This window comes from Oxyura jamaicensis, chromosome 4 (assembly GCF_011077185.1).
Source record: "Oxyura jamaicensis isolate SHBP4307 breed ruddy duck chromosome 4, BPBGC_Ojam_1.0, whole genome shotgun sequence".
NCBI lineage: Eukaryota > Metazoa > Chordata > Aves > Anseriformes > Anatidae > Oxyura > Oxyura jamaicensis.
In genome coordinates this window covers 21292357-21580714 of record NC_048896.1, presented here as the reverse complement: position 1 = coordinate 21580714, position 288358 = coordinate 21292357, and the positions used below count along the sequence as shown (strand labels likewise).

General features: G+C 44.3%; 1 protein-coding gene and 3 long non-coding RNA genes across 26 annotated transcripts in view; 2 read left to right on the top strand and 2 right to left on the bottom strand.

Moving 5' to 3' along the window:
* Positions 1–49027: 49027 nt before the first annotated feature.
* On the top strand, positions 49028–55472 carry LOC118165809. The gene is made up of 3 exons (XR_004750251.1): positions 49028–49231; positions 55131–55261; positions 55332–55472. It is a non-coding gene; the product is annotated as an uncharacterized LOC118165809 (long non-coding RNA).
* A 2089-nt stretch (positions 55473–57561) lies between these two features.
* On the top strand, positions 57562–255363 carry EPHA5 (EPH receptor A5). Of its 16 annotated transcripts, none has more exons than XM_035324096.1 (18): positions 57563–57732; positions 72348–72412; positions 98263–98926; positions 161474–161629; positions 167738–168073; positions 201756–201880; positions 205306–205465; positions 209672–209774; positions 218950–219015; positions 225453–225520; positions 227251–227376; positions 228539–228724; positions 234242–234303; positions 235121–235330; positions 237202–237351; positions 242076–242269; positions 245282–245437; positions 254330–255363. In XM_035324096.1, the coding sequence occupies exons 1-18, from the start codon at positions 57615–57617 to the stop codon at positions 254433–254435; spliced, it is 3051 nt and encodes a 1016-aa protein (XP_035179987.1). In that variant the 5' UTR covers positions 57563–57614; the 3' UTR covers positions 254436–255363. The 16 variants fall into 16 exon arrangements, with proteins under 16 accessions (XP_035179991.1, XP_035179987.1, XP_035179986.1 ...); XM_035324095.1 differs by having other exon boundaries at positions 209669–209774; XM_035324099.1 differs by lacking the exon at positions 254330–255363 and adding an exon at positions 249652–250641.
* Positions 255364–276425: 21062 nt separating this feature from the next.
* On the bottom strand, positions 276426–281595 carry LOC118167042. Of its 3 annotated transcripts, XR_004750900.1 has the most exons (5): positions 281513–281595; positions 280840–280968; positions 279829–279968; positions 279567–279681; positions 276426–276666 (listed from the first exon to the last, which is right to left on the bottom strand). It is a non-coding gene; the product is annotated as an uncharacterized LOC118167042 (long non-coding RNA). The 3 variants fall into 3 exon arrangements; XR_004750899.1 differs by having other exon boundaries at positions 279829–280968; XR_004750901.1 differs by lacking the exon at positions 279829–279968.
* Positions 281596–284600: 3005 nt separating this feature from the next.
* The window catches only part of LOC118167041, a 47024-nt gene continuing 43266 nt past the window's right edge, over positions 284601–288358 (bottom strand). For 4 of the 6 annotated variants that reach the window (XR_004750894.1, XR_004750893.1, XR_004750897.1 and 1 more), the window contains one exon: positions 285222–285232. This is a non-coding gene — a long non-coding RNA (uncharacterized LOC118167041). Of the gene's footprint in view, positions 284667–285221; positions 285233–286971; positions 287531–288358 lie in introns of those variants that run through there. The other 2 variants (XR_004750896.1, XR_004750895.1) reach the window with 2 other exon arrangements.

Below are 288358 nucleotides of genomic sequence, written 5' to 3'. Positions count from 1 at the left end.
AATACACGCCTTATTTATTTATTTCTTTTTTTCTTTTGTGGGAGGGTGACTTTTCCCAGCTTAGACTCCAGCTGCTGATCTGCCCTTCTTTCCGAAAAGCAGAGGCGAGCCTGGCTCCACGAGGTTCCCATCAAGTGTTTCTACACTGTACGTGGCCCACCCAGAGCCCAGGTCGTGCCAGCTGAAGGAAGAGAAAAAAGCTCCTGTCTCGGCTCCATTTTTCAAGCAGCCTGTGCCTTCCTCTGCATGAACATGCCCTGACAGCCTGTCTCTCTCTCCGTCTCAGCCTCAGCATCCCAAAGAGGGGTGTTGGACTGCAGGCAGCGACTGCCTGCTGATAGCTCAGGCTTTCACCGACGATGTGGATGAGGTGGCATTACTGATACCCCGGACAGGGATAGTTCACACATCTCCTGCATCAGTTTCACATCTTCAGTCGCATCCTCCATCCAGGCTGCGGACAGCAAATCTCAAAATCCAGCTGACTGCTACTTAAACAAAACAGATTACCCCTGTTTCAAGGCTCGCCCTCAAGAAGTGAATGCTTACAGCTCGCCTACAACCCCAGAGTTTCTCAGTGGTCATTCACACCAGGAGGAAATGATGGCCTTCCCCTCTCCCTGCTGTGCTAACTGGTCCTCTCAAGCTGAAAACGGTCTGCTAGATGCCCTTCAAGAACCATCCAAAGCGGAGTAATCCAATTCCTCCTGCCTGCTCTCTACATATTTCTGATTATTGGGAGCTTGATGATGGGACAGCAGGGGGTCACATATGTCACATAGGAAAGTCCATTCAGCCCTCCCCTTCTTTTAAGAACCTGTATGAGGATTGGTGTAGTTGGCAGGCTAAACTTTTATCTGCCATTTTTAGCAAGGGACAGGTCCGGCGTGCTCTGCTGTTGGAAAAACTCAGCCTGTGTACAACGCAGCTTGCCAGCCATCCTGCCAAAGCAGCTTTCTATTCCACTGCAGGCTTCCCGGACAGCCAAAGCAGTATTTCCATGATTTCCTGGCAGAGGCCAGGAATATTTTTTTTTTCTTATTGTGACAGTTCAGAAAGCTTTATACCAGAGGATTTATAAGGCAAGTGGGCCTTAACTGGCCCTGTATCTCTCACTGGCTTGAACACTCATGCTAAATAGGTGTAAAAGCTGCTGTATCAGCAGTTCTTTGTTGCATTCCCTTTGTAAACCATCACGCAGGAGACAAATTAAGGCAATGTCAGATTCATGTTCTGGAAACTTGTACTTCCCATTGTAAAGTTGGAAGGCAACGACACCCTTGATTGTTGTAGAAAATAACGTCAAATGTAAGCGATATTAAATTGTTTTGCATTTAAAATGTTTCACTTCAAGCGCACTGAAGACAGTTATCGGTTCCATTTGCTTCAATGAATTTTCTGAGTAAGTGCCCACGGTGTGGTTGTGCCACAGCTCTCTCCCATTTGACTCCAGACCTTGTTTTTATGATGTGGTTGGCTCCTAAGTACACTTACCCTTAAACATGTTAGAGAAAGAAAGATCGATATGAATTAGATCGTTCTTTATTAAGATAACCCCTCCCCAAACAATCCCTTTTTTCTGTTTTGTGATTCGGTGTAATTATGTAATGCTTGTTCAAGGAAGAATATGCTGACAGCTTGACATTAAAGACACGTTTGAGCTATTCTAGTCTTTAGAATAATGGTCACAGACCCAGTAATAAAATTAACATGGCCTCTTGGAGCTCTGCCCTCAAACTCCAAGAGCTCCTCAGAGCACCATCCTCAAGAAATGCCTGAAGAGGAGGAGGAGAGGCTCTGCCGTTCCCACAAAAGTTGTGTTTTGCTGTCATATGCCCTTTCTTCTTTCAGAATACTTCCATCTGCCTCCTGCAGAGCTTGCTACAGCATCTCTGTGTGTAAATAGCATGCTACTCTATAATTAGCTTCCTCCTCTGTGACTTAATCAGTGATATTGTAAACCAGACACTGTGATAATTTGATCAGCTCAGTGGTGGTGAATTGTAGCATGACTAAAAAGTCCAGGCTGGGTGTAACTATAGGAGAAGCATCTGCTTGAGGGCAATGGTGATCCAGTGGTTAGGATCAGAGCATGTGATTACGCTGAAATCCTACAGCTAATCGCAGTTCCTACTCCTCGGGGAACATCCTAGGGTGAAGAGGCATGCTCGCTGCAATCACAGGAGCTTTCTTTCCCTGTGATATCCAGGGAATCTCAGCTATTAAATGCACTGCTTATGCAGAGGGCCAGGGATTGCTCCATCTTCTCCAGAAGAGATCATAGCGCTAGGATTGCATTCTCTCCAATGAGGTGAAAATTTGGGTTTCGGGGCACTTAGGGGAGGAGGGGACAAAGTCCCACATCTCCCCACTGAGTGGATGAGAAGGTATCAAGAGAAGTATTTCTCCACCTGCCCTAGAAAATAATAAGAAAAAAAAAAACACAGTGGTAGTGCCACGGGACTTAGTGCAGTGCATGGGCTGCGAGCTGCAGCCACACATGGCACTCAGGTCAAGGTAGGCAAAGGGGTGCCTTAGCTGTGAACCCAGCACCACAGCCTGCAAGTGTCACTGGGAACATACGTGATGAAGTGGATTTGTTTGCTCCTCTTCCCTTCTTAAAAGCTCCGGCAGGTTTCTGTGTCACATTAGGTGGCTGTGTGCTTCCTGGCTCGGAGCCATCCATGGTAAGGTATCACCAAACCTCAAAGTTTCCTTCTGCATTGTCGTTTTCTCCAGGCTGCTTGGGTAGCTGTCAGCTGTGTCAGTGCATGTAAATTGCACTCTGCAATCTGCTAGTGAGTTCTCAAGCTGGATTGTGCACTTAAATAGCTGAAAGTTGCTTACATAATTTTTTTTTTATTATTATTTTTTATTTATTTTTTTTCAGTAAGCCCAGTTTCAGAAGCACACAGATTGTGCATGCCATTTGGAGCAATTTGCTCTGCATCAACAAGGTGCCATTGTTTCTATGTGTGTGTTAACTCTGGATTTGCAGGTGTATGCTTACATGGAGGTAGCATAAGCAAGCTTGCTTGCCTCATGCTGGTAATTACTTCACAGTGTTCTGTGCCAAAACTCTCCTTCAATGCTCTCACTCAATAGCAGAGTTCACTCTTTCCCGTATGTCAGCTGGGTGTGAATTTCAGAGTATATGATATGAGTGAAGAAGAAAAACCTGTGCATTTCTTTCTGAGGAATTTTGCAGAGTATACTCAGCAGCAAAGTACCTGGACAGTTCTGGGAGCAGCAAAGGATGAGATGGGCAAGAGGAAATGACCGCACCCTACAAAGAAAATGCATGAACAGATAAGGAGCCAAGCCATGAGGCGAAGTCAGTGCAGATTCCCTGGATGCAGTCACAGAAGAAATAGCCATAGACTCCTAATGCGAGTGACACAGTACTTTCCCAGCACAGAGGAGAGGCATTCTGGGCTGTGTTCACAGATCACCAAGTAGAAGGGAGTGGTGGGTGTGTGGCATACTTCCCCTTCAGAGGTCAAATTCTGCCTCCTGCAAGCCTATATGATGCAGCTTCTGGCTTGTCCTATCAACCATCTGAACTGAAAAAACATCGTGCAAAGGGGACCGTTTTGTTCAGTGAAAGTGGTGGAGACTCAGTCTCAGCAAGCAGTGCTACAGAATGACACGCAGTCCCCTGGGGCTTGCAAAGCAGGCTAGAGAAATCAGAAGCTTTTCAAAACCCAGAGCATCTCCAGGAACAGGCACCTTGCCCAGTGGGACAGAAGTATTTGTCTTTACTTGATACTGTCCTGAAAACCTCTCCTAATTCCTGTGCTTGTTTCGTACGATGACAAGATGGTAGATTCTCTCTCCCTTTCAGCAGAGTCGGTTTGCTCCTGTGCCACCATGGGAGTGTGCTGTTGCAAAGCTCTGAAAAAGCACTGAAAGAAGTTAGAAGCACAAGTGCCCCTGAAAAATGGTGTGTCTGGCACTTCTAAATCCTTTGGCGGCCGCTGGGAAAACTGCCCAGCATCAATACAGACCTTAAATGCTCAAAAGCCTGTGTCACTTGGAGAAGCATATCTGCAGTGGGAAGTCACGTTGGTGCATCCCTGATGTATAAATTATTAGCCAACATGACAGCCCAGCCCAGCCCACTGAGGGAAAGGAAGGGATTCTTGCCAAACTTCAAAAGAATTAAATGAGGCCTGAAAGTTACAATACAATTCTGATACAGGAATGAATCTTGGAAGGGTATGAAGCAAGAACACACCTTCAGAGCAGTTGTGTCTCTTTGTCTGTCATTAACTTCCCTTGGAAGACACTCCTAGTCAGATCTTACATTCATCTGCATCCCTTGCTTTTCACCCACTTCCTAAGAAACCTCTCCAAACCTCTCCAACACACCCACATTTTAGAGCCTTTAACAACACATAAAACTCAGCCTGAGCAAAACGGTCTCTTCCCGGACTCTTATTTTAGCAACCAAATGAGAGCCTACATGGCACAGTCTGTGTGTTAGCACTTCTGCAGGGGGTAAAGCTTATCCTGGTAAGTTGGTCAGAACCACAGCACCCAAACAGTGAGCTTGCAGATGGACCAAGTGCAGCTCCAAGCAAGTACTTCTACTTAAGGGATGTTTTGTGAGAGCACTTAGGAGCTGTCACCAGTGGAAGGATCCAATTTTGGGTCCTTAAAGGATTCTGAAAATGTGTTTTACTTATGCTGTGCCTTAAACGACTTGCCATAAAGCTGTTGCATGGCTCTGCCTCTTGCTGTTTAAGAACAGTGTTTGCTAGGACATGTCTGACACCGTGGCTAAGACAGCACACACAACCAGTTTTTCCTTGTCTGAGAAGATGCTGGAAAGTTGGAGAGGAGGCAGAATTTTGCCATGAATGTAGTTTGAGGAAGGAGAAAAAGCCCTCACATCAACGGGTTTGATTACTGCACTCTGATTAAATTACCAAAACAAAGATTAGAAGGTGACTTAGGAATGGAGTACGAAGAGCTTAATGTAAAGTTCTGGCTATCAAAAGTGTGTTTTCCATTTAACTAATGGAAAAAGATGTAAAGAGGCAGCAGCCGAGAACGGGACAGAGGACGCAGCTTTGAACACTGAAGAAGCTTAATTATTGCAATCAAGTATTGGGACAGAGGTAGGGTTTCATCAGTAAATAAGTTCTAAACAAACCTGCACGTCTCTCTGAAGAAGTGCTGCTGTTACCTAGGGACTGCTGTTCTCATAGGGGAGGACTACATCGTGACACTGGGGGGCAGGCCACACAATCTCCCCATGAGTTCTGACACTGAAATGTCTGCACTGGGGATCCTCGCTAAACTCAAGACCCCCAGATCCCATGACCTAAGTATCCCTCAAAGATTTCTTTTTTTATTGACTAACAGCTCATCCCTCTCCTTCCATCACGTAGCCAGCGTGAGTGCCCCTTAGAAAGGGCTGAGTTGCTCAAAGAGGATGCTTCCAACCCACCTAAACAAAAATAACCCAGCTCTGGCAGTGCGCTTACTGCAGTCACACCTCCACAAGGTAGATGGCTGGGGTTCTGATGAAATGATTGCTTCGTTTCTCTTGGGACAATACCTTACTTCATGGCTTTTCTCAAGGCATCAAGGACTGCAGGTAAGAACCTTTCTTGAATTTAGAGATGCATATTCTGGTGTCTGACTCAAACACCAGCCTGTATGACAGGAGCCCATTGACCAGGCAGGTCCCACAGCAAGCCCTTACCCTCAAACTGGTCCTCCTGGTAGGCATTGGTGTCACTTTATTCTGTACTGCCAACCATCTGCCGCGTGGGGGACCTTAAAGTGCATAAAGACAGTTAATTTTGGCAGGTATCCATTGCTGTAGTCTCGTATCCTCTCTAAATTCCAACGTGGGATGGCTTAAATGTGAGACGAACATAATTGCACCACATTATCAATTCACCTCGTTCAGTTAAGTAATACATTCACATACAGTGTGGGATGCAAACGCGTTATGTATTACAACACATCTTTATCACACACCGCTCAGTCTGATCCAGCATCAGCAAAACAAACCATTTGCAGTAATTTCCCCTGTATCCATGTGGTGGTTTTACCGTGCTAGGCAGTTGAACACCACAACCGCTCTCTCACTCCCCCTCCTCAGATGAGGAGGGGAAGAAGGAAAGGAAAGAACAACTCACGGGTTGAGATAAGGATGATTTAATTAAAAAGGGGAAATATATATATATATATATAATTAAGGAAATATTATTATTAATTAAACAATTCAACTAAAGGGAAAAAAGGGAAAGGGGAAAAGGGAGGGGGAAAGGGAATAACAAAACAAAACAAGTAAAGGCTATGTGGAAGTGCAGAGGAAAGAAATTACTCTCTACTTCCCACAAATGAGCGATGCTTGACCACGTCCTTGAAGCAGGGCCTCAACGCACATAGCCAGTGTTCGGGAGGAGGACAGACGTTTTCGCAACGAGAGCCCACCCCTCCCCTCTTCTTCCTTTTTCCACCTTTTATTGCTGAGTGTGACATCATATGGTATGGAATATCCCTTTGGTTGGTTTAGGTCAGCTGCCCTGCTGATGTTTCTTTCTCACTTTTTGCCCACCCCCTAGGAGGGTCAGAGAGAGTCCTGATGCTGTGCCAGCACTTCTCAGCAGCAGACACAACACTGGTGTGATACCACTGCTGTTCTAGCTACAAGTGCAGAGTGCAGCACTGTATGGGCTGCTGCAGGGAAAGTTAACATCCCAGCCAGACCCAGTACAATCCAGTGTTTAGATGTTGAATTCGGACAAATGCAAGGATTTCCATAAAGATGATCTCTAAACGATTGCAGCAGAAAGCAAAATTAGATTCCTCTTTTGGAATAGCATAAAATCATCTGCATGTGCTTAAGAGTTCAGCAAGGCTTAAATACTTTGCTGAATGAAGACTGATGGATATGTCAGATCTGCAAGGAATTTTTTTATTTTTTATTTTTTGGATTGCTGCATCCTCAGCACACCAGCACTCTGATCCCAGTCTGAGCATTACTGGCTGTGTTCAAGTGCTGGATTCCTTTTTCCACTGCCTGGATGAATTTCAGTAAAATGGGAGCTGCTGTGTTTTACCACAAACTGAAATGCCTGAAAGGAGTTTGGCACTGAGGCTTTCTAAAAAATTCCCCTGGAGGCTGATTTGCAGCAGCCTGATAGGTACCCAAGATGTTTCCTAATAATGAGTAGCGTAAGAAGAAGACTTGTGCATCAGCCCAATTAATGGATTATGCAGACGTGAATGAAGTTTGTCTCTATTACACATATCAAGAAAAAGCAAATCAGCCACCCCACAGCCAAGCCATGTGAAAAAAATATTAACCTTCCTCATTGCTGCCTGCTCTGAAAGATACAGCAAATGTGTTCTATCTTACTTTCTCCCCTACAGGCTTGCTATAATAAAGCAAAGCAAACCTTATCCTATGATCACAGAAAAGCTCAATTTGGATGGGACCTCAGGAGACCATTTATTCCTCTAATTTTCTTGCTCTAATGCAATTCCCCTGTCACTGGAATTTCACCAGAGTAGCACAGATGCATGGTCTATTTGCATGAGCAAACCTAGGCTCAAATCTTGGTTTTACTGTGAGCTCCAAGAACAGCCTTGGGTTGGGTACCAGGAGACTGCTGCTTTGAGATTCAACGCTGCTACTGTGCAGCTTTGTGCAACCCTGTCTTATCCCTTTTGTTGCTTAAATGCAGAGGAAGAGGCTCTTTCTTCCAGGATATTTGCATTGTGTGTAGCATGATGTGACCCTGATTTCAGTCAGGGGTTGGAGGCAGGATGACAATAAAACTTAGTGTGATAGTAAGGTGACAGAAGCGTTTCACAGAACCTACAGCTACTGGAAGCTGAAATCTGATTCCCCTAAATTTAGTCTACTCTTAATCCCGTCTTGTCCTGTGAAATTTGCCCACTTCTATCAAAATACAAAGATTCCCAGAAGAGTTCACTCATTACTCAAGCTCTCTTTATGAGACCTCATAGCACTCACAGCAGGTGCCTGAGGTGACTGAATTATTTAAACATCCTGGTTATTATTTTTCCTAATTCTTCATTTCTTCTTGGCTTCATCACAAAGTTGAAAGGCATCTATTTAAGTCTCTGCCGTGAACCACTCCAAATTATTTCTTTGAAGCACCATCTCACAACAGGACTCATCTGACTGTGTTTTTTAGATATATATTTAAGATGCTGCAGCAGATGAATGATTTACTGAGTTATTTAGCAAAAGCCCCATTCATTTGACAAGGCAGTGAGCTCCCCAGCTTTTGCTGGCTTTTCTATCACTGAGTGTGTCATCAGAGCATGTAAAGCTGTGAGCCAGAGCCTGTGTATGTCCTCTGACACCTTGGATCAGATAATCACCTGGTTCACACCATGGTAGGTCCCAGAGAACTCCACCCAGAGCAGCTTTTCATGGAGTCAGATCAGCTGTCTTGCAAAAAAATCTTTGTTTTATGGTAACGACCAGCCTGTCTCATCCTAGGGAGAACAGTGGTTACTTAGCCCAGAGAAATGAGTATCAGATTAAATGGCAATTATTGTGCAGTTCATTATAAATCCTGGGACATATGATTTCACTTACTTTGAAATTCAAAAAAAAAAAGAAAAAAAAAAGAAAAAAAAGTGTAGTTTATTGTGCAGACACAAGCCAGGTCTCTCCTCAAACAGAAAAGAAATTTAGACTACCACGCTGTGGTATAATTTAGGAGCTTAAATTGCTATGTATTTTTCCACTTATTCTATTAGTTGTACTCAGGACAGGTGTGGGGGAAGACAGCTAAATACAGTAATTATGCTATTACTCCAAAAGTAACTGCATTTTTTTTGCAATACATTTGGACGTTCAGTTAGAAAAATTGTTTCAGTTGCCAGTAAACCCAAGAAAAACTATGGGAGCAAACCATCATGGTCTGCTAATATACCACATATTTCTTCTAACCATCTGGCTGCTTTCAGTGCTTTTGCCACTCAGGAAGAATGTCATTCACTATCGATTTCAACAAATACCATATGCATTAGATTGGGTAACAAATTATAGTTCAACATTATATGTTGTAAAAGAGTTTCAAGTTCACCCAGCTTCAGGAGCTGTTTCCTACCTACCGAAGGTTCATTGATAAAGCACTGGACCCCTTAACACTACACACATTAAGGTTCATTCCTCGAGTACTCAGAGATTCAGGTGTGAGGGGAGGATCCTTATAGCTACTCAGGATTTTAAGGAACAAGTATTTAGGTTTTGGTAAGCATTTATGGGTTTATTTTGGTTAGCTAAGTAGAGATCTTTCTAATGAAAACCTTAAGGAGAAAACTGTGAAAAAAATAATAGAATTTCATTAATCTTTTTGTGTGTTTGAAATAGTTCAGATAGTAAATATTTTAACAGTGCTTCTAATTAGTGAACATACAGTCATCTAGTCTTGAAAATAGAACGTACGGAAAATTTCTACTGAAGTTGAGTGTTAACAGATGGGACTTTACAAGCAGTCAGCATTTATCTAATCCTTCTTCTATTTGACTAAACTGGAGTTTTACTACTTGCTTCATGAGGAACAGGTTTGGGCCAATTTTAAAATTCCCATGTTATTAAATACATAACTAGCAGATTTGGACAGAGTTGCAGTCTCATTTTCAAGACAGCAAGATAAGCATTGGTAATTTTTAACATAAATTGCATTCATTCCATCCCAGTATTTTATAAACAGACATTAATCAGGACTGGATTGCTATTCAAGACACTAAGAGGTCTCACAATATGATCTTTTGAACCCCAGCTCAACAGCGACGTGAATGATACAGAAGGAATACGCAGAATGAGTTAGAATACTTGGCTATCAGGCTTAACTCTTAAGCTGCCCTGGAACCAGGAGCTAGACTTGACGGTCCTCGTGGGTCCCTTCCAGCTCTGGATATTCCGTGATTTTGATTCCACTTAATCTGACTGTTCATCCTTTAGAACACAAATGCAGATTCCCTTGTGAAAGTATCCTGCCTTTGCAAGTAAACAGCAAACCACTATCAGCCTGACTTCAGGTATGGTAGCAATCCCATTCTTTCAGCATGTTTTGGAGCCTTCTACGTTGGCAAAATGTGCCTTAGCAACTGAAAAAAGCATTTTCTGATGAGACATACAAGTCACTTTCACAATCAGAAGACCTTGTAAGCAGGAACTCCCGTAAACTGATATTCCTCAGCATTCAGAAAAAAAAAAAAAAAAAAAAAAAAAATAGATGTACACTAATTTGTACTAACTAGGGAATTGATTCCCCAGCACTGCTCATGAACAATGTAGTTGGCAAGTTACAAATGGCACATTATCTGTGAATTTAATTTTTCATGGAGGGCTGTAGTCAGGACTCCCCTTACAGTGCTGTTATTTCAATGGAAAGTGCTCCAGCACAGTTAGGAATTTTGTCTCCAGAGAGCACTACAGGAGGAATAAGCCTGATACTGCTCCTACAGAGCCCTCAGATTAACTATTAGCTGCATCTCACACATGCTGCCAGCCAGAAATATAAATTCATTACAAAAATAAAGGAGTCCAAAAGAGCCATGCATTTATTTGACCAATGTTTCATATGCTGTGCTCTGGACAGGGCAGTCGGAGCTAGCTGCAGTTCTTTTCAGTGCAGTATGTAAAGCATCAGGAACTTTCATAGGACAAAAGTGACTTTTCTACAGAGAAAGTAGCCTCTGCAGAAACCTGTCCTGGAACATTTAGCACCAACCTGAAAGAGCTCTGGATAAAACATGGGAACAATAGCTGTCCCCTCCACACAGAGCACACAGACTTGGATATTTTCAGAGATTGTGCAAAACCTGGGTACCAGCTTTAGTTCTGGTCCCCAAGACCCTTACAGAGGCGTGTTCTTTCTACTGCTTCTTCTGAAAGCAAAGTCCCATTTCACAAGGCTTGTGACTGCTGCCAGCACTTCAGTGGGCTAAGTGTCTTTTCCAGAAATCAATCAGCCTTGTGACTGCTTCAGCTTTCTCCCCAGCTTCCCGGGGAGACACGGCCAGCACCCCACAAAACTGACTGCAGAGCTTCCAGCAACTGCTCAGTGCCTTCGATGGCAGAAATGTGCAGCTGCAGGTAAGATGAGCCTACTTCTGAGTGTGGCTCCTTCCAGATTCACAGATCTCAGCCATTATTTGGGTCAGACCTTCCAGGAGCCCAGGACTCTCCAATCCCTGCACCTTCCCTTCCTCATTAAAGCTTTTATCAATTCTTTCCTCTTGTAAGCTACTTGCCCTCACCCTAACTTGGGTGCATGAAGAGATAGGTCTATTTTTTCACCCTCTGGGAATGCATACACCATTTGATTTTTTTTGTGTGTGTCCAACAAATGAGGGGCATAGAAATGAAAACTAACACGACCCATACCATCTATCAGCAGTGTAGCCTGCAGAGAGTCTTCGCAGTTTTCAGACACCTCAGAAGTAGGTTCTACTGAATAGGTAAATACCAGGCATGCGGAGAAAATACTGTTGTTGCATAGCCACAGGATGGCTCATAGAGCATGCTGCTGTTGATGCCTGAGGTGTTTCACAGTGCTGAGTGGAACTTTTCATAGGTTGCTTACCACCACTGCATATGAGCCACCCGGTAAATACAAGTTCAGAAGTCCACAGCTGCATCTCAGCTCCTGTAACTTCATTACAGCCCCCAAAGGTGGGTCACTGTCTGTAGCATTCAGCTTCTCTTTATGACCAGAAGTATTAGTAACAACTTAATAGTGGAGCACTTACAAGGTATTTTCAGTTTAAAGCCAGTTTTGTGGGAGGTTTCGGTAGTCCGAATGATGAAGTGCAATATCAGTAATCTCATCCACCTGTGAATGGCAGCTGCTAAGCTGGAACAAGAGCTGCCTTCCATTCTCTGCAGAGGAAATTAAGAACAGCGAGGGCCCATACGGAACACCTACAGTACTTCACGGTTTCTGAAATTAAAGACTATTTTCTGTCTTTGGAGTCTGAACTGAGTGCAGTTTCCAGAGCTCTTGGCTGTACTACATAGTTTTAAAAGATAATGTCATTTCCAAATAAAGTGTTCGTACAAAACCCCAACAAAAAACCCAGAGATTTGGTAAACACAAAGTTAAGAAAATACACCCAAGAAAGATTAGAAGTAACATTAGAAATGTTATTTGTTATGAGAAATTTCAACTATACAAAATCACGATATCTGTAAGCAGCTAGAGAATAACTATAAACCAGCTCCTCCAAGATTTATTGTTCACATTCTGAATAAGACTTGGGGCGTGTGAAAGTAAAAAACGCTAGATAAAGAAGGGATAAAGTGCTCTCTCCAGCACTAATCTGCAGAACTCTAGCACAAGATGCCAGTGGAAGATACCTTAGAAGCATTCAAAGCAGCAGTATTTGTTTCAATGTACAGAATACTATTAGTGTTAAGGAAAAAGATTCAGTAAAGTTACTTTGGGAGCTGGATCAACCTCTAACTATTTAGACGTGGAAGGAAACTTTATTCTTAGACATTTTGCCACACTGCAGGATGCTTACAGCTGCCCGATGCATTTGGTACAGGCCACCGTGTTAGGCAGACATCAGTGGTATGTGGATCCGATTTTGTGGATCCTGGAATTGAATGCAGCCACCAGACTCAAGAAAATGATCAGAATTCGTTAGTTGCCTCATTTCTAGCAAATAATTCAAGAACCAAATTCAGGCATTTAAAATAAACCATCTCAGAGTCACTATTTATAAACGTCACCTTTGTTTTATGCATCTATGCCTGTCCTTGATTGATAGCTTTATGTACAAAGCCCTCGAGATTAGACATCTTCTTTTTGCCCTTCTTCACAAAAGCAGCAAGCAGTAACTAACTGGGTCTCATACAAAACACATATTAAGACAGATTTAATTTTTAAAAAAATCATGTAGCTGCTGCTCAAGATGACACAAAGCAGCAGCCCAAATTTTGAGTGAGAAGCAGACACTGGAGTTGAACAATTTTTGAAAACACACTGGGCTTGAAATCCAGAAAGCTTCCTGCTTGTGGCTATGTTTCCAGCTGAAAAAGCCCTGGCAGGGAGACCCAGCTAGAGCTGAGCTTCAAGCAACTTGGCAGGGGATGCAGGCCACATTAAATAGGGCAGACACAAGGCATGCAAGCAGGTGGCCCTGGCCTGAATTCCCATTTTCAGGACCCATACACTAGTTAAGGGGATGTGGGACAGCCCCTACAGTGAGACATTGGGGCAAGCCCTGCCATCTCCTGGGGTACCAGACAGGCATTTGTAGCCCTCAGGAGACTCCCCATAGGACCACTGCAACAATCAAAAGAGCATGGTCCAATTGCTCCTCATTCCCAGGGCAACACCAGTGCTCCTGACCTCAGGAGGATGCTGCTCATCCTCCAATCCACTCCTGGACAAGCAATGGAAGGAATAGAGTCACCCTTGAAGGTACAAGACAACTGGCTGAAAGCAAACCATTTTGTCCATTTGCACAAAATTTGTGTTCTTGACTCTGAAGAAGCTTCCCCCAACCACGTTTCAAATTCTGAAAAAAATAAACACATATTGTGATGAAGAAATATTTCACAAAAAATATTTCACAAAAGATGAAGAAATGTTGATGAAGAAAAAAAAAAAAAGATGAAGAAATGTTGATGAAGAAAAAAAAAAAAAAGAATAAGAAATATTTCACCCAACCCCAGTTCAACGTATTGAAGAGTTTCAGTGAGCAAAGACAAAGCCCTTAAGAGGAAGTCCTGTCAAAAGTTAAAACTCCTCTCCCAAGTTTGCAGAGTGGAAGGATGTCACTTACCAGTGTTTGCTAATGAGTAAACAAAAAAGGGGAGAAAAAAGCAGGAGAAAGCCAAAAAGGACCTTCTGTAGAATCTAATGGCCAAATGTCTAGTTTGCAGCTATCATCTTCCCCACTCTTTACAAGATCATCCTGGCTCGGAATCAAGCTAACCAGTTTGCAAACCTCATTTGAATTCTTAAACACAAGCCTAATTTATCATGTTCCTTTCTAAGGTCAAATCTATTCTGCATTCTTTTTTCAAAGTTTTCCAGTGTAAGTACGTAGCTGCATAATAAAGGGAAATGGTTATTTTATGGAAAACTTCATTGAAAAAGAAAATAACTCTGCCTTGCTGTAGCTATTATGAGCTGCAGCTTTTATAATGCACATTGGTACACTCATAGGTTTTCACAGGAGCCTTGTACTCCTTGCAGCTGTCATTGTCTTATATGTATATATACACTTATACATATGTGAGCACCTAATGCCCGGAAAAGATTAATCAAATCAAAAGATGTCAGAGTGCAACAAGCTTGGGAATTGTATCTTCTCAATACCAGCGCTTTGCTAAACCTTGTGGCTGAGTAGAACAGTAGTTGACAGACTTTGCAGGACCAGCGAATAGCTTAGGCATCTTAATTGCTAAATATCAGTATTAGTTTGAAGTATGGCTGCTACATGGGTAAATGACAAATCGGAAGGCCCCCAAAATGCGAGAAATAATGAAAGATGAGCATAATACATTTGGCTACACAAAGGAAGCACAAATTTCAAAGCCCATCTCTGGTTCTTTTCGCTTAGGATGATCTAAGCGCACAAGGGATAGAAAAGATTCCCCACAAAGATCTCCTATGCTGTGGAACAGTGTCACATCTCAGAATTTGGCTGTAATTTTCAGAGAAGCCTGAGTGAGTCAGTGCTAAATACCACTGAAATTAAATGCATACAGATAATTTGATTTTCTTGAATAAGCACTTGTGCAGAGCTACTAATAATTCAGATCACCAGTTCGGTACTGCTAAAATCTTGACACCATATTACTCCACTGTAGAATAAACACTTGTTTTTACTGAGAAGTTCCTTCTACTCATTTGTCCTTTTCCAAAACAACTTTTGACATAACATAGGGCTCTCAGAACCATTAAACCAGCCTTACGAGGACTCAGCAAAGGGATGCTGGAGGAGTAACAACTGTGGGTTTAGTGGAACATGACAGGAGTTGCTTCCCAGTGGCAGAGGGTTTCTACTGCTGTTTCTAAGCATTTGGGATATCACCATAGTTCCTGCACCAGGACGCTACTCTGCCCACACAAAGCCTTAGACCAGAGCTGATTTCCAGTGAAATTACAGATTAGAGCTTGGTGACTGCATGTAAGTAGCACGGCAAGACACGTCAGGCAAAGGGTTACTCTTCAAATTGCTTTTATCTTGCAGTATTTAAAGCTGTTTGCAGTGTTAGACTGAATCCTGAGGGAGGCAGGCTAATAGGGAGAGCACAGGAGAAATGTTTAAATGCATACAATACTGAAGCTCACTGCATAAACAGTCTCAGCTGTATCCAATACATCACAAGCATTGAGCTGAGTCCATGACAGATGGGTGTACAGCATGCATTTGTAGGTATGAGCTTTGGCACCTGGTTTAAAAAATAGGGTGCAACCATCTAGCTCAGATAAGCATAGATTAAGAAGTCTGTACATGTTCACAAACCTGGACACGTTCAGTCAAAGATCAGACCACGGTAGTCCCAATTTGATGGGCTGACAACTGACTTCAAAAGTTCTATCTCTAGATGCTTCTGAAAATCTGAAGTTGATTTATTCTGAGGTGTTGGGCAGCTTCAGAGCAGGCAAGCTGAGAGTCTGTGTCAAATGCACAGCTAGACTTCGCTTTATGTGGTGCCCCATGGACAATTCAGTCCAGAGGTCCCAACAATTCCCTGTCTCCATGATCGTTTCCCATCCCCATGAATTCTAACTGCAGCCATGATTTTCATGGGAAAGTGATTTCTGAAGGGGAAGGGATGAGCCATTGCCACTGGCACCTTCAAGGAGGCCCTCAGTTTACGGCCAAGATCCCAGGCTGCAGGGGCCAAGTCCGAGGTTGGCTTTCCAGGCTGAGCTCCCAGGCTGGCAGGCATATTCTCCTGCCAGGGTGGAGCAGCCATGCAATGTCAGTCAGGTTACCTGAAGAACGATGCTATCACCATCCCACCCATTCCCTATCCCAATGATGGTTTCCCATCCCAATGCAGTACTTGGAATGCTGAGGTCTCCAGCATAAGGCCATGGACCTGGTGGAGTGAGTCCAGAGGAGGCCACGAGGATGCTCAGAGGGCTGGAGCACCTCTCCTATGAACACAGGCTGAGGGAGTTGGGGTTGTTCAGCCTGGAGAAGAGAAAGCTCCAGGGAGACCTTACAGCGGCCTGCCAGTGCCTAAAGGGGGCTGCAGGAATGCTGGGGAGGGATTCATCAAGGAGTGCAGCGACAGGAGATGGGGTAACAGCTTTAAACTAAAAGAGGGTAGGTTTTGATTAGATATAACAAGAAATTCTTTACTCTGAGGGTGGCGAGGCACTAGCACAGGTTGCCCAGGGAAGCTGTGGGTGCCCCAACCCTGGAAATGCTCAAGGCCAGCCTGGATGGGGCTTTGGACAGCCTTGTCTGGTGGAAGGATTGGAACTGGATGATCTTCAATGTCACTTCCAACCCAAACCATTCAATGATTCCATGATGCACAGCTTTAATGAAGCCTGTGCCAGTTTTTATACCAGCTCTCAGGCTCTTAAATCCAGTAAGCCTTTATAGTTATGATTTTTCCCCACCTTTAAAAGTTGGGAGTATTTCAAAATTCTTCAGCAGTGAAATGTAGTGCTCAAGGAAAACAAATCCAGCTGCAGTTCTCTAACAGCGTGCAAGGGACATGCTGAAAGCCCTCCAGGCATTGTACCCACACTAACTCCCAGAGCTCAACTGCTGAAATTCAGGCTAGCTCACAAAGACAGGTTTCCCAGCTGGCAAACAAAAAGCCAAGCAAAGGGGAACAGTTTCCTAGCCAACAGTGTTCACTAAGCCAATGTTTACCTGGAGTCTTTTCTGACTCTTTAGGACAGTGCCATGCTCCGATCCAAATGCAATCAAGCTCTATTCTCTTCAGGATTTTGCCCAGTTTGTTCATTATTCCCAAGCCAACATACTTTAACAAGATGGAAACAGACCCAAACTGACCCACCCGGGAGAAACTACCAGGGAGGCCTTGAGTTAGGAAAGCACTTCTGTTAGCACTTACATTACTCCTTGCTCAGGGGGGTATGGACATTCAAATGCTTTCCTGAAGAGTGCTTTCTCTGAGTCTTATCCTGCTTCTCTCCTCAGTAGTATCCCACTTTTTATTTTGGTCCTATTCCTAAACATTGACTGCTCGAACAGCAGAAGAGACAATCATCCCCGGCGCGGGCGGCGCCCCAGCTGGATAAAGTCAGGGTCTCCTCACCACAAGGCTCCAACCTCACTGCCAAAAGCACACAAATGACTGAAATTCAGAATAGAGTCTCAGACCATTCTGGAGATGACATTGAACAAGAGATTCTTATTCCCTCCCCCCGTATCAAAATTGATGATTTATCTAAGCAAATTGTGAATCCCTGAAATCTTTGTTATACCAGCATATAATTTCCCCAAGCAGCTCCCTGCATCTGTTCTTGGACATTTGGACACATTTTGACACTTCTGAAGGCAAGTAGACACGGAGAGGTGACACAGGCCTGCCCAATAACATGCTGCCTTTCACAATAGTCACGACAAGGGAATTATAGGCTGTTATTCTATTCTTGTCGGCTGGAATGTCTTTTAACTACTTATTGTTTATTTAAAAACAATAATCCTCCATTTTAAAGATTCACAGAGCAAATAAGATGACTTGTTTTTCTGAAAAGAAAATTGCCCTGCAGACGTGGATGGTCATGCAACCAGTCTGGGGTGACAGCTGGTATTTAAATGGAAAATTAATTCTTCTCAGTCTGTCAAAGCAGGGACCTCATCTTCCAAAGGAAGTGTGAGATTGCTTAAGCCCCTGCATATCATAAAGCCACTGACAGGAAGAAACGAGTAAGGTGAAACTAGAAATCATCTTTTCCCCATGAAAGCTGCAGCTCCCTTGCAAGCCCTGCTCCCACTTCCCACGGAGGGTTCAGTAGGGTAGCAGAGGCTAACAATCATTGAACAATGGTGGCAATCCAACAAATCCTAGGGAGATAGTGTGCAACTATGATAAAGGCTCACACTTAGCTCCTGCTCACGCTCACCCCGGAGTGTATTTTTATAGCCTGCTTTTAAGTGCCGAGACACATCAGCAAAGACGAAAGAATGGGGCTGCTCAGAGCCACAATTGCTCTGCACTGTAGGATGCCACCAGTAACTTATTTCACTCTACAGAGCTGCTTATCCTCTGCCATATCCCTCCAACCTGCTTTCAGGACGGGCTGCCCCAGTGAGTGCTCCCTGTTGGGTGCCTAGGAAAATCTTTGTGTGCACTGTGCTGTGCACACTATTTTCAGCTTCACTGCCTTTCCCTGCCTGCTCCCTCCCAGCAAGGACTACCTTATGCACAGCCATTGCACAGCATAGCAGTGGAGCCCAGGAATAAAATCCTCGGCAGCTTTCAGGGAGGTCCTTCATGCTGTACGTACAAAAGATACTCTAAATTGAATTTTTGAAATTCTTGGCCTGTGTGCATTTGTGATGCTATATTCAGATCCTCTCTGATGAGTGTCTCGATGACTGAAGCAAAACAAAAGACTGGTAATGTAGATATTATACATTTTCTTTTCAGAAGAAAACTCAAAGCAGAAGTATTCTAAAAGATGCATTGCGACAGCCTTTAGCTGAAGTACATCCATTTAGTTCCAGGTACTTCCAGGCAGATTCCTATGTATTTGAAGATGTGACTGAATATGATTATAATTATCTTCAAATCATAGCTTTTATGTTTCTATTGTACAACTAAACCCCTACCGCTATCGTACTTGCCATTGTCTCCATCCTCCCACAGCCCTGTAGCATAGCGAAGTGCTACCAAATTGGAGATGAACATGAGGCCCAGAGAAAATTAGGGCAAGCCCATAGACTGGTCTTCAGGCAGAGCTTGACACAAGTGGCACAAGACACCTAGCAGAGCTGGGAACCAAGTAAGCAGTAGCCATGCATAAACTGAGGTTTATGTATGCTAGCTCACAGCAGCCTTCATTCAGTAAAATGCTCGGTTCAGTTTATCTTGAGGCTGTAATGTTTTGCCACTGTGGGTCCTTCCACCTGGAAATGAGACTACATGTGTCCATGCACACATGTAGGCTTCAAGCAAACACCCTTGATTTTACAAACCCCCATGGACAGCCCATGGCTTGAGCTTGTGAAAGACCTGCCACATACCGCATCACATGCTCCCGCCAAACTGATGATCTGGATGCAGATCATTGGTTCTGACTGCAGATGTTAGGAGTGCACCATTCCTAACAGATGCATAATCTGATTAAAGATGAAATGCAATGATATTGTCAAAACCCATTAATCACTTTCAAGACACATTAATGTAGGCTTTACTGACAGCTGTGATGATTACACTGTCTCTGTAGGTAACATTGCTCAAAGCTACCCATTGGGTCTCAAAGAGGAAAAGGTATACAGTGTGCAGAATATACTTAAGTGCACTGTACAGATACTTCTGTCATGGAAAGTTTGTATTACTTATATTCCTGCAGCTAATACCTAGTTAACCTTCCATGTCAGTGCATTGTTCAAAGACAAAGTGATGACTTGCCAAAACTACATGGATTCAGAAAACAACTGCATGCATGGCAGGTCTATGTATTAAAACAGCTCCAAAGAGGCATTCTATAGGTGAAACCTATGGACATCTGAAGCAGAAGAATGCTTGCAAATTGCCTGATTTAGCGCACCAGAACCCTGCACCCACAGAATATATTGCACAGGAAGGCCTCCCCATGATTAGGGCATAAATATCATAGGCCAAGAGTTCCAGAAATCAATGTTTATGTCCAAGCTTCATGGTTAAGGTAACCAAGACCTGATTTTCCTTAACCAAGACCTGATCTGCTTGCATCATTTTCCTACTCTACCACCATTTGGGATTGACCCTGGCACCTCTGTTATCAGGTCACAGCTCCCCAGGCTGTGGTCACTCATGTCTGGGATGCAGCAAAGAAGGTAGAAGAATTCACAGGACTGCTATGTCAACTGAAATGGCCTCTCCTTTAACAGCCACCCAAACACCTGGCTTCTTGCCCTGGGAATTAAGTCCGCGCACATTCCCTTGAGCTATGGCAGTGGGTCTGAAGGAGCCACACTGTTAATCAGTCTTACACAGCCACACAAGCCTCCTTTGTGCTGTGGCCTCCTGTGCTCTTAATGAATCTACTACGTTTAACCATCCCCTGCCAATGTTATCTCCACATTTGTGCATAATTGGAATTTATTTCAACATCTACTTGTAGCCTTTTCTGAGCTTCGTTATTTGACTCCAGCCTTATCTGACCTCCAAGACTTTTGAATTAGTTAACTATTTTGGCCTGAGATGAAGACAAAGAGCTGCTCCTAAGGCCAGTAGACATTAGGGAGACCAACAAGAGGCAGCCATTGGTGATATTTGGGAGTGAACAAATCCAGTTTTTTGAACCGTTTTGTTATTCCAGATTTTGACCATGACAGGCTACCCAAGAAAAAACAATGACTCGTCTATAGAAATGACTGACCACAGTGCTGGGGGAGGGATGGTAAAGGCCAGTGCATATTCACCAGGAAAACAAAACAAAACAAAATTATCTTGTCAAGGTGTACAGTAATGAAGTCTAGTGGCTACCAGTAAGTTACCATACCAGACTTTCTCCAGGAAAATGCTAAATAAAAAAGCAAAAATAAAAGTCCACTCACACTTTCAGCACATGGAAGTTTTTAGCCTCTGAAGTATCCTATCACAAGCACATCAGCAGTGTAATTTCCTGTTACGTGCCAGATCACCTCCTTTTACTTGTCCTAAACACTTGCTTAGCCACCTACCACATTTCCACGATGTCTCCATGCTCTTGCGTTTGAAGAGGCAACATCCTACCCCTATTTCCATTCACTCGCCGGGGCAGTGGTGTTGTGCAGTGGAGCTTGGGATGGTGATGGGAAGGGCTTTTTTTAATTATTATTATTATTATTTTTAGGGCTTTTTTCCTGCCACGAGGCCCCTCATGAGGGTGGCTGAGGAGGTGCGGGCCGAGCCAGCACCGCCCCCTGCCCTGCCCTGCACAGCCGAGCTGGATCTCACCGCTGGTCTCTGCCGGTGTTTGTAACCTGCTCGTGAGGAGCCCAGGATGTAGGATGGTGTGATTCCTCCCTAGGTGCAGGACCCTGCATTTGCCTCTGTTGAGCTCCGTGAGGTTCCTCTCTGCCCAGCTCTCCAACCTATCCAGGTCTCTCTGCATGGCAGCACAGCCTTGCGGTGGATCAGCCGCTCCTCCCAGCTTTGTGCCACCAGCAGCCTTGCTGCAGGACTGGAAGTAGGGCACGTGCGGGCAGAGTTAAGAAGCCAGTAGTGGGAAAGGAAATGTGTGAGCCTGGGGCTCTTTCTTCTGCAGAGCTGCATGGCGGTGCACAGAGAGCAGCAGCAGGTCCCTCAAAAGGGTGACGCAGACAGCTGCTCCTCGGAAGAAGCAGAAGACTACAGGTCTCGTGAACCCCTGTTGGCTGCGACCAATGACCCCAAAGAAGAGAGGAAAGCAGTTTTACTGGCTGTTGTTTATTATTATCATTGTCCTTGTTGTTGTTCATGTTGTGGCTTCACCTTCAAACACCTGTTGGGCAGCCTTCCCGTCCTCAGACCAAGACACCCCTTGAGGCTGGGGGCACAAGGGATGGCACCTCCTCATGCTCCAAGGGCAGGGGCAGGTGCTGGGGATGGCAAGGAAGGGCTGGCACACCACTCGAACACCAGCAAGGCTTTGATCGACTGCTGGCAGACCTAGAGCAGGCTGGCCACGCCACCCTTTCCCACAGGTGGGACATCTGCATGCTTCACCCCATCCCAGCTCCTGTCAAGCACGGGGGGGGTGCACCTCTTGCAGGGAGCCACGTCTGTGAGAGGTTGGGGGTAATGGAAGACCCCCAACCCTCCCAAAACATGTTGGGCCTGGGGTGTGTTGCGCCATCACAGCAGTCATCACCAAGGCCTCCTGATGTCACTGTGGAATCTGCCCGCCCCCCTTTGTCCTGGGGGCTATAAAAGCCCCTGTGCCTGGACCCCCACTCACTCATCTCCCAGGCACTCTAGCGAGAACCAACGATGGTTGGGATGAAGAGAGCCTGGGACGAGAGCTGCCCATGTCTTCGTGGGACCAATTGGTTCATGGAACCAGAGAAGAAGTGGAGGCGGAGGAGCGCTGGCCAAGGCGGAGCAGCCGCGGCGGATGGTGTGGAGCCCATGGAGGTGGATCCACCTGCGGAGGAAGAGCTGATGGAGGTGGATCCACCTCCATCCTATCTGACATGGCACAGTGTCATCGTGCCAGGGCTCCCACCAGCGAGACCACACCATCGTCTTCGCAGAACCGCCGGGACTGCTCCCTATTCCCGGCCCTGTCTCCGCCTCCGCAAATAGGGGGGAGAGGCCATCCATTCACCATCACGCAGGCTTGCCTGCATGATTGGCCTCTTCCCCCCCCTTTCCCCCTCCCTTCCCCCATCCCCGCCTCTCCTGCAGAGGTATCATCTCTTCTGCACGGAGTGCCAAGCACTGGGTAAGAGCGCACTCAGCTTTGTTTGGGCTGCTGCACCGGGGCAACAGGAGAACCCTTCCGAAGGCCACGCTGGGCATGGGGTGTCTCGGCCCGAGGACAAGAAGGCTGCCCAAGAGGTGCCTGAAGACGAAGCCGCGCCCTGCATGGTGGTGCACAGAGAAGAGCAGCAGATGCCTCAAAATGGTGACACAGACAGCTGCTCCTCGGAAGAAGCAGAAGTCTTCAGGTCTGCCTGGAAGAAGCGCAGGAGTGCAGCGTAAAGTCCCTTCAAGATGCTTGGTTACCAGCTCTTCCCAAGCCGGGGCAACAAACTCATAGAATAATCATCAGAAAAATAATAAATAAATAAATATATTGCAACAAGAACAACAACAAAAACAATCATAATAATAAACAACCAGTAAAACCGCTTTCCTGTCTTCTTTGGTGTCATTGGTCCCAGCCAACAGGGGTTCACGAGGGGTAGGTCCTGTTAAATCTGATTTCCTTTTGTGATAAGATCACCCATCTAGTTGATCAAGGGAAGCCAGCCGATGTGATCTTTTTGGATTTCAGCAAAGCTTTTGACACAGTTTCCCATAGGATCCTACTGGACCAAACGTCCAGCATACAGCAGGGCACGTGCATACAGAGTTAAGAAGCCAGTAGTGCCAGCACACTGCTATGCCACCACCGCTCAGGGCGCTCGGCTGGTATCTCTGCATGGCACATGGCTGCACTGCGCACACACAGCAGGTTGTTCCAAACCAGCCCATCATCAAGCAGGTGCATCAAGCACGGCATCGCTAGTGAGTCTAGGCAAGGGATTGTCCCGCTCTGTTCTGGTGCGGCCTCACCTCGAGCACTGTGTGCAGTTCTGGGCACCACAGTACAAAAGGGACAAGAGAGTCCTGGAGAGTGTCCAGAGAAGGGCTACAAAGATAGTGAAGGGCCTAGAGGGGAAGACGTATGAGGAGCAACTGAAGTCACTTGGCTTGTTCAGCCTGGAAAAGAGGCGGCTGAGGGGAGAACTCATCTCCTACAGCTTCCTCACAACTGGGAGTGGAGGGGCAGGCACTGATCTGTTCTCTGTAGTGACAGGACCTGAGGGAATGGTGTCAGGCTGTGACAGGGGAGGTTCAGGCTGGGTATCAGGAAGAGTTCCTTCACTAAGAGGGTTGTTGCGCACTGGAACAGGCTCCCCAGGGACTCCTGCTCTTAGTCACATGGTCTGAATTTTGGGGTAGACCTGTGTGGAGCCAGGAGTTGGACTTGATGATCTCTTGGGTCCCTTCCAACTCGGGATATTCTGTGATTCTATGACCATATCACTCATAACCATAGACAGATCTTTACAGCCACTTTTCCATGATTTACTCATTATTCAGAAATTACATCATTTTTGTTGCCTTTATTTCCACTGTGTTTTAATCCTTCCTCCCACCTCAGCCATCTTGTCAATCTAAGGACTTAATTCTGCAATTTACAGGATCAAATAGAGGATAAATGAGAAACCTGACAGCTTCAGAACAAACCAAGATTAGCACAGCAGTCCAGTGTGTATTGTTGATCAAAGGAACAGGGTTTGTATTGTAAACTCATCAAAGCAGGGACTTTTACTATGCATTCGCACAGTATTTGCCTCAGTGGGGCTTCATCTTATCTATGTCTCTTGGGTGTTACTTAAATTAATAAATAGCAAGACAATGTTAGAAACAGGCATTTACAGAGAAGAATAAGAAACACTTGTAGCTGCAGGTCTATGAAGGTGCTAAAATGAGCATTAGAAGCATTAAGATGAGGTCTGGTGAAGGGAGGGGAAAACTGTATTTTGTGAAGTGACATGGAAAGGGTTTTTGGCATTGAGAGATGTCTCAGGTAAAAAAAAAAAAACAGTACCTGCTCATAAATACATACGCATATAACTGACATACAAGTATATAAGCTCGTAGTTGCATATGAAGTGTAGCATTTTGTATCATGAAGGTGGAAGGAAGTTACTACAAGGAAACTACCTTTCTGCACTGCCTCTTAACATGAGACCTTGAAAGCTTGAAGGATGCAGCATTGTACAGTAGTGTCAGAAGCAGACAGAGGCCTTTCTTAGCTGGATGCTGATACATAGACAAGTTAATAGGACAAATGCCAGCCCCATTAGCCCTATGGATTCATGTGATAATCGCTGATGTGAAAACTAGAAACCTTGCTGCACAAAATCCTAGTAATGCTCATGTTCTACTGAACTTTTTTTTACTCAGCTTTAGATTGCCTTCGTGATCAGAAGGCATTCATGACTGTGGTTCAAAATCTCTGTAGTAACTGTTGCCTGACACTACAGCCTGAGGAATTCCTAACATGACCTCCTCGGTAAATGTCTCTAATGGTGCCCCATTAAAGCAGACAAATCCATTGCAACAGAGCAACTACAGGTATAATAAAATCATTGAATATGAAGAAATTGTAACTGAAACATAGCATGTTAGGAAAAAATTGAGATCTGTTTTCTCTCAGATAGGATCAATTTTTCCTTTGGAGAATATTGATAGATCTCTTCCACTCTAGGCCAGAATCTGAGCTATGACCATGCTTCATGGGAACTGTATTTGTAGTTTTTTCATGGTCCCTTCCCTGTCTTGCTTCATCACCAGACATCTCTCCTATTAGGTTTGCTGCTGCATCACCTACATGTTCAGTTATTAGTAATGCAGCAGAATTAGGTGAAGCCAGGCCCTAGCTTCCACACCAAATTTATTATATATAAAATGCAGAACATCCCATATCACTGGAAACGGAGTCTCTTCATCTTCCCAGCAGCACGCAAAGTGAAAAGGGCTCTACAACCTAGACTTCTGTTCAGAAAAACATGTTATGAATAATTTTGCAAAGGCAAAGCCTGTGGAAAAAAAGCTTGCACAATAAAAAAGACAACCAGTCTTCAGTAGAAAGTAGAGCTTCAGAATCAATAAAGCAGATCCTAAAAGCTGAAATACCTCAAACAAAAAAGTCAGTGGATAGGCTCAAGTAAGTGTTTCTTAACAACATTTTTAAATGGCTGGGAATTTAAGCAAGAAAAAAAAAAAAAAAAAAAAAAAAAAGCATTCCATATTGCCCTACTGGAAATTATTATTATTATTATTTTTTTTTTTTGTAAAAAACATATTCATCAGCATCCAAGCACTTGAACTCCTCCATATGTACCATGCAGACAATCTGAAATAAACCTAAGCAATCACAACTACAGTCAGTTCTACATGTTAAAAATTTTTAGAGCCAATCCCCGTTTATACTAAGGCTGTCATTTAGCACAGTTGCAGTATGAGACAACCACTCTCCCATGCGAGCACCTGGGAATTAGTGACTCACTGCTGCACAGGGAGTCATACTCATGTTTTCAAACACATTCCTGTCTTCTAATAAAAACATGAATTTCATAAATCTTTATTACACCAGCATGAAAAATACAAGCTTCCCTGCCAACTGTCACTGACCTATTTATTGCCACAAGTTACACCCAAATCTCTTTTGCTCATATCAGCTGATTGTCACTCCTAAATGGTGCTGCAGAGACAGTTCAGTCCCTTCTTGCTTGAGGAGCTGCTAGCTGTTAGAAAACACATGCAGGGCTGATTAGGCAAGCAGTGAGCTCTCCCCTGCTTCTCCAGGGGAGAGGGAAGGAACAGCAGACAAGTGCAACCCTGGAGACTGCAGGACTAAAAACCAAGACTGATTCATAATGCACTGCACAAACCAGTAATGCTCAGAGAGGCGTAAGGGCTTCTCATCATGACCACACACTTTCTGCTTGGATTTCTCCCTTCAAAGTTTACTTCCACTGCCACCATCATAAGCAGCCACAAAATAGCTCACCTGGAAGCACCACCTTCTGAGCAAGGGACAGGTCTCCCAAAATGTTGCTCTGGTGCCTTGAATTCAGCCAAAGGAGTGCCTACTGGGGGCCCTGGAAGACAGGTTTAGACTTGCAGTGAGCCTACCTGGATCAATCTGGTCAAGCAAACCACTTCAGAGCAATATCCATACCCCAAGACAATGCAGAAGAGTAAATGGAAAATCAGCTTTCCAAAGGAAGAAAGAGAATTTGCTGTCTTTGAAGAGACAAAGTACTGAACGGTGTGTGTATACTGTTTTACACCAGGAAACTATTCAAGTTTATTAAACAAAGCAAATAACACATTATAGTGGGCAATTAGCAGCACAAATGTGTGTCACCCTGCAGAGACATGAGATTTTTTTCAATACATTGATATTTAATGGTACATTCTACCTTTTTCTAAGAAATAAAAGAGCAGTTGTCCTGGAGTTGGCTCCTTTCAGGCACATACATAGCCTAGTTTAAGCCCTCAACAGTCACCTGGAGGAATTCAATATTGAAATGTCTGTGTAGAGAGTTGGCTAGATAGTAAATTTTAGTGCAGTTCTGCATTTCACGTAGAAACAATCTAAAAATGTAAGCAAGTACCAGCCAGTTGTTGCAGTCTGAAAAGTTAGAGGAACTTGTTCTCTGAACCAAGCCCAAAGTCAATAAAAATTGTAGTGGTAGAAGACCAGCCCTCAGACCAAACAATTTACATGGTAATTTAAAGGCATTTTTGGTGAATGCTTGATATCAAGAAAACCTCAAGTGCATGTATGCACCCTCTTTATTCTCAGCTTTCAAAGAGCACAAAGCCCCTCCCAGTACAGAAGGTAGAGATGCATCCCTGTGATATTGGAATATTTCTTTTCTCCTCCATCAGGCTACCACTGTCTAGCAAGACAGAAGATACATCTATACCCATGAGCCCTCTTGGCTTGCTGCTACCTCTGTGCAGAGATCACCAAAAATATTATTTTACAGCAAAATGCACTGTAACGCTAACATGGCTCAAGATAACACATTTGAATAGCACAGCCTGAGTAAGCCAAAGCAGACTCAGTGCTTACCAGCCTTTTCTCAAGCACCTTTAGCAGCTCAGATATCTGAAAGAAGGTCATGGTAAAGAACATAGGGAAAAACAGTGATAACACTTTCCTGTTCTTCCTTATGTGATGGAAGTTTTATTATACTTGCATCTTCTGAGTTCTCTAAAAAAGAGCACTTCTCCCCATGCTCTCAGTTTCCATGCCAGACATTTCATGTACCTAAGAGATACCCAGTTGCACACGCTGGCATACAACCATACCTTTTTCCACATGGACATAACAAGTCTGATAATGGATAATATTCCCAGTGTCTTTTGGGAAAATACCCAAAAACTTCAGCCTATGAAATGCAACAGAAGTGCTCTGGGCAAGGTCCATTTCCTTGGGGGACCGATAGCCAGCACCCTGCTGAGGGATGACTCAAGGATGCTCTGGGGGTGACTCACCTGGATAGGAGGTGACTCATTCCAGGAGTCACATCTCCCCCACGGATCTCAAACTATGAAGTGAGCATTAGCAGCTGCATCCAGTGTGAGCAAATCTCAAGCTAAAAGAAATAATCAGCTCAGGGCTTGCCAGCCACTACTCAAACAAAGGTCAAGGAATCCAAAGTATACAGCAATTACCCTGATCATTTCTTATGAAGATTGCAAGTTTCCATATAAAAACAGAAACCTCATGGAGGTGAATATTTCTCTGCACTTACTAACCTTTATTGTGCCCTAGCATGGGATAAAAGGCTGGCAGAGGAGCAGACAGCAGTGTTACAGCTAACAGATCTATTCTGACTTGCACCCCTGCAAAAAGCCTCCTCCACAGAAGGAGAGTGCTGCAACCTCCAGCAAGTTCAGAGAGCTACGAGAGCAAGGTGATATTTTATTCCCACCCAAAGAAATGATGACAGGATCAAGCAAAGAATTCTGCAAATCCCTGAATCTCGGAGGGGAGAGCAAGAAAATCCAGAAATAGTTTAAGCTACCCTGCTTAGATAGCAAATCCCACTGGAAACATTCTTCCGATCATTTTAAATAAAACCTGCCCTTAGAACAAGTTGCAACAAGTTGAGGAGGAAGAAAGGTGCTGCCATAGTGGTCTGGGCACACAACAGCAGAGAACTGCTATTCCTCCATCATACCTTACCCAACCATGTATGGGATTCTACTTTTGGACTGTGATTTAGACTGGCTTTTATGAAGGCATTTTACTGGCTGGATTTGCACATATTTAAATTAAACATTTCAGGGAGCCTGTGTAAACCATACTGATGCACAGTGTGAGAAAATCATTCCGTTATTATTCACCCCATATCGAGATGAATGCAAGTAAGGTTTATAACAGGAGCTATCTTTCAAATATCAAAGTCAATACAGACCTGTCACAGAAAAACAAATATCCCACACACCATAATCTCCCATGTGTGATAGTTAAAATCTGCTTAAAAACAGGGCAAGAGTTGGAGCAAAACCCATGCCAAGCGTTGGCATTGGCAGAGTACAGTTCCTGGAATAACATCACATAAGCAGGAGAATTACTCATAGAAGATAACATGGTCTGAATTTTTATTATTCTGGAATTTGCCAAAACACAGCTTGGAGAGGAGAAACCAGGCTGTTGATGTGTGTGACAATAGTGGTGAATGTTGTCCGTATTTCACAGACAACACGCTGTCCCTTTCAATAGCGTCAGCTCTGTATCTCCCTGTAATCAGTTCGGTTTAAATTTAGAGCAGGAGCGCGTGGCCAGAGAGCATTAACACTTCTGCAGCACTTAAACAGTCAACATTTGGGGGGGAAAAATGATCAGGTGGTCCACAGTACATGCACTTTGCTAGCTGTCAGGAGGTTAATGGTGTGCCTCAAGCACAAGACTAAATTAGGATGTGAACACCTTAATCTACAGTTGCAAATGCTGACAGCAATGGCACTTCATCAACTATTTTTGCAGTCTTATTTGCTGCATATCTCCCTGATTTCTCAAGCCCGTGCCACCAGCCCACCCTCATCTCCACATAAATTAGCTAAATGACCTCTTGTAGCCTGCTTGAAATGAAAATTGTCATCTGAAGGAGAAAATAGCTGTTCTAAATGTTTGCAGGGAATGGAGAGGGTGTTGAGGATTGCAAGCCTTTCTGCAATACAAAAACCTCAAATCCATGTGTCAGAAATTAGTCTTATCTGAAATTCAGAGCCAAGAAATGAATAATCTTCCCTAGAAAAAAGCAGATCCCTTCTTCATATTTGCATTTAACATTTTTAGGCCGGCAACGCATTAACAATCTATGGGTCTTGTTCAGAGAGAACATCGCTGTAGCAGAGCTGGAATTTGTCCCTTTGTCATGTGCATTGTATAACACAGGTCCTCTGCCATGCTTCTCAGGAAAACTGATGGGTGGAGGTGTCTGAGCAGCCACCACAGATTCACTGATATTATGTTGTTGAAAGCTTTATTGCAAGGATTCATTAAAGCTGAGCAGTAGAGACAGCTTTAACCTTACACTGGCGGTGTTTGAGGGAAGAGGAGATATCCAAATTAGGAAACGGAAATTAAAATACTGGCCACCAGTGCAATAAAACAGCAGTTCTCCAGTTTGTTACATGCACCCCTGAAAGGATTAATCTCAGGACTGCAACAGAAATAAATCAGTTGATTGACCCAGGAGTGAATTACTTCCTCCAGGGTAAGTACCTTCAAAAACACATCTCACAGCCATCACGAAGCAGTTTCAATGGAAGCTCCTGGTAACTTCATCACAGGTTCCATGGCCCATCCTATGGGGAAGAAGGGCCATCACCTCTTCCACCTGCTGCCTGCACTTTTATTCGGGATGCCAGTGGTCTCCGCCACGGCCAGGGCACAGGAGTGGCTCACCCCTAGTTCCTAGAGGCTGAGGACCTGAGGCTGTTTCTGCCTGAGTTGCCCTGAGTGGTCAGTAACAGCGCATGTCACTGCCAGGGACTTGTCCTCCACTGAGCAGGACTTGGCATCCATCCTCAATGAATTACAGAAGGTCCCACCACACCCTGCCTAAGCCTTCAAGTCTCTGGCAGACAAGCTGTTTGGAAATGGAGGAAATGCCCCTTCTCCCACCTCTGACAACTGCTGAGAACACGCCAGCAATGCTGAGAACCCTGTTACTCATTGCAGTCATAGACCGACATTTCACCTTCACCTGTGCAGACCAAAACTCAGTAAACACATCTTATGAACTTGCTAATAGCAACCCAAAGTGTCCATATGTGTGGAAAACTAAAGAGAGACAGAAAAGGGATAGTGGCAAAGTGTCTAGCTGTGCATTCATCCCCACAACTAAGATACCTATCACCCACATAAAAAACCTGCGAACATGTTATCAGGAGGTCTAATAATACTATCCCCAACTTAAATGGAAACTCAAGAAATTTTAAGATGCTTTAGCCAATACGTCTTTTAAGATGGCAGAAATGCATCTTCAGGCAATAGTATGATGTGGGGGGATTTTCTCCAGAAAAATGTCCTCATGAAGAACACAGAAGAATTGGAGCATCTAATATCCCCTTTATTTCAGGACAAACCACTTTGTCATTCTCCAGGCTCTGAGTCTAAGATTTGACCCTTTAAAGGAGGGCGTGACAGAGTTAAGGCAGAATAGCAAGACTGCAGTTTGCTCACTGGGGAGAAAGCCTAATGAGAAGGCTAGGACAGCAAGGTGTTGGACAGACAGTATAAAAGGACACTTCTAGCATGCACCACGCACCTGAGCAGCATGATGAAGGCCCAGCTGCCATGCCTCTGCGGCTCACTTTGCCAGTTGACTTACAGGCAAGATTATTGCATGTGTTACTGCAGCAGCTGAAACTCATCTGAGGAACACTCTGGTTGAACACCATGGAGAAACGCCATGTTAGATGCATAAGAACTACTCAGACAAGAAAATGGACCAAGAGGTGAGCGAGGACCCCCACAGGTTCCTCAATAACCACTAAGTTTTTGGAAATCAAGTAAATCGAAGAGGAAAAAAAAAAAAAAATTGCTTCAGCTCTTCCTGCTTATTTATTTCTGCTTTCTCAAGAGTAAGGGAAGCTACAAAGCAGGCTGCATGGACACTGGGTTTCTCTCCATACAAAGAGATGGACATCTTCTCTATATAGAAATAAATGAGCATGATTACCTTGAATATCCTGGGAGAAGACACCCTACACACTGGCAAACCATGCAAATTGTCCAGGCTGATCCCAATGCCTGTTCTTCCTCTTTGGCAGAGAGGCTTCTGCAGCCATTACACAGGGATAAAGACACAGCCTCAAAATTACCACACCAGTAAGTCTTGAAGAACAGAGCTGCAGCATTTATGGGACTTGGAGAATTCTCTGCTATATTACACACAGCATATAACCATCCACGTATTTTGTGTTTGTTGTCAAGTTCCCCTGAATCCCTTTATAAAATATTACCAAGCTGTATTAAGAAAGCTTCATCACTAGCTGAGAATCAGAGACACTGAAAAAAAAGGAAAATACATATGTGTTTGTGGCCATCTTTCTTCAGAAAGGCCATTAATACAAGGCTGTTAAATAAGTATGTAAAATCATGCCTGAAGTTTCTCTATAAAAAACACTTGTCTAGGTTGGGATGAAATCAAGTGAAATCAGTATTCTTCTTGCCTTGAGATCCTAAGCATAGCATTGCCCACCAAAGATTAAAAACTCTTACAAGGAATAGCTTCTAGTGCAAATATAGAGGTCTTTTTCCCCAAATAATCCAGCATTAAGATGCTCTTCCTTTGCACACGCTTGCCATGGGGCTATTGCTAAGGGCCATTTTCCGCACTGAGATATTCTGACTCACAGCAACTCTGTTCAGATGTCCCTGGCTTCAGCTTTCATTTGTTTTCAGCAAGGCTTCCCAAGTCCCATATCCCTTGGTGGCTTCTGAAGGGAAGGTTTTGCATGCCCAATTCTGTCCTCTAATTACAGCCCATGCTTCAGAGGGACCCGTGTCCTGTGAAAGGCTACAGACAATGAATCTGACAATCCCATCATCGCCCTAGAGTGCCTCAAAGTCTGACCAAAATCTCATTAGTCTCACACAGGTACAGCAATAGGGTAGAGTTTCAGAGAAGTCAAAGATTGAAGTCTGACTAAGCAGCAAGGAGTGCTGTATCCATTATTTCCCAATGTAATGTTGAAGGGTTTATTTACATTTGCTATTCAGAGTGCAGACTCCTGGCAAACACCCCACAGCAGGTTTGCTGAGTGTTTTATCTGCAGGAGAAATTCTTATCTCTTTGGTGATTCCAGACCAGCAAGCAGAAGATGTAAAAAGATAACTTTCATTACCACAACAGAATGTTTTTTTTCATAGCAGTTGTTACCCCATTTGGAAAATACTGCTTGATATCCTGTAATCCCTCTGCATCTGTCATTTCAGTTTATTAGTTCCCTGAGTATATTCAAAGCTGTAAATGGAGAAACTGAGCTGTCCGGGTTTCAAATTGAAGATGGGAGCCAACTGACAAAATACCACATAGCTGTTTCAGTTTAATAATCCCACGTGGACAGATGATGCATCTACTATTCTTTCAGAAGCTGATTTCCCAAACTCAGTTATCATGTAGATGGTAAAACCTATTCTTTGAGGGCCAGGATTAAAGCCAATGGAAAGTGCCATGTAATTCATTGAGGCTAAATAGCTATTACTGCTACCTGGAAGGTAAAACCTATTTCCAATAAGAAATGCTGCTTTTTATGACAGCTAACATTTTCTAAAACCTTTCTAAGCACCCAAACTTTAAAAATAATCTCATGTCAGACACTGCACAGAAGCAAGTACAGTTCAATATAACAACGGATTCTTTCCTGGCCATGTAATCCAAGCCAGTAAATGCCCCACGGAAAAAGCATTCTCTCTCCTTCAAATCCGAACCAGCTTAGACACCCAGTATGCCAAAACCCAAAAGGGATTGAGCTGCTTCTGCAGATGCCAAAGTGTCCCCAGCACTAGAAACCAAACACCTTTCCCTTGCAGCCTTAAGAAGGATGCAGCATAGGTGGAGTAATGCCTCAGTCCTGTGAAGGGCCCTGGCAACCTTGCTTTAGCCTGAGAGGTGGACACATCCCCCAGGGCTTGCTGATGTGCAGTACAAATCAAGTGATGACATTGATCTAACAGCTGTACTGGAAAAAACATAGGCACCTCTATGCCATCTCTAGCACGCCAAATACAGCGTATGTAAAAATTGGCTAATGGTCCCAAACCAGAAAAATATTATCCCAGTGTATTAGAATCAGTTGATAATATTTATTACTTTGGGAATTACTAATTCATGCAGCTTGTGCACTTTATTTTTTACTGGAAAGAAAAGGAGTTTAATTTAACCCTGGCATTAAAATATACTTGCTAAATGTAGTAGTGCATTGTTGAAGACAAATGAATTTAAACATGAGGCTGACTCTATAAAACATCAGAATCACCCTTCCAAGGCAAAAACACTTTAAGAACATTTAGGTCTTTAAAAACAAAATTAGTCAGTGACTTAAAACATCTTCTCTTGGTCACAATGAAATGCAGTTCTCCAGCTCAGCTGCATTTTACTCTTTATATGCCTGCAAAATAGGCACTGGCCAAAGTTCCACTTTTTTGTATTCTATGATCTTCCCCTCATCTACAGAACTGACTAACTGACTAACACTCAATTTTACCTGGAGGCATTTGCAGTCTTATTAAGGGGCATAGTGAGCTAAAAAAGGTATGACCCACTCGTGGAAACAAACTGTGATTATCAAAAGAAAGCCACAGGGCATTTATCATTAAAAATGAATTAACAAGGCATTCTGCATTTCCTCTGTAGAATTTTCTTTGACAGAGGATTTAAAGGATGCTCTGGATTCAGGAGCTCAATAAATATATAAAATGTCATTGCAAGCCTTCTAATGTACCTCCTGACCCATGCTGGCATGGTACCACACCAAGGCTGGCACATCATGTTTGCCAACAAGGAACAGTAGAATGCAAGACCAGACTTTTAAGTCTTCCTCAAAACTTGGACCTTGGTCAGGGAATCCAGATAGACTAAATCTAGGAGCTCCTCTGCAGCAGCTACCAAAAGGCATGCTTGTTTTCTACATTACTGCAAGGAGCTCTGTTTGGCCAGTACTTAGCCAGGTCCCAGCAGGCAGAGGTGGAAGGCATTAATTTTATTTATTTATTTTTTTCCTTACATTACAGCATCCATCTGAACGCTTCCTCTACCAGGGGTTGTTTAGAGTCTGCCTGCCTTTTTTTTTTTTTTTTTTTTTTGTGGATTCTCATACAATTCTTTTCCTCAAGTTAATGCACTCCACACAGACTTTTTTGACTAGAAGGTATTGTGTTTTTAATCTAAGTTCTCTGTAGAGGGACACATGCTATCAATATCTTTGAGCAACTCCCCACTGCAGTCAGCAGGGAATTCTGCTCAAAAAAATAAAAAAAATTAAAAAAAATCAATGGCACAACAAAGCCTATGGTTGTTGGGGTTCTTCTATATATTGTGTTATAGCTTTCAAATGAATCCTGGCATTGATCCTTTAAAAAAATTAATGAAGAATTAAATGAAAAGGGGAAAATCGACAAAATACTCGCTGCAGTCAAAAGGCTGGTAAGGGCAAAGACAGTAATGTGCTGCTAGAATATTAGATGGGGAATCCTGATAATGTCATACAATAACTTTGCTGTAAGCCCAGCAGGTATTTGTGGGGATGTCTGTATCATTTGATTATTTATTACAGAAGTAGCCAAAAAAAAAGCAGAGTAGAGCTACCACTATCAGAAGTGAAGGACTACAAAAAAATGGCCCAAAGGAGGATGTTCAACAGTATGTGAAAACCTTCAAGCACATCTTTACCACTAAAAGGAAAAGGACGAGCTCTTGTAAATCCTTTAGGCTGACAACCATAACTAGTATGTGCAAAAAACTAGCCTAGTGCGGCAGCTTTGCCAACAGGTACCAGCCCCTCTAACTACAAGAGATTCATTTTTACTAGCTAAGAAGCCTCCTCCACCCCTCTGAGCTTTAATGGAGTTGTGATTAATTGCACCAAAGTGGATCTGGCCCAGTCTTTTCAATGCAACACTATTGATTTACTCCCATAGCACAAGTAGTCCACCAGATTTTGACATTGAAATACGATCTTCTTTAATGACACCCTCTCTTAGTAATATCTCCCAGCTTTCTCTGTTATTCATTCTGGGATTTAGATTTAATTCGGATGCTGTTATGTTGCATGTACTTTTACTGTGCTCTGTTTACAAAATGATTCTTGCAATTAATTACAGTAATGAGATTATGGCTAAAAGACTTAGAGAATGCTGATCAGATAATTAATGATTGGTTGTTGTTTGTAGCATTTTATTGGAAATACACCATAGGTTGGTCTCTCCCCTTTCCTTTTTTTTGGTCTTTCTTGCCCAAGTTCTAATAGGTAATTGAATAAATGATTAGTGAGAAAGTAGATTACATGAATCATATTTAACCCCTCAGCACTTAGACAGGAATCCAGAGTAATATAATGTGAGAAATATAAGAAATCAATTTCTTTGGTATTTTCATTGTAGTAATTACAGGCTGAAAATAGTTTTAAATCAGACATTAGTACAAAATTGGCAAATAGGCTGGACCTCAAATAAGGAGCCTCTGTGCAGGAGCAAGTGATGTTGGAGTAGCTGCCTGCCAGCAAGTCCAGACCGATCAGCACACAGAGGGGCTTGCTAGGACAAAGAGCTTGGTCACATGTGGCCACAACTTTTGTCAAATGGCTGACCTGGAGAAAACATCTCCTTTCAATGCCTGGAGCTGAAGCAAGGTATCAGGTCAGCCTTCCCCTGCTGTCAGCAAGCTCCTGGGCAACCCTTCAGCCAAGTTGAAGCCCCATCTCTCTTCAGGGCCAGGCTGTACCACAGATTACAGCACACTACCACCAAGAGCTAGATGAGAAACTGGTACAGCCACAAAAAATTCCTCAAGCTTAACCAAAGGCAACACATCTAAATAATGCCATGTAGGCCATCTGGTGTGCTTTTGGAAAACTTGGAAGATGTATAGAACCATAAAGGCAAACATATATGCACATATAATAGTCTGATAAAGAGAACTCCCATTGATTCAGTCTCAGCTCCAAAAATCCAGCACTTCTGAGAGCCAGACTCCTCAGGTCTCCAGCAGACATTCATTAAATGAGGAAGCTGTACACAGGCCACTGAATACAGGTCCTGAAGCAAAGGTCCTTCCAGCTTTCTTCCCTTGACAGACAGAGCCCCCAGAGAAAGTCCATTCTGTATCATAACACAAGTAGGAACCTCGTGGCAAAAAACAGCCAGTATTTAAATAAGTGATCATACTCCATGTGCAGAACTGGCTAAATGAAAGTTGCTGGGCAGCCTTAACTTCTGCCTTCCTGGAAAAGCCTGCACTTCCCCAGGTATTTGGCTTTTTCTTTTTTTTTTTTTTTTTCCCCTCTTAAGTCTGACAGGTCTTGTTCAAAATTTTAATTAATTTATTTATTTTGAGCTTGCTGTAGTGTTTGGGTGTTCTTAATTAGCAGAAAAGAATCAGCAAGGAAAGCTAAAAGTCTACTTTCAGCTTCTTATACTGCTCACCAGGTGCTGATCTCGTCTCTGGTGACCAGCAGTAGGATCTGAGAGAAGGGCATGAAGCTGTGTCAGGGGAAGTTCACATTGGATATGAGAAGGTTCTTCACTGAGAGGATGGTCACTGGGACAGGCTCTCCAGGGAAGTGGTCACAGCACTGAGCCTACCGGAGTTCGAGATGCATTTAGACAACACTCAGAAATACAGTTAGTTTTTCCACTCAGAGTTACATTGTCAAAGAAGGAATTATGATCATTTCCTACCATTCTGTAGAAAAATCAAGCCATGAACAATTTAGAACGGGCCTGAAATGACTCCTCCATCTGATTTTTGCCAAGATAACTGAGAATCTCCAGTAAAACAATGCCCAGGACCAGATACAACATTTGAGTCTGGTTCTACAAAACAACTTTGAGGCAGTTCAAACATTGTCATGTGTCATGTTGAAGAGGCATCTTGTCCTGTGAAGATGATGTGATTTTCCTGTCCCTAAGCCTGGAACAGGTCCATCTCAGACCTGGAGATGCAGCATTTCCTCCCAGGGTTTTGGCCTAAAAACAGCCATGTCACCATCCTGCAAATGAAGAGATCAGGACATCACTGTCACCCTTCTTTCTAACCTTAAACAGTCCTTATATCTGTTTTTCTATAATAAGCTAGAGTTCAAGTATTTTTTAAAAAATTCCTTCCTTATGACCTGTGCAATTGGGTCCAAAGATATAGGCTTTTCTAAATCCCTCTGAAGGGTAGAGAACATGCTCGTATTGAGCCTTTTGGGAAAATCCAGGCTTCACCTACCTTAGCAGGCAAAAGCTTTTGAAAGACACCTCAGGCACAGGTGCTGGGTAGCAGACCACCTTGCTCACAGTAGTTCAAACGTCAGTCTCCACAAGTAAGGTGGAAACAAGGATAAGCTTCAAAAGGATGTAAAAACAGACTTCAGTGTGTCTTTGACACAAGTCACTATTTTACCACTCCTGTGACAGATTGCCAAATTCACCGAGTTAAATTGCACACACTAACATCAGAGCCTGGCTGCACTGTGATCAACATTATTCCACTACGAGTCAAACCACGGGTACAACAAATGACATGCCAGCCTATTCTGAATACATTCTCACATTGATTTAATGAATGAAGATGAATTATCTTGCCTCAATCTACTACCAAAGATAGTAGATAAATATAAAATCCTGCAAGACAGACCTATTCACTCATGAAAGAGCAAGTTAAGCTATTATATGCCCAAGGCACATAACTTTCTCATCCACCTGTATTTCTTCAACTGTCAGTTCAGTATTTTTTCCAATGAAACAGACGTGTCAAGATCCATTTTTAGGAGACAAAGGGAACTAGTGGGGAGATGCATAGGCAAGATTTCTCTCCACCGACAAACAACAACAACAAAAAACATTGCCATCCAACCACAGTGTATCCATACACGTGAGGGAAATTACATATTGGGTGTAATTTTCCTCTACACAGCACGATCACAGATAATTAATATACATGATTGCGAAGAACACAATTAAAAGCCCCTGGCTAGAACCTGACTTTGCAAGAATCACATTCAAATTGGGAGGGTCACAATCTGTTCTGATTATATCATATGTTATCCATACCACCAATATGTTTAAGACAAGGAACCGCATTGCTACTAACGCAACACGAGCTTTTTCATAAGCTTCAGAAGCCAGTTGTCTTGGAGGAAGACCAAGTATAGCAGTGCTGCTTGTTTGTGTGATCACAGTTAACAAGGAAGTTGCTTAAAATGCATTTTTTCCACCCATGTACAGCACCAAACACCTGACCAGTTATTGCCTTAAGATCTTAAGCACCTCTTTTTAAGAAGCGTGTCCTGCAGTTGCACTCACACACCAGGCTGTGGCAGCTCTCATGCTGCTGGCAGCTTGCCTGCACTGTTAACAGCCATTTATCATGTACTACTTGCAAAACAGTTTTTATTATTATTATTTTATATGCAAGGAGAACTTCTACAGTCATCCACTAAGAGCTATACCCCTGCAGCTTACATCACCTCCTATGACCAAGGTCTGTATGAGCTGCACAGCAAGACAGGAAGTCAGTTTAAGTTTAATTTTGGAGTTTCTAGCCATTCCTCATCTTCTGCAGTATCTGCTTGCAGGCTACAAGGAAAATAACTACTGCTTTGCAAAAGAGAGCACAAAGATTGAGTGTTAGAGTGCACTGTCTCTGGCCCCTCATCCATACAACCAAGAGGGCCATTCTGAAAAATACATCTTCCTTAAATTTCACAGCATGGGCACCACATTCATAAATACACCGGTGCCACAGAGCATACTTGAGCTGCAGGTAGCCCAAGCGCTGTTGTGCCATCACAACGGAACCGAGGAGCTCAGCATCTCCAAAAAGCAGTGCTTTCAATCCACACTCCTTCCCAAACACTGTACAGGTCAACTCAGCAGTTACCACCAGTTATTTCCATCAAGTCCATAACTCACAAAATAAAGTTCAAGCACCAATAGTTTGAGGCAACCATTAGAACTTACTACATTAACAGTGCAGAGACAATAGGATTTTGTATATTTTAAACACATTATGATACTTCAGAATAGCAAGGAAAGAAACTGTCAGTTTTCTGTTAACATTAACCACCATGCGAGAGGACACAAATCCTTCATTGCTCCATCCTTCATTGCTCCAGGGAGCAAACAAGATGGGTCAGAAGAGCTGAGCTCTTGCTGAAGGTCCCAGAGGAAAAGGTGGAACTCAAGGTGCTGCACTTGACTCCCTTCCTAGCCTTAACTTTGCAAAGTAAACACTTTGGAAAATTTGAAACTAGTCCAAATAGATGCACAGACAGGTTAGGAACACTGGACAGCAGAAGCAAGTGGATATATCAGATAGTTTCATCTTCTACATCAACCTTCAGTCAGCTCCCACTTCTTGGGGTCAAGAACCCCAGATAATGTTCATTCAGTATTTGCCCAAGTCAAGCTTGTCATACTAATTCACAGCACAGTCCAATATGAACGAGAGCATCTAATTTCTGAGCTGGAGTTATTTTTCTGTACACCATGGGAAGCCAGCAACCCGTGAATAGTATCATGATGTTTCGCTCAAGTGTTGTCAGACCTGCAGTCACTTGTTGTAGATATGAACCCAGTTCCTGCCCACTCTGGGTAAGTCTCTGGACTGCTGGCGACAACACACATATGGTCCGCATTTGCTGTTGCAGGTGAGGCTCAAAATATGTGTTAACATATATCCAGAATTCCCTAAAGACAAAACCAAATTAATTTAAATTCATCTGGAAAAGACACCTTAACTGCTGGTTAAGTCAAATATTTCACTCCAAGCTGTTTCATTCTACCTCCATTTTGGAGAACAGCATGGATGTTCTGGTTAGCCTCCGAACAATTAGATTGTCAGTCCAATAAAAATCAACATTTCCCTCAGGCAAACCTCTTAAGCCAAGGCCAACCTCTTCTCACTTTGCAGAGAAGTATACTATGCAGTTACACCAAGCTCTGCAATGTACTTCAGGTCGGAGAATCTAGTTTTGGGAAAACCCATGAGTATTCATGCCATCTGAAATGCAAGTTACCAAATATTTTGCCCTGAAGCCAGACCGCAAAGTGCCATAAAAGCAAGACGTAATCAGAGGCTTAATTTGAGGAAATACTTTTTTTTTTTTTTTTTTTTTTTTTTTTTTTTTTTTAATAAAGGACCCTGTACAGCACAAGCACCGTGAGAGCAACTTCTGTTTTTCTTGGCTTTAAAGCAAGGAACCCAGTACTACCCAAATACCTATCTCACTTCCAGAAAGCTAGGAAAACACCTTTGTCATATATATACACACACACACACACGTATATCAATATCAATCATACCATGACTCAACTACCTAATCTCTTCTGAGTTGGCCCCATGCTACTTTGGTCTTTTGATGGACATTTAGATATAATATTGACAGGTAAGTAGAGCCAGACAGTTACATTAAACAGAGAAGCAGGACTTCAGCTAAAGGAAACATTCTCCATCTACATATTGCACAGTTTATTTAAAAATAAAAATCAGGTGATAATTGTCATTGCTGGTCATCTGGAGAGACAGGAATAATACTCTTCTCTCATATCTCTTATGTGCCCAGGTCTAAATAGAGGTGTTGAAGGAAGGAGTTGGTGGTCATCTGCTACAAGCCTGAGACTTCACACTCACATGCAACAAGCCATTTTTCTGAGTCTGTGCCATGTATGGTACGTGATGAGCTAAATCTGGATTTCTTATTTTAAAAATGATATGAGTTAGATCTTAACCGTGTGCTACAAGAATTAAATGCATATTTTTAATAATTTGCCCGTTGGTAGAACACTGTTACTATCGGATACAGCAAAACTACGTGTAAGAAAAATGTCTAAGATGGTGAGACCATAAATACCAAATGGCCATTACAGTTTGTTAAAGGAAAATTAGCCAGTCAATAGCTTTTCCCATTAGAGTAGCTTCCATAAGTTAGTGTGCAAAATAATTGTTTTGAAAGAAAAACTATGGAAATATTACCAGCAAGGAACATGAAATTGCCAGAGACATAAGTTTCTTTAGTTTCTCGAAGTTAAACCTGTGAAGTGTTCAGTTTTCCAGTATGAACAAGCACTTACAGTGAAATTTTATCTCTAAGCTCAACAGTTAACAAGAAATAAACTTTTCATAAAAGGTGCTTTTTGTGCCCATCACTTCCATTGATCATTGACATAGTTAAGGAGACAAGTCCATCCCTACTGTAGTACCACCCCCATACACTCTACTGTACCACCAAGAGAGACGAGTAGCTTTGGAAAATCTGTGTTTTGTCAAGAAAGATTTTTCCATACTGGGGAGCTATGAGCACTCAAGGAATGGAAAGGCTTTGAGTAAACACGGACTGCCCCATCATTCCCATGTATACACTCCTCAGCCTTCTCCCAGGAGCATACAACTCATAGAGTAGTAAAAGCACCTTTCAACTATTGTTAGTATGGTACATGTCTTCAGGGAACCCAGTAAGAAAGTACCTTATATTGCATAAAAAGAGTAAGGCATCAATCTCTAGAGGTTTCAGAATCCAAACACCACCATGCACACCTAGATGGAGAACTTGACGTACAGGGCTAAAAAGAAAATGCGGAGTGAAATGGTTAAGCATTATTTCAAAATATTTCAGACTTTAAAAATAGTACACTAGCACAAAGAGTAAAGCCATTCAGTTCTACGCAACTGTGGTAGAAGTGGTTTACACTCTTATTTAGGAAAGACCATATATGAAGGCTGGTTGGCAGTCCTTGCTTAATACGTGAGAATCTTCACCAGGAAAGGGATAGTTAACATGAAGCCCATCAAGGATGTAAATAATGCATTAAGGCTCCTAAGTATGAGCACATGCACCTTGAGAGACTCCTTGGTACTGCACTCAAGCACCCATTCACAGGTGGAGCATGACTGAGGTCCCTGGGCCCATACCAGAGTATGGGGAAACAGGCTGAATCACTGCCCTGGAAGTTCATAGCAGTAAGAGCGCACATCATGTAGATTCATCACATCAGGTGTTGCAGAGACCATTTTTTTGCACTTTCTGTTTAAGCAAGTCATTTTTCTGCAGTTCCTTGCCTATGCCTAACTTTAGGCACCTGAAGCAACTTCAAACTCATCAGCAAAATCAGCCAGAGCATAAAGCTCAGCATATGCTTAAGCAGAGAAGCAAAACTTGTCCAGTACATCAGCAGCTGTGCACAGAAGCAGCCTGCACTGAACCAGGCAGATAACTTTCACCTGTGCCCAGCAGGCAACGTTTAACTAAGCCAGCTGAGACAGTCAGGTTTTGGTCTCCCTAGGGAAGGCCTCAAGTTAGAACTAATTTTAGCTACTTCTCTGAAGCAAAAGTTATCACAGGGAGAAACATCAAAAGCCCTTCGGTTCTGAAGGGCAGAGGGGTCCAGGAAGGCTGGGCGCTCTTCAAGAGGCAAATCCTAATGGCGCAGGAGCGGTCTGTTCCCATGTGCCCAAAGATGAGCCAGCGGGGAAGAAGACCAGCCTGGCTGAACAGAGAACTGTGGCTTGAGCTTAGAAGAAAAAAGAGGGTTTATAATCTTTGGAAAAGTGGGCTGGCCACTAGGGAGGACTATAAGGATGTAGCGAGGCTGTGCAGGGACAAAATTAGGAAGGCCAAAGCTCATCTGGAGCTCAATCTGGCTACTGCCGTTAAAGATAACAAAAAACGCTTTTATAAATACATCAACACAAAAAGGAGGACAAAGGAGAATCTCCACCCTTTACTGGATGCAGGGGGAAACTTAGTTACAAGAGATGAGGAAAAGGCGGAGGTGCTCAATGCCTTCTTTGCCTCAGTCTTTAGCGGCAATACCGGTTGTTCTCTGGATTCCCAGTACCCTGAGCTGGTGGAAGGGGATGGGGAGCAGGATGTGGCCCTCACCATCCACGAAGAACTGGTTGGTGACCTGCTACGGCACTTGGATGTGCACAAGTCGATGGGGCTGGATGGGATCCACCCAAGGGTACTGAGAGAACTGGCAGAGGAGCTGGCCAAGCCACTATCCATCATTTATCAGCAGTCCTGGCTATCAGGGGAGGTCCCAGCTGGCTGGCGGCTAGCGAATGTGACGCCCATCTACAAGAAGGGCCGGAGGGCTGACCCGGGGAACTACAGGCCTGTCAGTTTGACCTCAGTACCAGGGAAGCTCATGGAGCAGATCCTCTTGGGAGTCATCATGCGGCACTTGAAGGGCAAGCAGGCGATCAGGCCCAGTCAGCATGGGTTTATGGAAGGCAGGTCCTGCTTGACGAACCTGATCTCCTTCTATGACAAAGTGTCGCGCTGGGTGGACGAGGGAAAGGCTGTGGATGTGGTCTACCTTGACTTCAGCAAGGCTTTTGACACCGTCTCCCACTGCATTCTCCTCAAGAAACTGGCTGCTCTTGGCTTGGACTGGCGCACGCTTCGTTGGGTTAGAAACTGGCTGGATAGCCGGGCCCAGAGAGTTGTGGTAAATGGAGTCAAATCCAGTTGGAGGCCAGTCACTAGTGGCGTCCCCCAGGGCTCGGTGCTGGGGCCGGTCCTCTTTAACATCTTCATCAATGATCTGGACGAGGGCATTGAGTGCACCCTCAGTAAGTTTGCAGATGACACCAAGTTAGGTGCAAGTGTCGATCTGCTCGAGGGTAGGAAGGCTCTGCAGGAGGATCTGGATAGGCTGCACCGATGGGCTCAGGTCAACTGCATGAAGTTTAACAAGGCCAAGTGCCGGGTCCTGCACCTGGGGCGTAATAACCCCAAGCAGAGCTACAGGCTGGGAGATGAGTGGTTGGAGAGCTGCCAGGCGGAGAAGGACCTGGGAGTGATAGTGGACAGTCGGCTGAATATGAGCCAGCAGTGTGCTCAGGTGGCCAAGAAGGCCAATGGCATCCTGGCTTGTATCAGAAATAGTGTGACCAGCAGGGCTAGGGAGGTGATCGTCCCCCTGTACTCGGCTCTGGTGAGGCCACACCTCGAGTACTGTGTTCAGTTTTGGGCCCCTCGCTACAAGAAGGACATCGAGGTGCTTGAGCGGGTCCAAAGAAGGGCGACGAAGCTGGTGAGGGGCCTGGAGAACAAGTCTTACGAGGAGCGGCTGAGGGAGCTGGGCTTATTCAGCCTGGAGAAGAGGAGGCTCAGGGGCAACCTTATCGCTCTCTACAGATACCTTAAAGGAGGCTGTAGAGAGGTGGGGGTTGGCCTGTTCTCCCACGTGCCTGGTGACAGGACGAGGGGGAATGGGCTAAAGTTGCGCCAGGGGAGTTTTAGGTTAGATGTTAGGAAGAGCTTCTTTACTGAAAGGGTTGTGAGGCATTGGAACAGGCTGCCCAGGGAGGTGGTGGAGTCACCATCCCTAGAAGTCTTCAAAAGACGTTTAGATGTAGAGCTTAGGGATATGGTTTAGTGGGGACTGTTGGTGTTAGGTTAGAGGTTGGACTCGATGATCTTGAGGTCTCTTCCAACCTAGAAATTCTGTGTGTGTCTGTGTGTCTGTGTGTCCACCTCTTCACAAATCCCACTTTCCTGTTTATACACCAGGAGCCTGCTGGAGTTCAAGAAGCATTTGTACAACACTCAGAAACAGGGTTCATTTTTAGGGTGGTGCTGTGTGGAACCAGGAGTAGCACTCAGTGACCTTTGTGGGTCCCTTCCAACTCGGAAGGGATCTGCGTTTCTACACCAAGCCCAGTAGTCTTCCTCTACCTGCTCAATATCCCAGAGAAAGAAAACTATTACTCATAAGAAATATATAAGTAGGTTAAAGAGTAGCTCAGAAAGAGAAAGTTACAATATTATTTCTCAAGGATAAACAGAGAAAATAGAAAAGACAAGTTCTTAATATAGAAGGAAAAAATCTTTCTTAGCTCCTGAAGCCTAGAACCATTATTCTCCACATCCTGTATTAAACATGCTCTAGTAAGAGAGAATCAGAGCTCTCCTGCATACCCAAGATGCCCCAAGCTAACTCCAAATAAGAGCTCATTAGGAAAAAGCATGAATAGAATCATACATAGTTTACAAGAAAAGAAACTCAATAGCTTACTAACATGACTGCCACCAAGCAAAGACCTTTCATAAAGGTTTCCACACAGCTGAAAAATTCCCCTTTAACAATAAAATACAGTCACAACTCAAAGATATCTTTGTAGGCTTTTAGACCCAGAGCTCACCATACCCTCATCCTTAATGACATATATATATAAAATTCTTACCAAAAGCCTTGAACTAATGAAAACAGACCTCAATTTTCCAGAAGAAATGATGGCTCCTACAACACAACTCCCTCTCAGCCCAACAAACCAGCAAAAGATCCCTCCACATGCAACATTTTTAGCACTAGTGTTGGCTGCTTGGACACAGCTGGGGAAAGTCTCAGAAACTATTTATTGCTTGGGTGCCAAGCTGAACCTCTTGCTTTTTCCTTGTAACAGAAGCATAAAAGAGAAGATGGTTTGCTGATATTTTTACATTGGCAGTTACCATAGGTTATGTTTATTAGCATTTTCAGTGTATTGAGGAAAACAGTAGTTTCTTTTAAAGTCTCTAAAATTTGCTTCATTAGGTTCACTGGCAACGTGTTTTCAGTCTTCTAATTCCATTCTTTTTGTTTTGTTTATTATAGGTTGTTTTATAATACAAAAGACCAAAGCTATTTGGCATTTAAGGAAAAAGTGTTGTGGTTTCATAGATACGTTGCAATGGTATAATATGTTATTAGTTTATAATAGTCTCTAATTATAGAGGGCAGCAGGTTATTTTTAATTATAACATTTGTGATGCTTCAATTGTTTTACTTGTGTTCATTTTTAACTTCTTGCCTCTAAGAAGCTTACAAAAGCTATTGATAGCTTATTAACATTTATAAAATGAGTGTTTAGTTAGAGGGTTGAACTATGGTTGTGTGTTTCCTTAGAATAAAAGTAATAATTGATCATTTGGTTCTGGGACTTAATCTTTGAAACTTATCAACTTCTGTAGTGCTTCACTTTCTAATTCTAGTTTCCCAGTTGAGAATGCTATAGAAATTGTTAACTGAGATTTAAATGGAGGGTGATATTTTCCAACTAAGGGAAAACAAGGGATGGGCAAATATGTTTCAAAACCTTTGCTCAGCTGGCACAATGCAAGTGGATTGTATTGACTATAGCTGTGCTTAAACATACATTTTTTGATCCTTTTGTTGAAGGATTTCAATTCCTTTAGACCAGCTGCTGGTATTAATGACATCCTGAACAATTCAGAACTAATAATAATTAACGGGGGAAATTTCAATGGTATTTTAGCCTTCTTAAATAACCCCTTCTGAACATTTCCACATCTATGCAGGCAAGCTGCAGACAGCAACTTGCTACAAAATCAGAATTTCTTATTACATTTGTGCTTGGAAAAAGTAATGGACGTAGTTTAAGTTGAAGTGTCAGCTTCCTGATTTGTAGAAACATGGCTCAATTGCATAGTTTGATCAGAGCAGTACAACAAAAAATGCTTTAATGACATGTGGTTTCTTACTTATATTACTTTTGGTTCTTTGTCTTCATTATTCTATGTTTTAACACTGGAGTCCTTTTGGAAGGTACAGCAAGAAAGGCTGACACTGTTGAGCAGCTCTTGGTTGATTCTCTTCTACTCGACTGTGTATCCCACTTCTTAAGCCTAAAAATTACAATCCTCTGCCAAATGCTGTATCTCTAACCTGGCGTGTCAGTGCAATGTGATTTCCAGTTTGCTGGCAGCCCATCTTGCTCAGAGTAGCTGTAAACAGTGATGCTGGTATTTTTATTGGCTAATTTTACAAGCTGGCATCTGCTGTCAGCGGCTTCATGTAAACACACTCCTGCCATAGCATCTGTTCTGCTGCATATTGCCCTTACCCTAGCACTCAAATGGAGCTGGGGAGGGAGTGATCAAGCTCCCTACATTGAAAACTGGGAGCTGAGGATGGGACTCAGACCTCCTGGAACTAGATCTCTGGAAATAGACTATTTGAGTCAATTCAAGAACACTTTTCTAAATGGCTTTGAATTCTCCACTACTCAGTGTCCAGCCCTGCTCACTGCTTGAGCAAATGTTTTCTTAATATGAACTCAGGAAATGTGTGAAGGTGACCAGAACAGCGGACTTCTATATCAATGGAAGATGAATGTTTTTGTGAACAAAAATTGAGATGACAGGACTGAGTTGTTAGCCAGATGCAATGAAGTTAGATTGATCTTGTGGAAGCCACATACAAAATAGATAGATATGGGCACCAGGAAAGAACAACCCCCAGTCAAAGTGGAGACAGCTGTGCAAAGAGGATGGTATATATGTAGAGACAAAATTTTGGTCTCAATAGAGAAGTTAAAAGGCAATTATGATGTGCAGTTTGCCAATGGATTATCAAGCTATGTAAATATAGGGGACTTGACTAATATCAGAGCAAGTCAGTGGCAGTGCAGCAAAGTCCAGCTTGCCTTGATGTCAGACCAAAGAAAGAACAGACCAGGTCAAAAAATTAATAGTTGTATTAAATGTAGTATGTTATGAGCTAGTATCACATTTAAGTGACCCTATGCATCTCCTAACACATGTATCATAAGCATAGTTGCTTTGTTTCAGAGCCTAATGTATGCAGGATTTTATTCTGTGTTTGTCACCACTAGATTTCCTTCCAGAAGAGTGATGGAAGACAAAGCAATGACAGAAGTTTGCCTTGCACTTTTACTGAGGGGTGTTCATATTTCTTGCTTTTAGAAGTTCACATAAATTCTTGGATTAATCCTAAAGGAAAAAAAAGAAAAGTTGATTGCAGACTGGGGAGAGCTGCACTGTTTTATAAATATGGTCTAGGAAACAGGAGTCTTTCCTCCTATGTTCAGCAGTGCTTGAGTGAGACTTCATGGCTGGTGTAGCTCTCCTGTCAAGGTCAGGAGTCTTTTTCCCTGCTCAGTATGTTTCTCTGCCTCCCTTGGAAGGAAAAATACTGAGAAAAATCCTAATATAAAAATTAGGCATGTTCTACTTGCCTGGAGACATGGGCAGACCTGCACCAGCCTTTTCTCTATCTCTAGCATGATTGAGAATATCTTCCCACCTTCCAAATTAGGGGCTAACTCATACCCACAGAAGCCACCTAATTTGTAGGTGGCCAGATCCAGGAGTGGTGATTGTGAAGAGTGTTGATAGGCCAATTTGCTGGAAATTAAATAGGGAGAGCTTGATGTGGAAGAAATGGATTCACAACACCTGCCAGCAACAAGCAGCAGAAAACAAACAAGAAGTATTCACTGCTACCCTGTGCAATGATCAGCCCATTTGCTCAGACTTTTAGTAAACATTTATCCTTGGTGCAGAAATTTATGCTGGCCAGGTATGCCTGGTGTGAATCCAGGTCTCTCCTGGGCACTGCTCTGCATCTCTGAGATGAGCTCTGCTTATTTTCTATATAACCCATTTCTGCTTAGGGGACTTGTCCAGAAAGGAGGGACTGTGGATTCAATGCTTCCCTCAAAGCACACAGGGCTTGGCTTGGAATAATTGCATCTTAGTTGGGCCAAAAAGACCAAATGTGCCAATGACTGGTCAACTATCTGGGTGATTTTCGGCAGGACAGAGGTAGGTTTGCATTTCCTTCTGACCTGATTCTTCCTTCCTTTGCAAATGCCTTTAAAATCTTTTATTACTATGTGGGCAGAGTCGTGTTTGTCGGTTTCAATACAACAAGTAAGTTGGCTTGTTGTGTTGGAATGGTTCTGAGCATGTGGGGCTACACATCATTTCTGCACAAAAACGTTGTTTGAGAAGGGTTTGGATATTGTGAACATGAAATGGGAGAGGAAAGATGCTTGATTTAAACGTACTACTTGGCATAGTATGATGCATGTCTAAGATGGGGTGCGTTTTGAAATGGTTATTGTCCAGTGACTAGTTTCTGGACCCCAACAATACCTTGACCAGAAGCTGTACTGAGGTTGGACACTGAGTTAAACTTTATGTAAATGGCCTGATAATGACTTCTGTCCTATTTGCTCGTTTCATTATTTGCTGCTGTGTGTAGTTTCACTGTATAAAGGAGCTATGCAATCAGTGCATCTGTAATGGTTTTATTAAAGTTTAAATGTTTATACCAGGCTCAGTATTTCCTGCAGTAAATGTCTTAGGGTGGCTATTGCACTCTGGGTAAAATGTCTATTACGTGCCCTAGACTAGAGACCCATTACAAGTTCACATTACAAAGTATTCTGCTCTAGGCTACAGCTGTAATCTGATTGCCACTCCTTTTTCTACTTGATGTGCATGTGTGCCCATCTCTTTCACCTCCTGATTGAATGAAATTGTAATCACCTACTCTTCTGTTTAGCTGGGGGCAGAATTAAAGGCAGAAAACAGAGGCAGCCAGAAGTGTCTGGGAGTGTGCACATGGGAAAGCAGAACCTAAAGGAGGATGAATTAAGTGGGGATTAAGCAAAGGTGCCAGAGCCAAGATGATCTCAGAAAAGACAGAAATGGGAATGAAGTTTAGAGAACGAGGAGGAGAAGCTATGAAAGGAGAACTAATTGGTAATGAGCTGCCAGTTCTTATGTATAGCCATCTCACAATGCAGATGGTGTGCTTACACTCCAGTACTGTCCAGTACACTGGTGATATTTCAGTGGGAACTGAGAGGAACACGGAGACACTGCCTCCTTGTACAGGGATGAGGTTAGAAAAGCCAAATTTCAACTAGAATTCAATCTGTCAAGGGATGTCAAAGGCAACAAGAACGACTTTTATAAGGAGATAGGTGACAAAAGGAAGACTAGGGAAAACATGGACCTGCTGCTGAATGAGTGGTAACACAGGACATGGAGAAGGCTGAGGTTCTGCATGCCTTCTTTGCCTCTCTTTACTACTAAGATTGGTTTTCAGGAATCCAAGGTCCTAGAGACTGGGGGAAAGTATTGGACAACGAGGATGTGCCCTTGGTGAAAAAGGATCAGGTCAGGGAATACTTAAACTGGACTTAAGTGAATTCATGAGTTATACCCATGAGTGCTGAGGGAACTGGTAGATGTCAGTGCAAGGCCACTCAAATTTTGGTTTCATTCATTAATGACCCGGATGATGGGGCAGGGTGTACCCTCAATGAGTTTCAGCCTCATCCAGGCATAATGCTGACCCTCTAAATCCCATCTTTGTTAGCAGGATTTTACTTGCACCTGAAGGGGATATTGTCAGCTGAGAAAATAGCTTCTTCAGGATCACTCAGGGTACCTGTGTCAGAAGTAAAACATTATCAATGCACCGGAGTCCTGTAGCTGGGTTGCAAAGCTACTTAAGTGTTCCAGCTGTTCTGGTATGGAAGGAGTACCTTTTCCTAGTAACGAACAGAAGTATCTGAAAGGCTTGTGTCTTTATGGCAACTGGACCTTCAAATTGCATAGAAGTTGCATATTAAAGGATGCTTAGTGTTTTTGTTTGTTTGTTTGTTTGTTTGTTTGTTTTTAACCTTTACCTTTTTTTTTCCTAAAAAAAAAAAAAAAAAGCTAACACAGGTAAGCTTTTTAGTAAGGTATTTTGTTTGCAACTTTTGGATGGGGTAAGGGAAGAAATTAACAGAAAGATGAGTGGCAATGTATACGTATGCATTCGATGCCACCAGGTGATACTTGTGCCAGAATTTGTCAAGTGAGGCAGTCTGTTGCAGAAAGCTGGTCCCAATCCCACCTTGTTCCTCCGTTATTCAAAACTATTAGATAATGCACGTGCAGATATACATATATATTTACACTCGATAAAGCATTTCTCCATGAGGAGATGCTAGAGTTTTGTGAGCTAAGTATTTCTGAGTTTGGAACACAGGGTCTACCTAATGGCACAACTTGACACTGCAAAGAAAGGAGAGAAATAAATATGCTCCTGCGTTTTAAAAACAGTTGCAATTAGCTGATGGAAGGGACTCAAAGACTATAGCTGTGATCCAGATGCCATCTCACAAGAACTTAAATGAATGTGTTGGCAGCTGCAATTGCTAAGCATTTCCAAGTGTTTGAGATATGAAGTGACTGACAATTGTGATTTATTTAGGGAATCATTAGGAGTAGGTTGAAATAGAGAAGTTAGTATCAAACAGCATTGCTTGGAGGAGGGAGTGAGGTGAGAAGAAATGGATTTGCTTTCCTCAAATGACTGGAGAATAGATGCAGTTAGTTGGCCTTAGTGTGGAATACAGGGCAGTAGCTCAAGTTAACAAAACTGGTCTGCCTATGATCAAAGAAATTCATGGTAGCCATCCAGATTACCCTTAGAGATTAAAGAAGGTATTACTGACCTTATGAAACATAGTTCTGAAAGGAACCGAGTTCTGGATAGCACTGTATGTAGGAGATTAATGTACTGCACTATTAAATGATACATTAATATAGTGATTTTCATCATTATATCCATTATTGTGTTTGTACCTTGAACAAATGTGCATTTAATGAGTGAAGTGCTGAATATGAACCCTTGAACTACAGTAATGTCCGTATTTGCTAGCATAGATCCTGATCCAAAATGACATGTTGGAAAAGGAAAAGTGAGAATGAAGAGCAAATGGATGCTTTAATGGCTTTTGAGCTCAGTTCAGGTCTGCCACACACCTTCTGTGTGACCTTGAGTGAGTTACTCAAGGGCTGGGTTTTCACAAAGCACTCTAGTGCTTGCAGATGTATCCAAGTCACTTGCCCAAGTTTATGCAGTGCCTACTAAAGATCCCGTCTGTCTCGAGGAGATAAGCCAGTTCCTCTTCAGATCTGCTGATTCTTATTGATACAAGACTAAGATCATTTCATTAATATTTTAAGGACATTGTCCCTGATCTAGGAGAGGCATAATCAATTCAGTAATCTTTATCTGCATCTTTAACATCTCTTCTGCAGCTGTCTATCTGCACACGAGTGGTAACACTGCTTTTCCTCACAGGGGTGGGTCGGAAAGATGGATACAAGAGTATGAGGTGCTGAGCTATTGCAGTTAGTGGATGCACGCAGATAGCTTACAATGAGAAATGTGGAAGTGAGTCCATTATTAAATTTATACTGGGCTAACAATGTAATCATATTAGCCTTTGCACTTTCTCCTGTGCTCCACTTTCTACATTAGAATATCTCCATAAATCTATTCAAAGCCATTTCATTTGTTCCCTTTAATGTGTGATGCAAAGAAACACCTCAATACTTGATAAGTAGTGGGTGGGCTGCAAGTGCTGCCAGCTCTGTCTGCTGCTATGCTCGGTCCTCATGAGCATGTGCTTCTGTGTCTGGCACAGATTATTTTGCTGATCCATCTAATCTAGATTATTAGCCTGTGGAATGATATATGTTGAGCACCCTGGGCAGTTGCTTGCCGATGGACAGTGATTTTAACACCTAGGATCTGACTCCGTGGGGTCACCAAAGTGCAGAGATAGAAGGGAGTAGTGACACAGGATTTGCAAACAGCAGTGTGTGCTGCTAGGTCGAGGGCATTTTATCAGGACGAAGGGCTGCTGATGAAGCACTCCAAAACAAAATGCCAGGCTGAAATGTCAGGCTTTCTCTAAGCCTTTTATGTCTGAGACAAATATTCACGTGTTTTTCCCATGGATTTTCACGGCTTTGGATGTAATTTCAGGCTGTAAAAGAAATGAACAGATTTTCCTAAGTGCTCAGTTGCCAGTAGCTCCTGTGTTTTGTGGGGGTGGGAACAGAGAAATTGGTGCTGAGACCATGCAAGTGACTGAGTTTTGAACTTGCACAGGCAGTTCTTTATTTACCACTTGTTCATTTTCCTTCACACAAACACCGTTGTGCTGGTTAACATCTTTCTCTGCACCAAGGTATGAAGATTTCAGCAGTGACCGAGGGATACGATCACTGAGATACCTCATCTGGCCAAGGGGTGGCCCACCTGCACTTGAAGTTCAACTTCACTGTCCCCACTACAGATTTTTCTATCCTCTGCTGGGGCTAACTTGCTTTCTTCAGTCCTACGTAGGCTGCTGTGGTGTTTCTTGAACACAGCCATTTTGTCTTAAAACTGTAGTTGCAGTCATGGTACAAATCCAAATATATCTGTCTGCCATGCAAAGCTGCTTTCCACTCCCAGATTGCTTTTAACGAGCATTTAGTTTTTCGAATAGAAGGTAGGTCTTCTGTTTCAAGGGGCTTGGGGGGGGGGGAAGGGATGACTAATTTTCATGAGGGTGTTCCTGAAAAGTGTCGTCTTCTTTGATTCATTTGGAAAAAAGACTTTTCAAAGCAATATGGAAATTATTATATTTCAGACTAATTAAACAATATGTTGCAATAGAGTGGGGCTTCTGTTCCATTAATGCAATGAAGACACGGCTTCAGTGGGACTGTTTATACTGAAAGTATGAAAATGAATCTTTTCTCAGACAATGGCTCTACTGAATATGGAGAGGCAGTAAGTATTTTACCACTACACTTTAGCAAAGGATAATGATACAGGGAACGTATTCGGTTGGCAGTCGCGGGTTCCTGAAATAATCTGAAGGATAAACTTGTTTATTGTTTCAGAGTGTCCTGTTGATGATAGGATAAACTGTACACCAATGAAACGAATTGGCAATGCAGAATTAGAAGCCGGTCAGAACACGGAGATGATGCGAAAGAAACTACATATGTGGTAGAAAAGTGAAATTGAACATGGAAAAATGAGCTTTTGTGTATTTGAGGGAAACAATCAGAAATGCACTAATGCAAAAGATGTCTGGTTTAAAAAATAGTTTAAAATATGTGTAATAGCTGACAGGAAATTAGGTATGAAGTGGCAAGGTACGTGGGGTGAAGCTGTCATTTTCAGACATCATACGCAAAACCATTTTAGATAGTTGCTTATTATGGCTTTAGTATGATTGCACTTTTGGGCAGACTGTTATGAGAGATGTTGGGAAAACTGGAGGTAATTTGGAGTATAGCAGTATTACTAACACTCTATAGAAATGATTCATGAGAAAAATATAAAGGATGAAATACAGACCTTAGCTACGCAATGGTTAAGAGAGTACGCTGTTCGCAAAAGTGAAAAGGCAGAAATGTTGGGGGCAGAAAAGAATTAATGAGATGTAGGAAGAGCAACTTGAAATTAATACAAAATATAGGCTGGGTGTGGGGAGAAATGGCACGAGCCTGAAATGGATTAATTTCGGGAACAGTTTGAGATCCACACCTTGTGATTCTTATAGTGATTTTGTTCAAAGAAATAAAAGATGTACCCTTTGATGAAAGATAGTGAGGGATCCTATGCCCAGCTCCTTTCTGATTACCCATCTCTTCTGATGCATGAACTCTGAGGAACACTGGACCACTTCCCTCTGGTGGGGAACTGCTGAGGAAGATGCTTAGAAACCAGAAATATGCAGCATTTCAGCCTCACCACTTGGCTGTTGTGGCTGAGCTAGTACGATGGGGCATGTGCTCAGTGTAGGATGCTGACACAAGGCTACCAGGAATGCTGCAGTGCTTCGCTAAAATCTGTCCTCTCTTTCAGGACCCACTGGTGCACTGAAAGAGCAAAAGGGAGGAGAGGGATGCCTGCTGCAGATGGCTAAGAAGATTCATGGAAAAAATGAAAGGACATTTGTGGAAGACTGAGCTCCACCAAACACGATCCACTAGATGGTATGTAAAGTTGCAAAATACTCCACTAGGGGATGAGACAATCACTTTATAACACTGTATTTTCTTTTAGCAGTACTCAATGACAACCTGGGAAATGAGGTTGAGACACTCTTCCTGTGCCACTGGAAGGATGGAAAACAAACCAAATATCTTGGAATAAGAGCTGGTTTCCTGTAGAATAATAATAATAATAATAAAAGGCAGCTATGCTGAAACCTAGAACATGGTGGCTGTTCTTAAATGGGTTATGAATCATATGAAGCTCATCTCAGTGTTTCCTAGAAAATTAAAATGTCACATACCATCTGAAATGCCTCTGAATTATAAGCCTGCTAGTCCAAACAGCAGTTAACAACTGTCAAACAGCAGCTGAAAATGGGGAGCAAATGCATTTGCCACATGAGATTGTGATAAAAAAACTTGCCCCTCAACCGGCAGAAGCTCCCATCAAGCTTAGCTTTTTTTTATTATTATTATTATTTTATTTTTTCCTTTGCCATCTGATCCTTTGGAATACGCTAGCAAGATGCAGTTTCTGAGGACGTTTTCCTCCTTTTTCTTAATTTCTGCGTGTGGTGTGGGGGTTAAAACTTACCAGTGCTTCTTCATGCCCCAGACACAGCTATTCCCATTCTAAATCTGATGCAGGGCTGGGGTCAGATGTTCCCTGTCATGGCAATCTATCCCAGCTGAGCATCTGGCCATGCAGCTTTTGCCATCAGACCATTCCCAGCATTACCTTCATCCCTTTTGAACTAGAGATTAGTGGAATATTTGAATAGTGAAGATCTGATTCACTGCTGTAAACAGATGCATGCCATGCACTTCGTTTGGCTGGCAGCTTCAGCTCTGCACTTCATGTTGTAAAGCAAAGCCCCTTCCTTGTCCTCCTGGTGGCAGTAAAAATGTTGAATAACTTGTGATGTACAGAATCCCCTTGCATCAGGAGCAAATACAGTCCAGGACTATGTTTATATTTTGGCAATAGCTAAAATATAAAGGTTTGTATATGGTGCTAGGGCCAAGAGGAAAAAGTGAGCATCGCCAGCGTAGAGAGCTCTGTGTGATTGGAAGTTCCTGGTTAAAGACAGTACATGGAAAACTGGGCATTTAGGTCTCCTTTTAATACTGCCTTTGTTTAGGGTTTTCATAATGTAATTTGCATTATTACTTTTTTTCAGTCCTGAACCTGAAACTTGCCTCGTGGGGGGAACCTTGCTCAGAATACCTTTGCAGGTACTCAGTCGTCACTTACTGCCTCTCCAATATGAACAAAATCTTGGTGCTGAGGAAACGAGAGAGAGGGAGAGATGTCTCTAACTTTGATAGGGCCAGTGTGGACTTTTAAATGCTGCTATTTGGACAACGCTGGCCTAGCTGAAATATGGGAGCTGAGGCAGGGCAGCGGTGGAGGTATTTTGACAACCCTACCCACCCACAGCACAGTGAAATGGAGGAGGCACTGCAAGGTCCCCCCTTAACTTTGCTGCTTGTGCAGCTACCAGGCTCCATTTTGTCTTTACTCACTGATCTGGAGGCAGTCTCCATAAGGGCTCGTGGCCCCAGTGAGGAACTGAATATACATCCAGCAATTAAATTCTTATTTATTTATTTATTTTTGGGAAGATGAAGTGAGGGTGACAGCTAGGGCTCTGCTGAGCAAAACTCAGGGACAACTTCCCCCAAACCACCTGCCAAGGCGGGATTCAAAGCCGTGCTCTGGTGGCAGCCTCCCCAAGGCAGAATGCAATACGCCTGCAGATCACCTTTTGCCTGTGTACCACTTTCACTGCAAAGCTTGGGATGTTTTTGTTTTCCTAGACACGGGGACTGGTACAGATGGAGACAACCTCATGTTTGCCCTGATATCGCAGGTTCCCTGGTTCTGTGGGGCAAGGCGTGCGACCCCCCGGCGTGACTGGGGCCGGCTGCACCCCGAGGCTGAGGTGAAAGCTCCGGGGAGGGGGACGCACAACAACCCCACGACCCCCCCGGGCAGCCCAGTAAGGGGGAGGCGTGCGGGTACCCCCGCGGGGCCGCCATTTCAGGGCCCCCCTCAGGGCGGCGGGCTCCGTTCCCGCGCGGGGCGGTGGCGGCGGGTCCGCCCCGTCAGGGGCGTCTCCGCGGCGGCGGCTCGGGGCCACCTCCCCCGTCCCCGCCCCCGGTTCCCCAGTCGCGCCGGCGGCTGGACGGGAGTGGAGCCGAGTCGAGCCGCACTGCCAGCCAGCCCGCCCCGTCCCATCCCGTCCCGAGCCCGCCCGACCCGAGCGGGGCAGCGCCGGGGAGGGAGGGGAAGGGCTCGGGGGGGGGGAGGGGGAAACATCCGCGGTCCCATGCGCTGAGGGGCGGCGGGATGGGGCTGCGGGGCGGTGGCGGCTGGGCCGGCCGCGCCGGGGCGCCGGCTCCCGCCTGGACGTGCCTGCTGCTGTGCGCAGCCCTCCGGAGCCTGCTGGCCAGCCCCGGCAGCGAGGGTGAGCGGGGCCGGGCCGTCGGGGGTGGGGGGCGGTGGTGGTGCCGAGCCGAGCGAAGGGCTGGCACGGGCGGCTTGGCACAGGTGCATGGAGCCGGGGGGCGTTTTGTGGGGTTGCAGCTGCGGGGTTTTGTGTGGGGCGGGGGGACGACTTGCACGGGTGTCTCGGCGGGGCTCCGTGGGCTGGGGGGCTGCAGGGCGCTCCCTCGGTGCCTTCAAACGCGGTGCTGGTGGTGGGGACCCAGCGCCGTGGCGGTGCTGAGCCACCAGCCAAAACCGTGTGTTCAGCTTTCCTGCCTGGCACGGGCATTTCCAGGCTTCCAAACCGGACTTTTCTTTCCCCCCCCCCCTCTACCCGGTTTGGGCACTGCCCGAATCTTTACAATATCCACATTTCGCATTTACGGCAGGCTGTGAGGTGGAAGCAATGCACGGGGAAGCTGAGCATCATGAAGGGATGCCGCTTGCTTTTACCAGGTTGTTTTTATTTATTTATTATTTTTTTTTGCGATGCGCTGTAATTATTTGTGAAACTCCTTCAGAGGGTGGACGTACGCAGGAAAACGGTAGCCAGAATCTCAAGAGACGTGGCCCGAGGTGACCAGCGCGCTGCAAGTTGTCTCGGGGAGCGCAAATGATGTGGGTCGCGGCTTAAAAAAAGTAAAGGGAGGGGAAAATGCTGCTCTTCTGCGTGCGGAGATGCCGAGCGTTTGGGAAACCCACTGATTCGGGCAGTGATGGGAATGGCTTTGGCCTCGCCTGGGGGTGAGGTAACGGTGGGCCCAGTCCTTCTGCCCCCGCGTGGTTTCGGCTGATTTCACCCGTGGGAGCGATGGCCGGAGAGGCTGCTTGTGGCAGGCTCTTTCCATTGCCCACCTGACTCTTCGCCATCCTGCAGCGTCCCCTGCTCCCCGACACGGTGCCGAGAGGCTGAGGGATGCTCAGAGCCCCGTCTCGGGCATCCTTCCCAGTTGTTTGGAAAATCCAGGCGGTGCTGCCCAAGTCAATGGGACCGTTCCCCGAGCGTAGAGGTGCCCCTGCGCTAGCAGGCAGGCGTCATCCATAGGAAGCAGGGCTGGAAACAGTCAATGAAACTGCTGAGCAAACTGGTTTAGGGGCATCTTTACAGGGAGGTTGCAGGGGAATATTACAGTGATGATTAGCAGCGCAAGCGTTTGCTTCACGGTCTCTCTCCTCCTGCTTTTCTGACTGCCGCTCTCTAATTTCTGTCTCTTCAATAAATGCAAAGTTAAAAACCCAGCTGGTGGGGGCGGGTGGGGGAACTGACTGTGGACCTGAACTTGCTTGATAACTGCTGTCCTTTGCTGCTAGGAAATTTATTTGTAAACAAGCATTATTTGACAAGTGCTTCTCACAGCATGCCTCCTCTGCCAATTACTGCTGAGCGGCTCTGCTTCTGGGAACGGCTCACCCTGCAGTGTGTGAATCCGACTGCATGAGAAAGAAACCTCAGACACTGAAGTCAGCCCGCCTCGCCGTGTGCCGCTGACGCTTGTCACTGATTTGGGTTTGAAAAGTTCAAACCCAGGCTGCTTTTAGGTCCCGTAGAGAGAGATCCTCCCCTGGGGTCAGTTGTCACATACAGCTGGTCGGAAACTTTACTTGTGCTTGGATGGAGGTAGCCGTCTCAAAATTGGGAATATTTTTAAAAGTTGTTTGTCTTAGTTTTCCTGGGTCTCGTGGTGAGCCCTCATCTTATTCGCCGTGGTTAAAAAACGCCTAGCTGATAACTTGTGCTGTGTTGGTATTTAACACATGCAGGTGCATAGAGGATGGTAAATTCTCATAAATGCTGTTTTCTTACGCTCTGTGTCACGTTTATTTCTCTAAATCTTACTGTAATGCACAGTGACATTGTAGGGTAAGATATATACCGTTAACAATTCACAGTGCCTGAATTCCTGTTTTACCCTCTAGTGGAGAGAGACTTAGGGGAAAGCACTCTAAAAAATCTAGGTTAAGATTTGGAGGGGAGAAAAGTAAATTCAGTGTTTGGGTTCCGTAGCATGGAAATAGCTTTTGGAAAGCACAGCTGAGTTTCAGAAGCTTCTGCCATTTTTATGGGGAAGTATTGAGTGCCTAGCCTATATTGTAAACGTTAGATATCTCCAGTTATAGATTTTAGAATATACATTGGGGAAACTGAATTGAATTTCTGCCAGGTTTCTCTATGAAAGGGAAATAATAGCGATTTTTATTTCAGTTGCCTTTTCTCAGACTATGTATCAAAAGCAAAATGTGCCTTGAAGGATGAATGTTCAGTGCTATTTCATGTTCCAGGTATTGTTTAGCCATTATTTGTAAGTCTTCAGCAGAGTTCATTCATTAGAATCAGAGTTTTCCTTCTTCCCTGTTTTTTTTTTTTTTTTTTTTTTTTTTTTAACAAATTCAGAAATTTGTCACCGTGAAAATATTCCAAAGCGTACCGTGAAAATATTGCAGAAATTTGAAACGCTGGAATTTCATGAGGGGATTATTACTTTCAAATGCATCACCTATGAAAATGTGCAGGGAGCTGCTGCCCTCCAGTTACCATCGCATTTGCTCAAACGTTTCCTTGAGCAGAAATAAAATGCATTTGGGTGTTGTGATAACAATCAGAAATACATTGCTTCAGACGGGGAGGGGGAAGCACTCTTGATACTGCAATTACCTGAGCTGTATATTTATGGGAGCCTTGTAATTTTGAAGTGACAGTGTGCAAACCCGAATAGATCTCCTGTGTGGGCTGTATCTCTCTCTTTTTTTTTCTGCTGGCAGCAACTTCTGACCTGTCACAGGCTTGAGAGACAGCCCTGGAATATCTGAACGGGTTTCCTGCACCTCCATTGGTTTAAAAATGCACATTTTAAACTCTGCTGGAAGTGCCAGGGCTTCGGAAGTGGCTTCTGTAAACTATTTAGGTAAAACACAGAATGAACGAAGGAATTGTCGAAAGACCCCTAGCACCAGCCCCAACGTCAGCATGATTTGTTAAACGTCGCCTGTAGGTTTGGATTGGTTTGCAGCTCCCGTCTGGAAATCACCCAGATGACCTTAGATAGTGTCATGTGGGCAAATTTTTAAGAAGAATGGAGTACGTTTTTAAAGGAATGGGGTACATTACATCTTCTGATTTCTTGTAACAGAGTAACTCAACAACACACAAGCATAATTGTCATTAAAATTGTCACTGAATAAAATGGAATATTTAATTTCAGGGCTTTTGAGGAGGCAGCGCTGTTACAACAGGGTACATTGTGAAAGCAGATGAAAAGAAATACAGTTTCAGATAATGGCTGTGACTTAGACAAAGGTGAGGAAGGCAAAGCGAATGTGACTTTGTAGTATGTGTTGCATTTGTTTCAGGGACTTGAGCTGAAGAACAGCCTTCTGCTCTTAAGCTCCCACATTCAACCCTCCTCCTCTGAATTCTTGTGGGGATTTTTGAAGCTCGGTTTGTCTTAATGTATCATTTTTAATTTGAATAAATGAATACAATTAAAGGGGTGGGTCTGGTACAGGCAAACATAGAGGAAGGTTGTAATTTGCAGATTATTCATGGCAGAGCATGGAACGAGCGTACATGTTTTAAGTATGTTGACTCAAGCGTGTTTTGTTTTGTGGCAATGTATCATTTCTGTCATGGAACACCACACAAATGCCTATTTAGGTATAGCAATGTTTATTATTAAAAACGAATGAAGTCCCTTTTCAAGGAGTATTTCATGTGTTTAGTGGAAGTAGGTGTGAAGATACTCCTCGTTTTCCTATCAGTCTATTTCAATTAGCCTAATGCTTTGGGTAGAAATAAATATGAGACATTTTAAATGTTTCTCCTACTGGCTTGGCTTCATGTGCTTCAACTATTGTATTTTTTGTGATTCTGTAGGTCCTGAGCACTGCTAGCGTGCAGTTGAGTATGCAGAATTGTTCATCTTGGACACATTTCAGCCCATCAGCAGTGTTTTATAAGGACTTTTTGAGGAGGGATGTGTTCTTTTTGTGTATTGGATCCATCCCTTATACACTTACCGTAACGTTACTGCGTAGCCTTGGTGCTGTACACCTATTTTACTCATAGGAGTAATCCCATTAACTTTTAAATTTACTGCAGTGGAATTGCTGGAATGGGGAGGGACAGCTCATGTCTAATGGACTTTTTGGGATCAGGATGATGTGATGTATGGCTTTTCAAGAGGTTCAGAATGGCTCTGTCATGATTTTATAATGGAAACTGCTATCCTTTTGACAGTATAAACAGCATTTGAAACGCAGCACTTTCTAGTACATGACTAAAAGCATTGCTGCCTAATGACACATGTTGGAAAAAAAAGGGAAATAAACAATAGCAAAAATTGACTTCAATATAGTACCTATTTCTTTTTGAGGCATATTTTAAGAATTGAAATAAATAGTGGAAAACAAGCAAACTGTCTTAAACGGAGCCACTGACAGACCATCAGCTTATAGCATGGTGAATGCTTGACACCATAATTTGATGTATAAAGCAGCTATTTGCAAATCAATTTACAGATGGATAAACTGACAGGTACCATGGGGGGAGGAGAACAGCTCGTGGGCTTGTCTGACAGCTTCTTCCCCCTCCTCTGTGATCTCTCCCACAGTTGCCCAACATTTTTGGCTCCAGCGCGCCATCCATCTCCACGTCTGCTCTTCTGTTGCTGTGAAATAAGAAAGCAAGATCTCACCCGTAACGAAATGTTTGTTAGCAGTAAATACACAATGCGTTTTGTAGCAAGCCGTGAGAGGGAAGGTGGGAGCAGGATTTCGTAAAATCTTCCAGAAATTGCAAAGCCAGTTCGTTATATGGTGCCTTGCTCCCTGACCTAGCTGCTTCTACGCTGTATTGTCCTGAGGATTTCCATGTTGCTCCTACAGCAATCCTTGTTTCCATCATGTGCTGAGCTACTGCGGAGTCCCCAGCCCGAGAAAGAGCAGCTGGAGTCGCTCACCTGAGCAGTGGTGCTGGATGCTGTTATACTGGGGGTCTGGAATGGAGGTAGGGCTGTTGGACCCCAAGGCTTCCTGGCTTGGAGTTGAAAGCAAGCTTTTAGTGAGTGCTCCATTGTTTGGGTGAATAGAGGTGAGCTTTAGCCATGGCTAAGGGTTGTCAGAGAATTGAGACCCTGCCTTGAAAGAAGAAAGCATTTTTTTTTCCAAGGGCAGAATGGGATGTTAAAAAATAAAAAAGCACAAACTTCATTTTTGTAGAAGTAGTGAATTTCTGTTACCAGCTTCTCACTTCAGTGGAAGAAAACATTCCATGCAGCTTTTCAGTGGGTTCTCAGGCTGCTATCCATTAAAAAGGCTTAAAAAAGAAGTAGAAAAGAACTTTGTGCTTATAGTAAAACATCTAAACATAGAATTGAACTTTCCGTCATGAGGGCGCCTTCCTCACAGACCGTAAGGATTAGTGAGCTGTGGGGCCTGATTTCAGCCTGAGTGAGCTGGCTCTGGAAATATTTCTTTACTCAGTATTGATAAATACAGAAAAAAAAATAATGTTAAAAAGTTAATGATTGTGCTGAAATGAGCAATTTTTACTATTTTTTTTTTTTGCAAAACTCATTTTCTTTGATCGCTTTAGTAAAATTGCTGTGTATTTTAAATTAGCATTCTTTTTTCTTTGAAAATATGTTTTGTACTTTAGATGACTCTTTTTTTTTGGCACAAACAGAGTTGAGAGATGAATTGCCCTCTGCTCGCTCCGTGCATGTCCCTCCCCTCCTCTTGGCTGGCAGGACACGGAGGTGACAGGTTTTGTTGAAGTGCAGGCTTTTGGTGCCCCAGCAGCTTTTCCAGCCAGCTGTATCGGCAGACTCGAGCACCGGCTCTCAGCAGCTTAGGTCCGTAGGGATTTGTTACCCTTTTAGTTGTCTTTTTGACCTATTATTCTCTTTTACCGTCTCAGCTCTGGTATTTGCTGTGGCTTTGGCTGGTGCGGTATCGGTGTCTCTCCGAAGGCTTAATGTGCTTATCCTGGTGGAGGTAGGAAGCAATTATCCCTCTCTCCTGCGAGGAAGCTGGTCAGGAGGGGACAGGAGCACGGCCTTGCAGCACTCGACTTCTGGGTTCAGGAGGGGCCATGGGGTGGCTGCTTGCAGAGGTCTGATGGCACGCTGCCTGCTCTGGGTGAGGTGCTGTGCTGCGCGTGTGAGCACAGCCGTCCTGCCTCTGGTCTTTGGAAATAGGACTAAATGTGCTTTGGGACAGAAAAAGTGCCCTGGAGCTTCAGCACACCCTGTGGCAGTCTTGCTGGGGATGCAGTAATAGTGTTTGAGTTGTGCAGGAGGTCTGCAGGGAGGACTTTGACCAGGTTGAGCTGCTCAGGTGGCCGTGACCTGGAGGGATGGGAGAGCTCTCCTGGAGGAGGTGAGGTAGCACATAGTGTCATGGGGAATGCCTCTGTGAGCAGGTCTGGCAGCTCTGAGGGTTACAGGGTAATTCCTGTCCCTTTTCTTCCTTCCCTCAAGCTCCTGAGCATCATCAGGGTTGAGGTTGTGTGCTCCTGGACAGAGCAAGCTGTGCCTGGAGGTGTGCACAGAGAGGAAACAGGCTTACTCAGGGAGGTTAAGAGCTAGGTTTAGGAGGCCAAGCAGGTATTTTCAGATGTGCAGTGTGGAATTCAGGCGTGTAAATCCCTTGGGATTTAGCTTAGGTCACCCAGGGAGCCTGCAGAAGAGAAAGCAGGACCCTGGGGTTGCAGGCTTTTGTGCCAGCTACTACATTGAGGTGTGGTGGGCAGCAAGTGTTTTGTGAAGTGTTAACTCCTACGTTCTCTAATTCAGGTCCCTTACTCTAAGGAGGAATTCAGAACAACAAGTTTGAACTTCATAGCTCCCTGAGGGGGTAGAGAAACATTTTGGAGTAAATTAATTATTCAGGATCAGTAACGTGCATTTCATGATGTTTCTGGGTAGATTTCTGTCAATTTCTGATTGCTTTGCTTGTGCCAAAACAGTGAAACTACTTGAAATTATCTGCAGATTTACCTTTAAATTAATTTCACCAGAATCTAGTCATTTCGGTTTATTCATCTCCACTCTGCTAATGTTCAAACACAATTTCTTCCTAAAATGTGCTGGCAGCATGCTCTTCCCACTAGCAGCCTCTACCCTCTTCTGAAACAGAAGGGATAAACTGTCAGCCCCCTGAAAAGCCAATAGATCATCTTAAACATTTTTTTGCTCCCGAATGCTATCTAAGCATTATGTCAGGTCTTTTTTTTTTCTACTTGAGCGAACTCAGTGGCAGCAGAGCAGTCATTATTGTCAACAGAAAGGCTTTATTGGTGCTGGACAGTGAGGTCTTGCAAGTCCACCGGTAGTGAAAACTGACAGCCTTGACAACTCTGGATGTGCCTGGTGAGTTTCTTTCCCTTTTCTGAGTTTAGTTATAAGTGTAACAGGATTGATGCCTGTGCCTTGGAGGACCCGTTTTGAGGACAGAGCTCAGATTGCCTTTAGCTGGTGGTGTGCTGATTTAGGGAAGAGCATGAGGGCACATTTCAGCGCTGCCAGCAGGTGGTTTGATGCATTGGGAATCTTTTATTTTAGGCCTTCATTTGTGTGGTTAATAAGGTGCTTGCTTTAAGGAGGGTCTCAGGGAAACTGGTTGTGTCCTTCAGCCACTTACAGATACCTTGGTAGTGGCTGGAGACCTGTGGTCTGCAGGCAGCACTGGTGTTTTCTTGCTCCAGAGAGCTGCAGGTGTGTCTGTACAGTGCTGTTTCCAGGGGATTTCATGAGTGGGGCTAAGAAAACTTCACTGACTATCTCTTTCTTCACACTGAATAATTATTTTTCAATTAAACAGTGATTTGGGTGGGAATAGAAGAGTTTGCCATTTAAAAAAAAAAAAAAAAAAAAAAAGGGCAAACCATACTGGAAGTTTCCAGGCACATTGGAGTCAAGTAAATAATCTTTCTGACCACTTCTGTTATGTGTGGTGGAGGAACAAATGACTGCCTCTTGTCTTGAGAGCAAATCCTTGTAAGGGGAAAAAATGGTCCTATTCTATTTGTTTTACTGGGTCCAGTCATGAAGTGAGCCTCAGGTCCCACACCCAGGTGCTATGGCCACTGTTGTGCCTGTGGAAAAATGAAGCCAACCCAAAGAGCTTTGACCAAGGGCAATATTGTCCCCCTTGTAAACAGTATGCACAAACAGAAATTACAGACGTGATACAAAAACCACTGGGTAAAATTTCCTGGCCAGTGTTATGATTGCAGTTGTCCATCTGGCCTTAAAAACCTATGAATCTGCGATGCAGATTCGAGCATTTTGGCACTTGCTATAAAAGGGAATCATGAGAAAACTAAAAGCTGAACGAAGCCAGCATAATAAAACATAAATCTGCAGTTAATATTAGTTTGCAAGTTCATTAAGTATTATATTTTTTCTTTCTCCAGTGGGCTATAAATAATAGGTACTGCTACAGCTTGCACTCCACTCTAGCTTGGTTTCCACTGATGGAAATGTTTCCGAGGCTCTTGCCTGCTTTTTTTTTTTTTTTGTCTCAACTCAGTGTAGCTAATTAATACAAAACATCTGCTTCCTGATGGCTTTGATTTCTTTCAGGAGCTTTATTTCTTCATTTGTTTTTGCTTTCTTGTATTATTTCTGACTGTCACTTGTTGGAGTGCCTCAGATTTATACTTTTTGAAGAAATACTTGGCACAACAGGGAAAACAGTTGGGAAATGAATGGCAACAATGCCGCGATAAGAGCGGCGAAGATTGATGAAGCAGAAAAACTTTGACTCATGATGATGGAGAGTCCTTTGCAGTCAGCGTGTCTTGGTAGTGCTATGAACTCCAGGAGCACTGGAGGAAGGACGGGGAGGTACGCAGCAGAAGGAGAAAGCAGCTCAGGTCGAGGTGATGTGTTTGGCAGCCGTGCCCCCTGCCTTGGGCTCAGGGAGAGAGGAGAGCAGAGGCAGCAGGCTGGATGGGAAGACTGCGATGCCTGGAGGGCTGTGCAGAGGAGGCCAGGAGCTGCAGGATGTAGGAGCCTTGAGGACGCAGGAGCACTCGCTTGATTCACACCTTTTTCATGCAGGAGTTCAGACCCAGGTTACTGAAAACAGTGCTTGGATTCCTATTGAATTAATAACAAATATATTAAAGCTGTGTTTTGTTTGAGTTTCTTAAAACCAAATCATTTTCATTCAAGTGTTTTTCGTTAAGAATGTGCTAGTTATGAAGTCATGCGATGTTTTGAAATGTTTATTCAAGCTCTAAGTGAAGACTTCTTTACTCCCGTTCATGTCGTGATGGGGTATCGATTTGGTCAAATATACTTTTTTCCTCTTACTTCAGTTTTATTTCAGTGAAATAATAATAATAAAAAGTTTCATATGGCTTTATGGCTTCATGATGTAAAATCTATCAGTTCATTTTATCTTGACCATTCTGCCTGTTCTAGAGTGATCTGGCATGAATAACTTCACTAGGATGTGCCTTGTGGTTAACTTTTGCTTGCAAATGGTGCTGATATATCAGGACTTACTGGAAATCAGCTCAAAAACTGTTGCAGCCCAGAAGGGTCAGGTCTTAGGTATGCCTGTGGAGACTTTTCCCCAGGTTGAACCACAAACGTTTTCCTGGTGGATCCTTGGATGCCAACGCGGCATGAGGATGTGTGGCTGGCAGGATCACGAGCACTCAGTGTTTTATCCTGGCAGTTGGGGGATTTTTGTTTTTCAGGTTGTTTTCTTTCCCTGCTTGAAACTGGAGCAGAGGAATTGAAGCTGCTTCAGCTGATCCTGAGGAGCACTTCCACTTAGGTGCTGTGACCAGGAGTCCATGAACTGGTGGTTTCAACTCCAGCCGTGGTGCTGTCGTGGTAGACCTGCCCTGCTTTCAGCTGGTGCTGCCACGTGGCTCCGCGTCTTAGGTGGCAGCATCAGCTGGGATGCTGCGCCATGTGGGCAGATGCGTTGGCTTAGGTCAGCGTTGAATGCTGTTGGCTCTGGCATTTCTTGTGCTTCCTTCCAGCCACAGTCCTCGTGTCGTCATGGTGAAGCTGCTAAATACCTGTGGTATGAGTGCGACGAGGACATGCGAGTAAAAAGTTGGATCCAATCGCCTGTTAGGGATCCACCAGTGAAAAAACACTGTTAATTCACCAGCTAGAGTTCAGGGCAAAGGTTTAGCTCGCTTCTGGTTTTATTCCAACTTGACTGCTCACCCGTAGTAAGCAGCCTGTCTGAGAACAAGAGTGTATGCAGATTCCCCTGGCTATTATTCTGTATTTAAAAAAAAAAGGGGGGGGGGGGGTGGAGAGAAAAAAAGGCTGTGGTATGACTTTAGACTTAATCATCATTTATCCTACCCTGAAGGCATGGAAGTTAATGATGATATAGATCTGTGCGGTTTTGTGTTCCCCTTGACTGAGCATTAGAAATAATTAGGGCTTGTGGGATGGATGCACTGCCGGTAGAGATGAGCAAAAAACATTTTTTGAATGTATGCATGTGGCTCCTGCAAGGGCTCTGGCAGAGATACAGGTGCTAAGTGTGCTTATGGGCTCTGAGGTTTCTCGCTCGTTGAGACACGTCTATCTGATGCCAAGGAGAAAGGAAGTGGGAATAAATAAGTTCTGTTATTCTGGAGGTTTTTCAGGTTATGGGGCAGACAGAGTCACTTGCAGTTTCTGGAGAGACTTCTTCAGTGGGATGAGCTTGCCTGCATCCCCAGGGCTGCTGCGTACGGGTTTGGGTTATGCCTGTGGGGTATCTGTAGCACTGGGGCTGGCCCAGGGCTCCTGAGCTGTGCAGGAGCTAGTGTTGGACCTCCTAAAATCTGTAAACCTCAAGCATGTAGCTGGAGGTTTCCCTGAGCTACCACCTCCTGTGGTCAGCTGTAGACAGCCATGGCCAAGCGTGTGCTGCTAGTTGTCTTGGGTTTGATGGGGAAGAACTGCTTCTGCTGCTTCTGAGACCTCTGGTCTTTTTTTTTTTTTTTTTTTTTTTTTTTTTTTTTTTTGGGGGAAACCGGAGGGATTCAGCTTTTTTATTCCAGTGCAGAGCAGCTTCCCAGGCAGCCATATGGTAAGCGGTGCAAGCATCTCGTTGTGATGGCAGCAGCTCTTCTATAAATCCTCTGCTAAAACAGTGCTTTCCATGTGGTAGCTATGTGCTTAGCTACCATTTGCCTGCTGTTTCTCTCCCAGCGTGGCCAACCTGCAGTTTTTAAAGGAAAGCCAGTTCAGCAGCAGCAAGGTTTCCAGCAGCGCTGTCCCCCTGCGCGCGGAGCTGCCGCAGCGTCGGAGCAGGGTCTCCAGGGCTCTGGCCTGGTGCCTGGCCGAATCAGGGTGGATTTGGGAGCTGGCAGTACTGCGAGCAAATCGAGGATTTGCCAGAGATGTCTGGGTGGGGTGCTGACGGGGAAAAGGCAGCCGCCTCGCACATGGATGGAGCAGTGGTGATTCCCATTTGTTTATATGGGAATTTCGGGGATTCTGACAGCAAAACGTTTCCATCTTTGCTGGCGATTTTGCATAACTACTAGCTAAATAAGCTCCTCAGCAGATTGATACGGTACAGTATTTTAGAAGATAATCTGTGAAGGCAGCTCTGGGCAGAAGCCCATGGGGCAGCCAGGGAGTCTGCTGTGACTGCAACAGCCCCTTGGAGTCATCTGAACTATCCTGGGAGCCTCGCAGGTCTCCAGACACAGGGAGAGCTTCAAGTCACTGGCGGCTTTTGTTTTCCAGGCATGTGTATTTGGGCTCCTGTGCTGTGCCCGTCAAAAGGTGTATCTCATCCCTTCCTGTTTGTCTTGCTCTATTTAGAATATTATTGGGGAAAAAAAAAATAGAGAAAATGCCTCTTTTCTAACTGGAGATTTAGTATTCAGCGCCGTTGGCTGACTCACCGACAGAAGAATCCCCACTGACTGGAGTTAGAGCTGAATGGGTTGTGTTATCTTTTCATATGCAGAAAATTATTTTGAAATTGAAGTTAATAACAGCAATTTAAAAATTGTCATTGATAGAAAGATAATTCAATATTTAGTTTTCTCATGTTCTTTTTATGATCTGATGTTTGAATAAACACACTTTTTCCGCTTCTTTTCTTAATTAGCATGTCATGAAGAACTTGGTGGCGTCAAACATACCATCTAATTACATTCATTAGCAACATCTTCGGGACAAGTTTTAATTAAGTTGTACAACGTAGATCAATACTTGTTTTGCATCCATTGCAACTTAGGACAGGAATATACTGCTCTGCATGGTTTAATTACAGTGACTGTAATAGAAGGAATTTGGGTATCCTGCCATTTTGTTGGCAGCAGCAGTCCTTTCTCCTCCTTTTTGAAATGGTATACATGCGTATCATGGGATGTGTTGTTTTTGTCCTGCTTTAAAGAATGTTTTAAGATCGCCCCTGTTATCCCATTAAAAAGGAGAAAGCGCAGGATGATTTAGGAGCAGCTGGGTATTGATGTTTGACTTCAGCTGGAGCAGGAGAAATTAATGAACCTGAACCTTCAGGAGGGGAAGAGCTGGCTGTTACGGGGTGACATCTGTAACGGGAGATGACAGCAATACTTCTACATCGTTTAGACTGCGGGGTGGAAAGCCACCTGATTTTGTTTCCTTATTTTGAACAGACTTCAGTAAAATCCCCAAGTGTTGTTTCAACTGGATGTCCTCTAATTTGGTAGCATTGTGAGCCCCCAGCTGTGTTTTCTGTTTCAGAAGCAGTACCAGACATGGCAGAACATCTACATGCCCTGTAATAGCATGATGTATTCATAATTGCATCCACTGCAAATATCTAGATAAACAAATATTTTACAAGTGGTTGATGCCAGGGCTGAGGACTAATTTTTCTGCCTCAGTGCTGCCTTCTGGGCTGGTTTTGCATACAATGGGCACAAAGTTGTCAGCTTTCCGTGCAATACAATGATTAAGACCAACTTGATTCTGATAATTTTTGTTTTTTCAAGCTAGATCTGTTGTCCAATATTTTTTTTGTTTTAATTCTCCTTAACATTTGAAAGGAGCCTACTCTTTATTTTGGTATAACGTACTTCACGTTTTATTACTCTTGCTCCTACATACATAATACGGTTTGATATTAAATCCTTATGCTTCTGTACATTTAGGTCTTTGACTCATCAGGGGAAAAAGGCACTTTGAAGCGGAATGCTAATTACAGGAACTCGATCGGCATGTTTTTATTACACCGAGCAGGTACCCTGCAAACAGTGTAATTACCATGTCTGAAGAACTCCGTGGGCAACATTTTTATGTTGTCTATGGTGACTGCAGCAGGGCGACCTGGGCTGGTGTAAGGGTCTGTACGCCTGGTGTTTGCACTGGTGTGTGTTTGGCTGTGCAGAGACAGCCAGTAAACCTTGTAAGAGTTCCAGGGAAGAGGATTGGTATTCCCCTTCCTTATACCTCTACCGATATACTGTTTCTCTACCAATTTTCCAGTACCTGCATAAATGGTTTAATTTCTAAAGGAGCATGTAACACCCTCTACTCATTTCGAGCTCATTCTCGGGCTAGCTCATCACAGGCTTGAAGGTCTTGAAAGTCTGATTTTGAAAACTTCTGGTGGGATTTTTAAAGAATGCATACAGTGGAGACCATGAACTGAAGAGTTGGGGAAATCAGTTCCTTTTCAGGAGGGACACGGGTTCAAAATGTGAGTTTGTGTGATGCGGACCATTATGCTGTTAGAAGCATGTGTTGTAGTTCAAAGAAGGAATTTGTGTACTTTTATAGTAGAAAGTTCTTCCTAGATTGAGGTTCTGTCTAACAGCTGTGGATCCAGACTGTTTTTTAACTTGGAGATTTAAAGCTCTGAGTACAAGCGATGACACTGGGAGGATCAGCACCAAAAGCTGCTGCAGTTTTCCTCAGCTGAATTGTGTATGGATTTATTTTTTAATTATTTCACACTTTGTACTCAAGTACTGAGTATTTCAGGCAACATGAGGGAAAATATTACAGACTTGGGAATAATTTATTGCTCTTTAGTGTAACTTGTTTGCTGATTGCTTACCTAACTTAACAGAGCCACACTGCATTTTTGGGTGGAAAAGATGATGATCCCTTGGATATGTTATAATGAAGTTGTCAAGACTTAGAAAAATTTGTGAGGGAAAGAAAATACTGTTGCCATACTCTGAAAGTTGAATCCACAATAGCTAGGATGCCCTGCACATTGTTTCTCATTTTGTTTTTGTCTTAAAGGCCTGATTATGTTAAAGATTCTACCGCCTTAAAAGAAGAAATGTGTGTGTATAAGCCTTGATGTATGAATTTGTGTGTACCTATATGCTGTAGGTCTTGTATACAGTTGTTCCCCTCCCCAAAAGACTAGATCACAAGAACTTAAATCTGGATCTTGCAGAAGTTGAGAGCATGTGCAGCTTTGTTTCACGGGTAGATCTCAAAGTGTATGACGTCATTGTTAGAGGAGTTATTGTCTTGTTGTTCTGCTTCACAAAAAATCCAACTTCCGTGGTTAATTATAAACAGCCTGTTTACCATAGCCACCCAAATCTTGAAATGTTTACTGAGATTTGTAACCCATACATCTTCCTTAACGTTTTTTTCTCATTTACAGTGAATTTACTGGACTCACGCACAGTGATGGGGGATCTAGGATGGATAGCCTACCCGAAAAATGGGGTAAGTCTGTTGTTGTTTACTTTTTCACTCAAATTATACTGATTGTTTCCATTCGGAAACTATACTACTGGGTTTCAAAATTCCCTGGAGTGATTTGTTAGCAATGGAAGGAAAAAAAAAAAAAAAAACACAACAAAACACATATAACAACACACTGTGACTAGAAAAAATGGAGCTGTGTGGCTGGGGGATTGATTTATTTATGCAGTAGAGCCAGTCACAAGTATTAAAATAAATCATGAGTCAGCGCCCTCGTTCCTCCCCTCACCAAAAAAGCCATGAGGTTATTTACATTTTTTTAAGTGGTAAATTCTGATTCTTGAGCATTTGGGGCGCAACAGTTTTCGGCCAGTTTTCTTCTGAAACAGAGTCTGGAACGTTACTGTTGTCTTCAAAAGATGAGAGCTGTTCAGAAATACTTCTAAGGTAAACTTCTAAGATAAAGTTCTGGCAGCTGACAGCACTGGAACAGGAGGTGAGCTTTAAGCACCTTCCGTTAATTAACCACAGGGTGAAGGAACTTGGCCTCCTAATTTGATACCTGAAATAAATACAGAGCTCAGCCTGATTGAATCGTGTGAGGAGTCACTGCTGTGAATTTTGGCCTTGGTTTGACTGGGGCATCCTTGATGCTCTGATGTATCAGAGAGCTTTGACAGTCTTGCAAGTTTGGTTTCTGCAAAACGTGGAGTGTTCCTGTCAATTTTGGAACCATGATCACTGTGATGTGAGAAAGCATCCTGACATAGAAATGCTGCACAGCATTGCCAACAAAGCAGCTTTCAGGAATGTGGTATTGTAAAGTTTTAGACACAAGCTGAAATGGGCTGCAGAATTGTCTTGCACTCCAGTTTGATTGTCATAAAAATGGTGGCAGTGTTAATATTAAGCACAGTCAACCCCATGCGTTTATACTACAGAGGAAACTCAAATCTGGCTTTTTCTATATTTTGTGTAGATAATAGTAGAAATGGCAGCCTCACTCAGTTGCATGCTTGCAGACCCTGGTTATTCCAGGAATGCAGAAGCACGTGGGGAGCTTAGTTCATCCTGAACTCGGTTCAAGATCTAAGCCTATTGCAGTTGGAGTCTTTAGCGATATTTTTTTTCTCCTAATTTAAAGATGAGAACTAAACTTGCTCCCCTTGCATGTGTGAGCATTGGAATAATCAGTTCCAGATGTGCTGGCAGAGCAGTATGTTGGCATCTTATCACACTGCAAAGATCCTGATGCCAACTTCTTGATGTCTGCGTTTTCCCTTTTGAATACTTATCTCAGTATTTTTCCTAGGGTGTAAAGCAGTTGCTGCCTCCAAGTGCCCTTACAGGAATATCAGTAGAGAAATATCTTCTGAACACTTCAGGACCGGTTATCTGGGTCCGTATGTGTAGATGAGTTAATGAAAAGCTAAATATCCTATCTATAAGCCTCAGTTGTTTTTTCATTATTTAGAGAAACTTTTCTTTATTTACAAGCTGTGTTTCCAAACAGCACCTGGAAGTATACTCATGAATGCCAAATTAATGGTTACTGACTCAATAGGGAGGATTTTTTTCCTGAATTTAACTTCCACAAATACAAAGTGGATCAGGCAGTTGGTTTTTGAGTCTTCAGAAATCTCCTCTTAATCTTCTTTGTTTTCATGGGACGTCATAAAAATCCATGAGCTTAGCCCAGTTGTTTCTTTTGGCCAAATATGTTTGCAGTATTTTACAACTACTGAAAAAGACTTTCCAGGCCTAATTCTTTAACCCCCTTATCTGCTCCGCAGTCAGATGTTCTGCAGCCATACTGTTGTGCGCTTGATAATTTTAAGATCTACCTTGTGTAAATACTTAACTCTAACTTCACTATTTGAATTAGGAAAAGAGAGGGGAGCTTTGGGGTTAGAGATAACGTAGGCTGTTTTTCGAAATATACAAATTTATCTCAGGACATCTTACAGAAATGTTGGAAGGTCTGTCTATCTGTACTGTTCCCTGTGAAGGAAAGGAGCAGAAATCTTGTAGTGTGTCATGCTTTGCAGTACTCCTAGGTGTGGAAACAGAGACCACGTACAGATGCATGGTATTTTGTATTTCCTGTAGAGTCTATTCACATAAAGTATTTGGTAGCAATTTCAATAACGATAACACTCCAACTGGAGATACATTAGCTTTTTAGCACCTCTGTTGCTACTTTTCCACTTGTTTTTTATTATGAATATTAAGGAAATTTAGTCTTTGTCCTAGAACCACATCTTTTAGGAGATTGCATGAGGAGCTCAGCAGACAGTAAGCATTTAGACCCGGTAGTTTTGTGGGAATGCTTGGGAGAGGTTTTCAGTACATCACAGGGGCTCAAGGGGAAAGTTTTGAGAATAATTTCCCTATTTATTCTTTAAAAAAAAAAAAAGTAAACAGTTGGGTGAGGAGGTCCAGCCATACCAAATGAAGTTGTTTTTGGCAGATCCTTTGTAGTAGGTGTCATATTCTAAATTTGTTGTAGCTGTATGCCCTGGTAGTTCATGTGTATTGAAGCTGTAAGTCATTCCATGCTCCGGAGAGATCCAGCTGCACTCATTTAGCCCGTTGTTCACCTCGTATTTGCTGAACACAAGGGGAAAATGCACTCTCTACCTTAGGAAATGAAAGTAGTGGTAGGAGAAGGAGACCAATGCTCCAGCCTGGATACAAATTAGGCTTTAGAGGTATTCCTGTTTCATAGCTCTAATTCCAAATAAAGCACCTCAGCTGCTTTAGTCCCTACGAGATGATACCTTGGTCTGCCATAAAACAAGGTGTACAAGCTTATCTTTGGGATCATGGGGTTTAGGGGAAAGGATGGAAGCACTTCAGGGTTGTCTCTGCAGAGCTTTGCCTAGCTAGGTGCTTATTTGGTACAGATTTTGGCAGTATCCAATATTCTTTCAGCCTTGCCGTGTTCAATTTTTCCTATACTCGTGGAAGGTAAGAAAAATTTCTCTTTATACAGATGGAGCATTGAGAGGCCAGTGGAGATGAAATACGCAGTGGCCAAGCAGGGGTAGAAATGAAGTCTCCTGGTGTGAAGATCCAGATGTTGTGCAGGCGAAGGTGCTTCTTTCTGCTGCTTTGCCCCGAAGAATTAATGAATCCTGGTAGTTTGTTTTTCTTGTTACCCCAGGATGACTTTCCTGGCAGTGTGCGGTTCAGCAGTCATGTGTGGCTCTTAAACCGGCTGTTATATCTGTTAAAGCTCGAGTAAAGTCCTTGTAATGTCAGTGCAGCAGTGGAACTTGGAAAATGGACCTTCTCCCTGCCAGTTGGACGTGATCGGTGTGAAAATGCCACCCCTTTCACAGCTTGTGAGCTGGGAATCCACCTGAAGGGACAGCTCCCACTTGGCTCTGCAGCTGGAGTTAAGTTTGCTTTAATCTGAAGGTGGTTATTGGAATTACCATGGGTTCTATCAGAAAAGCCTGGCTTCCTCTTTATTAAAACCCCTGCTTGTACAGAAGGCCTGCAGAGCCTCTGTTACCTCCAGACTAATTCCTGGAGTGCTGCATAGTATTATCAGCATTGGGCATATTAGAGGTTTGCATGCATTACGTGCTGCTGGGACAAAAAATGGCTCTTCCCTACAGAAACTGCTTGCATTTGCCTGTGCCAAATCTATTTTTTATCACAGGGAGACTCATAGAAGTAGGAGGTGCTGTGAGAGAAATAGTTGGGTCAGATCAGACAGTGTTTGCAGGCTGAATCGCTGTGTTACCTCCCTTGATTTGGCAGGAGGCTCTGCGTGATGCATTTGGGCTCCCCGCAAAGCCATAGCAGGGGTGGAAGCTACAAAGAGCTCCATGTAAACCTGTGCTCCTCAGTCTCACTCTGACCAGGTAAAAGCACAGCCACTTTTAACAATAACCAGATAATTGCAAAAGTTGCTGATTAAAATAAATGCTGTTTTTGCTGGCTTGATTTAGCAATTATGTCTGATATGTTTCAGTGGCCATAATAGTGCTGATTGACTTGTTCCAGACCCTCGCTCCTTTCAGGATTTGTTTTTCAAAATTATTTCTTCACAACCTTGGAGCACTATTTTCTTTCCAAATTGGAGCACCTCACACCTGTTCTACTTCTGTACTTTATTCCCCTCTCTTCCACCTCCCGTTGATTTTCTCGAACTTCCTGTGGCATAGAGCAGGAAAACCTCCGTGCTCCTTGGAGCATTGGCTGTGTGCTGTGGCTTACTGCACAGCTCCACGTTCTTGGCTTTTTTAGGCTCAGACAGGAAAATAAACATGCACTGAGGAATCTTGTCCTGCGGAGATGCTAGAGGGTGATGGGATCACTCAATTCTTTATTCATTGCAGAAAATGAGAGCGCTAGCTGACTTGCTGCATGTGAATTGCAAGAGGGGGATGCCCCCGCTTTTGTTGCTCAGTAAGGACAAACCCTGGAAGCAGGGGGAGTGAAATCAAACGGTTTGATTCTGCAAGTTGCTTGTCATTGCTGCAGGACTTCAGTAGGTTTGGTTATTTATTTATTTTGGTGAGGGTTGGGTAGGGGTGAGCATTTCTGGCTCGTCCTTTTGAGGGCGGGTACCCTAGGGTGCCTCTTTGAAGTTAAAAATAACGACGCTTTAGATTACTCAGCATGGTTTGTGAGTAGATTCATGTTTTTTTGCTGTTGATCTTGGTTCAGATAAAGATTTTAGACAGGAATCCTGGATTGGAGGCAGTGTTTGCCCTCGGGGTTAGAAATAAAATAAAGGGGGAGGGATAGGGGGAACGGGAAGAGAAGGATTCTTGGCACCATTGAGCTGTGTCATGTAGCTATGATTATAATTAGCATTTTCAGGGCAGTACTTCTGGCAGCCCGTGTTTTCTCCTACAAATGCTGCTGGTCGGCTGTGACCAGTGTGGAAGAGGAAGCAGAGGGATATGCTCACGTGGCAAGAATACATTTCATACTGCAGCAGGGAGCATACTAGAAATGAAAGTAGGACCTGAGTAGGTGAAAAGATACAAAACCATGCAATTTGGCTATTTATTTGCACATACTTTTGAGCACACACAGATTAGCGAGAAACACGGTCTGCATCTGTGAATTATTTGAAGCAAACTGGGTAATCCAGCTAAGCTGATTCGGGTGAAATTTGATGAAAAGTACTTCGTACTGGTCCAGCTTTGGGGCAGATGTGGCGTTTCCTTCCCAGGAGGTCTCTAATAGCAGGTCAGACTGTCATTTCTCATACTCTGGACAAGCAGAGTTGATCTCTTCTGGAGGAGCGAGGAGCAGACCAGATAATCTGTTTTGCCCTCTTCTAGCCCTGCATACAAACTGCTGTAGATTGGAATCCTCTCCTAACTCTGTCTGGGGTAAGGTCTCCTTTTGCATTTCTGATCTCTTGATTTTTTTATTTATTTTTTCTTGCCCTGCTTACAAACATTGCCATTGTACTCATCCAACACCCTGTATTTAACACCAGCTTTTCGGGTGCCTGTAAGAGATCACCTATGGTATGTAGCTTCTTCTAAGGCAGAGCACCTCATGCTGTAGAACAGTTTTCATTGAACATCCTCACCATTTTATTTTTGTCCTTTCCCTTATCTTTCCCATCTGAAGTTAAATCTTCTCACTCCATTTGAGCATGCTCTTAAATTTGTTGTCCTGGATTCGTCTGCTTGCCCTTTGGTTTGTACACTGTTGACATCAGTCAAGCCTTCATTTGGTAGCAGCATCTGGCAAGGCATAGGTCTTATTCAAGGAGCTCTAAAATGCCTGGAATACTCTGAAGTACTATAAAATAAATTAATACTTACAAGATTAAGAATAAAGCAAATCTTTATATCTGTTAGAACTGTATTACTAGAATTATACATTACTATCCTGGTCTTGAAAGTCTACCACAGAAGAAATGAAGGCTGATCCTTCAGTGTATCTTTTTGTAAATACAGTTGTCTGCATCAGGCTCATCCGGCAAACAATAATCTCCTTTCATGCTAAAAAGTCTTTTTTTATTTCTCCAGTGTCTAAGAATTACATTTGGGGATAAGAGCTTTGAAGAGCTTTATCTTCTAATACCATTGTTTTCTCTGTTACTTTTGTGCTGGTTCCAGAAATATTGGTATCCAACAGTTAGGAACCATACAATTAAAATGTATAAACATAGTGCTGTCATGAAGAATCTGAAAATTTGTAGAATAAAATATAATCATTACGGAATACATGTGCCACAGCCCAGGGTTTATAAAACATGCATTAGGATTTTATAGCTTATGTTGATGAATTTGTGCTATATTACTTATGCTACTTACTACTTCATATCCTATATATATATATAAATCACTGGAGTACTTACAGTGTAATCACATAATCTGTTTATATGACTTAAAACGCAGTGGCCTTGGTCTAGTCCCCTTTGACTGCATATATTTTTTATTCAGATTAATGGCTTTTTTTTTTGGAAAATAAATTCAGGACTTCAGGACTGCAATCTTGTGTTTTATTTAGTGTTCTTTTTATAATTGAGGAATGTTGGTTTTCTTTTCATGTTGCTCATTCAGGAAAGCCAGCTCAAAAAGCATGAAATGGAATGAATGCTGACTTCAGGGGAAAAAAAAAAGGCATGGTAAATTTTAGTCTAGAAGGCAAACACTGTAGAGTGCAGAATTCCTGAAAATAGCATGTTAAAATGGGAGATGCTATTTTGTCTTCATGGCTAGTCGTTGCCTTGTGTATTGGACAGTGAAAGATGACAATAAAAATTAGAGGGCTTTTTGAAGGCCAATCAGCTACCTCAAAAAAAAGGAAACTTCAGGATGGCTTTTTGATCGACTTCTGTATAACTGCAAACTCCTGGTGTGTGGCTACTCAAGATACAGTTCAGCACCCAAACGTGTAAGACTGTTCAAGCAAACTTACTTCTATTTTCAAGCTATTTAATGGGAATGGCTAGGATTTTCAGAGATTGAAAATGGCAGCTATCATGCGTGTTGTTTGCTTGTCCTGGTTGCAGAAATTGATGTTCTTAAGTTTCTGTAGCCTATGCACACACATAGAGAAGAGGAGGGTGAGACTGGGTTTTTAGCCAGCAAGAGAAAATGCTGGTATTTTAATTGTGAGCTCTTTTTACCTCAAAATATTTTGGTTTCATACTGTCTTAATTTATCTTAGACTTCTTGATTTTGGGGGAAAAAAAGCATGCTGAGCTATATTATTTAGTGTGTTTCACTAAAGCAGTCAGTAATCATGAGGCCTGTTGGTTTTAATGTTGAAAGTACTGTGGCAAAATCGTTGTTCCTTATTTTTATTTCAAGGTAGCTTACTGCAACCACGTCAGTGACATAGAAAAGTGTTGGGAGTGAACGAGACTTGCATCTTGCAGGGTTTCATCTTCACCTTTTCAGACCTACCCCTGGATGATCTTCATGACTTGTAAGCGGCAATGCAGGGACAAGTTGCTAGATAGCTGCAGGCGGTCAGAATCAGTCCTGAGGCTGGGTAGGCAGCAGGCGTTCCCAGTTGTTTCAGCATGCCTCTGGAGAGGGAGGATGAGGAATTGCCTGCTGAGCAGGGCAGCTCCCAGGAGAGGGGCAGCAGTGGGGACGTGTAGAGGTTGCTGATGGCTTTCTAAAAACTGCAGCTGCCAGACCAGGCTGAAACACCCCCAGTGGAGCCCTTGATTCACCTCCTTTTGATGCTTTCCAAGAAAGCAAGCAGCAGTAGATAGCTGGCTTTTGCCACAATGCTTTGTGCATTTGACATGTCTGTTCTTGCTTATGTCTATCCTGTGTTGATCATTCCAGCAAATGCCAGGGCACTGCTTTGATTATATTAAATTCTTGATTTAATACAATTTTGCTAGTAGAGAAAATCAAGTTGTTCTTTGTATTATGGAAGAGATGTTTAAATTGTTAGAGAAATTACCAATTTTTAAAGCTTGGCTTCACTTCAGGAGTGTGCATCTTACTGACTGTGAACTACCTATATGTTGACACACAGCAAATAGTGTCCTGTAGGTTTGTTACTGTTCTAAAGTAAGATAAACCAGAAGCTTGTGAAGCTGTGTGCTTTCTATGGATAATTACCCTCCTTGGGATGCTTTTTTTCTGTAGTATCAAAGGTGAGATTTCTTGGCTTTGAAGCAGGGGCAGGACTGAGTCCTTATGCTGCAAAAGTTCTTGATAGACTTAAGCAAAAATGTTTTGGAGCCTATGACCTGGCTCTCATCCTTGAAGGTCTTCCAGTAATATTATTTACCCATAATGTTGACAGGCCTATAATGCTGTGCAGCAGACACAGCTGGCAGGAGACAGCACAGAGTATGTCTTAATGTGATTTGAGATGTTGGTGGGCACTTAATCTATTTGCAGTCCTGTTCCGCTTGTGAGGAAGAGCTGTGGGCTTGATGTTCCTTAGCTTAGCTCTTCTCCTGCCTTGCCTTGGGCTGCAAGCTAGTCGAATGATCTGTGAGTGAGGGTTTGAGAATGGGGAGTGGGAGAGAAGGTGTTAGCAGGACTTTGGTGTAACATAAATATTGATTTATTGAAAGCGATCTTACAGAATTCATTGATTTGTAGGTGTTTGATTTTCTCTGATACATGAAGTGCATGGGCTGCTCTTCGGGAGCAGTCCTGCTATGATGATGAAATCCCAGAGCCCCATCTGTACCCATCAGATACCAAGTGGGGTGGGAAAATTGCCTCCTTCTGGAAAGAGGGAGTTAAGCTAGTTATGTCTTCCTCCAGCTTCAGAAGAACTAGCATTTTTTCCTGTGCTGGCAGCCTTTTTCAGTGGGACCTCTTTTTTTGTTTGTTTGTTTGTTTGTTTGTTTTTCTTCTGTTAGCTGTTTTTGTGGGTTGTCTGCATATTCAGTCTCCAAGCTCCTGGTGCTGACACTGTGACGCTCCAGGTTTCTTGCCGGAGCCTGGGAGTTATTCCTGAAGTTAATCGCTTGAAGTTTAGAGGACCATCAAAGCGCTGTTATGTATGGCATGCAGCATTGCTTGCACCTTCTTCAGCTGACAGTAAAGGACAGCAAAAATGTGGCCCTTGGTCTTCTGTTCAGAAACCTTGGGGGTGTTCAATTTTGTTTCATTAGTTCCATTTTCCTCAAAAAGTGGGGAGGTGCACGCTCAAGAGTTCTTTGCCTTGTTTTCGAACCCCCAGACTGTGTTTGCGACTGGGCAGCTGTTGGAGCTCCGTGCAAAACATAATTTTAAGTGCTGTTACGAATTGTAGGGCATGCACTGACTGTTTTAGTTGATGGCAATGCAAATGTATAGTAAGCCTGAAAATCGTAGCCGGTGTTGTGATTACAAATCATTACAATAATGTGAGATTATTCAGTTTATTGCAAATCCTTCTAGACTACACAATTAAAGTCGTAACCACAAGTATAATCCTGTGAGATAAAGTCACTTCATTATACAGTCTCCTTCTGGTTTACTGTTTGCTTTATTTTGATGCCAGATTGAATAACTGTAGTTAACTTTAGTGGCAGCATCTCTCTTTTTTTGGCTCTGCTAAGTCTGGAGTTTATTGTACATCATTAAAACAAGCTTATTAATATTACATATTTTATATATTATGAATATTGTATACTAATGTACATTAAATATAATATGAATAATATATAATAATGCTGTATGTTAATATACAATAACAATATACAAATAAAATTAATATTAAATTCAGTAGTTGGGCAAAGCCCTGATGATTTCAGTTCTAGTACTGAGAAAATCAACCTAAAATGACATAAGTAGTTTTAGAAAAGAATTGCTGATGATCATGCCTATCTCAATAGATGTTTTGTCAGATGATCAGACAATAAAAGACTTGTAGTCACTGATACCCGGTGGCAGGGTGGGTGACTGGGACCAGGTCAGTGGCTGCAGCCAGCCTGCTGCAGAGATGCAGTGTGGCAGAGTTCATAAAGCCACTGAGCAGGAACAGAGCGTATAGCTCATTCGGAAATGGATTTCAGACCAGGTCAAACCTTGTTGCACAGCTTCAGATACTCATCTCCTTTCTTATACAGTACTTTTTTCCCCCAGCACATTACAATTCTTGTTTCCAGCGTAAAGAAAACCCAAGTGGGCTAAGGGGTTGCTTTGCCAGCCAGCCAGAGCTTGGTGACTCCGTGTGTTGGAGTGATTCTGATAAATACCCAGACTGAGATAATCAAAATCTATCAGGGGATTTGGTTGTTGCCCTACGTATTAATTTTAATGATAATTGAATATCTGGGCACGTTACACAGGCTGTACAGCTCAGCTCCAGGCTTCCCAGTCCCTCTGTATTCAATTTTAAAATGTTGCTTATTCAGAGCCTGATATATTTAATTTAGAGGGGTGGTCGTGATGCAGATGAGCTGTACGGATAGACGGGATCTATTGTGTCCTTTGGAGTCGCAGTAACTAAGTCTGGCAGAACCTGTTTCTCAGAGCTCTATGTGTGTGTTGAACTGGCAAATGTCTTTAGCCCCCAGGGGATTTGGTTATGATGCTCCTGTATAATGTTTGTAAAAGGCTTCTGCTGTGAGGGTTTGTAGAGAAAGCAGGGAAGCCTTGAGCAGCCCGTGCTTGGTGTTTGCAAAGCTGTTTTGTCTGCCACTTGCCTGCTCCTCTCTTCCCTGCCCCTTTTGAGCCCAGGAGCACCCCTGAGCTCTACTGCTTGTGGGCTTAGCTCTTCCTGGGCTAACCTGGGACACCTTCCCAGGCTAGCAGGGACTGACCTCCCTGAATCTGTGTGTGCAGAAGTCCCTGTGCATCTCTCCAGGTGTCATGGGGTCTTCAGCGGAGGCCAAAATCTTTGTGCCAAGCTTTTGGAACGAGAGACTTTTCCTAGAAGCATTGCCTGGTGCATCTGTCCCTGCTGTAAGAACACGAGTGTCCCTGTTGATCAAGAATAAAGCAAATAAGTGAGACCCAAACTGGGTGCTTGTGCCGTAGGTTTCTTGTGTTTTCTTGAACTGGAACTAAGCTAGCAGAGTCTTGAAGGTTACTTTTTTAAAAAGCAAACAAAGCAAGCAGATGGTCCCTTCCTTTTTTTATAATCTTTGTTTTGCCTGTTCAAAAATAAAAGCAGCAAACAGAAAATAATGAAAACAAATCTTTTTCTACACACAATGCTGTGAGCAAAACTATTGCTTGGCAATTTTCCTTTCTGTGCTGTGCACACAGATTTAAATCAGATCTGAACTTTCTTCCATATTAGTCTAAATACACAAGTAATCAAAATGAAAATAGGAAAGAAAGTTAGGTGACTCCCTGCTGTTCAAATATGTTAATTGCAAATCATTGACATTCTAGGCATGCTGTTTCTCACTGAGTTATAGTTTCCTTGCTTGTGGAGTAAAACAATCAATTAAAACCACTATCATAGTATTTGCAAGTTCTCATTTAGAAATAAGAACAGATTTATGAATGAGTGCAATATGCTGAAGGTAATGGTGACTTCATGGGATTTAAGGCCACTGGGGCTATTACGGTCATGTAGTTGGGTCTCGTGTGGCATGTAGGGTGTAGAAACTTGTACAGGGGTCTGTGCAACAGGTCTCAAACTTTGCTTTGACGTACTTTGTATCTTTTGGACAGGGATTTCTTCCTTAAATCTTCCTTTTTTGGGGAATCCACGATATCCATATGTATCTTGTGGCAACAACAAGCTGTCCTTAATACAAGACTAACTGATCTTTCTAGTCTGAACTGGTCAAATTTCAGTGCCTTTTCTTGCCAATTTTCCAGATACCTACCCATTATCTTTCTACTTCTCTTCCCTCTGCCCCTTTTAAGCAATTAATGGCCACAAGCAAGTTAGCCACATCCCAGCCTTCTCATTTTTTTTTTTATTTATTTATTTATTTATTTTTTTCAGATTTTTTTCCTGCTGTAAAGCAGGTTTTTGATCTCTGGAGCAGTTGTGGACTTTTTCTGGGCTCATTACAATTCATTGACATCCTTGTTGAAGTGTTGCCATTTGAAATGAAAGTGGCTTTCCGGCAGTGGCCGTAGTGAAGTGCTGCATTATCTTTTTTTTTGCCTCTGTGAGGGAAGGGCAAAAGAAAAAAAACCCTTGCACTGGAAGCCAAGTAGAAGTGAAGAGGGAATTTCAGTGGCTGTTCAAGTGGATGATCTGACAGAGGAGCTGAGGTATGGTGCTGGATGTATCTATGACCTGAAGCTGCGTGCAGGAGTTGACCTGAGTGCTTGGTTATTTGGGAAGAGGGGTGCAAGGGAGATCAATGGGGGACACCTCCCACTAGACCAGGTTGCTCAAAGTCCCATCCAGCCTGGCTTTCCATGTAATCCTGCAGCCTCCTAAAACCCTAAGAAAGAAAACAAACAGGTAGGGCTCAGCCCTTGGCTCAGCACCAGCTTTTGTGCAGGTAAAGGTTTCATGCCTGCAAAGCCAAACCCCATACAGCATCTTGGGACTCTGCATTCCTGAGCTAAACACATTTGTGTGGCCCACAACTGTGCTTGTGTGTGAGTGTGTACGTGCCACACGCTGCAGAGGGACGGGTGATAGCTTTAAAACGTGTATGAGAAGAAGGCAGTTTGGGAGAAAACAGGGAGAAAGAGTAAAGATAAAACAGCAGGTTTTTGTGTCTGTCTTCTGAATGGTTCGTTCTTTTATTTAATGTAAAATTTCTTCCACAGCTTAGTGCTTTAAGTTTTTTTTTTTTTTTTTTTTGTGAAAGTAACTTATAGATGAGAGCACATATTATTAGAAAGCTTTAGGTATTGTACGCTAAGGGGGCAACTTTTCAGCATTTCCTTAGCGTTCTAACTTTCTGTAGATGTGTGTTTTCGGTACAAAGAATGATGTAAATACACTTCTACAGGTTATGTGGTGTTGTTTCCTATGCCAACTAGTTTGTCATATGAGAATTACGGTTTTTCTTTATTTTCAAAGTGCATTCACTCATCCCTTTCTTTTCAAATTTCAGTGCTTTGTGAAACACATCCAGTTTCAGCCAGAGAAAAGTCTAAAGCTGAGGAGACAAAGATTGAAAGGGGATTGATTTCATGGTTTAACTGCTAAATAATAATGAAATTGAGTTTGTAATTTCATGTTTGTGTGAAGTGGTCAATCAGTTCATTTTGCAGAGTGACAGTAAGCTGTAGAATAGGGATAAATAATCATCTTCAGCCTCTATGCTGAGTACTGCCTTTCTTCCAGGGTACTCCTGAAGGTTATTTAAAACTATCTGTTCCACCAGAAATTCAAGCTCGAGACAAGGATTATCTTGCCTGGCAGTAAAATGCTGTCTGTAAACTGCACAAAACTGAGAGCAGCTTGCCTTCAGTGAGGGACTGGCTGTGCAGGTGTCTCACACAAGCTGCTTACGGTTTTCTGACAGGCCCTCGGTGGAAACCCTGAAATGAAACACCAGAGCCTTACTCTATCACTCCAACTTGTAACGTGCTGTTAATCCAAGTGTACCCTGGTGTGGTGGTTTTACTGGGGGGGCAGCCGAGCTCCACCACGGCCACTCTCACTCCCCCTTTCCCTTTGAGGGACCACAGCCCTAAGCTGCGAGGCCCTTACCCAAACATGGGGCAGCTTCTAGATTCTTCTCACAGAAGCCACCCCTACAGCCTCCCCACTACCAAAACCTTGCCATGTAAACCTGCTTCACCTGGATGGAAAAAAACCCTGTAACATGAGCTTGTTGCTAACTTGAGCAAACAAGGACTTTGCAATAGACCAAATGCTTCATTTTCTGTTCTGGCTTTCTTGATAGCTTCTCCTCTGAGGTGTATGTCTACGCAGGCGTGCTCAGCATTTGTCTTCTTCCCCTTAGTGCCTCAGGGACGCAGGCCTGCAACAGGTCCTGGCCATAATCTGGTGGGAGGAACATGTGCAGGCCTTGAATGCTACATAATCTTACGCTTGGTCTATCTTCCAGCATGATGGTGGCTGCTTTAAATCCCTCACTGAGCTAGTGGATGCACAGGGCTGACCATGGGCTGGGCTTCCTGAGCAGATGCTTTCTGCTGAAACTGATCCAGATCCCTCTTGAAGGCTTCAAATGATGGAGGTATAACTCCCATGGCAAGTTGTCCCTATGGCTGGCTATCCTCACCACTTCAAATGACTAACCTGTACTGTGCCTTTTCTTCAGAAGTCTTTAACTTGGATTTTCAGTTCCTGGATCTTCTAGTTGGATGAAAAGAGCAATCTAATAACAAAAATATTACTCTTGTGTAGGTGTTGCAGTATCAACTGCAGTTTATCAAGCAAAGCATAGTGTACCTGATGGTTAGGTAAATTTCTTTCAGTTACTTCTTGTAAAGCAGCTTTCCCAGGCTTTGCAGTATCACAGCTGTTTGCTGAAACAGCATTTATTTTTGAACTGCAGACATCTCAGCTCAATATTTAGCAAGTGATTGTATTTGCTTTTCTAGCTGTGGCATGTTGATGTTCAATTGGTTTTTCAGAGGTTGTTAGAGACTCAGAAAGAGCACATGGAGTAGTGGCTGCAGGTCAGGAAAAATAATTGACAACATAGAGAACCTCTTCAGAAATGCATCTTCTGAGATAGGTAGGGCTTAGGATATCCATCATTTAACAATTCTCCCCTCAAAACAAACAAACAAAAAAAGTCAGCAACACCTTCATATTTCTTCAGTTCTAGATTTAAAGATTGATTGAGGGCCAGTTTGCGTCTCAGTCTCATGCTTCCCTGTAATTCCAGTGCTATATTTTAAAAGTAACATAAGCCTGATGCAGTGGGAATTAAATCCCACTGAATAAAAAGTAACTAAAAGTTACATTATGTTGTAGAATAAGGTGACAAGCAACCACATGTATAATTTATTACCTATAGTGGGTAAGTACTTAACAACAGTCATAATAAACTCATTCTGTTCATTCATTTTTAGATCTTAGCATACTGATTCAGACCTTAACTGAAAGTGAATATACAATCAATGTGAGGCTTTTCATGCTGGTTTAATAATGTAGGACTGTTGAGGATCTTTAATTAAATAATTATTCTTTGTTCAATTGGGATAGATTGCCTCACTATAGGGATTGCAGGAAAGAACATGCAAAATCCACCCTAAACTGATCACGGTTTAGCTACTTACACTGGATTACAGTAAGTGATGGCCTTTGTTGCACAAAGAAGTGAGAGCAATGCAAAAGCCAGGAAAAATTGTCAGATATTAAAAATGTAATGCCTAATTCCGAGGTGATCAAAGGAAAGCACACTAAGACCCAATTTGATGGTGTGGTGAACAAAGTTACAGCTGTTCGACAAATGGGAAGAGTGAATTTTCTACAGGGTTCAGGTTCCAACAGTTTTCTTTGGTTTTGGTAACAGTTGTAAGGTGCTCAGCACTTAGGAAGTAGAGCTTGCTTCCTTTAGCTGCCTACCTAGGAAATGGCCCTTCAGAAAACCTGGCTTTCATTTTTTTTTAAACTAGTAACCTCATGTATTAAAGAGGTGGCAAATGGAGCTGTTAGGAGGAGGTACAATAAATTGCCTGGTGTATATGCCTGCTGTGCACGGCGATTCCCAGAGGAGGATCTGCACAGACAGACCAGCCTTCACATTTCTTCTGTCTGGGTGAGTTGGAAACGCAAAATCTGCCTGGTGTGGGGGCTGCCGCTCGTAGCAGCACACAAGGCTGACTTCAGATGGCCCCTGCCGCCGTGGCATGTCATTAATGCAGCTCACGGTGACTGGACTGAGAGGACTTCAGTGTTTATTAGCGGAATATAATCATTTAAGCCTGAATAAGCTTCAAAGCACTAATGTGGCTGTTTGGCCAACATAAATGAGATGTAAATTTGTGCTGAATAGCCGCTGATTACAGAAAGATGATTAATGCAAAATTTGAAATTGATTTATGGGTGCAGTTGTCAGGGCCTAAGCCATGAATGTAATATTATCTCGATGAAAAGCTTTGGGTAGATTAGAATCCAGGGAGCAGGGGTAAAACAATGCATTTCCTGGAGGGCCTGATAAGGTGTAAGGGTTGTCTGTAATCTAGTCAAATTTGGGGTATGCCTGAGAGGTTAGGCTTTTCCTGCAGAGCACATGGATAATTGTATCACTTCTCCTGAAACATTAGGAAAAATAGGAGTTTAATCTGTTTTATTTTCATTAAATGGACTTTTTAATCAAGCAATTTTTTTCTTTTACTGGAAAATCTTTAAAAATAAGTGTTCTCGCTTTCAGGATATTCTAGGTAGCTGATGACAATGATGATGATTAATGATTTAGCTTAGTTTTTGCAAAAAGCATGTTCCATCTCATCCCCCACCAATTTCCACTAGTGCATGCAGGAATAGGCCAAATGATTTGTATTACTCCAATTGTAGGCAATTAGAAGCCCCAAATAAGTTTTTATGTTAAGACATACAGTAGTTTAAATGTTAGTACATCCAGTAAAAAGGAAGACTTCCTTGCTTGCTGCTTTTGAAAATGGTTCTGTGAACCTTTTGGTATCATCAGATGACGAGTTACACAAAGACTATCCCCAAAACACTGAAAATCCAAGCATGTGTGTCATATTGTGCTGAGTCCTTCTGAAAATCTGCCACCGTCAGTCTTCTGGTGTCGAACTGCGCGTTGTCAACATTGCTTGTTACAGCATTTGTTAAATTGTTCTGCAATGACTGTTACATTAAACAGGGAAAAATGATTTAATGGTATTGTGTTTCTCCATTGCCACTTTCATGCTCATTTTCATTGTCGCTGTGTCGATTGCTGGACAGCAGTGTGAAACGTATGCTTAATTCAGATGCAGGAAGAATTTCAAATCTTAAAAAAAAAAAAAAAGGAGGAGGGGGGTGCGAGTACCACAGTGCTTTGTTCTGCGAACAGGTCAGAGCAGCCTCTGATTAGGCATGCTGGAGAGGGGCTGATGCTCCTTTTTATTTCAGTTGCTGTAACCTCCAGCTGGGTTCTCCTTCCAGTTGGATTTCAGTCCTGACATCGTTCATTGATCATGCAAATGATCAAAGTCTGAGCAAAACTTCTGTCCCATTTTCGTTTTCCTATTACGTCTTGGAGCACAGCACTGAAGTCTAGGTGACTTTGTCCTTACGTTACTTTACTTCCAGCAAATTTATTTGTGCAGCTCTCCAAGCGGATAATACATTTCATCGTAAGCATGTTCTGCAGATAATTTTTAATGACTTAATTGCTCTTCTTTCTTTCAGGCTTTTAGGGTGGGATTTGCTTTAGCAAATTACTGCTTATGGTTTAAGATGCTATCTCAGCTTTACAGACATCTGTGTTCATAGTCATCTTGTCAGTAGTGTGGAGTGAGCCAGGAATTACCAAGCCAGTGTGCTGTATTACAGGAGGAAGTCTCTTGCAGTACCTACTGCAGAAATGAAAGAAAAAGGTGTGGCAGCAAACATTGCATGTGCATTACAGATAAAAGAAAATATGGAAGAATCATTCGGGTAGCAAATTCAAAGGTTTAAATCATAGGAGCTGATGATTATGAAGTTCTCCACACAGTCTCAGGTAACTTCTGCTGCTTCTGCTATCTTCTCATTTAGCATGTCTTGAAAGGAGCAGTCTTGCTTAGTCTCAATTTCAGCATGGGTCTTTCCTATTTGGTGTTTTTCCTTAGCTCTCAGAGTAACTTGTGTGCAAACTTCAATTTGCATTGCTTTGGGAGGGACGGGGACTTCTAGCAGTCACGATTGTGCACACGGGACCTTGAAAGCTTAACCCAGGTGAAGTTAAAAAGATTCAAAACACCACAAAAGACAAGAGAAGACACACAAATGCTTAGATTCTTGTGTCTAAAACTTGCAGTTTCTTAACTTTTACCTGGGGAACTACAGGCCTGTCAGTTTGACCTCAGTACCAGGGAAGCTCATGGAGCAGATCCTCTAGGGAGTCATCATGCGGCACTTGAAGGGCAAGCAGGCGATCAGGCCCAGTCAGCATGGGTTTATGGAAGGCAGGTCCTGCTTGACGAACCTGATCTCCTTCTATGACAAAGTGTCGCGCTGGGTGGACGAGGGAAAGGCTGTGGATGTGGTCTACCTTGACTTCAGCAAGGCTTTTGACACCGTCTCCCACTGCATTCTCCTCAAGAAACTGGCTGCTCTTGGCTTGGACTGGCGCACGCTTCGTTGGGTTAGAAACTGGCTGGATAGCCGGGCCCAGAGAGTTGTGGTAAATGGAGTCAAATCCAGTTGGAGGCCAGTCACTAGTGGCGTCCCCCAGGGCTCGGTGCTGGGGCCGGTCCTCTTTAACATCTTCATCAATGATCTGGACGAGGGCATTGAGTGCACCCTCAGTAAGTTTGCAGATGACACCAAGTTAGGTGCGAGTGTCGATCTGCTTGAGGGTAGGAAGGCTCTGCAGGAGGATCTGGATAGGCTGCACCGATGGGCTGGGGTCAACTGCATGAAGTTTAACAAGGCTAAGTGCCGGGTCCTGCACCTGGGGCGTAATAACCCCAAGCAGAGCTACAGGCTGGGAGATGAGTGGTTGGAGAGCTGCCAGGCGGAGAAGGACCTGGGAGTGATAGTGGACAGTCGGCTGAATGTGAGCCAGCAGTGTGCTCAGGTGGCCAAGAAGGCCAACGGCATCCTGGCTTGTATCAGAAATAGTGTGACCAGCAGGGCTAGGGAGGTGATCGTCCCCCTGTACTCGGCTCTGGTGAGGCCGCACCTCGAGTACTGTGTTCAGTTTTGGGCCCCTCGCTACAAGAAGGACATGGAGGTGCTTGAGCGGGTCCAAAGAAGGGCGACGAAGCTGGTGAGGGGCCTGGAGAACAAGTCCTACGAGGAGCGGCTGAGGGAGCTGGGCTTATTCAGCCTGGAGAAGAGGAGGCTCAGGGGCAACCTTATCGCTCTCTACAGATACCTTAAAGGAGGCTGTAGAGAGGTGGGGGTTGTCCTGTTCTCCCACGTGCCTGGTGACAGGACGAGGGGGAATGGGCTAAAGTTGCGCCAGGGGAGTTTTAGGTCAGATGTTAGGAAGAGCTTCTTTACTGAAAGGGTTGTGAGGCATTGGAACAGGCTGCCCAGGGAGGTGGTGGAGTCACCATCCCTGGAAGTCTTCAAAAGACGTTTAGATGTAGAGCTTAGGGATATGGTTTAGTGGGGACTGTTGGTGTTAGGTTAGAGGTTGGACTCGATGATCTTGAGGTCTCTTCCAACCTAGAAATTCTGTGATTCTGTGATTCTGTGATTAAGCAGATTGCTGCTGGTGAGTTGTCTTCTGAGTGTTGGAGCGAGAGATTGGCAGCACTAGAGCTGGGATATGGACCATGATGGTGTTTAACAGTCACCCGATTCCTTTCCAGCCTAGGTCTGTTTTATAGTGGAAAAGTGACATTATAACCCACCATCTTTATTAATTCCCGTCCTGACATCAGTTTCAGTGCAAGCAGAATGTAAAGCCTTGGTGTCTAGTGAACTTGAGCCTTAGTAAATCTGGATGCAATGGCAAATAGCCTCTAATATGGGTTAATGCCTGTTTTTCTGCTCTTACCTTTGCTGCCCACCTGTTGGAAATAATCTTTCAGAAGGTCACGTCTGGTTGTTCCCTTAAAGCTGCTGCCGTGAAACTTTGCATTTAAGTTTGGGGAGTGAGGGTGGTGGAAACAAGTATTAAAGTCTGTTCTCTGTCGCCTGTGGAATAGGGAATACGTGTGTTTACTGGTTAATAAAAAGATGGAGGAAAAAAAGTTTGTCAAATGGGGAATGTCTGAAAGCCACTTTGTACTTTACTGCTGGCTAGAAAATTTACTGGAATAAGCGGGGGAAGCTCACATTTACCTCAGGAAATTCAGAACCTGGTCCCAAGGTATTTGAAAGATGTGGTAACCAGACTGTTCAGCTTAGGGGCCAGAGCAGAGCAGCGCTGTGAGAAACAGACAACTGCAATCCAGTAGGAAAACATGAGAGATGTAGCCCCAAAGTTGTGGTATTCTTTTTTGTTTGCATGTATTTATTTTCCTAGTTGGACAAATTGAGAGGTATGTGCCAAACCACCAGAAAACGCTCAGTTCCTTCTCTGGAAACTTTGCTTTTTGAATCTACTTCTTTAGACCAAATTTTTGGTTCAGATTAATCAGATCCTCTTCTACCCTCTGTCTGTTCTCTATTAATTTTTTTCCTTGACTAGTAGCTGTTGTCAGTAGGAATATCCATCTATATGAATGCCTTGGTTGTAAAATCGCTCATCTCTCTGAGGTTTGAGCCCTGGGAGGGGAAGGGGAAGATCATATGTAGGGAAATGGCAGGATCCCCAGTGGTTACAATTGCTCCTGGTGTTTAAGGTTTGAATAAACACCAGGCCAAATACTATTTTCATTGAACTTGCTGCAGTTCTCTTTTGATGCTGGCTCCTGTCCTTACAATGAACTCCAGAAATGAGGAAATAGAAGCTGTGTAGGAATCTCTGCACCTTTCATCATAAAAGTGGTGTTGCAAAATAAAAGTCTATCTGTTCAATCTCTTTTATTTTGGAAGGTGAAATTTAAAAAGGGTATTTGAGTTTGAAATAAATAGTTTGGGATATTCTACAGCAGTTTATTTTTTTTTCTAACCTCTATTTTTTCTCATATAAATTCAGGAAGGGAAGATGCCAAATACCTCTTTGAAGAGTCTACCAAAATTACTTGTTTTCCCTTTTGCTGATTTTTATCCTGATCACTGTTATTGTACCGCTGACGCAGCCCTAAAAAACCTTCTGCGCTACAGAGAAGGATGCATAGTGCTCTGCCTGGCTTCCACTAGAGACTTAGTCTTACGTTACCTCACCGAAGTCAATGAAATCTCACAGAGATTTCTGCCTGCTCAGATGCTCTTCTTATTTGCTTTATCTTTGTAGAATGATAGCAGGTAGGAAACTGGCAGGCAGATTAAAAAAAAAAAAAATACACCTGAAGTTTTTGGCGTTTGTGATGGAGAGAGCAGTGAAAGGAGGGAAGGTGGAGGCTGCTGGAGGAAGTCAAGCAGTGGGTGGAAATGTGTGTGTAGCAGCTGAGCTGGGGGGCTATTGTTCAGCAGCCAGGTCTTAAGATCAGCTGCCTGAAAGGCAGTCGGATAGGCTGCCCAAATATTACAGGGATAAATTGCACAAAGCTGAGTGTGCTGGCCTGCCCTGCTGGAAAGGCACCAGGTTTCCCCATATAAGACTTGCCATAGGAGCTGAATGACCCCGACCATGCCACTAGCGTGGGTGCTGCTGTGGGGACCCTTCCAGCACGGGTGGTGAGCTGCAGGGAGTGGAGTGTGACAGAAGGGACAGCTTACACCCTTGGGTCATTTTGCCGTGTCCAAGCAGCTGGTTATGAAACTTCCCCTTCTTTTTTTGAGGTCTGAAGCCTTCCCTCAAGGAAAGGAGAGCTGTGTGAGGCTGTCTCAGCTGGGTTAGCACGTGTTGGACCCACACACGAGTCGTCAAGTTGTCTGGGAGATTCATCTGCCTGGACAACTTGGTTAAAGAGTGCTGCAAGCCGATGCTTGTTAATTGAGCAGCATGCCATTAGTTTCTGAAGGGAAGCCTGCGAACTGGCCCATATGTTGCCAGAAGGCTGAAAATGTTGTTTTGATGCATTTTCACTGAATTTTACACTGTTAGAGGTACGTGGAGCTCTAGCTCTTTGCCCAGTGTAAAAGAAAAGGCTAGGAAAAGCAAAACTCCATTCCGGGTATGGAGCTGGTGGGTAAATGCAGGGGAAAGAGGCCAGAGCCACTACTGGAGCTTGATATTGAGTGACAAGAGGCAGAGAATTGGGTATTTCACAGAGAAGGACCAAGTGTAACGGGGGAAAAAATGCACAGGGCAGGATGATGTGCAGAAGGAAACATAATAATTTTTCTCCAGAGGCAAAAGAATGAATATATCTAAATCCTCTTCCAGTTTTACATCTCGGTGTCAGCAGACAGCTGAATTACCATGCGTATGTTGCATGGTTCCATGCAGTGGGGTAAGGAGTGGGAGAAGGTGAGCCTTGTGCCAGAGAGCCTGTGAGATGGGTAGTGGGAGCACAAGTAGCTTAGGCGGTTCTTAGGGGATGGAAGGAGGGAGGGAATCCTGCTGGAAAGCTTTCTGGGAAGTCCTGGGAACAACTTCTAATGCTCCTAAGCTTCCTTTTGCTTGTACTCTTAGGATTTAGTTAAATGTCTAACTTCTTCTTTTAGCAGCATTAAAATGTGTGGAATTAAAAAAGGCTTAAAATTTTCACACCACCTTTGGTGGCTGCTTCAGATGGAGGCCTGTAACAAAACTAACCTTAAAAAAAAAAAAAAAAAAAAAAAAAAAGCAGCAAACAAAAGCTTTGAAATCTTCACCTCCAGCGTCAGAACATGTTTGTGGGGCAGCAGCCCAGTGCTGTGCTGTGGTAGCACATTGCAGTCCTGGAATCCCAGAGCTTAGAAACAAGCCTGAGCGGCAGACAGCTGGTGAATGGCTTTTAAAATTGTCCATTTAACCCAAGGCTGCTCCACCGACTGCTTTTTTAGCTTTTATGTATGTATTAGTTATATGTGTGATATCTTTGGCCTTTCCACGGGCAGACGGCCTGCATGAATTGCATGCTTGCTATTGATGGAGCTGAGTGCAGTCCTTAGCTTCTGTTAACTCGCTAGCAGTGGTGTACTGGAAGTTTCTGATTCAGAAATAGGTCTTCTATAAATGATTTAACATCAGGCCATTGAAATGCATTTGTGTTTTCCTTCTTACAGCTATTAAAGGCTTAGGGAAAACATTTAGCACCAAATTATTGCTGCATTTTTGTTTTAATCCTGCAGATGGGGTTGATTTATGTTTCAAAAATATGTGCTGCAGAGAGGAATTAAAACGTTACACATTTTTTCAGTTGTACTTATTTTTTTAACGCAAATATTTTCAGCTAGATGCTGTCATTTTTATGTGTTGAGTTTTCTTTTTCATTAACCATTATGGCTCAGGATTTCATCCTACAGAGTTTCTGGCTAGTTTTTCTTCCTTCGTTTTTTGAGATGTCTGTCTGAGGTCTGCAATAACTGGGAGGCTGGGACCAGGCAGAAGGTGAGGGTTCTCTTTTCCCCTATCTCCCTCTCATGGAGGGATGTGAAAGCAGAACGGGGGTCTCGGGGCTGAGGCAAACCCAGCTGCACTAATTGGAAGAGAATGACGTGGTGCACTCCTACATGCAGATAGGAAAGCAGAAGATGGGATTAAATGGCAGAGCAGAGATTTTATACAATAGAGGCAGCTTCGATATGATCTACGTGATCCTCCCATGAGGATTACCCAGAGATAAGCAGCCGTAACTCATTAGCACCTCCCTTTCCTCTTGCTCTCAGATTGTTTAGGATTGATGGCAGGTGGTGATGGAAGGACTTCTTTGAGCTGGGGTTCCCTGCTGGAAACGCAGCACATCCTGAGGTTTGTTACAACTGAAATTAAACCTCAGCTCAATGTGTTTATGCTTGGACCTTCTAACTCAACGTTGTGCTGTCAGTGGGTAAAAGCAACTGTGAGAGCCACTGGAGTTCCTTTCTGAAGAACCGAGCTTTCCTCCACTAACACAACTCGTGGAGCAGCTACAGAAAGGAGCTTAATGTGTGGCTCTGGAGAGCATTATAGTTGTCCTTGTAAATCAATCTAAATTAAAATAAGTATTTTTTTCTGAGGATTTTTGATATGCCTTCAAGGTAGATTGCTAATGATATGATTGCAACATTATGGTCGCTGCAGACATCAGTTTTTGGAAAGAAGTGTACATCAGACACCCTCTAGATGTCATATGGAGTTGCATTGTGCGTTCTGTGGCCATCTGTACCCATCCCCACTCACTGAAACTGTTTGGCCTCAGCTATTTCCAGCTCTTGGATGCTTTTCACCACCTCCTGTTGGAGGCGAACCCCTCCAGTATCTGCTGGTTGATGTGCTGGTTTGGGTGATCTTCTAACCTTCGCCAAAGAGCAAAGGTTTGCAGTCATTCAGGTCATCGCGGTCTTTTTCTGGGCTTGCCAGGCAGAGGCAGCAGGGACCTCTGCCTTGGCTGGAAGGGGTGTGGAAGGACACCCTCCTCCTCCTCCTCCAGCAGATTCACAAGTGTGAGAACAGACCCTGCGCTTACATGTTAAATGCGCTCATGTTAAATGAGGTGGCATGCTGAACAAGTAAATGCACTAGTGTAGGGTGGTATTTTTTTTTTTTTTATTTCATGTGTGCAAACCCAGCCTATATTCTGGGACTTGGAGAAGCTATTGGCAGATTCGTGCTGTCCTCTACAAGCTTTTTCTGTGGTATTCTGCGTAATTGTTGGCAGCTTCTCCCCAAAGTTAGGCAAAAATCCCGCACAGGTCTGCCCGGCTTTAGCCTTAGGCATCTTCAGCAAAGTCTGTGGTGCTGTCAAGAGGGATAAAGCGACAGTAGAATCCTGGCCTGTTTATGCCCAGTGTTGTATGGAGGATTTTGAAATGAAAGTGCTGCATAGCATGAGAAAAAAAAATCTGGAATTTAGGTTCCTCGCTCAGAAGAGTGGTGATGCATGTGGACTCCACACGTCGTAGCAGGTACATCTTCTGCTAACATCGCAGAAGTCTGCGCTTGTACCTCCCAGGTCAGGGAGGAAGGGTACGTGGAAGAGAAGAAATGTTTTTCTGCTGATGGTATTTATAACTCATTTTAGACTGTAGCATTATGTTATGTTTTTATGCCACTCATTGCTGCCGTATTCACATATAATTTAAGGAAAGAGTATCCCTGAAAAAATGTCATTATTATGTTGACTCTGAGGGTGTTCCCTGTCAGCTCTGCAGTAATGATATCTGGGTTGAGAAGGCTCTTGACTTCATCTCAGGGGGTATTTCCAATAAAATCTTGGCCTTTGGCCTTAGAAAATATTCATCTTGTATTAGCTTGTATCGGAGCACATTTAAATTATGTTCTGTGTGCTTGCTTTGAGCTCTGTCCGCAGCTAAGATTAGAAGCAGGCAGCAACGCTGAGCGGAGGCACTGGGAGGATGAAAGAGGCTTCGGGAATTCAGCCCTAGCAGATGAACAGGTCAAAACTAGGAGAGAGGAACAAAGCTGAAATCATTGCTGGTTCTCCCGAGTTCTTGACTGTATGTGGGTTAGTCTAATCTCCTAATGTGGTACCACAGTTGTCAAAAGCAGACAGGAGACATTAATGTTGCATGTATCTGTTGGAGGCACTGTTGTAGTGCTGGACCAGGAGAAAGCATTTCTTCCAAGGGATTCACTTTCATGCGTGACAAAATTAAAGCGAAAAAGCAGTTGTTACAATTGCCATAAACAGCCAGGAGAAGTTATGTGGAGCTCTTTAAAAACCCACGTAGCATGCTCAGAGCAGCTCAAGTCTTGCAGATCCTGTAACCTCCTCTATTGAAAGTATTCTGCTGTTTCACGAGCAGAAACTCCTCTGATTAGCACTCGTGGGGAGCAAAGGCCCATTTATTTCATACACAGCTGCTGATTTTCCAGCAAGCTGTTCAGTGGGAGAGAGAACAGCCTGGAGAAACATGGTCGTCTTCACTGTGCTGGGCAGTGATTTGAGGAAGTAGCAGGAAGGAGCCTGGGGATGCAGGGACAGACGGACTGTAAATAGCTTTTTCACCTATGTGGCTGCATTGGAAAAGGCCAGCTCATGGCCCCATCTGCTTTTGTTTTGTCACTTAAAGTACCAGTGGACAGACCCAGCAGTTTTATTTCCCCGCTTCTGAAAAGCCTCTAACAAGCTTTTTTTAACTAGCATCTGTTTATATTTCTAAAGGATCTTTTATCTGATACATTTATTATCAAGCCAAAATGTTTTGCCCCCTAAACATCCCACCGTAAACCTCTGAATCCTCAGGCGATCTTCCATGGGAAAGCTCAGATTTTGTGGGAGTTGTTACTTTTTTAAAAAGTAATACTTCTTCTTTTTATGCAGTGGGAAGAAATTGGTGAGGTGGATGAAAACTATGCTCCGATACACACATACCAAGTATGCAAGGTAATGGAACAGAATCAGAACAACTGGCTTCTGACCAGCTGGATCTCTAACGAAGGGGCATCCCGCATTTTCATCGAGCTCAAATTCACCCTGAGGGACTGTAACAGCCTTCCAGGAGGACTTGGGACTTGCAAAGAGACTTTTAACATGTACTACTTTGAATCGGACGACGAAGATGGGAGGAACATCAGAGAGAATCAGTATATCAAGATAGATACCATTGCTGCTGATGAGAGCTTCACAGAGCTAGACCTTGGCGACAGAGTTATGAAGCTAAACACAGAGGTGAGAGATGTTGGGCCCCTGACCAAAAAGGGATTTTACCTTGCTTTCCAGGATGTGGGTGCCTGCATTGCTCTGGTCTCTGTGCGCGTGTACTACAAGAAATGCCCATCAGTGGTCCGCAACCTGGCACGCTTTCCAGATACCATCACGGGAGCAGATTCCTCACAGCTGCTAGAAGTGTCAGGTGTCTGCGTCAACCACTCGGTGACCGACGAGGCGCCTAAGATGCACTGCAGTGCTGAGGGAGAATGGCTGGTGCCCATCGGGAAGTGCTTGTGCAAGGCAGGCTACGAGGAGAAGAACAACACCTGCCAAGGTAAGGGTCTGCAGGGGGGTTGCTGTGCCAGGGTGATGTGCTGCCTTGGCTCTCTTCTCTTCCACATCCTTTTCTCGTGCCTGGTTGAGTTGACAACGGTAGATTGGCTTCTTGCTTCCTCTGAGGTCTGCTGAATGGCTGTGGGAGGATGAAGAGGCCTTGGCTGGGTGTTGTGGGACTTGACACCAATGCACAGTTGCCTCCCTGCTCGCTGCGTGCAGTGAGACTCTGGCACCCCGCTGTTACCTTGGGAGCAGTGCACCGTCGGGTCCATGAGGGAATTGCAGTCATCAGTTATTTAAAGCTTTGCATCGGATGTACTCAATACTGAGGTTTTCTCTTCAATTTTAGAAGCTTGATTTCTTTTTTCTGGACTGTTGCGGGGAACATTTGAAGTTAATTTCCCCCTACAAGGCCTGTTTTGTGTTTTTCTATTTAAAGAAGTATGTTTTCCTCCCTCTCTGTGAGGTGGGGGAGGAAGGGGAGGAGGGAGAATTTGATATTGTGATAAATGATTAAGTCCCAAATAGGATTTTTGTGATTTATTAAGCGAATAGAGGCAAGCAAACAGCGCTGGGTGCACCGGGAGTCTCTGCTCTACCAGGACGCACACCTGTTACATCAGGTGTCTGATTTTTATGCTCCTAGACTAATACATATTCATCACTATTCCTAGAAAAGGCGGAGTTAGTTCTTGGAATCCAAACCCTCTCTGGACGCATGCATAGCAGTCTCTGGTGGTCTTTCTGGGGGTCTCTTGTGCTGAAGGCTCGTAGTCTTCCTCCCAGGCTTTGTCCTTCGGTCGTCCTTCAACTCCCCCTTTCTCCTTATTTGGTGGATCTCTTTGCTGGTTATCAGAGGCTTGCGCAGCGTCCCATGCAAAAGTCTGCAGTTTCCTAAAAAAAACTCCTTGGTCCTCTTATCTCCCAGACTAGAGTCTCAATGTTCGCCCTTCAAACCCTCTATTTACACAAATTGCTGGATCGTTCCTTTGCATGATACAAGAACTATGTACACTAATCACTCTGTTTTTCTTAAATAGGAGCTTATATTTCATCATGCGGCCCTAGCATTGTTCCATACTGACACGAATCAAATAAACACATTTCACAATATTTTCCTCTCTGGTAAATAGTTTAATACAAAGCTGCTCAGCTGTTCTGAGTTAAATGTAAAGCTTCACTGATTAAAAAATGTTTCCATATGTGCTGAAGTTTACATACAAGTAGCTGGCTGAGGTTTCTGGGTTGCTCTTTAGTATAGGTCTACTGAATCAAGGGCCTCAAGCAAATGATCTAGGGTGTCTGAACCTAGAACTAAAGAATACTTCTTAAAAAAAAACCAACAACAACAAAAAAAACATAAAATCAGGTTGTACAAAGTGTGGCTTTTTGCATTACATATTTGTACATAAAGTTTGCCCTTCTGCTGTAAAAGTGTAACAGGTAACAAGTGTAACTTAAAAAAAACTTATTTGGGCAAAAAAGAGAAAAGGGGAAAAAATCAGTGCAAGCTTGGTTTTTGCGAAACTAATCTGTTCACCTTCCATCTTACTGCCTTCTACTTGGGGCCACTGTTGGTGCATAGAATGGATCCCTGCATATCCCAAGTAAACTGGGGCCTTGATCCTTTAGTCCTCAGTTACGCTCCGTGCCCCTGAAGATTTTATAGTTCAAATTTCTTCGAGAGTTGACTTGGAAATAGATTGTAGGTATGCTTATTTTTGGATAAACCTCGGGTAAACAGGATATAGACTCGGGGTTAAGTGCTTTTAGTGCTTTTTTTGACTAGGAAATGCTTTTTCTGCAGATATAGTCAATGTTGAAAAATCTGCTATTTTTTGTTCCTATGTCAACAAAGATACTTATCCCACATGTGGGTGAAGAAACTTGACTTGCAGTTTGATACTGCATGAGGGGAACAAAGATTGACGTTAATCCTAGCTCATGAAATCTAGACTGTTGCAAGTGAGGGACAAGGGCCAGAAATTAGAGTGAGAATCTTCCTCATTGTGGCTAAAAAATGCAGTGTCCTGAAATAACATGCACTGGTTGAGTCCAACGTCTAGACACTGTCTTGAGTAACCTGCAAGAACTGTTGGAGAAAGGGAGTATATCCATTAGTTCCTTCCAAAACCTGCCCTCAAAGTAATCTTAAAGAACTCAAAACAAGAGCAAAAAGCCACCACCATAACAAAAAAAAACACACCCAAAACAAAAGAAAAAAAAACACTACTGGCTTAAACCAGACATGTAGGTTGGTAAAGATCTTCAAGATTATCAAGTCCGGAGCAGTTACATCTCTGGTAATTCTGAGATTACCATCTGGAGTATGCTTTCAGGAGACCTTAGCGATTTCAGATTCTGCTTTATGTCTGGGGGTGTGAGTGGGATTTTTTGTTTCTATGGACTTTTCTAAGTCACTTTGGGGTGCAGTGTTTGGTCGTAACTTATGACTGTGTAGGGTAGGAGTGTGGGCATAGCTTGCAAGCATACAGATGCCTCATGGTGATGTACCCTTGTCCTTACATGAGGCTAACCACCAGGAACTGCTTTTATACCCCAACCACAGCCCGTACCCTCAGCAAAAGGCTATCACTTGAATTACTCTGGAGCTGTTGAAGTCTATAATCCTCATTTGTAGGAAAGCCCTAAATTCCGTCACCAAATCAATGGCATGTTGGGATCGAAGTGCCTATGGCAAAATCTGTTTGAGGGCCCCATTTAGATGTCCTGTGTTTAACCCGGGTCACTGTGCCGAGTGTTTCCTGCTGGTGGGTGCTTGGAGATCACAGAATCACAGAACTGTAGGGGTTGGAAGGGACCTTGAAAGATAATCGGGTCCACCCCCCCTGCCAAAGCAGGTTCCTCAGATGCTCAGTCGATAGGAAACGTTAGCCTTAGGCTGCTCAGGATGCCTGCGTTCAGTGCATATGGAGTTCGTGCTGATGTCTCTGGTGAGCAGAATGCTTTCTGGCTGGGATGTTGTTGCATTCACAAGGCTGAGCTTCTTTTTATAGGATAGTGAACTGCAGCCCATGAGGAGAGTAACTTGCACCGAGGAAGGCGTTACGTGAATTTTGTGTTGATGCGGGTGGCTTTTTCACAGCCTGGTTTGTGTTTAGGAGGTGTGCTCTGTGCTCTTGGCTGACATAGTGGTCATCTTGGCAGTCCGTGGCGTAGCTCCAACAAACACCTAAATAACTTCTGACCTTTGGTTCGCAAATCATTTAAGCACATCTTGCAAGCAGTCTCCCTGCTTACTTTTGCTTACTGGTAAGCAGGTTATTACTGACTGTGCTTTGGGAGACATTTTCAACCCTGAAGAGCCTGGCTTTGTTTATTAAAATTTCTCCTGCAAAGCTGACATTTTCCAAGCTCCAGTGTCACGTCTGGACAAAGCAGACTACGCTCTTATTAGAGACGATGTAAATCCCAGTCACCCTCACAGACATATGGGAACTATTGAAATCCCTTCTGCCTACAAATCATTAATTGGCAACGATGTTCTGAATTCATCATCTTGTCAGCGGGGTTCCTGTTTGAAGAAGGCACTGACAGTAACAGCTGAGCAATTTCTCTCGCTGGGGACACCGAGGTTGTAAATATGACATGGTCTAATCTCCTTATATAATGTGCTTGCTCTCTCAATTAATACAGGCAGCTAGGCAGTATTTACTGTAAAGAACCCAAACTACTTATATTTTACTCCTCCTTTGGCAGCATGGCCCATTTATCAGCGAGTGCTCTGAGACAACTAGAGGTAAATTGTGACTGTTTTGGGATGTGCTTGTAAATGACCAGAGTTAAGGCTTGTTTTTCACAAGAATAAATTGCCATACTAGTTAATAAGAAAAAAAAAACAAAGCAGTTGCTCTGAATTTCCATGGTGTTTTCTAGAGCAATGATTTGGTGTTACTGAAGGACCACGAGCCCTTTAGTAACACCAAATGGTCTTAATTTTGTAACTTCAGTTCTAGTTGCTTACTGCGTACAGCAGGGCTCACCTTTTGGGGTTTGCATAGGAAGCAAAGTCACTGTGGAAAGGTCACCGCCTGGCACTTCTCTGCTGGTATTCAGCCTCACCTTCAGCCTGACGTGTTCTTGGTGGGAAGCGAGAAATCCTTATTTTTATCCCTCTAAGGTCTCCAGAGCCCATCCTACTGGAAGGAAGGGGATGTTGGCACGTTAATCTAGTGGGCCCCAAACATGTGCAGCAGCGAGGTCCCACTGATGACCATGGGGCTGCAGAGCTCTGGCCGTGGATGCAATTGATTTGCAGAGCCTAACATTTTTTCCAACTGCTTTTCAGAACTCAATCACAAATTAATTAAATATTTGAGTTTAAAAACAAAAAACAAACAAACAACAACAACAACAAAAAACAACAGAAAAAGCCACCAGCAAAACTGCATTGAGTGTGAGCCAAGCTGAAAAAGCAAAAAATGAGTTCACGAGGTCAGCAGGCTCTCCTTTCCAGGAATCAGTGCACACTGCTACTTGAAGAGAGATCAAAGGGAGTACAGCCACTTTTAGTCAGCTACAAGGTATGGACACGATTACAGATGTAATGGAGCTGGACAAAATAATGGAGGAAAGCTTGGGTGAAATTTTTCTTCACCCTTGCTGCTTTCTGAGGGAAGAAGTTGGAAACTGAGGGCAGGGCAGAGGATGGGATGGGGGATGAATTTCTTTCCTTTGGCAGCATTCTAGACATACCATTCTAGACATACTTGGATTATTTTTGTAAAACTGCTCCAAAAGGTCCAAGACCTTCTGCTCTCTTAAATACTGATGTTTGTGGCTTGATTATTCTTCTCTTAATCAACCTTGCTGAACATACCTCTGCATTTACATCCAATATGTATGTTTGATGATTGTTCATTCCTTGTGTTGCAATTCAGCCCAGCTTTTGCCCAGAGATATAATTCCTTACAGGAAACAACGGCTTCAGAAATGAACGGTGCTGGCAGATATCTTTAATTCTGGGTATAATTAAATCAATTGACAGAGGTTGCTAGCTTATGTAGATCAGAAGTTTACTCTTCTTCCTCTGAGAGCAGTGCAATCAGCACAGGTGTTTGAAGGAACTTGCCCGGAGTGGTGATTGCCCCACTGTTGATCAGTTCTGGGAAGGATATTGAGACAGCTGTGGTTTTATTATTGCTTCTGTGGAGGAGCAGGCAGGCAGAGTCAGCGTCCTTGGGCTGGTGGGAAGCAGAAGGCACTGTACTGTCCCTTAATCCAAGGAAGTGGAAATGTGTGGCTGCACAGGTAACTTGGTTTTGGAGTTCGGGCTTTGGCTCTGAAGCAGCAAGTATTTTTTTTATTTTTATTTTTTTTGCATCTGATGTAGCTGCAGGAGGGAGCAAGTTTTTATTTATTTATTTATTTATTTATTTTCTACCCCCTCCACAGCTTGCCTCTCTGCCTTGGGTTGGCAGAATTCTCCCTTCAAACTCCTTGTTGTGGATACTCTAGGAAGACAACGTGTTGCTAAATCCTGCCTGTCTTTTGGGACACTTCCCAGCTGGGACTCAGGTGAATAAGGCAAACGTACTTTTACCCTTGTGGTAGAGTGGAAAGCAAGCAAAGTCCAGAAATAAAAAGTAAAAAATAATAAAAAAAAATCTCCTCTTAATTGTTCTACTGGGAGGTGATTACATGGAAGAAGAACGTTGATGGAAATGTTCAGTATATGGAAAATACTGAATTTGGAAATACTGCCACCCCTCCAGGGAGTTCTTTGCCCATCATTCATACTTCTTGTGCGTTTTTCTGATTAAAACCAAATTGGATGGGAGTATAGCATAGTAGGTGTTTATATAATTATGAGCTGAAGTGTCTAGTTAATTTTAATTAGGCACAAAACCAACCAGCGTCAGAATAGCAGAAATTTTGGCTGCACAGTTTGTATTATCTTTTCAAATGTAAAGAAAATCACTTGAATGCTACATTTCAGCAAAAGGCAGTTGTCACTGGAGGGGGAATGGTTTTATTATGCGTGTGTATGTTTAGGTGGTTTTGTTCCACAGCTGACATACTTAAGAGCAGGGGAATGTTTTCCAGAAATGAGAACTGTATCGCAACATGACTGATTAAATATTACTACTTGTTTTATTTTGCACATCTTTGCCTTCATTAAGGGAGGCATGGTCTGTGTAGGTGCAATATATTGTACTCTGCTAATGAGTTTCAACCTTCTGTGCTACCTTGTGCATTGTAACCCTGGTGACTCTGAAGACCTTTCCTCGTCCTGCAACAACGTTTTTAGGTTGTTACTTTGCCTAACATAACCTTGGGGTTCCTGGCAGTGGGACTGCTCTGCAGTCATCTTCCAGAAGGACAATTAAAGAGTACTTTTTTCCCCAAGTAAAATATAGATTGAGCAGTATAAATAAAATCGTGTTTGGAACCAGCTCTGAACGCTTGAGTCTTGAAGGTCATGTTTGCTTCTTAGCCAAGAAATGCTTTGGGGAAGGTTTTAGGGTATACTTTTGCACCTGAGCCTAGATAACTAAATGGTATTTAGTTGAATACTCATTTTGTTTGATTTTAGTATTCTTGAATATCTAGCTTAAGATACTTCTAAAATTATGGAGGTGTTGCAGAGGTGCACAGTAGCCCTGGTGCTGTCTGGTTCCTTCGGTTGTCACCTTTGACTTTGAGTTGCTTAGAAATAGCTCGCTTATTAATTGTTGTTTTTAGAAACAAATAAGGACTCTGGAGAGATGCTAAGCATGAAGTGCATGAATAGTGGTTGATAATGCAGTGGATTTAATTGATCTGACAGAAGATAGAGCTGTCCCCAGCTGCCTGTTGTGTCCCACTGCTGGACGTTTCTGCCAGCACTGCAGAACTGGACAGTCTGCATGCCAGCTGATGTGACCAGGGGCTTTGCCTTAATGCCCTGGACAGGGGCAGATAAGACATGGGCACTATACCTCAATGGTTATCTTTAGCAGAAGGGTGGCTGCAACCTCTCAAGCTGCCGAAGGTCTGCCACCGCTCATCTGTCAGAACCCTCATTCCACAAAATGTATGTTGAGTGTTAAAATGAAGTTGTACTGTTGCATATTTCCATGGTTTTCATGTTTTCCTGCAGGTTTTTAGTTTTGTGCTTCTCATTTAGAATCACTTAGCGGTAATTAATGATGTGTTGACATTTCAATTACAAGCTTTTCTCTATGCATGCTTTATATGTTGACCATTTTAACTTGCTTTGGGTTAATATTGAGGTTGAAATCCAGGCTCCAGAAAAGGAGGGTACAATTTCACCTTGTTTGAACACAGTTGCAGTTTACCTTTTCTTTCATTTTTCTTAAAAGCTGAATAAAATTGTCCTGCATAAGATAAGCAGAATGCAAAGAGGCTGCAACACAGATGTCTGCAAGAAGAGGTGAATCTGTTTTTCATGTAAATATGGATGACCATTTATTTTTTCTGGAAGCTTGCTCATTTTTGTCATTGAAGTTAAATCTAGTTACAGACACTTTGGTGCTCACAGACAACACGTGGTTAGGGTTGCATTGAACTTGGTACTGATGGGCCTCCATTTTTTATTTCCTTCAGGATGGTGGTGAAATTTTTAATACTGGAATGAACTCAGAGAGCAAGGCTAGGTGTTTTATAAAGCCCAAACCGTATACCCAAAACAGATTAAAGAAAGAAACGACAAAAGAGAAGATGCCTGGTCTGTAGATATCCCTTATTGCTTTCATATACTTGTCCTGCTTTTATAAATGTAAGTCCTTAAAAAACAGTTGAAGTTTGAAGAATTGGGGTTTCAGTTGACAACTTTCTTCTCACTGTAAATGACAATGAATCAGATTAAGACCAAGGAAGACTCGTTCCCCTGAAAATCTAAGCTCTAAAAGCTGCAGCGCAAATCCACTGGCTGGGGCTGAAATAAAGCTGTCCCTGGGAGCGTGCTTCCCAGCTTTGCCTCAGTTTATGTCCTTGGAAGCAGAACTGGTGGGAGAGGACACATACCTGCTGCTCTGCTGTCTTGCTTTTCAGCGCGGCATCCTGAGTAGTTCAGTGCCAGCCAGAGACTGGAGTCTGAACCAGGGCTCCAGGTGTCTGTGCTGCACTTGATCCCATGTGCTTTTTTTATGATCTTAGAATAACATAACCCTTAGCAGGTCATTCTTCTCAAGGGGAATTCATTGGGAAGTACTGGACAGCAACACAAGCTTAGTCTTCTTAAGCTGGGGTTGGAACAGAATTTGTCTTTGCAAAAGATTTTCCAAGCTTTGGAAGTCGTTTTTGCTAAATACATGGTGTTTTTTTTTTTTTTTTTTTTTTTTTTTAATTTTCCATTGAAAACATCTGCTTAAAATTAGGTTATTTAAGTCATTACTTTGGGCCCTTGGAAACTCTTTTCAGAAGTGTCAGGCACTCATTAGCATTTGCTGAAGTCAGTGGATGCTCAGCAGTTCTGAACGCTAACTAGGCTGTTTGCTTTTGTACCTCAAAATTAGATGCTTCCCTTCAGAAAATGTTTGGCCTGGAGGTACGTATTCTGAAGAAGAATCTGAAGCTTCTGCCTGGTGTGGAAGTTGTGCCAAGGAGTCCATATCTGTGTGAAGGTCCCTTTTGCTGCCAAAGCTGCTGTTACTGAGTACCAGACCTATCTATAGATTAAAAAAAAAAAAAAAAAAAAAAAGGCATCAGGGGACTCTTCTTTCCCTCTACACGTGTGACTACTGGTGTTACTTGAATCAAGTGCGCCTGCCTGGAGAACCAGCGTCATCCTTATTAAACTCTAGAGTCACAGCTACTGTCCACCGAGTGAAATGGCCGCCTCCTGCCTGGTTTGTAAGGGTTGCTTTGCTTACAGTGCTAATTCCCCAAATGCTGTGTTAGATGCCTTGCACGTAGCTGGGCAGCCTGTCGTCCTGATACGACAGTGACGGAGGTCGCAGCTTTGTGTTGGAAAGCTGTCTGAAAAAGGAAGCTTTTTAATTACTGCAGAGCAAAAGGAGAAGCCGCTCCCCAAGAGCATGGGGAATGCGCTAATTTGGTATTCAGTTGAAGCAGCCTGCGGGTTGCAGCCTCCCAGCTCTGAGCCGTTCTGCAGATAGCCTGCTGCCCAGGTGGCAGCAGAGCCAGGACTGGGAGCTTCATTACTGCCGGCTTCGAGAAATGCCAGCAATGCCGGTATCTTGGGACAGGGGCCATCCTTGTATTAGTGTAAATCCAAGGCGATTGGCTGCGTTAATTACTGGGAAGCTCAGATAAAAGCTTTTCTCCCCTTCCTATAGGCAAAGCTGACCAGTATTACCCATTTATTTTTAAAGACGTTTTCTAGGAGAGCTTTTACATTATTTTTCTTTGCTCTCACAGTTCAAGCATGATTTAATATGTCAAAACTAGTTTGCTTAGCTGGCCTTGATTGTCTTGCATACTTCCACTAAAACAGTGCAGTCATCTTTCCAGGCAAGCTGCTGCCCAGACAAATGAAGTGTCCCAGCAGCTAGGACTTGCTCTTGTATTGTGACAGCAGTAGCTTCCTCTGACAAAGCTGGCAGTGGGGAATTTAGACAGCGGTAATGCCTGCAGACACCTCTTGGGTCAGAGCAGCACGGGCCCATACACACAGATGTGGAGACAAGCTTATGCTTGAGAGATTTAATCGATCATTCATGTGAAAAGAAATTTTGGTCCAGATTGAGAGTCTAGCTAGCACCAGAGGAAGAAAGAAAACTATCCTGTTGATGCTCGTGCTTGTGTATGTAGCCTCGGAGAAATAGCACTCAGTCTTTATTCCGGAGCAGTGCCACCAAACTAAAACACGTGGGTGCAGGTCATCTGGCAGAAGGGAATTGCTTTGTGGTGCTGTGCTTTCTGCGGTCAGTGGGAGTTCTGCCACTGACGGTGTTGAGATGGAGATGATAATCCCTTATAATACATTCTTAACTAAAATGATTTCTTGACTTAGGTCTTACTGTGTGTTGCACTGACCACCAGCAGAGCACGGCTTACATGATAGAAATTCAGCTCATAATAATTGACACAACTGAGATCAGACCTATTTCTCAGGTACTGATGTGATCCTGATCTCCTCCAAACATCCTAAATATGGGAGAGACGTTGTCTCTTGGTGGTGGTCTTTTCTCATCTTGTGCAGGGAGACGCAGGCCTGAGATCATTCCTGTGCATCTCTGCACCGTGCTCAGTTTAAAGGATTAGGTAAGAAGCTTTGAGTCACTCCTCACTCTTCTTACTACACTTTAAAATGGCACATCAGCTCTTCAGGCCTGCTTGCAGGACTTGGTATGTGGTAGAAAGCCTTTCCTGAGCTGCTGCTGCTATGCTGTGGGCTTATCTTTCAGCATCTCCCAGTGCTTTTTCGCTGGGTGCGGCCGGGGGGGGCGGGGGAATTCACTCTGGCATGTGGGATGGCTGCCAGCTGGAAATCTGGTGCTTGAGGACAAGCAAAAGGGTTGTATGATTCTGTTATCGGCAGAACACTGAGCATGGCTAATGGCATCAACGAGAGCTGTGTCATCGTGACGGCGAAGGCGGCTAGTCACGCGCTGCCTCCAAAATGTGGTGTGCTAAATGCACTGGTGGAAATGGAAGGGGGGGCGGGTGCCCCCAGCAGACCCTGCCCTCGCAGAATATTACAGGGTACTGGTCAGTTTGGTGACCTCCCAGTGATTCCTGGGGCAGAAAGGTTCTTGGAGAGAGCCAGAAGTCTGTGGTTTTTGGTGATTTGCCCAGAAGACAAAGCTAGGTCAGACCTTGGCACATGAAGCAGTTGGCCAGTGTTGTCTGAAAACTTGATCCCCTAACAGAAACCTTACAGTTGACTGTGTGCTGTTACAAGAGGCATTTACTAAGGAATCCTGAATGGGAATCTGCTGAAGTCTTCCTGTGAGTATGGCCTAGCTCAGGCTTTGGTCATGCCTGTGTGAGCCCTTGGTCGCGCTTTGTACAACTGAGAGCACGCTGGTTCTTAAGCCATGTTTGTGTTTAATAACATGTATAGCTTTGTGTTAACAGGATCACGAGTGTTTTCCAAGAAAAGCAAGACCAGCAGAAACCAAAGTTGATATTTTCAACTGGAGGCCTTTGCTTCAGTCAGAAGTAAAATGCCTTAGCTTAAAGTTAGTGTTTATTCCCCGTATAAGCATTTTGCCGCTCTCATCAGGGAGAAAGCCAGGCCATACAAAAGCCGTGCTGCAGATAGGCCGATAGCACATCTGAGCCTGCAGAGGTGTTGGGGGATTTAGCTGAATGTGCACTGTCGCCACTTCTGCACCACTGACAGACGTGAGGCCTGGGGAGAGCCAAGCCAGGCCCTTTCTGGTCCCTTTGTGTAGTGCACGGTGTACAGGCGTGCAAACTATGTGGGCTGCATATGCATGGAGAAACAAAAACTCCGAGTTTGTTTATTGAGCAAACGCGTTTGGTTTAACAAATTCATATTTTACACGTTACAAAGGCTGATTTCCAGATGCCATTGGGAAAAGTGTCAGGCCACATTCAAATTAGCCTTATTGTTCCGTAATATCTTACTGGAGTACAAGGTTAATTAGTACTATAGGCAATATGCATTATTCATCACAGCAATCAGGCTTTTCTTCTGTTGGGCTGTTGTGTGCTGCAAATTGTTTCCATTCCAATAACAAATCTGTGATATATTATTTTCATATTTAATCCTGCCAAATCATATTTGTGATATATAAATTATGTGGGCACTCTGATGCTGGCAGAAAACATTTCAGGTGTCAAAAAGGGCTATAATTTTCACACTTAACTCCTGGATTGCGTGGCTGGTTTGGGCAAAGACCTCCAGGACAATGGGAAATAGAAGATGATTTTTATGAATGCCTGTCTTCAGTCCAGCCCAAAGTGGGATAGTATCAGTGATGTCAGCAGTGCTGTGCTGTTTTAGATCAGAAATGTTTTTGTTGCTAATGATTAGCTGTATCTCATTGCAGGCTTGAAGTGCTGAAATCGTGTTGCTCTTCCAGCAATGTGGCTGCCTGCAGTACCCCAGCACAGACCTCTGAAGTGTCTTCCTTCCCTACCTGGGGATTGCAGCTGGGGAGAGTCCTTTTGAGCAGGGCCCCTTTGAGCACAAGGGCAAAATGTGAGTTCTCCTCAGCTACCTGCCAGTGCCAGGGGCTCAGCCCTGCTCCAGCATCCCATGCAGGCTGCAGCTGCAAGCAGGGGAAATGCTGGCAGATAGGTTTGCAGGAGGGCTAGCAAGCAGTGGCTTTTACTTGCACAGCTTGCTTGTCTCACAGTGCGTTTGTCTGCCTGCCTTTCTCAGTTCGGGGGCCAAGAATCCAGCATTACCTCATCTGCAGCCAGTAATGAGTCCACCAGAGAAAAGACATCTAGTAGTAGTAGTTACACAGCGCTGTGATTAATCTGATTCTTCCTTTCCCTAAAGGCAAGATACTTTCACCCTTGAGATCCTGCTGCCTTGTCCAGCGTTCAGGATGCTGCATCCCTCCTATACCCCAAGGTTATGGTGCTCCAGGTGTCAGGTGCATACACCTTTTTGGGCAGCACTTGGAAACCCCAGTGAGCTGCAGCCATCCCTCTCTGCCATGGTGCTTACTCAAATAATATTGTTCATTAAGTGTCTTGGGGAGATCTTTCACTGCTGCTTTCTGTGTCTGACATTTCACTCAGGCTACCTTCTCGAGTTTTCCAGCTGCAGCCTTCTCGGTCAGCTGTACACACATACTGAAGTGTGTAGATGGGTATTAGGATGCTGGCTTGTTGGAATTGCTGCTCATGCTAGAGGTCACTGAACCCCCAGATAAAGATCAGTTTGTGCTACTTATCCTCACAGAGAAACTGCCTCTCCCACCAGGGGGTTTATATTTTCAGTAACCAGGGTGAGAGAGAAACAGAGGCGCAGGAGGCTGAGTGAGTTGCTGAAGGTCCTGCAAGCCACTTGTGATGGAGTCGGGAGGCTCTACCCACCTGGCTTCAAGACTGTTACCAATTCCTCTCATCCCTTGCTCTCCTAAGAAGGATGTAGGTATGCACTTGCTTTCCAGCCTGGTGAGGCACAGCATCCTTGCATGGGCAGGCATATCTTACAAAAAGCCATGCAGTGCTGCCAGGGCCCAGGGGTGTTACTTGCACAGACATTGCTGCAAGGATACATAGAGCAGAGTTTTGCTTTCAGTAGCTCATGCCAATGAATCCAATGGGTCATGCCAGGCTTGCTAAAGTGCTGGTGATGAATGCTTAAGATTCCTTTGTGTTAGAAATGCAAGTAAATATTTTCCAGCAAATCTGACTCACTTCCTTTCTACCCTTCTTGTTTTGTACATGCATTGTTTTCCCCTCCTGAGCGTTTCCCTTTAATAGAAATAGGTCAATCAGCTTAGGTGACTGCTCTGCTTCTTGCCTTCTCATGGCTGGGGCAAAAAGGAATTTAAAGGGCGTGATTTTTGCAGCCTGGTGCAGAACGTGATGGTTTTTGTGTGTCAGATAGCAGAAAATGAAACACGCACATTGAAAGCGAGTATCCTGATACATCCAGGATCATTCCTGTGCAGTTTGGGAACAGATTCTCAGCAACAACGTGGGTGGGTAAACCTACATATTACACTTGTGCATGAAACAAGTAGCAAACGTCTCTGGGCCTTTGATTTAGGTGCTATTATGATACAAACAAATGAATAGACACAGAAATGAGGAGGTGGTGATCAGTAGCACTCTTCCCCCTGTTTATTACCCAGTGCTTCAAACATGCAGTTGAGATGCCTTTCAGCAGACTGGTGCCTCCAGCGTTGCACAAAACTGCATTTGTGAATTCATTTGGATTGCTTCAGGTTAAAACATAAGGCTGTGCACATAGTGTTTGCTTAAAAGTTGATTATAGGCAGCAGACTAATAAGTAAATTGTACCTAAATTATAATTATGTAAATCACCAAAAGTGGAATGGCTTTGTCAGCTTAGTCTTTAAGAGTTTCATCAATAACTTATGAGGTTCAGTAAATGCACAGTGCTCATATGCTACTTTGTTGCACAGGATTATGACATACAGGCAAAGGAATTTTAATTTTTTTTAAGTATTCCTGGGGACAAAATAAAAAAGCTCACAGCAATCAGCGGCATGTAAATTTAGTGCTGTGTTGTAGATCAGCATGGTTGAAAGTATTAATGAGAGAATCTTCCGCAGATGCTGCCTCCATAGATCTCTGAAATAGCTCGTGGGGACAAAACCTAGACTGCGTGGCTGATAAATAATAGAATAGCTTCACTCCCTCTCCTCCCCCTTTTCTTAGTTTTACATGACATGAAGCACTACTTGGAGAAAGTAGTGTGTTTTTCAGTCTGTACCAGAATACAACAAACACCATTGTTGTTCTAGAGGAAAGCTTCATTTCTGCTGTCATATTTAGATTTTGAAGTAGTCAGCTTATAGATCTGTTGAGTCTGAAGGAGACTAAAACCTATTATATGTGCCTTTTTGTGCCTGCTTCTGAAATAGCACAAGGAAGAACCTTGTGGTGCCAGCATACGTGGAGAGCAGGGTCTGACGCTCCAGTCCTGCACCCTCAAGACTTTGCGCATGACTGGCTGGCATCACAAATGGAGAAAAAGTGAAGAAGGCAGAGGGTATGTGTAAGAAAAATACGAATACAAATGGTGCAGATGTCTGATGGCCCTTCTTGAGGAGTGGAAAGTCTCCCCGTTACCTGGCGCGATTAAACTTTTGAAGTGTGCTTGAGGGTTCTCCTGGCAGGGATATCTGTCCCAGGAGCAGCTGCTTAGAAAAAGGCAGAATTGGGGCACAGCATGCAAGGCAAAACAGCAAAGAGACATTTGGTATGCATCATGGGGGCTCTGGTAACCTTTCCTGATGCGTACATTTCATAAATGTTTCAGGTATACTTTCTAAAGAATGATATAGTGCTAGATCTGCATGGAACTTACCTGTAATTTCCTGAAGCTCCATAAGCTCTGGTGTGTCTTTTTTTCTTTTTTTTTTTTTAAATCACCTACATGTTTCAAAAATCACCATTTTCTACAAATGGTCCAGGCCTTTATTTCTTGGTGAAAAAAGAATCAGCTCCTGCTTTAAATAGCTTGTTTAGGTATTATTAAAAAAGTAAATAAAGGAAATATATAATTTCCTGGGCTTTAACACAGCAACAACAAAAAGTTAGTAACACAGCTAATGTGGCCTTTTCAAAGCCAGAGGAGTTTCTCAGTGATGGTGAAGAGTCTGAGCGCTTGGCCTCAGCTACTTCTGTATACACAGGTATTCCCAGGGCTTTTGTCGTATGATAGTGTTTTACACCTTATTTTGGTGATAAGGAAATGACGCAAAGAGAGGAGTTGCCAAAATCACATCCTGTCCAATGGAAGCTCAGACTTCTCAGGCTTGTACTCCAGCTCACTAAGCTGCATGTCCACGGAGATGCAGTGACTGGTACCATCCTCATTAGTGAGCGTAGACATGTATCTGCTATGTCTTAGCTGATCTTAAGTGACTTGCTGTCCTGGCAGTAGTTAGTTTCTGTGAAGCGATGTGTGGTTTACAGTTGAGGGCTTTTCTTTTTTTTTTTCCATTTACCTGGGTCAGGATTTCGAGTGTAACTCAGTTAGCCATTTTATTACTGCACATTCTCCCAGTCTACAGGATATTTTCAGTTCGGTTAGGAAAACGAGAGGCAGGAGAACAACATAAATTTATTGTGTGAATATTTCATTTCTAATGTCTTTAGCTATTCGGGAAATAGGAGATACTTAATGTTTCATATAAATTCCCCTGTAAAGTACATGGTGTTACTAAACTATCTGTATCTTCAACTTCTAGAAGAGAATGGATTAAATATTTCACTCTGTGCTGACCTGTTAAAAAGGATGATTTTCAGCCTCTTTTGCTGAAGCACCAGACTCTAAATATGTTGCAACATTTGCTTTAAAAAAGTGAATGGTGTTTCTACATATTTAATTATCTCTTTAAAAGGCGTGAGGGTAGATCAGTGCCTTACAAAGCAATATGCTTCTGTTTTACATCCCGTGGCAACGTAACTAGAACTATTCCTCTCACGTGAAAATGAAAACAATAGCTTTGTCTCTTAAGTGTCTTCATTCAAAATTGGCTATTAGCTGTTCAGACAAAGTCCCTCTGACTTGCAGCTTCTGCAGTCAAAAGATTAGCAAGCCAAAACACAGCACAAGTGCAAAGTTACCAATAAATGATGATTAACTAGTGTTCAGAACGAAGCCTGCTGTGAGCTTTCAGTACTTTCAGTTGAGCCTTTTTATAACGTAACGCTACCAGGATATTTCATTGTACGTGGAAAGGCAAGGGAATAATAAAATGTATGTGCTAGAATTCCCATGTGCTGGTGAATTCCTTGAATTTATCAAGCTTGCTAGTGTGCCTCCAGAAATTTTCTTCAAAATGATGACTAGTTCTTTAATTACACTTAGAGCTGTGGTGGTGTTGTTTGAAACTGCAGATTGAATTTAGTAATGTAAGTGTCATTAATCTGGTGAAATAAAAATGTCTAGTTTTTTAATAAGGTCTCAATTTAATGTTTTTAAATACTCTGAAGAGATTTAATGCTAAAACAGCTGATGTAAATCTGCTCCACTCCTCTGTAATTGTCTCTCTCAAGCATGTACCTCTTTCCAAGGGAACTTGGCTCATACTAATTTCAAAGCTGTTTACTGCCTTTGTGAATTTGATGGCCTATCACTTTTATTGTTAAAAGTTGTTAACATCAGAGGTGACTAGGAAGTTGAAGTGGTAGAGTCTGTATATAGTATTAATTGTCCTATATTTTTCCATAAAGTACCACAGGCCCTGGTCAGGAGTTATGCTCCAGATGCCATACTGAAGGAGAGCCTGTCTGAAAGACTTCGCAGGCTTGAATCTTACTGCATTTTTAAGCTTTGCAGGTGAGTTGCTCTCTCTAGCCCCCATCTTGCTTTTTCATCTTGTCAACTGAGGTAGATGAGTGCCACTGCTTGATCTTGCTGGTTGCAAAGCATTGGGAGCTGGAGCTTTGTCGAGCTCTGTAGCTGCCTCAGCCTGGCACATCGAGGTCTCATGCAGTGCTAAATAGAGTAGAAATATGTCGTTGTTCCCTTGATTACACTTGCGATAATTTATTCCTAAATAAGCTCCAGTTTTAGTCCTGTGGCATTTTATTTTATCCTTTTTTAACCAAACACACTTTTCATAACAATCATTTCGCACGAGGATTGGAGCGCGTTACTTGAGTTGTGTTTTTATTTAGGGATACAAAACAGACACTGGATCGGCATTCCTTCCTATGGAAATTTTGTGGCTTTTTCATTAAGCTTATATTCATTCAAGGAAATTTCTCACTTCTGAGGACCCCTCACTTCTGAGGACTTCATTTATCCCAGTGAGTCCAAATTAACTCCCTTCCACACTTAGTTTCCTTGTACAAGGCAAGGAAGAGCTGAGAAAACCTTGCCCTGCAGGTCGGAATGGAGCAGCCTGCATAGCAGTGAGTGTATTTAGCCATCCTAATAGTAAATATTGCAGTTGAGAGGCAGTGGTATTCACAGGGGAGCTGAATCATTGCAGTCACTTCAGAGCAACAAAGAGCGGAAACCGTACCAGCCTTAAAGATGAATCGGTGCTGCAGTGATTAAAAGGATATACATTTCCCATGTTCCACGTAGGAGTCAGCATTGTTTTCCCTGGGGATTTTGTCAGTCTGTAAATAAAGATGCCTCCGGTTTCCTTGGGGAGCAGCTTAAGGTCTGAGAACATCATTTGCCGTCAGATATTCCTCATTAGGCAGCAGCTGGCACAGAGGAAGGAGGGAAGGGTGCTGAGCTCTGGTGCTTTTCCTTTCCTTGGCTGAGTCACCCCTTCCCTTTTCGGGGCTCAGCATCCCACTGTCTAGATGTCGATATCTGTCGATCGAGCACGTGTGGAGGAGGGAAAAAAGGTTTCTTGCGGGCTCGATGCTGTGTGAGGCTGAGAGCGTCTCCGTTGCTGCGGGGCAGGGAGCCTGTGTGTTTGCTAGCGCGGGGCTGGCGGGGCCCAATGCTCCTGGGCACCGCCGTGCAGTTAATGAGCACTGCTGCTCTGCTCTCGTCAACGTGTGAGCGGCTTGGCAAGCAGGCCAGGGAAGACAAGGGGCAGCTCGTGAGCCCAGTTGCTGTCCTGCTCTTTAATTATTACTGTTTCCAAATCCCTTTCAGTATTCACAGCTCAATTTAAGTGCTAATTGGTCCTTTTAATAATCAAAAGATAGGGATGACAAAGGTAGCGAGGGGGGGTGGGGGGTGGGGGGGGGAGGATGTTCTGCCAGTGGTGCCACTGCGTAGCTGTGATAAATTATCTGTGGCAAATGTTTTGTTGCCTCGTGGCACTCGGCTTCTATCAACTGGCATGGTTTCTGCTGGGCCTGGTGGCCTCTAAAATGGAAAACTGATCCGGGAAGGAAAAAGGGGAAGGAGAGAGCAGCTATAGAGGGCGGTGGTTCTGCTGGGCAGGGGGATGCTGAAGCACAGACACAGGTGCTGCTGTGGGCTGCCGCACACAGGGTTTGTCCCCTGGGGATGGCGACAGAGGAGGGGAGGACACATGCAGCTCTTTGCCCAGGCAGCAAGTGAGGAGCTCAGTGCCAAATACATGTTGAGTTGATTAGTCCCTGCTCCTCCTAAGACACAAAAAAGGGTTCCTGGTGTTTCCTGCCTCCCGTGGCTTTCTGTGTCAGCCTCGTTCTCCTGCCCCCGATGAGATCCGAGATAGAGCAGAGCCCTGCTTTCTCAGAGTGTCTGGCTCCTCTCTCTGCTGTAGCATACGCCAAGACATTTTGCTGGAGCTGCTTGAAATGCAGCTATAATTATCGAGTACATATCTGCTCTCATCCCCTCCCACTCACCCTCTGGTACCTCGCGCCGGGCCCTGCTTTTCCTGTGAACTGCCTCGCTTGTTCCTGGCACTTCCTGCTCTCCTCTGCCTCCTGCCTGCTGCTCCTAGGCATGGGAGAGCTTGCTCCTGCATCCCACAGCCGCGCTCGTGCTCCCCCAAGCCCTCCTGAAAGCCTCTTCTGGCAAGGGAAGCTTTTCTGTGGTGTCTCTGTGAGGAAAGGGCAGCATGTTGGCCTGTAAGGTGTCTTCTGCCTGTTGTGACTGACTTGTGGTGTCACTAGGGTTTGTTTTGGGGGGACGATGGGCTATTTTGCTCTGTGTGTGCAGGAAGAAAGAAAATAACACCCTTCCTGCCACCAGCAGCACCCCAGGCATCTCAGGTGGGTGGAGCAGTAAGGGTGGGCTCCCCTTACTGGCTCGTGACTGAAGAAAACACCAGTGTACTAGCCTCTGGAGACTGTGCATAGCAGGATGAACCTGAGGGGGTGACATGGTAGAAGAGAGCTCTGGCGACTCTGGTGGATGAGAGAGAAATGAGTTGTCTTTTCCAGAGCTCCCTCAAAGCTGTGTGTGAGGGCGAGGAGTATGGGTACAGTCCAGGCCCTTGGGATATGCACTGTCCTCAACAAAAAGATGGCACTTGCAAACTGGTAACCAGGAAAAATCTAAACTGCCTATTTATCATTTCAGGCCATTTGTGCACAGAGGTTGTAAGATTTCTTCTGCGGAGGCTTTTAATGACATTTGGTCTGCCTGTCTGGACCCAAGAAGTACGTTTGTATCTTTGGAAAAGTCCATGAAATTTTGGAGGAAACTATGCCTTAGCTTCAGGAAAAATTGCTTGTGCAAGGCAATCGGGCATTGCTTGTGAAACTTTTTCCCTCCTGGGCATTTTGACCAGATACCTGGTCAGACTGAGCCCAGCCTTTTTGGAGAGAAAGCGGACATACTGTGCATTTGTTTCTTTTAATCAGTTTTTTTGCATCGTTGGCAAGAAAGATTCACCACGGAAGAAATATGCAAATCTTCTTTTCACTCCATACTGTAATAGAATTGGTAAAAGAGCCTTGAAGTAGAAACGGTTTTCTTAATTTCTGGGTAAGGTTGTGGAAAGTGAAGGGGAGATTATTTGATTTGTTAACAGGCCTTGGAAAACTCACTTGGGAGATTATGCTATCCATTATGGTTGCATGTGTGTGCAGAAATAAGAGTCTAGCAAAAATAACCAGATGTGCCTAGTACATTGAAAACAGTCATGATACTGTTTTGAATAATACACTACTGAGGGATCTTGCTGGAGGTGAAATAAGATATAACATGGGAGAATCAAGATTGATGTGTGAGTGTTGAGAAATGGGAGGTAACAAGGTGTTATGCATAATTGCTTACAAATATCTTTTAGTTTATCTTCTCTGGAGGCTTCTGTGGATCAGAATTTTCTGCTCTTTTTCTAAAAGAAGTGATTTTCTTTTCCCTTTGTTTGCATGGAAAGTAATGAACTGAACGCAAGCTGATTTGTTTCAAGAAAGCTTCTACCCTGTTAACTAGGGACATAAAGAATTTATGCTGAAAATGTTATGAGCCAGAGTTGCATATAGCTCTTGGTTTTTGTATTAACCCATCCTTTGACTTTTCCCTTATTTCTGGTGGAGTGGGTGCTAGTCGGAAGGGAAGATGTCGGCATCCCTACAAGTACGTAATGTGCTTTGGAGAACAAAAACAAATCATTGTTTGAAAGCAGGATTTGTCAAAAAGCAGTTGGTAAGTGTTGGGTGCATTCTCCTAGCTCTGCCTGCTGAAGGCAGGCAGGAGTAGTGGGTGTCTAGGAAAGGTCCGGGATATGGGTTGAGCAACCTGAAGGGTGATGCTTTAGCAACATTCAAGCCTGGGGGAGTGTAAGTCTGGTGTACCACGATCGTAAAAGTACATTGATGTAGGCCCAATGTTGTTAATGTAGGCACAATTAGGAAGAAAGTAAGCTTCAGACTATACTTATTACTTAGTTTTTCAGGAAAGAACGAGGAAGAAGCCCTGGGATTTAGCAACCTGTGAGTTTTTCTCTCACCTAACCTTTTTGTTTGTTTCACAGAATGCAATTTATGAAACTGGAGGGTTTTAGGGGATTGGCATTCATTTCCAACTGATAGGTCCCAGTTTGTCTCAAGCCAAGAGTGACCAGATGTAATTACCATATGGTGGCTATATAAAAATAGTTATGGGAGTGTGGGAAAAGAGGGAGAGGAGAAGAAATGGGTATTGGCTGAGTGTTTTTCCTTCTTGCAGTTGTCAATATCACAGTATTACAAATGTATGCATGCAGAAATTGTGCAGTTTGCTTGAAAATCATGAATTTTAAATCCTACTTATTTGTTGAATTCTTTGATTTGCCTCACGGATTTTGCGTGTAGTCTTCCTTTTCACTCTTTTATTGACAAAAGTGAAGCCTATAAACCTGATTATAAAAAGGATGGAGGTTGTGATTCTAACGGGTCACTTAATATAAAATAGCAAATACAATGAAAATAAAGGGACCTGGCAAGAGTGACAACAAAGCATAAACACTGTGCAGCAGTTAACCAATAGCTCGACTCAATTGAAGGGGCTTGCTCCAAGAATAACTGGGGTAGGTTTTCTGGCCTGAATTTACTCACAGGGAAGACTAAATTAGCATAATAAAATCCATTTGGCTTTAACATTTCAGTGCTTTGCAACTAATGACTTCTTATCAGAGATGCAAACAACTGTACAACTGATCTGAAGATCAACCTCGCCATTCACGTCAATAATAGTCTCTAAGAGGACTTGAGGTGAGTTTTGGAAATGGGTAGTGCTATTACCTGAGCTATATGAATTCTCCACTGAAAGGAGTGTTAGTCCTCAGTGCTGCCGTTCTGTCACTTTTCTTTCCCAGCAAATTAAGATATTATCCATAGTCTAGTAAATTACTTAAGATCAATGCACTCGGCAAGTTCTTATATTGTTCTTATCTATGCTTAAGATAAAATATTATATAACATGTTTCCAAATGAAGTGTTGCATACATGATAAATAGTCATTAAATTCTGCCTCACAGATGACATCATACCTAATAATACGTTAGTGGGTGTTTGTAGCTATGCAGCTCCCAGGAGTGAATTATTTTGTCAGTCAGGGCTGCCTCATGAAAACAGCAGTTTTTTTCACAGGGGCCAGGCAGCTAGCCATAAAGGAGAAGCCAAAGTGGATATTTCAGTGTGAAAGAGGGGATTGCAAGGCCAGCGAAGGCAAAGTTAATACTGAAGATGTAGAGAGCTGTGAGGCTGATGCTTTTTTCTCTTGTCCATCTTGTTAACAGTATCAAATGGCCAAAGCTCAGAAGCAAGAATTCAGCTTTAAACACAGTGGGGAGAAAGGAAATTTAATAAACAGGGGCATGTGCCTCCTCCAAGATGAGTACATGCTTAATGGGGAGGGCTCTGCTTGTATACTGACATGCCTAGAAGGAAGATTTTAGCTGCTTTGCTTTCTATTTATTAGCTACCCAGTTACTCAATGTGTCTACATGAGAAGCTCATGAAAAATTGAAGACTGCCTCCTAGTTGTGATACTATTACCTACACTTTGAGTTACATTTCATATATTTTATAGGTACTGTTGACATTAATCTGCAAGCAAAGTACCTATTTGTATTGTAATGTGGCATACGTCATACATGCCTTAGCTGGTTTAGCCTTGTTTTAAGTCTTTTTCTGTTTTCTACAAAGGATAGTGGTGAAAGTCTCATTATTTTGGGGAATGATGAGCATGTGCAAATGATAATGATATTGCATGGCCTTTCTTTGTAGCACTATCAAATATTGTAAGTCTTGCCATAGCCAGAATTTTGTCATTGCAGCTCCTACTTTAGTGATAACGTTTTATTAAAATTTCAGCACTTTTTCTCCCTTCTTAAAAAAGTGCAACTTTAAGGCTTTATACTGGGACCTTTCACTGGGGTTGGGATGGTCTCTGATCCCCCTTGTAAAGGGAAGGGAAAACCACAGCTTACCTAGCACAAACCTTGAGGTACAGACTGCACGATGGCTGTGGCACAGTCTCTTCCCACACCGTTAGGCACCACATTAGTTTGGAATCCTGTCCCGTACCACACTGTTTCCCTCAATGATGATAGTTTTCAGATTTTCATCAAAAAATTACCCCAAGGTAGTTTCTGCCTTTCGTGTTATCCTGAATGGGTGTAAGACATTTGTATCTATTGTAAACTGTGAGAATGATGCTCTGATATTTAAACAGGCTCACAGCCTGCTTGAAATCCTGAGGATGCTGATGCAGGATGTATCTAGGATTAATCAGGTGAAGGGGAGAGGAGTAAGAACTTGAAGCAAAGGTTTTGACATTCTCATGCCCTGGTGAATCCTCACTTTGCTGCCATAACAATCTGTTCATGTGTCCAAAAACCTTTGAGGCATTAAAAATGGTCCCAGGGTGGAGCATGGTCAGACAGTGTCTGTGTAAAGAACGCTTTCAAAAGGGAGTTTCCTGTGACAAAGAGACACTTGTCCTGAGTAAAGCAAGAATGCTTGCTGAAAATGTGACCCCAATAACCTTCATCTCTGGACTACGTGTACTGTGTAGTGCCTGTGTGCATTTCAATTTCGGCAGGTTTTGTTGAAGCACCCCGTTGGGATGAAGGAGGCGAAATGAGGAGAGCATGGGGCTTGGTGCTGTGCAGAAGCACCACAAGGTCTTGCCGAGTTGTGCTGGTTCTCAGTGCAAGCCAGCTTGCAATGAGCCCTGCAGGCAGCACTGGGGGAGCCCTGCTCATGGCACGGGCAGCGTGGGGGCTGCACTGCAGGCAGGGCTAACCAGCGGGTGCTCCTGACCGCCTCTGTGCCACAGGCTTCCCTCTCTGCTCCTCCACAGCTGTGAATTAATTTGGAGCAATGCTGGGCTGTCTGTCATGATTTTGCTCAGAAGGAGGAGCTGGTAATTGCATTAAATTGATCCTGCAAACAGTGGGGAGCTGTGGTCATTGTTTTCCGCTTTCCCACCCTCGCAGCCTTAGGGCCAGTGTTTCTGTGGCACAGCCTCCCCCACGTAAGGTTTTACTGAGTGCTGTCACCCCAGATACCCGAGGGGGTCTGTGAATTAAGGGTTTAACAATTTAGCACACTTTGCCACAGTAGTGTTTCCTCTTCGTTGGCTCTGCTGTGGGCTGCTCTGTTCCCAGTGGGCCCCTTGTTTTGAGTGATGAAGTCACCCAAGGAGATGATTTGCTTTTGGATTTATTTTTTTTTCCAGTGGGGCTGCAGGGGAGTTGGAGGCCTTCCAGAGAAGGTCTCTATCACTGAGACCCTCCCCAGCCTCTCCCCCCGTATAGATACTTAAAGTTTGTCTTTACGTGAGACTAATCGGGTGTTGGAGTATTACAAGAGGATCGTGGTTATGACCCCAGCACTCAGTGGCCACCCCATTCATTTGCCCTGCACTCACTTAATGTCTGTGAATGTGAAAGCTGATCTGTTGGGCCCTCCTTGCTTCAGCTGAGATGTCTGATTCAGTCATCCCTACGAAACACCATCAGTCTTGACTCCAGCAATGTGCTTTTGCTTTTTCTCGGGGCTTTTTACCCTCTGAATGTTTTTAAACGGGGAAAAAAGGGTGTAAAAGAAGAGGGCAAAGAGTGTGGGAGCAGAGGCATGATGGAGAGCCAAGTGGGGAGAATGTAGGCCTCTGGAGGCCATCTGGGCTAACCCCCCTGCTCAGGCAAGGACACCTACAGCAGCTTGCCCAGGACCATCTCCAGGAAGTTTTTGAAGGAGGAGACTCCACAATCTCTCTGGACAACCTGTGCCAGTGCTCCATCACCCACACAGCACAGAGATGCTGCCTGAACACAGCAGGTTCCCCCCGAACATCCATTTTGTGCCCACTGCCTCACGTCATGGCACTGAGCACCACTGAAAAGATCCCATCTCTGTCGTCTTTACCCCCTTCCTTCAGGTATTTATATGCAGTGATAGGATACCCCCTCGAGGCTCCTTTTCTCCAGTCTGAGTGGTCTCAGCTCTTTCAGCCTCTCCTCATAGGAAAAGTGTTCCAGTCCCTTGATCATCCGGGTGGCCCTTCTTTGGACTCCTTCCATGATGTCCAGGTCTCTCTTGTACTGGGAGGGGCCAGAACTGGCCACTACTCCAGGCGCAGCCTCAGCGGTGCTGAGCAGAGGGGAAGGATCACCTCCCTTGACCTGCTGGCAATACTTTGCCTGATGCAGCCAAGAATACTGTTAGCCGCCTTAGCAGTGAGGGCACATCACTGCCTCATATTCAACTGGGTGTCCCTCAGAGCTCCTAGGTCCTTTCCTGCAGAGCTGCTTTCCACCTTGGTGCCTGGGGTTGTTCTTCCCCAGGTGCAGGACTCTGCACCTTTCCTTGTTGAACTTCATGAGATCCTTGCCAGCCTGTCAAGGTCAGGCTGAATGGCAGCACAGCCCTTGGGTGAATCAGCTCCTTCCCCCCACTTCCCTTTTGTCCTTGAATTTACTGAGGGTGCACTATGCCCTGTTATCCAGATCATCTATGAAGATGTTAAACAAGTAGACTTTGCAGCACTGACTGGTGGCACCTATGGGTCCAGCCGTTCAGCCAGTTCCCAGTCCAGCTCACTGTCTGCACATCCAGCCCATACTTCAACAGCTTCCCTATGAGGATCTTACAGGGGACAGCATCAAAGGCCTACTGAAGTCCAGGAAGACAATGTCCATTGCTCCCCCCTCATCCATCAGGCTGGTGTTATTATTACAGAAGCGTATCAAGACTTCTTGGTGAATCCAAAATGACTCCTGATGATTTTCTCCTTCCTGTGCCTGGAAATGGTTTCCAACATGAGCAGTTCCATTACCCTTCACAGGGACGGAGGTGAGGCTGACCTGCCTGTAGTTTCCTTCTCCTTGCCCTTCTTGAAGACAGGAGCGATGTTTACTTTCCTCCAGTCTTTGGGCACTTCTTCCAGTTGCCACGATTGAGCAAAGATTTTGGGGAGTAGCTTTGCGATTACATCTGCCAGCTCCCTGGGTGCTCATGGGTGCATCCCATCAGGGACCATGGACTTACGAATGTTCTGTGACAATTCCTAAGAATAAAGTTAGAATACTGTTTTACCTGTTAAAACGTTTTATTTCATTTGATCATGCATGGCTGAATTCAGTTCACTGCGGTAATGTTTTTAAGCAAATACGAATGCAGCCTCCTAGGATTGTTACAGCTATTACCCAGCTGAGGTGGGAAGCTTGCTTTCTGGCAGTATTGTTGACAGTAACGAAAACAACAGTATTTTCACCATGCTTAAAAACATGTTAAAAACAAACAAATGCTTATTCTAGGTAAGGGCAGAAATTGTGGGTGTTACTTCTGAAATAACAATACAAATGAATTATCTGTTCAGAAAACATGGTCTTGAAATATCCTTAGTTTTGCCCACTTTTTGCATGTTCAGTGTTTTGCTAATCTTTTTTCCCCAAACCCTCTTTTAGGGAAATGATATATAAGGCTTAGGGAGCAATCATAAATCTCTCCATATGGTTCTGCTCCCTTTGTGCTTATTTTGTTGCCACACTCAAAGCATGTTAGGTTATTATATTATTTTTCATGCTATAATCAGCTTATTTTTGTGATTTATTTTCTTTTCTCTTGTGTACAATAGACTTCAACATGTTTTAGTTCTGAAACTTCAGTGTTTATACTTTTGGGTGTTTTAAGTGTGATCTGGAGCCTTAGACCAAGGTGATTTCACTGCTGTTTTTCATACATTTGATGAGCTTCAAGCACTGGATTTGAGGGATGTCACTGTTGACCTGAATTTTCAAGAGATTATTAGGATCCCAGCTGGAGAAGGTTTCAAAGTGACCAATCTCTGAGCAAAATCTGAACCCTCTTAATTAGAAAATTAGGAATGCTTGCAGGTACTCATGTTGATGTTTAAAGGCTATGGTTACTAGCTCTTGCAAATCTTATCCCTTCTTTAAATTCAGCCCACAAAATCCATATTCATATCCAAAATTCAGCCTATATGTGAAAAAATAAATGTTTTTTTCACATAACTCTTTTCTGACTAGAAATTACCTATGCAGGACTGAGAGCAGAAAGTCATTCCCTCTCCCTGCACCTACAGGAAGGCAAGAAGGGAAGATGTTTCCACGTCAGAAGCCAGGTCTTAAAACCTTTCAGCAGCTTGTAATGCTATAGAGGTGGAGAGCTTGTTCTGGCACGTGCGCTGGGCCTTTGAAGATCCAGCCTAATGGCATCGTGTTGCTCAGCTCTTTGAGTGCCTAGCCAGAGGTTCATCTTGATGGTGTTGGGAAACCGTGTGGCTCCTCTCGCTGTGCTTGGATGGCATCTCTGTCTGAATGGCTAATTCCTCTGCTGGGGTAAGCAGAGAGCCTCGTCTCCGCCACCAAATTCAGTTAAAGGCGGGGTGTTCTCCCTTTTCAGAAAAAGGGAACTTAAGCCACCTCGTTCCCTGCCAGGTGAGTAGAGAACAGGGGAAGATTAGGGAAATACAGGGAGGGAAAGGAGGAAGCTCTTCGCTTTCTGTAGTTCCTTGCACAGTGTCACCATGTGCTGGAGCACAGCCAGCATTCAAAGAAAAATGAAGTAATGCTGCTTCCAAAAATTCTCATCTTTTCTCACCATCGTGACAAGCAACTGGAGAAATAGTTGAAGTATTCAGAAGAAACCTAAATGCAAGATGAGGACAAAAAATAAGTCCTCTGAGTCACTTATATCCATGTTTGGGCTCCTATGCAATTATCATTGAGGTGGGTAGAATTTGCTAGAGCACCAAGGGCTTGTTCTAATTAGGTGGTTTACATACCCAAGTAAGAATTGTGAAGACTAATTTCCAGCAAGCCTTTTTAAAAAGGCAGTTTTGGGGTGAGATTTTATTTTCCCTCCTAAAATTCAGATGGCCGAGACTTACGGCTTGCTGTGTTAACGAAAGTGCATGTTTAGGCAGATGTGCAGCCTGATAACTGAGGACTGAATAGGAGGGTCAGGAAATTGATCTGAACCTGGGGAAGGCGTTGCAGTGTGCTGTGAATGCATCCATCTCCCTGCAAAGAGCGGAGCCTGGGATATTTAAAGCAGTGCTGCTGACCTTGGGCAAGTCTCTCTTTCTGGCTGTTTCCCGTCTTTTGTCAGTTGATACTGCCTTTTGGGGGCAGAGTACATCCAATGGCACAGATTTCCTAACCTTATAGCAGGGTGTATTGGTAGTACTATATTACAACGAACACAGTGTGCTTGGCGCTTCATTTCTGCATACCCATCTGTTTGCCCTCGTTACCGCTAGCTATCAGCTGAGACTCCGTGAGCATTTCTGCCTTATCCTGGACGTTTGCATCCATTAAGGTATTAATGCTAAGAGGTGGTGAGCAGTTGGAAAACGAGCTATTTGTGATTATCAGGAGGCGAATTCCACCAAGCCTGGAATTTGCTGAGGCTCTTGGGGGACGGGCAGATCCACTTTGGCTCTCATGCATGCGCTCACCACGCAGGCAAGCACCAGGGTGCAGCCCAGGCAGCCCGGGCGGCTAATATTTATTGAAAATGAACAGCCTGTGAAATCGCTGTGAAAACACTGCATTGTGGAAAGGCTGCGGAGAGACCTGAGGGCAGCTGTTGGGACGAGACATCACAGATGCTTCTTTGGAAACAAGCGCTTTGCTGCCGAAGAGCAGCCGGCTTGTTTGTGGAGTGTGCCCTCAGCGCTACCCAAACAGAAAAATCCACTGTGCTTGCTGCCCGAGTTACGGCAGGATTCAGCTGACAAGTTAAGTGCTTCCCTTGGAGTTTTTACAATAGGACTTTTGCATGCTTCCCAACAATGCCAAATTGGTGAGTTGATAGCGCTGCTTACTGCATTACAGAAAGCCACATTACCGGGCGTTTATTCACTGCCTGTCTGGCCTGGATCCTGAATGTTGCTTTATTTATAGATTAAAACTGCGGAGGAGGAAGGAAGGTTTTGAACTTTTTAAAATGAATGCAGTCCCGAAATTTGCCCTGGTTCAATAAATTTTAAAAGATACACAGACACAACAAAAGTATTACTTTGCAGTGGGGTGTTTTGCCTCTAATAAGGCCTGTGCTGGGAATCTAAGGCCTTTAAAGCAGTTATCTTCTTGGGATGCTCAAATTTGAGAGCTTATAAGTCCAGCCATTAGCTGCTTGAAGAGTGAAGCCCATCCAGAAAGGCTCCCCAGTGCCACTGGGCGCTCTGCAGGCTGGCCTCAGGGACACAAGGTATTTTCTTCAAGGTTTGGTGATGGAGCAGGTGTTCATGCTGACCTGAGCTGTGGCTGCACTGCCAGCCTGTGGTATTAGGAGTATTCGGGAATTTGCTGGTGGATTAAGATCAAATCTAGAACTGGATTTATGCATCTAAAAAGCAAGGCAGGTGGCCTTCTGGGGCGGAATTCCCAAATCCCTTCCCCGCGTGTTCTCCATGCAGTAGTGTCATACTCTGGAGTTGCCAGACCTCTAACTCAGACTGAAAAAATCCAGGGACCGTGGAGTTATTTCTGCACAGAGCGATGGATGTGCCACACCTGGGTGCTGCAGAGACAGACTGCTCAAGCAGTGCCAAAGTTATCTGACCATGATGAGTCTCCTCGTATAAAAATGGGAATGTGGTTTTGCTGCCCAGGTTCCTAGAAATCTTCCTGGTACCTGGAGGAGGCAACGATGCCTCTTACTGGGAGAATGGGAGTACTGCTGTGGGGCAGGATTGAGGGAATTTCCATTCTCTAATTGTGTCTCTCTCCTTAATGTCTCGACGTTTCTCACCTGTTCAAACTAGATTGCTTGTGTTACATTTGCTCCTTAAATCCTCCCTCTCCTGTACTGCTGCACTAGAGTTACATGGCAAGTCACTCCAAATCGTGGGTGTGTGGCAATTGCTAGAACTGGGGACAGCTTTAGTACCTTTTAAAGAAGGTCTGCTATACCAGTCTTAACTTTCTCTTTGCTGGTAATTCTGATGTGAGAGTTGTTTTCTGGAAATGCGTTTGGCTGTTCTGACTGTCTTGAAACTGTGCTGGAGGCATCAAACCTATTCCCTTGCTTTTTGCCTGTCTTTGGAAGAAGTCTACATTGGTAAAACTCATTCTAAGTAGCTAATACTTTTGGGTATTTGCAGCTCAGTGAGCGCCATAGAAAATCTACAGCTGAGCTGCAGGATGGAGGAGGACCACCCTTTATTTCAAGGTAGTTTTTACCTTTGACAGAGCTCTCCCTGGTTGTTATTTATTTAGGTCATCGGTTTGCAGGGGGAGAGGGCGGCTACTACTACCCCTGCTATCTAATTTGTGCTTTATTTGCAACTTAAATATCATGCTGGCATCACACAGGGCATTTACAGTTCTGAGCTGAGACACCTCGCTCACTGCTTGCTGGTAATGCCCTATCAACTCCAAATGGCAATTAATGCTGCTTCCCCAAAATGACTTCTGCAAAAACTAAAGTGTAATTGGAAAGTAGTTGCCCATTACAGTGATTTATCTTGTCGCTGACTGATTTGTTATTTAACTCTAAAACGCTTTATTGATGTCTTTGGAAAGTGACTACGTGACCCAAGTGAAAATGTTAAACTTATTAATCATGGTAAGTTTTCTCTGCTGGGTTTATCATATGCATGAATTATGTAGCTTGTAAAATGGGTTGTTTATTGTTCTGAGAAAATGCAGTGCTGTACTACAGGCAGCACATCATTTTGTTTCTAATTTTATTAATGCTAAGGGTAAGATGTTCAATAGATAAAAAGGTTAAACGCAACTTGGGCCATTTTTTTGAGTCCCTTTGAAGATAAAGATGGTGTGTCTACAGTGAGTAGTCTTGTTATTAACTTGCAAAATCTTACATTCTTCAGTTGCAACTGAGAGGAAAATCACTTCTTTCCCCTGAAAACCCCCAGGGTGATGGATGGCAACAATTTAGGCCTTTCTGAGCCTATAGATTCCAAAATTTTTACCAATTTATTATCTTTAATATTAGAAAATAGCCTTTATCATCTATCGGATTCCTTTACATTTCTGCTGGAAAGCAATATGGGTAGTAAGGCTAGCTTCCCTGCTTGCTGTAAGAGTGATAGCTTTGGAGGTTGGTTTGAAAGCCTAAATGCCAGCCTTGGTAGGGCGGTGGAGTTTCTCACAGCCGGTAGAGTTGAGGATCTGCAACATTGCTGTAGAAAACAATTTAAAAAAAAAGGGGGGGGGGGAGGGGGAAAGAAAGGGAGGGCAGCTCTGCTCATGATGAATTGCTCGATGTTCCAAAATTGAGCAAAATGACATTGCGCATCTCAGGAGAAAGTGTGGCCTCGTTGTAGAGGAGGAGCTGAAGAACGGGGTCTTCCTCATCTCTGCTTTCCAGGATGGTGTGCGTTTCCCAGAGGAGGGTGTTGCGGTGTGTGCGAAGAGAAATAAAATCAATTTTCCTTTCCGTCAGAGAGTTTTCTGGGACTAATGGGGAAAGATGAGCTTGAACAAATTCATTTGGTATATACCGGTGCTTCGTTTGATTCTCTCCTTTGCGATTTGTCCTCCTCGTGAGGAGTAAGTGCTAGCGATAAGAACAGATGAGGGTTGTGCTATCGGTAGTGCAAGCAGGGCTGTCTCAGGACAGCCCCCCTGATCTATCCAAGTGACAAAAGTCCAAACACAGACGGTGAGAGCATCAGGCTTCTCCCCTTGAACCAAGCAACCTAGGTACAGAGGACTTGGGAAGTCACTAAACCCAGTCAGACAGGAGCATGTGTTTTTAGCAGAACCCTATGAGAGCACAGGTCTTGATGTTGGCTAAAAACCAACCCCCCTAGCTACACAATCACTGTGTTGTCTGTGCAGCAAAGCCTGTTCCAAGTGTTGTTCTTGCTGCTTTGCAAGGGAAATGAACATCCTGCCATACCAAGGTGATGTTTCTTTGATTTCCAGGCCTGATGACTATATTTGAAAACCTCATGATTGGTTTTGCAGGGTCCTTTGGAGCAAGATCTCTCTGGTTTGTGGGCTGTTGCAGCATTTCACACTGCCTTGAGCCAGCAGGATTTGTGTGTCTCATTAGCAGTACCCATTCTGCTTTCCATCTGGGTGTGGATCTCTGCAAAGTGAGATGAGAACAGGCAAAAACTCTGGCATAATCAAATTTGTATCTATTACTTACCTGTTTTTGTGCTTCATCACTGGAGGATCTGAGCAATTTATTTACAAGCCCATCCACATCTTCCTTTTTCTTGCCAGTCCTTGTGTTGTTGCAAGTGATAAAAAGATGCTCTGATTTGGGACTTGAAGACATGTGTGTTAATATCCTGTTGAATAAAAATGCAGCTCTATAGATCTTCTTGTAATTTCCTTCTATCTGTAATGCCCAAGACATTCATTATACAATCTCATTTTATTTTATTACCTTACTCTTTTTAATTTTTATTTTATTCATAACAAAAACATAGAATGAGCGAAAAGATGAGGATCAAATACAAGACTGGCGACAGATAAAGAACTTGTAACACGAAAAAGGAAATTTCACACTGTTAATATTCAATCATGCTGGAAGCAGGTAGGGGGAGGCTTTTTGGCAAGGGTGAGAGGGAAATAAAGATGTGGGAAAAGGGCTGGATTTGGAGGGACTATTCTACCGAAGTAGAGCCTGGATCACGCTTTTTCTCAAAGCAGCAACACAGCTGGGAGGGAGGAACTTTACCAACGTTTATCTTCACAATGGAAATCATGTATCCTGTTCGTGAAGCAGGATAACGAATGAATAAGCCTTTTGCTTTTGAAGAAACGTGCTTGAGGAATTTGGTCTCTTGGCCCCCTGCCCCGCTGCAGATCCGGGGGAGCAGGGTTATTGCTGAACAAGGTTCACAAACTGCTGCGTCTCACCCCTCGCCCGTAAATATTGTCCAGGCCATGGCCGAAGAAGTCTCATTCTGTTTGTCTGCCTGCCCATAACGTGTCTGTGGACTTCTTCCCCATCAACGGCCGACCAAAACCACTGCTGGGTGCTGCTCCTGGCAATCTCCATGTCAGCAGCGCGTGGTCTTGTACCGGTCCTGGTCTGATGGGTGTTTTTCACGGACCTTCCCCCCATGTTGCTCGACATGTTCTAATCCACTTTGGTGCTTTACTAGCTCATTTCATTAGCTTGGCACTCCCTGTCTAAATATAAAAATGCATGGTGAAAAATTGATTACTGTCACTCGTCTCTGTGCTTCATTTACTCTGCCTCGTAAGTGCCTGGGGATAATTGGCAACAATGGAAAAGTTTGCAGCCTGCCCGCATCCGCAAGGTTGTCAAAGTGCAAAATGGGGTCTCCTACCATCACGTTGGCAGACCAGCTTTAAGGACAGGTAGAGTTTTGAAGTCTATTCCGGAGAGGTGTTGTCCATTGCATCCTCATTCTTGCTTGGCAAAGCCTCCCTTCTCTGAACTCATCTCTGGGACAGCCCATCCCTTTTTCCCAGCTCCGCAAACCCCTCTGTGAAAGGCTCTTCAAAGGGCTGGAAGTGCTGCTCATGGAGTAAGCTTTCTTGGGGCTTGTAGCTGTGAAATAAGTCCATGGGAAAAAAATTTGAACTTGGCTCCTCAGCTTGCACTTGTGTTGAAACTTGGGAGTCCCGTGAAGATCCAATGCACAAGTTTCCCAAAGGGGAATAAGCTTGGGGTGTACTTTGGCTGTACTGCTGCTTGTGTAGCCAGAAGTACAGCTTCAAGAATAATGTCAGGCAGATTATAGGATCTCTAGGGTGCCTTGTATTTTAGCCCTCCAAATCTGTAATATTCTCAGGTTCTTTGTATTGATTAATCCTCTTTTTTATTGTTAATATTTAAAGGGAGCGAGGAAAAATATAATTACCAAAATGAAAACCGTAGTTCTGGGCATCTCTGGTGCTTTGATATGTTTTGTATTCCTGGTTAATCAGCAGTGAGTCTCAGGGCAGCGGTGGGTGGTCCTCCACACCACCAGCTAGCACAGCTCTGCGGACCCAGCCTTGACGTCTCGCAATTTAGAGCCCATTACTTAATGGGGCAGCCGAGGTTTTGCCCTGTCATTTTGAATGATCTTCCACAATATTATTTAATGCGATGTTAACTTTCAACAAGGGCATGACTAAACACTAGAAATTAAATTTTTTGACATTTGTCTGTTGCTCATTATGGCCGATGCGCAGTTTGGCAGCCTTTTTAAGTAACGCTGCATCCCGCACGGATAACATGCTTGGAACATAATGATCTGTCGAAAGATTGTAGCAATGGAAAGGTCAAATAATCACTTAAACACGGATAAAAAATTGTTCTTGAAAACTCCGTTTGGCTGCTGCTTCGTTGGACTTAGTTGAAATGTTTAAAAAACAAACTCCCGTCGTCCTGTTTTCCACAGAGAAGTGCAACAAAAACAGATAACGTCGAGGAAGAACTCTTAGGTTTTATCGTTGTTTTAGAGAAATAAAACTAAACGCTCTGACTTGACGGGTAGACACTTGCTGAACATTTTGCAAGCGTCTCTCGGTGCAAATTAATTACTAATTGCCTGTTACGTGATGTGTTGAAATTAGCTCTTTCTTCCTCATCATAGCTTGAGACATCTTTGCCTCCCACTTCTTAAGGAGGTCAGGGCTTTGGCCTCCGCTGGAATCCCAAATGAGGTTTGTCAGTCAAGCGTAGCAAAATCTAATCTCATCCAGAGAAAAAGAAGAAAACAGACCAGAAAATGATCTGATTTTCCGATTTCATGGCCAAGGTTATCCTGGGAAGTGCTGAAAGTGGCATTTAAAGCCTGTAACTAAGGTGGCATGCCAAACTAAGCACTAATAACAGAGCAACCGTGTGGAAAGATATCGCTTTAACAATTTTACAGTTGCTAAGTGTGAAAATTGTAGTGTGGGCAAGCTCCTGGAGTCTGTGGCAATTGGTTCAAAGGGCTGGAATTGCTCAGTGAGAAAACACTCTCGGCCCCTGTAGCTCTTAAGCACCAATGAGGTCAGCTCCTGCTTTTGCTGTTCAAACATAAGGCTGAACAGCTTCATTAAAGAGCCTTTTTTTTTTTTCCTCTCTGAGAATATATATAAAAAAAAAGCAACAACACTGCCTAGAATAGGGTTGGTGGCTTGATAGGGTGGCGTTATCAGTGTCATCTTGTGCCATACGGACCTAACGAGAAAAAAGGAATAAATGACCACGTTTAAAAGATGTGGGTTAGGTAAGTGCTCAGTGCGAGCATGCTCCCCTCCCTCGCGTTCAAGTTATGCCCGTGTGTGGCTTTACTCGCTGAACGTACCTCCCTGGTGCAAAAGGTCATCTCCATCCTGGAGGAGAGGTGGCTGCAGATGTCAAAGAAGGCAGATGCCTGGACCTGATGGTGATGATAGCCCTTTGTGTGAACATGCAAGACCTCAGAGAGCGTGCCTCCTCCTGGCTGACCTGGTATTGGTGTCTTTGCAGCTCGGAGGTTGTTTGAGCCCCTAAATTAGGCTGCAGGGATCAAGCTTTAGGTGGCTGTTAGTTAAGGTTGTGGCTGTTGATCAGCTGGCATTAAAGTGAGCCTCGGGAAATTACCCCCGTTGCTCTCAGGCTTGGGGTGGGAATTAAGCCTCATCGATTTGTCAGCGTATTTATAGCCTGCTGTTGGAAAGTCTGTCCTGGCCCCTGTGGAGCACAGCTGGGAAACTCCTCGTGGGCAGCATAATTCTGATGTGAAGATTCTTTTTTTGTCTTGAATTTTTTTGCTCCATTATCACTACCACCATAAACTTTGTAGACTTTCTCCGTGTGCCTTTTTATCCTGGAGTTTTAACTCTCGCCTTTTGGAAACGACTTGTGTGTGATAGCACCAGGGAGGCAAAATGTGTCAGCTGTTGGTCAGGCTGCGGTAAGCTATTTCTGCACAGATTTCTTCTCTCACCTCTTGTTGATGTCAGTGCTGGATTTTCAGAGCCACGAGGCCAAAGCAGCTTATATTTAGCTCTGCCCAGTGAGAGGCTGGAGCCCTGATGCAATAACAAGCGCTTATGTTTCAAAAAGGATGGAAGCAAACATCTCCGGAGCCTGTGACCTGGTCTGCCTTGTGCCACAGGCTGCCTGGTGCAGGTGTGAGGAGCGTTTGGGCAGGCAAAACCCCTGCTTTGGTCGGTGGGAGCAAAAGGATGGTTCCACACAGCCTCCTGTGGTCGCTGCCCGGCCTGGCAAGAAGCGCTCAGAGCTGGCTGACTTGGGCTAGAGATCCTGAGTTACTATTTTTGTTCTGGTTTTAGGGAGAAAAAAGAGAAAAGCTTAGAAAGCATCACAGGATAAAGAGCAGAGAGGACTTCTGCTGTTCTTCTGCTAGTTGAATAGTATAATCCTGCCTGTTAACTCATTCGTGTTTTTACTGTACCACCTGCCCCAAATCAGATAGAGGCTAGGTCTGGTTTATCCTCATATAGCACCAAAGCCTAATCCTAGACTTCCTCCGTGCAAAGGATTCCTGATGAAATGAAAGAAAACCAAACACGATGCTGATTGAATTCCCCCCATAGATCCCCGTCCCACCAGCCTTTCCATTTGGGAAGCATGATGAGGTGTCGCCCCTCCCTGCGTGTTGAAAAGCAGAAGACCTTCACAGAGACATCCCTCATGGAGGGCTCCTGCCTCTGCCCGCCACGGCTATGCCACCAGTTTGAAACGGAAAAATAAAGCAGTCCCCAGTACATGTTTGCAGCCCACCCCTGCCAGCTCCTCCAGGTATGCTGAAGTTCTGGGAAAGCTGGGAGCAACCAAAAAAAGCCTTCTTTTCTCAGGGAGCTGCCTGAGCAGCTCCTGATGGTGGGAGCAGCAGCATCCTGCTGCCAGCAGCTCTGATGTAGGAAGCCATTGGGCCCTGGCTGCTTTTATTGTCCTTTTTTTTTTTTTTTTTTTTTTTTTTTTTTTCTCCTCCCACAAGCAAATTGAATGTATTTGCAATCAGGCTGTATTGTAGTTGTAATCTATGGCAATTGTGGATACAGATTTGTCAGATCTCTACATTTCTCTTTCTTAACAAGAAATTTGTCTAGAGCTGGCTCAGCCTAACGATGGGAGAGAGGCTGTTGTTGTTTCAATGGGTTTGGCTTCAGAAATACGATGGGCTTGTGTGGGTACTTAAAACCACATCCACTGGCATGCACTGCAAACATTTTTCTGATGCCCAGAGTGCACAATTACATATTTACCTACATAATTGTTGTTATAACACATTTTGCAGACTTTAACCCTTTTTTTTCCCTTATTTACTGCATTGCCCGTGTTCCTTGCAGCCAGAGGTAGCTGGGAGCTGTGCCTCTCTGCCTCCTACATGAGCTGGTGTCACCTCATCGATTTCGAGTGGCACGCGAGAGGTATTTCTGGGCATATCAGTAACTGAGCTAGAATCGCTTCCCCTTCCACCCAACCTTTTTGGGTGCTGGGGAGGAGTTGGGGTTGACTGTCACCGTGTTCAGTGACAGAGGTTGTCACAGGGCTGAGCCTGAGATGTTGCCGCTGGCATCTCTGCGGGTGGCAGTAGCAGCTGTTAAAGGCTAATGTGTGTTAACCTGTGTTTTTTTCTCTCTCTCTACCTTCTGAACCCTAGGGGAGGGTGAAACAGGGAGCAGATGTCTGGAGCAGGATGAGAGCTCGCTGGGGAGCCTCGGAAGAGGGCACAGAGCTTTGAGTTCAGTCCCTACCTGGGCTGGAGATGGGTGGGGAAAAATGTTCTGGTGAGACATTATTTTTCTGTTTTATTTTTTTTTTATTGTTTTATTTTTTCTGATAGATGCATTGAAAAAAGGAAGGAGCCGGGGCTGACTGCTTCCTGCTTTTGCCTTCTGTTGCATCCCCCAGCAGCTGTGTGTTGAAGTGGTGAATTCATGCACCCCTTCTTCCCCGGGGAAGAGTGGTAACCCTTGAATAATGTGCCAGGCTCGCTTCTCCAAGGCGTAAGCATGCCGTGCGTGCCTCGAATGCGTTTCATCGAGCTGCTCAAAGTTAACATAGAACAGCTGTGCTCCAAGCCTCTTACAGGACACAAAAGAGGTGTGACAGAGGTTTAGATGGCGAAGCTGTTTATTTTTCCTGCTTGGATAGGGACCTGTGTGGCTTCTCTTCTGCCAAGAGTTTCCCAGTTTTGGCCCCATAGCGGCCTGGTCTCAGTGCTGCTGGGTCCCTATACCACCGTCAGTAGGGGCACTGCCTGTAGAAGAGGGTGCAGGTACAGGCACAAGGCAAAGGAGGAACTCGTGAGCCTGCAAGGGGTGCTTTTGGGGTGATCCGTCCATCCTGAAGCGTCAGTCGTCCTTGGCATGATGCTGCTGGACAGAGAAGTGGCGGTTGTCCGCAACAAGGAGAGCTGGTGTGCTGCCTGGGCTGACCCAGAGTTTTATCAGATTGCCCAAAATGTAGTAAAACACAGATTGCCTGGTATTGCTGCCTGCTGCCTGGGTTTCATTCTGCATTAAGCGCAGCTCCTGCCACATCTCTGGACTTTGGTATACAGCCAGGCAAGTTAGTTCCTCCAGGTTGTCTCCACTTCTGAACAGGTGGCTAATCCACTAAATAATGAGCCTCTTGTTTTTTTTAAAACCTTCAAATGATGAAGCATTTGCTCCTAAACCACCTAGGGAAGCAGCATCTGGTCTGTCTATTAAGCCATATGCACTCAAATTCAATATAGCAACAGAAGAAGACAGGGTGAACATTAATTAAGAAGTCCACTGATAATAAGAACTGACTCCTCCATGGAAATGATCTGTACTTGAAATAGGTTGATTTAAAAAGAAAAGATACCCAGTTGGCGAAAGATGAACTTTGAGTATTCTAAAAACAAGGGCATTTTAAGGGGCAGCTTATCTATTTCTAGACAAGTAGTGGGAGGGGTTCCTTCAAGTGTGCATCGTCAGCTTTCATCTCACGACCTGGTACCCAGATATTCATTCCCTCCTGAAAGTTTTGTTGGAGGAGCAGTTTGACTTGGGTTTGGAATACTCCGTGAGCATCCTCTTGGTAGATTAGCAAGAGCACTGCATGCTCGTATCTGAATTTCTCAGATGGATGGAGCAACCAGGCACCAGGCTGTTTTAAAACAAAACAAAAAATGCTTTTTTAAAAAAAAATATTTTGGGGGGGTTTGCGGATTGGATTTGTGTTTCGGGGTATGTGTATACGAAGCTGTCTAATACATATGGAAGAGATGACATTTGCATGATCTTTCATAACTAGGAAAACATGGTTTTGGTCCCTTTGGCTAGCGAAGGGGGATACATTTAATCACCAAATGTTAGGAAGCTTGTGCAGAAATAAGCAATTCAGTTTTTCCTGGTATCGTTGCTGCAATTTGATGTCTCATTGTACCAGCATCAACCAGAGGGTGCTGTGTTGTTTGTGATGAAAAAGGTCTGTCTCTCCACTCTTAAGCTATGCTTATGGTTTGGCTTTCTTTTGGTCCTTACCCCGCTCTCCCTTCTGATCTGTTCCCTGGGGGATTTTTGCCCAGGAACCCCAGCCGCTGCTATAAATTAACCTAAATGAGCAGCCTATGGTGCTGTATGGGAAGAATGCAGCTCGATGTTTTGCGGGAGCACGAAGTATGTGTGTCATCAGGAAAGCTCATTGCTATGGACGTTGTTGCTGGAGCGGGTACCAAGTGTTTGCCCTCAATGTTTCTGACTGTAAACAAAAAAAGCAAAACAAACAAACAAACAAACAAAAAACACCAAAAACTTCAAAAATTCTTCCTTTAACTTTGACTAAGAAAACTTTTTGTGGAGCGAGAAAGTATCTGGGTTTTGGACAACGAATGGGAATTGTTTAAATGCATTAATTATCCAGCAATTCTGAGAGGAAGGATCGTTTAGAAAAAGTTTCCAATGAAAAGTTTTGGGCAACCATAATTATAGGCGCGTCTTGATGCTTTGCTCAGAAGGAATCCAGATGATGGGTAACTGGAGCGTGTCTGAGTTCCCTCAGTGCCCGTTGCTATTCTTTGTGACTTCAACTCACGGGTTCTGGTCATTTTTTTAATGAACACCTAGCAACTTCTTGGCTTCACTGGAGACCTTTTATCCCTGCCTTTTGCCCCCTGGGAGGGCCCTGCCATGTTAATGCACATACACCTCTGTGTAGACTTGCACACATGTGTAGGTATTTTGATTTTTAAGGGAGGAGTCCTGAAGGTGAGATGAACATGGGAGATGAACAGAACTGTGATTTTTTTATTCTCCTTCGGGACTAGCTGAGTCTCAGCCGATGTAAATCCACATTATGAGGCCAGAAGTCTGAAAGTGATGCTTTTGCTTTGTGGAGCCAAAGCAATGGTGCTTAACAGTAATATCTGAAATCTCAAGTGACATCTAACTCCTATATTCCAAAAACTCCAATAAAAAAACTAAATAAAAAGGGCAGAAAATAGAAACCTCTTCTATAATCTCCATGTGGAAATGCTTCAACAGCTCTCTCTCCTTCAGGTCCCAAATATACAGGATGCACGCTTCTGGCGTTACAAAGGAAGCAGTTTTTCCAGTCCACAGCAGAGTGATCGCTGCTTTCATTCCTTATTCATGTTCACTGGGGCAGCAGCTAACCTCTTCCAAGATACGAGCAGCACTGAAAGAGCCCCTGGGTTATGGCAGTAAATGGAATATTAGTCCTGAGGCTGGGAGACGCGCAGGATGCAGGCAAGCTCCAGCTTGCCCTGAGACTCAGGCGTGTTTGCCTGCTCCTGAGTGGTAAATGTGTTTATCTGGAAGGCAGAGCTGTATTTTAGAGTACCGTGCTGTAACAGCCAGGAGGCCCAGTATCCTCAGTAGGACACAGCTCAGTGTGTACGTGGTACAGAAATGGGCTGGAGGTTGGCTTTCAGCCTGGCAGCTGAGCTGCGTAGGCTCAAGGGTTCAGTCAGACCTTCTTGGTGCATGGGAGCCAGCCAAGCACAGAAATCTCCGTTCTTTTCTTCCCACTGTTTCTCTGCTCTCATCTCTCCCTGCTGATTAGCACAGGCCTTCCGGGCCCTGTCGCAGGGAAGTCAACTGTGATCTGCAGGTGATGCTTCACACCTGCTGCTACTGGTAGCAGCAAAACCATACAACGAACCCCAAATGTCTTGGGGTCAGCTGTCACGGGCAGCTTGCCAGAGTCTGTAACATCTCCAGACAAAGGTCGTGAGCTGCCGAAAGAGTGCTCATCACCACAGTCACCTTACTAATCTCTCACATTTGGGGATTTCCATTTCCATGACCGTTCCCTTTCCACTCCCCAGAAATGAGCAGAATAGAAACTTTAGGAAGAGTTTTTGCTTCCCTTCCAGCACCAGGCTTGGATGTGGTAGAGTGAAAGTAGCCTTCCAGTATTGCAGAGAAATACATCCAGAGCCGAGTGCCAGAGTCGCCGGGGATAAATCACTGAACAACATGCCCCAGCCTGGGAGGCTTGCCTGTTAGTCAGGTAGGTGGATTTGCCTTGAAAACATCCAGCAAATTCAGCTGCTGGTGGTTTTAAAATGCATTAAGCAAATATGTGAATCTACCAGAGGGCTTTGCTGCTTAGCTCACCTAGAAGCAAGGTTGGAAGTTATTAAAAAGGGTCAGCAATACATTTGACATTTGTCGGACAAACACACGCAAATCTTGGACTTGAGGGAGGGAGGGCCTCCATGTAATGGGATTTAGGAAGTTTCTCTCCTCTTTAAGACCTTGTTAGGTGATGTGATTGCTTTGCCACCTAGAAGCAGGCCAATATGAGAGACTTTTGATGGCTGTCACTCGGCAAGGGAAGTGAATGAAGTTAGATGATGGTGATAAATTGCTTGCCATGTTGGCTGCAGAAGGGGTTAGGACAGGGCAATTGTCTGCCTGAAGCAATGTGGAGCAGGTGCACCTGCACCTCTGCGCAGTAATGGGAAGTGCCTTGTATCACACCTAATCTGCGCGTGCATGGGGGAGTGAGTACTGCAAGGTATTGTGGGTTTATTATCAGATCATAAAATCCTTTTAAAGCACAGAAAAATCAGGCAAAACAACAACAACAAAGAAAGATATTTCTCTGGCAAGGTCAGTACAGTTCCATAGAGGGCAACACTGTTGTATTAAGTGGCACCAGGGAGTTTCTGGTCCTTCATTTCTTCTCCCCTTAATTCTCTTTCCCTGGTTTTCTCCATACAAACTTTTTTTGCCCACCCTTTCCATTTCAACTTTCATTCTCTCGTGAATTTTGTGCTTGCTTTCTCTGCCTGGCTTGTGAGACAGTACCAAAAGTGACTTTTGCCCTGGTCGCATCAAGGGGAGGTGTTGCTGAGGCCGAGGTTCTGCTGCAGGGGAAACCAGCTGGGAAAGAGGACACCTGCAGGATTGCAAAGAGCTCAACAGGGAGGGTCCAGAAAAACGATGCAACTGTGTATAGGAAGTAATACCACTCGGAAAGGTCCGGGTGTGTTCTTGGGTCTGGAGTTGGAGGATGAGCTGAACTTCTTGCTGACTGAGTCAACGCTGGGATTTTGTTTGCTTCTCTGCCTTCCTTGCCGGACGAGGCCAGGAGAACACTTTTCCTCAGGTCCCCGGGCACCAGGGTGCAGTAAGTGGGGTCTTAGAGCACAGTACAGGTGTAGCTCAAGATGAGCTGGGCAGACACTGTCCCTGCTTGGGGTGGTGTCTGTAAAGCCAAGAATGTGCAGGCTGGCTTGTTGTCAGGTCAGTTTTGAGCAGAGTTAATCATGGGTCAAACAAAATTATAGTGCAATTTCTAAGCCAGAAGATTCCCTTCCAGGCTTCCATGCTGAGTTCTTAGAAATACCCATTCAAATGTGTGCATTGGCACATAGATACCCAAGTCCAGCAAATTCCGGTTTCCTTACCAAGTCCTTGTTCATTGTCTCAGTTTTTAGAGTGATATTTCTAAGAGAAACTAAAGTTAGCTTTCTAAACCTGAACACAGACATGTAATTGAAAGGCATGGAGTAAAACCTCTGTCCCATTGCAACTTGTGGTGAAACTTCAGCCACTCCTGATTTTTCAGGAGGGTTTATTTAAGTCACCAAACGTGTCTTTGCATTGACAGTGTACAAAACAAAGTCTCATTTCTTGTGCAAGTGTAGGACTTTTCAAAGCAGCCAGTATTACTGAATGTGATTTGATCTTGGCTTGCCAAATCAATCAAGGCTGGGTTTTTAAATGCATTTGTGTATTTCATGGTATGCAGAACTTCTGAAAATCCGATTGCTTTGAAGGTTTTCCCACAAAACTTGCTCTTAAAGTAAATGAATGTCTGTAAAGGGTGTTTAGTATTCGTTAAATTGGTGCCTTTGGTTATTAGAGGCCAAACATTGCCATGTTAACACTTCAGAAGGAGTAAGCTCTGGTAGCACCTCAGAAGCCTCCTTTTGCTGGATCCAAAGCCACCCAGAGAAATGTGTTGGGCTTGGTTATGGAAAAAATAAAAGCCTGCTGAAGCGGTGTCCTTTATTAAACCTGAATTTGTAGCGCGGGATAAAAAATGTCTCTTCATAAGGGATCAGCTTGTAATTATCAATTCTCTGTGATAGTGGTTGATGTAGCTGTTAGGTGGAGCGTGTGCTTGGGAATTCATCTTGGGCATAGGCGCGGGGATTGGTGTTGTGGCAAGCAGCAGCCATTTCCCCGTGGCTCTCCTACAACACTGTCGCAGCAACCCTTACCAGCCTTCATACCTCAGCAGCAAGCCCTCTCACTGAAGGGAGATGACAAATACGATCCTCCCCCCAGGTTATTCATCTCTTCAGAAATATTAATCGCTTGTAAAACTAAGTAATGGAGACAGTGAAAACAGAACAGGGAGGTCAGAAGGGAGCCTGTGATCCCAATGCCTGCACAGCAGGGGGGTCAGCTGAAAGCGCTACCAGATCAAAAGTAATCACACTGTGATGGAAAACATGTGTAAGCACCTTGTGTCCCGAGAACAAACGGCACTGCAGTCATATGTGAAAAGGGACTTCTGTACGTATGTGCCCCAGGAGCCTTGCTCGGACCCTCTCTTACCTGTGCCCCCCTCATTTCTCCTCACTTGCTCTCAGAGCCCATGGGCCTGATCCTGCCCTTGGGTCTCACCCAGGAGCTGGGCTGCAGGGACAAAGGCATTGCTAGTGGCTGTGAGCACGTAGGCCTGTTCTGCACCTCCTGTTGCATGTCTCTAGATGCACCTTGCCAATAATCAGTTGATCAAGTAACACAATCCAACCGCCAAGGTTTACAAATGGTGTGTTTTTGAGTTACAAATAGCAGCGATTGTTTTTAGGTGGTGTTACAAAGTGAGAATAGCAGGCTGCGGTGACAGCACAAAGCCTTCCAGTGCGTGTAGACCAGCCTGATTTCCCATGTATATGGATGAAAAGAGAGCAACTATTTGTATTTTCCCCAATAGGCTCTACCGATGTCTGACATATTACCGCAGGTCTTCCAGCAGAATAACAAAGAAAACAATAGTTTTCCTCTGTGGTCTCATCGACTCTCTCTAAGAGTTCTGGCTTGGTATTAACAAGTAAACAACGTTTGCTTCTCCTAGATTGCCTTATGCTACAGAGACAAAATAAAATTACCGGGAAGAGAAGGTTTTATAAACGAGTTACTGTTGTGTTTTTTTTTCCTTTCTGAAAACAAACTGAACCAAATGCTGCCAACTGAAAGGAACAAGGGGAGAAGTCACTGAAGGAGGAGGTGATTGGATATATATTTATTGCATTTGTAGGAGTGCATTATTGCTGATTCAATGAAATAAGAAAATTGTTTAGGCTTGCCTGAATGAGCATTACTTTATCTAATCAACCTTTTCTAAATTGGTCTTAATGTACTTCTATAAATACATTATTTCCAAACTCCAGGTTGTGTGGGCAGCATCAATTCTGCTCTGCCGTGGCACCAAGATGTGCCCACCCTTTTGTTCTATGCTTGAAAAGCATTACAGTCTTTTCTTCTTCTTCCAGAAGCAGGGTACAAAATTAATTGGGAGGAAAATGCTTTGTGCGTGGCCTGAGAGTGCAGTGGGCTATGCAGCTGCTATTTGGTTGTCTGGAGTCGGATGCCAACTTCTCTGTGGGCAGACCTCTGAGCAGAGGTCTGGGCTGCCACGTGCCTAGGGCTGCTCTCGGTGACCCTCTGGGGACCCATATTGTGTCCCTCAGACCTAAAGGATTCAGCATCGTCATATCTGTGGGGTGAGTCACTCTTCTGGAGGTACAGAAGCCAAACAGCTTTTGCATTTAAACACTGAGAAAACTCTGTGTCTTGGGGCATTACACGCTGCTGCCTGGCTTGATTGTTGGTTGTTGTTGTTTTGTTTTTTTTTCATTTGTTTGTTTTTGTTTTGTTTTTTAATTAAGAGGACCACGCAGTTTCAAAGAGAAAAAACTGGAGATATGCAAGGAGGAAGGAGATGCTAGGAGGCACACCTTGTGCTAGCTTTTATTCAGGGCTCTAACAGCAGCTTGTTTGAGCTGTGGTTTATGGAGAAGAGATCGTAGCTCTTGGAAGATAACTTCCAAACTGCAACCTAGAGGGCTGATTTCACTCCATCCAAACAAGCAAGCTGTGCTGCTGGAGCTCCGTAACCTCAGGCACCGCGAGCTGTGGTGGTATTGATCCGGGTGCAGGCAAGGAAAGAGCCACATCCGAACTTGGAAAGGAGCCCCGTGGGCTGTGCCATGAGAAGCTTGGATTGGAGCTAAGCCCTCCTCTTCGTGCTGGTGCGCAAGGCAATTTCAGGATAAACAAATAAATGAGGGCTTGAGCGCAGGCTGATTGTTCACGCCTTGCTAGCAGAGCATGCAGCTTCTCCTTGCTCCTTCTGGAAATGAAGCTGGGTCTGTTTCCTTAAACCCATTAAGTGGTTGTAATTGTGTCGTTATTAAGCTGAAATGATATATCTAAAGGTCCTCATGCATGGATCATGAAGAAGCTAAGTAGCATTACAGGGCTGGGAAACAGTAAGCCCATGGATTCATACGGAAAAAAAAAAAAAAAAAAAATGTCAGTTTTGTCTTTGATAAGCAGTTAATTTAGCTCAGAATTGGCAGAATTCCCTGTAGTTTGTGTAGGGAATTTCTAGGTTATGCTGCGAACATCGGAGTAATATGTGGTTATGTGAGACAACTGACAAGTGTTCAAGCATGACAGCTATTGGGAAAGCAAATTCCAAAGACAGGTTGAATCTGAATATATTAGAGCGTACGGGCTGCTGTGTGCGCGTATTGTGACAGAACGAAAAGCAGTAGCAGGATTGTTTTAGTTCACCTAATGATGGCAGAGGGTCCCTCTGCTAGCAGCTGAGGTGATGGCACTGGGGATGGGATGCTTCATCTCCCCCAGACCTGTTTTGTATGACCAGTGTTGTGATCATGGGACTGGCATGTCGGTGACATGGGCAGCGGGATCGAGGACACCCTCAGCACGTTTGCCGATGCCACCAAGCTGTGTGGTGCGGCCGACGTGCTGGAGGGAAGGGATGCCATCCTGAGGGACCCCACCTGAGTGCCGCGTTCAGCACCATGGACCTGGTGGAGTGAGTCCAGAGGACCACGAGGATGCTCAGAGGGCTGGAGCACCTCTCCTAGGATGACAGGCTGAGGGAGTTGGGGTTGTTCAGCCTGGAAAAGAGAAGGCTCCAGGGAGACCTTACAGCAGCCTGCCAGTGCCTAAAGGAGGCCTACAGGAAAGCTGGGAGGGACTCTTCTTCAGGGGGGTGCAGTGATAGGGCAAGGAGTAATGGCTTTAAACTAAAACAGAGTAGGTTTTGATTAGATATTAGGAAGAAATGTTCACTCAGAGGCTGGTGAACAACGGCACAGACTGCCCCGAGAAGCTGTGGATGCCCCATCCCTGGAGGTGCTCAAGGCCAGGCTGGATGGGGCTTTGGGCAACCTGGTCTGGGGGGAGATGTCCTGGCCCGTGGCAGAGGGATTGAAACTGCATGATCTTTAAGGTCCCTTCCAACCCAACCCATTCTGTAATTATGTTTCTCTCACCTGAGAAGGGTTTAAGGATCTTTTATTTTTCCTCCTGATGTTAATGTGCAGACAAAGATGTCAGTATGGACAAACGTGCTTGAAATGAAGTCTTCTGGGGGAAAGGAGGACTGCAAACAAGAGGTGAGGTGAGGCATGCAGCTTTTCCTTCAGAGCTATGAGGAAAGCTTTTCGGACTAACGTGTTTTCTTTTGATGATACCAAGGATTTTGGTTTACCCCACTATTAGATAGCCCACTATCTTGAGCTCCCACTATAAGAGCTCAAACGGTTCTATCCTAGGGTGTGCAAGCATTGTATGTGACGTGCAACAGTTAGGGAGCAGCCGGATATGACTGTAGGTCACAAAGTATCTTAGCACACAACAGCTCACACCAATTGGAGAACCGAGCCACGAGAAACCCCGAGTTAACACAAAATTAAATCTGTAACTTAGAAACTGCAGCAGAGGAGCTCATGACTATTCATTTTAGGTGTTAAAATGTCTGCGGGGTTGGGGATTAGAAGGTGAGATGCTTGCAAGGATTGCAAGGTAAGGTCTCTTGGGGGCAAACCTGTGTGTGGGGAAGTAGTAGCTATTACATTTGGGGGCCTCGCAGAAGAGCAGGTTCAAGAAATCTGACAACAAACAGATTGTATTTGATGCCTGCAAAGAGATAGGAGAAGTTTAATGCACTGCCTTCTGCAAAAGTGAAAACGTCATCGTTTATAACCTTTTAAGCAGCAATCTCATTGAAGGGAAATAACAGATAGCAATCTGGTTATTTATTTATTTGACATACTTTAAAAAAGATGAGAGCTAGTTTCTACATTTGTTCATCTTCAGAATGACATACAGCTCTGAGAGTAAGCCACACATAAGTTTCATAGACCGTGGTAGTATATTTTGCCTTTTAAGAGCTATCGGGTAAATCCAGAGACTACCAGATAATATACTCAGCTTGAAAATGATAAGCACAGAGATATGAAAGCCATTCCTTTTCCTGCTGTCGAAATGGGAAGATTAGTGGAAATGTCATGGCTTAGAACTCATGAAGCAATGTTTCCTTAATCAGCCATCACACTAAATTGCCTGAATACAGTATATTTGTATTTATTTCTTTTATATAAGTAGACTATACACATGTGAAGGCGGGCTGAAACAGGCGTTATAAATAGAAATGCATCATGCTCTGTATTATCAGGGTTGTGTACTAATTGTGTTAGGTCTATGATTAGCTACTATGAAATAGGTCAGTGTACAACCTGATAAACGCCACAAAATGCTCCACAGGATGAGCCTACGGGTTAGAAAGAGCCACAGATGGGTTCAGCTTTTCAGAAGCTATGGGCCAAACCCTCGTGTGATTATAAAAATGCAGTACTGCTCGCTGAGGATACCACCCACGTGTCTGGTTACTGCCTGCTTTCGCTCTGCAGCAAGTAGGACATAAAAGTTGGCTTTGCATCAAAAGAGATTTTGGCAATGCGTGAGTAATTTGCAGCTTTCAGGCTCAAGTGGTGACAGCTGGGGGGACATGTCCATAATATTGCCTCTGTCATTCTCAGGAGACGTATGTGTTAGAAAACGCCTGATTTACAAAAACAGAACTTGCCTGAGCATGTACCATACATATAAATGTATGTATATATACACCAAGCATATACCCAGCCTGTGATGCTTTGAATGCCTGCTTAATGCAACATGGTGGTGTGATGTTTGTGGAGGATGTACATTCATACAACCTTTTGGCTCTAGGATGTTTTTGGAGGCTTTTCTCCAGTGATGTCACACAGGTTTAAATTGTTTAAATTAATGAGCTTGCTTTGCTGAAGCAGGTTAGGGAGAGGGAGCTCAAACTGTTCTGCTGGCGGTTTTTGGGGGGCAGGAACTTCTAGCAGCTGGGGACAAATCAACTTTTCCCATTAGAGCTAGGTACAGGAAAGAAAACACGTGCCCTTGGCTCTTCCTGAGATGCGGCTGTCCTTCCACCTTCCCTGCTTATTAAAGAGGGAAAAAATTACTGGAACATAATGCTGCGTACTCATAAAGGTGCGGTGTGAACAGAGAAAGGATGTTCCCTGGTAAAGAGAGCTCACGAGGTAAGGAGATGATGAGGGGCATGAAGTAGAAAAGCACAATAAAACGATGGGATGCCGTAAGATACTTTCCCAGTTAGTCACTTTGTAATGGGAACCCCGTGGGCACAATAAACTTGCCAAAAAGTACTGCGTGCTATTTTGAGGTAAGATTACCTTTTTTTTTTCTTTTTTTTTTTTTTTTTTTTTTTTTTAAATCCAGCACAGACAAAATTCATGTTCTCTGGTCTGGGCTGAGATTTATGGCCGTGCAGGATATTAGTACTTTTCCGATTACAGCACTGTGGCAGTAGGAGACTGAGATGCATGCCTCTTGCTGCTAGCAAGCTGACAGCATGTGCTTATGTCTGCATGTGTATTAGCAAGGGTTATTAATTTCTTTTGGATGCAAAACTAAAATTAGTGTCCCTTGGCTTTTTCCTAACTGAAAATGGCTTTTTAAATATGTAAGAATCAGAAATCATTTTCCTGATACCTGGGCCCTTTCCTGAGCCTATCATTCACATTATCATTTGTCATTAGGCACAGTGGGCAGGAGGTTAATTGTAATTGTGCAGTCACCTGGACTATTGTGTGATTTGAAGCAGAGTTTCTCTGCTGTGTCAGGTCCAACAGTATATTATTTGAATGTGTTAGTGCCAGGCTGATCTTTAAATCTGCCAGAGAACTGAGGAAGAAGTGATTTAAGCATTCGATTTAGTGCTCTCTTCTTGCTGTCCGCTTCAGGCCACTTTACTAGCGATAGCAGAATGTGAGTGGAATTAAAATACAGATGTGTCAGTTTTTTAAAAAATCAAATCAAATCAAAAGTAGCAACCAAGAACATGGAACCCTTCATCTTAGTAACTTAATGCTGTGTATCTTTGTTGACAACTCTATATGTAAATCACTAATTATTCTAAACTATTCAGTTCCCCTCCAGGAAATCCAGACTTCAACATTAAAGGCTGGCTATAACGAATGAAAGCCTTACACCGATTCCCCACAGGTTTTATTAAGCTGCAGAGAAAACCCAAGGTTTTTGCATCATGAATAACTGTGATAGAGGGGTCAGCAATTTACCTACATCAGTGGAGATTACTGGGTTTGGGGCAGTAATTGCAAGCACTTGAAGGCTTTGGTAATGCATGCTTTGTACTTTGCTGAAACGGTGAGGGAAAGAGGGCACGACAGCCTGGTAGGCTGATTTCTCCTTTCAGTGCTTTATACCACAGCTGGACTCTAGGAGTGTGATACACATGCACAACCGATCCAGTATGTCAGTCTTTGAGTTGTTGTTTTATTTTTTTCCACGCAGACTCTTTCCCAGTTTTCCCAGTCTTTCCTTTTCTGGCCTGGCAACTCATTTGCAGACCTACGCTGAGCTGTAGGTTGCTTAGTCTGCATATGTGACAGTGCCTCTTGTGTAGCTGTGGGAGGGCTGCTTCTTGTTCATCGGTGCCCTGGATGGCACCTTGATGGTCCCGTGTGAGCTACAGGTACACTGGATGCAAGGAGAGGGACGTGGTCTCTCCTCTCATCTGCTTTGTGCTGTGCAAACTGCATTTTGGTCTGCATGACCTTTTAGAAGAGAGGGCAGGAAGAAGATGAAGCCTGGTGTAGACATGAGAGCGGTGGGGAGGCAGGCAAGCGTCGTGCATCCCAGAGGAGGTGAAAGCAAGCGTTTGTCTTTCCTGGTCGTACTGCCTGTAGGCAGCACTGTTGGGACCGATTCTATGTGGAGGACCTGTGGTACCTTTAGCATGTGCTGATAGGTAAGATCAGGTTATTAAAACTCCATATAACTTGAGTTATATGTCTACTTCTGTTCTTGAACCCGTCTTTGACACACTCTCGCAGGGATGCAGGAATTATTCAGACTTTCAGAATTCATTTGTTACCTTTATTCACCAGCCAGTTATCATAAATCTCTAAACTCTTATTACTGTCTTAAATGCTATACTCATTTTCTGTTGTTTCATTTATGCTCATTCTTAATGTATTTCATTGTAGCTCAAGTGGTTCTGATCCAGAGCAGGTTCTTTGCAGTGAGGAGACAAGCTGAAGGTTTCTAAATTTGAGACTCCATAAGTAGAGCATCTTCCTGCATTATAGCCTGATGAGACAGCTTCATTGCCTTCTGATCCTTTTGTCAGGCTACAGAAGGGCAGCCCTGGAAAGCAAAATTCCTATTTGGATTTCATTTTAAATCCAATTTCTCAAGAGCAAAGGAGAGCTTTCTTTTATTTTTTCCTCTTCTCTTCTAAAAAAAAAACAAAAACAAACAAACAAAAAAAAAAAACAGCCAAAATATCTTCCTGTGGATGAGCGCACAGTGCTCTTGATGTCTTCTCCAGTGCTGGCCTTTTGCCTTTTCTCCCCTCTATCTTCTATTTATATTATTCTTGGCCACCTTTCTTGAAGGAGCTATTGATTAAAGGATGCAAGCTGCCTCAGATCCTGCATATCAAGCTGCTCTTTTTTTTTTTTTTTTCAAGTTACTCAGTAAGTGAAGAGCATCTATTTCTGCACTGCAGTGCAGCTTTACCCAGATATACCTGGTCTCTCCAGCAATCTTTTTTTTTTTTTTTTTTTTTTTTCCTTTGCCCTCCCATCCTGCTAAATGGACATCCTGTCAAATACTGTTTGCACAGACTGACAGCTATAGAGGTCTTGGAGAAAAAGCCAGATCCGTGCACATACTTTAACAAACAGAATCAAAATGTCAAGACACACGTGAAATATATCACTATGCTTCCCTGTCAGATTTTGCTAATATCACCTGGATAAATTGACAGAGGAACACCTGCAGCAAGTTAACCTATTTTTATTAGTGCTTGTTTCACATATTTATATTTGGTGAGAAATATAAATATTTCTGCTGGGGAGAAGGCTTTCTGTTATTTCATGGCAGGATGGAGTGCCCACTGTTCTTCACGCGGAAAGACTATCAGGGCAGTCAAGTCACTTTCAAATAACACAGCAATTAATAAAGAAAGAAAAAAAATAATTTCACAGTCTGTTGTTAAATTAGCAATTCTTCAGAGTGTTGGGAGATCCTGGCAGAATTAATATGCACTCTGAAGCCTTGGGCAGTCTTGGGCAGCGTATCATTTACCCAGCAGCTGCAAGAGCAAAATGCTGAGGAGGGGTCCTCTGTTGCAAGGGAAATGGTGGAATTATCTATCTAGCAGTCATTCAGCAGCCTATTCGCAAGTAGTCAATAAGAAAAGAAACAGTTGGATTTGGATTGTGTCCCTCATTCTTTCAAGACAGAAGTAGCAGAAGCAGTGGCTAGAAAATGATGTGTTAAGTAACACAGGGGTAAAAAAAAAAAACAAAAAAAAAAGGTAGGGAGCACCATACATTCGAGAAGGGAGAGGAAAGTATACAATAAGAGGGCAATAAATTTCCCTCGTGTTAAAGGGGAATATTTTATAGCAGCTTTTTGCAAATTAAATGCATCTACATAAATAATGTAGCAACACATTTAATTGCAACTATTTATTTTTAAATCTGCCTGGATGACAGGAGAATTTCTGTGCAAAGTAATGAACCCAGTTTTTCTGCCACTTATGCAACTTCTATTTAAAAACCAAAAAAGGGTGAATAGTGTTTCGGCCAAGTGTCAGAGCCTCAGAAGTTTTTAGCTGCTCTCTAGTGCATTTTAAAAAAAAAAAAAAAAAAAAAAAAAAAAAACACCAGAAGTGGGTACCATGTGTGTAATCATGGCTGGGTATTTGGGAGGTCAAGAGATGACAGGGAAAAAAAGTATTACGAGTCCCTGCTTAGGTCAGGAAATCCCCATTTAGTCTCGCAGAGCCAAGCCTACCTCTTCAAATAAAGGAGGCACACTGGGCTCTTTGTTTGCCTTCTACTGGTTGAGCTGTTGGTGTTTGTTTTCAGGCTTTCTTCTCACAAAGGCTAGAAACCTCTTTCCTCTCTTTTTGCACGATGAGACTGATTCTTGGTGCGTGCTCTATGTTTCAGGGCTGCAGAGAGGATGCAGAGCATCCTCCCATGCCACCCTCACCCGCTGGTTATCACAGGATAGGTACCTTCACATACGACGAAGCTTTGAAAAAAGGCTTGGAAAATGACCTGTAGGATGGAAAGCTGTTGGGGCTGGTCTTGTATGGCACATGAAGATGAGTGGGTTGTCATCTTCTCTTGTAAGGTATAGGTATGCCAAGCCTCCAGCATGGCAAATCCAGGGCACAATGGCCTCGTGCCAATGCCAGTTGCTCTCCCTTTTTTTTCCTCTGGTCATCTTCTAGTCTTTTCTGAACAAAATGAATGTGAATGGTTTCTGCAAAGCAGACTCCTTGCTTTTTGCCTAACCAGTCTTTGGAAGGCTGCTTAAGTCAATGCAATGCAAGGGCGCAGGAACACAGCAGAAATTACAAATACAGTGCTGGATTTCCAGGGCAGACAGGATTATGTAGGCACTGCTTATTCTCTGGATATAGCTAGAGAGCCAATTAAGCAACAGTATCCCCTTACAATAGTTTCAGAATGAAATCTCCATAAATCAAGCCTCAGAAGCTCAAAACCGGGCTATGAGAACGACGATCATCGCTGCTGCAAAGTTTGCTTCAGGCTTCTGTTTCAGGGGATGTTGTAGTCTGGTATGGAAAAATGGATTTGTTGAGGACGGGCTTGTGGTGAGGGTACGTGTAGCGAGAGGGAAAGTAACGCTTGCTTTGCTTTACTTCTGCTTCACATCTTAATTTCTGGCACAGCTGCCTATGTCAGACGGTCTTTTTGCAGGAAGACCGTGGGAAGAGGGTTTTGCTGAGGCCGTGGGTAGGGATGCTCTCAGGACATCCCCTTCCCAACAGTCAAATGCTTTTATGTAGACGCTTTTTTCTCTGAAAAGTGCTGTTTGTAGCCTGACAAAGAAAACACCTTCTTGGAGATAAAACTGCCTATTATTTGTCTCAGGGGGTTTGGTGTTTTTCTTTGTGGGCTGGATTCACAGCAGTACAAGCTAGTTCACGGCAAGGATGGTCCAACTTCAGCATCCAAAAGCCATCAGGCAGCCCACCCAAATGGTGTTGTGACTGGCTGCAAAACCAGGACATTTGAAGCATCAAGTCATATTGATTTATCTTGGTTATGAGCAGTTTTTCCTCCAGAAATAGGGGAGCTCTTAGTGAACTAAGCAATTCTCTTGCTGCTGCAGGATTGGAGCTCAAAGAAATGCTTAGAAGGTTGGCATGTCACAAGTTGGCGATGCCCCGCCGCCCTTCATTGAGCTTGCTCCTAAGGATGGGCTATTCGGTGGAGTTATTTGGCGAGGCAGATGAACTGTGAAGTTCTGCAGTGCTCACCTGACCCAGAGGAGCAGTTGAGTCAACTTAACAAATGACTGCAGTATTTTGGTGTTGTCTTAATTAAACTGGAGTCACAAAGTGCTGTATTTGAATGTGAAGGGAAAGCTGCTTGATGTTTCCATTCTGACTTTGTTGCGTGTGTGTGGAAAGAAGTGTTTTGCTCAGCTCTCCTGGTTAAGTTCCTCTGGGTGTTAATACTTGCCACGTCCTCCTTGCACCCCCCTTTGATTTGTCACAGCCCAACCAAACCACCGCACGGTGCGCCTATCTGGGAGGAATTTAGCTTGCTGCCACCTGCATCTCTTTAACTCCGTTCATCGTTCTCTAATCCAAAAACCCACCAACTTCTGAGGAAGGAAGCACGGCGGAAGGGAAGCATTCCCCAGCAGAGAATCACGTTTCCTTCTGCGCGACTCGGCCTCCCGCCCCTCTGACAGCACTGCCCACATGCCACAGGATTGCCCAGCATCGCCTGAATCTTAGATTTGCAAATACACTTCCCAGGAGTCATTTTTATGTGCATGAACCCATTTAGCACACTTAGTCCCGGCAATTCTGAATAAATCCTTCCTATCTTTTGTCAGAAGGACTGTAAAAGATCCATCTACGTCGCCCTCTGACGGAATTTGAATAGATGTGTCTGGAGTGACATATGCTCAGCCGTAAATTACAGAGAAACAATTTTAAAATAAATTGTCTACAGCCAGTCCTACCATATCTACCTCCCAAGACAGATGATCATAAAGCTAGAAGCAAACAAGCCCTTAAACATTTGAGGCAGGCTTTGAGAGGATGCTTTCGCTGAGGTGTTGGCAGCACCTGACAATCTATGGCAATGCTTGGTTTGGACCAAAGTGTTAAAAGAGGGCGATGAAAGAAATGCTGATTTTTATACCACCTGAAAATCTTGTCCATACAAATGAATCTGTACAAGGTGGAGTCAACCAGAAGGAAATACTTCTAGCATTTTAGTTCTCCTTGCTGCCAGTGTGTGTACAGCCTATTGGTTGAGGCTAAAACCTTGAAATGTTGGTAGAGTAAACACACATGACATAAATCATCAAAATAAATCCTCCCAAATGTCATATTTCTTAACCATAATTGGTTGCAATTGTCCTAACCACAGCATAATTAGAGAATCTTTCTTCCTCTGGCCAGGCTCCAGATCTGCATGGCCAACTGAATTAGAAGACTGAAAACCTCTTTGCAGTATTGTGCCAGCAACCGTGTGGCTTGGAAGAACCCTGTTTTCCAGGAGATGTTACTGACTGGTCTTTGCATCGGTGTCTGTAATATGCGTACACGTGCGCACGGGGAGATTTGGGCTGGATCATTTTCAAGTTTGATCCTGTCCCCCCATCGCCATCAGGGATGATGCTTGTTATTGCTATTCAGTCAGCACTGCTACTGAACTCTGGGGAGTTCTGCAGCTTGTCCATCAACCTGCCCCTTGCTCAGCACACAGCGCAGTCTGGATGTTTAAGCTACCACTCACGTAACAAAGGACACACCAGGCTTAGTGTTTTGGTGCAGGAGCCCCCCAAACAGCGTCGGGTGCCTCTTGGATTACTCGCGGAGCTAGGCGTCTCGAGTTATGTTTACAAGCGTGCAGGAACAAATCTGCCTGCCTTCCTCTGTATCTTAAACTGTATTTTTCCCCTAGGTGCAGCATTGTAAATCATCACTTCCTCTGTTTAAGGCAGTAAAATGATTTCAGTTTGTCTTCATTAAAAAGGAGAGACAGTAATTTAAGCATAATTTAAGCGCATCTTAGTCTCACACCTCAGAGAACAAAGAAAAGATGCATGGATTTTTATAGATGTGGAGATTTATGGAGATGGATATTTTTATAGCTATCAGAGAGGCTGCAGTGAGAGGATGTGGACTGCCTTTTCTTGCTATAAGCTAGCTAGTTGGAGCTCGGTGAGTCTGTCCTGGGTTGCATTTTGTAACCAAACAGGTGTGAGAACTGCAGATGCAATCTAGGCTGCCCAGGGGGCACTGCCACAGCTAAGGGCAGGAGCACAGCACCAATGGAGCAGTGGCTCAGGGCTTTCTCCTGGGCATGGCAGCACCCAAGGTGAGCCAGCTGGCAGCACCAGCCCAGGGGCCACGGAGATGGAGTCACACAAGGAAACAAGTGGTAACTGCAAATGTTAGAGGGGCTGTGCCTTTAAACATTATGTGCAGTCGTCTGGACCTGATGTTGCAGTCACACACTTCCAGCTCTACCAAAAATGTAATCGGAGGACAGAAGTGATGTAAAAGGTATCACATATAGACTCAGCTTCTGACAGTTAAAAAGCCCTCGTGCATACGGATGGCTTGCAAGAACATGCAGTTGCTGTCTAAAGAAAGACAAACGTAGTTTCTTCTTACTTTGGGGCAAAACCCAAACGATTGCGCTGTTTTTGCACGTATCCCAGAATAAATCTCCTTTCCTGCTCCTCCATTACGCTGCTGAGAGTTTAGGCTCGACTCAGGTTTTGCCTCTCTGATCACTTCCAAATCTTCTTTGCAGCAAAGTCAGAACATGCAGAAATACGGCCCATTACAGCCTTAATGTAATCACAAGCAGTTTCAAATGTATTGTGTTCAAGTTAACTTTATGGCTTGCAAATGCAGCTGACTTGGGAGTTTGATGGATTTTTCAGAGCGGAGCCACGTGAGGAAGTTTTACACCATTTAGAAGAAACGCATTAATGTTGTTAGTGGCAGTTAATTCTTTGCTTTCCAGCAACTACGCTCATGTCATAAATTGCTATGTGACAATTTAGCGAGTCACGTGGCACAAAAAGTGATATTTCAAGGGGAAGAAGCGAAAGTACTAATTGATTTATGTTCTAGTTTTCAAGGTTGTTTTGCTGTTCAGAGCTGGAGTTCGTTCCAATGCAGAGTGGAGGTAACGCAGCCTCAGAATAGACTTGGACAAAACAGCATCAGAAGGCACTATATTTTCCTAGGAAAAATAACAAAATAAGTTTTTATCCCGCTGGAGGTGCAGGCTTTGCTTCAAGGTAAGGTCCCGAGACTTCCTTCAAGGTGCTAAGCCATTTGATGTCCCATTTATTCAGCAGGCTCCAGGAACCTGTTTCAAAGGACTTCTAGCAAGTCTTGTGCTGCGGTGGTGGAGCTGCCAAAGGATGCTGGCAAGCCTGCAGGATTCAGGCAAACTGGCAGCTCTGAGTTAGAGTGTTTTATTTGTGGGTATTTATTTAATTCCCTTCAAATCCCTAAGGCGTGCTGCAGGAAGCGACATAGCGCTATTGCAGACGGAGAGACCAACCCTAAAGGAGATATAATCTCCTTAATAAAGGAGATATAATCAGGGCATTTTACACATTTTCTATAGCTTTATAGCTTTGGCAGCAATTTTGGTGTCAGCCTGAGGTTCAAGGAGAGCTGTTAGGAAGGGCAGGATTAGCACTTGGGAGCCTGCTTGTAAATTCTGCAGGAAAAGGCTCGATTGGCGGCTCTTTCTTTTTTCCCCCCTGTGTAATTCCTGAATACTTTCAGGAGAGTGCAGAGATCATCTGTTTATATTCGCCGGGAAACATGAAGACAGTCTGCTGTGTTTTTGTTTTGTTTTGTCTCGTAAGTAAAAGAGCATGTCAGGAGCACAGGCTGAGGCTCGGAGCCACTCAGCAGTTTAATTGATTCCACATTGTAAGGAACGTACCTCGCTAAACCCTTTTTCTTCAGGTTTTGGACACATCTAAGAGGCAGCAGGCCCCTCTTCTCGGTGCCGACGCTTCAAGGCATGGCAGCTCCAGAGACGAGAGCAGGGCTTGGTTTATTTGTAGCTTGTTTTTGCTCAAATCCTTCAACTCTCAAGGCATATTCCCTGCGCTGGAGTGATGTGCTAATGAAGGCAGAGTTGATGAGCTACAGAGCCGCTCTCCTTTCTGCTGAACACACATAACACGTCCTCCTGGCATTTCAGGCCTGGATTGCAGAGCTCGGTTTTATCTGTGGGGCAGTTTTCTGTGTGTTCATGCTGGGGTCACTTCTAAGAGCTGTGGTAATTTAAGCCCTGCTCCACTTCATGTACATGCGGGGATGGTCCCAGCCCAAGGAAGTTTGCAGTTTGAAAAGGCAAATCTGTCTAAAGCATGGGAGGAGGAAACTGGAGGAGTTTGAGGTTTGCTCCTGGGCAAGAGGTAGTTTGGGAAGGAAACTGAGGTTTTAGATAACGTGTGCTCTGTTTATACTAGACGTTCTTATCCTCATTAGTTTTTCTTAGATTTCATTCTTTAGCTTTATGGATTAGTGGCACTGCTTTATGAGTTATATTGGTGGTTTCTGATTACCTTGGAGACTAATTTGGTACTCTGCAAGGGAGAAAGGGGTAAGTCCTATGTGAGTTTTATTTTCTGGGATATACGAAAGGTCACTTTGCTGATCTGAAGCATTTAAGTACTGCAAGCTTATCCTTCCAGAATTACAGGAGTGCAAAGGGAGTAATAGGTTGGACCTTTCTCATCTCTCCTGGGATTTCAGGGCTTTATGGGGTTGTTTCTTAGCTTTTTTCTCTGCAGGGAACAAGGCCTAAGTTCAGTGTAATACTAATTTGATGTTGTGATAGCTGAGAGCTCCTTGCATTGAAGGTGATGCTTCTTATGGATGTGGCCACGTATGTGTTAAGTTCCTGGGTGCACAGAGATGCTCAGAGGTGGTGTCCTTGCTTCCAGTGCTTGCTGGGTGCCACCACCTAGGGCCAGTGTGCCCCAAAGGTGTAGGGCAGCTGGAGAGGAAGAAAGCCCTGCACGTTGCTTGTAGCCTTCAGCTGCAGCTCAGGGATGATTACAGAGCTGCAGCTGCAAATCATTTGATGTTAAGGCTTGCAGAAGATAATCTCTGCTAAGTAGTACCAGCTGTTTGATGTTACTGGCTGCTTCTGCCTACTTTTTTCCACTCACAGGTATTTGCAGTCTCTAGTACTGATGGAGCACACAAAAGTTAAGCGTCTTGTTTGAAGAGGGCAGCTTGTCTTGTCAGAGTCCCAGTGATTCCTCCCCTGTCCACACACACTATAAGACCCAGTTTCTGCCAGTTTGAGGAATCAGCTCGTGCCATTGCTGTCCCAAGAAGCTCCTGCTGCTGTCCTTGTCTGTAGTGATCTCTTGCTGGCTTGTCCCGAAGTGTACCAGAGGCTGCAAGTTTTTGTGGTTGCTACTAAAAATAAAAAGTGAAATAAATTTGCTGATAACGGATGCGCTACTAACAGAAACACGTCCCACCTAACACCAGCAGGTTGTTTATGGCATGTTTGCTGCATCTAAAAATATTTTTTTTTCCAGCAACAAGTTTCATTTAGGGACTATCTTCACACATTGGCGGCTGTTAATCAGTTAAGGAGTTATCAGTTTTAATATTAGAAAGAAAGAAGCAGATGTCATTAACAACCTGAAATTATTTCATTTCTTGTCAGCTGACTTCCAGCAGATTATGGGGAAATTTAGGCTTGGCTTGTTTCTCCTCCTTTTCCCAACCCCTTGAGAAGAGAGAAACGCTCTTAAATGAATGGCCATACTGTGCTAGTTCTGTGTATCCTTTGAAGAACCATTGAATTAGAAATCCTGAGATAAAAATATAAGACTAAAATAAGATTTAATTAGAAATTAAACCCCAGACACCTATGTAACTTTAAATAAAATCATGTATACTTAATGAGGAGACTTTAAGGTTGACTGTCAGAAGTGGGATGATAACCGATCAAAACCCAAGGTATGTGCATGGAAGGCACCGGCTGTTGGTGTCCCGAAATCCAGGCTGTTTTACTCCAAATCCAGTTTACAAAATATCTGACCCATGGGAGCCTTCAGATTCCATAAAATCACAGAATCACAGAATAGCCAGGGTTGGAAAGGACCCACCAGGATCATAGAATCATAGAATATCCTGAGTTGGAAGGGACCCTTAAGGATCATCAAGTCCAACTCTTGACACCGCACAGGTCTACCCAAAAGTTCAGACCATGTGACTAAGTGCACAGTCCAATCTCTTCTTAAATTCAGACAGGCTCGGTGCAGTGACAACTTCCCTGGGGAGCCTGTTCCAGTGTGCAACCACCCTCTCTGTGAAGAACCCCCTCCTGATGTCACCGAGTCCAACTCCTGGCTCCACAAAGGACCATCCAAAAATCAAACCACATGTCTAAGAGCATTGTCCAAAAGCTTCTTGAGCTCTGGCAGGCTCGGTGCTGTGACCACTTCCCTGGGGAGCATGTCCCAGGGCCCAACCACCCTCTGGGTGCAAACCTTTCCCTTTCACCCAGCCTGACCCTCCCCTGTCCCAGCTCCATGCCGTCACCAAGGCCACCATGAGGTCTCCCTTCAGTCTTCTCGAGGCTGAACTGGTGTAGTTCAGCTTCATTCCACATCCCTCATGAAAACATGGGTTACTGGTGTTGTAAATCAGTTGGCGTGTACTTCTTCACAAAAACAAAGCATTCCCTGCAAGCTGAGCTACGTATCACACCACCATTAACAAGCTGCACTGTGTTGAAAAGCTGTTGAGGAGAACTGACTTGCTCTGCGGGTGCTGCTTTGCACACAATAGAAGCACAGGAAACTTGTGCCATAATGATTTAATGATTTTCTGTCCGTCATGATGGGACATAACGAGATAAATTCAAGTCCTTTTTTGAAGGCTAATTACATCGAGTACACACTAGACGCGGGCTGCCCTCGTTATGTTTTGCATGTTTTTGTGCTTTCATTTCCCCGCGTCTATTGTCTGTGTGTGCAAGTGAGTTTTGATTTGGCTTTGATTTACAAATCGCAGGCCAAAGAGGGGCTGTTTGGTGCTCTCCCCTCCCAGAAGATTCTCCAGAGAGTACAGAACAATTCCTGCTGTGTAGGTAGGGCAGCATCTGAAGGTAGCCATGAAGCTAATGCATCATTGAACTCATGTGAGAAACTAAGGAATGTACCATAAAACACGAGGGCGGCTTGCAGCAAGTCCTTTAACAATCATCAATGGCTGGCTGCTGAGCCATTTTGGAGATTTGTTTATTAAAACCTTTGGATTCACCTATTTCCCTTACGTTTTCTCTGCGTGTCTTGTGGGTAGAGAAGGAGACTGGGGAGCGGTGCAGGAGGGTGGGCTGTAAAAATCTGCACTTTCTGGGGAAGATGAACTCTCCTCATGTCTTCTGGCTGCATTTTAACACGTGGCCTTGCTGTGGCTGCCTGGGGCGTTGTTAGTGGGACAGTACTGATTTGTTTGCTGTGAACACTTTTCCTTTGGCACAAGGCAAATCTGAATGCAGATGGAAAGACTGATTTCCAGGGAACTTCTGTATATCTGAATAGCCAGCTGTGGATATATCCATGCCTTGTTTTTCCTCCCGGTAGCTGCGGGTTTGTAATTAGGCATCTGACTGCATGATTACAGGTCCGTTTGGCTTTTTTCTAAAGCCAAGGTGAATAAATGCAAGCCTGTGACTGTCACCACTTGTAGCTGTGTGCACACACCGGTGAATAAGTGCAGTGATCTTCGCTTAGGTGAAAGAGTGCTTGTTCTGAGAGGCTGGAAAAAAAGATATTACTGCATTCAGTTCAAATTATCAAAATAAATAATAATAAAAAAATCCTAAGCTACCCTTAGCCAATATATTGCTTTTGTAAGAACATGAATATCTCTCGTATAAACTCTTTGAACCTCATCATGCATATATATTGGAGCTGAAAGGAATATCTTGAACAGCGGGCATGCTTCCCAGGCTGTACCCAGAGCAATGTGTCTTATATAAAGTACTTTAAAATTCATCTCAGGTTTTCAGGGGAAAAAACCCTAGGGAAGTAGCCTTATCACAATGTCTTAAAACTGTCAATCTCAAGATTCCATTAACCACTGTATTGTTATTTGTTTGCTGAGACATTGATTTCTGGGTATAGAACATCTTAAACAAAAACCACGGGATGTATTTTACCTGTTTTTCTAAGCCTGAATGAAAAAAAAAAAAAAAAAAAAACACCCAAACACAATAATGTTTTCTAAAGCAGAGCCAAAAGATGTTACCTCTCATGCACTTAACAGAGGAAGTAAATATCCAGCAAAGGCAGATGCTAGGGGAGAGGCAGTCAACATATTCTCATTCTTTTTTCATGCGGATATTTAAGCATACCTTGTTTATTAGTGGGGTAGACTTGTTTTAAAATATTCAAACCAAATAGTTCGCAATTGTTTGTCTGTTTTCTTTCTAGCTGAAGCCATGTTTTTAAAAGGAAATGTGAAGAGACTGATTTTTATGACGGGAGAGCTTAGCCTGTGGTTCTTCTTTTCACAGTATGCAGACCTGGGTTCTTCAAAGCTTCACCCCACAGTCCATCCTGCAGCAAATGTCCCCCTCACAGCTACACGCTTGATGAAGCATCCACATCTTGCCTGTGTGAAGAGCACTATTTTAGGAGGGAATCAGACCCACCTACAATGGCCTGTACAAGTAAGCATGTGCTTAGAGGGTTGTTTTTAATCCTTTTGAGCTGTTCCTTTTACTGTGACTAGACATTATGATCTTAATGTGCTTTTACAGGCTCTGGGCTTCAGTTGGAGTTAGTCTGGCACACTTGTAACGTCACTGGCTTTGTCCACCATACCCCCAGTTACAAGAACAGACTCAGGCCTTTTGCTTTGAAAGCTGGCGTTAAACCCAGGAAGCATTTAAGTAACAAGCGGATGATGCTCCATCTCTCACAGTCTGCTCTACCATCACACCGGGGGCATTCCCAGGCAGCAGCACTTTGCTCAGACCTGTGCATCAGTGCATGCATGGCTACCGGTGTCCCACACGTGCGTGGAAGAAACTACGGTAGTGCTTGCCTACTGTAGCTGTAGATAGGGTAGATATGGTCCTGCTTAGCATCGTCTCGTAGCTCATTTTCAGTAGACGAGCAGGGAGAGAGCCTTACCTTTCCAAGCTGCCTGGAGGAGGTTATTCTTCATGGTGGCCTCAAAGCTTCGCAGGGTAAATGCTTCTCCAAAGCTGCAGCAAAAATATAGAGCTTCTCCCCTGGTGTAGGGGATGGGGGATATAAAAAACAAGCTGGAGGATTGGGAGTTGAAGGTAGAACTGGAACCACTAGCATTGCCCTTTTCCTGCCATCTGTGAGCTATCCTCTCGACTGTACTTGAAGGCTGGTTGTTCTGTTTGCTTTATATTTCAAATACTCAGAGCTTCAGTTTGTAGACCCCCAGCTAGTCCCGCTGAGTGTATTCCCAATGAATACAGCTGTCCTTCCTAGCTACCCAGGTTTGCACTTCAGAAAAGGGAAAGAAAAAGTCTTTTCCTGCTGGAGAGTCACTTTGCAGAGGAGCCTGCCCTGAGCAGGTCTCTGCTCCCCTGGAAGGGGCTCTTGGCACAGAAGACATAGGATAGCTTGGGCCCTTGAACTCAGGGCTTACTCTTCGTCAGCCAAAGGAACTTGAAGCATGTGGCTGGTGAAGGTGTGCTGCAGGGAAGGAGAAGGCAGTGCGGCAGTAGCTAGTGCTGAGTGATCAAAGCAGTATTGGTGGGGGGCGAGTCATGCAAGCACTCCTCAGCTTATTAAGTACATGTACCAGGATCTCACAGAGTGGTGACTGGGATGGGCTACTGCATGAAAAACTGTGACAACAGGGCTTCCTGATGTCTGTTTTGCCTCATGGCAAGACTTTAAAGCACATAGATAAATGAAAAAGATGTCTAGTCAGTGCGGGTATTGAGAAATGGGAAGGGAGGGGAATTCTGGAAAACCACCCCAAATCAGCTTTTTTGCCTAGGCAGAACCAAAGCCAGGGGTTATGCCGAACCGTCCTGCTGGTGAGTTAGCACCGAGGAGAAGCTGCCACCCCTGAGGAAGAGGTTTATGCTTACTTGCCTGTGACCTGAGCATAGGGTGGGATTTTCAGAGGGGTACAGCCATGCTTGATGTCGAGTACATAATAAAACACCGAGGAATAAGAGTGCCCTTTTCCCACATGTTCCTGGCACAGTCTGAGTAAAGGCTGTAAATTATGATGCCACAAATATTGTGAGGTTGATTTTTTGTGATGTTGTTGTTTGCTTGGTTTTTGTTTTATTTTTTTTTAAGTTTTTGTTTGGGGGTCTTAATGTCTGATTTTTATTTGTTTTGAAAGCTTACTGTAAGCTTGTTTAAAGACCAGGCATGGTGTGTGAAGCTGTATTAGGACGTGGCATGGCAGGACACCAAGTGTTTCTGAGGCAGATGAAAGGTTTAATGCTGACCCAGGCACTGCTCTGCTTTTGTCCCCCACTGTTTCAGAGCATGCTGGTATGTCACATACAGAGCAAGCTGGTACAGCAGTTTAGGATATTGAAGCATCTCTGCTGGTGTTCCTGCTTACTACCCCGAAAGCAAGGTGGATCATTTGAGCCCTCTCCATGCGTTTCAGTGCGAAGTCACTCTCACTTGTCTTAAACATCTTTGTCCTCATTCAGCTGTATTTCTGCTGCAGGTGGTGAGGAGAGCCTGTGTGTTACCCCATTTCAGCTGCAGGCACAGTGCATTTCAGCAGGGACAGTGAATAGTAGGTAGCAACACTAACATTTTAAACCCAACACGACAGGAGTTGCAAGGGAACATCCTGTCATGAACTGAAACACAAGCAAGACACGCTTGAGTCATGACTGGTAGGAAAATACTGCAAGTTTTGTGAATGTTTTCATTATTTATTACACCAGAAGTTAATAATATTCATAAGATTTCCCTCTACTTGAACTCTAGTTAATCTTATAGAACACATCGGTGTTTGTTCTTGGCTCTATACCTGCAAAGTCTCTGTGCAGTTGGTGCAACAATAAAATCACAATTTCCTAATTTCAAGAGAATGCTTATCAGTCCCAAGCTGCAATGGTCTCACCACCAACACCAGCATTGCTAAATAAAACTGCTAAACCACTGTCAACTGCACAGATGAGCGCAGTGGGAGAAAAAGACAGATATATTTTTATTTAATTTTTCCTAGTTCCCTAAGCATGTTTTATAAGTAATGCTTGGCAGTTTCTAAATTAATAGTGCTGTAATGCAGTCCAAATAAACTATTGCCATCAGACAAAAAATGTTTGGTCCTGTCAGGCATTTGAGAATTCTCTTAGTGTTGTTATGCATCTCCCAGGAAAAAATTGAGAACATTATGAAAACATCAAAGTTACACCTTTTTCCCCCCTCTCATCTCTGATGAATAATCCTGTGCAGTTCAGAGCATCCAGGGGACATATGAGTAAAAGGGAACGGCACAAAGAGCATAGAGGGAATAGGACAAGGTGGGACACACTGACGTTTTTGTAGTGTTTGGTATAATATTCTCTTCTCAAAGGTTACGATTAACTTCAGTGTTTGTGTGTGCAAATATATATTAGTATCTCAGGGGAACTTTCTCAGGTGTTTTTTTTTACACATGCATGTCAGCCAACAACAGGTTTGTTGTCCATCAGGAAAAACACCAGTATCTTTATCTTCAGAAATGATTTGCTTTTGGTCAATGGATCGTGCTGCAGAAATGTTGAATCTGCCTTCTTAGGCCATAAAATAGCAAAATTATAAAAAAAAAAAAAAAAAAAAAAGAACTAATATATTCGTCCTTGACAAAGGGAGGTTTGGCAATGAAAACAGACCTTCTTAGCAGATGTAGGGCCCCTCCTCTTCGGGAGCTAAAACACCATTTTCTTCTCCCAGCTGTGATTTTTCAAAGTTTTAGCCATATGCGGTTTCAGGATTCTTCAAGGAGGTCTTGTTAGATATCTGCAGACTGCTAAAGACCTTTCTCAGAGCCCCTTTGAGAATGCTAATTTTATAGGTTACGAAGTCCCGCTAGCTTCAAAGCATTTTCACTGAAGTTGATGTTTTTAAACCTTCAAGAAGAGCAGCTGTACAAAGCAAGTAAAAACCTCTGGTGACTTTGCAAAAGTAATAATTTATCCTCTGTTAAAGACACGTTGTCCAATAAGTGTTTTTTTGTGCCTGAGCTCTTTATTTTTCTCTTAGAGTACTGGTAGCAGTAAAAGTGCATTCATCCAGTGGAAGAAAAAAACGGGCAATTTAACCAGTAAAAAAAAAAAAAAAAAAAACCCTGAGTGCAACGTATATAACTCCACACAGCTCGCATGATGAATTTCGTAGTTTCCATTATATCAGTGTGAGTATGACAGGACAGAAAATAGTTCTGCCTTCTGCTGTACTGTGGTGTCATTAGCTGAAGAGTGCTGGACCCCTGCGGTGCAGATTGCGAGAGGCGGGCTTGTGGAAACACTCAGCCTGGTGGCAGAGCCCTCTCCGCCCCGAGGACATGTCAGCTCCTTCCACTGTCTCCTGCCTGGGGAATGAATGCTCGTTCCCTGTTTATAGTGCTGTGAAGCCATTATGTGGAGGGTAATTGTAGGCCTCCTCCCAAAGAACATCCTGGCTCAGTTAGGAATTGCTGGCACGGCTGCAGATGAGCACCTGGTCCTCCAACCTGCAGAGACCTGAGCCCGTGCTTCGTTTTAGGGATGGCAGCAAGTAGGCTGTCAACTTTAAATCAGCGTGTGTGTGCAGATAGCTGGCAGCCAGAGAGTTTCCTGAACCTCCTCTCTGCATCTGCCTCTCTGGGAGGCGAGTGAGCATGCAGGGACCCCCTTCCAGCCCTACCTGCAGGGGCTAAACCCCACAACGTGCCTCGTTTCCACATTAGCAAAGTTTTCATTCACAGAGGACAGAACAAAATGTGCCTCTGACAAGGCTGATCCGCTGCTTCCTAAACTAACCTAGCTTTTGTCTTTGACTGTTTTTCCCTAACCAAAATGTATGTATCAGGATTATTTATTTCACTCTGGCAGTGAGCTTCTCATTGAATCAGAACAGCTTGAGTTGAAATCATCACAGTGTTTCATAACCATGACCAATTTTATAGACTTAAAAATTGGAGTAGGAAAGGGAAATAGGGAAAAATGCTCCTGGTTTATAAGGTAGCTTCAGTTTTGCAACATTGCCCATTTTAAGTAACAAATAGAGTTAAATTGTCACAACAAAACTAGAAGAGGACAGTCTAAGACTGTTAAATTTGTAGGGGTTTCTAGCTGATGAAGCTAGCTGATGGGCACATATCAAGAAGCTGCTTATGGGTTTTGACAGTTTAATTCGAACTGGATGGCAGTATGCTGCATTCTCTCCTCTACTTTATTTGGAAAAATCCCAGTCTTTGCTGTATAGCTTCTGGTGATGCTGTGACTAAAATCCATCCCGGTTTTCTTTGATAAATTTCCCCATGCGAGTCTCCTGCATGAGATCCTCGCTGTCCTTCCACGTCGTCATCAGGGTGCATCTGCAGCCAGCTCTTCATCTCCCAGACAAGTCTATTAAAACAAACAGCTTCTTAAAACATCTTCGGGGCGGTATTTCCCTTTCCCTCCAAAAACAGTGAGATTTTTCTAACACAAAGCCATCGAGTGAGATGCGAGCAGTTCAGGCATGCAGAGAGGATGTCCCGCAGGAGACCATCACGGAGCAGTGCCAGCAGCTGCAGAAATACCTGGTGGTGTGGCACACCGTCAGGTGTCTCTGGCTCGAGACATCCAAGGAAGGGCCTGGCTTTTGCAAAGATGCATGTCAAAAAATAAGCAAATAAGTGGTCTTGAGGGTATGTATCTCCAGGTGGGCAGCGTAGCCACCCACTGAACTGGGAATCGCTTTTGGAAACCGTGGCCTCAGTGTGTAATGTGGTTTTCCTTGCCCAGCCGTGGCCTCTCCCAGCAGGGTGAAGGAAAGCAGGCCGCATCTGCGGGAGCTCGGATACCTCTGCAGCAGCTGTTCCTCCTCAGGTAGCTTTGCCAGCACCATGCTGACATACTGAGTGGGGAGGCTTGGCAAAATCAGCGAACACGGTGCAGCTAACCAACTGTGCTGGTGCTCAGAGCTTGGCAGGCACCAAGGAGGCTGCAGTGGAGTAGCAAGATACGGCTGTGCTTGCAGTGGCCCGTGTAGATCACCATCTGTTTTGGGCTCCATCGAGTGTCTCACTTAGGTGTGATTTGGATGCCCAGGCTTAGGTTTTGCTGTTGCCAAAGAGCTAATAGGGAGAAGCAGGCGGATGGAGGGGAGGATTCAGTGTCTGAATCGAGTACCAAAGTGGTGGGGATACATCAGTGTGTGCCTTTTTTTAAGGATCCAGAGCTAGCAATATAGGAAGCAGTGGGGCAAGGAGGGGGATTAGTGCCCCCGGTTAAGCCAACGTGACTTGGGCAGAGCAAAGATTTGCAGCTCGCTTAACAAGCAGAACAAGGAGGGCACCAGAGGCAATGCCCCAGTGTGAAACATGCTGCTCCTGCTGGTTTTAAGCCAGCCCTGTGTCTCATCCTCCCTTGCAGATGACTGTGTCCCAACACAGACCCTTTAAGGTAAGGTGGGAATGCTTAAATCCCCATCTTCCCGGTTTTTTGGTTGCTGCTGAAAATTTTCCCCGCGTGCTTTTAGGCACGTGAGCAACATGGCAGCTCTGTGCAACCTAGAGAGTAGTAAAGAGCAGGATGACTGATAATACTGTTTTTACCATGTGTTTTTCTCACTTTACAAACCAGGACCCCCCTCTGCTCCTCGGAGTGCCATCTCAAATGTTAACGAGACTAGTGTCTTTCTGGAATGGATTCCTCCTGCTGATACTGGTGGAAGGAAAGATGTGTCTTATTATATTGCATGCAAGAAGTGCAACTCACACTCAGGTCTGTGCGAGGCGTGTGGCAGTCATGTCAGGTACCTCCCCCAGCAAACCGGCCTGAAAAACACCTCTGTCATGATGGTGGATCTGCTTGCTCATACAAACTATACCTTTGAAATTGAGGCAGTGAATGGAGTGTCCGACCAGAACCCAGGAGCCCGGCAATTTGTTTCTGTAAATGTAACCACAAACCAGGCAGGTAAGTGGATCTTCAACCCGGGGAAATGTCTGGGGGCGGAGTCCAAGCCAGTCAGACCCCGTGTGGGCCTCCTGTTGAAATGGGTGGAAGTCCCCAGCGTGGAGGGCTGGACTGTGGCCTCTTCAAATATAAATGTGTCGGGTGGAGGGGGGAGGTTGTGTCTCACAGGATGTAATCACTGCAGTCTTCAACATGTTTCCTTCCAGCAGGACAAACTTAGCATTTGTGCATTTTTCCTTTTTCTTTTACATTAAGCTACGTGGAGGTCCCACCACTTCTTTGCGTTTCGGTGTATCTACCCACTAAACCAGAAGGAATACAATTACCTCTCCTGTTGGGAAAGGGCAATGCCTAGGGGTTAATTTGGATTCCAAATGCCAGTGGTTTAAAACGTCCTAACTTTGCGGTTCCCCTGAGAAAATTGTTTTGAGTGACTTCAGGAAATTCAGTTCCTCTTCTTCACTGTGATGCTGGACTCAGGCTGGTGACATACGGTACAGAGTCACTGCTTCTCTAACAAGGTAGGGCTGAGATGTCATCGCATACTGTGTCACTGGGTTTGTACAGACAGACAGATCACGCAGACAGGCTCGTTCCTTTGTCCAGGGCTCGGCTCTGCCTGCCATCCATTTGGAAGCCCAGAGGGAGAAAAGAGTTGTTGCCTCGGGGGCAGGTAGCTGGGGCACTGCAAAGCCCTGTGCCTTGGACAGAGGCAGGCGAGGAGCTGCCACTATCCTCTGTCACTTGGAAGTGTGATGAGAGAAAAATAACATGGTTACTACTCCTTCTGTGCACATCAACACACCAGACACATCACACAGCTTCTCTAAGACCCAGAAACCAACCCCCACCTATGTTTCCTTCTTCTCATTGTCCCTCATATGCTCTGTGTTTCGGGTTCTCTCCCTTTGCCTACCTGGCTTGCTTATTGACATTTAATTTAGGGCCTCCAGCGGCACTTGTCCGTTGTGGAGCCCTTCCAGCAATGGAAACCAGTGGCATTTGGGACCACGAGGTCTGTGCTGCCAGATCACTGGAGCCAGTACTTGCCTTCTCCTTCCGGACCAGACTTAGGAAATCTGGTGCGATGTGCAGAGTAACAGCTAGATGGAGATGGGCAGATCATTGCTGCAAAGCAGAAAAATGCTAGATGGAGCAGGGCTCTGTTTGGTTCTTGCTACCCAGGTGCACAGGTTTGGCAGCCAGCAGTGAGAGTGTGATTGCATTGCACTTCATCAGATACCTGTCCTGGTAATTAGACTGGCTTGTTGAAGTGTTAAACAAATTGCTCTGATATATCTAAATGAGAAGAAATAAAGGTGTGCTGGGGCTGCTGCTCGCTGCTGATGGATGTGGCAGAAAATCTTCTGGAGGAGAATCAGTGGATGGCAGTACAACACCTGTTGAAGGCACCTGTTTAATACAGAGCAGTGGGTGTTGTGGTCCTAATGCTGTTTACTGTTGTTGCACTGCGAAGGCTGCTGCCAGTAACTCTACTGCTGGAAGAAGGAGATTTTCCCGTTAGTAGGTTCGCATTGGCATTTCATTGCTGGCACTACATTTTCCCTGATATGCAGAGTTAAATCCACATAAACCTCCATAAATGTAGCTGCATGAGAGAAGATGATACATTGCTGATCACTCCAGCCTGTGAGGAAATGGTCCTGATCCATGAGTTATGTGCCAAATTCCCAATAGTTGCAGCCAGATTTATCTGCGGAGCTGGCTTCCTGTGCCTCAAGCCAAGAATGACTCCTTTGCACTATTACTACCTATGGCTGTGTGTCGAAGGGTCTGTTGTAGGAAATGGCAGTAGACCTGTGGGTTTTGTGTGACAAATGCAGCTCCTGGTAAGGCTTGTGGGTAAGTTCAGGTGGTAGAAGTGGGATGCAGCCAGAGGGAGTTGTGGTGGATCAAGCCAGGAGTGTTAAATGCACCGCGTAGTACTGAAATGGCATCTTTGTGTGCTCTCGTGTTTGATTCAATAGGAGGTGTTTGCAAAATCTGATCATCATTCAGAGGGATGGTGCAAGGCTCTGTCCAAGGAGTTGTGTATTTTGTTGGCTCTGTGGCTTGTCCCCTCTGTCCCCCAAGTTCCTACAAAAGGAGAACCAGGCCTGTTGACTTGCTGTACAACCCATGCGTCAGTAACACAGCTTGCCCTCTGCTCTCTGGGCACTCCCAGGGATGGTGTGATGGTGTGTCCATGCCAGAAATAAAGCAGCTATAGACTCTGCAAATTGTGCTAGCTGCCAGGCATGGAGACTTGAATATCCGTTTTCTTTAGGTTCCCCTGAAAAATGCCCTTTGGGGACAGTAATAGAGGTGTGCAGGCAGAGTGGTTCATGGCTGGCCTTACTCAGCGATGCTGGGTCTCTCTGAAGGAGCCTCGCCTTCAGCTGTCCTCTCAAATGAGAGCAGGCAGAATGCATGGGGCCTCGGGGGGCGGGGGGGGGGGGTGGGGGTTAAGCCCACTCATCTCCCCATGAGATCAGCACCAAGACACTGCTCTGGGGCCCTGTCCTTTGTCTCACACAGGTTTTCAGCTAGTATGATTATGTTTCCATGAAGGCTGGTGTAATTAGGTAGAGTCACTAAAAGCCTGGTAGTGATTCAAGGCCAACTGCGGCAATAGGAGAAAGTCTGCTACAACAACTGCTTGCTGTGGAAAATGAAAAAAAAATGCATGCCATGGGATAGGTCTGGCTGTTTGAGTCCCGCTGGCTGGTATTCACTAACCCAGCACCGCAGAGAAATGCTGGGGTTTATTTTGTTGTTTTGGCTTTGTCAGCCCCGAAAAGACCATGCTAATTTCAGGACTGTGGAGAACGCGCAAGCAGCAGGATGTTGGCTGCACCACATCTACTACACATGGGAGCTTTTGGCAGCAGAAACTGTGTCTGGTTTGGGTTCTTGTAGGGATTGCTTCCTGACAAAAATGTGTTTCTCTCCAAACTAATTTGTTCCCCTTTCTTTTCTCCCCAATTTAAAGTCATAAAAAAGAACTTGCAGTGGCGATCAGTCTGGTATTTTCAGACTAATTTCAGACTATTTTCCTCCGAACTTTTGAAATCAAGTTTGGAAATACAGCAAGAAAATAGTAATGGTTGCACACAAGATGTGGTGGATCAGCTAATCTCAGCTGGGGACCCCAGCACACTTCTGCTCCATCAGTCCCGAGGGATGTGATAGTACCTGGGATGGGACCGGTCCATGTTGGATGCCGTGCCCTTAGGCTCAGGGCTGGTTCTCTGTCACACTCTGCTCTCCCGATAAGTTTCTGTTGTTTTCATGGGATTTTGCAGATGTTTTCTGCTAGGTACTTTCACTAGAAAGATTGAACAATGCTGCCAGCCGGGAGAGGTGGAAAGCAGAAGTCTCCATCATGACTATTCCTATGAAGAAAGACTGAGAGAGCTGGGGTTGCTCAGCCTGAAGAAGAGAAGGCTCTGGGGAGACCTCACTGCAACCTTTCGGTGCTTAAAGAGAGCTTATAAAAAAGATGGAGAGCAACTTTTTACTCAGGCAGGTAATGATAGGACAAGGGGGAATGGCTTTTAACTAAAAGAGGGGAGATTTAGATTAGATGTTTGGAGGAAATTTTTCACTCAGAGTGTGATGAGGCACTGGCACAGGTTGCCCAGAGAGGCTGTGGATGCCCCATCCCTGGGGGTGTTCAAGGCCAGGTTGGGTGAGGCCCTGGGCAACCTGATCTAGTGGGAGGCATTCCTGCCTATGACAGGGGTTGGGATGAGATGATCTTTGAGGTCGCTTCCAACCCAAACCATTTTGTGATGATTCTTTGATTCTATGACACTTTAGAGCTGCTGCAGGCAGAGGAGCTTACTCCCTTCATCTCTTCCTTTGCCTTTTCCAACTACTCCCAAATATCTGGTGCAGCTTCTTCCCAGGGTGTAAGTCCTCTGCCCCTGTCAGAGTGTGGCTAGGCAAGCTGTTGCTGATAGTGCAGCTACCCTTTGTCACAGTAGGGGTAGTTCTGGGATTTGAGGGCCAAGAGACCTTGTGTAGGCACACAGGTTGGCCATATAGCATGGTTGTCCCTGATGGGACAGCTGTAAAATAAACACCCAAGGGACCTCTCAACACAGATGGCAGGGTGATTAAGTTAGCCATCCTTTTTTTCAAGTTTTTGTCTTTCTGAAACTGCCACATAACACCTCTACCATTTCTAGAGAGCAGTCTGCCCATGCCACTAATACTGAAGCTGGCTTTTCATGAGGCAACCGCACGGCGTTTTCTCTTAGGGATTTCACCAAGGTGGCTGATTAAGTAACGCCGTTGCTCCAGACAAAGATGTGCATCTCCCACGTGGTGTTCCATCTTATCTGTCCTGTACACAGAAGGCACCTACCATGAAGTCTTGTTCAGGGCCGAGTGTCTTGTAACAGGCCTGTAGGGAGCAAGCGGTTGTGATCTGTGGCTGCCTGCTTGCCCATTGTATCACTGGAGGAGCACACACGTGCACGGTGGGAAGGCACAATGTTAAAAGCCTTTCTAGGCTTAAAACCCATGAGCGTATTTAATTGTAGCCAGCCTAAACAGCCGAGGAGTTTTCTTTGCCTTTAGTCTCCAGCATCTTCCATGCTGGGAAGGGGTGCAGGCATGGAGCTGGCCTAGGGGTCTATGAGCGGGGCAGTTCCCTTGCTTATTTTCCAAATGCTATGGACTCCCTTTATACTTAAAGACTTGTGTGTTTTCAGGTAAGCCCCTTGCCTGTTTTCTCTTTGAAAAGCCAGAAACCAGTGTTCAATCCAGCTCCGTGACCTGTATATTTTCAAGCCTTTTGGGGAAGAGGGCAAGAAAGATCTGGATGTGCTCGCTAACAGAGGAGGAATTAGTGTGTCTAATGCCTCGAGGAGCCTGCATGCCTGAGGCCAAAACAGAGGTACAAGATGTGTCCTGTGGTGCAGCAATGATATTTGAGCAAAGATGTTGGAGGACAGGACCTGGCAACCCACACTGCTGCCTGGGAAGCAGGGCCAGGTTCTTCCTTGACCCAAAAACAACAACACTAAACTCTTGGAGCGGCTAGAGAGCTGTCAGGAGCAGGGAGGTGTGCTGAGAGCCATGACCCCCACTCTGACTGTGCAGGCTTTGACACTGAAGTTGCAGGGATCAAAGGGGAAGGGGTTTTCCTTAGCACTCAGGATATACCAGCCTTTGAAAAGCAGCCGAGTGCAGTTTGGAAAGGGAAACCTGCAATGTAAAGCTTCTTGTAGTCTTATGTTAACAGCCATGCACTCTTGAAACTGAGGGACTGCGAACTTGGAAGAGAACACCAGGAAGCAAGGTGAGAAGATGACAGCATTTGCTGTGCTGGGAAGCATCATTTCTGAGAATCGCCTTTGGGAAAGGTCCAGTTCAAGACCTGTAAGGGTCAGGGTCTGATTCTTACAAATTTCATGTCTTGCAGGCTTGTTTGGTTTGTCCTGGGGAGGGGGGCAGCTTGCTTGTATTCTTATATTCACAACTTTTTAACCAGAACTGCTAGCCTAGAACCTGCGAAAGCTTAAACAGATCCTTATTTTTGTAAAACTCTTTTTCCACAGCCAAGGCAGTGAGCAAGGCTTGCCTGTAAATGGCAGTGGTAACAGTGCTTGATCGCCTGAGCTGCATCATCTTCCTGGCAGTGGTCAGGAGTGGGTACCACAGAAAGGGCAAGAGCACAAGGGAAACGCGTGCTGATGTTCCCTTAGTGTGCTCTCCAGCCTCTCGGGAGCACCCCTTGGTACTTTACAGCCCTTAATGGATTTTTCTTCCACAAATTTGTCTAAGCATTTTATGAACTCCTCGAAAAAATTAGCAGCTGCAGGCAATTCTATATGAATTCAGGATGTCTGATAGTTTAAGCCATGCTTTAGATTCATGTTGGTCAGAGAGGAGCTATTAGTGGCATAAATAGAGGGTTTAAGACTTGCAATTGCATATCTATTTGGAACGTGCTGTCATTTAGAGATACCGCGCTAGTTTCCAGCGCATTACCACAGGTATCAGGAACTCACCATTTAACCTGAACGAGGTGCTCTGGAAAGCAAACCGTAGTCTTACCAGTATGGACTCATACAGGGACACTTTAATATGTGTAATTGGTGCTGCCTTGGAGACTTCTGCCTCATGATGAGGGCTCCTGTGTTGGAAAGGAAGTTTTCAGGTTTTGTCCCTAGGAGAGGGAGGATCTTTCATCCTTTTATATAGTAGCGTGGTCTGTGGAGGGGTTGTGAATGGTTCCCAGCCCAGGCCTTGCTGCATCTCTTGAAGTTGCTGGGGTTTTTCTCCCCGATTGCAGAATAGATGGCATCAAAAGCTGAGAGTTTTTGAGAAGTCTGCTTTGAACTTCTCTGCCATCAGGCTTTTTGACTCCAGCTGAAGCCCGAGCCCACTGGGGAGCTTTGCTGGCATGCCATGTATCGAGTTTGCAGCGAGTGTTCAGGCAGGCAGGGAGAATAATTTCGTTTGTGGATCCTCATCCGTTTCCTGAAGTTAGCTACCAGTATGTGTTTTAGGTAGGTATAAGCCTAAAAATCTAACGAGGTCTGTACTGGTGACACCAGCAGGGGCGTGTACATATGGGTGACCAGAGGGAAGTCAGCGGTATCTCTGTCACAGCATTAGGCCAGGCTCTCCTTCGTGGCTTTCACTGCATAGTTGCATGTAGTTAAAGCAATTGTAAATAGTTAGAAAACAGAGAAAAGTAAAACCTGAAAGCCAGCGATGCACAAAGCGTTTATTATTTGATTTGTGTGTATGTGTGTGTGGTGGCTGCATTCATTCTGAATGCAAAGTCTTCTTCAGACACCAACCTATTCCAGAGTTGCAAGTTCACCCCAGCCCAGATGGCTGGGTGTCTGTTACCAAATGAATTATGGATCAGTTGAATATTTTGTAGTTTTATTTATAACTCCCCAGTTGGTAATTGCCACTTTCTCATAGTTTGGTATAAGCATTTATGTTGCACATAGAATATCTGAAATAAATACTTAAACACTGAAAGAATTGTTTGAAATTAAAAAAAATAATAACAATCCTCAAGCTCAGTCATTTCAGAGGTCATTTTTATTCTTAAAACGTGAGACAAACCCGCTGGTATATGAGGACATTACCAGATGAAATAAATGTCTTCCTGCATCTGCAGACGGACATTTCAGTTTTGACATTAAATTAAAATGTCTCATTTATAGCTGAAAATAAAAATAATAAGTAATAGTCATCCCCACCCAGCCTCCCCCTAAAAGAGGGCGAGAGAAAGGCACTGGAGCTCTCACTCCCCCAGTTTCCCAACTGATGACATCCATCGCGTGGTGTGCGGTGTGGTGCAGGCTTCATTCGTCTTGCTTCTTTATAGTAAAGCCATTAGTTTCCTCCACAGCGTGCCACTTGTGAGACAGACACATGAGCCATGAAAAGCGAACGCCTGGTTACACTGGAGGAAATTTCACCTGTGGGCTGCACCCAGCTGGTGCCACGCAGTGTTTCCCCCAGTATATCCCAGAGCCACCAGCCATGGAGCCTCACACCTGTAGCAGAGGTAGGGCAGCCCAAGTCTGGATTTTCAGACGTGTATAAGGAGCAAATATTGGGATTTTGGAAAGAGCATGGAGCAGGACGTGCTGAAATTAGATGTTCACTAGGCATGTGGTGAGGACTTCGCAAGGTCAGAGCTGTAGTAAAGTCGTGTATTTGCAGAACACCCTTGATGTTATATTGCAAGAATGATAATGCTGTTTTAAAATTTTATTTCCCATTTTGCTGGCATACTTCTAAAGAATTGCCAAGTAATCTTATATTAATCTAATTCTAATCACCTTAAAATGCAGTGTTTGGGGCCAAGGAGTTCTTTGTGTTGCACCGAGCGAAGTACTTGGCAGGGAGCAAAAGTTAAAGCATCTAAAATGGTTTCGCTGCCCAGATGACATCAATGTATAGATTTTTTTGAATGCAGCTTTGGAATTTTACTGCTAATAAAATGCTATTCAGCTCTTTAGTCTCCATCTGCAAGCCGATAATTCCTTTGTGTGATATGTTATTTCTCTGATTTTAGCACTGAAAGTGATTTTATGTTTTTAACAGTCTGCATAGACGACACTTTTGAAAGTGCTCTTAAGATACAAGGACTCAAAAATAGCCAAAAAAAAAAAAAAAAAAAAAAAAGAGAAGACTAGACTGTAAAAATATTTTCAGTGCTGCCACATAAATAGCAGGGGACTAGTAGGCATTAATAAATGTCCCACTTGCTCTCTGGCTGCAGCTTCTTTAACATACCAAGTAAGCTCTTTACAGTAATCTCCCTCAGAAGTTAAATATGACAGCGCAGGAGCCAGAGTCTCTGGAAACGTGTGTGTTTCAGTAATTGTGCACAGAGCGAGCTGCGGCACAGAAATGCTGCTCTGGGTGCGGCAACTTCGCAGTGCACTTCTTTCCCATGAAACCATAGTGCTGGTAGGAATTGGGATGAATGGGAAGCTGTAAGAAAGAACCGAGCAGCGTGGGTGTGTTTGTGTGCACACAGACACACAGAAGTGTGTATACAGGCACCGTGCAGAAGACAGAGGTCACCCTCCCTCGGTTTATGGGGGGTCTGCATGGCAGCTTTTATTTATTTGTCATTTAACGAGGATTTTTCCCTTTGGTTGTTTCCCCTTCCTGCTGATTCACCCGGTGTCTGCATCCCTGGAGCAGGGTGGCTTATGCGTCTCAGGAAGGATCTTACTGTATCCAAACTGAGCTCCAGCTTGCAATATGCGTGAATTGCAGGCTCCTGCTTAGCATTTTATAGTAGCGGACAGGTCAAAATGCTTTTCTACCCTGGGTTGCTTGTTATGTGAGAAGCATAATTCAGCAAGGCTGGAAAGGTTTTTTGCAAATCTTCTGCTGTGGTTGTTAGTACAGGAAACTTCAATAGCGAATAACCCCTTGCTGGTTTTTGGAAAGACACCTGAAATGATACTTCAGGGCCTTAAATTCTTTACAGAGGGTTAATGTAATAGCAGACTCTGGGCTGGCTAGTGCTTTATCCCAACCTGCTGCTCCTCCCTCGGGGGCTGCAGAGCTCCACCTGGAGAGCTGAGAGTGACGCCAAGGTGACAGACAGCTGGGCAATAAACCATATTTCTCTCACAGCAGCTGGGCCAAAGTTCAGATACATGCAAATACTACAAAAAGCCCAGAGTTTGAAGGCTTTAATTAAAGCGCACTTCAGATGTACTCATTTGCTCGCGTGGTGGAATGCTTTCTGCATCTCCTGATCCTGGAGGAATAATCCTGATCAAAGTGAGGAACTAATGGGATTTCTGGCTAGATCAGTACAATAGAAATCACCAGAAGGAAAGCAGCATTACTTATTTATTTGTCTGCTTCTTCCAGGTTGATAATTTTACAAATAGCAGGTCTGATCAAAAGACCCTGTCCAAATTGTTGCAGGACACCCACTGCTTCCAGTGGCACTGGCCCAGGCTTGCAGCAAGCAGACACCAGCCGCGAGTTTTTATAGAATCACAGAATCATAAAATGGTTTGGGTTAGAAGGGACCTTAAAGATCATCTAGTTCCACCACCCTGCCACGGGTGGGGACACCTCCCCCCAGACCAGGTCGCCCAAAGCCCCATCCAGCCTGGCCTTGAGCACCTCCAGGGGTGGGGCACCCACAGCTTCTCCGGGCAACGTGCTGCAGTGCTACAAGCCAGGGTGCTGGGTGGGTGAGGGGCTCTGTGCTCCTGCCATGGAAATCCCACTGCAGCCTCTTCCGCCAACGCATCTGAACCCCAGCAGCTCAGATGCAAGCCACAGGAGTATGCACAAAGCAGGCTGTGTTAAAATTCCTGCACAGTGCTCTGCACTGCAGGGCACTTGGCAGGGTGAGCCATTGATACCTCAAAAGCAGCGTTGCAGAATTAGTTGGGAAATGCCTGTGGAGGGCACTTGCACCCTCTCACTGCCTGCCAGGGAGTATGCATAGCAAGCATCCACTGTGTTTTTGCACCTCATTGCATAAAACTTTGGGGTTTGTGCTTTTTTTTGGTTTGTTGTCGCTGGCTTTGTTTGACATGCAGTCACCTAAGTCCTTGTGACAGTGCTCTTGAAAAAAATAATCATTGGAATTACGTCTCCTCTTAAACTAGTTTTGGTAGCTGAAGCAGGATGTCCTACTTTGGTTTGTGTCCCTAATGAAATGGATAAAAGCAATGAAATTGGGTTTGTGCTCTCTTTTTCAGTTTGCCAGGGTTTGCAGCACCCTTGCAGCGTGCATCTGAGGGTGTTCGTAGCTTCTTCCCACCTCCTCTGCAGTCTGCCTCAAGCCCTGGAGAGAAACCAGTCCTCAGCTGACTAGATTACTAATTGCACTACTCCCCGAGTTGTCTTTCACAAAGTTCTGCATTAGTGTGGCTTATTACGGAGGACAGGCCTGTACCATGCTGTTATCCTGTCACCTCCGGGGCTCTGCCTTCCTTGCAGCGGGTTCCTGCCTTGAATCATTAAAACATGCAGCTTCGCGGCTCTGCCTCGTTCTGGAGCTAGCACTGAGCATGAAATCACTCGCTGACCTTGCCAGAGACTTACGGTGTGAGTCTCTAAATGTTTGGCTATGCAAGGGCAGTTTCCACAGCGAGGTGCTCTTGCCCAGTTCAGAAAACTAGAAGAGCGTAGCTGCAGAAATTACCGAGTTATTTAATTTATGGCGTATCTCTTTGTACCAGGTGTAGCTCAGTCCCTGCAAGGAGGTTTAGAGGAGCTAGAGGATGGCTGGGCAGGATACACATGAGGGCACAGACCCAGCTCCACCTTTCCCAAAACTGCACACAGCAACGAGCAAAGCAGGGCGTGTGTGAAGGACGAAATGCCCTGTGCTTCCCACGGAGGTGATGCACCAAACTCTCTGCTCCGCGATGGCTGAGGCTTCAGGGGGAGCTTCTGTCAGTCAGATAGCCTTGTGGTGCTGTTCACAACCTCTGCAGAACATCTCTGCACAACAAAAAGTCCCCATAACGTAGTCAAATAGTAGTCAGTAAGTATTTCTTGTGCTCAAATAACGACAGTACATCCATAGGGGCCTCACCCTGATTGTGCCCTCTGAGAGTAGTGAGCCACAGATGGCTCACTGTGGCTTTTAGGACAAAATGTGGAAGGGAAATATGCGGTCATTATGCAAATGAATGCAGTAAATAAATTAAAGTTGGCTCAGCTTTCTTGTATCCAAACCTGATCCACACAGCACGTGCCATTCCTACCCGGGGCCAGGGGATGTTTAACACAGTAGGTCTGGCCTGGTGACAGAGTTTGCGGAATGGCAGATTCAGATGTGTTTTTTTGGCGTGTCTGTCCGTGCCATGTACTCATGATGTGTGAGAAGGACTGTCTCGTGGCAGCAAATTGGCTGCAGCTTGTGCATTGCCTTCCATCAGGGAGGGATTTCAGGCATTGGTTTTGCTGATGGAGAAGCAGAGACACAGAGGTGTGGCATGGCCAGGCTGGGACACAGCTGGAGCCCCAGGCTGCACTGAAGATGCTTCCTAGCCAGTTTGCCAGACTGACTTCAAGAGCAGTTAAGAGATGCAAGGCACACTGGACTTGTAGCTTATCTGAAAACGGGCCAGGTATTGTTTTTTGTTTGTTTGTTTGTTTGTTTGTTTTTGAGTTGGCTGGGAGGTTTTTGTTCGTTTGTCTGTTTTCTGATCTGTTTTCCGTATCACTGTGGTTTCAGTAGCACTGCAGCATGAGAAATTAGAACCTTGTACCCTTAAAATTGCAGCAAGGAGCTGGCACCGTGGGAGTTAAGTGAAGGGGGCTTATTCCCAGCCAGCCACAGGCAGCTGTGCTGCCTCTCAAGTCTCTTCTCCCCGAGACTGCCACCTTTGGTTCCTTTGTGACAGCACTTTAATTTCTGTTACCTGTCTGTGCCACGCCAAGGCTTCAAACTTGGTTGAGGCTTCTGAAGCTTTTGGTGAGCTAATGGTGCTGAAGAGCACAGGGGGAAGTGTGGCATGGGGTGCATTTCCTCCCATCTCTATTGCACTAGATGCATTTCCCTTCTTCCTTCTTTTAGACCATCAGCCAGGAAAGACAGTCTTTGATCCAAGTCCAGCTGCCCTTCAGAACTGAGTGCCAGGTATCGACTGCAAGACATTTGGATGGTGAACTGTGCTTTGTCTGCTAAACAGGGGACCATTAATAATATGACTGTATTCATTGCAAGTGGTTGCAAATTCCAGTGCCCTGGCGATTAAACGTAACTAAAATCCTGATCCATTTGACTTTCTATCCAGGGGGAGAGCAATTGCTACCTCTTCAGTAAATACATTCGGTTTTATTTGGCCTTTGGCAGTAATAGTATTTAGAGTGTCTTGGCAACTATTCACTGATGAGGGTCCAAAAAAAGCACTTAACAAAATCAAGTGGTAGCAGTAATGAAGTGCTAAAGACGCTGACACTTTGTTTATCCTCTTGAGAGCTTAGGGAAGGTTTCAGCAGCTCCTCCTGTTTTCTCTGCCTCTTAACTTTTGAACCCGACTCTGGTGACGGTCTCTGCCAAGGGCAGCCTCTGGCTGGGGACATCTCTGTATGGGGAGGTGTCGTGTCCTCTGCTGGGATGCTGTGGTCTGGTCTCCCCCGACCCCATGGCTGAGCCCTGGGCATGTGCTCGAGGGGTTTACACTGGTTTAACAGGAGAACATCCACATATCTGAACTATGGGGCTGTCAGGTCTTCTGCCTACATCTCCTGCTCTAGCTTCATGAGAGTAGTGCTGTACTCATAGGGATGGGGCGCACCATGTCACTCCTAAGCCATCGACCCTGGAAGGTCAGTCCCATGGTTGTCACCTCTGCCCTTTTCCATGGAGGGGAAGATTTTAGTGCTACATCTTCTGGGGGAGCACTCCGGCACGTGCAGCAGCTGCCTTCTCCCTTTGCCAGGTGAGTGCTTGAAAACTTCAGAGGTGCCTCGAGTCAGACATTTTTATAGCTGCCATTTGGCCGCGTCGGGAGTGCTTTCCTCTCCAAGAGAAGCAGCAGCTATTTTTCACAGAGCAAGTGAAACCACTTATTTGGTTAACCGGACTTCATTCAGTCCCCTGGCAGCCCCACACAACCTTTAGGGCCCAAAGGAGTCTTTGAAGTACCACTGAATTTCATTATTAGCGTCTCAGTCATTTACCTTGAATGGAAGAGGGTATTTCTTCACTGGAAGGCATGAATAAACTCTCTAGATTGCAGGAAATAATCCCCTTAAAGGAGAGTTAAAAGCACCTTCTTTTAATATGGGATGGGAGGAGGCAAGAGAAAGGAAGCCTCGTGCCGAGCTCTGTGTAGGACCGCATCAGCTCTTTTTGAAAGGGCTGGATTTTGTTCAATGATTAGAAAGTGAATAAATCAGATGAAAGGAAGGAGCCGATGACAGGGTGATACATGTGTTGGAGAAGGGGAGGGACTGGCAAAGGAAAAGCATAATGTGGGTGACTTTAATTATGTGGAAGGTGGGAAGATTGACTTCCCGATCCTGAATGGTGTGCGAGAAGATGTATTAGTCTATATTCTGCGAGGGGCTGATGAGGTCTTCTTGAAGATGTTGGTAGTTACTTGGAAGAAAAAGGTGCACTCGCTGGCAGTATTTATGAGTGCTTTAATTACATTTCACAGACTGAGTTGCAATTAGAAGGCAAGGAAAAAAAAATGAAAGAAAAGATGTACAGCTTGTGTTAAGAGCAAGGTGATAAATCTGTGGCTAAGGATAATGGTAAACAAGGTAGCTGTACATCACAGCATCACTTGCACACTTCTATTTTTAGGTGTTTATTCCTCCTCCCTTCCTCCTCCCACCACAAGCAAAATGCTCATAAAGGGGTCAAACACAGGCTTCCGTTTTTCATCTTCAAAGATGCAAGAGAAGGATCATTTGCAATAGCTGCAGTACAAGGCTATTACTTTTTGCCAAATCATTAACTGTGTCATAAAACAGCACTCCAGAAAACGCAGACAGAGACAGATTGCAACATTTGTCTCTCTACTCGCGTGAACGGTGTGAAAATATTGCTATCATTACCGCATCCTTTCGTGTTGTGATTAGTGTTGCAGATTCCCACACTTTCGGATTACCGGTGTTATAATCTCCCCCAGTTGGCTTCTTACCCAGGTGAGCATGATGTCTGGTTATTTTAACGTCAGGAAGTAACACTGAAAGGAGATCTCTAAAATTGCTCGACGCTGGCTTTGTTCTGTTCCCACTTTAGTCAGCAAGGGGCTTTGCTCTTCAGTTTGTTGGAAAGTAATACCTCTGAGTCTGAGCAGCTTTGACACGTCCCATCTTAGGATATCCCTGTTGCATGCCTTGGAAGTAAGCTTTTCTGTACTTTTCTGTACTTTTCTGTACTTTTTACCCATAGATGCAAGGTGTTTGCCAGTATGTTGTGGACACCCATTGTAGGTATGAGGTTCATTTTATCTCATGATGTCAGTGCTAGGTGCAGGGAATACCTTGGATAGTGCAGTATTGCTAATTAAAGTAAGAGTAAGACTGCAAACAGTTCCTGACATGCTGAAATTCTAGCTAGAGAGCAGCAGGAATTAGCTAGTGAGATTGCTTTCACTTAGATAACATCAGTCCTCCCTCTGATTAATAGAAGGACTAACAACAGGTCTTAGGAGTGGTGAAATAGCTGCGGTGAATCCCTGGCAGTGCTTTGGGGTGGGTAGGAATTGTTGCTCTTCTTTAATTCCGCAATCACACTCAAAGTTAAGCAGATCAGAGAAACTTCCTTTTCTTTGTTCCTGTCAAAACCATAATCCTTGTTTATTTAAAAGCAGCTATGTCTGGAATAAGGTATGATGGAGTGTAATTGCAAAGTTCTTATTTGGTAATTAGTATCTTGGAGCCATCTTAACGCTATTAAGAAACAGGCATAATTGCATGTAGGATGTGTATATTTATCATGGGAGCTGGCACTGCAAACCATTAGGAGGCATCTATAGTTTTGCTGCATGCTGCACATAGATTAATCTAGTTTAGGATACTTAAGAGCCTGTCAGAGAGATGTTCCGTCACCATGCAGTTGTACAGTCGAGCGGTAGGAGAGAGCTCAGAAAGGCAGCAGGTGTTTCCCATAGCCCAGGTACAACAACATTGCGGACCCTGATATTTATCCCTTTCAAGAGGTCTCCCTGTTGCCAGCTGCAGCATTCACCGCTGCATGTTTTGTGCATGCAAACAAAAGGGAAAAATTGGTGAGGGACAGGAGAGAGCAGCGTTCATTTCAGTGTGAGCTCTGGCTGTTGAGCAGGGTATTTGCGTGTGCCAGCATCGGCAGAGAGAAACCTGGGCTCCCGGGAGCAATCTGGAAGAGGCATGTCCGCGATATAATTCCAGCCACACATGATAAGCACAGGGCTCTGCCACATTAAGCGAGAAAATTGTTGTTAGGGATTCAGCATGTTTTCTGGTCAGCCCACCAAAGTATAGGTAGGCTCAGCTCGTTACAGAAATAAGAGTGGAAGTCACGGCTAGGAATAAGACAGAAGCAACTTGCCAGGAAAGGAGGCTTTTCAATAAAAGATCATCATTAGCAGCTCAGTAGTACTGTGGGCTTTTTCATTAAATGTGTTTGGGAAGGAATGGACAAGGAGGGTCTCAGGATGGACTGTTTCGACCACAGGCCTACAGCTGCTGCCAAAGATGAGGTTGGATGTGCTTCAGTAGAATATGCTCACCGTGAACCTCACCGTGCTCTGCAAGGAACATGAATGTCCTTCCCGCATGCTTTACGGGTAGGGAGAGAGAAAGCGAAGCAATTTGCCCGAGGTCGTGCAGCAGTTCAGCAGCAGGGCTGGGAAAAGATCAGAAGTCAACAGGGTCTGGTGGCACCGCGTTTTCACTGGGGTTGGGGTTAGGCTGTAAACTTGACATCATTCGGTTGTGTCCTCTCCTCCTTCCCTCCATGGTTCCTGCCTACTTTTTAGTTCTCAACACACAAATACAGCATTATTGATGGAATGTCAGCGTGCAGCCGAGTCCTTCCCGGTGAAGGCAGCCCAATTGTACAAGACCATCCGTGTGATCTCTTCCAGACCAGAAGGATGTTTTTCTGCAGCTGACCATAGGTTTGGGTGGCCTTTGGGGGAACGTTTCATTCAGTGCTTTGGCTAGTACAGCACCTGGGGGACTATATGATGTTACGTTTTCCCATTCCTTAGTGGATCAAATTCTTGTCTTAGTCATGTAGAAGCTACTTCTGAAGATCTTCGAGGTATGATCAATATAAGATTTAGTCGAGATACGATTTAGTAGTTTAGTGGGTAGTATTGGTGATAGGAGGACAGTTGGACTAGATGATCTTGTAGGTCCTTTCCAACCCTGTGTTTCTATAATTCTGCACTGATGAGTAAAGTCTTTTATGCAGAGGAATGCAAGGTACAGCTTGATGTCTTGGGTAGATTTGAATCTTTCTGCTTGTTCCTCTAAATGTGTGCACAACTGCAGCTTGCATTTCTGTTTGGGGCTGTCCTTGGAATTTTGTCTCTCAACATTTTTTTTAATTATTTTTTTTCCCCTCCAGTGTGTTGAGAAAGCAAGATACTGTGGTGCATGAAAGTATAATGATTTTTATATTCTTTTAACAATGTAATGTCTTGCAAAGTTTTGCAGCTATTTTCTGAGAATTCTTTTGCCAAGTCATTCAGTATATAGTCTTAGTATATGGTTTGACATATGAAGTGGAGAGGTTGATTATTGGGTCAGTGACTGAGATATTTTTGGGTTCCCAGAGCTTATCATAGTGACCATCCTGACTCTTGTCAGTAAATAGATAATCTTAAGAATTAGATCACTGAGATAACATACTGCTGTTAGACAAGATTCATGGTCAAGAGAGGACGTGGGCACTTAATGGCCCTTTTAAATGTCACATCCAGGCTTTAAAGGCAATACTCAGAATAAACAATAGCTCCAGCTGCTTTAGAAGGAAAGCTGCACTCAGACGATGCAGGTAGGAACTTACAGTCCGTATTTCTGCAGCAGATGCAATACTAAGTGGCCACTGGAAACCACGCAAAGGGTGATAGCGATATCTTTCTTGACGTACAAGGTAAGGTGTGCCTCCATGGTCAGAATGCCTTTCATTTAGCAGAAGAAAGAGGTAAGTAATACGAAGTTCTTTTCAGAACAATCCATAAGAACTTTGACAGGCATTAACAGCTTGAGTAATTTTGGTTGGAGTACACTACATAAAGTGATCGCGTACTGTATGAAGTAATATACGTCTTTGCGAGCAGTTGCTTGGCAGCTGTACAACCGGATGGGATATTTTGTCCTGGCAAAGTAACATTTTGAATGGACGATAACACTGAGAAAAATGTATTTCTACTTTTCTCTGATACATTCATCACTGTTAGGAAAAGGCCCATGTGAGGATAGTCCATGGAGCTGAGTCCTCCATACAGCACAGTTATATAGTATAAAAATGCGTGTGGATAGCTCATGCTGATCAGATGCAATAGTTCAGTATCTACAGGCTTTTTAAGATCAGTCTGTTTTCCATTTTATGGACTTATTGCTTGGAAATTCACTGACAGTCTTCAAGGGACATTCAACTTAAAAAAAAAAAAAAGCTTGAAACTTACATGTTAGTTGAGGCTGTTCTTGATTTTTGGATGATGACTCATGGAACTGTGCATGTGTGTCACTTTTTAGTTTGTTTTTCAGGTTCCCAGGAAGTAAATGTTGAACTGAAAGGCATCTTTACATTTTTTATTTGTCTTCAGTACTGATTGCTAGAACAGTTATCTCTTAACGTCCTTTTTTTTTTTTTTTTTTTTTTTAACGAATTTTTCCATATTGTGCCCTTCCTTTGCCCAAGCAGACACTGCTATTAGGTATAAATGTGCATTTCTAATTAATAATGTAGGGCAAGGTGGGCAATACCCCGGCAAGTCACAGTGCGATGAGGTTGGGTAAGCTGCCCCCAGGGTTGAATTGTTACTGGTTTAAAGGAAGATGAAAACTCAGTGTTGTTCCGTGGGAGGGCTAAATTATCTCTTCCAGTTTAAAATCTAGGGATGTTACTTAAAACTGATTATCTTGGTTCACCTGCTGCCTATAAGCTTACTAATTCAAGATAAATGAATGTCAGAAATGTTCTGGTTGAGTTCAGCATATTTGTACAGAGTTTTAATTAAACTGTTTTAAATATTGCTCCTTTTGTTAAGCCTGCTTAACGGTGTTTAGCTCTCTTAGGGTACTTCTCATTTTGGGGAGCACTTTAACAACGTTTGAGTACTTCACTGTAACTGAATCCCAATACAAGCCCAAGTCTTTGTTATTCTGGCATTCATTGAAGTGACTTTGGTAACCCAAATGCTTCCTTCCTAGTGCTTGGAAGGCAGTCCTGTAAAAACAGGATCAATTACATGCATTGTTAGGATGCAGTTTTCAATACTGCTGAATTAAGAACAGTTAAAGCTAGTTAATGGGCTTTCTCCTAGTATAAAAGAGGGAATAAACAAAGGAGAATAGAAGCTGAATTGTGAGAGAAGTTAATCTCTGTTTTGTTTCTGCCATAGGTTAGGGATGATCAATTATTGTGTCAGAAACCGAGAAGTGAATATACCCCAGTATACACTTCATTATTTAATCATCCTGCCAGATGCATAGCATTCATCATTCACATTTTTAATGCCGATTACTGTTCCCTCACATTTATACAGGGCACATTTAAGGAGAAGAAAGTCATCCTGATAGGCTATGTCTTGGAATAGAATAGCAACCAAACCTGTACCGCTCTGTTTCTGGCTCTTCTAAGTGTCTCCAAGCCCTGACCCTATGCAGACAAGCTGTTGTACAGGTTTGATCTTGAGATGACAGCCCTGATCTTGTGTGACAGTCCTAAAGACCTTGTCTGAAGGAAAATCTTAATGAACGTCTGTCTACCTGTACCTGGGTGGTAGCCCTCAGTGGTGCTCTGAAATACTTTTTTCCATGAGCTAGTGGGAGCTGACATCCTCACAGAACTGTGAAGGAGTCAGGCTAATGCCTCTGAGCAGCTCATATTGTGCTTTTTGATGCTCTAGCCCACACAATGAGTAAGGATGAAGATGAGAGTTGGAAGGAGTGGGCACTTGCTTAGGGCTATCCAAGGCATCCTCTGATCCAAGTCAGAGAAAGAGCCAAGAAGCTGATCTGAGGGAGGAACCCCCAGTGACTGATCAAGTTGAAATTCCCTTTTCTAGCAATTACAAAGCTGAGAGGAGGTGAGTAATAAGTATAAGCAGTGTAATCTTGCCAAAAACAGATCTACACTCCTATTACAGTGGTCATGAGCAGGGTGTGGAATCTAGATGCAGGGAGACTTGTCTCATCTCCATCTTTCCTTAATGAGTTTGTGGGAATGCTGGATGAGAAGAGGTCGTCAAAGCCTCAAGATGTACTTAGGAGTGCAGCTTCACAAATGATTACTCTGAAGCAGTAAGTTGCATGGTTCCTGTAAGCCTCTTTCTAGGCATATCTAGCAATAACGAAGCCAATCCTTGCATTTCGCAGCCAGGAAATGAATGGATCTAAAATGTGGATTTATGGCTTATTTTTTCCCCTGATTCTTTAGAAAGCAGAGCTATCTGAAATGCAAGCCAAAACAGGCATAAAATCCTTGCTGTGCTATCCCATGTGCAGATGCCTTGCCTGATATTCGATCAGTCACATCCACAAAGCAGTGAAAAGTACTACAGCAGGAGGACACCAGATCAAGCCACCAACTAATACAAATTGCATTAATCAGTGTGTTGCAGGTAGAAACCTGCTTGTTGACCACAGTTCTGCTGATGCTACAGACTGGTACAGGGCTGCTACAGACATGTCCATTTATGCATCTTATACACAGCTACAATTCAGAACATTTAAAATCTGTTGGGACCATTTGCCTTCATCATGGGAATCCCACAGGGTGGTGCTTGGACTGTTTTACCATTTCTTCGGCGTTGCTCTGAACTGAGGAATCAGTGGTGACAGAACTGAGTAGAAGGGTGGTTAGGACATAACCTGTCAGCGGTAGGGGTGAAAAATCAGAGCAGAGACCCTGTGCGGTCAGTAAATTGAGTATGCACATCAGCAGTGTTTTAACTTGAAGCTGTTTCTGGATCATTCTTGAGTTTGTCTCTAAATGCTTTTTAACACCTTCAGAAACCAAGGGGACTGAAAAAGCCTGCTATGTTTTGTCAGAAGAGAGCCTGTATTTGTTACGTGCAGGAAGCTGTTGCCCTTCAGAGTGGGAGAGCCAGGAGCCTGGGCTTTGTGTCACCTGGTCATGGTCTCTGCAGCTTCGCCTCAGCAAAGCAATTTGCCCAGTGCTCATCTTTAAACGTACAGCTCGTGCTTCTACTTGGAGACACAAGTTGGAGAGACTTATTAAATTATGAAAATTAAGCCTTTAACACAAATTTCTCTGTAATTTTACTTTTTGTCACTCGTGTAGGGTTTTTGTTCCACACTTGAGCTCAGCATGGTGTTGCCAAGTTGCTTGTGATTTAAATAGAAGAAGCTGGCTGCCAGGAGTAATGCTTGCAGGTATTCCTTCTTTTCTTTATTTGCCTTACAGCAGTACCTGCAGGCCAAAGCGAAGATTGTGCTGGCAGCATCTGAATAGCTAGTTCCTGCCCCTCAAGTCAAACTAGATAAAGGAATTATCATTATCTTCATTGCACAGATAACAGCAGCGGAAGATGAAGTGACTTGCCCGTGGTCATGCTACGAGTCTCTGGCAAAGCCAGAAAGCAGAGTATTATCTCCTCTGGTCTGATGCTTTTATCACAGTGCCATCCTTTTGTATGGCCAGCTGCTTTCAACAGTTCAGATTTTCTCCTTACATCTCCTGGCACAAACTTGCAGGCTGGTAAATGGCACGAAATGCATGTCTCCCAGATTTCTGCCTTTCAAGATCCATTTTGTTTTTGTCACTCATCTTATGATGCCCAACTGCCTTTTTAAAGCTGTGTGTCTGGAAGGATCTCAGAACGTGCTCATCTAACCTGCTTACAAACCTCCAAAGACAGATGCCACAGGTTCACAGTATTTTGTTGTTTTGTTGGTTCTTCTTTTTCTCTTTAGAAAGCTTTTCCTAAATTTAATTCTATGCCTGTCTTGCTCCAGAGACAGCAGCCTTTTACTTACTTGGAGACTCATGTTTTCCTTCAGTCCTTTTTCTTCTGGAGTGAGCAGCTCTGCTTCTTTGTCTCTGATCATAGCTCATGTTTGTTCTTCAGTTCCCCGCTGGATTCTCTCAAAATGAAGCACATTTTTCCTAACATGGAGCATTCAACACGCAGCACAGTAGGTAGCCACCAACTCCCTCGAGCACTTTGTTTCTCCCTAAGGACGCGATAAATCATTTCTCTGCCTCCTGGGAAGCCCTAGGTTCATGCTGAAGATATTCATCCTTCCTTCCAAAGGGGTATTGCAAACTTCCCCATTTCACTGGATTTTTCAGAGACTCTTTGCAGCGTGAGGAAATGCCTACCCTTGGGCAGCAAGAGCACTGGATAGTTCTTGCAGATCACCAGATACTGCCATAGGTACAGCTACTCATTTTGGTGGGGTGAGGATTGGAAGATTGGATGAACACCTGTGCTGCACTGAATTGAACACCTGATATGCTCTGAACACCTGATATGCACTGAATTTGCTAGTTAGTGCTTGGAACCTGAGGTTTTAGGGCAGACAGGTGCCCGTGGTCACACTGAAGTGCCAAACAATTGGCGGAACAGCTGGTATGGCAGGAAGAACAAGAGCTGTTGGATTTTGTCTGTCTGCCATTTCCTTTGTAAAGAATAACAGACTGGGCAGCACTTGCCCTGCTCCAGAAAGCCGCTGTTAGTCTGACACCAAGCAGGACAGAGGCCTGCTGGCAAGAGTGGGGTGGGTGTGGATTTATAGGTCACGGGTATGCAAACCTTTTAATTTCAGCTCTAGTCACCTTGACTTTTTACTATTTAATTATTCTAGGTTTTTGTTCCTATATAACTTACTTTATTTCAAGCTTTCTGGTGAGCTTGCTTATGGAGAAGGTCTGGATCGTGGTTTGCAAAGCTGTGGCCAGATCAGGGTCCAGATGAAGGTGATGAGCTTGTGCTTTTCTCCCATGTATAAATGAGGCACGAGAGAAGAGTGAGATAGAGGAGAATGAGTACCGCGAAAAATCCAAAACTAGCTACCCATGGGAGTGAAGGACTTTCCCTCTATTCTTCCCTCTGACCTGCTGCACCTCATCAGTAGCTGTTCTTCAAGTGGAAACATAAGGAATTTATTTGGCTGCCCCTGATTCCGCTGGAGTGCTTAGTAATTTGGCTTTAATATTAGAATTCATCAGCAAGACTGATTGGTGTATCATACAGAGTGGCAGGCTTGGCAGAGAAGGAAATTTCCCACGGAGTTTAAAAATGGTCCTTGCCTTTGGTGAATTTACTGGGTTTAGAGTTTCATAGCAGCAGGGAGAAGGATGCAGCAAGTCTTGTATGAAGGAAGGAGCCAATCTCGGAAGGTGAGTGATGGTAGGGAGCAGGAACACGTACATTTTACGCATTTTACTCAGGAACTGGGGTTTTGTTTTGTTTTTAATGGCCCATGATTTTTAAAAGGCAGCTTTTGCTTAAATGCAAATAAGGTATTAGGCTACTAATGATAGGAGAGGGGCTTTTATGTGTGCTGGAAGCTAACCTGATAAATGCACTCAATAATGAGGATTCTGCTGCAAAATGCTGAGCCCTGTGGCTATGATCCAGCAAAGTGCTGACAGCAGTGGTAGGACTCACGCGCTTAAAGTTAAACGTTTTCCCAAAGCGCTTTGATGGATCAGAGCTGGAGTCCTTATCACCTTGCTGGGAGTGAATTTCTAATAAGTGTTGTGAATCAATAGTATTTATTCTTAGGCTTCGCAAGTAAACCACTAATGGAATATAGGGAAATTACAGCTATTCTGTGGCACGAAGGAATCTGGCTCTGGTCTTAACCATAAAGTGTTCCCCAGCTTTGAGAAAGGCTTAACATCTTAACATCCAGAAGCCCTAGAAAAAAAAAAAAAAAAAAGGGCATTTAATAAATAAATAAATAAAAACACAGAGGTATTGCAATACCCCATGGATCCGCACCCCATAGGTAAATGTTACCCAAGGGATACCATGACCCAACAGTAGTGTTTCACCACGGTTTAAATGCAGCCTTTGTGTGGGGTAAGTCCACATCATCATATCATGCTCCCATCTTTAGCCAGAGACAGTCACAGGCTGTGAAATTTGGGCTTCTTGCCTCCTCCTGGCTCTTGAGGCCCCTTGTCTTAGCTCTGTCTCAGTTCTCACCTGCTAGAGGCAGCAGAGACATTTTCCCGAGCCCTAATGTCTTCCCGTCTCTTCCCAGGATCAGGGGTAAATTACAGCCTATTTGGGACTGCCTGTGCAGGGCTTACTGCTGATGTTGGTGTAAATACAAGGGAACATATGCTGAGCTTAGCAATTAGAAAGTTTTCCAAACAGTAAATTTTGGCCTTGGCCAGTCTTGCTAGACCTTTTTTTTTCTTTATTTTTTACTTTTATTTTAACTGTCTGTAGCTTTATGAAGCGGATTTTGCACAACTCTGCCTATGACTCTGGCTTTGGAGTCCCTGCCAAATCTGGGCAAGTGTTTGCAAGCATTCAGGTTTCAAGGGCAAAAAAAAATAAATACCTGGGCTGTTGCAGAGCATGGTGCTCTTTGTAGCCTTCATTATAATAGCCAGTAGCCTTCTTTCTAATAGCCAGTCCTTAAAATTCTTGCTGTTTTGGCGATGAGCTGGTGTGCCTGATAAGGCACTGAATGTATTTGTTGTGCGAAAAAGCTGGAGGTAATACTTGCCTTCCCTCGAGGTCATTTGGCTTAGTGATGTACAATAGTCTGTACAATTAGTCATCATGGAACTCACACAGGAAATGAAAATAGCAGCAGTATGGAGGGTTTCTCTTGACAACTGGAGTGCCAGCACATTCTCACTCCGGTATACCCCAACAGTGTGCATTTCCATGACCATGTTTGTTAGCTTGTGCTATCTGGAGATAAGCTACTGCCAATGCAGTAAGTAAATTCCCAATTACCAATCTTTTTTTTTTTTTTTTTTATTTTACTCATTTACAATTTGTATGATAGCCAGGGAGTTCCTATCACCTGTGATTTTCTCTTGTGGTATCTGGTCGTATTTTCCTAAAGCCCTGATCCTGCAAGTTGTGTGAATCGGTGGGTAGCTTTCACTCCTTGTTTAAGAGTACATCTTGCATCTGTAATTTCAGTGGGCTGAAAGTATCTCTGTGCAATGCGGTGAACAGAAGGCAAATGGCAAGAATCCAATTTATTTTTTGAAATCACATGCTTTCTTAAGAGTCTTAAGACTAAGAGACTTAAACTAAAGATTATTTAGTGCTTGGAGGAGGCTTTGATACATCATAAATTCCATTAAATATGCTGGCTCTGTTATGTACATACAATGTGCTGTGCACATGAGGAAAGAGAAAGTATTCTTTACCCCAAAGGATCTGTAATTTACTGCTTGGATCCTGTGATACCTGTGAGTAATCCTGTTGCGACTGCAACGTGCCATAGCTGTGCCATGGTTTAGTTTCATTAAGGTAAATGTTTTAGCAGTTATTTGTGTTGTTTTTTTTTTTTCTTCATAAATGCAGTGGTTTTGGAAAGGTTTGTGCAGTCAGCAGTGGGGCATGCAGAAAGGAGTGCAGGCAGTTGGTCTACCTGAATTTTCTCTTGAGGCTCCAGTGTGGGCCCTGGGCAAGGAGCGATCTTGGGGCTCCGTAGCGGAGAAGCCAGACTATCCTTCGTATCGCGTAAGGGGCTGGGTAGGAGTGAGCCCACCCCCACAAAGGTAAGCACTTCAGTGACTCTCAGCAATCTTTTGCCTTCCATTCTGAAATCACAGGCGCCGCCAGATGTGTGTGTTGTCTTTGGATATTAATGTAACCAAGGATGCTAGAGCGGGAAGGCTGTTCTCTGTTCTGCATGGGTGCAATGCCCGTTACCACTGAGCCCACAATGGGGTCCCTAAGTGCTCCTTTCATGCTGATCAGTTCAGTAAAGTGTTAGCATGGAAAAAGCAGTTGGCCTGTAAGCTCTGCCCTGAAACTGCTCGGTTCCCTCTGATGATACGGGAAAGCTGCACAGCCTTTGACATTGACGTGAACAGCAAAGCTCTCATTGACTGCACGCGCAGTCCTTTGAAGAGCACCTGTTGAATGCAGCTTTTGTACAGTTAACACCAGCTTTTGATTAAGAGGAAAAGATGTGTTTTAAAGCTGTGAATGGGAATGTTCCAAAGCTCTGAGTGTTTTAAAGCTGCGTGTTTTACTGTCCTTACAACCTAAACACCAATAATCAGTAATCAGTTTCGACACACATTTACAGCTATATGTTTATTACACAAGTGAAGGTATTGAGGATTTGAACAGTGATTTTGTACATGCAGTAACGCTGTTTTCTTGTTGGTTCTTTTAATACTCTTTTAATACAGTTTATAGGACTAACTAAATGTGTCATGGCCTGCATGTTCATACAAAGATTTGCATCAAGAAGCAAATAGGTCTTTAGGAGTGGATAAGTCGATGTTAGCTAGTAGCTGTTAATCAGAAGTTATTTGTTTTTTGTGGTATTTCTTTTTGCTGCTTCTCTCCTTGCAACCTCCTCCAGGAGATGCTCTGAGAAAAGGCAGCCTTGAATGAGGTAAAGATGTGCTCAGAGAGGAGCAGTGATGTTCTCAGGACCTGAGGTGGTTGGTGACTTAGGAGGTTCTATCTCAATGCTCGTCTTGCTTCAAGCTTTTTTGGGTGCCCCAGGTCACAGAGGCTGGATCCATGAAGGCATTTCAGTTCCAGCACCCACTGCTCCTGCTTGGAGATAGACACCAAAAGCATCAGTTTGAATCACAGCCTGACATACTTGGACCAGAATTTCAGTAACTGAGGCCAAATTTTCAGCAGTGCAGGATGATGTTCTTCCTTAGCCAACAGCACCCAAGGAGCTGCCGGCCCACCCCAAAACATACGTTTCTTTCTCTCCTCTGGATCTTTACTGCACCCACTCATCATCAGTGTCAACACAGTGGCTTGTGGGGCTGAACCGAAAACCCAATCAGGGTCATAGCTGGATCTATCACTAAAATCAGTCAACGTGGGTGATCCTGAAGGTCTTTTCCAACCTAGATGATTCTACAAAATTCTTATTTTTACAGTTTTATCCTAGTCTGCTTTACTTACCCACATTAGCACATGCATATACACACTCAGTTTGTGCTAGCACAGGGGGAATTACAGAAGAAATGGGGTATTTGGTCCCAATAAATCCCCAAACTATAGACTTCACTGGCTCAGTGCAAACCCACTCTCAGCAAGGCATATATACTGAGCTGTTAACACAGATCATATGTAAGAGATGAACCATAATCCCCATGCTAATGCAAATTGCAGGCAGATTGCTTCTGTTATCTCTCCAATGTGAGTGTGAACTGACTTTTTTTTTTTCTCATTTTCTCTACCTTCGAAACCTGAGCACTTTTCTGTAGTGAGGCTGCTTGAAGGCCTCAGGTTATTAGTGTCCACAAAACCACAGCATCCATCGTGCTCTCTCGGCCTTTAACAGAGGTACTTTTCTGTTACTTTAGGTCCAAGTACTAGAAGTCTAGTGGGAAATCACCTGAGGAAAGATTTGGCAAAGAAGCAACATGCTCTCCAAACAGAGCTGGGCAGCAAATTGGCTTTAACCTTGGACAAACCCAACATTGCAACCAGCTGGGAGGCAGCAGGGAGGTTTGGGAGCACCTCAGCTCCATGACCAGCTTAGGCCCCAAGTCATGTTTTGCTGTCATGCTCAAGGAGCTGCCTTTAATCTTTCCGGGACCGGGGTGGGAACCACCTGAAGGATTGCCCCTTTTTGTGTGAGGTAAATCTGGTTGCTGGTTAACCACAGACTTATGTTACAAAAACGGGGCCCTGCCTTTTGTCAGGGCCGCCAAGGGTTTGTGTTGGGTTTCCCTCCCCATGTGACAGCATGACCCCTGCGATTTTAAGGCACACATCAAGGCGTCTCAGGTTTTTGTGTTCAAAACAGAGACTGTGAATTGTTCTGAGACCTGGCATTTACCTCAGGTGTTCTTCTTGGGAGGTAGAAGATGTGAGTAAATACTTGTGTTGGGTCTGTCTGGGATGGAGTCACCTTTCCTTGCAGCAGCCCACACAGTGCTGTGCTCTGCACTCGTAGCTGGAACAACACTGGTATCACTCCAGTGTTGTGTCTATTGCTGCATAGTGCTGGCACAACATCAGAACTCCCTCCAAGCCCCCAAGAGCCAGCAGGCTGGGGGTGGGCAATTGATGGGGAGGGGACATCACCAGGGCAGCCGATCTAAACCAACCAAAGGGATATTCCATAACACCTGATGTCACACTCAGCAATAAAAGGGGGCCTCTCATGGGGGAGTGTCTCTCCTGAACAACCGGTACGTGTTTTGAGGCCCTGCTTCCCGGGACGTGGCCGAACATCGCTCGTTGATGGGAAGTAGAGAATAACTTTTTTCCTTTCTCTCTGTGCTTCCGCGTGGCCTTGTTGTTTCTTTTGTTTCTTTTTCTCCCCATTCCCCTTCCCTTTAATTAAATCATTCTCATCTCAAACCTCAAGCTCTTTGTGTTGTCTTTTCTCCCCCTTCCTCTTTGAAGAGGGGAGGAGTGAGAGAGTGATTGTGGTGGAGCTTGGCTGCCCACTCGAGTAAAACCATCACAATACTATATATTTCTTGCCAAGGAAATTTGAAGATTTTGTTCTTATTTTGATGTTTGATGTGTGAAAAGAACCTGCACAAATTCTCCATTTAGTGAAGGGATACGTTGAAAAATCATTCGAGAGGAAGATTTCCATACCTGAACTGTGTTTTAGGACAGGTCATGTGTTTTGCAAGATGTTCAGATTTAATCCTGTGGCAAAAAAATAAAATAAAATAAAATAAAATAAATTACTCCTTGCCCTGTGTAGGGCCTGTGCATCGTTGAAATCCCATGTAAGATCTCAGGCATTAATGGCATTAAGGACCTTTAATTTTCAGGACCTGGTTTGCAAAAATACTTACAAGCAGCTGCAAATAGGGGTCTGTCTGGTTCATCTAACTAGCCAGGAGTGTTTCATTACTATTTTTCCTCAGGGGTCAAAGTGTTTTTAAAGCCATTATCAGACAAACTGGGGTTCACCTTGGGATATTAAAAGTATGAAAAAAAAAGCATGAAACTCAAGTTATGATTTAAATGCTAAGTTTTGACCCAAGTGAAATATCCACAATAAAAGTACCCTTGGGGAGCCATTGGGATTTGAGCTTTTCTAAAAGTTTATTGTTTCCATACAGAGATGCAAAGAGGCAATATAGGGAAGTCTTCCTTTTTGCCACTATTAATTTCAAAACAGAGTTTCTCTTTCTACTACACATAGTGTATGTACCTTGTTTAAAATTAATCTCCTGCTTGAAGCTTTCTGCAGTTTCCCATGCCTGTAGTGTGTTCTTTGAGTAATGCAGGTGGTGCTCCAACCTCTGAAGTCATCAAAGGTCTGAGAAAAGAAAATCACTAATGTCACTAATTAGGAACTGTGAAAAATTGCAGTAAACCAGGCTTTTGAAGTGGAACCTGAATTACTTGTCTGGTGACTACTCTTCTGATACATACAGCTTTCATTTTCTTCAGTTAAACCTAGCCTTATGTGTGCATTAATGATAGCATAACTATTTGTTTAAATTATGACAGGTGAAGGTACTGATTTAATCACCAGCATGTATTTGACTTTTAAATCTCCTGGCATAAGCTCAGACTGCAGAAGAAACATAGCATCAGCTAGAGGGAGGAACCCCAAGGTTTATTGAGAGGTCTGAAGCGTTAGATCCCAAATGCTTGCACATAAGGGAATGTAATCAGGTTAAAAGAAACTGCAAATGCATGTAAAATAGACATGAAAATCCATAGTGTAGATGCATGGTGGCAGCCAGGGTGGAGATGGTAGTGGCAGGGTCCTTCCTCTGCTCTTTCCAAAAGAGACTGAGGCATCAGCAAAGACAGAAAGCTGGAGAGCCAGAGGAAGGAGAGGTGTCTTTGCTCATGTAAATCTGCATCTCCTCCTGGGCTTCCACAGGTTGCTGCTGGCGAGCATCGGTCCTGGCCCAAGTGGAAGCTGGATTGAAGGTCCTGGACTGGTGGCTTGTTTTTTTCAGCGAGGGTCATGTGAGCTAGTATTTTGTGCTCAGTTTTACCCACTAGTTAATGGAAAAGCACACTGTGGGGGCAAGGGTTAGATGGGAAGCCATTAGCTGTTATTTATGCCAGAGTGAAAAATACCAAGGCAAAAATAATTGGACTGGAGAGAGCATTAGATAGACCATGAGATGTAGAAACTGGATTATTTGTTTTTTCTGGGTGCAGTGGTCATTCACCTGATAACATTAGTTTCTCTTAAAATACAATTAACATTTTATTCCCATAAACATCATTGTTTATTAGATGTTAGTGGGACACACCACGGTATTTTCTAAACACTGTGTTTGGTGCCTGGATGGCTCATTCAGTGCTAATGTTGCTCATTACCAAAGGTTGCAGAGGAAGAATGTCCTAAAAGGTCTGTTCCTCATAAAATGATCTCCTGCAGTTATTCAAATGTGACTAATGATGCATCTTCTGCAGAGACTTGAATTTATTTATTTGGTATGGCCACTTATACTCCTTAAAAAATGATAGAAACAAAATTAAAAAAAAAAAAAAAAAAAAGTAGAATCAGTCTGTCATTTTATTTGCTTCCTGATGAATTTTGGTCTCAGGAAAGCAAAATGTACATTCGCAATTTCACACCTAGTTACATCTTTTGTTTGCTTTCATCACATGCATGGCTGTTTTCATGGATGGCAAACATAAACATAAATGAAGTAATATCCCTCTTTGATTTTGAGTGTTTTGCTTAGAAATTAATGTAAAGTGTGCAGGTTATTTGTAAAGCAAGATGTAGACTATTCGCTATGTATATCCACTCTTTGTAGTGTCAAGGCAGGGATTTGAACAAGACTTCAGTCTGCTTGCATAAAACCGTAGGAGATTACAGCTTTATATATCTCAACTCTTACGTTAATTTATTTTTTTTATGTGTTGTACTCCAAATGGAACTTCTCAGTGGCTTGGCTTCTTTCTATTAAAAGGATGCTGCCCTTGCAGAAGCAGTGACCTTTAAAAAGCAAGTTTCAAGTAATCCCTTTATTTTCCTGAGATCATATAGCACAGTATCCACTTGCAGGCTTTTAAGATGGAATGATTGCAGGCTTTGTCTGCTCGCCCGGATTGGATTACATTTTGTTTGACAAAGAAAACTCTAAAATACTTATACCTTCCTTCTTGGGTTCGGAGCATTTTACTCTCCCCATGTTGGGGATGCGGAGTAGTTGCCATATCATCCCAGCACCACTGGGATTTATTGAATTTACTTAATTGGCCTTTATCTCACGGTTACACTTTAACGCTTCTTTTGAAGGAGATTCAAAAAAGATACAGTTACTCCTTTTCTAATTTACTTTGAGAATTTGGTTGCTCATTTCCTTATCTTCCTTTCTTTTCCCGGTAGAGCAGAATACTCTGCATAGCTGCAGTTGAACGTTTAAGGCTTACGTACCCAGAAATTTAACTCCATGGATCTGCTAACTAGCAAAGCGAAGGCCTGTGGCAACACACACTGGTTTTTGAAAAGGAAGCTCTGTTTTAGGGGAGTGTGGAGTCTGAAGGACGCTTTCAGACAGACAGTGGTGCATTTCGTGATGTGCTGTGCCCATGAAGAAGAGAGCTGAACTGCCCCGAGCAGTCCAGGGAAGGGTTTTGCAGCAGCTGAAGCATTCAGGAGCACTTGCGTCATTGTTGTGTTTTTAATGCACTTGTGAGCCTCAGCCCTACAAACACTTCAGGAGATCTCAGTAAAGCAGACAAAAGGTTGGTTATTTGCTCAGGCATTCCTGATGCTGAGGATTGCAGTTTGCACCTTTGAGAGAGGCATTTGAGAGGGAGGGCTGGGATCTCCCCAGCTTGATGTCTTCCTTCACTGTACTTGTCAGGTTTGCATCTCCTAATGGCACTTTGCAGAGGTTTAAAGCTCAGTTTCGACTTTCCCGTTGCACCAGACCTCTGCTGCCAGCTAGGGAAGCCTGGAGTAGGTGTTGCAGATCTGCAGGGTGTCGGAGAACAGTCCCGGAGGGATGCGGGCCAATTTTCCTGCGTTCTTTTGTGGCTCCACCCCCCTCTGGCATCCAGGTGGCTCACAATAAAAGTGCTCAGTATCTTCTATTTAAACAGAGATGCAGAATTCAGAATTCAGAACTGCCTGTTATTTGGTACTCCCACCCCAAAGTGCAACTTTTCTTTTTTGATGTGTGTGAAAACCACGTAGCTTCCCTTGCATTAGGTGGGGAATTCATCCTATTTTAACAAATTCACTACTTGCTGTGCCCTCTCTGGGCTAACACGTGTGACAGTACACACATGCACAACTCAGCTTGCCATGCATGTTCCTGCACAACACTCATTTAGGCTCTTGGACTAATTAATGGAATGTCCTGTTCCAGATTAGTGGATTGAGTTTTGTGTGGTTTTCTTATTAGCCTTCACACAGTCCAAGAAATCGTGGAGGACATTAGTTTCGAGGGTAAGGTGACTTTTGCAGATGAAAAATTGGTGGTGATCACCATGTGGTGCTTACATAAATAACACGCTCATCATTCAAATCAAGGTGGTTTTTACCTGCTCAGCGGAGCAGTTGTGAGCACAGTGGTATACGAACAGCCCAAAAGCGAGTGTGTCCGTGCAGCTGATTCCAGCTCTACAGCAGCAAACAATATGGAAACGACCAACACCTTTCAGGATCCTCCCCGAGCCAAGTGGGTAAGAGATTAGTAAACAGGAGCGAGAAAAGCTGGGAATGGAAAGAGGCTGAAATGCAGAAACTTGGTTAAAACAAGAAAGCTCATTACTAGCCTTCAGGGTTTCCAGGGATAATCATCTGGAGCTGTTCCCTTACTCTTTTTGGCTGAAGATCAGACTTGGTTAATTTAATTTGTTTGTTGTCTTTATTTTACTTAATTGCTTTGGGGCTTTTTTTGAGCATTATGATAATTAGCCAATCCTGCCTATAGGAGAAGTAAATTTTTTTTTTGCAATTTCAGGTACATTTGGGGAAATAAAATGGGTTCATTTGCTGCTGATCTTTACGCTTGCTTCCCTGTATTCCCACAAAGGCCTTTGCCATCGGTCTCCCCAGCCCTTCTCTAATCCTTGGTGAGACCTGGGCTGTCCAGGGGGTGATTCGAAGGCTCTCGGCCAGGCATGGGCTGCTTTTCCTCTGGGGAAGCTGTTCTTTCTTCCTCTGTAGCTACATAAGAGAGCCTGGGCCCAGTAAACTAGGCACGATGAATTTTTTCCTATCCCATTTTCTTTTCACTTGGTGTTGCTTTCCTCATCCCTGGCATGAAATAACCGGAGTGTTGTGGTTGCATTTCCCATGGCAACTTTTACCAGGGAGCTGGCAGGGATGGTAAAACAAAACAAAACAAAACAAACAAACAAACAAACAAAAAAACACAACTTGAAAAGTCTCTGCAGTATCAGACTGAAAACAAAGAAGCAAGCCTGTTTCTTATGCACATGTGTGCTGCAAAGGGCAGATAACCTTTGAGGGCTGCATCTTAAAATAATAAGCAGAGCTGTATGGCTGCTTTCATTCCACGGCCTGGCCTCCCCAAGCACCCTGCGAACTCCTGTAACACCCCGCTGATATTTATGGAGAGCAGTTGAATTATAAAGATCCTAATGGCCTGCTATCCTGTGCAGTGCTCCCAGAAAGAGGGGCTGAAGGATGCCTGGACTTTAAGTAGTGTACACACAGAAGCAACAAATAGTTAAGGAGCCCATGTAACCACAGGGCTTCTGTACCCGCTAAAACACACACCCGCAAAGCAGCCAAAGGAAGGCAATAGGTAATCGATACGTAATTCTGTTGTGGTAATACTGCTCCATGACACATGTGAAACGTTGCTTGAAAAGACAAGGTGTGGGGTTGATGTATTTGAAAAATGTTTGAAAAGACAAGGTGGAGGTGTAAGCGGGTACCATTAGTTCATGTTAGAGCTTTGCATGGGTGGGCGATGCTGGTCAGATCCTCAGCTGCTGAAAATCTGTGCGAGTCCACTGCTTTTTCTGGGGTCATGCCACTTTATACCTCTGCCTTGCTTTGTTCAGAGCAAGTTCCTCCTCTTCAATTTCATTTCTCCTTGCCGTTTGATCAGATGCTGTTTCAAGTTTTTGGTAAATCAACAGTGAAATCCCAAGGTTTCCCGAAATGCCAGCAGTGGCATGAGGCAGCTCCCCGGCATTCATTACAAACCCTTTAAGGGACTCAGCCCTTAACCTGGGGGAAATCATTACTGCTCTAATTCAGACAGTGGGTAGCATGATTCCATATTTTTAAAAATGGGCAAAGACCATCCAGGTGAAAACAGCCCCCGCCGATCTGCAGTAGCTAAGGATCACGTTGTGTTGGGACTTTGAATTCAGAAGGGGCAGGCCATCTTACTAACCGTGGTTTTGTCTGTTTTGTTTTTCTCCTTGTCTTGCAGCACCTTCTCCAGTCAGTAGTGTGAAAAAAGGGAAGATAACTAAAAATAGCATCTCCCTTTCCTGGCAGGAGCCAGATCGACCCAACGGCATCATCCTCGAATACGAAATCAAATATTTTGAAAAGGTGTGACGGACTGATTGCTGAGCATCCCAAGTACCTTCTCTTTACTGTCCTCTTCTTTTAGTTATAATTATCTGAGTCGTGGAAGGGAATGGAGCAGTTTTATGCATAAATCAATGTCACATCGATTTTGCAGTAAATGATTAGGAAGAGTTGAAATGAGGGTGTTGTTTTCCATTAGTGTGCCACTTCTCTTGAACAAATATGTTAAATCTGTGTGTCAGATTCCTCTCCAGCCTTATCACGTTGAGGTAGAGCATGCTCGTTTGTTAAAAATAGGATGGCTTGGGGATTAAGCTTCCACATCCTCCCGGAAGCATCAGGCTGTCCCTTGCACTTGGTATTTCAGTTCCTAATTTGGTTTTGCATCCCTGATATGAGGAGATCCACAGACAGATTGTCTGTTCTGATATCAAGAAGGGCATCCTGAATTTAAAAGCTTGCCTCACTTTTCCAACTCGAGCTCTCCATGTAATGAGAAACACTCTCTTCCTTCAAAGCTCGTCTCTCTCTGTCTCTGTTTTAAAGGGTGACCTGTTCTCTTCCTGAAAAAATAATACAGTTTAAAAGAAAATGGAAACAAGTGTGTTTTGTCTAAGTAACATCTCATGAAGGATGTAACTGATCTAAGATTTCCAAAAATGAGGTCTGCAAGATTCGACTGAATAGCAATTTCTGGCCTTAACTGGAACCGTACGGTGTTCTTTTTTTCTTTTGAAACAAATACACTTTCTACCTAAAATAAAAAGAAAAAGAGAGAGAAGAAAATAATGAAATTGAGTCACAATTCTCTCTTTTTTTTTTTTTTCCAAATTTCTATTTTAGAGAAGATCTTCAATTAGGTATGCCTGTTACCTAGGTGAAGTCACTCGGCATAAAACCGCTCTGGATCCTTGCTCCTCCTCTTTTTTCTTCCTCCCTGGGAGCGACCCAGTCCAGCAGTCCATGCAGACAGGGAAAAGAGATTTAGAAACTTCCTGCATCGAGATAAAATCAACTTTTTTCTTCCTGTAGTCAAGGGAACTTGGGAAGGGGCATGAGTGGCTTAAATAGAGCTGAGCTCCCAGCTTTCTGCCCAGAAACCTACAGCGGAGAACCAGCTAGAGTTGCCAGCAACTCAGATTTGGGGCAAGGCAGTGCTGACTGGCCCAGCCTTTCCTGGGGACCTGTTGTGCGTCCCATGGGGAGATTCAGGGAGAGATGATCCTCATTTTCCAGCTGGTAAGGAAGACTGGAACCAGGTCCCAGAGCCAGGATTAGAGGAGTGCAGGATCTGCGTGCAGTCTGACGTGGTTGTTGGGATGCATGGGAATGGCACAAAGCTGCACTAGGGGAGCTTCAGACTAAAAGTTAGGAAAAAATTGTTCACCGTGAGGATAGTCAGACAGTGGAACAGGCTTCTTAGTGAGATAGATGATGCCTGTCAGGGTTCAAGAGACATTTGGATAATGCCCTCAATGACATGCTGTAATTTTTGGTTAGCCCTGAAGTGGTCAGGCAGTTGGATTCAATGATCTTTGTAGGTTTCTTCCAACGGAACTATTCTGTTCTATATGTTGTTTTGGGGAAAAAAAAAGGTTAATACCATTTCTTGAAATGAAAACATTGCTATTGCAAAATGGTGGGATTCTAACAAAGCACAATGAGTCAGTCAGTGTATTCTTTTGCTGGAGATACTCAATTATGGATTCTTTTCTTAACTTGTTTGAATGGCTGTTGTGGTACACTGAATCCTTCCCTTGGAGTGGCCTGGGAAGATACTAACCTCTAGAAGTGTTAATAATGAGAAAATAATTAAAGCAAAAAAATCCATCTGTTTATTTTGCTTAGTTTGTTTTCAAACAAATGACAAGGTTTTAAAATGTTGTATTTGTGGTCCAAAATTATTTCCAAGTAGTTTCACTAAATAGTTCTTAAAGTGCAGGTCATTCATGGGGAGGTTGCTACAGCCAGTCTGAATTTATGCTGTCTTGATTTCTTTGTTTCAGGCTGATAGCAAAACTTGGTGGTTTCTGTAGGAAAGCTCAAGTGTTAAAGTGTTTGCAAAATCAGCAGTGTATTGAAAACCTAATTGGGCTGACACACAAGTGAAGATGTGAACTAATATTCACTTACTGCTTTTTAACTATTCATTCTGTTATATTTGGGATGTCATCCTTAATCCTTCTTGTTTGTTGTTACTGTCATTTATGTTCTCTTGGGTTTGGGCCCTTTATAACAGTAAATTCACAGTGTTCATTTCCAGGGGATGAGAATGAACGATATTAAATGTTTTGGAAAATTGAGATTTGTCAGATCACATTCCTTTAAGAGAAATCACTCCTTAACAGGAAAAAAAAAAAAAGGCAGGTAGAAATAAACGCCTCCGATACAGTCTCACATAGCTACAAGCTTCAATGAGAAAATCTGTAATCTGTAATTTGGAGATTCCCAGGGCCTTAGCCAGGCATACTGCCTATGGAAAGCTGCCCGTTAAATAAGAAAGCAAAAAGAAAAATCAGTTCAGATCCTAATGGCTGTGCAGAAATCTCAGTAAGAAATTGCTAAGAACTCCTGCTTACCTCATAATGATTTAGATCTGAGAGGATATGGTGAATAAAAAACAGTTTCCCAGTTTGTAGCCCTTAATTTATGAGCTCTTGTCAAGATTATGTGTTACAGTAAATAATTCTAAGAGTAATTACCAAGCATTTGAGTGAAATTTTAATCAAAGAACTGAAACTCTTTTGCATTAGAACTGATTTAAATGAAGATTTATTTCAGCAAATTTTCTTTGAGTTCATTGCTTCAGAAGAACACTGCAAAATTAGTTATCTTCCTAGAGTTTTAGTTGACTGTTCCTGGCCAACATCTAATTTGTGGTTCTAGAAACGCCAGCATAAAGTTGTATAATGAATAATATAGTGTTCTCTTTTAGGACTAATTGCATTGCATGGAAGTATTTTAGGTATAAATCAAAATCCCTCTTTGAGTCTATGGAACTATTTTCCATTTTGCTGTGCCTTGGGATTGATTTTTGATTGTAGTTTGAACGTTTCCATTGCCCCAGCTATGTCTGTGCCAGCTGTGCTGCCTTATAAGACACCAGTGCACATCCAGAGCAATGGAAGGCCGTTCCTGCTTCAGGTGCCATTTTCATCCCCATGTGTTGTCATCTACAGTGGAAAATACCTCTGATCTCTTCCATGCCTTACAGAATCATTGGTTATAAAAGCTGCAGGGCAAGTGAAAATCAGTTCTATCATTTTGTACTGTAGAAAGGACGTTCAGAGTGGTTTTTGGGGGAGAAGAGATCCTCAAAAGTGCATATTTCAGTCATACTTGGTAACTTTGGTGTGGGTATTAAGAGCCTCTTCCATGAGAGCCACTATTTGTGTGTTTGTGTGTTTGAACCTTTTTTTCTGTGTTTTCTGGGGGATCGGGAAAAGGACCAGGAGACGAGCTACACCATCATCAAGTCCAAAGAGACAATGATTACAGCAGATGGCTTGAAACCAGGCTCAGCGTACGTCTTCCAGATCCGAGCCCGGACAGCTGCTGGCTACGGTGGCTTCAGCCGAAGATTCGAGTTTGAAACCAGCCCCGTGTGTAAGTCCTTTTAATTACTGTCAGTCCACATCTCTGCAATGGTTACCAGCAAGGAGGCAGTGGATCGATACCTTTGCAGAGAGCTCCATCACTCTTATGCCCTCTCCCTCTTTCTGGCCTCGTCCCTTGACTTAGGGAACGTCAGGCACGTCATGCCTGTGTGCTGGGCAGGTTAACACATCTGTGCTTGCCTCCTCGTCTCACGTGGTGGGGCAGGAGGTGAAGAACCGGGAGCTGAGACTCCAGAAATTCACAGCATTCACTGCTTAGAAAAATCCTGTATTTGTGAGAACTGTTAGGGTTGAACGGTTGCTGCTGTCATGCCACTGGGTGAGGGAAGATGAGGATGCCCCCTTTCTTACACCTGTGCAATGCCAGCAAACTGTGCTCCACATAGGCAAAGGAGGTCATGAGGAGGAGAAGGGTTAGAGGGCAGGAGGGAGAGGATGAGATCTCCTTCACACCTCTAAAGGCTGTCTGCAGTCAATGCTGAGCTTTTGGGGGAAAAGCCTCTTTCTCCTGGAACGGTGCCCCTTTGTGGGGGGAAGAACTTAACCAACATTTGCATCTTTTGCTTACTGTCAAGTTGAAAGATGGCTTCTGTTGGTTGCCACTGCCACAGCCTTGAGGAAAGGAATTTAACTGGAGATCAGAAATGGCAAAAATGTGCACTGCAAGCATAGGCCTTTGCTTGGCCTGTTACAAATTTGTGGAGCTTGAGGGTTTTTTTGTTCTTTTAATGAATGCGATCATCCAGGTCCACATTCTGGAGCAAATTCTGAGGCTGGGTGAACTCCAGAGAAATGCAGAGGCCCAGCTGAGCTTTCTCGTGGGTTCAGGCACAGCTGTGGGGAAATTCCTTTTGTCCTGATTACCAGATTTTTTTTTTTTGCTGATGTCTAAAGATGTCCTTCAGAAGTAATGTACTTGAGATATCTATTTCAGTTTGTACAACTGTAATTTATTAGTCTTCTATACTATTTGGGTAGAAGAGAAGCTTTATGGTAGAAATGCTGTTTAGTCCTGTGGAAAAGAGCCAATTGGTTCCACATTTTCCTTAGAAATATAAATTCATTGATACTTTGATTACTGTTACTCCAGTCCATTTAAAATCCATCATCAGCTCTTTGAGAAAAGGATTGCTAGTTGTGATTTCAATGAATGCTACCTTTGAAGCCGTAATAGGTTTTAAAGGAATCGCTATATAAGTACAGATGCAACTGTGGAGCCAGTGATTAAACTAATATGGTACAAATTGCATCATGATGCAAGCATTAATGCAATAAGAATGGTCTATTTAATCTATTTCTTATTGTGTTAAACATTAATCGTGTCCTATAAGTAGCAACAAAATCATGTTATACTGAAAATTACTCTATATTATACTAGGGAAGTTATGCTTCCATTGGAAAGTTCCTAGTTTAGAGTAATTTGAGTAACAGTATTCCAGAATATTAACAAAATATATTAAATACATGCACATTTGATCCAGTGCCATCATCACCTACAGCCCTAGTCCAAAAATAATGACACTTCCTCAAAGCCTCTTGTGTAAGTATCCATGCTAATCGTTTTTTTTTTTGAGGGCATCACTTGGTAATATCCTAAAACACTTCACAGCACTAACGTCATTTAGTTGCACCTGCCTACCAGCCCTTTTGAGACAGAGAAGTAGGTACTTCTCTGATGGTAAAGAACTGATGTATAGGCAGAGGAGTGCTACGTGGTCCTCAGTTAAGGAGTTGGGAACTGTTCCTCTTTTGGACTAAGTCTGTTGGAATAACACTGTGGCTGAAGGAGGATTCAACCAGATGTTGAAATGCTTGGCAGAACTGAAATGCAGCGTAAGCCTCAGTATCTTCCTCAAATGCTGTTCCATTTGACATTTTAGACCTTTTAAAAAAGTGGGATTTTTGTCCCCCAAGGCCCTACACAAAGTAAATCTTAGAGCCAGGAGAGTGACAGAGGGACCAGCCTCCCGACTGCGTTCCTGTGTTCCCGCATCCCAGAGAACCAGGCACACTGAAAGCAAGCACAGATTGAAATCCCCATGCTGTGTCAGAGTTCAGATCTGAAACTCTCAAGAGAGCCAAAGCAAACAATTTTGATTCAGACACAAACAGAAACCTTTCAGTGACTGGGGTGAGAATCAAGCACTCACCCTCCAAAATTGTTTGGACCAAGCATCACGTTTTGTTTTCGGTTCCTGTAAATTTCTTTTTGATACGCTTGGAGGAAATACCACAACAATTTTTGATGGCTGTGTGATCTAAGCATTGTACCTGAGAAGTGGAGGGGTGAAAAAAGCTGGGACTTATTTTGGACTTTTCTCTTTTTTGAAACCTTGGGTTTGTTTTATGTACTGTGCCGTTCAGCACTATGATGCTGTGTTGTTCAGCACTATGATTAGCATTTTTCAAAAGATGTTTTTAGTTGGGTGGGAGCTGTTGTTGGATGTTATCCGCTTGCTGCTGCCCTCCTCTTTAAGAGCCACAGAGCTCATCTGTGACTCTGCCAAAAATTTTTTCTCCTGGATTGGTGAGCTAATCCAGCCGAACACCCGGGACGGAGCAGGAACATGTCACCAAGGCGAGGGACAGTAATGCAAGTTCCCCCCCTCACATGGCAGCAAGATCCCAGATGGGTTTACACATTTGTGCTCTAGTGCTGCCGTAGATCACGGCAGGATCCATCGTATTTCCCCATCCTTTGAGCTGTGCAGAAAACCACCAGAGTAATAGCTTAATGTTCTCCTTTAAATGTTTTTCTTTTTAATTACTTTGTCAAGAAAGTAATAAAACATCATCTTAAGGAGCCTCTATAAATTCGTGAGGCTAATAAAATCTCTGGATGATGGCACGGGTTTGGAGCAGTTAACATTAAATATTTAATGTATTGGGCCAGTCATTTTGAAATCATTTATTGTTCTTGAGACCATGCTGCTTGCAGTTGAGCACCAGAGAGCTCCTGTATGAAGAGCTACTTGAAACCTATTGTAGATGAACGTTTAATGTCTCACCTTTCCTTCTTTCTTTTCTTTCAACAATTCATACGGGGCTATATTCAGTTATTTTATGGCCTCTGTAAAGTTAATCCAGTGCTAAGGACCCCCTTTACTTCAATTGTTGAGCTAAAGGCCATCTTCAGCACACAATCCATTCCTGCCTTGCCACTTCCTCGAGTGGCTGAAGTTGCATGTGGGAACGCCAGGGCAGGTGCTCCCAAGCCCCAGCAGGACCTGTACTGAGGTTTCTCCCCTACAACAGCAGCATATATGCCCGGGAGCAGGTTTCTGAGGGAGAAAGCTGGGTCTGTACTCCAGGGTGGTGGCGTGCAGCTAAATGGCTGGCAGTGGAGGTAGGAGGGTTTGGGTTCTGCTTGGGGAACCCCGTGTGCAGAGCCCTAGTGAGAGGTGGGCTACCTTCCCTTGAAGTGCAAAGCAAATAAGCATGGTACAAATGCTGTTAGTATCTCAGTTTTTCAGGTTGCAGGAATCTACTCACCTGCTCTTACTAAATATATGGCAAAACCTGGCTCTTGAACAGATTTCCTGGCCTTTCTGCCTGCGTCTTTATCACAGGACTCATTTCAGTATTTTGTCAGAAGGGATCTTTACAAGGCATGAGCAAGCACAGTTATGCTTTCCTTAGCAGATAAAAAGACCAAACAGTGGATGTGTCTTAGCAGATTCCTACTTTACAGAAGGCACTTTCTGGCCATGTGATACAGATGCTACAACGAGTTGGGTTTAAGTTGTTCATAGCTTCTTGAAGCACAGGTAATGCTCATAGTCTCAGATCTTATTCACATCTCCTATTTAGTAACAGCAGCAACAGTATTCCAGAAATACTTTCTCTGTTTGGTTTTCATCTTTTATCTGTGTGATTTCTAATGTAGCTGACCAGGGACGGAGAAACTCCAGCCTGCAAACTCAAAAGCTGAGTTCTCTAACACTGAGTTTCTGAATTCAGTGATGAGATGGGATTTTGTTTGGTTTTTGGCTTGGTTTTGCATGTCTTTTGGTTTCTTTCCACCCATTTCCTTTCCAAAGTAGAAACAGACAGCAAAGGGGGAAAGCACAAACCATAAAAGAAGAAATGAACTGGTAAGACTGAAACTTCATTGGCAGCCTCACAAGAAAGACCCATGCGAGTGCTGACTGTAATTTTAACCTTAATCTCCATTTTCTGTTTCTCATCTCAGCAGTAGCTGCATCCAGCGACCAGAGCCAGATTCCTATAATTGTTGTGTCTGTAACAGTGGGAGTTATTCTGCTGGCTGTTGTTATCGGTTTCCTTCTCAGTGGAAGGTAAGAAAAGAAGCTGTGTATTTACACTTCTCCAACTTTTGTAATAACTTTTATCTGACCAGCTGATTAGCACGATTTAGGCAATAGCAGTGAGTGAATAGAGCTGACAAGCAGTAGTGCTATAAAACAGCACGAAGGTGGGCTGATTGATCTGTTTGGACAGGCAGGAATTGCAAGTGTGTGCTCACAGATGTAGTTCACTTCCCAGTGATTTTCATCTCTGTGTAGACCAGTCCTGATTGTTAGACTTGATTCTCACAGGAGTCTTTTCACATTCTTGTAAAAATAAGCAGAACATGTTGTAGGTAAAATATCCTGAAGCCTACATATTTGCATTCTGACTTTGTGATGAGCTTTTCTCACAGAGAAAACTTGACTTCAGGAAAACACTTGTAAAGAAAAAGAGAAGAATCCCAGCCGAACGGTCAAACGCCCTAAGTTTGGTGAGGTCTGGATTTCATTTTGCACGTGTAGGATGCTAATGTTTTCCCCACATGCTAGTAAATTATGCAGAGAGATCCCCCCACAGAGAGAAGCACTCGGCTTCAAACCATCAAGCAATCCCATTGACTTCTCATGTGCTTAAACATAGGCAAGTGATAAAAGCCTGGGCTATACAATCTTTGACAACTCTAATGGAAGTTGATGGAACTTGTTGGTGAACAAGGAATTGTGGTACTGGGGGAAAATCTGGCTTATGTCAGGATCAGTTTGTACGGCGTCTCTAAATTTGTGTAGCAGCCAACACATGAGGCAGTTTTTCATACACTACATGCATATTCTTCAAAGTCAGTGAAGTACCTGTCAAAGCACAGTACATTTATTTTAATGTCAGCAGTCAAATAGTTCATTGTCCTTCGTGCAAAGTAACTTGAAGTGCCGTGCTAGCACGGCATCTATTGATAATTTGTTTTCAATGCAAAATAAACATTTATACTTATGAGGTACCTCTGAGCCTTGCTTGCATGGCACAGGTCTGTCTTGAGCTTGGGTCTAGCAAGATGCCTATAAATTACAAGATGTTGTAAGTGTTAATTATAGTTACAAGATATTTGCAGAGGAGCTGCACTCATACCGAACATATCGGCTGAGGGTGTTATTTCACAGAGGAGTTAGAAGTGTTCGTCTGTGAATGCACCAGGGTGAAATCCAGCCAGGCTGAGCAGCTCTGTCCCCAGGCACAAAGCATCCATAGGACAGTTATTTCCTGTCTTAACAGGTAAGTGGCTGCCAGACTCCACTCAAGGTCAGAGACTGACATGCACACTTCCAACTCAGCCGTGCAAGCTCCTGTTACCTGCTTTGGGAGTCTTGTTGGGCTTAAAAATAGGAAAGTCAATTCTCTCGTCTGAGCAAGAAGCGTGCAGCGGCATTGGGCGGGGGATGAATGGCGACACACCAATCACACCAGTGTCTCCAGGAAAGCTGTAGGCAAAAAAGCTTGGCTCCAGACACCGTAGGCTGGAATTCAAGTCTCTCCTTAAAGCCTGGAGGGTTTGGGTCAAACCCCTGCTCCAGTTGAACAGAGGGAGGGATGTGGACCATGGCCTCTGTCAGCCTCAATGTGTGCTTGTGTCAATGCAAACAGGAGGGAGCATGTGTGACTGTAGAGAAGCTGTAGATGTAGCCTGGCACCTCTTCAAGGAGGAGTCTGTGGATGTGAATTGCAGGTGGAGGGACGCACATCCCTCTGTAGCTGTAAGAAATTGCTGTTGTGTGGCAGCCAGTATCTTTGGCTCTTGGCACAGGTTTCAGAAGTGCTCAAGGTCCCTTTAGTGAGGACATGCCCTTGCAAGTGGCCTTTTTGCTCCTACCCTGGCCAGGTCCAAGCAAGCAGTTGCAGAGCCTGAGCCATTTGTCAGCAGTGCTAGTTAGTTGTGGCCTTCTGTCCCTTGCCCAAATAGGCTTTCCAGGATGTGCTTCCTCTTGGCCTTTTATCCCTTGATATGTTCATAAAAATCCTGGTCTGCTTTGGCTAGAGTTTTATCCCCTCCTCTTCTGCTGCTTTAATCCTCCTACCTTTTACTCTTATCTCTCTCCATGGACCTGCATGGAGCTGCAGACTCCTGGAAGCTTCCCCATGGCACCATGCTGGCTGTAGAAGGGGCAGGTATATGGACTGGAGGACTTTGCTGGTTCATGTTAACTCCCTCTGCTACCTGGATGGAAAACTGGCCAAAGCAGGCTTATGGTAGATCTTCCTGAGGACAAGCCTGATGAAGGAGTGGTGAAGGAAGATAAACCTTCCTTTGGAGCAGCTGCCTTTCCTTCCTACTTTGACATGGGCCTCATGGGTTGTACAGTCTCCAGGGAACAAAAGAGGAGCTGAGCTCATAGTCCATTTTCACCTTCTAAACCCTTCTCCTAGACTGGGAGGAACCCAGTCCCTCAGCTGGAAGCTATGGAGGAGCCTCCAGTGCTGGTCTGTTGTTAGAGAATTAGCTTCGAAACTGCAGGGCTTCTTGGCCACTTGGAGTTCCTGTGAATTTTAAAGCCCATCTCCTGTGTTGAGTGACTCTTCAGAACAGAAAAATAAACCTCGGAAAGCTGACAGCCAATCTGAAATTAAACAAAGCAAAACAAAAAAATTGCTTCTGTTTGGAAGAAGCAGAAATGCCAGTGAAACGTGTCAGTCACGCTGCTTCGCCTTGGATGCGGTTTCAAGACAATTCATGGAGCAACTCTCATGCTGTGACATTGCAGGGTTGATAAATGTGTTCCAAGTCAGAGGATAATCCCTTTCTGAGGTTGTTAACCTGTTTCTGTTTCTGGAAGACTTTTCTGTATCTTCGGAGAGGTTGTGTGTTCCAACACGTGGTACTAGGGAGTTAAATTTCCTTTTCTGTTTCTTTCCTGTAATTATTTTAGAAAAACAGACATTTTGAACTCCAGGATTTGCTCCAGCTGGAATCACCACAGCTTTCCATGCCGAGTAAGCTGTGCCAAGTCCAAGCTCTTCTCTCTGAATAATGTAGGAGGACAGGTACTGTCCAGCAGCAAAGCTACACAAGAAACCCTCTCAGGCTGCAGCAGTGAGGGCACAGCCTGGACAGTTCCTGTAAATGGGCATCTCAGCTCTGACTTCGTGCTGGGAGTCCCTGGGCACTTCAGAATTAGGGTATCACTCCCTGAGGTGCTGTATGGCATCTCTTTGTGCCTGTTCTCCTACGTGCTGGGCAAAAGCAAGCATGTCAGGAGGCAGGGCACTGAGAGCACTGGGGAAACGGGAAAAACAGAGCAGGAGCTTGAGCAGCCCAGCAGGAGCGGGGCTCCTCCCGGGTTCCTCGGGAGGAGGGGTTCCTCCCGATGCTGGGAGCTCAGAAAGTTATTTCTTAGTGTAGGACTCGGGAGTCCGCTGGCTCTGCGAGCTTTTTATTTTCTGCTGGGTCCCTGGAGGCAGAAGTTTCCACACCTCTTCCTTTTCTGCTTTCAAGTATCTCTGCAGTCTCTCGCCTCTTTTGAACGAATGTAAATAACAGCTTGGCATTTCCCGTTGGCAGCTGGTCCCAAACCAAAGGTCAGCTGAACGTTAGTCACAGTGGCATTTCCACCAGCCAGCGTCCATCTGTGGAAACGCGCTTTGTTTCTGAAGCTGGAGGTTCCTGGGAATTTGAAACTGAATGCGCTTTGCCCTAAACAATTAAGCTGCATTTCAGAGCTGATTTACTTGCAGATGCTCAAGAAAACTCTTCCTGTAAATAATGCGTCCTCTGACCAAGGTCATAAATGCTGCTAAGCAAAATAGCTGGTAACTGTTAAAGCCTCCTGCTCTCTGCATCAAGGGCGTATTAATTATATAACAATCAGGATTACAAGTCAAAGAGATTCACTAAATCAGACTATACTTGTCTGAGCGAAAAAGAAAAGTGGATTGCAAATCTATTATTAAACCAGATGCAAGCATTGAATTAAAGAACATGGAGGTAGCATCTTTGTTTTCTTAGGATTATGTGTTCTTCTCAAAAGCACAATGTATTTTACAGATACAGCAAAGCTAAATTTTGCTTTCATCGCAATGCTTGAATTAGTTGCCACGTGTGTTGTTGCTTGTAATTGAAGTATGTAATCTAAAATAATCAGACTTCTGTTTTGAAGTGTCAGACCGTGCCACCAGCAAAGATCTGTGCGCTACATCTTACAAGGGGAAGAAGGTGGCGCATCTGTTGTTGTAGTACCAGCCCCTGATTTCTCTGGACTTCAGGAGGAGTCTGGGTGCAGCCCAGCCAAAGCAGGTTTCCATCAGCCTGTGAAGGAGATCGACAGCTCCAGAGCAGTTTGCACTGTGTTGTCCTTCAAGCCTTGTTTCCAAAACCGAAGGGGTCTGAAGGTGAATGAGGAGACTGCTGTTCCCTGCGGTCCCCCAGGCATTAGAGTTTTGTAGCATTAACCAAAGTAATGGGCTTTTAGAGAGTAAAATGGGAACGCTTTTAGGTCAATGCTGAGCATGTTTGCAAAAGCTGCTCAAAATAACTAAGTATGCTGCGTATCTGCATTTATAGCCAGCTACCCATTATGGGTGACTTTTCAGTCTGAAGTGGTCTTCCAAGGAACCAGGCGGAGCTTTTTATAGAACTTCAGGAAAAAATACTTGAAGTAGTGGAAACTGCCCCTCACCCTGTTCTGCGCATCCATAGAAAGGCTCTCCTGGCAAGAAAGCAGCCTTTCAAAAGACAAAGCAAAGACAAATCTTCCCACTGGGGCATTGGCAATTAGAAGCTTCTGCACCAGAGTATCCATCCTTGACCTTAGCTGATTTAGACTTTCAAATGTCAGCCCCTGTGGTGGCAGAGGGCTGGTTTCTGGCCACAAATATGTGCATCTAGTTAAAAAGTGACTTTCAGAGAGGTTGAGAGGATTTGGGGGGGAGGGGGGGGAGGTGTGCTCTCTGTGGTGTGGAAGGTCTAAATTGGAGGAATTTTTCCACAGTCCCCCCCATCTTTTTCCAAGATGTGGCAGGGCTTAAAATAGTTCAGTTTTTCAGTATTTCCGTAGGAAATGGGAGACGGTTTGTAGATAACATTTTTCATGGAGAGAATTTTTCCAGCATGAGTCACAATTTTTGTTAGTTGTGGCTTTTTTAAAGGATTGTTATCTCTATATTCCTGCCTGTTCTTCCTTCTTCCTACAGGACATTGTCTCCCATGATCTATAGCCATTTTATTGATACTGCATGTTGCCAAATATCCCCTGTGATTCACCTGCCAACAGGAAGGATTTGGCTGGAGAACCTAGTGCTCTGCCAAGTCAAGCTTCCCATCCACCAAGAACAGTCAGGGTCTGGTGCTGCCTGTGTTCAGGTCAACATTTTTCCTATCCCCATAATGTTAACAGGCTCTTTGCTCTTTAGCTGTATGCTTTCCAGGAGAGAGGAGTGTCAGCAGCATTGTTATACAGCATCCACCTCTGAAAAAGAAGTGCTCTGGTCCTCTCCCCTTCTCCACAGTGTGATGCCAAAGCTGGTGTGGAGATCTGCCCAGTCCCTGCATCTGTTGTCCTGCCTCCAGGCTACCTAGGTCAGCTCAGCCACTTTACCTGCTCCAGCACCTTTTTATCTTTTTTATTCTGAACATTTCTGGGCTTAGTACTTTGATACAAACACAGAGCAAGCCAGTTTGAGTTGCTGCAGTTCAGAGGAGGGTTTAGGGACCCAGGCTAATCTGCTTTCCGATGACTTTGGCTTGCACAGGAGGTGAGATTTGACTAAGTCTGTAATTAAGCTCCAAGAATTTCTGAATGATTCCAGCAGCAGCCAAGGGAATGAGACAATAGGAGCACTATGAACAGATAACTGGCTGGCGTAAGCTTTGTCTGAGCAGGGGAAATGAGGGGGAGAGTAAAGCAGTTAGTGACAAAAGCTCCTCATCCTCATGCAGATGATGCATTTGATGGCATTGTGCAAGTTTTTTGTTGACTTGGACAAGAGAACTGGGGTGCCTTTCAAGCTGAAAATCGGAGTTTCACTTAAGTGGTAGCAGCTCCAGGCTGCTGCTGAGCACTAGTGTTTTAAAGTGGGGTTTTACAGTGTCTTCTCTTGGCTGTGGAGTGGGTACAGGATGAAGAAAAGAAAACCAGGCTCTTGTCCCCCTGCACTTCTGAATACATGAATATTTCACCCTGCTTCGGATGCTAGAAATAGGAAGCATGACCTCTCCTTGGAGGCCTACCATGCTGGGGCACGTAACTTGTTTTCCAGATGAGAGGCCGTCTGTACTTCCTCCTGGCTTAGACATAGTGGAGAGCATTGCAAGGGATGCTTCCAGGTGCCGTTTATTTCCTGGGAAGCATTTGCTCTCCTTCACTATAATGATTGCAAATGTATCATCTCCTTGGGCTTCTGCCTTCTCAGTTACAGCAGACATATATTCCTAGCAGTTCCTTATTGTAGAAATATGTTCCTAGGAGCTGACAGTACGTACTTCTGCCCCTCTGACATTTGAAGTAAGCACACTGAGTCTGGAGGTGCTTGGTGCAGCGCTGGCTTTCTGACCTGGAGATGCAGGGAACAATCCTTGTCATTGCTCCAGGCTGTGCGAAGGATTAGAAAAATCTTCCCAGAAACCCTCAAGTATTGCAGGCTCTAATCACAAGCCTCTAAAGAACAGCCCATTAGAGCAGCTTATTAAAAGCAACGGATGAGCCTTTCATTTATCATGACTCCAAGTCTTCGACTTATAACTCTTAAAAGCCAAAGCTACACACAGCACAGTCTCGCTGAGATGCATCTGGCTGCTAAGAATTTAGTTTAATTCCAAATGCTGTCTGGGTCATCCGCAGCCCCCTGGTAAATTAATTACATTGACTGAAGGCGCAGTTGTCGGGCCCATCAGATAATATATATTTCATTAACCAAGCATATAGTCCGAGGTTTGAAACAGTGCCAAGGGTGTTAAGTACTCCTAGCACAGGTTTATTAAAGTTGGCTCTCCAGGCAGTTGGGTTTGCAGGCCCCGTAGGCATTGCTGGGGTCACCTTCGTGAGGACCGGAGGTCTGTTAGCTTTGCTTGTCCAAGATAACTGCAAACAGTGCCATGGTCGAGCCAAGAAGCTGGGCAGCACTGGCAGGCCCAGCTCTCACCACAGAGGTGTGAGAGGCCCTGCTGCAGCTCCAGGCCTCCCAGCCACGTCCCCGACCATCTGCAGCCCTTCCCCTGGAAGCAGGGCTCAGAGCAGAAGTCAAACCTCCTTCATAAGCCAGCCTGGCTTTTGGAGATGCTGCTGCCTCAGAGTCTCATTCTTTCACAGCCCGGGGGCTTTAACTGGAAGTGTTCTCCCAGTAATCTCCACCCTTACGTGGAACTGTCATCTGTTAACCTTGAGCAGATGCAGGGACTCCTGAGCATCTCTGGGAGCTGAGATACAAGCCCTCACAGGCTCACCTCATGTTTTTGCTAGTTGAACCAGTTTAGTTTGTTTCTAACAGCTTTTGATTTTCCCTCACGTTACGCTTTTTGACTATTTTGACCCTAAGTTGTATAGCACAGTGTTAGGTGGCTGGCATGCAGGAGTAAGGCCCTACCAAGCCCTATTTCCCTTACACTTGAGCATTCTTCCATTCATGTAGAGTGGGATTTCCAGTGCTCTGCACTCAGCAGTGGGAACAGGTTTTGTTTCAGAGCAGCTCTGTTTCTGGTGAGGTGCTCGAATAGCTTTCTTTGTTTCAGAAACTAGTCAGCTCTTTTTACTGTAAGGATGTCTTCAGCTTAATTGAGCTGTTGTTTCAAAAACCTTGACTTTCATGCTGAGCGGTGTGGGCAGGTCTGGTGACAGCAACTGTTTGAAAATGCCTGAGGGGGAAAGGGGCTCCTTGCTAAAATGTAAGCTACTGAGGGAGTGGTTATAGTGATCGCAGTCCCAGTCATCTTCCACAGACCTGCCAGTTCCCTGCACTCAAATCTTGTCAGGGTGAACCCAAAAAACAGCAGAACTGACTCAAAATAAATTAGTGAGAGCTGAGCTTCCCCCATATTAATATGACTCCACAAGCTGGGGCATTATGAAAATACCAAATATTGTCAATTACAGTTAAAAAAAATAATAAAAATTGGCATCACTGCTTATAAAATGCTTGCAAGTTGTTTTGCTGATGTGAAAGGAGCTTAGAGAGACATTCTTCACCAGTTCTAATTTAAGTAAGCACATAATCCAGTATATAATTCTGTAAATCATTGCATGCCTGAAGTTATTTTGCATCATAATTTAAGGTGGTGCAGTTGCAGAATGTTAATTTTGTCTAAATGGGCTATTTTAATGCGTTTAGGCATTGTAGGGTATACTTGAAAAAATCTGAATGGCACAATTTTTATTTTTGTGTCTTCCAAGAAGATGACACAGTGATTTTAGGAGAAATAATGAGAGATCTTCAGCTGTTTTTAACTGGAGTATCTGTCTACATTGTTGGGACATGGGTATGTAGGACATACTTAAGATCTTCCCATTTCTTCTGCACTATGTTCTTTTTATGGATAAATTACTTAGTTGCTTTGCTAACAGAAGAATACCCGTGCAAGTTCTCTGACGAGGCTAAAGGGCAATTACCGAGGTACAGCCAGCCTCAGGTGACAGGTTGATGCCAGGTGAAGAGGTACTCTGATCAGATAGAGTAAAAGCTCAGCAGCCTCCGAAGCAAGCTGGGGGTGCACACAGTGCCTTTCAGCTCACCACGTTTTGGGTTGAATTAGACTGTCTGCTGTCACACAGCTCATAAGGCTCTGCTCCTGCAGATGTGTAACGCATGTGTGCAAAGCTGCGCTGATGCAAGGACTGCGTGAGTACATGTGAAAGGGTCTGCAGAAGCAGGGCTTGTATCATCCAGCGTTTTTTTTTAAAGGTGGCGGTGACAGTACTGCACACATGGCTTGTAGAAAAAGTCACTTTGCCTGCTCCAAGGCAGGTGCTTAAGTTTAAGCACATGGGTGCCCCCGTTAACCCTAACAGTGGCACTTTGGTACGGTAAGCACACAGAAGCTTTGCAGGGCTGGGATGTCTCTAATCTCTCCAAGACATTGTTCCCAACAGTAGCCCATGCCATGAAATTCTTGCAGCCCAGGGTGCTGAGAACCACACAGTAATTAAAACAAAAGGGAAGAAGTGCATATAAAACTGTTGCGAATGTATTTGCGCATTGCCAGGGCAGTGGGATTATTCCTTATCCTGGGCCTTTTTGTTTGCTTTTCAGTTGCTGCGATCATGGCTGTGGGTGGGCTTCTTCTCTGCGTGCTGTTGCCTATCCGAGCCTAACATGGTCAGTGTTCCCACCTGCGCTGGCTCCTTTTCGTGTCCTCCCTCCATGTTTTCCGTGCACAGTCTGCCTCTCCCTCCCTTTCTTGTACTACCCTGCAAACCCGACCTCTGCGACCAGCTTGGCTATCTCAACAATTGCAAATAGCCTGACCCCATGCAGTGTTCTTCCACTAAGAGCAGGGTTCTCAGAGGAAAAACCCCATACGTTATGCCTCGATTGATCCAGACAACACGCTGGATATGTTACATGGCGTAGCAAAGCTGAACACCACATGTGCTGGGCGCTTCGTCAAATTCTGGGCGCGGGTGGATTTGTCCCCCTAGAAAGGGTGGAGGGCAGGCGGGTGTGTAAAGGTTATGGCATTTGATGGAATGTAACGTGCATGTCAGTGGAACGAACCGAATGTCATTGCTGCCAATGACATGGTGCTGTTTGCAAGGATATGCTCCAGCGGCGTTGGGCACATCTTTGTGGGCGTCGGGAGCTGGGTGTCTGTGCTGCATGCTGCCACGTCCTGCCACCGTCTCCTGCCAGGCTGCCTCATCATTTTCTGCTCTTCTGTACTCTCCTCTCCTTGCCAATTAGTAGAAGGAAGGGTGATTCTAACTCCTGTTGGTATGACTGGATGCAGGTTGAGTTGCTTCCCTGGAAGGGCATCTGTTTTAGGTCTCTGAGTCAGCTGTAACCCGTGCAGGCAGAGATCTTTCCAAGCTTGCTGGCAGCCTTGTGAAACCTCCCCCATCAAATACCTGCTTGAGACGGTAGGAGCACCGAGATGTCCCACTCACGTTTTAAACTCTGAAGGCTTTGCAGTGTAGCTGGGTGAGATGCGTGGAGCTCTTCTGCTGCCTTTTTTGGGGGGATGCTGGTCTCTAGCTGCGGAGCGTGGCTCTCACTGAGATGGACCATTTATCTGTCCTCTACTGCAGTATTTTGGGGTGTTTTTAAATAGGTTTTCATGGATTCTGAGTGCTTAAGAGCAGCATTAGCAAGCTGGGTTGCTCAGCTTGAAATGTTTCGCTGCAAAATGCTGTTCTGGTATGTGTTTCTGCAAGACATGCATTTGGCATCAATTCGGCACACAAGCAGCCCCTCTGTGGGATTCGGGCTTCAGATTTCCTCAGGTAGGACCCCGAGAAGAGGGTGGCAGCAATGGAAACATTAACCAGAGGTGCCAGCTCAGGGGAGCTCGGTGCACACAGAACAGGAATGAACTGAGCAGTTACGAAGACAGAGGTGTGCAAGGAGGAGTTGGCTGACCTGGAAAACGTCCTCCACAAGTTTCTTCCTCGGCTGTGGAGAGAATAACGTGGCGACAAGCTGCTGTTCTGGGAGGGGAAACAGGAAAAGGGACTTCAAGGCACGGACGCTATCAACTGTGCTATAGGAAGGCATGACAAGCTCTTTAAAAAGATTTATGGAGATCACTTCAGAAGGAGCTTTCTGCAAGAAAGGGAAATGGTATCTTGTTTAAATTATTTTTAATTGTTCTGGTGGTGATTTAGGCAAGCAGGGAGTCATTCAGTGCACAGGCAGGGAAAGACGAAAAGCTAAAAATACCGCTGCTGGAATTTTTGAAACTTCCTTTGTAAGACATCCAAGTTAATCAGAGGTCAGATGCAGGGTTGCACACTGCGGAGGGGCACGGCGGTGCCTGGGAAAACAACTGTGAAGGTGGCGAGCCTGCAGCCCTTGGGAAGGGAACCTGCCCTTGTTCCCCTTGGGCCAGCCATCCAGAGCGTCTTTCACCTGAGCCGAAGGTCTTAGCTTGTCACCTCAGGATCTTATCTTCATTTTATAGCAGTCCCTTGAGTATGCCCTGGGTTTGTGGTACTAAATATATTCAAGGATTGCAAGCAGCAAAGGTGAACGCTGGGCGTGGACCGACATCACTAGAGGAAGGCTTTTGCCTTTGGCTCTCAGTTTCAGCATCATTTATCCAGGGTAAAACTATTTGCTGTACAAGTTGTTGTCTCCACGCAGAAGCAGAGAAGACGGGATCTTGGCCAGATGGACAAAGCCCTGTTTGTTCCTCAGGGCAGAATGCAGTCCTGCCCTGCAACACGTATGCAGCCTTATTGCTTTAACATCTTGGAGTAAATATCCTGAAGTGAGCGTTAAGCCCTTATCAACAACAACCCCGTGGTCCTCGCAAAACTCCTGTAAAATGACAGCTCAAGGTGGGTCGGGTGTACTCCTCAGCGCTGATTTGTAGTACGAGATGTGCTTCTGAGTGAAGGTCTGACCCCTGAAAAGCAAGTGGGGGGTTGTTTGCATTTCAGAGAAGTGCACCAAGGTCATTTATCTCATACTGAAGAGATATGTACATAGAGATCTTTGCAGGACGGGGACAGGAGATTGCTGCTTCAGGGCATAATCTTTTATGGTACCGGCTGCGCCCAGCAAGGTGAGGTCCCTTTCCTCACTGGGGACTTCTGAATGCTGTCCCCATGTTTCAGTAATGTTTTGGCCACGTGCTGAAATGCTTTGACGTTTTGCTGTAAAAAGGTGTATAAACACTCTGCTACATCATTGCCTAGGACTTGGATGTCCACGGTCCAGCCGCTTTTAGAGCCAGTCCCCTGAGCGTGTCCTGCTTGGGTTGTGAGCAGAGAGTTGGCCCCAGTTAGGAACTTGGAAACTCCTTCCCTTTCACATTTTGTGGCTTTGGGGGATGCCCCAGGTAGCTGAAGTTCCACAGGACACCCAGCAAGGGCACTCTGAAGCACTGGGTCAGATGCAGATATCTCCAGGGAGAGCAAGCATCTTCCTGCCTCGTTTCTTGATGCTGAAAGGATTTTTCTCCGCGAGTTGGCTTCTGCTGTGCGAGGCAGTGGGCACTGGTTTCCCAGCTGGATCCTTCATCTTTCTACCTGTCCACTTTATATTTTATAAAGCTATATAGGAATCATTTTACAAGTTCACTTTTATAATCTGTTCCATAAATATTTTATGAGCTGCCTGCCAATCTGCAAGTAGTTTTTAAATAAGACATGATGCTTTAAGAATATTTAAAGTCTCACGTTTTTCCTCTGATAGGTTTTTTTGTTTGTTTGTTTGTTTGTTTGTTTTTTTGAAAAACACAGAGCTGTGCAAGGAAGACATCTGCTTTCTAGATTCAGAAACTGGGACAAATCCACAACAGGAGTAAAGAGTTGAGATTCAGGTGTGCTGCTGAATTACATTAACTCTTTGGCTGAGAGTCTCCAGCTCAGTGGGAGACAAAGAGAGCGTCAGGATCTTTATACTTTTGCTGTATGCGGTACAGAAATGATACAGGAAATCTGTTCTGTACAATGTCGGTAAATGGGAGAATGGATCTTCCATCAGGAGACTTCAGATCTGCAGCTCCTCCAGGAAGCATTAAGAGCAAATGCACAAGCAGAAATGGATTGTTTTCCCAAACAACTGGGAGATTTTTCAAAAAGCTGTATTGCAAAACCAGAACATTTAGGTAATTTTATCTGCTGGTTAGATTCACATACTGAATCAGGACTCTTAAGGTGAAATAGCAGATTTTTCTGGGATTTAGTTAGGTGAAAAAAAAAATCTTTAGTTTGTGGTATCTAAAAGAGCTGAAGGCCCAGAATGGAAGTGTGATGTAGCCGCAGCCAGCACATGCATGGCCTGGTTCTCTGGTAGTTTAAAAAATTAAGTGTGTAAAGGGCACAAGTGATAGCAATGGGCAGGTCATGCAGAAAGCTTCATTATTGACGCCCCATTCTGTCTTCAGTTGTATTCCATCAGCTGCAATTTCTCTTTGGCGGATCTTGTTGAGGCTTGTTGCAATGATGCTTTGGGGTTCCAGAGCTGGGTTTTGTATGCTGATGTGGTGTGCTGCTGTATGTGTTATGCGGCTCTAGAGAGGGCACAGCCGAGGCAACTTGTTTGCATGGGCCTTCTGAGTGCATTGCCATGCAGTAAAACGCTAACTGCTTGGCATGAAGGTATGCTTAGAGCAATGCACGCCTGTGGTCGTGTGTTCTCTGTCCCCCTCTCCTCCCTCTTGATGGCTGAATCATCGGGAGATGCGGTTAAAAAATGCATTTATGGGTGAAGCACTCTAAACCTGAGAAAGAGATCAGGGCATTTGCTTTAAAAGGTGAGCAGGAGAAATTTTAACATGCTTTTGGTAGGACAATGATGAATTGAAACCTCTGTGTGTTTTTAAGAGGGAAATTGACTTTCTGAATATACACCTCGAAACCCCTTTCATGCCCACACCCCAGTGCAGAAAATGACTTCTGCAGGAAACTGATGGAACTTCTGGCAACTCGCAGAATCCAAAATGGGGGTTGTCAGAAGTGGGAATTGATGCTGAGACTCGGACCTTTCGTTTTTATACTTCCAGGGGCAGACGGTATGATGAAGGAGGAGAATCCATTTTCACCCAGGGATCGTAAAAACCAAAATGCCCTTTGAAATGACCCTTACTGGGGGGTTCTCTGCATACAGCCACTGCTTAGATTGGAGCTCATTAGGCAGGACCCCTAGGAGAAGAGCAAGGAGACGAGCCCTGCCGTGAGCACCAAAGTGGGGCTAACCAGGCTGTGTCTCCGGGCTGTCCCTCGCCGCTGTCATCAGTTTTGCATCCAGAATGTGATGCTCACTGCTTGGTTGTGGTTCTGTCCCTGCCGCTGAAGTTGTGCCCTGCATGGACAGCCTGGCTGTTTTATCGAGCACGATCCATGTGTTGGCCCTGTCATCTTTCTGCCTGTGCCCCTGGATGGCTTGTCAGCCTCCCCCTGTCTTTTCTGCACCTCATGTCGACCCGTTCCCCTGCAGTCTGGTTTTTCTCCTCTCACCTTGGCACACATCTCCCCTCCTGCTAGAGGTAAGCTGGCACTAACCCCAGGACCTCGGCCCCGTGGGGTCTGGTCCTGCCAGGGCCAGCTCAGCAGCAGTGCCCACGTCCTGTTGTTGGCCTTTTGGTTTTAATCATGGTCGTTTCACAAAGCCAGTGCCAAAATCCTGTAGCCGAAAGGCTGCTTGGCCCCTTGCAACCAGGCAGACAGCAGTTCGCAGTAATAGGACTTCCCGCTGAGGGCATGTTTCATGCAGATGCCTATTACTGCGTCCTCCTAATTGCGCTTTTGTTTCTGCTAATCGTACTCTCTTCCTTGCTGCGAGTTGTGCTGGAGCACGTGCCTCCCCCTGTCCCAAAATCCTGGGTAATGGAAGAGAAGACTCCCAAGTTTCTCAGCTTTAAATGGTAACGTGGGGCTTTCTGTCAGAGGTGTGACACCCGGCAGTGCAGCTGCACACCGACTGCCTTGCGGGCATTGCTGGCAGGCTTTTCACTCTTCCAAACAACATTTCTGTGTCTCACGTCCATGTGGTCTGATTTAAGGATGACTCAGTTCCTCTATCTGGTTATCATATTGGGTCCTTGGAAAGACTGGCAGATATATGTGCATCCTACATACCTCATCCCATATTTCAAAATATATGTGTGTGTGTGTGTATGTAGCAGTTGTCCTTGCCTGTGCGGTTACCCTGTAGCTTCCTAAGCGGTTATTGGCGTGAAGCAGGTCTCAGAAATGCCACCAACACAGCTACTTGGTGCTAACGTGATGCCATTTCCTAAAGACCCAGTGAGAAGGCTGGGGGCTGAGTCAGGGAAGAGCAGCCACAGGCTAACAGGAGGATTCCCTGGCAGAGCTGTGACTCCCATGTGGCAGTGTTTGCAGCTCCATCGCAGGATTCAGCAGTGTCCGTGCACTGCCTGACACTAACGTGGGAGCACACAGGCAGTGACTGTGTGCTTTCTTCCATCCTTATTGCTGCTGGTCAGAGGGGATTGCATGAAGGGTAGCTCCTCCCGATAAGGCAGGAGACATGCAGAAAACCCAATCAGAGAAAATGTAGGAGACCCTTGAAGGCAGTGAGCCAAGAGGCTTTTTTTTTTTTTTTTTTTTTTTCTCACCATCATTTTGCATGTGTATAAGATGCTAATGTTGGCACGACGCTGTTTTCACAAATACCTAAATGTAAAGTTCCGTGCAAATGCCCAGTGGGTAAAGGGACCATGCAACACAAACAAGATGGTACCTGCAAAAGCTGAGGTCTTGGCTCTGAGGACCAGGAGCTCCCACTTCTGCAACTCTAATATTTCATCCCATTCCCCTTCCATTGTCCTTCCTGTTCTTGCTTTTTTCTTCTTAATAATAGCTAAATTAAATGTATGGTAGAGTTTTCAGAAGCATCGGTGGGATTTGGAAGCACAAGTCCAATTGAAAAGCAGTGGGCCTTGGGCCCTGAATCCCGTTAGGGAAATTGCAAGTAGTTTGATGAGCTAAAACTGGGACAGCAGTGATACGGCCACTTGAGAGGTCGGATTCATCGCTGTTCTGGGTTTTTGTGCCTTGCGTGACTGAGGTAATGAGGGGGACCCTGTTATACCAGAGACAAAAGTGTTCTTCTTTTGTTTTTTCCAGGCGATGTGGTTATAGCAAGGCTAAACAAGATCCAGAAGAAGAAAAGATGCATTTTCATAATGGCCACAGTGAGTAAAGATTGAACATGTATATGTGTGGGTTTGATTCTCTCTGGTAACGAGAAATACAAGTGAGAGGTGCTTTTTTTTTTTTTTTTTTTTTTTTTTTTTTTTTTCCCGGAAACCATTTTCCTGGTAATTCACAAAAGAATTCACTTAATTCTATTATTCAGCAAGTCCCTGTCTGCCCCTGCTCCAAGCCCCACAGAGACCTGAGTGCAGGTGTAAGTGTCTGAACAGTCCTTACACCTGCCCAGTTATTCATGCCTGCACATTTTTTTCCAGGATGGAGCGGAGTGGATCCCTGTTTGCAGTAGATCTGCCTAGCGAACAATTTTGTTTTGTTTCACTGTGCTGGGGTATACACTGTGACTCAAGATGCTCTTAATTTTGCCTGGCAGGCAAGTAACAGCTTACATACTGTGATCTGGATGTGTTTGTCCAGAATACCTGTTTTTTTAAACCTTTGGTCCATCCCAGCCAGCCATGAGGACCAAGCCCATAGCTACTCTTTGCCCTTGGATGCCTGTGCAGAGGTGTGAGGAATTAATACGTACTTCTTGCTCCCAGTAAGCTTTCAGAAATGCCGTGTTAACACCTGTAAGCTGATCTGAATATATAGACTTTTATGGTGATGCTAAATCGTATGTATCACGGTTACTACCAGTCTTACTGTACATCTGAAGCCAGCCTTTGAAAAGCTTTCCTTCATAAAGTGTTGTGGGACCTCTGGATGTGTAATAGCAAAGTGCCTTTTGGGGTGGAAAAGGCAAATGCATCTTGAGCACAAGTCAAATTTCCATTAGTGCTATGTAATGAAGGCAGCAGGAAGCAAATCAATTAAGAGCCACAGTGTAATGTAGCTGTCTTATTAGACTGATGAGCAGTTCTTGTGAGTAGCCTTAATGATTGTCAAAACAAACTTATAATACAGATAATGAAAATACTTTTTTTCCTTGAGTCCTGGAGAAAATGCCTGGTATTGATTATATTTATACAGTTACAACCCACAGGCTTTGTACTGCAAATATTTTGTTCATTTAAATCTCAGTAGCTCCATCTGAAATAATGTGCCTGATTGATTAGCTAACACAAGACTGATAGGGCACAATTCATTGCAGCTCTCCATTAACCACCATCCCTCTGACTTGCTTTGCGAGTTGTTCCTCAGCATTTTGCATTTCCGTACTCCTCTTCCTGGTGTACCCTTTCTGCAGGAGGGCCGCTTATTCGGGCTGTGTCTGGCTGACAAGGCTCATCCCAGTGCTGTCAGATACCTCAAAGCCTTTATAAACCTTTCTGGTGGGGAAGAATTACAGATGAGGCACCGCAGCGTGCAAAGACAGAGCTGCCTGCCCAAGGTCACCCAGGCACTCTCTAACGATTCCCAGCCCTGAAACGAGGTCTCCTGACGCCACCCGTTTGCACCAGGCCCCGGGCCAGCCTGTTATGCACCACTGAGAGGATTTTTTAGCTGCTTGTCCTTCCAGCTGAGCACTGCCATGTGTTCTTCTAAATACGATGAAGATGTGTGCCACACACAAACTAAATGTTATTTTCGGAGAATACTTGCTTGCACGGTGTTCCAGAGCACAGAGCATTCAAAAAGCATTATCTATTCATTTTTTTGCAGGAGAAATAGATTTCCCTGCTGCTGTGTCTTCCGGCAAGGGACAGGAATAGGCATTATCCTTGTCTGTCACAGCCCGTGCTGTTAATGCTGTAATTTGTGTTCGCAGTTAAATTGCCTGGAGTAAGAACCTACATTGACCCCCACACCTATGAGGACCCTAATCAAGCTGTCCACGAGTTTGCCAAGGAAATAGAAGCTTCGTGCATAACCATCGAGAGAGTTATTGGAGCTGGTATGGAAATGTGTTTCGTGACCCTTAGCAGCATGGAGGGATGACTTTTCTAATGCTAGAAATCAGAGAAGGGCTGTGAAATATGTGTGCTGTTAGGCAGTCGGTGTGTTATGTGGAGCATACCCTTGTTCCAGCAGAAGCCAGGGACAAAGCTGTCGTTGCCTACAGTTCTGAAATTCACTCATTGAACTAAAAATGGCAGAACACTGTCAAGTTTGGCCCACGATGAGTTATTTCTATGGATACTAAGGCAAATGAGTCACCTAATTTTCAGTTTCTTTTGCACCATTTTAACTTTTTTTCTCCTCCTCTATTAAGGTCAGTATTGAAGCAAAAATTAAGAATGAGAATTCATCTGAGATTTTTTTTTTTTTAAAAAAAAGAAAAAATACAAACCAAAGCCCAAAGCACTTAACTTCCTTGGTTATAAGAATCAGTTTCCATTTTCTTTCAAGTGAAGCTGTTTATTTGGTCTCACATCTAACGTTAGGAATATTTGGCATCCTCTGACACTGTGTTTTTGGAGATAATTTACTGTCCACCAGGAAAAATATCCATTTAGTCTACTTTAAAAAAAAAAAAAGTAGTTGTAAAATCGGAAAGGGTGTATAGTCTATAAAAATATATGTTGCTGTGAGAGGCTAGCAGCATTCCATCTATTTAACTTACCAGAGGAGGGTTAAGAAGCAACTGGTTTGTGTTTTACAGCTATCTGCACAGAGCAGTGATATAGGATATGACAGGAGTCTTTCATCTAGTAAAGAAAAACATCATGAAATGAGAAAAAGCCCAATGGAATATAGAGCATAGCTATTTAAATATAGGAAAATAACATACTGGAATAGCTCGCCTATGGATTTGGGGTAAAATTCATTACCAGGAGTGTTTCATTCAATTCTGGTTATCTTCCTAAAAGACCAGGATTTGCAGCTTCCTAGTTTTTTTCTGTTTATGAGTTATTTCGCTTGTGGTTTGCTGGCTATTAGAGATGATGATCACTGTGATGTTCTGCTTTCCATATTCATGAATGTGGGACAGGCCTGTGTATTTTTGATTAGCTTTCTATAAAATATGAGCTGTATCCTGTAGACAGGCATGTTCCATGCATTCCTTTGGCATGCTCTGATCCCTTTTTGGCTTGATTTTTTTTGTTTTCCTGAAGGTGAATTTGGAGAAGTCTGCAGCGGGCGGCTGAAGTTGCAGGGAAAACGCGAATTTCCAGTGGCTATCAAAACCCTGAAGGTGGGCTACACAGAGAAGCAAAGACGAGATTTCCTGGGAGAAGCAAGTATTATGGGGCAGTTCGATCACCCCAATATCATACACCTGGAAGGCGTTGTCACAAAAAGTAGGTACAGATTGCTGAGGACTGCTGTCTCTGAACTCTGACGTATGGGAGAGTTGGGAAGAGGAAACATTGTGTAGCTCAAGTTTTGAGTGTGTGTTTTATTGATTCTCAGCCCCCAGCAAACTCCCCTTGCTTGAGCTTCCACACTTTGTGAAGGTCTAGGAACCCAAACTTAAGGGAGATTGTACCCAAAGGACTCCAGTGTTCTTCCAGCTAAAAAGGACAGATAATAGCTGAAATGATGAAAAATGTGAAGTCTCCAGGCGTAATATGTATGGTCTAAGAGAAAGTCCCTTTTCAAAGGTCTGAAGTTATGCCATGCCTGGCCATGTCCAGAGAGGGAGTAGGTGATGGAGGCAGGAATAAGCTTAGGGCGTCTGAGTGCCAATGGAGTGTGCTGCGTGACTTCAGCCTTCCAAAAGTTCAGCAAGATCTTTTTCTTGAAATGAGGCCACTCAGGACCATTTTAAATACAGTGACACCGAGCCATCCCCTCAGTGCTTGCAGCAGCTTCACTTCTTATTTCTGCTTTTATTTCTATACTTTTGAAACTGTGTGAGGCACAATGTGAGCAAAGAAGTGCCAAGAAATGGGAAGCAATTTCCCTGGCAGAAAAGAGAAAAAGGAAAGAAGACCCTGGTGGTTTCTGGATGTAACATTTCAAGAAACCTCTGAAGCAAAGTGCTGGCCAATGGGCCCACAGGGAGAGTAGTGATGGGACCCAGTGATTGCTCACAGGGGATGTGAGCAAGGACAGAAGTTAGCTAAATCTTTGTTTCCCAGAAGCAGGGAAGAAGAATGGGAGCATAGCTGAAGGGAACAAGACTGTGTAAAACCATTTTTAAGATGAGCTCCCCTTGGGAACTGCTAGTGATGCCTATAGCAAGAGTTGTCCCTGATGCCAGCATATAGACATGAGAGGGGCAAAGGCCTGGGGAAAATGAGAAATGACTGGGAAAATGTCTCAGCACAAGAGTTACTAAGGTCTGGCAGGTCAGTTAGCAAAATGGACTTCAAAAACTTCCCCAGGCCAGTCCTCCTCCAAATTAGTGTATGCACTAAATGTGAGGATGGAGGACAGGGCAGCACGTCTGAATGTGCTCAGCCCACACCTCTCTGGCTGTCAGCGTGGTGCTGCTGAGGTAGGAGGGCTGCAGGAAACCTACAGAGGTGTCATTGCTCTTCCATTTGAAAGCCTTAGAGGATTTGGAGGGGCACGAGTGTGTGTGGATGTCCCCCCCACAAACAGACCCACAGGTTCCCTGTAGCATTTTTCAGCCTACTTGATGTGAGCCTGATCTTTCCAAGATAGAAATAAGCCCGGCTAAGTTATTTGCACCAAGGATTTTTTGTTGGTAACCCCTTCTTCATTTTAAAATATATTTAAGTGTTTGGACTAGCCTAAGACTAGCCTCACAAGTGTGAATGTCTGTCTCCTCTCTTGCCTTCATGACTGTTAATGTTGAAGCTTAGAAGCTGCAATTTAAGCGCCAGCATTTGGGACTGTGTGGCTGCTATTAGTACCAATTGTCGTTCATCAGAGGCACTTCTCCAGAATCAGCTCTTTTTCAGAGCTGCAATAAAGCAGATACAAAGACACTAGCTGTTTGTCCTGTTTGTATCCTTATAAAATACTCAGAATTGAGGCTGGTTGGCAGTCGACAGCCTTTTCTTTTATTTTTCTTTGAATTTATATTTCCTAATAACCAAGACAGGTTTCTACTAAAAATTAATTGCATAAAGGCAAAAAGCCAAGGTATGGATTTGGATGTGACAGCATGTGTTTTTTTGTAGAACCCCACAGCCCGTGCAGCAGCTCTGCCCTGGGACTATGTCCTTGCCATGTGTCCTGATCTAAGGGATGTGTATGCCTTGCATGCCCCACCAAGAACAGAACATTGATCATCTGACCCAGCACGCAGAGCTGAGCGCATTAAACAAAACTAAATAAATAACCAGAGAGGTCAATTTACAGGGTGAGGGATGCACATTAAAGTCTGAAGTTTTTGTTGGCTTCAGGAGAAGATGAGAGGGCACTTGTCTGAGTTCCCATGGGCTCACTGGGGCAGGACTCAGGGAAGGCTGACAATTAAAGTGAATAAACAGCATCACCTTGTGTAGTCCTTTATGCATAAAAGCCTCGCTGTGCCTGTCTGTTCTGGGCAGAATGTTCCTATTTCTAGCCCTGAAGGGATGTGGGCTATTGGGCAGGAAGTGAGTGACGTTCCTGGATCCATATAAGCTGCTGCTGACATGGCCTTGAGCCTTTCTGGCTGCCAGGGCCTCAGGGGATGGGTGGGAATCCCACTTTTGGAGAGGATGCAACTCCCTAGTGAGCTGATTTTTTCTTAAGGCAGCAATCCTTTCTGAAAGGCAGAGAAATGCTGGGGGCTTTGCTGCCCCACTGAAAGCCCTGGATTTGTTCTGGGGACTGGGGTTGGGAATAAAAGGGAGGCTGAGGAAGGCAGTAAGCACAGCCATACAATCTGGCAGTTGCATTGAACACCTCGTGGTCCGAATTTCAGATGTTTTTCTCAAAGATGAGTCAAAAAATGGCGTAGAGGAGGAAGAAGGAATGCCTTGCTTTCCTGAGTTTCCAGAGAGTGGTCATGGTATCAAAGGTAGCATAGATCCAGGTTTTAGCTCCCTGCAGAGATTTGAGTCCAGCAAGCCAAGGGGATTCTCTGCCTACTGTGCCCTGGGCTCTTCTGGCTGGTTTTCTCTAATGGCTGTGTTTCTAGGTGTTTCCTTGGCAAGGATATAATCACAGGACCAGGATGGGTATTTGAGTCCCCTCTCCATCTGAGATCCTTAGCCCCCCACTTACACCCCTGGTAGTTCTGCCTCCATCTGTCCCGTTGGAGCTGTTCCCCTTTAGAAACCACATTTGTTTAATTCAGCATTTATTGAGCCAGAGGCGAGGGGATTCAGCAGTTACTCAGTCTGCCTCTTCTTCACTCCCCATTCCAAAGTAAATTGATTTTTTCCATGCAAACCATGGCAGCTTTTTCACGGAGGGCCGGGAAACCCTTTCTCTCTTTGCTGGACCAGAGCCACTTCTAAATTGGACTTGAAGCGACTGGGGTCTGGATGCAGGGGGTGCATGTACCCTGAGCTCCTTGTTAGCTCAGGAAATGCTTGTTTACCACACTTGAGATTTTTTCATCAACATGCAACCCTCTGGAGCATCTTTTCAGCTTGTTTTCTTCTCTTCTGAATGTACTAGAACAACCTTTATGGATCCTAGACTGCGATGCTATCTCAAACAACTTTTTAACTTTTCTTTCCATTCAGCAATCCAGTCATTGGCCTGTTGTAGTTTCAGATCTTTAGCATAAAATGTCTTTGATGCATTATGATTTACTCTGGAAGTAGATGAAGTTGAATTGAATTAGTCCATTTTTAATTCTGAATGAGAACATCCATGCAGGGCCTTAATGCCATTTAACTAATCACTTCAAATGCCCACCTTTAGTTAATTTGGGTTAATTGTCTTCATTGTCCCCATGCAGACAAGCCCTTAACTTTTTCTGCTTTACAGAGGTAGCAGTCCTGTTTTCATTAGCGTCCTGTTCCATTGCTCTGACAATGTGTACGTGGGTAAGAATGACATCTGTGCACATTTTATGGCCCCGTAACACCAGCAGGAGGGAGCCCTGCTGACACAGAGGATCAGACCAGCCTGTTAGAAGGGCCAGTGTTTGCTTTTAATTTACTTTGTTGACAAGTTATTCTATCTGTGCCTTTATTCCCATGCTCGTGGATATGGGGCTAATTTATTCCACAATTACTGTCAACCTGCAGCAGCCAGGTAATGAAACATAAGTGCCAGAAATCTTCTTTTCTTTTCTTGGATGGAAACCCAAGGCAGGAACTCGAAGGAGGTCCCTCAGGGTGGTGTCATAACGAGATGCCAGGCATGCTGCAGTGCTGCCTTTAGGTGTTGGAGATAAGGACCCCACGGTACAGTCGGTTTGCAGTCTGGCGTTAGACGGGGCACGTCGTAAATAGCAGCACCGTCTCTGCAGAGATTTTGTGACAGGTGACTTGAGGAACCTGGGTTTTACCTTAAATCACTCATTCGCAATGCAGAGAAACACCTTGCCAATGCACACACAGACTAAAAACAGCAGCTTCGCCTCACTGCAACCCCAGGGGCTTTCAGGGTTATCATAATGGGAAGCTGCACTGCTGCATGTGGGGGCAACCTTCTGGTAGAGAAGAGGTGCAATCACCAAACCCTTGTTCAGTGTAGAAAGAGGGTACGTACGTAGGTGGGGTCTCCTTCCTTGCATAGCACTCAGCATCTCCTCGGGCACGGACGCTCTTCTGTGTGCTCAGCTCCACATGGATGTGAATTTGCCATCCTTGAAGATGGGACCCGTAATGTCTGGGACACAGGATATTATTCATGGCCCCAAGGTGCGTCTCTCATTTCAAAAATAATACTTCTGGCAAGCCTTGAGCTCAGACAATAGCTGCGGTATTAGCTTAAATAATTGAAGCAGCACAAGTCCCTTTTGCTGCGAAGGTAGTATCTGCACAACAATGAGTGTTTTGATTGACAAGTTCACAATTATCTTTATTATGTAGATAATTAAACAGTAAATTAGGCAAACAGTTAACACAGAGGGAAAGTGGGAAGATTAAGATCAATCTTAGTGGTAAAGTCTGAACTGGTTTTTAGGAGCATTTACCTTCACGTGCATGTTATGACATGTGGCAGCTCTCGTTGATCATTTTTACAAAAGACATTTATAATGCACTTTACAGATAATTGACAGCTCCTCTTTTGTCTGTGCTTCATGCTAGCTAATGCAAATTGATTTAAATAAAAAATAATTTACATGTTCTTATAAGATTTCATTGAATTTACAAGGGCTGGAGCACACCACATTAATTATTGCTATGCCATTGTGGCAAGCTAGCGAGAAATTAGATATAAAAACTGAGCAAAAACTATATATAATTACCATTAAAATGACTCGGGCATGAAAATTAATCAAATGGATTTGGAAAAACATTATTATTCCTGTCAACAATAGGATGCCAGGTCTTTTGTTAAGAACTTTTATTTTATTTTATTTTATTTACCACCTTACTGAATCAGTACAGTCCACATCTTGGGAAGAGATCTTGTTATTACTTAGGGAAGGAAAAAAGGAATCAGCACAGCAAAGAGCTTCCTGAAATTGTAGTTGCAGCAAAGCTTCTTGTGTCTCCCAGCATGCAGTGTTTGGTGCTCACAACCTCTTCCACAAATGTCATCCAGCCCTTCTAGGAGTTGATCCCCCACCCATAATACAGCATTCCCCTTTCTTCCCCTCCTCGATTCTTCTCTCTTTCCATACTTGTGGGCAAAACGTGTTGGCATCCTGCTGGGACAGTGGTGTCTCACTTTCGATTTACTGTTGTGTGGCTGTATATTCACCTCAGAAGCATTATGTAAAGACCTTATTTTGGATTGTGTTTTTAAGTAAATTGCCACTGATGATCTTGCACTCTTCTTTTTTCCAGGCAAACCAGTAATGATAGTGACAGAATATATGGAGAATGGCTCTCTGGATACATTTTTAAAGGTAACGTTTAGACCTTATTTCCAGGGGGATCTTGGTTAAAGTTGGTGCTCTTTGCAGAAGGTTAGCATCAGTGAAGATGTTTGCTGGGTGCTCATCCAGCCATTACTGCTGCCTGGAGGCCGGAGTAACTTGGTTACCTGTTTGGCCTCTATTTATACAGCTGATGAAGGACATGGTTTGTGCACTGATACAAACAGGTAACAAGAAATTTCAGACTATTGTGTTCATTCTCAAAAGCAGTCTGCTGCATCAAAATGGTCGACTCATCCTGCAAAACTTGTTGATATTTCAAGAGCACATCCATGCTGCATTGTGGCAAAACCCAGACATGTCAAAGCTTTTCAGGAAACGTAAGACCTAGAAAAGGGAGGACAGGGGACGTGGTTGGGACTGTAGTGTAGTAACACAGGAAAAGCCCCTGCCCCAGATATTCACACATGGACCGCTGCAGGTAAGATTGAGAAGCAACTTGGCACCGTTCGGTCGGCTGGCTCAGAGATAGTCCGCCCTTGGTGTTTCTGTACACAGAGCTACATGTGTTCGCTCCCTGTAGCAATCTCTTCATCAGTCACTATTGGAAATAGCTCTCTCCTTGATCTCCAGTTAAAAGAACTACATTTCCTTAGCTTTGTCTCTAGAGATGCTTATCCAAACAATGAAACTTTGAAAAGCTTCATGGTCAGAACATGAGAGTAATGAATTATTAATTTCCCTGTTTTTCTTCCCTGGAGACTTGCCTTTGCATTTTTATTTGTGCACATTTGATGCTGAGGGTGCAGAGGCGCTCAGCTGATCCAGTGTCTCCTTCCTTTTGCAGAAGAACGATGGGCAGTTCACGGTCATTCAGCTGGTTGGGATGCTGCGAGGCATCGCGTCAGGAATGAAATACCTGTCTGACATGGGTTACGTGCACAGGGATCTCGCTGCCAGGAATATCCTAATCAACAGCAACTTAGTCTGCAAGGTGTCCGACTTTGGCCTCTCCAGAGTCCTAGAAGATGACCCTGAAGCAGCATACACTACCAGGGTGAGTTATGGGGACAGTGAACAGAGGAGGAAAAATGTATTCCCTGCCTTGTTTTGGTATTCAGGCTTTTTGGCTGAGAGGTTTCTACAGATCTAGAGCCCCTAAACTGTGCATGAAGGTTTGGCCAGGTGTTATCAGCTAATTCTTATCAGATCATGTTTTCAAATGTCTGCACCTTTATAGTGAGAATGGCCAAAGCATGCAGAGTTTAGAGGAACCTGAGTCAAATAGTGAACTCTGCGAAAGAGTCATACTCCTAGCTGTGTTCTGTCACCCCTGGTGAACACTGAAGGTCGGGAAGAGCAAGAGTTGGGTGCTTTACTCAGGTACCTAAATACAGGTATTAGCCACAGTCTCATGGATAATTTAACCCATTTAAAACATTGGCAAGCACATAATGCCTTTTGTTAATGTTATTGTTAATGTTTTCCCTTCCCATAAAGGGTAATTTTCCCCAGCCTGAGGAAGGGCTGCTCCAGCCTTGGTGCTCTGCCCCTTCTCCTGTGGCAGGATCCATCCGTTCTGGGCATCAGCTCACCTGTCCCAGCATGAGGCCACACAGCCCCAGTGCCACAGAGAGGGGCTGCACCGGATCCATCCCCTCCAGCACAGGCTCTGGAGAAGGCCTCTGACAGTCGTGGCAGGTTGGCATGCCTCAGTGCTGCCTATTAACACATTTTTCCGAGGGCATTGTGATGGGAGCTCTCTGGGTCACATTCCCAGATCCCGCAGAGATTTCTGCAATCTGGGAAAGATGCTTCAGCTCTTGGCAATCGCAGCAGCCCCACGACGGGGCTTGGCGCACGGCTGGACCAGAGCTTCCCTGCAGGCTGGAGGGCTCTCATCCAGCCTTGCTGCGTCTGCAACGTGCTGCTGTGTGCTAATTGGCACTGCTGAGAATCTGGCCCTTCACTTAAGGCATGCACTGATATGCCTGTGAATAAATAATTATTGGAAGACAGGACTTTTCCTAATTTGCTTTTTAAATGCGTTCCAAATTCTACCTTTTTCTAATAACAAACAGGGAGATTTTGCAATATGTAGCTCAGCACTGAGAAGGAAGGACTTCACAGTAAAGTACATTCTGATATAAATCAAGGGAGACAATTCTTTAAACCCAATGACAAAAGTATTTCTTAATCCAAACCCTCTCACCTCCCCCACCCCCTCCCCTCCTTCCTTCTCAGAGCTGGTCTGAAGTTTGATTTCTGAAATGGCAGAAAGGGGAAAAGGAACTACCAAAGTACAATTGACAGCTCTCGCTATGCCCGAGTAATAGTACTTAGACAATAAATGGTACAAAAGATAAACCACAGTGATCTGGGGGAGGTGGCACCATTTTCAGTCCTGCAGCCGAGGCCAAGCTGGTCTTCACGCACACAAATTTCTATGCCCACTGTGCAGATCTCTCTGCAGGCTGGGGACTGCATTGCAAAAAAAAAAAAGGAAGGGAAAAAAAAAAAGGCATTACTTCCGCAGCAATTTGCATGAAGCTCTTATTAGATCAAAGTCTTCCCTGGCTTCAGAGCTGTCTGTTCCTCCCCCGCTCACTCTTAGAAATGGAGGAACTGTATTCCCCTACCAACCAGTGCAACATAATTGAGATGTTGATCCTATACATGTCCCAGCATTCAAACAGCATTCAAACAACAAACCTTCAGGACAGCCAATTAGTAGGCAGCCTACAAATGCTTATGGGCTGAGATAATGTGGAAAGGGGCCCCATGCTGTCAAACAGATTTACTTTAAAATTCGATGTCTCTTTCCAGAGAGAAAATAACATCCCTCGGTGCTGTAAGAAGTGCTGTTTTGTCCTCTTTTGCATGTTATCTGCCCTCCTCTGCAATCTATTTATTTTCTTTTCGTTCCAGGGTGGGAAGATCCCCATCCGATGGACGGCACCTGAGGCAATCGCCTTCCGGAAATTCACGTCGGCCAGCGATGTCTGGAGCTACGGCATCGTGATGTGGGAGGTGATGTCCTACGGCGAGAGACCTTACTGGGAAATGACAAACCAAGACGTAAGCATGTGCAAGGGCTGCCGCGTGATGGGACTTGTGAGGGCTCAGTGTTCGTTCTACAGTCAGAGAGATGGGATGGGGATGGAGGAGGACAGCCGCTGTAAAAATGTCTTTGCTCCCCGCACCAAGCAAAAGCCATCCTCCCGTTTGATGCTCTGTTTTTGCAGCAGCCCAGAGCAGAGGGAAATGTGTCTGCACAGAGGCAAGCCTGGTTCCCCCAGCAGACTGCTGGAGCTTCACTAATGCTGTTAGAGCTGGAGCCTGTCCCTGCTCTGCTTAATGACAAAGGTCTGCCAGGGGATAGATGCTGATAACTGGCAGCATTTCAATTGTGTGTTCAGACCCCTGCTGCCACGTAAAGCAGAAACTCAAGAGAGCCATGGAAGGGCTTGTTTTGCTGCACAAAAGCTGGGTGATTTGATAGAGTGATAGCAGTCCAGACTGGCAGTGCACAGAGTTGCATCTCGGTCATCTTTGCATTGCTGATCTCGAGAGCAGTTTTGCTCCTTTTTTCCCCCATCCTTTGCTTTCTCTGTTGTGAATGTCTGAGTCTTTGTAAGTGCCAGCTCTCAGTTGTTTGTATAGCACCCTTCCAGGTGTGTTGCCTTGCTCCTGGGCTCCTGTTCCCCCTCAAGGCCACCCTCTGAAGCACCTCCAAACAGTGGCGTGCTTGGGGACACTGTCACCCTCCTTACACTAGCTCTTTTCCCAACCTACCTAAGGATCTCATGTTCCTACTGCAAGACTTCCTCCTACCCTGAGCTCACTATAAGCAGCTGTCTTTACCTAATCCTAAAAATAAAATTAAGCCTGGGGTGGCCAGATTTTCTGGGTCTCCTCTTCCTCTTCACATCTCTGAGAAGTGTGGCATGTGGAATTCTCTGAGGATGCCAGCTAGTGCATGGCATAGGGGGTCTCTGTGTGGCACACAAGGCCCCCAGAGGAGCTCTGTGATGGGGGAAAAAATGCAGCCACTCTGCATATGGAAAACATAGCCTTTCCTCATCCCTCCTGCTTTGTCTCTGCAGTCCTGCCACCCCTGGAAGTGCCATTCCTGGCTGGGCAAAGGAAGCACGTACTTGCTCTGCTGTGGGCTGCTTTTGTCCCCAGCACAACACCTGATTTTTCATCCTTTGTTTTTGAACAGCATCCCTGTCCCCTTGACATTCTGCCATTTTGCTAGCAGCGGAGGCTCTGGCTGAGCCTTCTGCTTCTCCTCTGTTTTGTCTGTGAGCCTCTGCCATCAGTGGCTGTGACTACCTGTCACACGCAGGAGCTGCTGTCTCATCCCGACTGCTCACCTCAAGCCCAGGCAAGGAGACGCGCAGTACCTTTGAGACGGTCTCACCACACTTCTTGCCAGGCAGATGAGTGTGTTGTTTGGCATGAACGCCCCACTGCTCCTGCACCGCTGAGGCTGTCACATTTGTAGGGAGTTTGGTGCAGCACATATCTGCATGGGGATTTATCTCAATCAAATATGGAGGCGTTCTTCCATACCCTGGGTGGAGAGCGCAGCAATTTGCAGCCAAGCTTCTTCAGTCGCACCAAGCACTGTAACAACCTTCGGTGCCGATGCACCAGCATGGTACAGGTGCTGTTCGTCAATGCCAGGCTGAGATCCTGGCTGGTTCCAGTGAGATAACTCTCTGTGGCCAGGAGGGTCCCTTGTCAGGTTAGTAACACTAAACATCTACACTTTGCAGAACTGTTGGGAAAAAAAAACAAAAAACAAAACAAACAAAAAAAAGATACCACTTTGTCCATTCTGTTGGGCACAGGGTGAATTTCCCACCTGAGAAGAAGAAGATGGGGGAATGCTTTCTTTACAAGCAGAAAGCAGAGAACTGGTGAGATGTTCGTAATCATCAGTTCCTGATCGGGCTTTGCTTAGGCTCTCTCTCCCCCTATAATATGTGCGTGTGGATGGTGGCAGCCAAGGAAACCCAATTCAGTGCTGCGGGAGATAAATTGTTCTTGTGAGATTTGTGCCTCCTTCCTTCATCCTCTAAAGGCCTGTCCTTCTCCTTTCCTCCCCTCCTTGCACTGGCAGAAGAACCAGCAGTGTTAGGTGTGGTGTTGGCTTTTCTGTGGAGGTCTAGGGAGCTCTGCTCACATGAATTTCGGACTCCATGGCACAAGAGTTTCTTGTTGTATAGTTTCTAATTAAAGCATGTTGTTGGCAGCGAGCAAAATGATTCTCACCATGTTTCAGCCAGATTACTTACACCCCTGTTAAAGGAGGTGCAGTGCCAAATGGCAGGCAGCGTTGTAACTTCTAAAGCTACAAACCATGTTTTGAAGTCGTTCTGGTGTCTAGAAGGCTTTCTAAAAATAAGCTTTGCACCACACGGTAAGGTTTTTATGCAGGAATTGAGAGGATTTTTGTGGCCTGCGTTTCACAGGTTGGTAAGTTAAATCATCACAGTGGTTGGTTTTTAGTCTTCAGACTGGTGGTTTTATGAAAACAGGGGGCTAAAAGAGTTACTTTGGTTTACTGGAATAGACTATCTCAGGTCTTCCCTTTCCAAACTTCCCCAGTTCAGTCACTCAGATCCATAAGTGAATGGTGCTTGTCCAGAAAGGGGAAAAGGGACACAAAATGTCTCCTTTTATATGCAAATTTTTGCTCTTCAAGTCTTAAAAAGCAGTGGCACCAATGAATGAAGTGGCAAATGTGCCTTTTTTGTTGTTGCTTTCTAAGTATTGAGTTTGCTTACAAGGTTGCTACAAGTCTTTATTTGCTTCATTCTTTTGCTCCTGTTACTGCCAGACCCTGAAGGCACCTTCAGAGAGAGGCAGGGAGTATTTCAGCATCCTAGCCCCTTGCAGTATTTTGATACCATTTGCATTGTATCACCAGAACGAACGACATCCTGTAAATTGAGTTAACGCTATTGATTGTGATGTTACTGCCAGGAATATAAAGCATGCATAACCCCGTTGCAGATGTAGTTCAGATATTCTGAGCTGGTGCCAGCTGGTCTGCTACCCGTCTTGCTGCTATTTTCTTTCTGCTACAGCTGGGGGATGATTCGTTATTGTTATAAATACATATGCAGACACAGCAAATAATGTTCTCGTGGCTGTGCCACGCTGAGGTTTTTTATAGGGCGGTTGTAAATTTGGGGCCAGGGACCAGCTGAAAAGCGCAATGTGAGGAATAGACAATGAATATAGCATAGTATGGTGGGCCTGTCTTTTTGATGCTGTGAGCAATCTGCAGATGCAGTCGCTTTGTAGACACAGGTTGGGTAGAGAGTGGTGCAACTGCTCCCCTGACAGATGAAATTTTAGATGGGTCTCTGTCAGAGCACAGAAGGACTGCGGGTGTTGCGGGCAGACCTTCGGATGTGCTCAGTACCCTTTGAGAAGATGACAAAGCCTCACGTAATTTTTTCTCTGCTACATACATCCTCAGGGGATTCCGGTTTCCCACTGCTGCTGCTCAGCCTGCTCATTCCTGGGACTCCTCCGCTTGGCACAAAGCCATCTGGTGGAGGCTGATCTGAAAGTGATGCACGCGGTCTTGAATTTTGGAGCCTTCTGAAAAGCAATGCCATCCTGATGTGGCTCTCACTGATAGAAAAATCAAGAGAACAACTTACATGCTAACCACAGAGCCGTCTTTTTAAACACGGGATGTTTCCAAATCATGAGACAGTGCCCAGCATGAATGGCATTTGAGGCAGTCCTTGGAGCTGAGCAGTGAAGCGCTGTGGCTTTCCACATAGTGTTCCCCATCAGCAATAGCTGTGTCCGCCTCCATTTGGGCAGCGAGGCTTGGGAGTAGAGGCTGTGAAGATGGGCTGCTAGGACCCTCCTGGCATGGGCACAGACCCCTGTGGCCTGACACAAGAGCTGCGTTCTCCTCAAAGTTGTTAAGGGTTCAAAATGGGCACTGCTGGGCTTGGAGCCCTGCTATAAATCTGTCCAAAACTGGGGAAAACAAGTTGCGTTATTCAATTCTGCCCTCATTTGTTCATTTGTGCCTTTCAGGAGTGCAGGCGGCACATGTGCATACCACTTGTTTTAAATGTAGAACCATAGATGGGTTGTGCTTGAAATCAGTGCAACAACCCTCCCGTTTTTAATTTACATACTCTTGGGCTGACATTTTAAATTCCTGGCAGAAATGTGGACGCGGTAAGAACGGCTAGACCCAGACAGTATTGAATGATATATGAGATGGTTGTTCTGCCTCTGCATTGAATCCATCCATCAATTAGCATTCAAAGTCTCTTTTGAAATACAGTCAGACTTTTATTACTGTAATACAAATTTGTGGTCTAGCACATGCCTTTTCATTTAAAAAGAAGCCAACGTCTGAATAAACAAAATCACTGCGCTCCAAGACGATGCCAGAAAGCCCCATCGGCTGCTGGTGGTGGACCACAGCAGGCTCTGGGAGTTTCCTGGTGTGACCTACAGACCTCAGCTGAGATTTGGACAAGTGCAACCTGAGATCTGACCCACTGGTTGCCTTGAATTTCCAGGCTCATTTTGCAGTGACTGAAAATGAGTTATTCGACCCATCCCATAGAAAAATTGAAAGATAATGGAGTTTCCTTGATTTGCATCTTGTATGCAGAAAGGGGGAAGAATTGGTTGTGTGTGAGCGTATTGCTGGACCCTGGTTCTCTATTCAAACCAATTCGTGTTCGGGAAAAAGGTAAGAGAAGGAAGGAATGCAACCTGTCAGCCTTGTGTTTTGTCTCCTGCAGGTGATTAAAGCTGTGGAGGAAGGCTATCGCCTGCCAAGTCCCATGGACTGCCCTGCTGCTCTCTACCAGCTAATGCTCGACTGCTGGCAGAAAGACCGCAACAGCAGGCCCAAGTTTGACGAAATTGTCAGCATGTTGGACAAACTCATCCGTAACCCAAGCAGCTTGAAGACGCTGGTTAATGCATCGAGCAGGTACAAAATCAGGCCAGAACCATTTCTCAGAGCAAGATTCTTGTCTGAATACCCACCCCTGGTGTTGAATTACCACTTATTATTTGGCCTGCGCACATCCGCGGGTGGATGTTCCTCCAGCTTCATTATGTCCAGGGTAGTTTTCCCAAATCAACTTTTTTTCTGTTTAAATTGGCAGGCAGGTCAGCAATTCAGTTACTCTATAAATGTAGTGCTGCTGCCACAAAGAAAATTACTGTGGCCTGCCTTTCAGAAACTGGAGTTTCAGCAGTATTTATGGGTCTATGATAAAGCTACCTGTGCTCTACCCCAAGGTTAGAGAGAGCAGGACTGAGTCCATGAAGGAGATGGTAAACACCTCTCAAATTATCTGCCTGTTGACTTTATCTTTGTAATACCAATGAGAGAGTCTCTGGGGGAAACTTAGGATGTGCAAAGCTCCCAGATGTCCAAGTGCATCCTCCCGCAAGTGTTCCCAGGCACGTTAGCTGCCCCCTCCAGTTCTGACAGTCTTTGAAAGTGCGAGAGGATCTCTGTGGTTACCAAAGTGCCGCACACAAATGATTTGCTAAAACCACATTAAGTGAATCAAGCAGCCGGTGTGCAATTCATTTTGAGTTTCAATAGCTACACAGCTACAAAAGGGGAAGTACGGTCAAGAAATTAAACTGTATTTGAAAAAAAATGAAGATACTCATATTTTTAGTGAGTTTTAGCAGTGGTCTCTCCACCACACTGGAATCTTCTATAACTTTGAGCCATCTGTGCTGCTAATGACTCAGTCCCTCACAAGGTCATGAAGGAGTGATGTATATAAATCAGTGCTGCTTCACTAATGGCAGTGAAGTTCCCCTTATTAACACTGCAAGAGAGAGGCCCATCAGAAAAGCTTATTCTCAGAGGATTAAAAAGAAAAAAAAAAAAAAAAAAGACATGTTCCCGTGCATGACATGTCATGCATTAGAAGAGAAGAAACATGAAATTTTCACAGTTTCATTTTTAAATACCAAATAGATCTGATTCCTCAGGCTTTTTTACATGCATCATTAACCATCTGAAGAAGAAATTGAAGAATGTCCCTTATTAGCAATTAGTTGTAATGTTAGTCCCAGCAAACCTGCAGGAAAAGGTTTATGGCAGTACGGAATGGGATGTTTCTCTTCTATTTTCAGTTCAGTACAGTCATTTTCAAGGCCTGTTAAGTAGTGGTATGTACTGTAATACCAAACTGTTAGGCAGGAAAAGATGAAAATAGGGAGCAAACCATCTCCTTGAGTTGCTGAGCACTTTGCTGATGTTTTATTCCACTAACAGGCCCGTGCAATTCCAAACCTCTCCTTTTCAAAAGGGGCTGTGGGTATATTCAGGGTGGATGGAGTACCTGAACAGCCAGGCTGTGGGGCTGTGTTTCTGTAATCACAGATTGCCATGCCCAGACCACAGTAATTGCGAATGAATCATAATTTCAACATACAGCAGCTGTAAAGGATTTTTTTATATATGAAATGTATTCTTTATGGAAATTCTCATTAATGCAAATAAGGGAGGAAGTCACTCTCTACATTACAGTCTGTGCGTATCAGTAGGTACCTCCTGACATCAGTGATGAAAATCCACTTCTCATTATGATTGCTTAGGAGTTTTGAATTCCTCATGTGTATAAAACATTATGGGAAGCCATTATGCTCTTGGTACTGCAAGTGCTCACATTTTATAGGACCCTTCAGCATTGCTATTAAATAAACAAATACTACTAATGTGATCATAAAATATATGAAGATTCCTGAAGTGCTGTAACAATATAATATCCTAGCTCGCCTTCCAGTTGAAAATCTCTTCAGTGTAATTCTTGCAGTCAGAGGCTGACTCAGCAAACACTTTTACCTGTGGGTAATAATCTTTATGCAAGGCTTATGTTAACTGGATGTCGTGGTTTACAAAACGGGGGAAATCTGCTTTCTCTCCTGGCTGACCTTGGACAAGCCCCTTCGCACTCCGTGCATCATTAATAGAGCGGTGGACCCACACACAACGCAGGTCACTCGTGCCAGGTATTGTACCAGTGTTTCTGCCACGGCGAAGGGTTGTATCTCACCCGAATCGCTGCTTCCGTGTGCAGCATAACCGAGCAGGTAGCAGCAAGGTTGCTGCACGTTGCTGCAGCGAGGTCTGAGCAAGGGTATGGGAGCAGGAGACTTCCCTCTTCTTCCAGGGCCAATCAGGAGCCTCACTGGGAGGCTGGCGCGTGGTTGGAGCATTGCTGCTCTCTGCAGGGCTTGGCGGATGCTGCCTGCATCCAAAATCTTGGCCTGACTCTGCAGGAGCAGCCCCTGAAGTGTTAACAACAGCCTGCCATTGACGGCTGCTGCTGGAAAATGTAATTTGGGTTTCGGTTTCCAGGCTCTGGGCTGTATTAAGTTAATTATGAGCTTTAAAGAAAGAGGAGGAAAACAGGGCAGGAATAGTGAGACCGAAGACCTTGAAGGAAGAGTGCCGGGGAGTGTCTTGTAGAAAAGGAGCCTGCTTGTTTGTGAGAAGTAATGCAGACGGATGCTAATCCTCTCCTCTGCCGAGGCCAACTCTTCCGCTTTCGGTCCCTGAAAAGCAGGCGAGGTTGAAGGTGAAGCGACGTATTTGATACGTAGTGAGATCTTGCCTAGCTAACCTGTCATCATCATTTGGTTTTATTCCACTGACTAAGACGGTTGGGAGATTTTGGAAGCTTTTACACTGGCCTTTCTGAAAACAGTGGTAAAACTGACAACTTTGGGAAATCCCACATGGGGCTCATATCAGTTGTGCAGTACTTCCAGGGTAAAGTCAACAACTTTGTATGAGACAGAAAAATCATTGCTCAGCAGGAACCTGCTGGGAGGATTTGGGCTTTAGCAATCACTGAAAATGCCACAGAAGAGCCATCTTTACATTATGAGAACATGAGCAGTTGTGTCGTGTTGGGTGGATCATGATGCTGACTCTTTTTGCTTCTCTTGTTTCCCCTTTTGTCTTCAGAGTATCAAATCTGTTGGTAGAACACAGTCCGGTGGGGAGCGGTGCCTACAGGTCAGTGGGTGAGTGGCTGGAAGCCATCAAAATGGGCCGATACACCGAGATTTTCATGGAGAACGGATACAGTTCGATGGACGCCGTGGCTCAGGTGACCCTGGAGTAAGTAGTTTCCACATCCTTTTCACCTCGTGTGATGGAGCTGGGGAGGGACACAAAATGCTCAAAACCAGTAGGGAGGAGGCTGCAGAAAGGAAACCATTACCCTTTGTTTGCAGTCAGCAGTTTCTCTGTTAGCATCTGTATTGATGATAACAAGCACAGGCAGGGCTAAAACTTACCGTTACTGCATTGGCAGCCAGTACTTCCGCTCCTTCACTCACAGAAATTAATGCCTGAGTTTGAATAATTGACAAGCTGTCCTCTCAACATGGCAGTGGTTTATTGTTCAAGTTTATTGACAAATGAAGAAAACAAACCTACTAGTAATCTTATAGGAGCTACAGGCCCTGCTGAGGTATATGGATTAGCTGGTTGCAGAGTAGAGCCAGGCTTAGCCAAATGGACAGTCAGGCCCAGTAAAGTGTGGAAATACTTTTCAAGGTTACTGTAACAGAAATAAGAGTAGATACAAACCATCGGCAAACCCACAGCTCTAGGGGACAGGCTTCCTGGCTGAGACTCTTCCTTGTGAACGTGCCCTTGGTTTATGCACGGGGGTATGACTGCAGTTGGGGTGACAGTGCTAAAGCAACTTGGTAAATACCTTGGGGCTGCTGGTTATGCTCCATCTTTCATTGCTTGTCTTGCTTGTGTAATTTTCTTACTTTCTTGCTGCCTCTTACTCAAACTTGCCCCAAAGCCTGCCTTTGCATCTGGGTTTACTTGAGCTTAGGCTATTGCAGACATTGAGGCAGAATGGGAAAGGTGATGCTTCATGCTTGGTGCTTTGGAGGAGGTAATGGTTCCTCCAGCCACATGCCAAAAGCCAGTGTGCATGCAGAATCAGTGCAGAGGATTTAGAATAAAGCAGGAAAAATCCCAGTGCCCCACAGAACTGCAGTGTTTCTCCTGTCTGCCACAGGGCTTGCTGTGGAGTTCAACCTTCAGGGTAGATCCTTTGCACATGTTGCAGGTTGGTAAGACCACCATAGAGGTCAATTTTGCATTAACGGGACAAATCATGCATGGAGGGAGTGCAGGCACATCTCTTCTCCCTCTCAGATTTTATTTGCTCCATCCACCTGCCCAATATTTATCCCTTACACTTGTATTCATCCAGCCTAACTTCAGGCACTCATGTGAAATCCCTCAGCTAGGGATGAAGTCCTTTCTAGGAAGTGAGGGTGCTTGGATTTCTACCTAGTTCATTTTTTGGGTGCCTGAGACTCTTACACCCCTTTTCTCAGCTAAGTTCTACAATTGCATGTCCCATTCCTTTGGCTTCCGAGGACTCCACAGTTCCTCACCTACTCATCTGATAAGGCATAGCCCAGAAACACCAGGCTTCAGGACCCCGTTTGGACTGATCTACACCCTTTGACCAAGGAAGAGGTCCGTCCCCAGGGTAGACAGGAAGGACCTAGCCAGGTGATGGGTGAGGAGGATAGAATGAGGCAGAAAAATCAGAGAAAAGCAAAAGGTTGGAGCATTCCCCTCTTCTGTGCCACCTTAATCTTAGAATCAGAGCAAGTTCTGGTAGGAAATGCAGATTGTCTAAAACACATCACAGGCTTGTTGCTGTTTGGCTGAATTAGCCATATCAAAGAACACAATTAGGTTTCACAAGAACTTCCAGTTTGTTCCTGCTTAGAACTTCATGCAGCTTCAAGAGCTCTAAAGGAAATGCTTAGATCCAGTGAATTGCTTTGGTTTGGGTCAGAGAAAATGTTGTGTTCAACCCCAAATTAATGAGCATTTTTGCCACTCGTTTAGCTTCATACAGTCTTAGCATCCCTCTTCTTAGCACACTGACAAAACTATTTCTAACCTCACCTCTTGGAGTGAGGTACATTTCCCCCAAATCATGCAAAGTGCAGTGCATTGTGATATGTATGACTAAGTATTCCTTGGGTTGCACATCTGTGTTTTATAACTAATAGAAGGGACTATTATAACTGTGCCAGATACCCGCCTTTTCTTGGATGTAACATTTCAGATCGTGAAATGATCTGCTTAATTAGACTTAAAATGTAAATACTTATCTCTCTTTACTCTTTGGTGTTTCAGAAATTTCAAAACTTTCTCCCCAGATCTTTCCAGGCTTCCCAAAAAGTACATGGAAATGTTTTTTAGGATTGCCAGTGAGCCAAGACATCCATTGTCTATACAGTTCTAGCCAGAAAGGCGAGTTGTTTTAAGTCCTTCAAATAACATTATAGCTGCCAGAGATGCTCTGAACCTTACCAGCCACAAACCACATCTAAGACCTCCTCCGCAGAGTCCCAGGATGTTCTCAGTAGCACAAATGTCATTTTACTCTGGTCCTTTACTGGCCCCAGTGGAGATGAGATGTCTGAGCTGCTCAGCTTCAGCTTTCTTCCAGGCTTTTACAGCAGCAGAGCAGGGCAGAAGAACTGATGCTTGAGAGCCTCGGGAGCTTTAGGGGATTTTTTTGAAGCTGAAAGGAAATGTTTCATGAATCCAGCTTGCATTTCACTGACTTGCTTCTGTTGAAACTGAAAAAGGCAAGAAGTTGAAATGCTCCAACTTTGCATACTAGGCGAGGGGCTGTGTGAAGGAGAATTGCAGGAAACAAAATCGGCTATGAAGGTGTGTCCCACAGGTAGCTCCACTGGCTGTATTCTGGCTAGTTTAATGCTAGCCTCCAGAAGAAAGGAATCATTGACTCCCTGTGTAGTGTTCAGCTTGGATTTGTTCATCCTCTCAATGCTGAGAACAAACCCTGAGACAGCTGGTATGGCCATCACCAGCTCCTGTGATAATGCCATAAGGAATGTGCATAAGCTGCTGATTTGACTCCTAAAATGTGCTGGGAGGCTCTTTTCATGTGCAGTGACAACATGCTTGTACAAAAAATTCATCACTGCACTGCACAAATCCACCAGATTCCCACCTGGCAAGTTTAGGTAAGTTTTCTGAGCTGGTTCCTGCTATTTAGTTATCCAGTTTTTGCTAGCTAATAAAATCCCCTCCAGCTGCCTTGGACAGAGATGCTTAGTCAGGCTTGGGCCTTGACCTGCTCAGTCCATGCTCCTTTGCACTGCAGTTGTTGCTTAGCAAGAGATCTTGACCCCACTTGGGTCTGTTTTGGGGAAAACTGTGGAAGGTTCATTAAACCAGTCAGCCAGCTAGATCAAGAAATCTGTGGTCTCGCTCAGGATTAGTGAAGAAGGCAGAAGACCAGACTCTCAGCCACTAAAGTAGGAGAAACTGTCATAGATTCCAGGGACTTAAGAGGAAAGGTGTCCCAAACTTAAGACCTGAACTGTGTTCTCTGGATGTAAACTGGCAGATTGCCCTTAAAATCAACAGAGTAAGGGACAGAAATGTTTACATGGCTTCTATGGGGCACAGTTGTGAGTTGTGTGGGTTCTCCAGAGATGCTATGGGGAAGAAATAAACATTGGAACAAGCAAAGTTCTTTAAAGGTTAATATATTTGGGGTTTTGTTTTTCTGGAGATTTCATTTTTCTCCCTGTAAAAGGAAACAACAAAACATTTTGTACTCTACAAATGAGAATTCAGGTTAAATGTTCCTTGTCTTTCTTCAATAGAGGCAACTGTTCAATATATTCCAGAGCTGGGACTTGGGGGGATCAGGTGAAAAGAAGATCTGAAAATTTGAAAGTAGCTTTCTTTCCCCAAATGGCATCAGTAAAATATTCTTTACAATTTAAGAGGTTGCCTTCAAATACCATCCAAAATGATATTCCCCAAATTCAAGCCATGCAGGAGACATGTGGAAATTAGGTGGAGAAGGGAGAACTGGATAATCCCTGCCAGAAAATGTAGAAAAAAAAAAATATGATGAATGTAAAATACTTCGAAAATCTCCTGGAAAAAACTGCTAGTTCTGTAAGAGAGGGGATGGATGACACTCTCATGGGACTGGTGGCAGTGGCCTCTTTATGGGACCTGGTTGAGATTGTAGATGTTCAGCGTTTTGAAAATCCCTCCCAGCATGCCAAGCAAAATCCCATTTACCCCCTTGCTTCCTTCAAAATAATGGTTTAATGCGTTTATTCCAGAGAAGAGTAGTGCTAGTGACAAATTTTAGGAGAAAAAAATATTAAAAAGCTAAAAACGGTGAATATCGCCCCAAGTCCTGAGCTCTGCCTGCTTAAACAAAGACCTGAAAATGTATGTGTTCAAACAAAGAGTGATTTCTACATTTAGCTCTAATTCTTGCAAAGGGATGAATCACCTTGTGAAAAGTGGAGCCTCACCCTCCACCCCCTCTTTCCAACTGGATATCAGACTTGAAGGAAACCTTTCCAGTGGACCAGACCTGCTCTTTAAACTTGTGGACCACCTAGTGACTTTGAGTGTGTCTGGAGCTCTTTCAATCCACTGCAAGAATAACTTTACCAGGACAATGCTCAAGAATAGATAGATCCATGACATGAGTTTCAGTCTGACACTTGACTGGACCGATTACTAACAAAATGTGGACTGCATACTTACACCTTTTGAAAGATCTGTACTCACTGAATCTCAGGACACCCTGTTGTTTGTTATTAGATGAAGAGCTCTGAATATTTGTAATAATATGTGCTGTGTTGCTTTGCATTGTATTTTTTTCTTATAAAATAAAATTATTTATTAAAACTTATGCTGGATGAAGAACGTTTTAAGAGTTCACCTGCTCTAGACACTTATTCTTCACCTGAAATCTCAGTCCTGGGATTGTGGTATCGCATCTGCTTCTGAACAAATCAATTCTTGAGTCTTAATCAAGTAGAATGGGAATAATGAATAAGAGCAGATGAACTCTTAAAAAAATAAGTCCTAATCTCATGCAAAAGTCCCAAGCAAGTGGATTCCTCTCTCTTTAGCGTCTTCTGAAGGTCTTTGAGGTTCTTCTTTCCCCTCATTCAAACTGACAACTAACTAACTCTGTGAGTAGTGCCAGTCTGCATGGGCCATTGTAGATTTACACCACATGAAGAAGAGTGGTGAAAACTACTGGAATGGGAGATGAAATGGAAAACAATTTGTGGTAGGTTGATGGCCTCCAGCCATGGAGATCTTTCAGGAACCTGTCCCTTTCTCTTGCATGATTAACGGGGTGGTGAGGGAGGTTGTATTTCGTGTGGCGATCCAGTCCTAGCCTACACTGTGTTTGACAAACTGGTCCATGGTGTGCAAGTAGTTCTGTTTGTAAATAAAATGTTTTAATTATATTTCTTACCACATGGAGACCATGAATTGAACCCCTGCAAAATGGAGGATATTGCAGTTAAGGGGATACTGTGTTGTCCCTGGCACATTGGAGCCGGGCTTTCATGCAAGGACATGGTAAGAGCACAGCATGCGTACGGCTGTATACAGGCTGTTTGGAATGGGCTGACACCGATTTTCCCCTTTATTCACTTGGCTTTTTGGTTAACTGAAGCCGGTCTCTTGGTACTGCGTTAGCATGTGATTTGAGTTCCTCTGTGCTTCCATTTTCAGCCCTGTGTGAAAAAAAGTGAAAATGGGCGTGGGAGGGAGGGCACTTCTCCCTGAAACAGGACTAAAAGTTGTCTTGTTGCTGCAGGCCAAGTATTTTGAAGCAGGGAGACCCCGTGGCACATGGGTGCCCGTATCTTCACAGCCTCGAGGAATGCCTGTGCTGCTGCCACCACGGCACACGCAAACCTGGGGTTGGGACGCTTGCATGGCGAGGTGCAGCCTGGATGCTGACTGCAAGTGCCGTCTGCCCGCTCCTCGGCAGGGTTCCAGATGGGCCTTTTCTTGCAGGGAAGGGCACGTGTCCTGTCACTCTCCCAGACCTTTCCAAAGCCCGTGTAGATACCCCTGTACATCTCCAGAGCTAGGCCCGGTGATATTACCTATTGGATGTGGTGAAATGGGTCAAGCAGCATTGGACTGGATTTTTAGACCAGCTGTGTTGCAACTCTTTGGCACAGAAGTGGATTTAGTCCCCAGAGTGGCTGTTTTGTGCGCCCAATTTTGTTTGAAAACTGCCTTTTTGCTGCCTTAAGCCTGGTGCTTCGGCCCTGGATGCACGGGAGGCTGCAACATGCTGCAAGTCATGCCTGAAGACGGGAATTAAAGCTCCTGCATTCTCGAGGCATTTTGGGGGAAGTTTTGGCAAAGTGCAGGGTGGCTTTTGAGTAAAGCTGCTGATGTTATGCTAGGTGAGCATCTGGCTCATGAGTTGTTGTCTGGGTTAGCCTTCTGGTTGGTCTTTGTAGAGGTAAAAGGCTGCACGGAAGTTTTTCCCCTCTCTGAGGAGTCCCCACACTTTTGGCCAGTGGCTCCACATTTGAGAGGATTCAATATTCAAAAAAATAGTCAAAGTCCCCCGACGAGCAACTAATGGATTGAAATTAGAAACTCGTTTTTCTTCTCTCTCTTTGTGCCTCCCCTAAATCAATGAGGCTCTACTCAAGGATATTGGGTTATGGTGGATGCTATAACGAAAAAAAAAAGCTCTGTAGTGAGTAAAACCTGAAATGGTACATGGATCCTTTTGATCAGGAAGCCTGCTGCAATGCCAGAGAGTAGGGACTTTTCCTTGTTAGAATGAGCTGTGTATGAAATGCAAACACATACATGCCTTGCTGATAGTTCCAGGCTGGCTTTTCTGCATAATGTGCAAGAGCAGAGGGAAAATATCAGAAACAGTACATATGTGAAATATGTGGTGGTGGATTTTCAAAAGAGCTCAGCTTGCAGTTTAGATACCTGCAAAAATAGCTGAACTTTCAAAAAGTAACAGCAGAGCAGCACACAGCAGGGGGAAAGACGGATGTTGGCTCTTTTAAAAATCTGGCCCTATACTGTTTTTTCAATCTTTGGTGTGAACTTCCAACTGTGCTGTGTACATAAAATAAATTGCATGTAACAATAGTATTACCACATTTTCCTTCATTATTAAGATTGCTTGCTGAACTAGTTTCACAATTCAGTGGAGGCAGAAATGAAAGCATGTCCCCCTGAGAAGTCAGGCACCTTTGCAGGTGCTGCAGCCTTTTCTTCCGGGTAAGGAATGTGCTGATGTGTCTCGTTGGCCTCTGTTGCTCCACACCCATTGCCCTGGGATTTCCGGCATGCATCAGAGAGTTGCTTCACTGAAAAAGGGTGTAATAACGAAGTGAAGCATTTAGCCTCGAGCAAAAAATCTGGTATTTTCCAAATCAAATGGCTGAAAGCATGACAATCCTATGGAGAACGGGTCTAGCTTTTGCCTTCAACTGGCTTTGTGTTAACACATCAACCTTCACTTGGGATTTCTTTTTGTTAGAAATAATGAATTTGTAAGAGTTCATCTGTGTAATTTTTGGATCCGGATGGTTGTATTCACACAGGAGTTTCTGTCCAGAATGTAAATCTGCTGAGAGAGGTGCACCTTGATGGGTAGCTCATGTGCATTATGCAAAAGCATTTGGTGGTCACAGTACACATTCACCTGCAGTCCAGCATGTAGCTCTGCTATGGATCATGTCTCCAGTATGACCCAGGTGGCAGCTGGGCTCCTGGGAGCAGCAGCTGGGGCTCTGGGTGTCACTGGCAATCCTGGCTCTTGCATGCATCAGTCCTGCTAGTGTCATTTCCAAAAAGTACTTACGTCCCGCTGGCTTTTCAGTGGAAAGCCTTCTCCTGTAAGTGGATTGCTTGTTTCTGGGTGTCGTCCACAAGCTGGTGCCAGCAGTGTTGTGATTCACACCTGTATTGGCAAAACCATAGAACTTTACTTTGAAAACATCTTTTATTCAGTCCAGCTCAGAGGTAGACAGCAAGGGGCTTATACTTCTGTTAAGGAAGTCTTCAAACAGAACATCACATCTCTTGTAACTGCTTCTCTAATGGTCTATGTCTTATGTTGGAAACAGGGATGCACCTGTCTTGATCCTTCTTCCAAACTTATTCCTTCAATTTCTTTGTTAACACTTTTCCCTCTTTAAAGAAATCAGTAAAATTACACTGCCATAACCCACGGTGTGGGAGTCACCTCATCTGGCTTTAGATGTCATTAAATCTAATCACCCAAGCTCTTAGCACAGTATCTGCAGGGAACAACTCATCCCACTCCTGCCTTTGAATAGGATAAATTGTCCCCTGGAGGTGCCTCTCAGGCAGCATTTGCTGCAAACCCAGGTGATTAGTTTAATCTAGATGCCTAGGTTTTAGAGAGTCAAACTTCTGAGAAGACAACCGTTCCTCCTAATCTTATGTTACAGCTTTCCTGTAATGGCACCCCTGGCAGACTCAACAAAAACGCCTTTATCACGTAGAATTCACAGAAAAATAATAATCAAGCATGGGTTTACAAAAAGATTTACAAAGGCCCAGAGGGGAGCTGTGTTGCCAATTTCTGTTGACTTTAGGAGGCCATCGGGGCGGTAACAGTGCTCGGGGTCTTTGCCATTCAGCTCTCTCTAGGAGCTGGCTGTAGGATTGCGGTTTGTGTACCTTTGGCTTTGCCTCACCCGAAGAGGAAGGAAGCGTGGATTGACCTTACTCCTTGCTGTTCGTATCCAAGATCAAATATCAGCCTCTCTCAGGAGAAGAGGAAGTTGCAACACGCGTTTCCTTATGCAGCTTTTCTCTTGGAACAGGACTCCTCGTGCATAGCGGAGTCCTTTGCTGAAGCCGATGTTGACATTGTGCTGTCGAGCTCTTCCCCTTAGCCGCTGAGGTGGTCTTGGTGAAATCATGTCACCTCTGAGACACCTCAGCCATTTAAAAAAAAAAAAAAAAAAACACAACAGGGGGAATATTAAACTTGCCTCCCTTTATAAAGGTCTTTGGGAGCCACAAATGGTAAGAGGTAGGCAGCAGCATCGGTGCGTGCGGTGCGTAGTGTGTGTGTCGGCGTGTGCCTGAGCCATCCCTGGAACCAACGTCTGCTTTCTCCCACAGGGATTTGAGGCGGCTGGGAGTGACACTTGTTGGTCACCAGAAGAAGATAATGAACAGCCTTCAAGAGATGAAGGTCCAGTTGGTGAATGGGATGGTGCCGTTGTAACTTGGTTTTAAGGTCACTTCCTCCAGTGGTCGGTCCTGCACTTTGTATGCTAGCGCTGAGATTTATTTTGACTAAAGAAAAAAGGGAAATTCAGTGGTTTCTATAACTGAAGGACGTTGGCCTCTGCCACAGCGTTTATAAAGCAGTGTTTGACTAAAGTTTTCATTTTCTTCCTATTTGTGTCCTCATTTTAATGAAGTAAATGTAACATGCATGGAACATGGAAATGGATCTACTGTACATGAGGTTAACCAATTTCTTACGCTTCAGCGATGACAACAGCAAGCCTTCCCACCACATGTTGTCAGTACATGGGATATATATATAGCACCTTTATATACTGAATTACAGCAGCACATGTTAATACTTCCAAGGACTTACTTGAATGGAGAAGTTTTGCAGCTGTTTGTGGGCTCACAAAAGCTGCGCTTCACTGAAGTTTACTTCGAGTCTTACTTGTCTACAGAAGTGTATTGAAGAGCAATATGATTAGATTATTTCTGGATAGATATTTTGTTTTGTAAATTAAAAAAAATGCTGTTACACAGCGTTAAGTTATAGAGACTAGTGTATAAACATGTTGCTTACTCAATGGCAAATACAATACAGGGTGTATATTTTTTTTCTCTCTGTTACAAAGTTCTTTTAGTTTGCTCTTCTGTGAGGATAATACATGATGATGTATATACTGTACAGTTTGCTATACATCAGGTACAACAGGTACAAGGTTGGGGCTTTTTCATCGTTTTGTTCCTTTTCCCTTGTTTGCTTCATTTTGTTTGTTTTTTGTTTTTTGTTTTTTCTTTTGCCTTACCATTATGCTTTGTATTTTTGCTGCTGTTTGGTTTGAGCAACATGTAAAGCCTTCGGGAGTTTTGATTTGCATATATGAGGTAGAAGGAGTCTGCTCAAATAAAGGATGTCACCCCCTTCTTCTCCACGGTGGGCTGGGGCCATCCAGAAGAAAAGTAAAGTGGGAGTTAAAGCCTCAGCGGCAGTGTGGCATCTGTGTTCCCTTTGTGTGTCTGATAACCTGCCCCTAGCGTACCACTTCCTGTGTCCTCATCATCCAGCACAGAGATTTCACGGCATTTCCCCAAAACTGTGGCCAGGCAAGCAGGGGAGGGAATTATTTTGGGATCTGCACGGTCCCGGCTTGCTTTGGAGATATTTTCAGCTTAGACACTGTCTGCGTCCCTTGGGAAAGTTAGGCAGGTTGGCCCCAAAACCCTGATCCCTCTTACGGAAATGGGTACGGACCTGGCCGCTTTGGTTCAGAGCACAGAGAGGAAGGTGATGGAGAGCAGCCTGACCTGGTCACAGCGCTGACATCCCATGGTTGCTGTCATCTGCCTGAAGCTGACACAGCTTGAGTCAGTACTGGGTTGTAGCCAGCGTTCCGTGTGTACATCGCAGCCTGAAGCTGCTGTTTTCAGGGGGACCTGTGGGCAGCAGAGAGATGCCCAATGCTCTGGAAATCCTATCAAGAAACAGTCTGGGGCCATCCTCCTCTGTTTGCTGTAGATGGGATTAATCGGTGCAGCTATTTTGGTATTCATAGGTTGTTTTGTGAAGACTTTGGTAAAGATAAGGATTAAAAACTGCTCGGCGGATGCTGAGTGTGTACTGTTACTGTAGATGTATTGCCTCCGTAGAGGCGTTGGATAGCATCTCGGAGCGTTACTCCTCAACGATAGTGTCGACGTGTTGGCTCAGGGCTTCTTCCTGCATCCCACGGCATTGCAGAACAGACCACAAGCACCCTATCTAATGCCCAAGGGCAGCTGCTTTCCTTCACCGGTCGCAGAAGCAGGTGTTGAATGCCACTTCAGCTGGCTTTGAAGGTCTTCAGTTTCCTCAGAGCCCTTTGATGAGATTTGACGCAAGTAGCACTTTCTAAAGAAAAAGGGGTAGGAAAAGGTCTAGGAGGAGAGGGTTTGAGGGGGGTTCTTAGCAGCAGGGCTTGCTTTCTGTCCACAGGGCTTCTTGATATAGTTTGCCCGTTGTGAAATGATGTGCACACTCTGTAACCTCCTCCAAACCGCCTTGCCATGAGGCAAGGTACAAAAGATCAGGGGGGAGCACCGGTGTGCGGGAGGGAGGGCAGGAGCCGGCCGCTCACCCCTTGCACCCTGCCGCCCTAGCACGGGAGCGCTGAGCCCGCTGGCAACGCGAGGAACAGGACGGGAACAAGTCGCACAGCAAGACACAGCGAGGCAGAAGGGGAAGGTCTGGCGAATCTCAGTGGTGTGATTTCTCACCCCGTTGCTTCATTTTGTCAGCCACCAGGCCAGGAAAGGCAGGGGGAGAAGGAATCGAGACGTAACAATTTCGGCACATAAAAGAGATTTGTCAAATAATGAATAACGTTATTAGAGCTGTCAGCAGAGCTGTCTCGGGATTATTTGTGCCTCCCTGCCTGCAGCGCTTTGTAAAATAACCCATAGGAAGACAGAAGCAACAACTTGTTTCTTTGGGAGGTATCGTTCGGTCGCTGCATGCATCAATCAGTTGCACCGAGAGAGATTTTATTAGCAAATTTCAGCACTTAGCCTTTCTGCCTGTTTTCTTTGGTCGTTCGTTAACTGCTGGCTCTGTGTAAGGATTTGGGTTTGTTCTTTTCCATGGACTTTTACAAGAAAATCCCCTTTCGCCATTTGGGGGTTTTTAAAGGCATATGCAGTACTGCTGGGATGCACCGCATTGAGGTGAGCATGATGTGCTCAATATGCTGTAGTAACTGCCAGATACTGGAGCAACCTTCAGGATACCCTTCGGATGGACCAGTGGAAAATGAACTGCTCTTCAGCCAGACTGCATTTGTAAATTGGGCACCGACTCTCAGTTCCTTGAATAAATAAATAAATGACCTTTTATATTTATTTCAAGAACTGTTCTTGCTACAGATCTCTTTATTATAGGCTTTGTCTCTGAACTGAAAATAAAATAAATTGATGTTTTAACAAATAGGGTCCAAAAGTTACAGCCTCTACATCCATGCGCAAATTCCAGAGTACTTAGGACAGAGATTTTTCAGTTACCTGTGAAGAGAGAAGCATGTGGTATTTGGGGCAATCGGACCAATTTTGGGGGCCTTCCATGTGGATCTGGGGTTTTAACATAAAGCTCCCTTCCTACCATGGCATCTCCGAAGGGCTAGGGGGGACTCCGCAGCAGCTCTTTGAGACTTTGTGCCTACAGTCTTGGCCAGGCTACTGCTGTGTCCACCTGCTAAGCCAGGGCATCACGAAGCACAAGCAGAAAAACCTGCCTTCAGAAGGAGTGGCAAACAAAAATGTGCAGGCAGAAGTCAGATGTTGGGAATGGATGGCTGTAAATATTGGCGTGCGGTAGGAGATCACTGATATTTTTCTGGTTATGCTCTTTTTAAGTACAGGGGAGGTAAGGGTGGTAGTTAGCTGACCTTGCTAGTTGTGTGCTGGACTTCTACACCATGGAGAAGCACTGGTTTTCATTAATCAGTACAATTGGAGCTGTAGGAGGATTTCCTGCATATGGTAAGTCAGTTTGTTTTTCAACTCACTAGTGCTGCTGTTGGTACAACGAATACTTTTTTTTCCAGTGCATTTTGCTGTTAATTGTGAGGAAGTACTTCAAAGGGCCAGGGAGGTGAAGAGGCTCCCTTCAAAACAGTTTTTCATCTCAGGAGAAGGAAGTCTCCCCAAGCATGTCTTGTTTAGCCTAACCTCCAGTCATTGGATAGCTGTCATTTGGAAAAAATGCCTAATCCTAAAAAAAGAAGACTGATTAAAATAATAATAAAAATGATAAAGATTTTTTTTTAATTCATTCCTTCTACATCTTAACAACAAGAAGAAAAAAAATATGATTTTTTTTGGTCTAATTCAGTGTCGAATATGAAAATGTAGAAGCCTGAGTGACCAAGAAATTGCGAATCTTTCGACCGCTGTAGTCTTGAAATTAGTCATTAAGGCGTGTGTGAGATATGTCAGTAGCCGTCTAAGAGTAATGCTTAGTTTCTGATCTTTTATTAATATGTTTGTGGCAATTCCTTAGGGCAAGTAGGTGGGGAGCTCGTGCATCTGGTGCTGCCAGAGCCTCATCTCAGCTCCTCGCATCAGCGTTTCAGCTTGTAGGAGACTGCAGCATCACTGTATTTACACTCCTCCTGCCCCCTTATTTCCCCTCCTCAGATGTTCTCTGTGCACTTTGTTTGTGTACGTTTCTTTTTTTTTTTTGGTAGTGTAAGATATGAATTTTTAATATTTTTTTCATAAAAATAAAACCTTTGAATAACAGCTACAGCCAGTTGGGGATCACGCACGCAGTTTGTGAGCCTGCCACGAAGCGCCGTGTCCTCCTCCCTCTGCAGCATTCTCCCGAGGGCACCAATATCTCCTTGCTTACGCTGCCCGCGTGCATCCCTGCCTTCTGGCAGCCCCTGCAAGAGGAAGCCTACAATGTTTGGGTTCCTGGGAAGGAGGTGCACACGCACCCCCGGAAGGTGCCAACACAAACTGGCACAATCAGGGGAACCTCTTCCTTTTATTGTTCTCTCCTAAACACAGTCCTGACACTCATTTTGTGGTCCTGGGTGGAGAGAGGGGATTCTGGAACGAGATGTGTAGAGCTCATGTGCAGGACCTAATTATTTCTGCTTTGTTACATGCTGTTACCTCTCCTCCTCTGTTTTTATTTTAGAGAGAAATCTGCTTTTTAGTCTCATTTGTGTGGCAAGATACCTCCTGAACTGGCTGTGGTTCTGTGGGTGCTGAGCCATTCCCCTTCCTAAGAATCACCACATTTTACTATTTTTATTTTTTTTTCCACCAACAGATGATTTTCTTTTTCTCTGATTTTTTGGTGCAAGGACATGGCAGCCCCGTGCCCCAGTGGAGCACCTACCACCACATGCTGAGGGCAGCCTCACACTACCAAAGGGGTATTATGGAGAGCTGGGAAAGGCAACGGGTGGGAAAGGTGGTGCTGTGCCACGCCAAGGGGTGAGGATTGGATTGGGAAAGGTCTAACAGAGGTAGTGGTGGGCTCGAGGAGGGTGTGGAGAAAGGGGCAGCTGGGGTCTTTCCAGGCTCCTGAAAGATAACTGCTGCTGGAGGACACAGGAGAGCTGCAGCTGAAGACGCCAGACCTCCTGCCTTCGTGGGGAACCGTGGCAGATGACGGGTGATGCACTCATAGCCTGGTGTCTGCGGCCAAGCAAGGCACAGTAGGCTGGGGTGGCAGCGGGATGACGCTCCCTACACTGGCGGGAGCACCAGGTCAACTGCGTTAACAAACTGAGGTTGTCAGCAACTCAGATAAAGATCTCTTTATGGATGGACAGGCCGGTCCCATGCGGTATTTTCCTATGTAGTCTGGGGTTGTCTGCTGCTGGACCAGGATGGCAACAGATGGCAGTGAGCAGAGAGGCTCTGAGGACAGGGGAAAAAATAATATTGACAACACCTAGGCCAAGTCTGCTTAGGCAGCACCTGTGGCAGCTTCATGGAAGCAGGGGCTGCTAAGAGGAAAGCACAGGAATAGGAAACTTCTTTAAAGAGGCTGAAAGTGAAACGGCCTTGCAGGTGATGGGGAGTCTCAAGGCAACTTGGGCTCATGTGAGAAAAATGGAACGGTTCCTCATCTCTAGCACTTCAAAAAAGTGGGATAAGGGAGGCAAAAGTTTTGAGGGATGAGGGTACTTAACAAGGCTTCCTTGGAAAGGTGCCTGATTTCTGCTGGGGATGGGGCCCTCAAGAAGACACATCTGTGGAAGCAGCTTCCTCCTGTCCCCATTTCTCAGCCAACGTGAGCGGGCAGGACAAGATGGTGAAGGGCCAAAACTCATTACTGCTACCAAGCTATGTGGGCTGGTAAGGACGAAAGCCGGCTGCCAAGTCCTTCTCTTACGCTCAGTTCTCACTTGAAACCAAGGAATTAGGCAATTTCTATGAGCCTTTGTCTTACAATTCCTATCCAGTAACCTTAAACTGGGGACCTGGGGCTCCGAATCCTCCTCTCCTGGCCCAGCAGGGTTGGAGCCTGCAGCGCTGGCATCTCCAGAGGGGGCCCCGGCCCCAGGGCAGGAGCAGCAGGGAGGCTGCTCCCCATCGCCCCGTGAAGCTGAGCCGCCGTGCAGAAAGAAATGCAAGATTTATGAGGCCGTGGGGAGAACGAGCGAGGGACTCTTCATGTATTTTTCATGGGCTGAAATGCATAAATAGCATGCAATGCATAAACTGTGACCGAATACTTAAAACGAAATAGGGAACGGCGAGCAAGCTGGAGCGGGGGAAGAAGTGATGAAAGAATGAGGGAGATTTATTCAAGTCAACAGGGCCTGATGAAAGTCACCCCCGTGCATTAAGAAGCAGCCAGAACAGCACGGCCTGAGCCCAGGGTGATTCATCTTTACCGACACAAGGCTGGAGCCGGATCCCGAGGACTGGAGAAGGGCACACGTAGTACCTGCTTGTTAAAATGGATGGGTAGGAGGGGAGAGGCTGGCTCATCTGCAATTCCTTGGGTGCAGCGCGGTACCTGGGGAGATGCGAGGACAAAGTAGTGCACGGGTGGTTTATCATGCCACAGCTGAGCCGTGCGGAAAGCAAAATGGCACCAAGGGATGGCAGGAATGAAGTGGCACACACGGGGGGGGGAAGGTGGGAGGGAAGGGACGGTGACAGAGAAGAGGAAAGGAATTTGCTTTTTTTTTTTTTTTTTTTTTTTTCTGCAGGCTGAGGGGGGATTTGGGGCTTAGAGGGAGCACAATGCCACTCTCCAATACGGAAGGGCAGCAATAGCTCAGCAGACCCAAAGACGTTTCAGTATCATTTCCATGGTGTGTGCCACCCCTCCCGGTGCTTCATGCTCCCCAGCACCCGTGATGTTCCCCTAATGAGGTGCACGTGTGCTTCCAAGCATGCATTTTTAATAACGCATCCACTGCCGAAGGTCAAACCTCATTTACATGAAAATGGGCATGGGGGAAGCAATCTCACACCAATGTAAGGAAGGAAGGGTGAGCCAGTGGCACGGCCAGCATAAGGCTTCTGCCCTCGCTTGGCAAAAGCTGCCTGTCACTCTTTTTATTTATTTATTTATTTTCCTCTTAATTCAGCCATCCCTGTGCAGGTATTTCATGCTGTAGGGGCTCTGAGGGAAGCAGTGGAGAAATTGGTGGCACGATGCTCACTAAAGATCCCCATTGTTTTTAATTGCAGTTTTTTGTTGTGGGAGTGCCCCAGTTCACACCAAATGGTCAGACTTTTCCAAAGCAATTATTTTTTTCCTCTTCTTTTAGGCCCATTCTGAAAAGGAGTCTAAACCCTGTGTGCCTTCTCTCACCTCTCTGTTTCTCACTAACCAATGCTTTTTAGGGCTACAAGAAGTTTTTGTCATGACAAAAACGGGGCCTGGGGTTTGGCTGACCTGGACTGCTCTCCTTTCCCTCCCTAATATTTGGGCTTTCCTCTTCCCCCTTTCAGTTGAAGCAACAAACCAGAAAATTCCTTCCTTGTCCAGCTCTAACTTTCACAGTTGTTGAAATAAAATAAAGTGAGAAAGATGCTTTACGACACCAATGTGCTTCTTTTGTTACCTACTAGCAGAGCTGGATGAGAGTTTGGCCAGAAAATTCCTTTGGCTTCCCCATGAGCAGGTGCCAGGCGTATTTGTGCCCCTGAAGATGACTTATTACTCTCAAGGATTATTAACTAAACAATAAATTTTAAAAAAATAGAGAGAGAGAGAAAAGAGAGAAAAGAGGAAAGGGGCACATTCCAGGGGTAAACCGGGGTGGTTCCAGGCCAACTCAAGGATTTATGTCCACTGACAATGGGGCTGTTCTAGAGATTTTCAGGGTATAAAAGGCAAAAGCCTGCTTTGTGCCTGCTGAAGGAGCCCATACACCATTAAGGCGATAATCAAGCAGAGAGCAGGTGGGAAGTATCTTTTTAATAAAAGCCTGGCTGCTTTCCTGCCCAAAATAATGACAGGCGGAGACTGAGGTTTGTGTCTGGAAAATCACTCCTCTGATGTATCTGTTGCATAAGGCGTGTGTGTGAGGAGTAAAGCTGTGAGATGGGATGCTAGCCTTTTTCTTGTTTTGCTACCAATAAAGCCCACATTTATTACAAGAAAATTGAAATCCTATTGATTTTTTCTTCTGAGACGATGTGTTCCAAGTTTGACATTTAAACGTGAAACTCAGAGCTCCAGAGTTTAATCATTTACTCGAGAAATACAGTGTACAGAGCTGCTGAATGAAAGGGCATGCAAGGTAAAAATGATATTTCCTTATAAAGAAAAAAAGAAGAAGAAAGGGAACAACCTCTCCCATCCATCGGTACTGAAAAACATCAGTGAAGCAGTGTTCTGCCAGCCCTTTCCCTGAGACTTGTAGGAGCTCAATACCGACTTGACGTTGGATTGCATATTGTTGGAGGAGAGGACAGGATGTGTATATAGGTATGGATTGTGCACACACACACAGAAGCACTGTGTGATAAACCCTAACTACGGCAGGGATTAGGGCACGACTGGTACGTGGCAGACACAGCAAGTTGCCCAGCCCAGGCTGAAAAGTGGTGCCGGGGTGGGGAAGGAAAAGATTAGTTCCTGGTACTTGGGTGGGGAAGGAAAAGGTTTCTTGGGCTCAGAAGGTCTGTTCCCCACCAGGCAGAGCTCTCAGGCACTGTTCATGCCTCCCTAACGCATGCTGACAGCAGATGATGTCTTTGACACTCGTATGCAAAATGCAGGGATGGCAATTAGCATTCAGGTGCTGCTGTTAGCATAATTAGAGGGGCAAAAGGCTGACAGTGATAGCTGCAAAGCTGGAGCCTGGGTCAGAAATGTAATGGAGAAATAAATTACGGCAAGAGAGTGCATTCAGAGCCAGAATTTAGACACAGCAGGTATGGGGATGGAAAAGAGCCCTTCCTCCTGCCGGTTCATCGTTTGTGCCCTGGTGATCTCCATGGAAATTCACACACTCAGTCAGGGTCAGGCCCCGCGGCTGGCGAGGGGCACAGGCATTTCTCCTCACCTTTGGACTTGGTATTTTTTTACAGCAAATCTTCAGCTCCAAACCCAAAGGGCAACATCCAAAACTATTTGTCCCACAAGGGATTTGTCTCTTAGGGGACAGGTATCACCACACAGATGTCCACAGCCAGCGTCAGGGTACAGTGACGTTTGGTCTCTCCCAGATCGGTGCGTGCCCCCAGGGACCAAGTCTCCAGCATTAGAGGTGGTGTGAGGGAGGCCCAGAGCCACACAGCCAGAAATCAGAGGTGTGGAAAAGTCAGAAGCAGCTCTCAGAGCATTTCAGCTGTGCCAAACCATCCCTCTTGCTGGTGGGGGTGTTTTCAGCCTTGTAGAACCCAGCCCTGCCTCTCTTTATAAAGACGGGGGAAAGTTCCAGCTCTTTCCCTGCTTTGAATTACAATCAGTAAAATGGTGGCACCAATTAAGCAACAGTATTCGGCCACCTCAATATTAAAAATAAATCATCTGCATTTCATGCACAAGTGATTTCTTGGGAGCCCTCATGTCCAGCTTGATTTATCCTGCCTGAAGGCTGGGGGGCCCAAATACACGGCATTTAGGGCATCCCTGTGGGTGTTGCCAGCAAAGAGCTGGGTTTGCAATGGGGAGCGTTTGAGGGGCTGCGTGAGAGTCCAAGGGTGTTGCAGACTGCTAGCTGGGAACGTCCATACCCCAAAACTGCTGGAAAAAAAAAAAAAAAAAAAAAAAAAAAAACTGAGCTAGCATGCTGGGGACCTCTCAATTCCAGTAAATTTAGAACCTAACGACAGCAGGGTTTGAGGATGGGAAATGTGAGGTTGTGGCTCTTTCCTTGCAGTGATGGAGCTGTAGTGGTAGGTGCTGCAAAGCAGTGCAGCTACCTTTGAAACCAGGGGGCAGGACTCTGGCTCCCCTGAGCCAAAAAATAAATAATAAATAAATCCACAGAGAAAAGAAAGAAAGAAAGGCAAGGGCCCCATTTCTTTCAATTTCTTTTTCTTTTCCCCCCCCCCCCCCCCCCTTTTTTTTGGCAGACAAAACACCAGGTGCCCTGGCTGCTTCTGCTGGCAGAGGGGAGCAGTGCTGCCGCTCAGTGCCCCCACACACAGTGTCACAGCTGGCTCTCTTTGGGCTTCGTGCTTGAAGCTGAGTGTGTGCCAAGCCGGCGTCGAGTTGAAACATGTCCATCAGCAGTGGCATTGTACAGGCATCTGCTCTCTGGAAATGGCAGGGGATTGTTATCCCAGTGTAATCTCATTTTGCACCATTATTCGCCTATTCAAGGCAGGGAGGAGTCACTTTTTCTGAAAGGAATATGAAAGGGATGGGCTCTGGAGCTGGGCTTCAAGCAGAGCAGCTCCAGGAGGTTGTTTCTGTACTGTGTAAACATCCCACCGGTTGAGTGGCTGGCTTATACAAGCCAACAAATCCCAAGTCGCATCACGAAACAGCTTTGTGCTTACCCTATACCTGTGTAGACTAGACAGCAACCTGGGGATGCTCTCCAAAACTCAGACCTTCCACAGGGCTCCCTGGGACCTTCCCCTGTGTCCACAGGAGCTGCAAGGTGTCCCTCACACCACCCTGCTAAATCTCCCACTGTGCCCCATGCTGAAGTGTTTCCCAACCAAAGCCCCCCAGCAGCAGCACGGGGGAGACAAACAGCTCCTTCTGCAGGAGACAGCGGCCCGTGGGAGTCAGCGCGGAGCAAAATCAATCCCAGGGATGCTGCGTGGCTTCGTTTGTTTGCTGCAGCGTGACGAGTGAAATAAACTTGCTGCAAAGAAAAATTCATTCCAGGAAACCTCAGGGCATCTGGCTTTATTCACCACCGCGATGGCCCTATGAATCAACTGTAACCAATCTGATATTTAAAAGACAGGGCAGTAAATATTATATATTGAAATGTTATTTTTATAGGACTGAGTCTGTTGGCTTTTTATATTCTCTGGGAATGTTTGCTGTGCAGCACCAAAGTCTCCCCACCGCAGAAGGAAGGAACAACCGACAGCAGAGGGAGAGGGCTGTAATAGTACCTAGCAGAAAGGAGATCCTGCTTTGAATCAAAGCTGACACTCTAGAAACATGATCTTGGTCTTCCCTAAGCAACAGAAAGCAATGTAATTTTTCCAAGCCTGCCACACTGAGGACTTATATCTGTATATATGTGTGTTTGTAAGTGTAGGTACAAGGGAGCGAGCACACTAAGGGAATTGTGTGCACGGGCATTGCTGCAGAGGATTTCAGGAAACCCTGGCGCTGCTGCTTGCTCATTTTCCTCTTGCCTTTCGTCATGGTGTGGGTTAGAGGGCTGCTGGAAAGCCATGGCCAAATATGTTTTAATTAACTGCCTGTGTGGCTATCAGCAAGAAATGCGATGAAAAATGGCCGAATTTTTGTCTTTCTCTAAACGGTGGCAGGGGAGAAGGAAAATTAATCCCTTCTCCATTTAAACTGACAGGCCTTGTAACGCTTGAACCGCTGCTAAGAAATGCAGAAAGGGATCTGAACTTGCAGTAATAAGCAGATACTCAATATGCCTTGATGAGTGAATGCATTTGCTGCGCAAAGAGCCTGTAGCGAGCTAAGTGTTTGCAGCAGCGAGAATGGGAGATGATTCCCCTTCTGTGAATTTGCCTAAGTACAGAATAAACACCTATTTTGTTTCTACTTGCCTCCTTTTCTAAAGACCAGCTGTCTGGTAATATGTATAATGATGGTCCCTCCAGGGATGAAAGCCTGAATTCATATGCAAAATACTAAGTGACAAACTTCAGCTTTGGCCCAAGCACTGTTGTGTGCTTTCCCAGATGAAGGAAAGTCCAGCTTGCCACATTCTTCCTGCCGAAGTGCACGACAGAGATCTTAAAGAGTGGGTGCTGGTGGTAGACGATGTATTTCTCTTGGAGGACGTAATCCCTTCTCCCTAACTCCAATATCATGGGGCAAGAGGACCCAGGGTGAGCAGCACCATATGCAGAAATGCTGGCTGGGAGATAGCTGTCCCTCCCACGGCACCATACTGAGAGCAAGAGAAAGGGGGAAAAGGGGCTGAATGTGATGGTAAAGGGCCTCAGGCAACTGGGAAAAATAGGTATTTGTGCAAATCCAGATCCTGGGCTGCTTTTTCAGGCAGACTGCTTGGTGCTTGCAAGCCTGTCACCTCTGCCACTCTGAATCCTGCCAAATCCTGCAACAAGTTCATATGAAAAAAGGTGCTTTTTTCTGGAGGTGCTTTTTTTTCGCATGTATATTTTATGAGGTAGAACCCAGCTGCGGGCTTCTAGGCTTCACCAAGCCATTTCACTTTTAAACAAGGCCATCAGGTTTGCTAACAGGACAGTAGGGACCTGCTTGAGGCAAAGCACTAATGCAGCTGCTGGGGCTCATCCTTGGGTGACGGGAAGGGGAGCTCTCATTCTGGGGAGAAATAGAACCAGGCAGATTGCTACTGGAAAACCAAAAACCCAGGCTGTTCTTCCTCTGGGGTGCGGGTTAGCTCAGGCATCAATCACCACAGGGCTATGCTGGGGGGCTGCATGGGTTGTGTACCCAGGTGCTGGGCAAGTCATTTTTCAGGCCAGCTCTTGCCTTGGGACCATGTCCTTCAGAGACAGGAAGTGATTTAAGAGGCAAGCAGGCAAATTTGATGGTTTCTCTTTCCCCAAGGAAGAGGAAGTGCTGGGACAATATTTCTTTCCCACCGTCTCAAGATGAATGGGGGCTTCATGGCAGTGAGGCAGCCGCGGTCTGTTAAGAGACTTGGGGACTCGGGCTGGCATGGGTTTTATGCTTAGCCTCACAGCTGGTGCAGGTGCATTTCCAGCCATAAGAAGCAATAACATTCCCGGTGGAAACATTCGGCTGCGGTAAAACAGACAGAAATCTATTATCCCTGTGAATGCAATGTCAATGTTTACAGAGGGAGGTCAAAGAAGAGAGCTCTGCTCGGTAAATGTCAGCTCGGAAGGAGGAGGAAGCATTACTGGTATTTGCATTCACGTCAAAGCAATCCCTGCAATGCTCTAGAATATTGAGGAATCTTTGCAGCTCGGAGCCCTCTTCTTGCATCATCGCAATGCCAACTGCGCTGGCTTCAGTCGCCTCCCTGTCGCTCGCAGGGGATGCAAGCAACAGGTTGCATCCAGCCAGCTGCCCCGGGGGGTGCCTCATGCCCCTTTCCACGTGGGGGACACCAGCCAAGATGGCAGCGCAGACCAGCCCTCAAGGAAGGGGACAGCAGCGGTGCTCAGCGCGATGCAAGGTGTGCCTGACAGCTCGGCGTGAGTCACTTGCACCCGGTGTCATGCCCAGCGAATTGTGGTGTGGCTTTCAGTGGAGAAGATTAGGGTATATTTTCCTTTTTAAATAGAGGAAATGAGATAATCCCGTACTTAAGTCATTGTACAAGGGTTTCTTGATAGCCCTATGATCTTACAGGAAAGCTTTCCTTATCTGTGGTTAACAGGGCCTTTTACAGAGAGGGAAAGACAAAAGGGTGCAAGAGGGACAGCAAGTGACACGGAGCGACGCGTGCAGGGTCCAGTTTCCAAACAGTCCGTGTGAAGAGCTGGGTCGGTACACAGCCGAGCGCTGCTGGCAGCCCCGCAGCAGGTAGGTGACTCCAGAACAGCCTTCCTGGCTGCAGGGGCTTCCTGAGGGGAAGTGAGCCGTAAATCCCAAAGGAAACATGTCCAAGCTTTTTGCAAGACCACCTGTTCACTTTGCAAAGTACCCCAAAGGGCCAGCCCCATGCGGTCACGCAGGAGCTACGCTTTCCCCTGACCAGCCGAAGTCCAAGCTATGAATTGCACTGCGCCACTGACTGCGAGATAAAACATTCAAAGTCAAGAAATTTTTCATTCACCAGACTCTCATTGCTTTTCCTCTGGAGCAGAGACATGATTATGAGTTTAGCTAAAGGACCTCAGACTATTTTTCTACAGGGCCTCTGGCTTATTACTCTGGGTTGAAAGTGCTCGATGAATTAAACAGTGTTCAAGATTGGTTCAATCCCCACTTCTCAGCGTTATTAGTAATTACAGCGGGTAGTGCAAGAGGTCCCAAGCCCTCTTAAATGAAGACTGAGGCTGCCTTGTGCGAGGCATGGGGCAAACACATCCATGGATGATCCCTGCTCAGGAGCGGTGACAGTCACAGCAGGGCACAGGCAAGGACACAGGCTCAGAAACTGCTTTTTGCTGCCTGCAACCCTGCCCATGGAAATGGCATGATCCTCAGGTGGTGCTCCCAGGTGTGAGAGGGCAGGGGAAAATCACCACCCCGCACAGCAGGCATCCATCCTGAGGATGATGGTGGGTGTTTCCCTCAAGGAATGCTTTTCCATGAGGGAAAGAGGACTGTGTCATCCCTGAAAAGCAGGAAAACTCCCGTGTATTTGCCAAGTGGAAGAAATGCCTCTTGCCAAAGAGTGGGTTCCTTCCTCTGTCCTTGGACAGTGTTCCTGTGCTGAATTTTTGCCTGTGAGGCTATTTACACTTAATGATAATTTCAGGCTCCAGTGGCCTGCAAGGATGTGGGCTGTGCCAAGCTCTGAATTTCATCAGCACCCGCATTAGAGCAGCACCCAGCATTCAATGGGGCACATGCACAGTCAAACACGGGAGAAAAACACACAGTGGGCAATGTAAATAGGCAACAGAATTCCCTTTCTGCTTGTTTGCAGTTGCACCAGGTGCTGGACTGGACCCCAAGACAGCAAATTTTGGGATCTGCTGGGGCTTGCATTGGCCTTCCCTCACACCGCCAGCCATCCTGGCTGTCCCTGAGAAGCTGTGACCCTAATAGAAGTGGGAGCTCTGGCTGCTGCATGGGAATAGAAAAAGCAGGCTTCTTGCACTATGAGACCGTGGGGCGGAGGGAAGCCACGTTAACATGCAATGAAATCGGGTGATTAATTAGGCGCAGGGCTGGAGCCAAAATAAAATGTGGTGTTCAAGGGGAGGAACCACAAATTGATAAAGACAAAGCTATGCATCCTTTATAAGGAAACCAATAACCCTTACAATATTAAATGCTGCTGCTCAACTCCACGATGATAAATCCCTGAGCACGAGAAAACACAGAGCCGCTGCTGCAGCTGAACTTGAGCTGGGGGGCTGTTTGCACACAGATGGGGAGGCAGCAAGCTGGGGAAGCTTCTCCTGCATCGGGGTGAAGAAGTGGCCTGGTCCACACGCAGCTCAGCTCTTTCTACATGGCCTCTGGCCAGCAAAGCAATTAAACTGTCCCTGTAATTTGGGGTGGGGGGTGGAATTGTCACTCGGCTTTGAGTTACCCATGTTGGTGCTTTGCCCTACGAAGGGCTGCAGCCCTGCCAGTCATGGACAACAGCAGGAAAACCTCTCCATCGGCTCTGCTTAGCAGGGAGGTCGGGGGCGGCTGACTGGGCTGTCCCACAGTGGCGAAGGGATGGGCCAAGGATAGAGGAGGATGTCTTCCTTCCAAGCCCTGATGATTTTGTGACGTCCCTGCTAAACAAGGTGTATGGGAGAGGTCCCAGGAGGCCCTCCAGGGCCAATGTGGCTGTGTGGGTGCTTTGCCCTGGCCATTGGCTTGACTCGCAACCACAGAACTGGGACGCTTGAGGCACCCCTGGGCCTCAACACTGCTGCAAAAATGCACATACCGCCTTCTTGCAGGTGTCAGCCGTCTCTTTCACGTGGTTCTGAAAACATCCCCCAAAACATTTTGATTGCTACCTAAGAAAAATGGCTGGCATATTTTAAATGCACCTGTATTTGCAGAGCATTTTACCAGGTGTGCTTACCTGGTGTGGCAAAAGGTACCCCTGCAGTGTGGAGAAAGTCATCTTGTGTTTTCCCTTTCCTTGTCAATGAAAGCTTTTTCTAGCTGGGAGAGTACATTTTGACACTGTTTCTTTGCTCACTATTTCCCTCCTAACAGTTTTATTAATAAAACAAAATTGGTGAAGATCCTTGGCAGGTTTATGAATGCTGTCACTTGACAGTAAAAGCCATGCAATACGGATTTGTTTTGCACAGTATCTTGTGATTTGCTTAGTCTGTGGCGTTAGTCAGCGGTAATTGATTTGGTATTAATACTGATTAGTAAAAATAACAATATGTTCCTAACACCTGAGCACGGAGAAAGATATCAGCATGGATAATTTCTGTATGTGTGCAGAGGGATTTGCTGCGGCCAGCAGAATATAAAGTGAGAAAGGGGCTTCTTGGCCATAATGTGCTCATAGGGCAACCCCTGGGGTCTAAAGCCAGCAATGTTTTCTGCCTGGAACAACTATTTCTGTTGACAGGACTCCCAGATGATATGGCTCCAGCCATGGCAGAGAGGCAACCAGGCTCCGCAGAGCCCAGACATCGGTATCATTTCGCCTCATCTCAGCTGCTGGGCACTCTCAGAGCAGTTGCAGCATTGCTTGGTGTACGGGGCCCCTTCCCCATCAGTGCTGCGAGGAGTAAGTTGCATTTTCTGTGTTTTTCCCCATCTCGTTTTTTTTCTGGGTGGCTCTCAAGAAGTCCAGGGAGCTCTTCAGTGGCTCCAGAGATGCAGCATCTTTGTTTTTTCCAGCACCTCTAAGTGGTAACGCTCTGATCCAGCTGTGTTCTGCCTGAGACTTTTTAAAAAGCAGTAACACAATGTGAATACCAGGTTATCATTAACAGTGCCAGATGATGCCCACTTCTCTCAGACAGACCACGTTTCCGTCCCAGGGTGGCTGTCACACAGGCTGCTGTTACCTTTGTGTTTGGGCTTTGCTGTGCGCCCACCACTGGAAGTCTGCACTACAAGCACAAAAAGACAATTTCTGCTCTTGGAGACTCAATGGACTTGGTTTACAGGTGTGTCTGAGGGAAAAAAAAATAAAAATAAAAAAAAAATAAAAAAATAAAAAAAATAAAATAAAAAAAACAATAATGGAGGCAATTGGCATCTCCTGGACTTGCTTCACTAGATTACCAGGGGAGGTGCACCACTAGACCTTCTGTTCACAAACAGAGGAAGACTGGTGGAAGATGTGGTGGTTGGGAGCTGTCTTGGGCAGAGTGACCACGAAATGGTAGAGTTCTCTATTCTTGGTGAAGTCAGGAGAGGGATCAGTAAAACTGCTGTCTTGGACTGTTGGAGGGCAGACTTTGAGCTGTTCAGGACACTGGTTGGCAGAGTCCCTTGGGAGGCAGTCCTGAAGGGCAGAGGAGTCCAGGAAGGCTGGGTATTCTTCAAGAAGGAAATCTTAAAGGCTCAGGAGCAAACCGTCCCCACGTGCCCAAAGATGAGCCGGCATGGAAGAAGACCGGCCTGGCTGAACAGAGAGCTCGGGAAGAAAAAGAGGGTTTATGGTCTTTGGAAGAGAAGGTGGACCACTCAGGAGGACAACAAGGATGTTGCGAGGCTGTGCGTGGACAAAATTAGAAAGGCCAAAGCTCATCTGGATCTCAATCTGGCTACTGTTTTTATAAATACATGAACACAAAAAGGAGGACTAAGAAGAATCCCCATCCTTTACAGGATGCGGGGGGAAACCTAGCTACAAGAGATGAGGAGAAGGCTGAGGTGCTTAATGCCATCGTTGTCTCAGTCTTCAGCAGCAAGACCAGTTGTTCTCTTGGGTACCCAGGCCCCTGATCTGGTAGAAGGGGACGGGGAGCAGAATGAGGAAATGTTTGGCGACCTGCTACAGCACTTAGGTGTATGGAAGTCAATGGGGCCAGATAGGATTCACCCAAGTGTTCTGAGAGAACTGGTGGAAGTTCTGATCAAGCCACTTTCCATCACTTATTAGCAGTCCTGGCTATCAGGGGAGGTCCCAGTTGACTGGTGGCTAGCAAATGTGACGCCCATCTACAAGAACGGTCAGAAGGTTGACCCGGGGAACTATAGGCCTGTTAGTTTAACATCAGTGCCAGGGAAGCTCATGGAGCAGATTATCTTGAGTGTCATCACGTGGCACTTGCAGGGCAACCAGGCGATCAGGCCCAGTCAGCGTGGGTTTATGAAAAGCAAGTCCTGCTTGACTAACCTGATCTCCTTCTATGACAAAGTGACATGCTGGGTGGACAAGGGAAAGGCTGTGGATGTGGTCTACCTTGACTTCAGTAAGGCTTTTGACACGGTTTCCCACAGCATTCTCTTCAAGAAACTGGCTGCTTATGGCTTGGACTGGCGTATGCTTTGTTGGGTCAGAAACTGGCTGGGTAGCCGGGCCCAAAGAGTTGTGGTGAATGGAGTCAAATCCAGTTGGAGGCCGGTCACTGGTGGAGTCACCCAGCGCTCAGTGCTGGGGCCAGTCCTCTTTAACATCTTCATCGATGATCTGGACGAGGGGATTGAGTGCACCCTTAGTAAGTTTGCAGACGACACCAAATTAGGTGCATGCATCGATCTGCTCGAGGGTACGAAGGCTCTGCAGGAGGATCTGGATAGTCTGGACCGATGGGCTGAGGCCAACGGTATGAAGTTCAACAAGGCCAAGTGCCGGGTCCTGCACCTGGGGCACAACAACCCCAAACAGAGCTACAGGCAGAGATATGAGGGGTTGGAAAGCTGCCTAGCAGAGAAGGACCTGGGACTAGTGGTTGATAGTTGGCTGAATATGAGCCAGCAGCATGCTCAGGTGGCCAGGAGGGCCAACAGCATCCTGGCTTGCATAAGAAACAGTGTGGCCAGCAGGGCTATTGTTGCCCTGCACTCAGCTCTGGTGAGGCAGCACCTCAAGTACTGTGTTCAGGTTTGGGCCCCTCGCTACAAGAAGGACATCAAGATGCTCGAGCGAGTCCAGAGAAGGGCAACAAAGCTGATGAGGGGTCTGGAGAACAAGTCTTATGAGGAGCGGCTGAGGGAGCTGGGGTTGTTCAGCCTGGAAAAGAGGAGGCTCAAGGGTGACCTTATCGCTCTCTACAGGTACCTTAAAGGAGGCTGTAGCGAGGTGGCCGTTGGTCTATTCTCCCATGTGCCTGGTGACAGGACGAGGGGGAATGGGCTAAAGTTGCACCAGGGGAGGCTTAGGTTGGATATTAGGAAGAACTTCTTTACTGAAAAGGTTGTTAGTCACTGGAATGGGCTGCCCAGGGAAGTGGTTGAGTCACCATCCTTGGAGGTCTTTAAAAGATGTTTAGATGTAGAGCTTAGGGATATGGTTTAGTGGAGGGCTTGTTAGTGTTAGGTCAGAGGTTGGACTCGGTGATCTTGGAGGTCTCTTCCAACTTAGATGATTCTGTGATTGTTCATGATTCCAAAGAACGGAAAACAAAAGGAATGAAAATGTTTTGGACAGGAAAGCTGGAGCCCAGTAGGAGTGTTACACTGACCAGTGGAATGCCAAGACTGGGCACTGAGAAAAACACCAGTCTTGTGCTGAAGGTACTGGAGCAGGTGTCAGGAGGCAGAGGTGCGCAGCCTGTAGCAGACTTCACAGTCAATCCTGCTTTTCACTTCATTTTCATGCTTCAGTACCACATCTGGGAAAAGTCTAGATAGAATGCCTTTCCAAACTCAAAGGAGGCTTTCAAAGACAAAAACCTTCATCATTCTGAAAGGCTCAGACAGTGCAGTGACAGAGGTAGATGAAAGGAGATATTCAGCCCAAATCCAAGCTAGTGGCAACAGGAATAGTCATTGTGGTACCCACGCACATGAGCCAGTCATCAGGCTTAGTCAAGTCAATTCACCTAATTCCCAGAATTATTTCTGGGAAAAAAAATATTGTGGGAGATAATTCTGGGAAATAATTCTGCAGTACTGTGCAGAACAAAACATCGTATTTCTATCTTATTTCTTTTAATTCTTTATCTGAAGCTTTCGCTCTGACTTCTGAGGCGCATTCCTTGTCCATTGTCTAGTTACAGTCAGAAGGAATCCTTAGAGTGCACTGAAGTGAAAAACATTCCTTCTCCAGGATATTAAGAAGGGCTAAAGGGTGTAAGATATTATCTCAAAGCTGACCTACAGGAAACATCTACTGTAGCTGCAAAGACTGGCAGAAAACAACTCCTGAGGCTACAATAACTAATGCTTGATATACAGAGACTGAAATGTCATACCACTGGCATTAAGAGATCCTAATGAATGCAAAGTGATAAAAGAAGCTTTGTCCTTGCTTCACCCTAAGGATAGTTCAAAGGAATGCTGTGAACCTGGGGGTTATGGCTTTTTGAAATCAAGTTCTCAAACCTACATGTGTCACACCACACAAATGTCTGCAGTAAAACTTCTCTTCAGTGCATGGTTGCACAGCAGCCTTTAGCAAAATGTTCAACTCTTCTCACCTAAATGCAGGTATTTAAACAGCTTACTTCATTCTAACTGGTGCTTAAGTTGCCTAGATGTCACAGAAAGCAAGAAGAGTAATGAATGTTTGAATCCCCACTGCAAACAATGAATGCAATGATCACGTGAAACTTTTGAAGGACTCAAGGAGCAATTATTGCCTCATATTCAAACTAGATTCTAGTGATCTTCTACTGGAGATGTCAATTACTGATTTTCCTAATGGCTTAGAAGGGTTTGGTCAGCTTTGCATTCAGCCTTAAAATGGCATGTGAGTGTCAGAAAACAAAAGGGTTAATTTCTCTGCAATCTTTTTATCTGGGTAAACAAAACACATTTCCCCAGGTTCTCCATAGATCAATTGCATCTTCCACACAGTAGTGCAGGTTAAAAAGGTCAGCCGCCTTTAAATAAGCCCTAATTGACATTTACTTCCCCGAATGAGGGTTATCAAAGGTTAAGGTACATTTCCCTAGGCAGTCAGCGACCTAATTCTAAACATCATTAATCCATTTCACTCTGAAAAATAACACTGGCATTTTGAAAAGCCTGGTACCTGGAGGTACATTGCTGTTGCCTTTTCTGGAGGTTGAGTGAGTTGGGATCCTTTGCCAAGAGCTCAGGCCATCTCCCATTATCACTCCTCAAACAATGCCCATGGTCTGCATCTGGCTCGCTCTACCTCATTGCTGGCCTCCTGGGTGCTGGGAGCACAACTGCTTGCTCCTGTCACCCTGCTTGCAGGGCTGTGAGAACTCACCCAGTTCTCAGTTGTGTTCCTCCACCTGTTCACAAATGCTTGGTGGTCTCTCAATCAGAGCATGAGTTTGAGAAGCTCCTCATCTGCTCCAACCTATGCTGGAGATGCTTGGGCTCAGGTAAGGGTTCACAGGCAATGACTCACCTGACTCTACACTGCACAAATGACACTGTTATCTGCATCATTTCTCTGTCACTTTGCTCCTCTCTTCTCATATCCTCTCCTCCCAGCTACCAGTGCCCTGGAAAGGTGTAGGGCAGCTGCCTTGGATCCATGACTGACTGTCTTGCTGTCTTAGCAGAGCTGTCCTGTGTGCTTGCTTGAGTTTAAGAAAATTATGTTATCCTCCTTCCCTGGCTCTGCACAGTTTTCCTTGGTAAGCTGATACAGCAAACGCTCAGCCTCCAGCATATCTGGAACTGACCAGAAGACATCCTACAAGCAGTGCCTTCCTCTCTTAATCATGGATGTGAGCACTTCCTTCAGTCATGTCCTGAAACTCCATCAAGACTGTGTGTGTACCGCAGAAGTGACCCAGAATCTGCTCCTCCCAGACTTGCCCATTTTTTCTGTCTGGCATCATCATCTCCCTTCTAACTCTGCTTTAAAGGTGGCTGCAAACAGTCCAACTGGCAGGCACTGAGCAAAGTGGCCCAAAGAACACTGTAAAACAGTGAGTCTTTATCTCCTCCTGGTGGCTGAACTATCTGTAGCCACCTGTAAGCACACTGCTGCCTTCTAACTGGTAACAAATCCTGCCAGCTCTGGCGACAGAAATCCCCTCAATACAGTCCCCCCGGGGATCATTAGCCCAGAGGTTACTGCACAGTCATCTTCAACAGATCCGTTTACCAAAGAACAGGAGCCTAAACCATTTCAGGAGAAACTGAAAATAACAAATGAAGTGGTATTTCCAGATGGGAGAAAAGCTGAATTAAAATATTTTCTAACCTCAAAAAGGAAGTCTGTTGACAGCTAACACCTCTTCTGTGATACTAGTTATGTTCAGGCTGAAACTGTGGGGACGGAAGAGTGAGCACTGTGTCTTTCACAGTTGGCATCTCACCTGCTAGAGTCAATTACTTCCAGATCGCGGGCAGGAGCACAAGGCTGCAGGCTGTAACAAGGACTGTTGTGCACTACGCTGGGGGCTCCTCTGCCAGCTTGCAGCAGAAACAGTCTGCCCAAAGCCTAAAAGGACAAGAAAAAGAGGTGGGTGACAAGGTGAGGCAAAGAGAAATCATGATCATCCATCAGAATGAGAAGGTAGCAGGGATGGGGGACAAAGAACATGGTGCTGATCCCTCTCAGGAATCTACACGCACTCCCATCAGCTCTTCTCTAGCACTCTTATTTGCAACTAGAGGGAAGGTGATGAGAAAGCTGTTTCCCCTCTATTTTAAAGAAGACTCTAGGAGCACTAATACAATGAGAGCCATCTCTCAAGGCAACTTGCATCAATTCAGTTCCCCTGGATCTGAGTCACATTTCTCTCAGGGTCACTTTGATGTGGGCAGGTGCAAAAACAGAGTAAGAGGAAAACAACCCAAATTGCAGATACCTTGTATTGCAATAGCATCCCTTGCAAGAAGTTCATTAACACTCTGGTTGAACTGCCAGGTTAAATCATGGATCCATAAAGGACAGCTTTGTACTGAGAGGTTCAAAGGCAATAAAGGGTGTTTATTAGGCAAGGTAATAAGGCATGGCTAGTGTCTGTGCTCTGTAATCTTTTCCATCTGGCATTTATGTGTTTCTACTGACAGCCTGGAGCTCAGCAGTGTTTGTAGAAGCTACTTCATTCTTTTCACCCAAGTGACTGTGCACCGTTGTGGCTCAGCAGCGGGGATGTCTGGATGCTGTCCGATCCCAATCATTTTAGTTGACCCAAATGTCAGCATCAAAATCAGTGACATCAGTCCTCAGAAAGAGAGAGAGAGGAAGAGGAGGAAAGAAGAAAAAAAGCAAAATCACTTTTCAATGTATCCCTTTTATTCAGCCAAGATCATGTTCTTTTTAGTCTTGTGCCCTGCTCAAGGGAGAAAGTAACTTCTGGTGGAAAAGAAGATGTGGGTGTCTTAAGGAGATGAAGAGATCAAGGAAACTCTTCACAAAATGGATCACCAAAATTGCTTTTTGTCCCAGTTACAGAATTAATTCTCAGGAAAAGGAACCTTTATGGGCATAAGAATGGCATTACTATTTCAGGCCAAAGATCTCTTTTCTGACAGGGGGCACAAGCCCATGGTTAGGGAAAAGACAGAAGAAAGGAAGGTTTAAATGATTATTCTCTTTGTGTCATTTTTCTCAGGTGCCAAAATTTTAAGAACCCCCTGAACTGTTGGTTATATCTGCACCATTCTATTTAACAGCCACCCAGGCATAAATCCTCCACTGTCTTTCTGAACCACATTTACACTTCCGAGAGTGTCCCGTGGCAAGGAGTTATGCCCTACACCAGTGCTGGTGTGGCAGCTGACAGCAGAGGTCTGTGTCCTAGCAGCCCAATTTTTGCCCTCCCTGGGAAAATACCCCAGGTTACCCTTGAGTTTCATGAACCCTTTCAAGCCTTTCAAATCCAACTTTTATTTTAGATTTTATTTCTATACTATTCTGCAGCTCTGACTGCAAGTCTGTACACTATTTTGGATACTAATATCCCAGTATTAATGAATATGTTCTCTGCATCGATGAAGTCTTTGATAACATACCAACAATGGAACTATACGCTATGATGTTCACCACTGGTGATGAATCTTTTGAGCCGTGTATCAATCTAGGTCTGGTAAAATAGGCAGAGGACTATCTATGATTTTTTTTTTTTTCCCAAGGATTGCTATTAAAAATCCTTATCAGTTTAATAACAGGCTACAGAAGGAGGTGTGTTGTAGGCTCCTTTTAAATCTCAGTTCAGGTATCAATTCAGTAATGAACAGAGCAGTGGGCGTTGTTGAGAAATACAGCATTCTCACTTCTGTGTGAGAGGCAAAGCATCAATAAGGTGCATAAAGGTTCCAAATTTCAATTCAAAGTTCCAGTAAATAAGCCTTAGCCTTCTACTGTAAATCAAGGTGATGAAGAGGCAAGTGTTGCAGCTTGATTCCCATGATAGCTATTTCTTTTTTCCTTTGACTTCAGGAAATGTCATCCTACTCTCTACACATTTGAAATATTAACACTGTGGCCTGCAAGACATGTTTCAGGACTTACTAGAAGACATATTTCATTTTCCGATTTCATTTCTTTTTTTTTTTTTTTTTTCCTTAGTCTTGGATAAACTGTTTGCTAATGCTTCGCTATTAATGTTTCAGATTGTATTTTATAAAACACTGCTCTGAGTCACGTAACTGAACAGCCAAGTTACAACTGTCATTCATTAATATTAGCAATATTATGCTATATAAATGAGAATGAAATAATTCAAGAAAGATCCTCTTCCAAAGTCTCCCACTATTATTTCCACTTCAGTCTACTCCATTTTTCTTTCTCAAAGTTCACTTCTAAAATAAAAACACACAAAAAACAAGTTCTGGCTGTGACTGTTCACTGAGAAGTTGCTAGCTCTCTGAAATCCTTAACTTATTTTATTGGAACTACATAGAATAAAGGGATTTATACAGGGAAAGCAAGAATCTCAAATCTAACCCATTAATATCTTCTTTCCCTTGTGCCAAAGCTAGGGAGACTGTGGCAGATCTTTTCACTTCAAGGTGGGTTGAGAGTAGGGAGAAGAACCTGCATTCTTTAAACGGTGTTTTAGTTCTAAGTGCTTCATGATTTGTCTTTGTGGCAGACCCAGGCTTTAAAAAAACTTGTCAGTATTACTACTAACACTTTGAGTGGCCCTGCTGCTTTCAGTGAGGCTGCCTCCAACAGGATGATGTCACCAAACAGAAGAAATAGGCACATAGCCTGGCTCCTTATTTGCCAGTGAAGTGTAGCAGAAATGTGAGGTGACTTTCAGAGGACCAAGCCTATTGCACTAGTTCTGCAGCATGAGGCACCAATTCATCTGTAGAGGAGGCATAATCAAAGCCAAACAGCAGCTGATTTCTAAACTGGTGCTGGTTATAACCCTGTTGCTTACCTACCTGTAAATCACTCAAGGCAGCTGTGGAGCCATCCTCATGATCCAAGAGCACTTGCCCACTGAGACACACATCAGCTCTGTTCTCTTTCACATCTTCTTAAAAAACCTGTCAAGTCCTGTGTGAAAATATCAGCTGTTACCTTGAATTACTGTTACCACAGAGGTGCTCCACTTATGTAAGCCCAATCTGAAGTGTATGAGTAGAAACATGGAAACTGATCGGCCAACCAAGTACTGTGCAACTCTAAAATATCTGTCCTTACATTGTCTTATTCCAGAACTGCTCCCACAAATCTAGATTACGCTGTTCATTTCCCACATATCTCCCTTAACATCTCTCTGTGGCTGGACATGATCAGGAACAATATGAGACTACCAAGAACAGCAGTGGCTCACTACATCCCTATTTTGGAGTTAAGAATGCAAAGAACAGATACAAGTGAGGGTCTAATTTTACACCATGAACTACATTCCCAGCTGATGTTGAGAGTGTTAATGAAATCTACTTCTAGCCATAATCCAAGATGTTGACCCAGACCATTGGCAGCAAAAGGAAGAAATGTGTAAGGAGGTGGAAACGTGCCAGTGGATAGTGAACATGGCTCATCACTGAAATACTGATGATGCACCTATGTCATGGACCGGCCTGTTATCAACAGAAAAGAAACAAACAAACAAAAAAAAAATCCCACTCTCTATAAAGCATCCTACTTCCTCTAGCAGTTAAATAATGCACAGCAGATTATTATGTCTTAACTGTCCTCAAGGTCTCAGCTAACCAACAGTGACCTATTTGATGCTATCTTTAGATGCTGTACTCTTGGAAACCACAGGAGATGAATGTTAGTTCATGCAAAGGCCATATCACTTAGAAGATTATTTTTCAGACATCCTTTAGAAATTGTTTGAGACTGTTGAGGAAAACATGGAGATTTTTACCAGGAAGACTTCTATGATAAGTCTTCCAAAACTGACGTGACACGAGAACACTAAAAGGTTTCCAGATCATCACTGGATTGTTTTCCCTCATGCCTCTGGCAGATAGACAAAATACAATGTTTGATTGTTTTCAAAGCTTATGAATCCAGGTCTGTTCAGCAACTCTGAGTAGAACATCCCCTGTTCCCTTTATATGAAGTGTTGCACAGACAAACAACAAGCCAGAAGCTCCAAATACTGTGCAACTGTAGGAGATTTCCCAAGGCATCAAAAGTAAAGCATCGGAATTAACACAAACTCAGACATTAGATGGCGGTTGTATCTTCAGACATTACCTTTGTTGGCTGCCTTTTTCTAGCCTCCACTTGTGGAGATCCCAGTGGAAAGGTTTGCAATGTTTTTTGAAATCTGAATGCCCAAATCTCTTCCCACGACTCTGTTTAAGCCTCAGCCAGTCCAGCTTCCTGGAGGAGGAAGAGCAAGAAATAGGCACACACCCATTTGTCTGAAGATGAAAATTCATTTTGCCAGAGATAGAATTAGTTGATATGAGACTAAGAAATTAGAACTTGCCAAGCTTGTAAGCTGTTAAATAGGAACTAAATCCCTTCATGTAAACACCCACAAGAACAGCCCAATATGCGCCAAGGGCTCTTCTCTTCCTGTCAAAACCTGGAGCTATCCTCAGCTGGTTGATCCGCATGTCACCAGCAATGCACATGATGCACAGGAATGCAGCACCTAAACACAATCCAGGTCCCATGAAAAGACAATATATTTAAAGGAAGCTTCCAGGCAGTAGCAAAATTTGTTCTGTCCTCCTGGCTTATGGGAAAAGCCTTCAATATATTTACAGGTACACACATAGAGTAACGCAGTTGCATGGCCATAAGTGTGGTGTTTTGCTTCCTCCTCTAAAACTATTTTTAAGACAGCCTCTAAACTTCAAATTGCTGTACTAACTTGCCAGTGTTCTGTTTCCATTAGCACAGCCACTGACTAACTCACCTGGGAAGTGTTTGATCTGAATCATCTGCTCCATGGCCAGATCCAAAAGCAGCTCTTGGTGACAAATCAGGCAGGCAGAATCTACAGCAAGGTGAGACAGAACATAAAATGAAAGACCACACACAATGTGCCCTTCTTTAAAGAGCAACATTTTAATGTCCTTTTAAAGATGTGCATCTTCCTTCGGAAGAAAAAGATGTAAACCAAGAAAGACCTGTAATGCTTCAGTTCTTAAAGCAGCACACCCAATGTAACCCGGTTTTCGTGACACCTGTAAATGTCATTAATACTGCAAATTAGCAAGTTTAATTATAGGAACAGGTGGATTATGGTATGCTATAACTTTATTTCTCAGCTTGCCTCTGATCATTCCTAAACAAAAATGTTGTGGGTAATTCTGTAGATATTACACAAAGTGACATGATTAAAAAGCAAAAGGTAATTAAAAAGTCTGTATACAATAAAATAAGTACTTAATTGTACAGTATACCTTAATGAAAAAATTATTATTCATAAATTTAATCAGCCTGTAATTTGCCTCCAAGGCACCTGATTAAAATAATGGTAATGAAATCTTGGCACAGTGAGACAGATACTCAGAACCCAACAGCTTCCAGTGGAAAAAAAAAAAAAAAAAAAAAAAAAAAAAAGACTCCTTGTTGCATCTGCCAGGCACCTCTGAAAATCTGGCCACCTCACTTACGTGAACCAGTACGAAGCTGTGAGGCATGCCCCGAGAGGGCTTTTAATGCAGTCATTGCATTTAGGTACTCTATTTGCAGCTGCTCTAAAGTGCAACGTGTCATAACCTGACCTTGTCACTTTTAGGCTGAGCGAGGGAAGGAAAGAGTAAAACGTGATCGCCTCCAGGATACAAAATCTGCCAGATTCTGCCAGTTCTGTTGCCCTAAAGCACACCGTCTGCTGCCATACTCTGGAGATGGTGCTAGCACTGTGCCCAGTGTGGGTAAGGGACAGCCCCGGGTATGTGGGTTTGGATTTATGGGTATCAGATGAGCTGGGCCACAAAGCCTGCCTGGTGATGGCTCTGCTTGAAGCTAGCTGCATTACTGTTTTTCTAAAAGGAAAATACTGTTCACAGAGGACAAAGGGCTTTCTGTCAAGTTGTGGAAGGTACTCGGTTTCAAAAAGGTGGAGGAACAGCAGCAGTGAGGTTAGCTTGAAGAGGAGTAGGTTCACAGTGAAGGGGTCCATGAACTAGCTTGTTCATTTTAACGTTGCAGTTACATTTTTTTTGGCCTCATTCCTCAAGTCATGCTGAACGCAAACAGGGTTTTGCTCATACATGACTTTAACAGATCTAAGTCATCTCCCAAAAGCTCTTTTCACTGAAGGATTCTACCCTTGTGCTATGTCTGCTCAGCCTGGTTTATCCTGCAAGTGATGACTGCTTTATGCTTCTCAGTCCCATTCAGGACAACAGGGTGTTCTAAGGGCTGATGTAGGAGAGGCAATCTTCAAATGCACTGGTGCCATAACAGAGTTAGAGATTTCTCTAATTTTCCTTTAAAAATTAGAGTTTTCTCTAATTTTCCTTTAAAAGGCTTGAGCTTATTGTTCTGCTGATTTATACAAATTTTTGCTCTGGCAATTCTCCCACAAAGTCACTGAATTTATGTCGCCATAAAACAGTTGCACCTCGTACTGTGTGTGTGTGTTCCTCTGTTAGTATGGTTTTAAGCTTCATAAAACACCAGTCTCACAAGTGTGGAAACAGTCAATTGTTCAGCTGGAATAAACCACAGCAATTGTTATCAGGAGCTAAATTTATTTACCTTAGCTAAGAATTGTGGCATAAGTGATCTTCTCACGTTACCTGCAACGTCTCTTATCTACTGACCTTCAAGAATAGGAAGACTTTGTCTGGCAAAAGTTTATTTCTTGCTGTAATTTTCTCGATTGCCTTTTTCCATTTCCAGACTCAGAATATTTGTCAGTCTTATCTAGTACTACTAATGCCTTCTACAAGATGATATCATCAAGAACAGATAAGGAAGACTAGCAATTATTTTCCCTTTCTTTCAAATGTGAAGCATGTGATTCCCTGCTGCCTAGTCCTGCAGAGCAGATACATAAGAAGGTAGGGTAAATATAAAATAAATGTGGCTGCTCTGGGGAATGCACAAATCTTCATCTGTGAACAAGGATTCTCCTATCTCCTTTATGTGCCAATCAAAATGGCAACAAAAACCACACAATCCTTTTCCTCACACAAATCAGTTTATTTTCCTCATCTGCCTTGCTACAGTTTTGCAAACCAAATTCACTATTTGGCTTTTTGTAGACATAGCTCTGACATGATCATTCTTTGTTCTGCAGGTGATGCCGTACGATCTCACAGTACAAAGGCCTGCAGAGGTCTTTCTGCCCACATTCTAGAAGTGTACGAATGTGTGAAACATCCCCAAAGACACAGTCTTTCAGAAGGGGTGAAAGGGAAACGAAGCTGCCACATGAGGCAGATTCCTATTAGCCTCCAATGAAAAGTCAACTCATATCTCTGTGTTTCACATGCATAAACAGATGGCTGAACTCCAACTGAGTCACAGCTTTTTTTTAAAAAAAAAGAAAAAAGAAAAAAGAAAAAAAGATTAAAAGCAGGATATTGATATCTCCAGCTGCACAAAGGTAAAACTGGGGGTAAAACTGACCTGGTAAAACCTGCCCATACTCTTCTGCTGCAGCAGGATGCAACCTGACAGAAAGGATGTAACTCCTCAAAACTTTGGACGTAATTCTCACTTAAGCTTAGACACCTCACAAGAAGTACAAACCCTATAATCTTTATTCACCTTATTCTCCAGACAAGAGCGAGGACTTGTTACCCTTTAAGCTGTGGTTTTGCATCTTGAAAGAATGAACCAGAGCCTTCAGTCCCTTCTAGAGTAAGACAGAACTTTTCTAATGGTTTTTGGAGTCACTTCTTCTTTTTTTCTTTTTTTTTTCCTTCTTATTTTGGGGTTCTTACACTGGAAGCCTGTAAGACTCACACATGAAACTATTTTTAACTCTTACTCCGATAGATCAAGAACAACCTGGAAGATAAGGGAATGGAATACACAGACTCATCTGAGGATGACTCAAAGCATGTGTTTAGCTTGTCAATGCCACAATCTGCAACAAAGACCCACATCTGAAAAATGAAATGCACAGAAAGCAAGATAAGCAAAATAAATACTGCAACTTTTCAAGTACCCATTAGTAATATACTTTGAAAGCAAGCGCACTGCTTCAAGTGTAGAGGAACTTTCATGAGCTTGCTCATGGAACCCTCTGCCAGAATTCAACAGGTAAAATTCTGCATTTAATCATCTTAGGATAGTGTCATGCTAGGCTACTCTGAGATGAAACTGACATGTTACAGATGGTTGGCCTTTCTTCACAAGTTTGAACATTGCACTATCAAAAAGACAACATCTAGCCCTTCCATACTAGTTCTGGTAAAAACCAGAAATGTGGAGATGCCACAGAGCATTTTGCTAGCTCAAAACCAGCATGCCAAGGTCCAGCTTGGAAGACAGCACAGTCAGCTGCAAACATCACGCTCCCACATTGTAAGAATCTCCTAAGCTAAAAGAGTTAAGATGCTGACTATGACATGGGAACACAGGAAAGGAGTAAGGTAGTGTGAGTGGAGAAAAAAACAACCAAATTACATAGTTGCTTTGATATTACATTTATGATTTAGTAGCATTCTCTCTGGTTTGGAAAAAAAAAAAAAAAAAAAAAAAAAAAGACTGCCTGCTGGAGTAGCTGAGAAAATTTCCCTTTCTCAAATTCAACACTTAGAATTTTCCCCTTCTCGGTTTCACTACTGTATGAAACCAACTAGAAATAGGAGGTCACATTCTGATGTAAATAGGCCTAGCCTCATTAAAATTTGCTGCAGCTCAGTGATTTACCCAAATCAAGGCTATAGCCTGTGATTATTTGACATCTTTTACCACAAAGCAGACTGTGTCCCCAAACAAAGGGATGGATTCTCTCAGCATACGAACTAACTTCTTACCCTGCTAAAACCAATGCCACTGACAGAACTGTGGGATATTATTCCTTTTGAGTAAAGGAATCAGCTGGAGTCAGCACCAGGTGAACTCTAGGCTCAGCTGTTGACTAGGAGACTACAAGGACATGATTCTCACACAGTACTATTATTACTAGAACACATGCTGTTCAAAACCAGGTGTAAATTAAATACTCTTTTTTTCTAGATTCCAAAGATACTTATTCCTGGACATGAGGTTTGAAATTGAGATTTACTGCATGTGTTGGAGACAGGAAGAACTAACAGATTTCTATATTCTGTACCTGGATGGGCATATGCGGCCTTAACAAGTCTAGGCTTGACATGATAACCACTGGGTTTTCTAATCAGAAGTTGAGAGGGTAAATACCACACAACACTAATCATGTAAGAAACACATCACCCTTGGTGAATTACAACACTGTTTAGGAAGCATTCCCCTGATTGTTTGTTCCCTGTTGGATACTCATTAAAAATCAGAGTGTAAAGGCTACTGCTGTCTGTGGTGACAAAGGGTGGCTAGAACAGCTGGGCTTGTCTAACATTTTCTAGACACAAAGCATAGGATGACAGTAACCAAACACAGGCTAGATGCCTAGCAGAAATGCAGAGGAAAGAACAATCAAACACCTTATCCTGTATTGTCACTGTATGACAGCACTAAGAAAAAGAGAAGCACCTGGAAAGTGCGTTCTCTTATAACGTCCTTGTCTTTACTTACTTTTTGATGCATGAGGAACTTGATAAGACAAAATATATTACATTTCTCCCTTTCTCTAGTGTTAACCTGCTGGTCACAGCTCTTGATTTACACCAGTTTGAAGCCACACTCAGGTTGATGAAGTTTTAGCCAACTTTAAGCAGAAAACAGAAGAAAAATGTGCTTGTTTGTGAAGTATTCATCTGAGATTTGGAGCCTGGGATTGCATTCTTGTCTCCTACAGAATCCAAATGGATATCTGGGCAAACAAACTTAGCTCTGTGTCTTGCAGACAGACTCCTTTTTCTCTAATCTCTTTGGGGTAGATTTTGGAAATGTGCTTGGTAGAGGGATGTAAGGAATTCTCTGCAAAGGCACTAGACAGTCTTCAGCCTTGCCTGTGTATTTAAGTGCATATAAATTACTCTCATAAGAAAATGCTTCTCTGTTTTCTCTGTCAGATTTTCAGATTAGGAATGGGGGCAGAGGGTGGAAAGCTGTCCAAACACCAACAGCTTCTGCCTAGCAGGAGGTACTGCGTTCATGCTCTAGATCCAGCCCGTCGAGTTGCCTCTCTGAAATCCGCAAAGCACTGGTGTCAATTAATGAGGAATCATAAAACTTACACACTATTAAGTCTCCCTCACTATTTCTAAAGCAATGTCTATTGCTTAACTCAGCCAGTACTACAGCATCTAAGTCCCCAAGCTGATCAGTCACTGTTCTAAAATGCATTGCTATAGAGTCGGAACTCAATACCGAAAATAAAGCAGAGGAAATGAAATGTGAAGCACTATGTATTAGGCTTATACCAAGACACAGATCAGAGTTATTGTCCAGCAAGAGCTGATGTGAATCTGATTATATTTCACTATTAAGGCTGTGTATTATCCCTTTGCTTCAGCTATGTTTCTGCTAAACAAATTCCTAAAGTAGATTACCTCTTCCTGCCTTCTCCTATCCGTCTCCATTGTACCCCAACAGCAAGATGAATCCGTTAGTGGCAAGGATTTGACACCATTTGCACTCATTTCCCACGCTACCTTCAAGCACCATCTTCATTCCCTGCTTGTCATTCATGTTCATGCAATGCTTTCCCTCAAAGGTTGTCCCAAGCCAAATGGGGAGCAAAGGAAATTGATGCTTCTGACATGGAGCTTCCCATTTTGATGTATTTTTCTATTTGCTGTTAATGCACTGGAAACTGTTATTTCTGACCATCCATTTGTTTTCTGTACTAGCAGAGCGGAGAAGCAGCCTCTAATGCCATGTTCTGATGGGACAAAAATAACACAGAACTTAGTCACTTCCGCTGTCTTTATTTTCAAGTTGTAAGCGAGGTTTGTACTTAATCTGATCTTTTGTCTTCAGATCAGGCAAAGAAATTATCAAAACCTCATTGTGAAACCAGATGCTTAATCAGAAAATAAACCGAAGATGATCTAAAGTACGTGTTTTAGTCTTACGCTTGTTTTAAAAACTTCAGCCCAAGAAGCAAAATAAGGTCTAAGGGCTCCAAATTTAGAAGAGCATTTATCTGTGTGTTCAAAAATAACTGCTTTTTGAAATGATCTCACCACAAAAAAATGCTGGAAGACATTTTTTGAATGTCCAAAAGCTATTTGGAATTAGTTTAAAATATAGAAATTATTCTCAAAACAAAATATAGAAATCAATATTATTGCTTTGTCAAAAACATATTTTATCATTTAGAGGTTCATGTAATGTAATGAAATCAACAGAAAATGTTAACTGTTTAACTGATTTCATTCACAAATCTTATTAGCATTCATTCATTCCTGGTAACATTCCTCTTCAGCACATCAGTGCTTTCAAAAGACAAATGCTTTTTTGGAAAACCTGCAACACATTTTATTCACGGTTCCACAATTTCCTTCAGGCTTGAAGTGAGATTTTACATTAGCATCTGCCTTTCTCCTTTGAGGGGGCAAGAGGGTGAGTAGGGAAGAGAAATAGCAAGTACACATCTGTCCTGAATTGTAAATATATGTGAAATCCAGACTCTCTAATGTGCCTCACTGTAACTCTTGTCAGGATATTTTGGCTCTCTGTGCTAGAATCTGTTTCTTTTGTGGATGAG

What these genes read in the sequence shown, in the direction of transcription:
- EPHA5 (XM_035324091.1), top strand. Translation starts at nt 57,615, where the DNA reads ATGGGGCTGCGGGGCGGTGGCGGCTGGGCCGGCCGCGCCGGGGCGCCG. An exon ending in TGTAACCACAAACCAGGCAG is followed by an intron (nt 168,074 to 201,755) that starts GTAAGTGGATCT and finishes CTTGTCTTGCAG; the next exon opens with CACCTTCTCCAGTCAGTAGT. An exon ending in GTTTGAAACCAGCCCCGTGT is followed by an intron (nt 205,466 to 209,668) that starts GTAAGTCCTTTT and finishes TTCTCATCTCAG; the next exon opens with CAGTAGCTGCATCCAGCGAC.